At 39.8% G+C, this 288,358-nt stretch overlaps 2 protein-coding genes and 2 pseudogenes across 11 annotated transcripts; all 4 read right to left on the reverse strand.

The window, feature by feature from the left end:
- Positions 1-4,295: 4,295 nt before the first annotated feature.
- On the reverse strand, positions 4,296-47,294 carry NDNF (neuron derived neurotrophic factor). Its single transcript, XM_059066320.2, has 4 exons — positions 46,745-47,294; positions 20,037-20,225; positions 14,514-14,638; positions 4,296-12,864 (listed from the first exon to the last, which is right to left on the reverse strand). The coding sequence occupies exons 2-4, from the start codon at positions 20,222-20,224 to the stop codon at positions 11,471-11,473; spliced, it is 1,707 nt and encodes a 568-aa protein (XP_058922303.1). The 5' UTR covers position 20,225; positions 46,745-47,294; the 3' UTR covers positions 4,296-11,470.
- A 1,176-nt stretch (positions 47,295-48,470) lies between these two features.
- On the reverse strand, positions 48,471-165,611 carry TNIP3 (TNFAIP3 interacting protein 3). 10 transcript variants are annotated; one of them, XM_059066321.2, is made up of 12 exons: positions 165,498-165,611; positions 143,144-143,230; positions 139,863-139,943; positions 137,879-137,944; positions 136,343-136,450; positions 134,153-134,281; positions 129,312-129,431; positions 126,316-126,441; positions 114,128-114,178; positions 113,143-113,226; positions 109,978-110,038; positions 97,499-100,625 (listed from the first exon to the last, which is right to left on the reverse strand). In XM_059066321.2, exons 1-12 carry the CDS (start codon positions 165,606-165,608, stop codon positions 100,594-100,596), a joined length of 1,056 nt encoding a protein of 351 aa, XP_058922304.1. In that variant the 5' UTR covers positions 165,609-165,611; the 3' UTR covers positions 97,499-100,593. The 10 variants fall into 10 exon arrangements, with proteins under 10 accessions (XP_066892694.1, XP_066892695.1, XP_066892690.1 ...); XM_067036590.1 differs by lacking the exon at positions 165,498-165,611 and adding an exon at positions 143,583-143,970 and having other exon boundaries at positions 97,499-100,448; XM_067036586.1 differs by lacking the exon at positions 165,498-165,611 and adding an exon at positions 143,583-143,706.
- On the reverse strand, positions 80,665-80,985 carry LOC131758346 (NADH dehydrogenase [ubiquinone] 1 subunit C1, mitochondrial pseudogene; annotated as a pseudogene).
- LOC131759045 (small nucleolar RNA SNORA11) lies at positions 88,159-88,276 on the reverse strand (annotated as a pseudogene).
- Positions 165,612-288,358: the final 122,747 nt, after the last annotated feature.

The following is a 288,358-nucleotide window of genomic DNA, read 5'->3' on the forward strand; positions in this document are numbered from 1 at the left end:
GCTTTTCTCGATGGAGGGAGGGGGCTACATACAGAAACGACACAGCCATCAGAATCGTGGCAGCTTACGCCATGGCTGTAGTCTGGTCATCGTGCAGTTAACTGCTTCCACCTGGTGAGGGGCTTCAGTATCTATAAGACAGCTTACAGGACGCGGCTCGGAATATTATCTATAGCCCTTGAAGAGGAACTAAAGGTCCTTGACTTTGCTGAATGACTAAACTATTATTATTTAGCCTTGTTGGACGTTTTCCCTTTGTTTTTGCATTTTCTCACTTCTCTGATTAAACTTCTTTAGCTAAAGTTTTTCCACAGACAAAAGGCAGGCTGAGGACATGAGGGGCAGACACCATAAGGTCCTGTTCTGTTTCACTAAGACAGAAACCAAGATCTGGGTGAGAGCTGTGTTTATTGCTGCTGGGGTGTCACTGCTTCTACACTCTCTCATTGACAGAGCATAGAAATACATGTGTGTATACTAATCCGTGTATATACACGTATTGATTAACTTTTCTATACATAACCATCTGTGTTTATATTATTCTAAATATGAGTTTATACTGGCATCTCCAACTCAATTTCATCACCATCACATGGATCATTCTAGCCTCCTCTCCTTGTTTATCAGTAATCTCCCATTCCAATGGTGAAAAACCGGCTTCCCCCATCCGCCATACATTTACCCAATTGTCCAATTCCAGTATATGCTTAGAGCAGTACCAGAATGGTTAATACTTACCCCCATGGGAAACAACTTTGTCAACTGGACTATAGTGATCATGTAAGTTTCTTTTGCTCTTAGTTTTACAAATTCCATTTCATTTCCAAAGTTACTTAGGTCAGCAATTCCCTCCTCTCCCGCCCGCCCCCAGCAAAACCATCCCCTTCAGTGGTGTGGTTTCACATGCATTTGTAATACAATTAGATCCTCTGGCCAAAAGCTGTATTCCCTTTTGGGATCCCCTGGCCTCCTAGATGATTTCTTAAAATTTGCATACATTAAACTGTACAGTTAGAAAATAAAAAAGTGAAAACATATAAGCCAAGTGATCAACTCACGCAATTAAATGCAAAGAAAGCAGAAGGAGGAAAGCAATAGAGATAACATTAGAAATTAACAAAACATAAGACAAAGGAACAATTTAAAAGAGTAATAAAACCCAAAGCTGCTTTTTTTGAGAAAAATAAAACAATTGACAAGCTCTTCGGAAGATTTAAGAAAATAAGACACAAATAATTTTAAAATAATAAAGGAAATAAAATTAAAAGTATGTAAAATACTTAAAGAACATAACACTATGAATACATTTGGAGCAGTGCCTTTGAAAATTTAAGTAAAATGACAAATTGTAAAGAAAATATAAATTTTTGATTTAAGATAAAATAGAAAACTTGAGAGAATACTATCAGTAAATAAATAGAATAGTCACAAGGCTCCAAAGGATAAAAGAACCAGTTGGTTCACAGGTGTGTTTTATCAACTATTCAAGAAATCAATTAGTATACAAATCGTTTCTGAGGATAGAGAGAGAAGGAAAGCTTTCCAATCAATTTTGTGAAGCAAAGAAAACCTTTATAAGAAAACCAGACAAAGGCAGTCTGAGAAAGAAAAATTAGAAGACATTCTCATTCTGGGACATGAAAGCATAAATCCAAGAGAAATATCTTATGGTTATAGTCTATATGTGGTTTTGTAAATAACTTTATATTCTCTGTGTATTTATATAAAATATACATAACTTTTTGTAAATACATATAAAATCAGGACTTGTACAACAAACCAGATGTTGGCATTAACTTTGTATTTTATCTGTATTTTATCTTACCTAAAATGCAGATGCAATAATCATTTTTATTATATAGTCTTTAAAAGTACTTCCCACTTCTTAGTTCAGTCCTCTATAGATCCCTTGAGAGTAGTTTCATTTTACTTTTTTTATGGTTACTTCATTTAACCTGAATATGTAATGAGCATGAAATGGGAATTTTTAAGGTATTTGCTCAAGCTGTTGTCAGAGAAGATCCAGAGAGACACTGACCCAGTCTCTGGCCTCGTTGGTGCCCGCCATTCCGTCCCCTACCTGAATGCTCCAAAGAGCTGCCTGCAAAGGAGAAAGCCTCAAGGTGGCTTGAAGACGTGCAGTCGTTTTCATCTCCGACAGAATCGTTTGGGAGCGCTGGGTGAATAGATAAGAATCTTTCCTTCCTCGTTATTCTCACCCCTCGCGGGAAACTGATTACGATCCAAGACACATGTAGACCGAAGAACTGCGTTGATTGAAAGGACTGGGTTCCTTGCTCTCATGGTATTAAGTGGCTGGGGTGGGGGGGGAGGTTTATGAGGGTGATCATAAAAGAGAAACCAGGGAATGACCTGCTTTTAACCCAACCTCTGCATCACGTGGACTCAGGGACAATTTCCACATCGAATCTCAGCTTTCCTCGCCAATGTCAGCTCGAGGAGTGGGGACCAGAGACACAGATCCTCCCGAGAGTGTTAAATATAAATGTGAATATAACAATCATGTCAACTGGGCTTTAGAAACATTTCCTTTGAACTTACATTTGAATATATTTGCCTGATTGTGGGTATCGTGTGTGCATGAACGCCTAAGCAGTATCCCACGTGGTGGCTGAGCACTCCCACAGAGAGACCGACAAGGCTGAAGATGAAGGCAAGGTCTGGAAGTGGTTTACTTGTGCTTAAAAAAATGTATTCTGATACTTGTTCAGACAGTAACGTGGACTGTATTCAGGACTGTTGCAATAGGTGCAGGAACTACTGCAACGGGGTTTTGCAGCAAGGAGAGATTGGGCTTAACTCAGGATACAACAAAGAAAAGTAGGGATTTACAGCCAAAGAGCAGGGTGGGAGGAGGGGGCCGGTCGATGAAAAATTATGATGAGAGTATGGTGATTCTTGCTTGGCCAGATGTCCAGAGTCACCAGATTCCAGGGTGGGGGATTTGGGCTAAACTGACTTAACAGGATTCTTGCTAAAACTGGGCTATGCAGGCCCTCCCAGGAGGGACACTGTAGATCCGAGTCTAGGCAGCTCAGACCAGCCTGACTACAGGTCAAGGAGAGAGTCTGTCACTTGTTGGGAGAGGACGCCTGTATGCAACAATGAACACGGGAGAGGTCAGCGATGGTTCAGTCCTGAGTTTGAGGACGGCTTAACGTGTAACTGATAGAGACCATCATTGTGTGGTCATATTGACACACATCTTACATATATCAGGAGAATGGGAAGAAAGGATGTTTAAAAAAGAACGGGATCAGGCTGACATGGAATGTGGGCCCAAATATCAAATTCAATGAAAAAAGCCAGTTGCAAAACTGTGTGTTCAGTATAATTCCATGCTTTGTAAAAATGAATGGTAATAATAAGTAGTAGTTTATATACAGGGAAGGAAAAAGTATTGGAATGTAAACAGAATTGTTAAAAATAGTTTTCATTGGGTAATAGAATTAGAATGAAGTTTCAAGTTTCATGGTATAGGTTTGAGTAATTTTTTAGTTGTTGTAGTTTTCTTTTTATAACAAACACTACCTTAGCAATTAGGAAAAAAATATTTTTAAAAGGGGGAGGGGCTAAAGGCAACAGAGCCCTCACCTCTCCTTGGCACTGTCTAGGAAAGAGTTCAACCGAAGAAGTCATATCAACTAAGCTCGCTGGCCCCAAAGGCAATACTCGAATCCTGTCGTCAGCTACTCTTTCCCCAGGCAGGACACAGAGTTCACTAGCTTTCAGCCTGCAACCCAGGCAGTGGCTGTGTGAGCTTCTTAAATGCCAGGTACCTAGGAAAAATTTATATGGGAACAAAGGCATAAGAGAGCGAATCAGGAGAATGTCAATATCAAATACTCAATGTGCCAACAAAGTAAGTCCTTAGTAGAATGAGTACAAGTCCAGCAAACTTTAAAAGTAAATCAGTGCCAGTGGGTTCCATGGGAAGTCAGAGGATCTTTCCCAAAGGCAGGAAATGAGAATCACCCCTTCCAGCATTGGCTTTATCTATAACCCTGGATGTGACACTGAGTTGCACCCCTTATTAGCTGTGTGATATCGGGGAAGTTACTTAACCTCTCTGACCCTTGGTTTCTTCATCAGTAAAATGTGGAATAATAGTATCTACCTCATAAGACTGTTGTGTGGATTATCACAATATGCCTCAGCTTGGGGGCTGGCATATAAATGAAGGCCCAGTAAGTATCTGCAATTAAAAAAACCTATAACAGAAGAAAGTAAATATGCACAAAACAAAATCCCACACAACCACAGACAACTCTATGTGCTAAAACACAAAAGCATTAAATAAAGGTTTATTGGCATCATATTACAGACACATTTTACCTTATGCAAGCATTACAGCAAATTCTGTATAATGAGATATATAAACAAATAGAAAGAAAGGTTGTTGTGATATAGTATGAGACATTATTAAATGGAGAAATCCTACACAGTAAAAGGAACTTAGCGATCCTTTGTGAGTTATTTCTCTTTTGCCTCTAGCTCTTCATATTTACCCATGTCAAAGATAATTTGTTGATAAATGTCCAGGCCAACCTTTGAATATGTTTCAAATTTTCCCCATTTTTATCAATTGTCTCCTCATGTATTCTATCCTGTAAGTTCACTAATAAGCACTAGAGCTCACACCACACAAATGGAAATAGAAAGATGCATACATCTGGAGCCAGATGTATCCATTTTTTAATTCAGTTTGTGACCTTGAGCACATTATGTAATTTCTTTGTTCGTTGGAATCTTTGTCTGTTCAATGGCGCTGCAGTAATGTCTTCATCTCAGAGTTGTTATGGGGATTAAATAATTGTATCTCACATGCCTGGCACTCAGTATGTGCTTAAAGGTTGCTAGTTTCCCTGCTTTCCCAAAAGGAATCTTAAGAGATCATCACCCTTCTCATTTTACAAATGAGAAAGCTCAAGACCACAGAAGTTAAAAAAACCACACATCCTGAGTCCCATTTCTACACTCTTTCCACTGCTGTCCTTTCTCTTATTAGCTTGTTTCTCTTCACTAGAGAAGAGAAAACTCTGGAATCGAAAAGTATTGTTTTCCTTTTTTTTAAATATAGGTAAGCCACCAAGAGACTTTTAAAGGAGGGGTAAGTTTTATGAAAGGTAATAAGTAGTCTAAGAACCGTTTTAAATCCTCAGAGATATTAAAAACAGAAGTTCTGTTCTTCCAAGGTTTCCATAGCAGAACATAAGTATTCTGTAGGCTTTGGCACCAAAAATTCCAGCACTGAGTATTTATCTGCATGTTTGAACTCAGGCCTTGGGAATTCGCTTGACCATCGAATGGGCAAAGGCGTTGGAGTTCAGTATTCAGAGCAGTGAAGTTTGCTCAGCACACAGCTGTATTTGAAGCCCAGCGCTCTTTCATTAGTCAGCAGAACGTGCACGAAATGCAAGTAATTTAAATGTAAGTGCTGGGATCTTACCCTGCTTTCATATCTTTGTCATCTTTTTCCATACCTGAAGATCACCTGTGGATAAGCCAAGAGAACCCGTCATCATGTGCATGATGGAAAAAGTCAAAAGTGGGCAACCTGTAATTTAGACCTTGGCCTCTTTATTTGAGGAAAAATGGCAAGCTTTATTTGGCAGGAAGGAGATATTCAATACTACCATTAAAAATAGCTAAAGGAGTCTGTTATTTCTTTAAAAACATGTTTTTAAAATGACGTTCTACCATAGTAAAATGGGTTGAATTTTATTTGGTTATTTTAAAAATATATGTACCTTTATTTGGCTCTCTCAGTTGTTTCACTTGCCTCTTTGCTGGTCCCTAGTAAAGTTCTTACTACATCCAGAAGCACCAGGAAACTTTAAGTGTCACTAAGGCTACTTACTTGTGGCTGCTCCGATACTTGGGAACACAACCATTGGAAATGGGCCATATCTGTGACTACACCAGTTGCTCTTAGCAAATTGCTCACACAGCAAACTATATCTGTGGTTATAACTCTTAAATGGTTCAGCCACCATCCAGATAGTTAAACCATATGGATCCACAGAAGGGCACAAAATTGGTCAGTCAAATGCAGAGGCCTATGTGACATCTCTGTGGCTTTTGAGGCTAACAGACTGCTTCCCAAAACTGCTTGTTGATTTGGCATTGGGGACATTTTCCAACCTGCATGGTAAAAGTAGCAATATGTTAATTTTATTTAATAGGTCAGAGTTCACTTTATAGGAAAGGATGGGACTGAACAGTCAAACCTCTAACCCTGCTATGTATTAATGTACTTGCTTCTGTTTTTTCCAAATAATTTTTCTCAGAAGCAAAATCCTGTCAGAATTATAGTTAAATACAGACATTTGGGAGTCTTGTCAAGTGTATCTTAAAACAACCGTTTATATAATTCTGTGTTGCCTTATTTACACAATGTAGAAAGATTATACCAAGGGCTAACTATAGACAAGAAATGGATATTTACTCCTTTCCAAATTATGACAATTTGATTGCATATTAATATCGGCAAGTATTTACACAAGCAGAGAGAGACTGGAAACATTCTGAAATGGCTTCTTAAAGCTCGCTTTCTGACAATAGCACCGGACTCAAAAACAAAGCAACGCATTCATAGCTTCTCTTAGTTGTAAGATGGTTATTATTATTATTTGTTTTACTGTTCTGTCTGGATCTCATCACCCAAAACAAGAACCCATCTGCTGTAACTTCTTTGTTTTACTCCTTAGACTCAATTCATAAAATTTTTTCAAATTCTGAAGTCTTGGGACATGTCCACATCCTGGGAGCCTGCTTGATGTGTCCCTGCTTCAAAGTTTCTAGACTCTAAGTTTCTAACAAGTTTCCAGAAAACCTTGCACTTCTCTGAAAATTCTCCCCTATAGGTCAATGGGAGGACAAGTTACATTCACTGTTTGCTAAGCGGTCCTTTACTAGGATGCTATGTCCCTCCAGGCACTACTCTCTTCCCCCTCTAACACTTGATGCCACACTATCTTCATTAGAATCTGAATAATGACAATATAGCAACATAACTACCCCTAAGGCCTTGCATCTTGGAACCAATTATCTTCCTGTGACGGTGATCAGTAGCCTATATATTTTATACTTTGAAAGAAGATTGTAAAATATCTTTGAAAGAGGTATGAAAAGCCATTCTAAGTAATTTCGTCTCTAAACTTTGATTACTAAGTTTATTTCTCAAAGGTTGAGGAAGGGGAATGCAAACAAACAGAAATGACGGAAATCTTACCCAGATACATGATCAACCATTCCTAGCAAAGAGCAGGATGCAATTTTAATAGAGTGCATGGTGATCTATTACATTTTCCAGTGTCAGGCTGTGTGTAGAACAGAATCCAAAACCTTAATAAAATTAAGCTGTATGAGATCTCTCACTTCGCTTGATCTCTCAGACCACTTTGACAAAGAAGTTAGATAAAACTATACTTTCCTCTGTGCTCCATTTCCTCTCTCTGTTCTCCTCTCTCCCATTTCCTACCTTCACAACAACAACAAAGACCCAAATCCCAAGCTACTGCATATTTTTCTGGCCAAAACTCTCTGGGAAAAACACAACGATGAGTGTGCCCTGATGTCCCCCAGGTCCTGTGGACAACTTCAAACAGTATAGCTGAAATCAGACTGCAGTCACTTTGCTTGGTCCTGGGGGAAGGACCCAAAGGCGAGTTCCCAGCTGACTTTATCTCTATTGCACCATATCTAAGTGGGGAAGGAAGTGGCTGGAGATGCTCCAAATGACCTTGTTCTTCAAGTTAGATGCTGGTTTTGGTTTTGAAGCCAGCCAGTGGAGAGAGACAAAGGTGCATAGTCTGGGTCAGCGGCTGCATGCCTTCTGGAGTGAAGAAGTGTTTAAAATGAACTCTTGGAGTGAACACTAAACCGGGAGTACAGGAATCTGGGTTCTAGTTTTAGCTGGGCGTCAATTTCCTCCTCTATAAATTGAGATAGTTGAACTAGATGATCTCTAAGAGGCATTAGTAATGTGTTGGAAGAGATTCCTATTGGTTTCAGGTCCAACAAATTCCTTGAATTGTATTCAAAACGTATGCGTGTGCGTGTGTGTGTATGTGTGTGTGTGTGTGTGTGTGTGTGTGTGTTTTCAATGGTGTCTGGACCTCCCAAACTATTAAAAACCATTAAAACTGATTTCAATCTCTAAAGTTCATCTAAGTGATTTTTTATTTGAAGTTGCTTCGTTTGGCTTTTCAGGATACAAAAATCACAACTTTTCCAAGTGTATTCGGAGTAAGTAAAATAAGCAATGCATATATCCTTTCCAGCACGAATCCTCTGATGCATGTTTAAAAAATTAATCTAGACATTGATTATAGCTTAACCAAGAAAATCATCTGTTATAAACTTTTATAGATTCTGAATAGTTTTAGATTAAAATAATTGACTAATGAACTTAACAGCCTCAGTTTGTGTGCACATGCAAACCTAGATTAGAATACTTTCTGTCTTGGGCTTCCCTGGTGGCGCAGTGGTTGAGAGTCCGCCTGCCGATGCGGGGGACACGGGCTCGTGCCCCGGTCCGGGAGGATCCCACGTGCCGCGGAGCGGCTGGGCCCGTGAGCCATGGCCGCTGAGCCTGCGCGTCCGGAGCCTGTGCTCCGCAACGGGAGAGGCCACAACAGTGAGAGGCCCGCGTACCGCAAAAAAAAAAAAAAAACTTTCTAACTCTAAAAATAATCATGAACTTTTTTTTCTTACAAGTTTGAAGTTGTCAGTTATGGGTTACACACACAGTCTTAACGAAATTTGAAATGGTCTTTAAGAATGAGTTACTTTGAAGTCATAAATAAGACAAAAAATTTATTTCCTTTTGGAAAATAATCCATAAGTGACTTCTTTTCCCTAAGAATTGGTGATTTATATTCTAGTAAGGATTTTGGAGTCTAAGCAATTCTCTTATTTGTTTCGACTATGAGAACTTTCTTTTTAATTCTCTGGTATTCAGTTTCCTTTTGCACCTGAAAAATAAAGATAGTAAACTCAAATAAAATGTCCTCAGAGATTCCTCCCTCCTCAATGATACTATGGCTATACTTGGTATTCTAAATGCCCTGTTCTCAATATAGCTATCCCGGAGCTTATTGGAGAAAAGGTGGTGTTTTCATGTTAGCTTTCTAGTTCTTTTGTTAATTAAGAACACATTTTTCTTTCTTGTCCTCAGTTCACCTGAATGCTCCTAAAATCTAAACACATTAGTAAATAAGAGAGCTTTGTTTTTAATAGGTTTCTCTCTTCCTTTATGAGTGATAGAAGTTTTACAATGTGTGTTTAATTTTCCCATAATTTTTAAAAGGCAGATTTCACTGGGGCCATGAAAGAATTCTCTGGTGTATCCAGACTACACAGAAACCACCATCCCAGTTGGCTAAAAAGTAAAAGATTGGTTAAGTTGACTTGGTCTGGCTCCCAGCGTTTCCCAGGCATTTAGCAATACCTGAGAATTAAGTCCATCACCTTCAGAAGCTGCAATAACTCTTTGATTCACCATAGTCTCATTTAGCACATTGCTCTGTAATGATATATTTGTGAGTAATATGAGAAAGTTGATTCTCCTTCCAAAGACACCGTATTTATAACTTAGGATAAGAAGGTCTCTGGGATATTGTCAATTTCAAAGTTCTCCTTCCAAGTTGGTTGGTTATGTGGCCACTGGGGACATGCTCTTTCTTCCTTTTAAAAAATTATTTCAGGTGTCATAATGCTTCATACAGATAGGATAAATTGGATGACAGATGATGAATTGGATGACATATTTTTGGGGGGGATATTTTCTCCTACAGTGGTCCTTTCATAAGGACCACCACTTATGCTCCCCAAGCCATAGTGACCTTATACTCCATAAGAATGCTACTCGTTTACGCCCACCATATGAAAGGTGGTGCCAGCACATAGGGGAAATGTGGTTAAGGAATTACACCTGCCCCACTTGTAGTTACAGAAACACTTTCTAATTGAGAATCATAGAATTCTACAAAAGACAACGTCTCATGATAGAAGGTATCCTATAATATCCTCTTATCCAAATCTATCACCACCTAATGTTATAAATGGGAAAGAGGAACAAGGGGAGGTAACAGATTTTCCTAAAGCCACAAAGCCTAGTTGACTGTAAATCCCAGACTCTTCTGAATCCTCCAGTGTTTTCCTGACACATTATGTATGTAACCTGTGGAGAATGAAACTATCTAAAACTGCTCTCTGTAAATAGCTTTTGATAAATGCAGGTTTCTATTATTATTTGCCTAAATTTTATCTTACACCTAAATTACTTTTTGAAGATTCATGAAAAATCAAAGCTAAAAGTAACAGACTGTTAATGTTGCAAAACAGCAGTTTCCATATTTTTCTCATTACTAATTACAGTCGTAATTGGTGGTTGTTTAGTTGTTCCCACTAGAAATCAAAACAATTCTTTTGCTAATATTCAAGCAGCTGGAAAATATTTGGCGTATCCCAATTTTGTACTTAAAATAGATGCTTATTTTTCAAATAGAGGTAATATATTTTAGGTTGTTAAGGGTGGTTTGTTGAATACTTATCGAGCTATAGTATTTTGAGGCTTGTCTGATTCTAAGTCCATTGGTGCGTTCTCAATTCTCACAACAGCTAGCTCCTTTTCAATATCGAAATACAAATTTCAATAACTGTCTCTAATGCCACAGTGACTTTAGAGAGATGCAGCGTGCCTTTTAACTATTAAAAAAAGGGTCAAACCTGGTGCAAAATTACATAAAGGCGCAGTTTGTGGGACAGAATAGAAATTGAATACACCAAGGTAGCTGCTTGGGAAAATGAACAGTATATAATCTAATATCTTTAATTTTATATACATGAATATAATGTATGTCAACTTTGTACAGGAGATACATACAGTATTTAAACATTTTACTCAACAGATAAGAATTTACAAGAGCAATAGAACTGACTAAAGGGCTGTCCACTTAATATACTTAGATTAGATCTGTACTTTAACAGGAAACGAATTTAATAGCTTACAATCATAGAAACACCGACATTTAAAACAAGACTTTATAAAATAATTTATATATATCCTAGCATCTATTGAGAGGAATAGTTTGCATTTGTGGATGTGTGCAATGAATGGCATATTCAAAATTTTTAGGTGATAAAATAATTTAGAAGCAGTTCATGCAGTGGTCAAAGCAAGGGATGGCAGTTCCTTCAAGATGTCCTTCCTCTTTGACATCAGTGGATATCAGATGCACACTAGATACCATTAGGGCACACTAGACCAAGTCTCCTCCAACAATTACTTATATAAACATCAATATACACCAGTTGATATCCTTTCTTCCATAGTACAAGTACAGGTCACAACTTCTCTCAGCTGTGGGAGTAGTCAGTTTATACTTAAAGTGATTTAATGTCTCTCCTGGAGTTCTAAGTGATATATCTCTATACAAGGTAACTAACAGAACTTCCTGGTTTTTACAACTTTACTCTGATACTTCACAGAGTGCCCCCCATGTCCTGTGACATAAACATCCAGCAGGTAAGATTTTCCAGGCTGCAGACCTTTAATTGTTTCTGTGGTCACTGCTTTTTGCAGGTTTTGACTGTGGAAATATTTACAGAGGACCTTCTCTGACTTCTTCCTTGTATCTGGTCCAAGGCATTGGTTTTGCTCTCTTTTCTTCTGGTCTTCACTGTAATTATCATCCACTTCCTTTTTGTAGATGCAAAACTTGTTCCTTTCCTGGGTGCCTAGCCAAGCCACGGTGGCTGAAGAACAGGTACGGAGCTTGTCGAAGGCTTTGATGCGTGTGTCTTCCGGAAGAGAGGGAAATGACTGCTTACTGGGCCTGGTGGTAGCTAGTATTTTCAACATAGACGCTCCCTTCTTGTTTCCTTTCAGTCGAATGAGATACTTGGCTTTAGGTTTTCCTCTCAGCTGAAACTGTCGAATGCCTTCCACGTTCTGAGACAGAAGAAGTTTCCCGTCCCTTCTCACTTGGATTTGGACAGCGTCCAGACAAGAGTGAATAAAGAAGGTGACTTTTTGGAGAGAGGAGACTGGAGCAAACCGTAGAAACTTTGCCCCCTTCCTTTTAACAAACACATCGGTAACTTTCCCATCTTTCAGCTCAACTGTCTTCTGTTTCGCTTCTTCCTTGGTCCTGGCAAAGGTGCCCACGTAAGCAGTGCTCATATTGCTGTCGCTGTTGGCCACGAAGACGTCAAAGTAGTACTGCGTGTCGGGTTTCAGGTCCGAGACGGTGAAGATGTTCTTGTTTCCTATGCAGATTTTCTGAATGTCAACCTTGGGCCTCGAGTAGGCATGCCGCCCCAGTTTGGGAGACGGCTTGGTCAGGAAGCTGCGCTCTTTACCCGAATTATCCGAAGCAAATCCGAAGTGGGCGAAGTCAAAAGGGCTGAAGTCCAGGCCGGGCTTTGGTGCCATCATGAAAGCGTCGTCTGCACTCAACTTCGCCTCCACTGCGCAGAGACTTTTGAAATTGTGCTCTTTGTTGATGACCACACAGTACTGAATGGGTTGTTTCAGCAAAGAGGCCGTGGGGCTCGGTTTCCAAGCCAAAGTGACCGTGGTGCAACCCAGGGAGGTAACGTCGACTCTTGGGTCATAAGGCAATTCAGGGTAGGGTTGGTCAGACTCTGGAGTTGTGGTGGCATATACTTTGAAATGTGTGTCTTTCTCCGTTGAAAGAAGCTCCAACTGATATAAACCAGATGGAGAACTAGAAGATATGAAATATTCCACGTCGTTGCCTTTGTAGGAGAAGAACTCTGTGCCTTCCTCATGAATGATCTGCTGCTTCTGTCGGTCCAGAGGTTCTGGATCACCTAAGGGACACAAGAGAAGCACAGCCTGCACGTCAGGGCACGTGCTATGGCTTGCCAACCTCAAATTGTGTTCTTAAGGCAACGTAATTTAGTTTTTCTCCATTATGAAAAGAATACAGGTTCCCAGTAGCAAACTGGGAGGTAGAGAACAAGATAAAAAAAGATCATCCATTAATAACAAGAGCCAGATAGCCCTTTATTAATAGTTGGGTCTATTTCTATCAGTCTTCCTTCTACACATGTTTATGCAAGTTGGCATTATTTTCTCGTATTTTCCCCTGCAGCTTTATAACATTTATTATCGTGCATATACGTACCTAGAGAAACCTCCATTTTTCTCACTTAATATTATATCATAAAAATAAAACTGTTGGTTAATTTTTGACCATTATAATAATGCTGTTATCTATGTAAGGCTTTTCTGATTTTACATTATTTCTTCAGGATGGATTCCGGCTGGTAGAATTTTTAGGTCAAAGACTGCAAACCTCTTAGAGACTAATCTCTACTGTCAATCTGCTTACCGGAAGGATTCTATCAGTTTGCACTTGGATGGCTAACCATTTCACTAATTTCACTTTTGTTAGTAGGACTGGACAATCTCATTAAAATCTAGAATATAAAGCACCAGTAAGAGGACCTAATTTTCAACGTGTAGAACATGTGCTCAGGAGGAATACAGGGACAGTACTGAAACTAAAATAATGTTTTCCATCTTTTGTTACTATTAATATCAGATATCACACAGATATCAGTGTCAGAAGACCCAGAGAAGGACTGTGTAGCCAGAGGGGGAATGGATCTTTTCCAGCTGATCACTGCAGGTTGCGAGTGAGGTATGTAGAATTTCATATTCCTAAGCCATGCAATTAACACAATCATCATGTGACTACTCATTCTATCTCAATCTCATCACTCCCCATATGCCCTTTCAATATTTTCCTAATTACAGTGTTCCCACATCACTGTAAGTATCCAGCTTGCTAGCATCCTGTCATGGCACCAATCTCAAGCCTTCCCTTTAAGCTAGGATGCCTTTGCCCCTTAAAGGGAGGCAGCATCAAGCCAGGGCCTCACACAGACTCTACTCATTTCTTTGCACGTGTTATTTGCTTTCCATCATCTGCGTCTTCTTTAAATGCCTGAGTTTCTTCTCATCCTGGACTTTCAGTGGTGCTCAATGCCCTTTTGTTCTCTCTTTGTGGCTACCCTTTACTCCCCAGAGATCAGAGGCTCCTATCCTTGGGTGCATATGAGATTCACCTGGAGGGGAACTTTTACCATCCCAATGTCCAGTCCCCACCCCAGGGCAATTCAATCACCACCTCTGAGCTGGGATGCAGGCGTAAGTCAGTAACGTATACAGCCTCCAGCGGTGAGTCCAGTGGTTAGGCAAAACTGCAAACCGCAGCCAGGGAAGCAAATTCTCACCTCTTGCCTTTCCTCACTCCTTCAGCCCACACACCTGTCTCTCTCAACCTTTTATTTCACCAGATCACCGCCATCTGATGTCATCCTCCATTTCCCTCCTCTCCAGCTTCCCCCATGCATCCATGCTGGTTTATCCTTACTAAGAGAAGGCCGTCTGTCTGATAAGCCTTTCAGCTATCCATCCAGAGGCCTGGGGCCAGGTCCGCCGCGCCGCTTACCTGAGCCTTCCCCGCTCGCCTCCTCTGGCAGCTCCTGGAGGCTCAGCGACCACGCTAAGGGCGCATCACAGGGCGTCACTGTGACCGACAACGGCGTGTTGTCTTCCTCAACCACAAAGAAATACCTGGGTGAAAGTGGACCACTTCAGACCGAGGTAATTCATCCTAACACTTCAAACCAAGATTAGTGGGAAAAATCGCTTGGTTTGCTTTGTATTCACTTAACAGAAAGTCAGACTGGCTCTCTGACACAGATCATGATATTTTCAGCAGTAACCGTGGAAGTCCAATAGCCTAAGGTTCCGCAACCAGATTTACCGTCGACACAGTTTGAAATAATTGAAAGACATTGAAGCAAAATGTGGAGTTTGGGTGTTCCTCGAGTTAAGAATCAACACTTACCAGTTTGGGGGTGTTGTTTAACACCAGTGCAAAGTAAGTCACAACCGAGAGGAATTTCCAGGTACGTTACCCTACGGGTACTGCATTTTCCATAAATTTGGCGATAAATTTATAAGTCACCCCAAGGGCACGCTGAAGTGCCAACCATTCCGAAAGATCATTTTCACAGCAGTGTCCTTCTAAAATGCACGTTGGTCTCTGGCAAAATAACACTGTATTCAGGCTTTTACAATCTTGACTTTTGTTCACGGTTTCACTATTCTATATCCTTTTGGAGAGAGGTATCTAATGACCGTTTGAGAAATATTTTTAAAAGGTAAAGATAACTGTGTCAGTCAGTGGAAAGACACATTTCTCTGTCACTAAGATTTTCTGTTGAATTAATAACCTAGTGATCTGAAAACACTTTAAAAGAACAAAACATTCTCCTCTATGCTTTCCCCTTAGATTTTTACAAATGAGGTCTCAAAAGAACTTTTAAGTAGAATAAAAATATTGCCTATGTATAACAATGCTATACATTCTTACTCTGAATAATTTAGATGATCCCATTTCTCTTTCAAAGCCCATAATCTTGCAAGGGAGGAAACAGTGGTTTCCTCACTGGTTTCACGGCAAAAAATAAGCAGGTTTCACCTCCTAAAGATTGCACCTCCTGGGTACCTCTTTGCCTCTCGATTCTCTCTTTATCCATCCCAACACCCTCTCCAAACTGACCACCGTGGCCATCTGCTCCATCAGTCTCCTCTGCAGTTCCTCTCACCTCCCCGACCTCTAACCCATGGGGTGAACCAAGGGCCTGTGCTAGGACACTCTTTTCTACCTGTGCTCATTTCCTGTGTGATCTCACCCAGGCTCACAGCTTTAAGCTCTTCTATTTTAATTGATTCCCAAATTTAAATTGTCAGCCTGAACTCTTAGCTAAGTTTGAGAGACAACTATCTTCTCTCCATCTTCCTTTAGAGATTACTGAAGATGTCAAACTCAAGATGTCTGATCCAAGCTTCTCATTCTCTCGCCAAACCAACTTCTCCTGAAGTCTGTCTCTACTCAGTAAATGACAGCCCTAACCTTCCAGTTGCTCAGGACAAATGTTTTGGAGGCATTCTTGACTTTTTCTTACTCTTCCACTCCACATACACTGAATCAGCAGTCATTTGTGGTTTTTTTTTGGCTTCATCTTTAAAATATACCCAGAGTCCATCATCACTTTGTTCCACTTTCCCTGTTACCACCAGATCAAGCCACCATTTTTTCTTGTCTGAGCGTTGCAATAGCCTTCTGACTGGTCTTGTTTCCACTTTGACCTCCTTAGTTTATTTTCCTCCTTCCAGGAGGAGATAGCCATATACACCTAAGTCTGAACACACCCGCTGCAAACCCTCCAGGAGCTTCTTGTCTCATTCAGAACTTGCAATGATTTGCGTCCCCAACCAAATCTCTAAACGTGTCTCCTCTCTTCTCGCCCTTCTTTACTCAGCTCCTTGCTCTCTGTGGAATGACTATGGCACACTCTTGCCTCAGGGCCTCTGAACTTGCTGTTCCTCTACCTGAGATGCTCACCCTCCAGCTGTTGACCTTATGTGCTCAGTCACTGCGTCAACTCTCTTCTCTAGAGTCGGTCACCTTCTCGCCATAGACCGACTCTGACCCCTTATGGAAGATATCACCTTCTTACCCGTGAAGCTCTTCTACTCTTCATTTTTCTTCAAAGCACTTATCACTACCTGATGTATTGTATGTACCTTTGTTTACTTTTTTATTTTTCCACCTCCCCCAACTAGAATGAAAGCTACAAGAGGGCAGGGCATTTGGCTCATTGATGAAGACTTAGAGACTAAAATAATTATTAATAAATATTTGTTGAATTAATGAATATATCAGTTTAGCTTTGCACTTTTGGGGAAAAAAGTCCTTAATTGTTCAGAGAGTCTACAACTTCCCCAGCAGTGGGGCCTCCGCCTACCTCACTGTCATGTCATCATGGCTTTTGCTTTCTGTGCTCGAACCACGTAGGGTTTCTTTGAGCCATTGGGATGTTGTTTGCTCTGCCTGAAATACACCCCTTAGTCCTTACTAATATTTGTAAATAAATAAATAAATAATTTTAAAATTGAAATATAGTTGATGTACATGCCCTTACTAATATTTACATGTCACTTCTTCAGGGATGCCTTCTCGTACTGTTCTGGCTCAGGTTCTCTCACATACTCCGAGTGTCCTATACTTTTCACTTTGGGCACCTATTGCAATTTGTTACTATATATTTATATTGTTATTCGGTGAATGTCATTTTCCCAACAAAGGCCCACTTAGGGTTCATTTTCCATGTCATTTTATTCTCAGCATTTAGCACAGATTTCTGGATGTAGAAGGTACTTAATAAACTCTTCTTTATGAATGTATTACTAAATGAATAAACAGAACCCAAGAATCATAACACGTACCTTATTCTAGCCTTAGGATACCTACACTTAGTCTGTTTCTACCTGAAGATACTGAATCTGAATGGAAATATATGTGCTTTCCCGCCTTCACTATTCCAAGATGAACTAGGAGCTGCAGGGTGGAGATAGGGCTGTGGAAGGACAAATAAAGTGGAGACCCTATAAAAGCAAAAAAGCTTGTTCGGAATATAGTAAACTTAGACAATCATCCAAACAAAATAACTAGATGATTGCACTCTTTACTGTATGGAAACTTTATGGACTTAAGTATCCCTAAAGACAGGTGTCAGATGGTTTAATTTTCAAATTCAGTCAACTTTTAGAGAGTAGTATTTTGTTCCTTTGGCCAGGTTGCATACGTAATATTAACCACACAAACATGACTGAACCTATGAACATTACAAAGAATTAGGTAAGACAAAATAATTTATTTAGCAACGTGTAATTTTAAAAGTATTCAAAACTTTTTAGTTTTGTTTTTTTTTGGTTTTTATGTGGGTAGCAGAGCTAACCGGTGCTGAAATCAATGTGCATGTTCATCTATTATCTTCTGTTCTCATTTCAATCAAGAAACTAGTTTATTTCCCAAAGTATGCAACTGTGTCTTAGTAACTTTAATACAGGCCATAAGCAACCAATAACAGAGAAAACAATGCTTGCATTCCACAGGGTAATCATTATACATATAAAACATCAGAGAGTCCCTCTAAGTCAACATTTTCATATGGAAGCACTTATGATTAGGGATAAAAGACAATCTGAATAAACTTTAACAATTTGACGAACATTTATTGTCTACCATGCACGGTGCACTCATGGAAGGGAGCTGCAATCAGAGATGATAGGGCACGATCTATGAGCGCCAGGTATTTACTGGCTAGTGAGGGAGATAGAAATGTGATAAATATGCTCCAAATTATAAGGCCAGAGTTGAGGGATAAACACTCCATGAACCATTTAGACTTTGGAATTTATGTATAAACATAAGAATAATTAATGAATTTGTTTTCTTTTGCTATTCTCTGCTTCCAAACTTTATCTGGAATTTCATCTTTAGTTGTAATATCAACAATGCCTATGTGTGTTCTCCCATCACATATTTTACCCCTAGAAATGACTGTGGCCACAACTCTTTATTGTTAACATTGCATCCAAATGTAGATATCAAAGTCTCCAATCATGATTTGTGGGGGGGGGCGGGGATAAACCCCATAAGAATGAACAAATGAAAGAAATAAAAACAGAAGGAGGAAAGGAGCATGTGTTGTTTTGAAATGTCTTATAATAAAAACATGTTGCTTCAAAGAAAAAAAAATGTAATTTTAAGACAGCTCTTAGAACCAAAACTTATTTAATTTTTAAGAGACTGGAAGATCAAAGATAAACCATTTATTTGATTAAGTGAAATGATTACATAATGAGGAATGCTATATTTTAAAGAACACTGCAAAGCAGTGCACAAGTACATTTGGGAAATCAAAGTAATTTTTAAAGAAAAATTTGGATTCATTCAAAAGTTTCAAGCGACAAAAGAATATGACAAGCAAAATGGCTCAGCTGATATTTAAGACTAATTTGAATCATTAAAACTGCCTCCTCTACCCTTCCTTGTTTTCACAGACTAAGTCTCTGTAAATACTAAGACATCAAGTTCCTTTAGTGTAATCATCCTTGCATTTTGTGCCTTCACTCTTATGAATGTCATTGAAAGAGTCATAATTATTTTATATATTACTGACAAATCAGTTCCTAATCTATTACATTCATTCGAACAAATAATTTCATTCAGATGGTGCTGAAATGATACCCAAACAATAGGTCACACCAGTCAAAATATGAAAACTGATTATCGACTCTCACACAGACTGACTGGATGGTAACATGTCTGTGCCATTCAGTGGAAGAGAAGCACCACGTTCCATTCTTATTGTCAATTAAAACTGAAGTGACCAGAGAAAGACGACAATAATTTGATACACCTCAATCTCTGGAAAATGGATTATTGATGATATGACGTAGTTTTATCCCTTGGAATGCCAAGGTGCCCTAGGTTAAAAGGAGAAGCTGTTTTTGAAATATGATAAAGAGGAGTTTGGGTACTGCAAAGTAAGTAACTTTAAATATAATTAGTTTATATGATTGACTGATTGATTTATATGATATGTTGATATATGTAAGTTTTAAAGGTCAAAATACTTAGAAGCGTTATGTGAGTTCAATATGTTGATGTTGGAGTGAAGATAAGTGAGGGGCCAGTTTTTATCTCTGTTTGGTTTGATGCTTTCAGAACCAATCATATTGATCAAAGAAATATTATCCTCACAAGCCAATGCAAACCCTTGAAGAATCATATGTGTTCAATTAATTTCATGAATCTTGTAGAGTCTTTCTTAGAAATTTCCTACCACCCTGAAGAAAAGAAAATGATCATTCCAAAACGTTAGACATGCAAGGACTTCTCTCTCCACCCAAAAGATCACAATCAGCGAGAATCAAAGAGATGTCTAATGACTACACGTTGCACTGCCATTTTATTTTCTTACTTAGAGAAAAATAGGCAATGCTATCCAGAGATTGATTGCAAATTACCTAAACTAAGTCTAAAACGTCACTTTCTTTTTCAGAGACATCCGTTCTGAGCTTATTGATAAAGGAAGTACTGCAAGGAGAATACCTTTTAGGTGTGTCTCTAAAGAGATAACTGCTAATTTCAGCTCCATCTGGAATTACTGACGAATCATGAAAAAATGCCTTGTCCCGAATTTGCATCTGAAAGAGCTCCTCATCTCGAGTGGGTAACTTCTGGGTCCTGGAGCTGAGTGGTAACAGCAGCCACAGCATACACCAGTGGAGAGGCACCATCCTGGGGCAACAAAAAGAATTGCTTACATTAATTTTACAGGCAAAACACTTGGGCAAGTTGCGAACTTTCTGAAGGGTTCACACTATTTGGTTTTGACAGAAAGAGCTGTATTATGTATTCTGGATACATGCACATGAGCTTTATGGTGACTTTCCAGTTCTTTTCTTTCAGAAGTATTTCATCAGGTTGATAATGAATTCACCAGAATTTCAGATATTAACAAGATTTTGAAACAAAAGGACTCCTGGTGCTTTAACTTCCTTGGGTATTCAGAGAGAAAAGGCCCCCCCTTTGTTATGGCAGAAGCCAATATGGTCATTGTAGACATCTCCATACAAATGTCTCAAAGTTTGAACCATAACATAAGTCACAGAGACCCACTGAGAGCCAGAAAATTACCACTACAGAGTTACGTTTCTTCTTCCTTAAAATTTGACGAAGGATCATATATAGAATTATTCTGCAAATCAGATCTTCATAAATCAGAGATTTTAAGAGATTATAAAGTTTAACTTTCTTATAGGATAAGCAATTTGTCCAAAATCCCGAGGTGAGTTATTTGCCAGTGTCTAATATTACAGATTTACCAGACTCTTGAACACAACACTTATATATAAACTTTTACCATATTAAAAAGTGGGCTTGGATTCCCACTTCAAATCAAGAAAGACCACTGGGGACTTCCCTGGTGGTCCGGTGGTTAAGACTCCACGCTTCCAATGCAGAGGGTGAGGGTTGCATCCCTGGTCGGGGAACTAAAATCCCACATGCCCTGCAGTGCAGCCAAAAAAAAAAAAAAAAGGACCATTGGAAAGTTCTATACTTAGGTCATTTGTCTTAACCTCCAGCAGAGTTATATATTTACCACTCCAGTTTTCATTGAGTTACATTTTGGCATTTATCACTGATTTTCATAAAAAATCCTATAAGCAATCATGGATCATTCTCTAGGGCACCTTGCTGTAGGGAATGTTTTCAAGGACACCATCTTCTACACGTTTCCCTTTCCCAACAGGAAGACGCAGGTAGGCGAGTTCTTTTCACCTCAAGTGCTAATGAAAGGCTTTGCTTCCTTTGAGGATTTGGTGCCTTTTTTCCTCACAGAAAAAACTAGGTAAGGAGTTGTTTCCCCTTATTTCTTTGACAACATACATCAGGGAATTCAAGCATTAGGGAAATATAGCGTTTTTACATTGAAGTACTTTAAATAGTGAGAAAATCAAATGCAAATATTTGTGATAATTTGAAATGAAGAGAATGCCAGTTTTATTTCTAAATAGTCATTGCTATAGCTATGAGGTCACCTCTACTTAAACCATCACTTGACTTTACTTTTTCTTTGAGTGCTACCAAAAATAGATTCATACAACTGAAAATATTTTTTTGAAGGGAGTAAGCTTTTCTTTTTTCTATGAGAGTTTGAGAAGTAATTTTTCCCAGTGAGCTTGCTCAGAGAGTTCCTTTAACTTTTATTTTTCCAAAATTTGCTTTCTGCCATGTGCTCTGCAATTTTCCATATAAATATCTGCAGTCATTAAGAGTTACTATGTGCAAAACACGGTGCTAAGTTGCATTTATATTCACAATAACCTTGTGAAGTAGGTGCTATTCTTATATAAGTATAGACCTCCTTTAACATAAGCAGAGAAAGGATATAAACCCAAGTGAATCTGACTGCAGAGCCCAAACATTTCCCATCCTTATTTCTCAATTGTGTTGCCATTGAATGAGAATTTGACTGAGAGCTAAGAAACTTGACTTTTTAGTTTCAGCTCCTAACTAGAAGTGTAATCTTAGGCAATTCACTTAAAATTCTGGACCTCAATTTTATGAAGGGTTTGGATGGATGATCTCTAAACTCTGAAAACAAATGATGATTCTGAGACTGAGCACTAAAATTCTCTTCCCAAATAGCTAGCAGTTTAGGCATAAGAACAGGCCTCCTTGAGTTTCATTAAATAACCTGTCCCTCAGATACCCAGGTGATTGTCAAGGTGGAATCCAAGGAAAGTTGGGGATATAAACGAGAGCTCATGGGAGTTACTAACTGCAAACAAAGGTTATATCTACAAACGATGGCTGGGGGGATCAAAAATCAAAGCGCAGTGAACCTATTCAAAACAAATAGGGAGGGCTTCCCTGGTGGCGCAGTGGTTGAGAGTCCGCCTGCTGATGCGGGGGACGCGGGTTCGTGCCCCGGTCCGGGAGGATCCCACGTGCCGCGGAGCGGCTGGGCCCGTGAGCCGTGGCCGCTGAGCCTGCGCGTCCGGAGCCTGTGCTCTGCAATGGGAGAGGCCACAGCAGAGAGGGGCCCGCGTACCGCAAAAAAAAAAAAAAAAAAAAAAAAAAAAAATCTGGGTTCCCTAAGCTCAGGGCTGCTCTCTTATAATAAACCCCACTATATGGGCTGATGCTATCAGGCCCTCTTTGCATCATCCTGTGAGAATTGGGGGGTCAGGCAGCGGGAGAAAATGGTGCTGTGGTGGATCTGTGGCTTCCGCTATTGCTCTGTGTAATAAAGTCCTTTGTCGCTGACCCAGGAGTCTCAAGCCATCTAGCAAGCACGAAACTACGGCAGGCTAACTTGTTAGCTTGCAAGGAGGGTAAAATCTCATACTCTTCACAGTTATTGACACTAAGCTTTTACTTGTTAAATTATTTTACTGGCTTATTGACTTTACTGGCTCAGGTAGACGTTTTTATTTACATAATTACCAATAGGGAATAGACTAAACTATCTTTTGCTTTCTTTAAAAAAACAAATCATATATCCTCAGCTAAAATTCTATCAGGTCACACTTTCTGTTTCTGAAACAATTTTAGCTATTTAAATTGCCACATCAACTATGGGCAAAACAGATACTTTTCAGAAAAGTGTTTAAAATTAGTATGATCCCTTTTCTTTTTATTGTATTTACAGGAGAAGATGGGTGTTAACTGAACTTATTGTGGTAACCATGTCACAATGTATGTAAATCAAACCACCATGCTGTATGCCTTAAACTTATACAGTGCTGTATGTCAATTATTTCTCAATAAAACTGGAAAAAATTAGTATGATTCCCCAAACACAGGACTTTATATTCTATAGGATTATTGTTTTCAAAATGTTATCTAATAACATTCATGTATTGCTGCAGAAAAACATACTCAGTTTTTAGGAAAGCCTAATAATTTGTTCAATTGGATCAGGTTGCAGGCAGCATTTTTTTAACAAGATGTACTTAAAAGAAGCATTGAATATAGCTAATCAAAAAACTATTATGCAGACATATTGTGCATGTTTTCACAATTTATGTTCACTTATTCAAATTTAAAGCTTTATGTAAGTATTGTTTAAAGGATGGAATTTTACAGATTTTTTTTTCCCTACCAAAAAAAATGTTCTCTCTTAGACATTCAGCTTAAGAATTAGTCACTTTTAAATAAACAACTGAAAATACATTCTGCTTAAGAATAAGCCTTGGGTAATCCAGTCTATAAGAACAGACTTTTCTTCTAAGATTACAAAAGTGCCCTCTAATGGCATAACTTTTCCTCTCATTTCTTTTTGTTACTTCTAGGTATCTAGAGCTTACCTAGGTTTAAAATTTTAAGTAAATAACATTTCTTAGAATTTCTCATTCAGCATTATTACTTCTGTCATGGACATCTTGTAGATAATCTAGGAAATGTGCCTGCACAGCAAGAAATCTTGCTATCTTTCTCCAGTCAAGGGTCTAGTTCCAACAGAAGTAGAAAGTTGCTAGGATGGTTCCAAATATTTTTATTTTGCTAGGCAGATCAATCAACTTGGTTGCACAATGATTTTCAGCCCAGAAAAACTAGGTGGTGTTATCCTATTACTGAGAAGATTGACTTTGACTGTTTCAGTTGAAAAGTTCTGGGGAATCATGTTCATAGATGCTAATCTAAAACTCTGAGATTGTTCATATTGTCAGAGGCCTTCCCCATATTTGAACATTCCTTCCTATCCTACCAAACCTGAAGTGAGCAAAGAAAAATGACTTAATGATTTGATATACCTCAAACTTTAATCTAGATTATTGGGAATCTAGACTATTGGAGATATGAGGTAGTTTTATCCTTTGGAATGCCAATGTGTCCTAGATTAAAAGGAGAAATTGTTTTGAAATATAATTGTCCAATGAGATTAACAATGTATTCTATACCTGGAAAGGGAGAGAGAGGTTTGGGCACTGAAAAGTAAATAACTTTAAATATCATTAAAGTTTATTAATTTAACTAATAAACTAAACTATTGTTAGTTTAGACTATACACACACACACACACACACACACACACACACACACACACACACATAGATAATCCAGATTCAAGCTATTTAGACACACTATATGAATCCAATTAGTTGATGTTAGAGTAAAGGTACATGAGCAGTGGTTCTAAAAGAACCTTTTAAATATACAATTTTATTTTTATATTTGCTGCCCCCTCTCTGGCGAGCGAGTGAACACTACAGCTCTAGAAGGGTGGAGGGGGGCTGCTTTTGAATGTTTGAGGAATGTGATGACTGGAGCTGCTTCTCCCATTTGCTTCCTTCCCTGCTGGGCTCTCTGCTGCCCTACCCCACAGAGAGGAGCATGGACCGCAGTGGGTGAACTGAAGACCAGTTTTATTTTTTTTAATTTATTATTTCTTGTTTGTTTGTGTTTTGCAGTACGCGGGCCTCTCACTGTTGTGGCCTCTCCCGTTGCGGAGCACAGGCTCCGGACGCGCAGGCCCAGCGGCCATGGCTCACGGGCCCAGCCGCTCCGCGGCACGTGGGATCTTCCCGGACCGGGGCACGAACCCGCGTCCCCTGCATCGGCAGGCGGACTCTTAACCACTGCGCCACTAGGGAAGCCCAAACTTTTAATTCTACATTGCTTTTAAACAGTCAAACTGACCTGGCACATCCTTTTCCCACCAACCTGTGGAAATGCTTGAGAATTGTAAAATGGTCAAATGGTAAGCAAGAAAAAAAATTAAAGGGGCCTGGAATAATTTATCAGTGTACCAACTAACCACCCAGGATGACCTCTATCACCACAAAAAAACCACAATAGGCCTAAAAGCAAATAAAACTTTCCCCAGGGAGTCAGCAGCAGCTCTACTACGATCATGTTGCAAACTTTATCTTCAGTTACATAGTCACCTTATCATCTTGGTTAATCCACTGATTCACTTAGTGAAAATAAAAATTTATTCTTTGAAACTGTATAAACAATGATAGTAAATAAATAAATCTGGTTAATTTTTTTTTTTACTTTGAAATATGTATTAAATGAATTTAACCACAAATCCTAATTGAGAATCTTGTCTTAAGAGTAGGGAATATTTCAAACCATTAAAATGTTTGCCTTTAATATTTACAGACTGCTGTTTAGTTACATTATTTCACTAATCTAAGAAATTTGCTAAGGCTGGTAAATAAAAAGTTCTTTAAGGTTTTCATGGAACTTCCAAGGCTCTCTGAATAGAAGATATCATATAAATTCAGGCGTTGCAACCTTTCTCAGTTCTGTAGATTCCTCAGAACAGCAGCCAACAGCTCACCTACCTGTGAGTAATATGATCAAAGCAAATTCCTCCATCTCTTTACCACCAGCCACCAAGATCCTGCAAATTCCTTGTAGAACATGTGAACGTATTTGTAAAAAATGTCATCAAGCTCCTATAGACATTACATGGTATAAAACTTAATAAGGTCAGATTCATCAGGATAAACAGTCCACACATAGCAAACAATTAAAAAGAAAATGCATACAGTCATTAAGATGCACTAAAAAACTATCCAATGCGCCCAATCATGTGTAGGCCACAAACATGAAATAAACTTACAGTGACCAAAAAGAAGGATGGGGCATTCTGAATTTACTTGAGACAAATGCATCTGGAATAAATAAAATCTAATGTTTAATTACAGAGAGTGGAAAGTGCATGATTATAATTTAGTGAGGATAATTTCAAGGAATGGTCTGCCGCAGAGATTTCTGTTATTTTCTTTTCCTTTTTAAGTGCAAATATTTAGTCTTTTAACTTCTATTTTTAAACTCAAGGGCATTTGTTTTTGTTTGAATCATCCATGCCACATCTGATAATAAATCTGAAGCATCTGATCTAGCTGTAAAGAAAAAAAAAAAAAAATGTAGCCTTGGTCGGGGGGATGGCCCCCGTGCCTGCCAGGATGTGATCCGTGAGCAAGGAGAGGTGGTGGTAGTGGGGCGTGGGGTCTGTCTGTGCACTTGACGCAGCAGAATGCCCAGCCTGGACCTACAGATTCCCTCAAGGCAGAAAAAAAATGAAAAAAGCTGAATTCCCAGAAGTCCTTTCGTTCTGCCATCTTCTGCAAACAATGAAAATGTTAACTGAAATTAGTTGGTTGTTCCTGTAAATATACAAATAGCGTCTACTATGGTTGCAAATTTGAGGGAAATAGAGCATTCTGTGGTTTGGTATGTTTCCATATTTGAAAAGGGTGAAAGAAGCAGGTAGAAGTCAAGGGCTTCTGGTCTGCGCTAAGGAGTGGTTTCCTGCCCGTGCTGGGTGAGCTGCAATATTTCTAACGCCTATAGCCCAACAGGGAACAGCCAGCGCTGGGCACAGAACACACAGGCTAAAGCTCTCTAAACGCAGCCTGTCATTACAGAGTGGAATGATTATTAAGGGTTTTAGGGTTCATTATGTCAATAATCTATGGATTAGGGACCTTCACAGGCATTTCAGCTGCAACGATTTCAACCTCCTCTACTACTTCTCTAAATGACTGCCAACTTTCATTCTGGACGGAAATTAAATTAGTATGAAAAATCAATGTAAAATTAAACCATGCCAAAGATCTGAATAAAGTTTCCATTCTGTCATCCTCACGGTGTGCAGTTCACAGCAGGGCCAAGGCCAGGGCACTCTAATTTTAAAAGATGGCCAAGCCTACATAATAAGAACAGCTTGAAAGAGGATAAGGTTTTAAAGGAAGTGACCCTGTATTCCTACCATAATTAATGCCAATGGAAAGAATAATGAACAATAGAAATGGCCAAAATAAATGTACTACAGATAGAGAGTAGTCTTTGATTCAGGAAGCCAGACTCATTTTACTAAAGGAAGGAGTAGATCTCCTAAAATGCATCTGTTAGTCGGGTGATTCGAAGATACGATAAATTCAAAAGCGCTTTAGAAGATCATGCAAAATAAAGCTGGAACAAGATACTGAATATCCTCCTCCTATCCAGATTTCCTCTGTAGGTGCAATTGAGATACCTGGGCTCATTTCCACTGTCTTAGGAGAAGCTAGTGATTCCGGGAATAATGAAAGCCCCTAAGGGAGGAGGAATATGCTCGGTTGCTTTTCTTACTTTAGTTTGGCAACTAAGCCTTATTTCCTGTTGATCTGCAACAAAATGGAAATGACTTCCTGTGCAATGTTCTCCAAAGCGGTTAATAAACGACACACGCCATCCTCAACAGAAACTTAGCTGAGATGGAACATGGCAATATACCAGCAGCACATATCAGCCTCAAAAGTGAATTGTCATGGTCAGCAGAGTCCCTGCTGTGTGAAACATGCTAAAAACACACTGAGAGTACAACAATATTGAATACACATCCATAGCGTCCCACGGTTTACCATCGAGGCGAGCGGACATTAATCGTGCATAAAAGTGCCCTCCAATGTAAGCTAACACATACCAACAGGAGTGTAAGCAGGATGAAGGGAGAATAATGAACTAGATTTGGGGAAGGGAGATGGAGGTGGGGAGGCCAGGGAGTTGAGGCAGAGAAGTAGAACTGCATCAGTAAACAAATGTCACCTGAGCCCCCTCCATGTGCTGGACACAGACCGGTATGCCAGGAACACAAGACATCCTCTCCTCTTGAGGTACTTATGGTCTAGTAAGAAGTAAGGAAGAAAATATTCTTAGGCAGAGGTAAAGAGAGATCAGCAGGGAACTGCATTCTGAAGAGGGTCCTTAAAATTTCACATGATGTCCCTAAGATCACAGAGAAAGACACCAGAGGCAAGGACAAATATTTCCTCAAGACAAGTCGCTTTTTCGAAGATCACCGTTCTTTGCCACACAAAGTCTCCCGCCACCCCCAAGGTCAAGAAGCATGGTTCAGTGGAAAAATCACAGACTGAGAGTCAAGACACTGCCACTGTAGGCGGGAGAACTATTCATGTTGATGGCGTGTTGGCCCAGGTGTTCTCCAGGGTACCCTGTAGCTGTGAGCCCCTGAGTCGAGGGCTAGTTCAGCCTGTCTCTTACAAAGGCTGGTAGCATAGGGCAGAGGCTAAGCTCCTCAAGGACACAATGCAACTTGGGTTCCTCTGTGTCTAATTCTAAGATAAGAAATAACAGGTTAAGGACAGAAGTAAAGAAAAATCAACCTACCTTTACGGAAACATGTCCATCCATTTCATGTATTGAATGGTTACTGTTGTAGGTTAACCTTGAGAAAGGGTTTCCACAGCCATGGTAACACCACAGAAGAATACTAATGTGAAATTCTACTGGCAAGTAAACCCAATTCTACTTTCTTGGAAATAATCATTAAAACTCTGGAGGTGAGTTGTTGTAGACCTCCTGGAGGTTGGGACTATAGTATATCAATTATAGACTTGATATTTTTACAGTCATTTTATTCAAGAAGGGAACTTTTCAGTAAGATACTCCTTAGATTTCTTAGGATACCAAAAACTAAATATGGTCAAAAGAGCTAAAAATCAAGAGAATAAGAATTTTCCAAGCACTGACTCCATATTCTAAACTGAACTGGGTGATATAAGGGCTCAAAATATCCTAGAAATTTTTTTTTTTTTTTTTTTTTTTGCGGTACGCAGGCCTCTCACTGTTGTGGCCTCTCCCCTTGCGGAGCACAGGCTCTGCACGCGCAGGCTCAGCGGCCACGGCTCACGGGCCCAGCCGCTCCGCAGCATGTGGGATCCTCCCAGATCGGGGCACAAACCCGCATCCCCTGCACTGGCAGGCAGACTTGCAACCACTGCGCCACCAGGGATGCCCTATCCTAGGAATTTATAATGTACTCATAAAGACAAAAGTTACACAACCCAGACACCAGAGTCCAATAATGTCCGTATCACTCATTCACTATGCTGTTACTTAACATACATGTAATGAGTCCTTGTTACATGCAAGGCTCTCTTCTGGGGACAGGGATGATCTCATGAATCCATGTTCTCATGGGGGTGATAGCAAGACACAGGTGCATAAGTAAGAAAGCACTGTTGGCTGGTAGTCATTGCTATGCAGAGAATTAAAAGAAGCCTGTTTGAAAGATAGTGTGGTGAGGGCCACTCTAGATGGTATATTTAGAGAAGATTTCTTGGAGAAAATGACATTTACTCTGAGATATGAAGGAAAGGAAACAATGAAACAAATGGCAGGGAAAAGATCATTCCTGCAGAGACACAGCAGGTGCAAAGGCCCTAAGTTGGCAGTAGGCCTGGGGCACTACGGAGAGGAAAGGCTATCAGTGTGGAACAGAGTGGGTGAAGGGGAGAGTGGAGGTCAAAGGGCAGATCACACACAGCCGTGCAAACCATATGAAGGAGTTAGGATTCTATCCTGAGTGTGACGGAAAGCCCTTTAAGCAGGCCAGGACCATGATCTGGTCCATGGTTTTTCGGTGTAACTCTGTGTACTGTGTAGAAAATGGACTTTAGGGAAGGGATCATTGTCCAAGCAAAAACCAAGCTCATCTCTGTCAAAGCAAAAAGATCAGAGGAAGGCAAGGCTACTACAGTTGTCCACGGTAGACATGCTGATGGCTTAAAGCTCGTGGCAGAGATGAACAGTAGTGAAGAGATTGGGAATATGTTTTCCAGGCAGGGGCACCAGAAGGTGCAGGTGAGTTGGAGGCAAGAAGTGAGGAAAAGAGAGGAATCAAAGATAACACCTTGATTATAGTAACACAGGTACAATAAAATGACAAAACATAAGTCACGAAGAGATGGAAGAAAACAGAGGGAAATGAGATTAGTCAAGCAGAATTTCCAGCTGGCATCAAATAATTTTTGAGTTGCTGGCCATCTTGATGCAGTTTTTAAAAGCTAATTCTTAAACTGGATAAAGTACTAGAAAAGAGGAGAGAAGAAGAAGGTGTTCTCTTCGTGTTATGAGAAACGTAAAGGAGCGCAGGACAAGGTGCGAAGTAGCAGGAGTTCAGTTGTCAGGGTGGGAAAATGGGATCTGCTGGATACACGGAAGGTGTGAGACATACTGGGGAAAGGCCACACACACACACACACACACACACACACACACTCCAGTAGTTGCTTCAAAGGAAAGGATGCATGAGCTCAACTAATTTGTTAAAAGTTCTGGTAAGGGGTTGTTTGTGCTAAGTGAGCAGGAAACTAAGAGAGACAGATACAGAAGTTATGAAGAAAATTTGACAAGAAACCATTGCCATTTGGCATATATGATCAGACCCCTTTATACGCTATGTCCCAATGGATAGGCTAGATAAAACTTGCGAACTTTCTGATGAACCCACACCTGCCAAATGTCACGTAGCGGAGGCTACCAGGCACTTTTCCGGCAAGCAGTACCACCACGAGAGGAATCCCACGACAGAGGTATAATGTGAGATGGAGGCTCGCTACGCAGGCATGGGCAAGGGAGAGGCAGGCCGTGAGCTCACCAACAGGCAGGAAAAAGCAGCAGAGAAAGCAAAGATGTGACCTCGGCAGGGTCATTAGGACAGACGCCAAGCTCTGAAAGATAAGAGTCTAAGGGAGAAAAATGAGCAATCATTTCAGATATTTTGTAATACACAAATTGTGTTCACTAAGTATTGATTGACCGATGGGCCAAACTGAATAATCACTACATCTTCTGAATGAGATCATTACTGGCTTTGTGTGTTAGTGACAGCAAGGATAAAACTAAAAGACGAAAGCAAAATACTGTAGCAGGAACAAAAGATTCTAAAAAGTGATCAATCTTTTCACTCATCCATCAGCAACAACCTTGACTATGTATGTCCTTTCCATCTGTCTCAGGGCAGACATACTACCTTCTCAAAGGAACTTCAAAATCCAAAGGGCTTTTTTAGTTCTATTCACCCTACTAACAAAATCAGGTACTTAAATTATTCAAGTTCAAAGATATGCCTGTTCTCAGGACAAACCTGGTTTTAAAACTTGCTTTGGGGGCTTCCTTGGTGGCACAGTGGTTAAGAATCCGCCTGCCAATGCAGGGGACACGGGTTCGAGCCCTGGTCCGGGAAGATCCCACATGCTGCGGAGCAACTTAGCCCGTGTGCCACAACTACTGAGCCTGCACTCTAGAGCCCACGAGCCACAACTACTGAGCCCATGTGCCGCAACTACTGAATCCCGCACGCCTAGAGCCTGTGCTCCGCAACAAGAGAAGCCACCGCAATGAGAAGCCCGCACACCACAACGAAGAGTAGGCCCCGCTCGCCGCAACTAGAGAAAGCCCGCGCGCTGCGACAGAGACCCAACACAGCCAAAAATAAATAAATAAAATAAACAAATTTTTAAAAAACCAACAACTTGCTTTGGCAGTTCTGCCAGCTATGTCTGCTGAACACAAGGGCTGCATCTTCCATAAGTTTTGATCAAAGAAATGTTTTATAACAGAGCTTCTAGTGATGTAATAAAAAGCAATACTCATCCACAAGGCAATGACAACAGAAACTTTTTTTTAGGACAGCAAGCATGATGGAAATGCAGATCTCATTGGCTGACTCAACAAACAGTTTGGGGCGCTTACTCTGTACAAGGCACCGCTTGAGATCCAGAAATACAGTAGTGAACAAGATGTGTGCATGAGGTTCTCATGTTTGCAGAGCTTACACTTGGGCGGGTAAGAGAGAGACGATGAGTAAGTAAATAACTACACATACTGATTCCAGAGAGCCGTAGCACCACGATGAAAATGAAACCGGCGAAGAGGCTGGAGGGGAGCCACAGAGAGGGGCAATCTGGCGGGACAGAGCGATTCCAGGCTGAGTGGTCACGGAAGACCTCTCTGAGGAAGTGACATCTCAGCAGGGACTTGAATGGAGAAAATAAGCCATGGCGAGACACAGACTGTCGGGACTAGAAGGGACCTGTTACAGATGAGGAAACTGAGGAAGACAGAGGGGAAGGACCTATTTCATCTCCTGGGCTTCACATCCGGGAATCTGCCTCACCTGTGCATTAACTGCAGCCCTCAGCAACCAGGAGGCTTTGCCTCCACACTGGCCAGCCTTGGGGACCGGAAGATAGGCGCTGAGGTCCGTGACAATCACAGCGGGTGGAGGACAACTGGCCAATGTTAAACCCAGGGAGGTGCTAGGAAGGGTGACACCAAATCTTTTTAAGGCCCCTTAGCGGATAAAAGAGGGATTAGAAGCCCTCTGGCTAGCCCAGCTAGCCTCAGCGGTTGGCATGGCATTACAGGGAAGGAGATTGGGACTCAGTAAAATAAGGATTTATCTGATAAAGCCATTAAGCTGAAGGGCGCAGGCGCAGTTTAAAAAGTAGGAGGTGTTCTGACAGAGGAAGGATGCTGCCTGACTTTCCCCAGGGAGATTCTTAATAGGATTGCAGCAGTGTGGTGTTTACTTAGATCGTTTGTTATCTGAGCTCTCTCTGTACACTGTCAGTAAATGAGCTAGTGTTTATTAAGTACCTATTGTAAGTTCCCTGGGGACATCAGAGGCGGATAAGGCAGAATCACAGTCCTCCGGTGGAACCAGAGACTTTGATTCTTCTGTACTTTATCTCACTTGAATTATAGCTATTTTTATATTTTTTTCTTTTCCCCCAAAAAAAGCTCTGCACGAGGCTTACATGAGTTTACTCAAGAAAGTGTCCCTTAGACAAAGATTACTTTTTTACTCTTTATCTCCCCTGCATAGACTTTTTTTTAGCTCTTGCACAAAATAGGCACTAAATAAATATTTGCTTAATTATACTGTTTTCAAGAAGCTTATAGGAAGAGTAAGGTAATCAGAAATGTCTCCCATCAGAAAAATCCCTAAATGTTCTGAACCGTGCAAGGCAGTTGGGGGTGGTTATTGGCCAAACCCTCAAGGCTGATTGCCAGCTCCAGACCCATTTTCCTTCCTTTCCCAGGCGTCTAACCCTCAACGGTGTGGAGTGGCTCAGGGTGGCATCGCCAAGCCAGACTCGGGAGTCAGGCTCGAATCTGAATCTGGGCTCCTTCCTGTGTCGGAGCCCCTGCGTACCGTTGCCACTGTGGGCAGACGAAGGGAGCGGAACTGCTCTGAGCTCTGGTTTCCATGTTTGTTGTCTGAAATGGCACAGTAGCTCCTGGTGAGGCTGCTGAAGGGCCGCCTTGAAATCAGTGCACATGAGTATTACCTCAGCAGCCCGGTCCAGCCAGCTGCTAAACCAGAACCTCAACGTCATCTGATACTTTGATCCTCGTGTCCTATTACCCGTCAAGTCCTGACAATCTCCCTGCTGCATCTTCTCTCAAAGTTGCTCTCTCTTCTCCATCCAAACGGTCAACGCCTCAAACTGTCGGCTTACTGAATCTCTGACACTCATTTCCTGCATCTCTGCTCAATCGTTCCGCACAGCACTGTACTGCCCCCTTTATAAATGGAATCTGTTTCACTCTTCTGCTTAAAAAAAAAAAAAAAGTCAGAGGCTTCCCATGAAGTACAGAATGAAGGTCATGCATGCGAGGTCCTTCAGGCCCCTCCTCACTCTGCAAACTCACTTCCTACAACTTCCCTTACTATGCTCACATTCCCAGCACGCGGGGGCGCTGCCACCTCCTTTGCCAGGATACCACTGCCCCCTCTCTGGTGGCAAAATCCCACTCATTCTTCAAGACTCCAGCATCTACAGCCACAGAGAAATTTAGGTGTGCACTAAATGTTCCACGCTCATACTTCTGTTGCAAGCCGTTTTGAATTCTTTGCACGTATTCTTGAGACCCCCCCCCCCAACCCCCAGGGTGGCAGGGACACGTGCTCTCTCTCTCTCTACAGCAGTGATGTGCTGATCACGGAACCCAGCCCCTAGCAGACGCCCATGACGTTTCGTGAGTGTGTAACGAATAAAGGGAAATGAAAATAATAAAATTGACTGTTGTTGCTGATTTATGGAATCTGCTTCACAAGAGATAATACAAGCTAAATAGGAAATAAGGTACGGATGCTTTTGACAATTTTATGGGCGCTAAACTTACAATAGTTACTGTGTGAAACCTAAAAAGTTGGGAAGACTATCTTTAATCTTTTGAGGTGGACATCACAGACATCTGCTGGTGTGGCTGCCACAGACAGATGGTGCGCGCTAGGCAGTGCACGGGCATCGTGTAAGGATGAATTTCTTTCGTCCTGAAGAACCCAAGAATGTCCTGGTAAGAATAACATAGTGCATTACTCAGGAGGGCCTCTGTCGTCTGTAAACATGTAAAATATGTTTGGTTGGGATACGTTCTCATCAGAGAATAGGAGTGGTACAGACTAGTGCTTCTCAAACCTTATTATGCACACAAATCACCCAGCCTCCCTGGTAAAACGCAGACTCTGATTCCCAAGGGCTGGGGTGGGTCTCATCCTTTCGAGCAAGCTCCCTGGAGATGCAGGTGCTGATAGTTCAGGGACTGTACTTTGAGTAGCTCTGACTCTTCCAATCCCATTATCCGGTAAGAGCAGCACTGATTTTCATCTCCAAGATTTTCATCCTTTGAACTTCCTGATTTCTAATTTTCATTCATTACCAAAGTTTAACATTTTAAACATCTATTTAGGGAAAAGCGTGGGTGAAATAGAGGTTGTCCACACCCTCTCTTCCTCTTACCTTGAGAACTATTATTATATCCACACAATTTCACAGCTTTCTCTTTTCTCTACCTCCTTTAAATTAAAAAAAAAAAAAAAAAAAAAAAAAAAAGAATGACAGGCAGGTTTATTCCCTTTGGGGAATATGTCTAGGTTTACCTTAAAGCTCAATAATGGACAAGTGGACCATTTACCATTTGGGAAATTGTGAGAAGATTCAAAGTTATTCCAAAGTTTCTAATTTGTTCATATAGTGATACATACTGGAGTTGGCAAATACAGTCCTAGTAAATAAATGCTATCAAGAAGAAATTATTTATTATTACCATAGAATAATAAATACCATAGACTAGGAAGGGGAGTGGTTCCATGGACCCAATCCCATATTTTCCCAAATATCTGATGGTCCTGAAGCTTTACTCCTTCCTCTCCCCTGGCAGTTGTTTTGATATGACAGCATTAAAGCCTGTCTGCTACCAAAGAGGATTTGAAGGGGCCTCCGGTGCCAAAGGCCAGGACAAGATCAAAACAGCAATTTAGAAATAACTGTACTCACGATAATGTAATCGAAAGAGAGATGAGTGAGATAGAGACACCAGGGACCTTAAAGAGTCAAAGTGGTTTAACCCTAGATTATTCTTATTTCCAGAAAAAAGGGGGCCAAGCGAGTACGCTGTTCTTGTCAAAAGAAATGTTAAAGTTTTCAAACTGTTTGGCCTTAAAATCCAAGGCCCAAAACAAACTATAAACTTAGAGCCATGTCTTTGGAGAGATGAGATAATATTCTCCAAGGACACTGGTTCCTGACAATTTAGTAATTTAGAGATTCTCTCCTGTCTTTCTCTGTCTCACCCTCCTGTCTCCTGTCTCAGTGTCTCAGGTGACTATTCCCACATCTTGGGTTCCTATCAATTCAGGATTGAATATTTTCACAAAAACTTGAATTGAATTTTTGGTTTGTTCTTGATTCTTATCCATTCTCCCCCTGTCATGTAATTTTTATGTATGTATTAATTTATTTATTCAAGTATGGGGACAGTTAAAAGGCTGCCAAAATTTCTATTTAAAATAGAAAACGATCACTGGACTTAGAGTTAAGAAGATCTGGGTTGGAGAAGTTCTGACCAAACAATTATCGGCTTTTGTTCTTTGAGCAAGTCTCAATCTCGTTGAGCCTCAGTTTCCTCATCTACAAAATGAAGACAATTATTCCCAGGATTGTAATAAGATTAAAAAATCGTAGACATGAATGCTCTTTTTAAAGTAAACGAGGCTCTATTTATTTACAAATACTATAATCCAGCTACCCAACTAGCTGCAAAAATTTATTCAATGGCAAAAGATACAGGTTTTGACTTGCTCTTAGAACAAGATACGAGATATGAGAAGGAGTTTCAGCATCAGGTTATTCTACCTTTATTTACCTGATCGATCAGGTAAAAGGTTAGGTTCCTATTTAGTAAGAGACTGACTAGAAACACAGAGGAAAGGTCAAGATGTTGGGTTTTAAAAAACAACCACACAGACAGTAGAAACTCTTAATATTCTTTTTGTTATCCTTGATATGCCTTATCTGAGGACATCAGTTTTGGTTAATAAAAACAAAGCTGGATTATAACTGATTCAAAGGTGAGTGCGCGCCAGCTTTTTAGGCACTAGATCCAGCAAAGGATTTAAGATGCATGTGCTGAGATTAGAGAGTTGAGGATTAGGCTCAGTTCCTGCAATGTTCTGCATTATTATTTCTGGATTTAGAGATGATTGAAGAACAGGACAGTCAAAAGGCAGACGATGTGGACTGACCTCACAGTCACTTTTAATAAAGAGTTTATAGCAAATTATGATGAAATAATACAACCATATAAGCCTGCAACAATTAGGAAGATGACACACCACAAAATACTGACCCAATATGGGTATTCAGTCCCACAATTATTTCATTCCTTTCCTCCCCGAAAAGTAAGATGTATAGGTACGTGTGGTTTTTATTCTTATTAAAAACTTTTTAAGGGAAACATTGAGGAAAGTCTGCAGCTGCTGAGTGTTGGGGGTCAACCGTATTCAGGGCTCATTACAAGACAGAACCTGCCAAGAGAAAAAGATGTTTCCAAACTGCCTCTTTGTGGTCGTTGCTTTGTAAGTGTGAATAAACTTTAAATGTAGAGACTTTTTTTCAATTATAGACTGAATCTGGTGGCTGAAGTGTTAATATGGGGGTGTGTATAAATGCTATCATTGTCTGAACTTACTTATTCCTCACTGTGTTTTAAAGGGCTTTAAACTTTTGGGATATTTGGAATATCTTATCATATATGTCTAAAATAGCTCTCATTATTCCATTGAAATATAAAATTTCATCCAAGTTTTGGGGAAATCACTGTTTAAAAAAAATCTTACCACTGACCTAACTTGAAATCTTACCTCTCAAAAATGTCACATTATTAATGGAATAATAAAATAACTGTAGTGTTGAATTACTATTAATTACTACTAATTTTAAAAGGGATTCTGTAGCTTATTGATTTTTCAGTACTATACCTGCCATATATACTTGGAATATGGGTCAAAATCATAGGTTATATGTCCCTAATACACTTATAACTCATTTTTTAATCCCTAATTTTCTTATTAGACTCCACTTTCTGAGGAAAATGTTTTATTGTTGCCATTTCCAGACACGTATGTTAAAGACTTTGTCTGTTATACACACACACAGACACACAGAGACTCACACACATACACACCAGATGCAACAAATCTTAGGGCATTTTAACACCCAGGGTTGGATGGCTGCTCAGTGAGACTATAAGAGGAGAGCTGAAGAAAGAAAAAGAGATTTGCCTTCAAGAATTGATTCCATGGCTATATGTAGACTTAATAAAGCAAAGTGATGAACTCGTTTGCCTTTTGTGATTGGGGTAGAATCTGTGCAAACAGAGGTTGGGAATGTGGGGAGACGGGGCAGGTTTACACCAGAACTCACACATAGAGTCAGAAATCGATACCCCATTTCACTTTCAAAAATTCCCCTTATTAAACGAAAAGTCTTTAAGCTTCTAGAAGGACAGGCGTGGGGCAATGTTTTTCTATTTATCCTTGCTGGACCTTTGTGTTGTTTTCAACTAGAATGTGTTTATTCTCAAAGAAAAGTTGTTTAGGCGGGACCTTAAATAATGATTTAAAACTGGAAAACATAATCATTTTCCCCTAAAAGATTCCCTAATAAGTTAACTATTATCAAAACAAACATGTAGCACATAAGCAGCCTAAGATTAAAGTCTTGTGGATTTAGACTAAATTAATGATATTTTTGAATCATTATACTTCAAAAGAATTCTAAGCAAATTGTGTCCTTGCAAATTAATTTGGCAATTAATCTAAATTTAAAAATTTTAGACATTTCCATCAACTTTCCTTCTGAAATCAAAGAGTTATCAATTTATTTTTAAAGTGTGTGTTTCGGTAAGTCTTTTATCCAAAACTGAGTCTCAGATTTCTCAGGAGAAAGAGGATATAATAACTTCCTCACTGAGTTCCTGTGAAGATGAAAGAAAACGATGGATGCGGAAGCGCCTTGTAAACAGTCAAGGGCTATAATATTATTAGTAAATAGAATCTTTTCCATTCACTCTGTAAAATCCAAAGCACAGAAACAACTTTAACACAGTTAATAACTAACTATACGGAAAAACAATAAAATTTCAAATAAAAATTTCAAAAGGTAACACAATATACATTTTTATGAGAGCATTAAGAGGGTTAGATAACTTCTTTTAACTCTTAAAATACTGAAATTTCAGAATATAATGGAGTATAATATCTAATTATCGATAACAGAGGACTTATGAAATGTTTGTACAAATAACTAAGAATACTCTTGAAGATAATGGTGGCTAATTTAATTGAGGGCGCTTTCAGCTACCCAGCTACCTGTCCACCCCCTTTCAAGACCTCTGGCTCTGTAATGGGCTGTCTCCAAATCTCTTAGAATTCTGATTAAAATATATAGATATATTTCATTTACATAAAATAACTTAAGGCATTCTACACTGGAATGAGTATCATAATTAATTATAGCGGATGAAATTGTATATTTTAAATTTTTTTCTAGTTAATCTGTGGCGAGGGCTGACTTCCCGTAAAAGCTATTAGGATGTTGTTTTTACTTTGTCTTTTTACGTCATAGAAGCTGTCACCTCTGCCATGTTGTTTTTATTGTTCAATGACCATCTGATATGCTGAGTGAGAGTGCCTTTTTCAATAGATATATTGAAAATAATATTAACAAAACATTTTCCTTCTTTATACCTAAAAGTAAATATAAATAAAGCATTTGATATTTTCCCCTTTCATCATAATGAGACACCGTGTGTTCTGTAATGAGGGGAAAAGGACGCTCTGTTTTAGGGAATTTTGCTCTACAAGACTGACACTGTTAGAAGCTGGATAACTCTTCCGTATAATTTTGGAGGCAATGAGAAACCTTTACCTCAATTGTTTAAAGAAGTATCCTGTCTCTTTCATTTTAGTTAAAGACATGTTTTTAAATCAGATATTCACTGGACCTAACCTTGCAAAAATAATCTCAAATGTCCTTTCCAATTCCTTGACATTAAGATTCTGTCTTAAATTCACACCAAAGGAGAATGAAGGTGACTTAACATGATTTGTGGGACACAATGCAAGATTTCTTGTTCATAAATTAAGAATTTCAAGATGACAACAGCAGAGTACTCAGCTGAGCACGGGGGTTCCTCCTAACTGCAGCCCATGAAGCTGGCCCCGAGGATAACTTATACTAGAGTATAAGAAACTGAGAATCGATTACCAGAGGAAGAGACCATAGAACAGGTACATACTAAGGGTAGGTTGTCTACAGAAGGACAGGCTAAGAGAGCCCAAGATATACATCATTCCTCTTTAAAATTCTGTCTAAAACTAGCCTCATTTCAATCTGGCTTTATCTAGCCATTAACATCTTTGGAAGATGTTGGCCAATTGCAGCTTACCCTGTTTCCCATCTTGGGGATATTTTCATACTTATAGGGGGCACTGAAAAACAAAATTACTTTAAAAATGAAAAATCCTCTTTTTTGAGGTGGTGTGTTAGTACCATGAGAGACCATACTGACATTTGGGGCAGGGTCCCAATATCTCTCAGGCCATCTCTCAGGAGACCCGTCTGTTGGTTCATCTACTAGTACCTAATCCTGCTACTGTAATTGTTAGAGGGTTAAATTTGTATCTCCTATTTAAGAGGCAGTTTTATTTTTCCATTAAAAAGTAATATATTTTCATAGCAATGTTTTTAAAGATTTTTTTTTTTTTTTGATGTGGAACATTTTTAAAGTCTTTATTGAATTTGTTACAATGTTGCTTCTGTTTTATGTTTTGGTTTTTTGGCCCCGAGGCATGTGGGATCTTAGCTCCCCGACTAGGGAACGAACCTGCACCCCCCTGCGTTGGAAGGCAAAGTCTTAAGCACTGGACCGCCAGGGAAGTCCCTCATAGCAATTTTAGCAAATTTTGAAGGATCAGCCCTAGAACGGAGACGTGGAGAGGCCAAGAGGTAAGTGATTGCTGTCTCTTCTCAGTTTGCCAGGTGTTTTAGCCAGCACTGCTGTTTCTGATCTGTCACCCCTGTTGGCAACAAATATCTCTTCAATTACAGGATCCAGTTACTTCTGAATTAATCTCTATTTGAAGCTTTTGATAATATCAGTGAATTTTAGTGAATGCTGTAATTTAATATGAAATTACAACATTTACTGAGTGCTATCAACATATGAACAATATTTAGATTTAAATCATGATAGATACACTAGTATTTATTATTTACCTTTAAATGTATTTTAAACAAGATAACTAAGAAGGATCAAGTACATTTATGTTCGTGTGTGGGGGGGGGTTTGGTATGACTGATAATTTAATCAGAAACACATTTTATTACTGGAATAAAATGCATAATGTTACACTTGGTAAGGCCTATGGGCTTAGAGTACATATGACCTGAACAAAAGAGAGTAATCAAAGCCATCTCCTAGGTTCACATGCATTGCTAGGGTTTACTTTTCACGGTGATATGCTATAAATTGTAACCATCTATACTCCAAGAGGCACCTATATTAGAGAAATTAATCCTAAACAAATCAAGCCCTTTTACATTAGATTTTTCCCTTTTAAACATAATATCTCCAAGTAACCACCACAATGTTTATCATTTTGTCAACTGTCTAGATATGGTATTATCTATCTTTGCATATAAACACTTGTTCATAGTTTCTATAACTTTAAAAATAATCATGGTAATTTCAAAAAGAAGGCGTCATACCTCACAGATCTTTCTAATTATGGGTTCAGTTTTTACTAATTATTTTAGAAAATGATAAATTTCAGTCTTATATTTTATTTAGATCTGTGTATATACGGACGTTGCCTCAGTGAACAAGATGTAGTTATGATAATCCTTTGTTGTTGGTAAAACACCCATCTGAATATAGCCCGTATTTTTTGGCTATGTCTTTAGATTGTGGAATATATGCTCTTTGATCACACAGCTGGAAGAAGAGGGCATTTACCTTGATTTCATGTTAGGGAGAAGAAACACTAACAGACAAAAAACCTACGTAGTCACGATTTACTTCAGTCCGTCTCCACTACTTGTGCTATTGTCTGAAATCTTTCCAACTAGAAAACAGACACGAGTGCATAACTTGATTTTTTTTGTTATTTGGTTATTATATATAAAATCTCCACACTGCAGAGGCAGTGTGTAAGAATTCCACTCAAATGAGCTGATTTTCAATCATGTGTAATCATGTTTTTTGTTGTGTTCCTTCCAAACTTTCTATAACCCCGTTACTTCTAAAAATGTTGTTTCTTTTCTCATAACTATATAAAAGGCAGCAAATTCTTTCAAAAGAATACAGAGATATTTGATAAGTTAACCATATGCATTCTGCCACATTTTTCTTTTTCAAAGAAAAGATTCATTTCAGAGTTTTTACAGGTGAAACTAAAAATAAATACTTCAGAGAAACATACGAAACATTAAATATATGTCATGTCCAGATTTGCTACAGGAAAAAATTAACAAATGAAAACCAAAAACTATACACCAACTTACTAAAATAAATGAGTTTCCAAAGGATCCGGAACTTATTGAAGGAGTAATGACATGTAATTTTGGAAGTTTCTATACTTATAAACTTGAGGTCTGCAGACTTTAAAGTTAAGTTTAAATCAAATCTAGCTTGGTGAGTTCTTTAAAAAATTGACATTGTAACAGGACCCAATATCCAGCTGTTCTGTGGTCAAATCTGTTTCTTCATCCCAAAGGGAAAAGTCTGCAGAAACATATTGCTAGTTTGCTTTTACTCCATGCTGATCAAATGCTTCACTCTTACTTTTTAAAATGCAAAGCAAGCAATGCCTTTTTTATGTGGGGTGAATTAAAATTATATATTTCACATGTTCCAAATATTTCAAAAGACTAAACTGTGTGGATTTGTTGGTTTGCAGTTTTTGGTAAAATACCAAAACGAAGGGGAAAGGTGCAGATAGAGCATCTTTGGGTTTAAGAAGCGTGTTTAGGAACTAAGCAGCTACAAAACCACCTGCTTCCTATACTGGCTTGGGCATTGGTGGGATATAGAACAGCAGATCTCAGGCGTCATCTCAGAAGTGGCAATAGATACACAAGTCTGTACGCACATCCAAACAAACACAGATTCACACTAAAATGGTGCTGGTTTTCCCAGCAATATAACTGAATTTATGGTCAATATACCACTGTGTGATTCAATAAAATATTAGCAATTCTGTTTTTCCATGTCATACTATACGATTCTCTCTCTCTTTTTTTTTAACCACAATAACAACAGCAGTATTTACTTTTCTTCCTAGGTAGAAATTAACATGTGGAAACATAACTGCGTGTATCCTAGGTGTCAATTTGCATTGTAATACAGTGGGAAAATAGAGCAGAATTTAGCCTAAATTCAGGATTTAAATTGCAAAGTATTTTTAAATGGGGTATTCAAATACTGGAGGACTCAATTTTAAAATCAGTCTTCAAAGCACAGACTTGGTGTGACTGACTATTCAACTGTAACTTCTAAAGCTATTGCTTCTGCTAAATGATTGTGAACTAATGGGGAAGAATAAATTACATTCTTCAGAATAATCGTTCCAAAATAAATACTTAGAGGTATTCGATATCATTTCAAGGTCAAATGAAGAATCTGAATGATTCTTGCAGGTTACGCTTGCCTTGGACCCAGTACAGATCATAGGAAATGCCTTCTTTCTGGGGACTGGCTGATGGCAACTGACCCTGGCAAGTTTCATTCATTACAAGGCTGCTACTATGGATGCGCTGGTGCCCAAAGCAACACCTGACAAGAAGACAACGAACAAGTAAGTGTCAGAGAACCCTGGCTTGGTTACTAGAATCAACCACGTAATCATTGGGAAGACTAAGGAAGAGGGATTAAAATAATTTCAATCAATGCAAATTATGTGGAATCACACTACTCCCATACTATCTGTTAATTCAGGCATAACCGTTCCATTTCCAATACCTACTCGTCCATCATAGCAAAATGCAAAATAAGTTCTGTCCTAACAATGACAACAAAAACACAATCGGTTTAAAAATAAAAATTCTGACCTCTAGATAAACTGAATAGAAAAATGAACACAGGAAGATAACAGACAGTTTACGCTTTATTTCTACCTTTGCCCCCTTTATTTCAAATAATCTTTTGGAGCTTTACAACACATTTCCCCCACTATCACACAGAGCGCCTGGTCGGTAAATCCAAGTGAGGAAACCAAAATCTGACCAAAATCTGAATCACCAGGCTCATGAAGCCAACTGAAAAAGTTGCTGCCTTAAGTAATCTGAAGACTGACCCACCGTGGCTACTTCGAATGTAGCATTCCCTCAGCATGCTATTATTTATTCTTTACTCTTTAACATTCATACTTCACCACACGGATGCTCAATAAACCCAGGACAAATAAGCTGAGGGCGGGGGCTTCCCTCATTCTTAGACGGGTATTTTTCAATTATATATTTTGTTACATTTTAAAGAGATAAAAGCTGTACCTGCAAGTGATTCAAAGATGTTTTATATTCATGGTTTCATTTCTGCTGAAACAAATGCGTCATTTAAACCACACATAATTCATACCAATTTAGGCCCATTACAGAGTTCTAGCTTCTTTTTTAATGATAGCTACTAATTAAAACAGAGTGTTATTGTCACGCTGAGCCTGTGACTTCGACATACAGATTAATGAATAAAACAGCCTGACATAAAAATGAAAACAATAACACAGACAAAGCTGCAAGCTGTTATGTTCCCAGTGTGTGGTAAAGATTAAGTAGATTCACTGAAGTTAAGAACTGTGCAGAGAAGAAAACTTGTAATTTCTTTCTTTCTTTTTTAAAAAAAGGAATTAGTGAAGGATTTTTGAGAGAAATCTGAAATAGTATTAATTTCTCTAACTTCCGGGTCCCTCATTCCCAGCTCCCTCTCCAAGAATTTAAACTCATCAGAGTCACTTTTAGAGGATAAATGATGGGATAGTTTAATATAATCCTGAATATAGGTTTAGATTGAAAATGGGAATTGAGACCATAATTAATTATGTGGCCAAGTTTTTTGAACTTTAAGGAGACAGACTGAGGCAAATGAGGACATTTATGAGACTGCAACCTTATAAAAGTTCATGGGTTAAAACTTTGGTAAAACGACAGTATCTTTTTGACATTGATGAATTCCATGTGCAGAACGAGTGTGAGGAATTAATACCCTTTTGGTGTTTTCACTTTCTGAAACCACTGTAATAAGAGACTGACGTAAAATTAAAACCAAATATAAACATAGTCTTCAGCCAGGGTTACGGCCTTATTATCACTCTTAATAAACGATAATGAGTAATAATAAATACTGATCGCCCTCAGTACCCTCTACTCTGCACGCATTATTTGCTCTCGCATCCATCCATCACGTCTTTCAGGATAATAAAACAATTCAATCCCATCAAATCCTCAAAACCGCTCCCTCGGGAGGGATGTTTTATCTCTACTTCTGCGAGCCCAGGGAGGATTTTACTTGTTTGAAGGGGGCGGAGAATGGAGCGGGGTCCTATTTATTTCCATTGACGACTCCCCTGGTTCTCACAGGCGCTCAGGGATCGGGTGGGAGGAAGAGAGGAGGAGGTGCGGAGATTCCCTCCTTCAGAAAAGAAAAAGGGTTCAGGAAGCGAGGCAGGAGGAGGAGGGGGTGGAGGGGGGAAGAGAGGGTAGCGCGTTCGGAGAGACCAGCAACGACATGAAGATATACACATATGTATTTTGCGTGATTTAGCGGGATCGAGGGATGAGGAATAAACATTTACAACCCAACTACGTGGCTAAAGAGAACTTTGTTAAAAAAACACACAAACCAACCAACCCAGAAACATTTTCTCAGGTTCATTTCCCGCTCAAGGTCTTGGTGGTTTCAGGGAACTACTTTTACAGAGCAGGAGATGGACAGCGCCCCGAAGGGGAGCGGGAGAGGAACCGCGACCTGACCCGAAGGACAGCTCAGCGGCAGCGCCGAGGTGCCCGCGGTGAGCTCCGGGGGCCTCGGCGACCCGCGCGGAGCAGGGGCTGGGGGGCTGCGGGGAATTCTCCCGCCTCGACCTCTGGGGGCGGGAGTGTGCAGCGAGGAAGGGGTACGAAGCGCGCACGAGGAAACGAAACCGCACCCCAAATTCGGCAGTTTGCGAAGTGCCCCCAAGAGAACAGCTGGGACCTGGAGCCAGTCGTTCGGATTCCTGAGGGTCGGAGCTGCCCCGCCTGTAGTCCTGGAGGTAGCACCAGACTACCGCATAGACGGCGCTACGGCCGGATGCCCTGTGGCTCCCGCTGGGGCGGGAAGGAGCGTCCGCTCGGTGGCCGCTCTGCTTTCCCGGGAAAAGTAGGATCGGGTCCCAGGCCACCCCGCTGAGCTCCAGGAAGTTTCTCTAACGATGCTCGCCTACCACGCAGAGGACAAACGAGGAGCCAGAGCGGTGGGGGGGGGGGGGGGGGGGGTCCGCCGGGCGAGACCTGCAGAGATCCCAGCGCCCCCGGGGGCTGCGCGGCTCCGGACCGCCCGCCAGGAACCTGCGCCGCCCCGCCGGCGGGCGAGCCCCGCGCGCTGTCCTGCCTTCTCGCTTCTCGCCTCACACGCAGACGCGCCCTTGCAAGACCCCAGCCCCGCAGGCTTTCTCCAGCGGCCGGCGGAGGGCATGAACCAGGGGAGGGAGGCAGCAGCCCTCCCTGCGGGCGGGCAAAGAAAGTGTCCAGGCCGAGTCTGGGATAAGGGCTCGGGGGCGGCTCCCCGGTCTCCGCCGCCCCCTGGGCACCGGAGCCCGTGCCCCCGGCCTATGCACTCTCTGCGTCTCCTCCCGGCACCGCTGGGGCCGCCCAGCCACGAAGCCAGCCTGGAGAACTGAGGGAGACCTGCTCCACGCCCCTCACGCCCTCGGCTCCTCGGGAGCCGGCGCCCTCGCCCTGCTGTGACCGAGACCTAGCGCGGCCCCACCAAGTGAGGAGACGCGCGCCTCCACCCCCATCCCAGACGAGCCCTCGGGTGCGAACGCTTCTTGCGCCAGGTCTCGGGCGGCGGGCTAAGGCGTCGGACGTCGGGGGTTTGCTTTTTCTCTCGCAACTTACCTTAAAAAAACGTTTTCCTGGGGGGAAGAGGAAATATCCCTTCCCGAGGTGTGATGGGGCCAAGTCCCCGGCTCCGGCCAAGATGCTAAGCACCAGTACTCAGGAACCAAAGGGACTTGGGGCAGGCGGGTGGAGGAGGAGGCGGATAAAGGAGAAAAATGAAATGGGCCCAAGTGTCCCAACTTTGCGGCCGGCGCTGCAAACTTCAAAGGCGGCCGAGGGCTGGTGGCGCGCGGCCGCCGAAGTTGCTGCGAAGTGGCGCGGGGAGAAGCGCGGAACTGGGGATATCCCGGGGCCAGAGCGAGGGAGCAGCGGAAGGTCCTTTTAAAAGGCAGGGAGCGTGAGGGGGCCGGGCGGCGGGAGGATGCTGCAGCTGAGAGGGGGAGCCGGCGCGGGCTCCGCGGGCGGCCGCTCTGGGCACCGGCTCCAGGCTGGAGCGCCGCGCGGGGAGAGCTGGGCGCACGGGGCGGCGGCGTGTGAGCGGCTCGGCTCGCTCCGCTCTCTCGCGGCTCGGAGCTGGGAGTGTGTGATCTCTCCCGAGTGTCACTGCCGAAGCCCAGAGCCGCTCCCCCTCCCGCCCCACCGCTGCCCGCCCGCCCCCTGCCTCTGCCCGCTGCCTCCCGCTCCGTTCCTCCCTCCCTCCCGCTGCGCGCCACCGCGCGCGCGCGCGTACACACACACGCACACACACCCCCTCCCCCCCTCGCAAACGGACCCTCGCGGGCGGCATCGCGGGGGGCGTACTCCCCGCCTTACCTCCCAGCCAGCCGCGGGGAGGCAGAGGGAGGCCCACCGAGACCCCCTCAAAGCTACGAAACCCAGAGAGACGCATAACGGGACCGTCGCCCTGTCTGGGAGACCTGGGTGCACAATAAGGGGGAACTCGGGTTGATTTGAGGGCGGGGTGGGGAGACGAGCTAAATGGAGAAGGTTGGAGGCGGAAGCAGAGTGTGCAAACTGTGCATTCCTGTCCCACTTTTCACCCGGCCGCCTGCCTACCACAGCCTTCAGCCGGGGGGCGCTTCCCCCCTCGGCGCACCCCGAGCCCCCTCGGGTTTGAAACTCAGCAGCTGTTTTAACAATTGAAAAGCGGCCCTGTAGGACCAGAGGGACTGAGCAGAGTGTGTGAAGCCATTAAGGCTGACTAGGTAATTATGATAAGAAGTTACCTAATTTGCAACCTGGCCTGGGCGCAGGAAAAGGCTGCGGGAGGGCGGGGGCGGGGGGCGGGACTAAGTGATTTAGTGACCTCACTTTGGCAACTTCGAACCTAGTTTTCGGCTAACCTGGTTTGTAGACCCTTGCACTTTAAGTTCTCAGAACATATAGTTTATTAAGATATAGTGTCAGGAATGAAAGCAGGAAAAATACTTGCCCGCTTCTCGTTGCCACAGAAAAATGAAGACGAGATGAAAGTCAACTTTACCGAGGTAATATTCTTGTTAAATACCAGGTCACAGAGGGCAGCCCGATGCAGTTCCTTAAGTTTTGTGGCTCCTGGATGAGAACACTGCAGTAGGTGGATTTATGAAACCGATTTACTCCACATAATCGCTTTAAAAAAGCCTTAGAATTTTTAAGCGCTGAAAGGGACATTGAGATCACTGTGCAAACGTTTTAAGCAGATGAGACAATGAGGTAGGAAAAAGGGATCTCTGGATCTCTGCTCAGAAGACCTGGAAGAGTGGCTTCTGCACTTCCGAGATATGGCCCCAGACAGGTCATTGGAGAACTCATTAGCAAACATTTATTAAGCGCCTGCTGTGTACCATACATGTCTTGGTGCCAAGATTTCAAGGTAAGACACAGTCCTGGGCCTTTAAGAAGTTTATAGCCTGGTGGGGAGACAGAGGCATCAATGAAAATGTGATTAGTGCTATAATACGGGTTTGTACCTGTTCCTGTAGGAGCATGGAAAGGGAAGCAGCTAATTCCTCTTTAGAAGTTACTTTTGGTAGAGATTTTAGTGTAGAGTTCTGAAGGATGAGGAAGAGAATGCCAGGCAAACAAGGATGCGGGAGGAAAGGACTTCCACAAACAGAGAGAAGCAAGTGAAAAGGTTAGAAAAGTGTCGAAGTACACGGTGTGTCCTGGGAACTGGGAGAAGTTAGAGGTGGCTGAATTGCAGCTGAAGCGAGCAAGGCCAGGCCACACCACACACTACAGGCCCAGAGAGCCAGAACTTTCTGGAGGTGGTACGTGGTTGGGAAACTATTAAGGGATTTAAGCAAGGACAGAGTTTAAGGTTTTCAAATGTCATCGAATACGAGTTTTGGAAAGTTACCTCTGGAATCGTGGTGGAAGACATTTAAATAGATAACAGTGAAGAGGTTATTTCCAGAGGAAAAAGTAGGCCCTAACTAAGGCAGTGAAAGTTCTAGTTGGAAGGTCGGGACAGCTCTAGAGATATTTAGGAAATGGTATAGCAGGACCTAGTGGTTGATTGCACGTGGAGGGTAATGGAGAGGAGGAGGAGTCTAGACTGCCTCCCAGGTTTCTGGCTGGGGCAGGCAGGCAGGGGACGGAGCCATTTGTCAAGAGAAACAATGTATAGGGAGGAGGAATTTTAGGAGGAACGGGATGAGTTCTGTCTTAAACTTGTTGAGTAGGGGGTGCATTTGGGACACCTGAGTGCAGTACCTTGTAAGCAGCCAGAAACAAAGTTCCTAGGAGAGAAGATCCAAGCTGGAGGACCCATCAAGAATTAGCAGCGTTCAGATATTTCTTGAAGCCAGGGAGAGAAGACTTAGGAAGGAACATGGCAGAACACCAATGTTCTAGGGCTGGATGGGGAAAGAGGAGCCTTTGAAAGAAACAGATGGAGACCAGAGAGGGAAGAGGAGACCAAGGAGGGAGCAGCATCAATGAAGCTAAGGAAAGGACTGGTGACCAAGGTGGAAGGTGGCAGGGTGAACAATACAACCAGGCTAAAAAGCAGCTGCTACTCTTTGCAGAATGTCTCAGCGATCTTGACCGAAGCAATTGTAGTTTCTGTTGTATGTGTGTAACGGATCCAGGTGAGAGCAGGTAGAGGTGAGATCGTGGGGACAGAGAACATGGCTCATTTCCCTAGTACTTTGGCCCTGAAGGGAAGGAGAGAGATGATGAGAAAAGCATTTTTGTAGTTGTACTTTTGTTTCTTTTCCTTATTTGATATACCTGGTCTTAACTGCACAATGCTGAGGGAAAAGCAGGTGGAGAGAGAAAGGCAGAGACGTCTATGAAGTTCTCTGAGGATCTGTTCCCGCCTCAGTACGTGGTGGCACCAATATCTACCTGGTGAATCTCACAGTGTTGATGGGAGTTCAGATAAACCAGGCATTAAGATGGTGCTTTCGGGCTTCCCTGGTGGCGCAGTGGTTGGGAGTCCGCCTGCCGATGCAGGGGACGCGGGTTCGTGCCCCGGTCCGGGAGGATCCCACATGCCGCGGAGCGGCTGGGCCCGTGAGCCATGGCCACTGAGCCTGCGCGTCCGGAGCCTGTGCTCCGCAACGGGAGGGGCCACGACAGTGAGAGGCCTGCATACTGAAAAAAAAAAAAAAAAAAAAAAAAAAAAAAAAAAAAAATATATATATATATATATATATATATATATATATATATATATATACACATAGTGCTTTAAAATTGCCATTGGGAAGAAACTGAGTCCAAAAGACGTTGAAGTGACTTATTAAATCAGCCAATTAATGACAGACTGAGTAGTCTATGGGGAAAGTTCTATAAAAACTCTGTGAAAGGAATTTTTTATGAAAGTTCCCCCAAATATTCCTGATTTTGAACATCAGGATTTGCATATATCAATATAGCTGTCTTCTCAAAAAATGTGCCATTGGTAAAGCCAATGGCATTGTGTGTATTTATATTTATATATGTACGGATCCTCAGTGTGTTTTGAGAGACTTGGGAGAGGTGCCATATTAGTTACAACATGCATTATTTAGTCAGACAGACTTGTATGTAATTCTAAACCTTGATAATTATTTGCTGTGGGACAAATAGGTTAATCTCACTGAGCTTCAGTGTTGTTTTTTTCCAATATAGAAATGGAACAAATTATAGCTGACTTACAGATGTTTTGTGAGGATTAGGTACTATACTGTATTCAAGTGTTCGGCAGATATTTGGTTACTTATATTTCAATTTACTTTTTTAAAAATAAATTTATTTATTTATTTCTGGCTGCATTGGGTGTTTGTTGCTGCACGCGGGCTTTCTTTAGTTGCAGCGTGCGGGGACTACTCTTCGTTGCGGTGTGCGGGCTTCTCACTGCAGTGGCTTCTCTTGTTGCGGAGCACGGGCTGTAGGCACGCGGGCTCAGTAGTTGTGGCTCGCGGGCTTAACTGCTCCACGGCATGTGGGATCTTCCTGGACCAGGGCTCAAACCCATGTCCCCTGCATTGGCAGGCAGATTCTGAACCACTGTGCCACCATGGAAGCCCTCAATTTACTTTTAAACTATGAAATTCATAAATATTCAGTCAATTGGGAAAAAATGAAAAGTCCAAGACTATTATAAACTTGAGTGTAATTTAAGTCGATTTAAGAGAAGTCCTAGTTCAAGCCCTTGTCTTAAGGCAGCAGTCCTCAAAGTGTGGTCCACAGAACCGTGGGGGGATGAGGCATGAGACCCTTTCAGGGAGATCTGTAAGGCCAAGGTACTATCATATTAACTCGAAGATGGTAATTTGCCTTTTTACTGTGTTGACATTTGCGCTAATATCAGTAGTACAAAAGCAATAGCAGGTAAAACTGCTAACATCTTAGCATGAATCAAGGCAGGGGCACCAAACCATACTAGTACTTATTGCCATCTCCACTGCTACAAATGTCAGTTTCTCCTAAGAATGCCTTTGATGCAGTAAAACTTATTCATTTGATTAAATTTTAACCCTTGACTTTGTCTTTTTAATATTCTGTATAGCAAAGTGAGAGACACATATAAAACTTTTCTGCTGCATACAGTGTTTGTCCTGAATTAAGACCCTTGTGTAATTGAGTTGTGAGCTAAACTAGTTGTTTTTTTTTTTCATGAAACATATTTTTACTTGAAAGAACAACCGACAGACAAACTATGGTTATTCACACTTGATGTCTGGCAGACATTTTTTTTCAAAACAAATTAAGTGAGCCTGTCACTTCAAGGTAAACAACTGGCAGTATTTATTGTCAATGAAAAATTTGAGCTTTCAAGGAAAAAAAATATAGAAATTAGAAAACTTGTATCTGCTACCATGAGCTTGACAGCTTCCCAAAACATAAACTCTTTTCTAATAGGATTGTGGCCTCTTTAATTAATGTGGTTTTTTGATATTGTACAATGAAATGTCTTGATATTTGGAAGTCTGCTTAGGCAGTGCACCAGTATTTTCCAAATGACCAATAATGTGTGATGTTCTAAAATCATGCATTAGTTACAGATCCATTCAAAGCCCAAGACAGACCAAAATTTTAATATGAGTATGAAACGTTAACTGATGTGGTTTCACATTCCGTATTGCAATTATAAAGTTTAAGAAACTACCACTTGTTGAGTTTTCGTATAGCACCAAAGAAAAATATCCAGAATTATTTGAAAAAGTTATTAAACTGTTACTTCATTTTCCAACTACACGTCTGTGTGAAACCAGATATTCCTCATTTGCTTCAAACAAAACAGCATATCACAACAGATTGAATACGGAAGCGATGGGAGAATCCAGCTGTCTTCTACTAAGCCAAACATTAAAGAGACTTGCAAAAAATATAAAACAATGCCACTTTTCTCACTAGATTATTTTCTTTGGAAAATATAGTAATTTTCAGAAAAACATGCTATTTATGTTAACATAGTAGATATGCTATAGTTATTTTAAAATAAATTAATAAAAAATTTTCCTGTTTTAATTCCTAATATGTTGAATACTGATAGAAATAATCCACCTAAACAAAAACTGCTTGGGATCCCCAACGATTCTAAGATCCACAGTGATTCTTAGTGGTTCTTGAGAACAGCTGCCTTATAGAACAGGCCTAATCATGAAAATAGATTGAAAGATCATCAAAGCCTTATCATAGTATTCTGCCTAATGACTGGCCAACACCTCACATGCATTTATTTGTCCAACATATTTCTTAGTTTACACAAATATAAATAGACCCTTCTATACATATACTTAACTCTATAGAGTGTTGTAGTGGACATTTCTACACTGCGGACTGGAACAAAAGAACTGGTGGAAACCATCATACAAATACAACTTTGGATAAAACCGTATCACGCCATGCCTGGGCATTCTACTGAATCAGTTGCAAGCATTCTTTTGTTTGTTGGCTCGGTTTCAATCCCTTCCCTACTCCACCCTCTCCATGGCAGAGGCTGTTACACTGTTCTTGAAGTGGTACTCTAAATTCCCTTCAAAATTAATGATTACCTCTAATTTGATGACTCTTACACACAGAACCAATGTTAAGTGGAAACCTTAAGCCTGAGTTACCCCTCATTCTTCATGAGGGCATTTATTCACTTAACAAATACTTGTTGAGCACCTACTATATTTCTGGCACTATGCTAGCTGCTGGGAAAAAAGGATAAGCAGGGCACTCGCTCTCAGGAATCTAGTCTGGTGGAGAATTAGGTAATGGCCATGTGATGTAATAAGTGAGTAGGGGGGTGCTGTGCAAATCCACGAGAAAGTGGAGTGGAGTGTCAGGGGAAGATTCTTGGAAAAAGTAACATCTAAAAAATGGAGACCCAGAGAATGTGTCAGTCATCCTGGGTTAAAGGATGGCGGGGTGGAGTCAATGAGGGTTTGAAGAAAGAGGGAACAGCATAGACTATGACATATTCAGAAAGTGTTACCAAGAAACCCACTACTATAGGAAATTACCTTAATTTTAAAGGTATAGATAAGATCAACATATTTTTCTTGAGTTTTAGTTTGTGTGAGAACTAGAATGGGATATTTTAAAAACATTATAGTACATTTAAATGCATTTAATTTAAATCAGAATTACCGTTATCTTACAAAAGAAACACTGGATTTAAAAAAGATCAAAAATTGTATCAGAGGGCTTCCCTGGTGGCGCAGTGGTTGAGAGTCCGCCTGCCGATGAAGGGGACACGGGTTCGTGCCCCAGTCCGGGAAGATCCCACATGCCACAGAGCGGCTGGGCCTGTGAGCCATGGCCGCCGAGCCTGAGCGTCCGGAGCCTGTGCTCCGCAACGGGAGAGGTCGCAACAGTGAGAGGCCCGCATACCACACACACACACACAAAATTGTATCAGAAACCTCAAATGCAATTTTGCATGGCTTTCCAAAGATTAACTTAGTGCATCGAAAAAGAATGTTTTTATTGTTACTTTGTTCAAGGCACTGAACTCAATGCTAAAGAGATTAAAAAAAAAATCTAAAGCATAGTGTTTGCCCAGGAAAAGTCTGTAAGATGAGTTCAGACATTTTTTCTTTCCTTCCTTTAGACATTCAATAAATATTTATTGAGTGCCTATTGCCTGACTGATCCTGAGGATGTATTATTAAAAAGACAGATGTCACCCCTGCCCTCAGAGAGCATACAGCACAATAGTGACAAGTCAGTTGGCTTTCAAATATTGGTCACAACATCAGACACCAAGTGATAGTTCCAAGGGAGTAGGAAAAATTGCAGGATATAACTTTTTCACCATTGGGAAAAGTTTGAATTAAGGGAGAGGAGACTGAGAGCATCAAAGCCACAGAAGTGTCATTGGGAGAAGTTCAGAGGAAGGAAATACCAAGATGCATCAAGAGGCTGAAAATAGACTAGTTTAGCTGGGATGGGTTTGATAATAGAATTAATGGAATTAATATAGAAAAAGAGGGCTTCCCTGGTGGCGCAGTGGTTGAGAGTCCGCCTGCCGATGCAGGGGACACGGGTTCGTGCCCCGGTCCGGGAGGATCCCACGTGCCGCGGAGCGGCTGGGCCCGTGAGCCATGGCCGCTGAGCCTGCGCGTCCGGAGCCTGTGCTCCGCAACGGGAGAGGCCACAACAGTGAGAGGCCTGTATAACACACACACACACACACACACACACACTATATATATATATATATATATATATATAATTATGATAAATAGGTTCCTCTTACATCAAATCCCCTATCGTTTCACTTCAAAATACAGTCTTCCTTGGTATCCTTGGGGGATTGGTTCCAGGACCCGCTGTGGATATTGAAATCCTCCGATGCTCAAGTCCCATAGTCGGCCTTTCATACCCGTGATTCCTCATCCATTGATTCAACCAACCTAGGTTCATGTGGCGCTGTAGTATTTATTTTAAAAAATCCACAATCCACGTATAAGTGGACCTGCACAGTTCAAACTCGTGTTGTTCAAGGGTCCACTGTATATATCTGCTCATTCATTGCATTTCCTGTGAACAATTTTGCTAGTTGATATATTACACTTTATCAGTTATGTGATAGAAAAACTAAAGTACTTTTTAATGTCAGTCCAGAAAAACGTTTCCTGAGTGCATCCTATGTTCTAGAAGGAGGAATCCACTGGTGACATTGAGTCTCAGCCTGTGGCATTCCACCACTATACTTTGATCCAGGCTGGTGGACCAAATCGACATGGATTGCCATTTTCAGTAGCCTGCACTGTGTCAATTATGTAGAGAGAGCAGACCATGCAAGACAAACTAGCAGCACTGTAGTGAGGGTACTGAAGATATGTGCACACCCACAAAAAGAGACGCGAAAACACTGGGCCAGTCTGGAGCAGAAAAGGGGCTGAGAGGGATAGGGGTGGGGAGGTATTCTTAGACATAACAGGGAGTCCAGGATTATGTGATTAATATGTTCCTATAATTTGGGATAATTTAAAAATTGCTTTATTTTCTACTTCACATGGCTTGTTTAGACACAGTTAAAAAGAAAATTCTTTCCTGTAGGAAGACTGGCCCAAGCGCCTGATAGCTACATGCCAGTGAGGTCATACTACCTTAAGGCCACTCAGACACAAAGCCCGGTAATTTTATTTTATTGTTTTTAGATTTATCAATTATATTTATATCAAAGAATCAGCTTTTATTTTCTTTGATTTTTCTCCAGAGCCCTCTATTTTCTTCTTCTTTTTTTAAACATCTTTGTTGGAGCATAATTGGTTTACAATGTTGTGTTAGTTTCTGCTGTGTAACAAAGTGAAATCAGCTATACGTTGACACATATCCCCATATCGCCTCCCTCTTGCGTCTCCCTCCCACCCCTCTAAGTGGTCACAAAGCCCAGTTATTTTTTAAATGTTTTGAAGCTGAATGGCATCGACAGAGAGGAAGAAACCCAGGCTTCTGAATCAGAGGTCTTGTGTACAGTTTCCTACACTGCCCCTTAACGACTTGGAGACTGTGTAACTTGGAAAGTTGTTTAATCTCTCTCAAGCTCTGTTTTATCATCTGTAAAACGGGAATAATAAAATTTCCCTGGGAGGAATTTTTTTTTTTTTTTTTTTTTTTTTTTTTCGGTATGCGGGCCTCTCACTGCTGTGGCCTCTCCCGTTGCGGAGCACAGGCTCCGGATGCGCAGGCCTAGCGGCCACGGCTCACGGGCCCAGCTGCTCCGCGGCACGTGGGATCTTCCCGGACCGGGGCACGAACCCGCGTCCGCTGCATCGGCAGGCGGACTCTCAACCACTGCGCCACCAGGGAAGCCCCCTGGGAGGAATTTTATTGTCAGAATTAAACAGTTTTGAATATGTAAAGTGCCGGATATATAAATAGGCACTAAATAACTGCCCATTCTCATTCCCTGGCTTCAACTTGCCTGAAAACGTATAAAACATCTGCCCCTGCCTAATCAGAAGACCATTTGTAAGGGAAAAAAAATGAAGTAAATGGAATGCTCAAGAACCTGGTCATTAGGTTGACCAAAATGAGCAATTTCAGGTTTATAAAATGTGCTGTATCCAATACTCCTCCCTTTACAAATTTTATCTAGTTTATTCCTTAAAACAAAGACTGAAAAACATAATTTTCCACATTTCACTGACGAGGAAACTGAGGTTTAGGGACACAAGTGACCTGAACCTCATTCTGTCTGACCCCAAATCCTCTGCTCTTAACCAGTTCCCCAGGCTGTCCGGGTATATTACTTGGAACCTCTCTATCAACTGTTTTCACATCTTCGTTTCTCTTTTTGGTTCTGTCATGTTAATAGACAATAATAATAATAAAAAAAAAAAGATTTTACCACAGAATTTGAGTGCCAAGGTGGCTCCTTGGCACTCTATAAGAGCAAATTTAATCACACATACTGTTTTCACAAAAGTGTACAAATTCATCAATTCTAGCCACAAACTTCTCAGGTCACAAGTCTGGAAGATTAAACCAGAGGGAAGTGGAATAGTCCAACCTGATTTAGCTGCCTGAGTCTTTTACTTGAAAACCATTTAAACTCCATCCAGTTGACACAGTATGGGTCCTTCCCTAATGGTACTTGACAAACTGGCTTGTCCATGAAAAACAGTGTGGCTAACATAATTTTTAAAAATCTTCACATGTGCAGCTCATTAAAAGCAGACATGACTATAGATACCTTTGATTCAACCAGTTTCCATTACAAGGAACTTGTTAATCCTAGAGGTCAATTACTGGAAAAAAAAAAAAAAAGAAAAAGGCATCCCTGCATTAACCTTTTGTCTGTCTAATCCCTGTTATTAGGTGGTTTCTATGCACCTCTGCTGTTACTGCTCACTAGTCCCTACGAGAGCCAGCATCAGTAGGTATTGCTATGATGCCCATTTTAGAGATGAGACTACTGAGTCTGTCAGAACTTGTCCTGTTTCTTGCCAAGAAGAAACGTGAACCCAGGCAGTGCTTTTGGCTATGACACCCTCTTAGCCCCCTTTTGGAATGGATTCAAGGTGGCCCCTTACAAATGGGGGAATGAACTAAAGAATTCAAGAACAAGCCAAGTCCAGTCACATCAACGTCCATTTTAACTATTTCTTAGTAGTGTGGCATGTTAAAAAGTTCCCTTTGAGAAAATAAAACTTTTCTTGGATAGAATAACATAATGTTAAAAAATCTGTTAAGTTTCTCAGTGTGCATTAACAGACTTAAACATATTAAATTCCTTATTGGATTAGACCAGTTAACACTGGATTTTGTCACATTTCTACTTTTAAATGCCACATCTAGGAAACAAATGTATTTTTTTTAAAAACATCTTTATTGGAGTATAACCGCTTTACAATGGTGTGTTACTTTCTGCTTTATAATATTCAAATTCTGCTTTGAATCAGCTATACATACACATATATCCCCATATCTCCTCCCTCTTTAGTCTCCCTCCCACCCTCCCTATCCCACCCCTCTAGGTGGTCACAAAGCACCGAGCTGATCTCCCTGTGCTATGCAGCAGCTTCCCAGCAGCTATCTACTTTACATTTGGTAGTGTATATATGTCCATGCCACTCTCTCACTTTGTCCCAGCTTACATTTCCCCCTCCCCGTGTCCTCAAGTCCATTCTCTACATCTGCATCTTTATTCCTGTCCTGCCCCTTGGTTCTTCAGAACCTTTTTTTTTTTTTAGATTCCATATATATGTGTTAGCATATGGTATTTGTTTTTCTCTTTCTGACTTACTTCACTCTGTAGGACAGACTCTAGGTCCATCTACCTCACTACAAATAACTCAATTTCATTTCTTTTTATGGCTGAGTAATATTCCATTGTATATATGTGCCACATCTTCTTTATCCATTCATCTGTTGATGGACACTTAGGTTGTTTCCATGTCCTGGCTATTGTAAGTAGTGCTGCAGTGAACATCGTGGTACATGACTCTTTCTGAATTATGGTTTTCTCAGGGTATATGCCCAGTAGTGGCAATGCTGGGTCATATGGTAGTTCTATTTTTAGTTTTTTAAGGAACCTCCACACTGTTCTCCATAGTGGCTGTATCAATTTACATTCCCACCACCAGTGCAAGAGGGTTCCCTTTTCTCCACATCCTCCCCAGCACTTATGAAACAAATGTATTAAGATTTACTCCATTGTGCCAAATCAGATTCTATTATAAAACTAGATCAAATATGAATCACTACCCTGTAAAATTCAAAATCTGTATGTGCGAGGTAATGAAAAACATAAGTGGTTCTTGTTCCCTGAGAATAACTTCTCAACAATCTTATGCTCTATTGAAGGAAAATATCGCATTATTTTGAGTCATTTAAAAGGAATAAAGCCATTTTTCTAGATAATAAATTGTAAATGAACCACTGAAATTATTTTGGGAAAACAGCTTTCATTCTGATAGAGTCTGATGTGAATCTGAAAACTCTTGGTGTTACAAAGGAAAAATTTTGATTTTTGCTGATGTAAACTTAGATTATCTAGTCTAAACCTGCTTTATTTCTTCAGATTAATCCTTATATGACATATTCTCTTCATAAATATTACCTATTTAGAACCTTGAATTTTTCTCTTTTGTCTTCCTAGCATTTTATCAGTAACTGCGTATATTTCTAAGTCTATAAATTTCTATGAATGTGCTAATCATACTGGTATCATATCACTTCCAATCCCCAAACCTTAGACTACTCAGTCAAAATTTGAGGGAATTCCTATGGTGAAGAAACAAAACTTAGGGGCTGGACATTTTTCTGCAATTAAAAGAGAATAACATCATGAAAATTCAAATAGGTTGGAAACTCAGTGGTCATTTGAAACACTAAACTCCAAAGAACTCATTTGTACATCTGTCAAAACATAGAAAAATCATTCTGATTTTGAAAGAACTTTTCAAAGACCTTATCTGTGAGGGAAATTGCACACCAACCTATGAGGAATATGTAATTTGTGTTAAACACAAAGTCTCATTCAAGAACTAAAGATAATCTTATATCCGATCAATTCTAGACCAGAAATTTCATAATTTATTTCTAGTGAGAATGTTCTTAAGGGAATAGGTGATACAAATCAAGCAGGATCCAAGTGCAGAAAGCACTTCAGAAGTGCAAAAATGTTTGATTCTCTTCATCTTTACATGAGCAAATACATTTACAAATCGCCTACTTGCTCTTCCTCTGTATTTCAAGGCAAGTCTAGCAAAACACATGTAGGGGGAGAAACACAATAAAATGAAGAATAAACGTGATGGGAAGTAGGGATAAAAAGGAGAGAAAAAAGTGAAGAGAAGACAAAAGAGTAGTTAAGAACTTAAAATAGAGAGTGATGAGAAAATAAAGACACGTAGTAAAGTGATTAGGGTTAAGGATAGTCAGTAGAGGGCATGGGAGCAGGAAAATACAGAGTGCATCAGAGGAGTCGAGAAGCCCTAGAAAAAAGGAATGGTATGTGACTTAGCACCAAGTCTAGAGGTCACATCACAGAGTCAATACTTATGTAATGACAAAACAAAAACGAACACCGACATTTACTGGCAGGCAGAGTAGCATATTTCAAGAATTTGCATCTCACTATCAGAGAAGCTTCAAAGAGCTGCTTGATTTTCATGGCAATTTGAGTGAAAGGAAGGAAGATAGAAAAATGAAGTGGGTAGGATTTTGAAGTTAGAGGGGTCCTCTTGGTAAAAGGAGAGAAACTAAACTGGATTGCGTATTTTCACCGAGTGGGATTTGAGCCAATATGCCTTACAGCAGAATTTCCCAAAAGTTTTCCATATTTAAACACAGACTTTACTATTACTTACTTGATCTGTTTAAACTGTAGACCTTCTTTTTTTTTTTTTTTTTTTTTTTTACTAAATAGCTTATGTAAAAAGGAAATTAACAACCTAAACAGTAATATCTGTTTCATATACTAGTTATGTTTTTTTCTCATACACATTAAAATAAATAAAACATTTGCTATGGAACCACTTAAAATAATATCTCATGCTGTTGCTGCTTTGCATGCACGGAAAGTGAGATAGTCCTAGGCTATGAGGAAGGCAGGAAGGACTCTTGTCTGATCCACAGCAGTGGGAAGCTCTTGAAAGACCCTAAAGAGGTGGGAAATACAGGAGAGCAATGGGCAGTGAGCCCCCGAGGCCTGCAAGAAAGGGGGAGAGATGAGGAAATAGCCCCTTGAGATCTGGCATGGAGGTCACACAGTGTCACTTCTGCCTCATTCTGTTGATGAAAGAAACTCACAGAGCCAGCTCAGATTCAAGAGGTGAGGTAGTAGACTCCACTTCTTTTTTTTTTTTTTTTTTCAATATTTATTTATTTGGCTGTGCTGGGTCTCAGTTGTGGCACATGGGATCTTCGTTGCTATGTGCAGGATCTTAATTGCAGCATGCGGAATCTTTTAGTTGCGGCATGCGGGCTCCCAGTTGAGGCATGCATGAGGGATCTAGCTCTCCAACCAGGGATCGAACCCCGGGCCCCCTGCATTGGGAGCATGTCATCTTAACCACTGGACCACCAGGGCAGTCCCTAGACTCCACTTCTTGATGGAAGAATCTGTAAAGACTTTGTGGCCATTTTTAATCTACCTCAACTCACAGGCTCAAAAACTCAAAAACTCAACAGAGGGTCATCAACATAATTCAAAAGAGGTGCCATTAATTTGGAATGTCATTTTTGTGTTCTTTTGAAGCTATAATATGTTTGGGGTTAAGTTTAACAGAATTAGGTCAGTAGAAGAAGAGTATAGCAACAGTTTTATTCTAACTCTCATTTTCATTGGGGGATGCCAGTTCTTATAGATTGTACACATACTCACAGAAATACACACACACCTCCAGGTCTATTATAGGTTTCTTGTACTATCTCTGTTCAAGAGAACTAGAAAATCAGTTTTATAATACGAATGGGAAGAACCAAATTAAAGGCCAACTTAATTGATTTTAACCTAAAGTAAACACAAAATGTCTTGTTTTTAAATGGCATCTCTCAGTGGGTGAAACACCTAATTCAGGCATCTCAAGAGACAGATATTCACTTATGGTAGAGGAATAGTTCTGCTTCAGAGTGGAGATGGGGAGATGATTTATATTCTACTTAATTAATTCTTAACTGAGAGTAATATTATGGTGTTTTATCAAAATCTTCTAATATATTTGTTATCTCCAGAGCATAGAAGAGAATAACTTATAAATTCTACTGACCAGTGTTTGAGAAGCTGTGGACAGTTCACAGGTCTTCCTAAAACAATGATGGACTTTTCATTTTTCACCTCTTGGGTTTGGGAATGATTCTCTTTTCAAAGGTTCCCCTTTGAATGCATAACATTTTTGTGCCTGGTATTATGCTCTTTTCACTCCGTTTTGCACCTCCCTCCTTCTCCCTCCCTGCTTTGTTGTGTTGAGGTTCTGGCAAAACACATCTCTGCTTTGCCAGCTGCTCTGCAATGGGCTCTGCCGATGGATGCCGGGCTGATAGTGCAGGGCTGGAGGACGTAGAAGGAGCACTGCCTTCCTCAGTGCTTCCTGTTTTATTCCCACTGCTGATTTTGCTTCCTGTGCCCTCAGACTGCACCCAGTGGGGCTTCTCCACTTGGCCGTGGGGGTATTTTGCAGTAGCAGCAATGGATGCCCGTTTGCGGTTTTCCCAGACTGTAGACAGCCTCATCATGTCCTGTCAGAAACACCAGCATCCTGTCCTTAGAGGTCCAGGTCACAGGGAGACCTCCAAGTTCCCTTTTTGCCCTTGGTGTGCCCTTTTCAGTTCTCCAACACCTGGTTATATTACATTCTCTTTATTCAAAGAACAGACAGGGTTTCTGTCTTCTGATTGGACCCTGACTGAATAAGTGACCAAAGACTAACACAGATGATCACTTAAAACATTAATCTTGATCATTTTAAGTGTGATCTTCAAAATTCAGGATGTACCTACCAGAAGACTTCAAAGAATACAATCTTTAAGTTTCAGGGTTTACAATGCTCATTTGAAGTAGTTTAATATTAGAGAAGCTCTCTAATATTTAAAGCCACATACTTAAGCTAATGAAGACTTTTCACCGAAAGATTTGGAAGAGCTTGGTATAATGACAATTAATCTGAGCTAAAATCTTGTGGATGTGATAGGATGTAAATATCACACAAAAGTCAGCCAAAGATTAAGATGGTTTCAAGTAGTATACAAACAACTATTTCAAGCAAATTATAGGGGACAGTCGAAATAAATCATTTCATATATATCAAAGTTGAGCAACGGCAAGTGGAAGAAAAAAAGTAAAACAACTGATTTTCAATGGATTGTGGCTTCAGTTGGAACGTGTGAGGCTAGGGACCATTTAGTTATGTTCTGAGCAGAAGATGTAGCACCTTTGGGCTTCACTGGACCCTCCGGCCCTTGGGGGGGATCGTGTGCTGAGAATGATGGCTTTTTCAGACTTAGCACAGAATCTTTCTCAGTGACCGAGTACCTCTTAATAGTAAATACGGTTAACAGTGCAAGGTGGCCAACGATAAGTGTCAGCCCTGGGTGTTGCTGGCTTTAAAAGTGTGAAGTGGAACCTTAGGCTGGAGGAAGGTGTAGGGGCTGTTGGAGATTTTTATAAAAAGTTACATAATACAGTGCATATAAATAGATTAGAAAGAGAAACAAAAAATGATAACATCCGTTGCCCCTAGTGAGGGGAGCTGCATGGCTGGGGACAGGAGTGGGAGAAAGACTTGCCTTTCACTGTCTGCCCACTTGTATTTTTTAAATTGTGTACAAAGTTTATATAATACCTGCTGAAAAATTTTAAAAAGCCAGCTAACTGTTTAATTCATATTGGTATTTCCCTTCACAGTTTCCAAATGGCTCTCACTTCCGTAATTCTCTCTGCTCCACACTAAAATCCTGTGAGGCAGGATGGCTGGGTTCTTCTTGTCTTACGCATGAAAACCTGAGGGTATAAATGTCTGACTTCCTCAGTATCATACAAACAAAGTTGAGGTTAAAAAAAAAAAGGCTTAGGTTACAAACAAGGTTTTCTTGCTCTTGAGTAGTTCTTGCCATATATTGCACTGCCTTCTGTGTGCTCAGGACTACAGAACAGATTGTGTAGAAAGAAGATGGGCCTTTACAAGACAGAGTTTACAGACCAGCCTCTGGCCTATGTATCGACACATGTAAGGTTTCTACACCCGGTGGAAAGACTGTTACTGCAGCCCCAGTAACTTACAGACCAAAGCTCCATGCTATGTGAATTAATTCATGTGTTCAATAGTGACAGACGTCCTTGACTAGCCCAGGGCTGAGGACCTTATATGCATTGTTTGCAATCTTAACCAAAGGCTTACAAATAGGTCTTCTCCCCATTTTGCAGATGGGGAAATTGAGATGCAGAGAGGTTACCGAACCAACATATTAGGTTAAAAAAATTGTAAGGCCAGGATTTGTATTCAATTCATCTTTCCCATAGCCTGTTCTTTTTTTAAAAGGCATTGGGCTGGTTGCTCCAATGGATACATAGGTATGTAAGAAAGCTAGTGCCTCAAAAATGGAAGTGTGCATTGTGGGGTGTGCAGAGGAGTGGATGGTGGGGCAGAGAGGAGACAAGTACTGTGAAAACTCTAAAACTCATAAATCCAAGTATTATAAAAGAAGTCTGAGCAAATGCCATAAGGGTTTAAAGGAGGAAGCAATCTTAGTCTCCTGCAGATGAGTTAGACATGGCTTTATTCAAGAGAAAGCGAGGGTGAAATAAGCATTGAAGAATTACTAGCAACTGAAATATGGAGTAGACTTGGAGTTAGGAATAGGAAGAAAGCAAAACAGGGCAGATGGAATGTGCAAATGTTTTAACGACTGGCCAGTGTCTGCAACGTAAACTATGTTATAAAAAAATTTGTCTGTTGCCTCCCCTAGGACAGGTATCTAAGATGCAGGAGCACTAACTGAGATGCTGGTGACCAAAGCCCCTCTGGGGAAAATAGTACCAAAAATAAATACATAAACAGTTTAAAAATTGTTGAATGAATGCATGTAAGATGACAAGGGAAGAAAGCATGAGAACTTCTTCCCCCCAATTTTCTATCACTTTGGCTGAGCTCTGAGTTACACTATTATCTTATTGTAGTAATTATTCAGTGCTTGATTATGGTAAAAAAAAAAAAATCAACCCTATTAAAACACATAAGGATGCTAAAGTAATGCTTTGCTGTGTCAACTGGCTCTCTCCAAGTCCAAGGAGAATGGCGGAACCCAGAACTCCTGCTGCCAAATATCCACTTCCCTCAGTTTAGAGAAGTTTCCCAACTCCCCTCCCTAGGTATTTTGTACCTTCGAAAGGGCTTCAGGGGTTCCACAAACAACGAAGATTTAAATTGCCTGAAAAACTCATTCATTGATTTTATCTGTTTTTTATATTGTGATTCCAGATAAGATTTCACTAAAAAAAAAATTTTTTTTTTTTTTACAACCTTAGCCAGAAAACATACGTCATTGAAATACCTCCTCAAAGTTGCAAGACTTGGAAATTCTGAGCCAGGCTGAGGGTGTTTACACAAGCTGCAAATGAAAGGACGTGAGGGTGGTCAGTGACTACACGTTGTAATGGAAAGAGGACTGGGTAGGAAGGTGTGCCAAATGGGTTCTACTCTGATCCCACTAACAAGATGGGAGATTTGCCTCTATATGCTGGGTGACCTGAACAATGAAACCCGACCTCTCCGGACTCCTTTTTCCTCATCTATACGAGGAGGGAATTGAAAAAGATGACCCTTGCTTGTCCAGCTATTGACAAGTAGGTACTGAACACTCTCTAGGATTTAAGCACATAGCTATTTATTTCTTCTATGCAGTTAGCCATTTTTTTGCGGGGGTGGGGTGGGTACGTGGGCCTCTCACAGTTGCGGCCTCTCCCGTTGCGGAGCACAGGCTCCGGACGCGCAGGCCCAGCAGCCATCGCTCACGGGCCCAGCCGCTCCGCGGCACGTGGGATCCTCCCGGACCGGGGCACGAACCTGCGTCCCCTGCATCGGCAGGTGGACTCTCAACCCCTGCGCCACCAGGAAAGTCCTCAGTTAACCATTTCGGACAGTTAAAGATGTTACTGGGTTGGCCAAAAGTTTCATTCGTTTTCTTCCGTAAGATGGCTCTAGTAGCACTTAGTTGTCTTTAACTTTATTCAAAACAATTTTGTTAGATTGTATGTGACAGCTGTCATATCAGTGTGCATTAAAAAAAAAAAACTTACCAAAATTGGTGAATTTTTGCGTAGCCATTTTAATATTGAGGATGGAAGAAAAAATCAACATTTTAGGCATATTATGCTTTACTATTTCGAGAATGGTAAAAATGCAACTGAAAAGCACAAAAAGATTTGTGCAGTGTATGGAGAAGGTGTTGTGACTGATTAAACGTGTCAAAAGTGGTTTGCGACGTTTTGTGCTGGAGATTTCTCGCTGGACAATGCTCCACTGTTGGATAGACCAGTTGAAGTTGACAGCGATCAAATCAAGACATTAATTGAGAACAATCAATGTTATACCATGCGGGAGATAACTGACATACCCAGGATATCCAAATCAAGCGTTGAAAATCATTTGCACCAGCTTGGTTATGTTAATCACTTTGGTGTTTGGGTTCCACATAAATTAAGCGAAAAAAACCTTAACTGTATTTCCGCATGCAATTCTCTTCTTAAATATAATGAAAATGTTTCGTTTTTGAAACAAACTGTGACGGGCGGTGAAAAGTGGGTGCTCTACAATAATGTGGAATGGAAGAGGTCACGGGGCAAGTGAAACGAACCACCACCAACCACACCAAACGCTCGTCTTCATCCAAAGGTGATGTTGTGTATATGGTGGGATTGGGAGTCCTTTATTATGAGCTCCTTTTGGAAAACAAAACAATTAATTCCAACAAGTACTGCTCCCAATAGACCAACTGAAAGCAGCACTCGACGAAAAGCGTCCAGAAGTAGTCAACAGAAAACGCATAACCTTCCATCAGGATAAAGCAAGACCGCATGTTTCTTTGATGACCAGGCAAAAACTGTTACAGCTTGGCTGGGAAGTTCTGATTCATCCGCCATATTCACCTTCAGACATTGCACCTTCAGATTTCCATTTATTTAGGTCTTTACAAAATTCTCTTAATGGAAAAAAATCTCAATTCCCTGGAAGACTTATGTAAAAGGCACTTGAACAGTTCTGTGCTCAAAAAGATAAAAAGTTTTGGGAAGGTGGAAGTGTGAAGTTGCCTGAAAAATGGCAGAAGGTAGTGGAACAAAAGGGTGAATACGTTGTTCAATAAAGTTCTTGGTGAAAATGAAAAATGTGTCTTTTATTTTTACTTAAAAACTGAAGGCACTTTTTGGCTATCTCAATACATTTGGTGTAGATCTATAAACTGAACTGAAGAATTGATTTCAATTTGTGAATGATTAGAATTGTCCAGCCCAAAGAAAAGTGATTTCTCTAATAGTTCAGTATAATCTATGATAAATTACTTCTTCAATATAAATATTATAATGTGGAAACACATACACAGGCTGGGTTTAAAGTCATGAATGTACAGACTTTCCTCTAGCCAGTTCATTTATTTGGATCCTCTGAAAGGTCATTGCTGATTACCACAGGATGACCCAAGTGTTAGGATATGGCAATCTGTGTAGACTTGTCCATCTATGTACATATGAAAATATAATTTGATAGAATTGCCCTACTATTTCATGATATGGCTTACGTATATGACTATGTATTGACTTGCTTAGATGAAACAATTTTTAATCTTATAGTCACATGGCAGAAAACAAAACAAAACTATCTAACCAAGCCCAGAAGCCCTTTTCTCCCCACTGTGGTAAGTTTGATTACTTTAAAAAATCCATCACATACTATATACACTTTTGAGCATCTATGATCTCTTTAATACGTATCAGTCACTGCTATGTACTAGGCATTGTATTAGGCATGTATTAGCCATTAGGTTATGGCTGTGTACATAATAGACAGTCCCAATTCATAAGCATATAGGCAGGTAAACAGGCAAGAACAATTATGTTTGATCTACAAAGTGTAAGATGCCACTGCAGGTACATAGGACAAATACCTGATCCAGAGACAGTAAGTTAGTAGAGATTTTCTGGAGGAAGAGATGTAAGCTGAGAGACTTGGTAGATGAGAAGGAGTTAGCCTTGCAAAGGTGTTGAGAGGTGGGAATAAGGGTCATCTAGACATAGGGAACAGTGCGTGTATAGTGCCCAAGGTGAGAGAGCGCAGTATGTTGCGAGAACTTGGGGAGAAGTGAGTAGCAATCAGGTCATGCACACTATTGTAAACTATCTTGGACTTTTCCTACGAAATCAGTAGCATGATTGATGTGTTTGACCAGGGAGGTGACTTGTATTTTCAAGTTTACTCAACCTTCAGTGTGGTAAATCCATTGCCAGAAACCAAGCCTGAAAGCAGAGTGCTGAGTTAAAAAGCATAGCAGAAATCCAGGTTAGAAATTATGGTGTCTTAACCAGGGTAATGTGAAAGAGATGGGAGAAAATAGACCATATTCCAAATCTTTGAAGTTAGAATCAGCAGGGTTCAGTATTTTTTTTTTTTTTTTGAATATATAGAATAAAAGAGAAGGACAATTCAGGAAAGATACTCTGGTTTCTGAATTGGGAAACTTGATTTATGGTACTACCTTTCAATGTGATGAGGAACAAAAAAAGGTGACAGATTTGGGTGAAGGGAGAAAATGTGATGAGTTTGTCTTGGGACATGTTGTACTTTGGGTGTATATGGACCATCCAAACAGAAAAGTGTAGAAGGCTTTATGTATGTATAAAGTTAGAAGAGGACATCTAGGCTGGAAATAAAACAAAGCTACAAAAGTCACCAGTCTAATGGCATCTGAAACTGTGGATTAGATGACCATTCAGGGAAAGTGTGTAGACTTAGAACAGAGGTAAGCCAAGGACAGAACAATGACCAAAGCCCACATTGTAAGAGATGGTTGAGACTCAGGAGGAAATCCAGGAACATAAAATATCACAGAAATTCAAGGGAAGAGGGCACTTGAAAGAGGAAAGAATGGTCCATAGTGTTAGGTGACTTCGAGAGCACACCCCTCCCCCCCCAAAAAAAAACAGTTTTAAGAAGTACCCATTGGATTTAGCAACCAGAAGGTCATTGGTGTCCCTTGTGATAACAGCTTCACTTGAGTGATGGGGATGGAAACCAGATCACACAGGGTTCAGAAGTGAGTGGGAGCTGTGGACATGGTGACAGTGAGTGTAGAAAATGCTTTCAAGAAGTTTGACTGTTAAGGCAGAAGAGAGATAGTGTGCTAGTTGAAAGGGTGTATCAGGTTGAAAAGAAGGTTTTAAGAGAGACTTAAGCATGTTTATATGCTGATAGGAAAAATCCAATAAAGAAAGAAAAGAGACTAGCCAGTGGCAGGAGATCCTTAAGGCGGTGGGAAGGAGGGTATGAGATACAATGCACTGGTGGAAGCTTTACCCTTTACCAGGAAGAGGCGATCCCTCCAAGTATCAGGAGGATGGAGTGATGATGGTCCAGATGGTCCCACGTTGGGTAATGAGAGTGTGATAAGAGCTTTCAAGATGCCAAGATGAATATGCCAGGATCCTAGTCCTCTCTCAGTTTGGAAGAGGGAGATAAAACATATGCTAATAATTCTGTTATTAAGTAGAAAGTGATAGATGACATGAGAGAGTTAGAAATAGAAGGCAAAGAATGGTAGCTTACTGAATGGAGAGGTTGTTTCTGATTTGGGATGGAGTAGAATCTCATAAAGGAGGTAAAGTCTGAGATAGTTCTTAAAGTATGTGAGGAACTCAGAAGTGTAGGCCATTACATTGCAAGAGAATAAGCAAAGGGAATTGAAGGTGATATTTAGGGAATGGTGACTAGATAAGATTTGAGTGAAGTGTCAAATAGGTGGAATAATAGGTGATGAACCTCAAAAGTTGGAGCTTCGTTGAGGAAAGGCGCCATGTCAGACCAAGGAGTTTGGAGTTGGACTTATTTTCAGTAGGCAGTGGGAAGTTATAGAATTTTTCATGTTTAAAAAGTAGAACATTTGAGAATCAAATTAGAAAGGTATGGCAGCATATTAAAAATAAAGATGTAGAAAACACTGAATGCTAAAAAAGGTATATTAGGAATTTCATAAATATTGATTAATGAATCAAGGGATGGATGAACAAAGACCATTTTGTATTTGTACAAATAATACAACATTAAATTAAAACCTACTGTATGATATCCCTGGGGTATAAGGATGGTTCAACATACACAAATCGATACATCACATAAAATGAAAGATAAGAATCATATGGTCATTTCAATATATGCAGAAGAAGCACTTGGCAAAAGAAAACATCCATTCTTGATAAAAACCTCTAAACAAATTAGGCATATCTCAACATAATAAAGGCCATATATCACAAGCCCAAAGATAACATCACACTAATGTTGAAAGGTTGAAAGATTTTCCTCTAAGATCAGGAACAAGAAAAGGGTGCCCACTCACACCCCTCCTATTCAATGTAGTACTGGAAGTCCTAGCTAGAGCAATCAGGCCAGAAAAAAGAAATAAAAAGTATCAGAATTAGAAAGGAAGAAGTTAAGTTGTCTCTATTTGCAGATGACATGATTTTATATATAGAAACTCCTAAAGACTCAATCAAAAAACTGTTAGATCTAATCAACTAATTTAGTAAAGTTGGAGAATACAAAATTAACACAAAAATTCAGTGGTGTTTCTAAACACTAGCAATGTACTTTCAGAAAAAAATCCCATTTATAATAGCATCAAAAACTACCAAATATTTAGGAATAAATTTGCCAAGAAAGGTGAAAGATATATTCTGAAAACTATAAGAAATTGATGAAAGAAATTAAAAGAAGACACAAAGAAGTGGAAAGATATCTTGTTCACGGATTGGAAGAATTGGTATTGTTAAAATGTCAATACTACCAAAAGCCAGCTATACATTCAGTGTGATCCCTAACAAGATTCCAGTGACAATTTTTACAGAAGCAGAAAAATACCTCCTAAAATTTATATGACATCACAAAAGACCCTGAATAAACAAAGAAATTGTGAGAAAGAAGAGCAAAGCAGGAGGCATCATACTTTCTGATTTCAAGCTATTCTATAAGCTACAGTCATCAAATAAGTATAGTACTGGCATATAAACAGACAGATAGATTAATGGAACAAAATCAAGAGCCCAGAAATAAATCCAAGCATATATGGCTGATATTTGACAAGGGAGCCAAGAATACTCAATGGAGAAAAGACAAGACTGTTTAATAGATGGTTCTGGGATAATTGGATATTCACATGTAAAAGAATGAAACTGGATCCGTATCTTACCCTCACAAAAATTAACCCCAAATGGATTAGGACTTAAATGTAAGACCTGAAACCATAAAAATCCTACAATAAGACCCTTGACATGGGTCTTGGTAATGATTTTCTGGATATGACACCTAAGCACAAGCAACAGAATAAAAAAAAAAAATAAACAAGCGGGACTACATCACACTAAAAAGCTTCTTTACAGCAAAAGAAACCATCAACAAAGTGAAAAAACAACATACAGGACAGGAAAAAATATTTGCAAACCATATATCTGTTAAGGGGTTACTATTCAACATACATAGAGAACTCCTATAACTCAATGGCAAAAAGCAAATAGTGCAATTAAAAAATGGGCAAAGCACCTGAATAGACATTACTTCAAAGAAGATGTATGAAACACCAACAGAATCCGAAAAGATGCTCAGTATCGCTAGTCATTAGAGAAATATAGATGAAAACCACAATGAGATATTACCTCTTGCCTATTAGAATGGCCATCATCAAAAGAAAAGAGATAACAAATGCTGGTGTGGATGTGGAGAAAACGGAATGCTTGGGCATTCTTGCTGGGAATGCAAATAGGTACAGCCACTATAGAAAACAATATGGAAGATCCTTGAAAAATTAAAACTAGAACTACCATATGATCCAGAAATTCCACTTCTGGGAATACATCCAGAAGGAACAAAAACACTAACTTGAAAAGATATTTGCATCCTGATGCTCATAGCCACATTATTTACAATAGCCATGACATGGAAGCAACCTAAGTGTTCATTGATGGGTGAATGGATAAAGTAGTTGTGGTATATATAGAATAACCATTATGTGTATAATAGATATGTATATATTGAATATATATATAAAATGTGGAATATTTTTCACCCATAAAAAACAAGGAAATCCTATCATTTGTAACAACATAGATGGACTTTGTAGGCATTATGCTAAGTGATCATACAAAGACAAATACTGTATGATCTCACTCATCTGTGGAATATATTCTTTAAAAAACTCATAGAAAAAGAGATCAGACTTGTGGTTACCAGAGAAGGAGGGTGGGAGGAGAGGGAATTGGAGGAAGGGAATCAAAAGGTATAAGCCTCCAGTTATAAGATAATTAAACAGGGATGTAATTATCCCTACTAGGGATGTAATGTACAACACGATAACTATAGCTAACACTAAAGTATAATATATAGGAAAGTTGTTAAGAGAATAAATCCTAAGAGTTTTCATCACGAGGAGAAATTTTTTCCTTTCTTCTTTTCTGTTTATTGTATCTATATGAGAAAATGGATGTTAACTGAACCTACAGTGATCTTCATTTCACTATATATGTAAATCAAACCATAATGCTGTATACCTTAAAGTTATACAGTGATCTATGTAAATTATTTCTCAATAAATTGGAAAAAAACCCAATATTTGAAATTTTATTTTGACAAATGAGTTAAAGAAAGACTATAAAATTGCTATTAGTTTCTGAGAACTTTAATTTATTTGCTAACTTTTACCGTTAAGTAAATTATGTAAGGAAGAACACTTACATTCAAAGCTTTAGAAAATATTTTTTAGTTGTGAGAGCTTTGAAGAAAACTTTAAGAAAGTATTATAACTATTTCAACTTAATTAAAAGAAGTCCCTGGGACTTCCCTGGTAGCACAGTGGTTAAGAATCCACCTGCCAATGCAGGGGACACAGCTTTGAGCCCTGGTCTGGGAAGATCCCACATGCTGCAGAGCAACTAAGCCCGTGTGCCACAACTACTGAAGCCCGCGTACCTAGAGCCTGTGCTCTGCAACAAGAGAGGCCACTGCAATGAGAAGCCCAAGCACCACAGTGAAGAGTAGCCTGCACTCGCCACAACTAGAGAAAGCCCGTGTGCAGCAACGAAGACCCAAAGCAGCCGAAAGAAAGAAAGAAAGAAAGAAAGAAAGAAAGAAAGAAAGAAAGAAAGAAAGAAAGAAAGAAAGAAAGAAAAAGTCCCCTTAGGATCAACTGTATGGTGATGGGTGGTAGCTCGACTTGTGCTGGGGATCCCTTTGTAGCATATGCAGATTGAATTATGATGCTGTACACCTGAAACTTACATAATAATGATAAAAAAATTTCCCTCAGACTTTATAGAGAAAAAAATGAATCATAGAATTTTCAGTGACATCATGGTGACTCAGACTTGCTGCATGAAATATGCACTCTGATGTCTCCAGTCACGATCACAAAGAGTTTGTCAAGGAGCTGATAGATTTCTCTTTATCATTTGTTGAAAGTATACACTTGTTGGATAACATGTAGAGGAAGCTTATCATTAGGTTGAAGTTTTGAAGCCTCAAACTAAAATGCTTTTATATTGCATCATAACTTTGTTTCCTTAAAATTGTACTTCCTACAGGTAATAAGTTAGTAACTCCAAAGCCATATTTAATTATTAAACATAATATGCCATAAGACATTAAGTAAATACTTTAAAAATATTTGTAGTAAGAAAATGTAAAATCTGCTTTAGAAGCTTAAGCATACTAAACTAAGGGTAAATCATGACAAATTTCAGTTAATAAAGAGAATTTTTATATTCATGTCAGCAAATGCAAACAGGAAAGTAACTTGCAACATTACCATGTCATTTGCATTAGCAAATAGTAAGCTATGCAGTTTAAATACAGTTGTGTAAACTGGGCAAGAATGTGTGAATACACAGTGATATTGTTTCTTTGAGAACTTGAGAAACATACCTAATAGACACTCACATTTAATCTTTGTGTATGTGTTTCCACACTTGAAGTTTTATTACCTTTTTGTTAAGGACTTTAGTTTTAGGGTTTTTATTTAAACCTCTATGAATTGTATTTTTAAATTTCTGACTCATTAAGCAAGTTCCCTCCATTTTTAAGGCACATTTACAACTAAGATATTTTCATTTGTTGTCATTAAACCCTTGAAATATACAGGAAAAAAAAGCTTTAAAAAGAGAACTCTGCATTGAGACAGATTAACTAAAAGTCTTAGAGATGCAACAGGTCTTCAGAATATAAGCCTTCAAATAGCATGTGCTTTAAATGGTAATGTTACTTACAAGAAAAAGAAAGAGTTAGTTTAAAAAAAGAAAGAAAGAAAAGGCATTACCTATCAGCACTTTTTATGAGGTAAAGTTCGGTGGGAAATCTTTAGAAATGGGTCCTTTCTAAGGCATCACCCTCTTCTTTTGAAACAATAGTTCCATCTAGTGGACATTTACTTAGAAACAAACCTCTGATTCCAAAAGTTAGAGAAAGTTTTTTTTTCTTTAATGAAATGAGCATTACAGGAAAATAACAAGGATAATAGGAGAAATAACTTATTTAAAATATTAATTTCACAAGTTACAAGATAGAAACCAAATAATTATGCTGGAAAACAAACAAAAATATCTACCTGCAAATAAAACACTTTCCTATGTTTAAGAACACACTAGAAATGTAAAAAAAATTCGATAATTTAATCAATGTGGAGAGCCAAAGTAGGTAACACTGGAATGGCTGTGATGAGAAACAAACTACGATTTGATTAAAAACAAAAATCTGGTACACGTTTCCCAAAATGCAGAGTAATAGAAATCATTCATTTATTCATTTCAGCAACAATATTTATTGGCCTTCAGCATCAAATATATGCCAGTCACTTCCTAGCTTCTACGATACTGACAATTGCTTTAGTCCTATAGCGCAAGAGGGGCTTCCTATCGATATCAGTGGCCATCTAAAGTGAACTATTGGAAATGCAAAACTTTGACCTCTGATAGTGGCTCTAATTTGCAACACAAGAGCAAGATAGACAATCTATTCAGATGTTTCACTCAAATATTAATCATATGGATGATTCCGAAATATTAACATGGCTGGATTTTTTTTTCACTGATTTGGCAGTGTTACTTCTAATCACATTATGTCTAAAAGCAGATTGGCAGCCTACAGAGTAAACCTCTAAACATTTGGAATAAAGTAAGCCAGAAGTTCTTGTTATTGTTGTCTCTTTTATTTTAAAAGACCAAAATGGTTGATTGGATCAACCACTGATAATTGATTGGATCATTATTTATTTTTAGTTCAGTTCAAAATTAAAATGATTAAGCTCTGGATAAATCTTCTAGAATGTGCAGACTGTGTGTATTTCCAGGTGCAAGGGTCTTTGGACTGAGGACGTTTCTGGCTCTCTTTTATCCCTTATATTCCTTGACTATGAGTGCCTCAACCCAGAGCAGACAAACTGCCTACCAGGGCAGTTTTGAGTTAAGTAGGATCTCTGTACCTCTTTTGCACACACTGGGACTAATTTCAGGGTTTCCCAATGCTTTTCCTGGATTTAGGCATATAAGCTAGGATCCTCCCAGGGATCTACATATATTTGCAGGGCGATTTAATGCCACTTTTCAGTTAAAAAACAGTAGTTAAGTGATATGGTCCATGAATGTCTTCTATCTAGGCCTTAAAGGTCAATCATCCTTGCCCTTTCACCGGGATGGAAGAAGTCTTTTTGATACCACATAATCGCTTTTTAATAGATGGGCCTCAGAGTAATTCATACATGAATGATCTTGAATTTCTAAAACTATATTCTCCTATGATCTTTCTCCAAGTTATAAACTAGAGCAGAAGGTAAACTTGATAAAATAGACTTTTTGATATAAAATATTAAACAGGTTAGAAAACTGGGGAGTGGTATTGTGACCTATGCAAGTGATTGAAATAAAACTCTTAACAGCAACTAGAAGAAAAAGTGGGAATAAAGGCCAGACGGGTGACAAGGGGATGAAGAAAGCAGTTTAGTTAGATTAAAAGTGTAGGGGCTAGATTATGTGGCCATTTGGAAGTAATGCTAATGGTTTCCAGTTACTATTTTCACACTAGTTGCCAAATATTAGACTAGGTGCTATATATATGCTGTCTTATTTAGCCTCGCTACAACCTGTACAACAGAAATTATTACATCGATCCATGTAACAGATGAAGAAATTAAGTCCCCGAGGAGTTAAATTACTTGCCCAAGTTCACATAGAAGACAGAAAGCAGAAATGGCATTTTCTCTGACTCCAAAGCTTTAGCTTGTTCTACTTTACCAGTAGAACAATTATTTTTAACTCTCAAATGGAGTGTTGATATATAAAGCAAATGAAACTCCATGGAAAGCAATTTGAAACTACTGCATTACTCTGTATGGTAAAAGCTTTATTGTTCTCAGTAGCATTAGTCACAATAGCCGAAAGGTTGAAATAATCCAAGTGTCCATTAACAGGCGCGTGGATAAACAAATGTGGTGTGTACATACAATGGAATATTATTCAGCCTTTAAAAGGAGTGGAGTTTTGACACATGCTACAGCAGGGATGAGCCTTGAAAACATTAAGTGAAATAAGCTAAGTAAAGTAAGCCAGGCACAAAAAGACCATATTTTATGATTTCTTGCTACTGACTAGAACAGCATCTTAAGGGTCCAGCAATGTTCATTCCCTGATCCTGTTTCCATATAGACCTAGAAAGAGAAACAAATGACAGCCTAGACACAAGTTGCTTAAATACTTTAATAAACAAATTTTATTATTAACTAAAAGTAAGCAAAACAACTGAACAAGAGGAAGTAGCATATTATTTCAGGCACAATAAGGAAAGATCTTTCTGAGCATGAGTTTGTGAATCGATTGGAATTTTATACAAAGAAAGCTTCCAGGGCTTCCCTGGTGGCGCAGTGGTTGAGAGTCCGCCTGGCGATGCAGGGGACACGGGTTCGTGCCCCAGTCCGGGAAGATCCCACGTGCCGCGGAGCGGCTGGGCCCGTGAGTCGTGGCCGCTGAGCCTGCGCGTCCGGAGCCTGTGCTCCGCAACGGGAGAGGCCACAACAGTGAGAGGCCCACGTACCGCAAAAAAAAAAAAAAAAAAGAAAGCTTCCAGCCCTGGGTCCTCTGGGTAGCACCAATTGCCAGCCCGGCGGCTACTTTTTCTTTGTCTGTTTGTTTGCACCATCCTCCGTCGCTTCCTTCTATGGGAAGTGAGTCCCTATTGCAGACAAAGCACTGTGTTGAGGGGTACAAAAATGAAGTTCCGTAAACACAGTTTCTACCCTCTTCTCCTGAAGGAGCGCCAGTTTGAGTCATGGAAAGAGCCAAGTTATCCAATTTATTTTCCGCAGTGCATTAAATCTCAATGCACAGTGCAGCGATGCAGACTCAGGTGAGAACACAGAGGGGCCATAGCCTGATGAGATGGAGGCTGGAGGAGGCTCAGGGGAATGATGCTTGAGCTTAATTTTGATGGAGAAATTAATTTCCTCATTCAACCAACAGACATTTACTAAGTACCTGTTACATATCAGATATTTTTCTAGTGTTTCCAAATTTTAGTGGGCACCAGAATCATCCGGAGGGCTTGTTTAAACACAGATTGCTGTTTGCGGAGGCAGGAGGTCTGCAGCAGGGCTTGAGAGTTTGCGTTTCTAACATGTTTCCAGGTGATGGTAATATTGGTCTAAGAACTGTACTTCGAGAACCACTGATTTAGACAGAGCAGTACGAAATGGGGAAAAAGCAAGCAGTGCCATAGGTCGGGTTGTACGGTTTTAGCATGAAGCAAAGGCACCAGCGTGGGCTGTGGGGCGGCCACGGACCTTGAAATCCAGCCCTTATTGCACTTGCTAGCCCCTGAGGGCAATGTAAGCATTCGGGAAGGGCCCCTGGTCTGTATTTTGTCCACCCAAAAGGGCCCCTTTGTTAAATGTCTGCCCTGTGGGTATGTCTGCTCAGAGGGACCACTTTTTTGTAACTTGCACAAAGGCACGGGGTAAACCAAAGGCTGGAAGCAACGTGCAAAGCAGGGCAAGTGAGATGGAATTGCAGGTGGCTTACAGTGCCCAGAACAAAACAAGTGATGCTGAAGCCATGGCTCTGCGCTGGTCAGCCTGACTTCCAGCTGTGGTCTGTTTCACTCAGCAACCTCTATCCTTTTCCACACACAGATAGATTGTATGTTAAAATATTTCACCCATAAGGAGACTGTCTGATTCTCATCCTGTCTTGGATCTATCCTGTCACTGTGGACAGCCCCTCAGCTTACCTACATCCAGACCAGGTGACGCTAGCAGATATTAAATAGACACCAGAAAAAAGCAGAGATAAGGGACTCTAAGGACCAACTGAAGGAAACTAACAAAATAATGGCTTGGGTAGAAGATGGTGAACGAATGGAGAAGACCACACAGCACGAAAAAGCCTGGTGAAGATTACTGGAGAACGTGAGGGCTCCAGATATGAACTTGGTGATTAATGTGAAAAGATGAAAGGAAACTACTGGCATGTCAAGTCAAGAAACAATAACAGAGGAGACTATCAGAGTGGCCTTATTTGGAGTTGACCTGAGAGAATTAAGAAAATGTTGCTTGAGAAAGCCTATTAGGAGAAGGATAGAGTCCTTGGACAAAGTAACATCCTAAAGAAGAGATTCAGCTTAGTAAGGAAGAAGGGGAATAGCCTATAGATGGAGATTCTCATTTTTTAAATATTTAAAAGAAGCACAGCCTGCCAGTTATGTTGTGGGAACCATGCTTGCTGTACATATCTAGGATGTTTCCACTGCCTAGAATTATTCACCCGCTTCTTTTCAACAGGGCTTTCAGTTTCAGGGAATGAGATTCACGTGATCAAATGGATTGGGTGAGAACAAGAAAATACTAAAATTTCATCCTTTCTGTAGCAAAGGCAAAAGGCTTCAAAAAAAAGATTATTTAAGGTCTGCTATAGAGTGCAGTGTTCAGACTTTCCACAGCACAAGACAGTCTCTTCTCTGTGTTACCCAATTAATGTGCAGGTAAAAATCTGCTGTCTGCAAAGTATCTCACACGTGAAGGCTCAGCAGGCATCAAGGCCCTGGGAGAGATTGTTAAAACACCCTCCGGAGCGTCTGATTCAACTTCTCGTGTATAACCTGAGAATTTGCATCTCTAACAAGTTCCCAGCTGTTGCTGATGCAGCTGGTCTGGGGACCACACTTTGAGAACCACCATTTGTAAACATTAATAATGTCATGTCTTACAATGAAGGAATCACTGTCTAAATGCCCAAAGTCACAGCTGTTGGACAGTTCGTAAAGCAGTGTGATACAGCTACTGAGTTAAGACAACACCCTAGGAAATATGGGCACCTCTCACTCTGCCACAGAGAGGGGTTGCCAGTTTTCCCTAGTCTGCTCACCAAGGATCTCATGCCCAAAGTGACAGGTGCAAGATAGCAGTGTTTCATAAATTTGACCTCAGTGGGTGAGAGTTGATTATAGTAGGCAAGGCTGATTGGATCATACCAAGTAAATGGAGGCTGTGAAAACTGTAGACAAGTTTGTCGTGAATTTTCTATTAAATGATTAAAAGATTCCCTAAAGGTAAATGTGAGGGCATATATTTGCTCCAGTCATCTGCCAGAGCCAAATTTATGCTACATATATCTTTGAACGTGCCACTCTGTATTTGAAGAATACCAGCAGCTGGAAACAAGCACAAAGAGAATAGCATGGAATAGACTTCCTGGTGATGTCCACAGGCAGGTCTGGGAACCCATAAGCGTCTTAAATCAAAAGAGCCACCACTGAGATTCGGCTGCAACTCACCCATGCGTTATTTAAACACGCTTAGATTGAGTGGCTTATCTGGCCCCAAATAAATCACTGAAATAATTGGAAGCAGAAAGAGGTTTTGTACACTGTCCTTCTTTCTTTGATCACTGGACTCATCTCTTCAATGAACAGGTTTCACCCAACAAAATGATACGTGGTTTGGAACTACTGTGGAATAAGCCTCAGACTGGTGAACCAACAACACTGTTGGTTCCGAAAATAAAATTGTGCAGGCACTGAATAAGTATCACAGGAAAACATTACCAAGTCTTATTAGGAATACTGTTGGAAGTAGCTGTGATGGGAGGGTGTAGCCCAGTTCCTTTAAGAGGAAGGTTGGGACAATTGAGTTTGCTCTCAGCTCCTCTCATTAAAAGGGACTTAAAGGAAGACTCCTGACTGTGAAGGGGAGGCCAGCCAGGCTGGGTGAAGGAGGAGGCTTCTGCTAACAAGCCTGGTATGGGGCCTTACACAGAAAATCAGCACAATTGACATCTTTTGTTGTTTCTATGTGGACTGATGTGTGGGAGAGAAGGCCCTGTTGGGTTAGTTAGGGATATCCTTTTTGAGGGAGCCCTGGAAAAGGAGCCAGATGGTGAAATAAAGACTAGCTGAGATCAATGTGACAGAGCCTTCACAGCACCTTTAGTTATGGCTCTGTTATACTGGGAAAAAACAGTTGTTCCCCTTCTAGTTACATGCTTTGCTTGTGTGGTGTGAGTGTCTTGAATGTGCCTCTATAAATGCAAGACGCCAAGACCAATATAGAGTGTTGTTTTAAACTGTACACACAATTAGACCTCCTCAATCAGACCTCTTCCCATGGTGTAAGTATGTTGACGGTCGCCATTTTGTACTCTGCCCACGGGGTAGAGCTAGGTAACTGTAAATCCCAGATGGGCTGATCAGCAAAGACTCACTCTAACCCACTTTGGTCAAGCAGCTCATGTTCTTTTAAGCACTTCTTTTTTTTTTTTTTTTAAATACAGAAGTATTTTTAAATTTAATCATGTGAAACACAAAATGCTGACTTGACATATATTCACATGTAACTCTTTCTCTCACGTTTACAGCTCAACAGATTGGCGAATCCAGAGGAACTGCTATAAACACTATATACTGTATCGGTATTTCAAAAGTTTATTCCAACCCATTTCTTCTTTTATACTCTAAAACATCTTCATTATGTTGTTTGATGAGATAGTTCCACAAGAAAACGGAAGTGCCCAAGGTCAGTCCAACCTTCAGCCAGTCAAGTCTGTCAAGTGGCGATTCCCGAATGTAGAACTTTGACCGCACTGAAAAGCCGCTCGGGAGCCTGGCCGGGGCCAGCAGCTTGAAGAAAGGGCACCACAAGGCAGACGGCGCCATCTTGCCGGGCTGGGCTCCGCCTCCTCCAGCCCCGCCTCTCCCGGGGGTCGGCGTCCGGCCGAGCGCCCCCTGGCGGGAGGAAGCGCGGAACTGCGGGCTCTGAGGCTGTGCCGCGGGCGAGCGCTAAGCCCCTATTTTAAGCACTTCTGACGCGCTCAGCACTCTTATGTCCTCAGCGCTTGTTTGTATTGGGGCTTTCCCAACAGGGAGGATGACCTGGTCCCTACAGTTTATTCCCTACTGCTTGGCCTTCAGACAGTGTGCTCACCGTAAATTAATCCAAGGAAAAGATCGGATTCAAGATCAGATTCAAAGTTAAGTGGAATTTGATTTGATAAGGAAGTATATTTACCTCTTAAATGTTAGATTCATATGCATTAGAGCAAATTAAAATTAACTTTAATATTACTAATATTAATAATAATGTTCAACACTACCATGTTTAATGCCATGGTGGTAATGTAGTTACTGAGGCTTTGCTGAAACATGACAACTGCTAATAACTACTACTTTTTGAATGCCTACTATGCACCAGGAGATTTATGTACATTATTAGTCTTGCAAAAACTCTGTCAGATGTGTAAACCTTGCAATTAAGATATAGGGACTCTGGCAAAAAAAAAAAAAAAAAAAAAAAAGGCAAAAAAAAGCCCAGGTAAATTGCTTAAGATTGTCCAAGTAGTAAGTAGGAGAGATGGGCTCAAACTTAGGTCTGTCTGACTCCAAATCCCATGAGTTTCCACAACAATGTGTTATTATTTTGGTGTTTTTCTCTAAGAAGAAGGAAAATTATTTTAATATATTTGGAAACAATATTATCTTTTTATTTTAAGATTTTGCAAGGCAGAATAGGAACATAATCTATCATAAAAGTACGTTTGGTATCGCAAACTCCAGGAAAATAATGGACGCCTTTCTAAAGGATGCAGCAATTCTCCCCCACGGAGTTCGCATAGCATTCATCTACAGAATTGAACTTTTTCTAGATTCCTGGAGGAAAAATCCCTCCTTACATGACAAAATTAAAGGCATATTCATAACCAAAAATTCCCCTAAGCAGAATTGAATTTTAAAACTTCCATCAGGGCTTCCCTGGTGGCGCAGTGGTTGAGAGTCCGCCTGCAGATGCAGGGGACACGGGTTCGTGCCGCGGTCCGGGAGGATCCCACATGCCGCGGAGCGGCTGGGCCTGTGAGCCATGGCCGCTGAGCCTGCGCGTCCGGAGCCGGTGCTCTGCAACGGGAGAGGCCACAGCAGTGAGAGGCCTGCATACCACAAACAAACAAACAAAAACAAAACTTCCAGCAAAAAGAGACTGACGTCTCAGCAGAAAGTAAATAAAGATACTTTCTGCATCTTCTACATTAATTGACACTCATTTTAAAATATACTAATTAGTTGATGGACAGTGAACTAAGGAATTTTCACCTTCTAGTAAATTATGTGAAGTAGTGTCACCTACTGACAATGTACGATATTGCAGTCTAGCATCATTAGAAACAAATTCTAAAGACTTTAATATAGGAAGAAACTGTTTTGTCAGGTTTTAATTTTTATTTATTTATTTTAAAATTTATTTATTTTTTACTCTTAAATTTTTGGCTGCGTTGGGTCTTTGTTGATGTGTGTGGTCTTTCTCTGGTTGCGGCGAGGGGGGCTACTCTTCGTTGTGGTGTGCAGGCTGCTCATTGCAGTGGCTTCTCTTGTGGCGGAGCACGGGCTCTAGGCACGCAGGCTTCAGTAGTTGTGGCATGCGGGCTCAGTAGTTGTGGCACGCGAGCTCTAGAGCACAGGATCAGTAGTTGCGGCAGACAGGCTTAGTTACTCTGTGGCATGTGCGATCTTCCTGGGCCAGAGCTTGAACCCGTGTCCCCTGCATTGGCAGGCGGATTCTTAACCACTGTGGCACCAGGGAAGCCCCTGTTTTGTCAGGTTTTTAAAATTACAGAATGCATCTTCCTGGAAAAATACACTATGTCTGGAGTATAAGTAGTTACAGAATATGCATGGCACATCTTTCTGACATCTCAATTTTATTCGACATTTATATACGAAAATAAATGTTTATTGTGACTTAGATGGCACCATTAGCCTGATTTTTTTTTTAATCTATGATGGAAATCTTCCAAAAGTGTCTCTGTTTCAAACACATTCATTTTCGTCTTGCTATTAGAGGTTCTTCAGTGGAAAACTTTTAGTAGCATTGGTTCTAGCTCATTCCCTTTGTTTGAAAGATGAGAAAAGTCATGTTCCTTCCAGCTTGTGTCTAGGCTCAGAGAAAAGTTCGGGGAAGACAGACTTACAGACTCTTATTCTTCATTCCTTCCATCTGAATTTAACACAGGGTCCCCATTTGTATGGTAGATACTCAATCAAAATAGAAAAAAAAAAAACCGTTCAATTTGGGGAATCACAAACACGTGGTCAAAAGAATTTGGGTAACGTGAAAAGTTCTATAACCTCGGAATCACTGAAAATTGGTAGCAATGCTACAATAAAAATCTCCCATGGGAGAAATTCTGCAAGTTCTCAAAGGACTGTGAGTGACATCTAGCAATTCCAACAGCAAGCACCTCCGATTGCGGATCATCAGTCTCTTTTTGCTGGAAGTTTTAAAATTCAATTCTGCTTAGAGGAATTTTTGGTTGTGAATATGCCTTTAATTTTATCATGGAGGACCGCAATTAAATCACCAGCATTAGCTTTATAGCACAGTTAACATTCTGAAACACATCTATTCCATATAATGAAAGATACTCAAATTTAGGCCAAAATTTTAAGTTCAAAGAATAGCTTTAAAATAAGACTGCCAATGAGAGTGTTTACTGCTTGACTTGCAGCTAGTTAGATATCCAGGTCTTTTGGCTCATACATGTCTTTGTGTGCTACTTTGCTTGATCAGAAAGCAAAAGGACTTAGATGTGGCCTAACAGTGGACAGATAACTTCAAAATTTCCAAACGATTCTTCACAATGAAATCATAGGCTGAGGTTGGCAAAAATAAGAACTGAAAATATGGAAGGATCGTTACTACAGCAAAGAGCCAAGCCAGGCTCAAATGGGTGCAAATTAGCTGTTACCATGTTGCTGAAGAGGCACGCATTTGGCTTTTAGTCAAAGCTACGTGGTCAACAAGGAAACTTTATTGTCGCGCATAACTAGTGTTTCAGATGTAGGGAGCCTCCGGGGTTTGTTAATTCAGCAACTTATGAAAGCCGTTAAATACCCAGAATTATTCGTTTTCTTCTATCAGCCTTGCCATCTGGGATAGGCCCTTTCATGCTTGCAAAACGATTCTATCTGCAAACTTTACATCCTCACACATCAATGTCCAGAGGAAATACAAACTCAAGAGCCTCCCTCACATGTCTTTTTTAAGAGCTTAGAATCTTTCTCCAGGAGTTACTCTCAACAGATTTCCACTCATGCCTTACTAGATTTGGATCAGGTATCTCTTTCCAGCTCAGTCTCAAAATGGAAAGGGAAATTGAACTACTGTGTTATGATTGGTTGAAGGTAATCAAGATTCACCCTCTTGGGGCTGTGACTGGAGCAGGACTAATCTTTCCTGAGCCCTAATACCTGCATCAAATATGGGTTCTACAGAAGGAAAAAGGGCTCTTGGCAAAAACCCAAGTGTCTCCTACAAGGCACATCATAAAGCAACAGAAATTAACATCCCCAAGGATCGATGGGGAGAAACTTTTAGCACGGAAGGTACCTTGATATAAAATAGAAGGTATAGGGACTTCCCTGGTGGCGCAGTGGTTAAGAATCCACCTGCCAATGCAGGAGACATGGGTTCGAGCCCTGGTCCAGGAAGATCCCACATGACGTGGAGCAACTAAGCCCGTGTGCAACAACTACTGAGCCCGCGTGCTGCAACTACTGAAGCCCGTGTGCCTAGAGCCCGAGCTCCGCAACAAGACAAGCCACCGCAATGAGAAGCCCACACACTGCAGTGAAGAGTAGCCCCAGCTCGTGGCAACTAGAGAAAGCCCATGCACAGCAACGAAGACACAACACAGCCAAAAAATAAATTAATAAATAAATAAAATTTTAAAAGTAGAATGTGTAAGTGAAAGATATGCTTAGAGGACTTAAAGAAAGAAAGGAAAACACATTAGGTCAGTGTTTCCATCTATCCCTTCTGCTATCTGGGAATTTTATCTCTGACTCCTAATCACCAAAGGCAAAGGCATACTAACATCTTAAGGCTACTTTCCTCAGCTAGTATGTATACAAAGTACAAGAAGGATAATGACTTGTCTTGCAAAATACTGGGACAGCAAAAGGGTTTTGGTCTAGCTGCCTCTTTCCCCAGCACAACTCCATGGGTTCTTTGTGCTTACACACACACACACAAATTCATAAAGGCTGTTTCTAGCATTGCTGTGTGCCTGATCTTGGGTTGTGGTATCCTGTGGGAGAAGGAGCACAGGGGATGGAAAGGAAGGTGTTTGTTCTCAGGAAGAATTGTGAGCTCTTTGGGTTCTATGAATTCAATGTAAGGGTCCCGTCAAACAATGTAGATTATGTAGATAATATAATGGAAGTTTATGTTGATAATTTCATTTGCAGTGCATATTCTTATCATGTTCTACATTATGGTTACAAAGTAGATTATAGGATTTTTTTCCTCAAACAAGATTGAAAAGGTCAAAGCGAAGTTATTTTAATAAATCTCTAAGCCAGAATCACATAACAGCATCATTTGAAGAAGAATTCTTAACCTTCTCTGTGGAACCTTGAAAAACATTAAAGAAAGGCAAACCTCAAGACTTTCTACTAAAAACAACTGGTTATAAACCTTTTTTAGCATAAAAGAAAACTGTACTTGGATATCCTAATAGTGATTAATGTCCTAAAGTTATATTTAGTTAAACCATATTTAGCTGTACTAAAGAAAGCTTAGGCTCCTTTCAGATCTAATACGATTCCAAGAATTCTAAGATTTTACATATTACTTAATGTTGTTGTTCTGTTTGTTATTGAGTATTTAAAAACTATACAGATTCATGAATTTAACAACTATTTATTCAGTAACTCATACACGCCAGGCACTGTTCTGTGTGCTTGGGATGCATTTGTGAACAAAAGTAGACAAAAGATTGAAGCCCTTGTGAGCTAATATTCTAGTGAGGAAAAGAGAGACTATGAATGATAAACATAACAGATTAATAGCTATACTATGATAGAAGGTAATAAGTGCAAAGGGGGAATACAGAGCAGGGTGAGAAAATCTAGAGCATAAGAGACATTGCCTCTTTTTTTATGTTTTTTAAAAATTAATTTTTATTGGAGTATAGTTGCTTTACAATGTTGTGTTAGCTTCTACTGCACAGCAGACGTTGCCTTTTTAAATGAGGTGGATAGGGTAGACCTCATGGTGAAAGATGTATGTATATCTTATGAAGTTGTATGTGTATATATAATATAATATATATTGACATGAGTACATAAATACAAGCTACATTAAAATTAAATATTAACTATATGTATGTTGTTTTTACACCGAAAGTCTATTAATATATTTCCCACTAATTTAAAATGTGCGATTAATTCAAACACTACATTGGTTAAAAATTTATCTTTGTGTTTTCCATGAAGAGCTGCTAATAGCATTAAATGACTTCAAAGAATTTTTTTTTTTTTTTTTTTTTTTTTTTTTTGCGGTACGCAGGCCTCTCACTGTTGTGGCCTCTCCCGTTGCGGAGCACAGGCTCCGGACGCGCAGGCTCAGCGGCCATGGCTCACGGGCCCAGCCGCTCCGCGGCATGTGGGATATCCTCCCGGACCGGGGCACGAACCTGTGTCCCCTGCATCGGCAGACGGACTCTCAACCACTGCTCCACCAGGGAAGCCCCAAAGAATGTTTTCATAATATTTTTTGTTTTTCTTGATTCTAAAAGTTTGCTTATTGTAGGAAATTCAGAATATTAAAAAGAAAGAAAATAAAAATCACCCATAATCCCATTACTCATAGATAACTACTAATATTTTAGAAAAATTCCTCTCTTTCTTCATACCTGCCCTTCTTCCTCTTTCCTCCTTCCCTCTCCCCTTCCTCCTTCACTTCCTTCCCTCTAATCTTCCTTTTATCCACCTAGATAGAATTAAAAATAATTATATAAATGGATAGGTTTTTTTTTTTTTTTTTTTTTAATGGAGGCTATGCATAGGTCTTCAATCTCTTATCTGAAAACTCTGGAACTAAAATGTGCTTGAGAATGAAAAATGATTGGGTATAAAAAGGTAATTTTATATAAACTATACATTACGTAATATCCCTAGTGTGGTCTGGGGCAGGACCCTGCAATCAAATACACTAATAGTGAAATATTTGTTCATAATACATGAGATTAATAAAGACTATAAACAGCCTCATATGAGTTACGGTCATATTTTGCTATTAATTGACTCACAATTCGTCACAAATAGTCTCTTGTTTTTCTGAGCTTATTAGATTTCAGAATTGCAGATAATGAATTGTGAACCTAAGCACATTTTTTTAAATGGTGTCGTTTCTTTACTTAAAGTTATATTTTAGCAAAAAATTAAAAAACATTTTTTAAAGTTATGTTAACATTCTATCATGTTAAAGTTTTAGAAACAATTTTGATAGTGACAAAATAGCTTACATATTAAAAATTTATTAAATATATTTTAAGCATGTTAGCCAGTTGTTCACCATATTTGATGTGTATGTTTTTCTAGTTTATGTTTACCTATTTATGTTGTTTTTAAAAATATTTACAGATATTACATGTATCAGTAAATACCACATATGATATTTGTGGTGTCATCATACTCATGGCTGCATCTGTAGACCAAATCTGTAGATTCTTTTTCGTTTGTTTCACCTTAGGGTTCACTTTAATGAAGTGAATAGTGTTGCACATTCTATGGGTCCAGACTACTGACAACCACTGATCTTTTTATTGTTTCCACACGTTTTGCCTTTTTCAGAATGGCATATAGAATCTATTTTTCTTTCTTCTTTTTCCTTGAAAGGAGAGCTTCAAAGGCTTTATGTCTATAAGACCACTCATGGCGCACCCATGCGTGGACTGGACAGGCTCTAGGTGGCAAAGTCCCCCACTGAATACTGTAGCCTTTCTTCCAATATTGAGCCCTGTCCCACTGGTCCTGCCCAGCAGCCACGTGGAGGACATGTGTTGGGTATTTGCTGGGTATTTTGTGCCCCTTGTCACAATGAGCCCAGATTCCTGGCAAGCATGTTGTAAACAGACAAGCCATTTCTTCACTCTCCCTACTCTGAGCGCACCCCTATAAGATGTTTTCAGTTATGTCTTTCTTTTAAGATTTTATATTTTCCTTTTTACCCCTCAATCCATCTAGAATAAACTCTTCAGCTACCATGTAACTTCTAAACAAAAACATTTTAAAGATACATTATAGCTATATAGATATTATAGATATATAGCTATTGTAGATATATATATGAGCATTTGCACATGGTATAAGATTTTGGCAAGTACTTTCTGAGGATCCTCTCTGACTTTTGGGAGCCATCTGGCTCAGAGAGCTGCTCTCAACCACGTGGAAGGTTTAGGATTAGAGCCCTGACCCTGTCAGGAAGGACCACGTGGTCCAACACTGCAGGTGCTGGGTCAGTATGTGGAAGGTTCTTAGTCAAGAATTATCTTCAAAAAATCAAAGACAGTGATTTCCAAGTGGATGAAAAAGTGAAGAAAGAAAAGGAGCTGTTTTTCTTAAGAAAGTTGGTGAAGAGTGGAAAAAGGAAACCCAGCGATTTCAGTGAATGCCAGTATAGCAGAAGAGAGGCAGCCCCTTTCTGCACGAGCTAACAGGATGCTAGTCAAGAGCACAGAGAAATGTCTTAGACCGTGAACTGTGTGCGAAGATTCAGAAACTCCAAAAAAGAACTTGATGATTCTTATTCCATAAAGAGCCATTACAGATGGCCTTTCTCAGAAAAGTGTTCTCTGCTGGCCTGGTTGATAATCATAATGTAATTTTATAGTGGCTGCTAATTTACCAAAGATGACCTCAATGCCTCAGACATTGACACTTACGTATAAAGGAATTCCTGGCTGTAATGTTCCTGAGGTTCCCAATGAAGCAAAGCTGATTGGTTTTGCTCCTGGAGTGTCAGATGATGGATGTTCTTTGATGTCGTCCTTTCTCCATTACACTAATAAACCCTCAGCCTTTCCTCTTTCTGTCACCTGCCTCCTTCCCCTTGCAAAAGCTTGGTAATATCAGAAGATTGTGAAGAGGTCAGTTTAGATGAGAATGGGAGAATAATTTTTTACAGCTTACCACACTCTGAGTTCTGCTTCTTATTCCAGCAATCGTCAATCCAAGAACATGTAAGTGCCACACTGGCAGGACTGTTGCTAACTTTTGCAAGCAGCAATGTAACATCGTTAGCAATCAGTTTGGACTTCGCTTATAAAGAATATGAAATGCACTCAGGTGGTATGCTTATTGGTACAAAAGAACTTTCAGAAAGTCATCAGAAGAAAAAAGTGTTTATCAGAAGTTTAGTTTTTCTTTTATTGTTAATTTTTTGTTGGATTATTGTCCATCAGACTATTTAATTCTGTACTTAATATATATATAAGATTTAACATATATATCATATATAAATTATTTTTACATATTATCAATAAAGGGAAAACATCTGGCATATATGTTTCTTGCCATTAATTTCCTTTTACTTAAACAAAGAGCTTCAGGTGTATCTTTGGAGTATCTGTACTTCCAGTTTTTGAAATAATCTAATTAGGAACTAGGAGGCATATTCTATTGAAACTAATCGACAGTCTGATTGTCTTTTGGAAATTGGAGTTGTCTTGCAGACGTGAACATCAAGAGTGTGCCTGAAGCTGGAATGTTGCCGGATCTCTAAAATGTCTCTATATAAAGTGACATATGTAAGTTCAGCTTCATAAGGATGCTTGCAAACTAGGCTATAACATAAAAAGTCCTCATTTTGCAAATTGCTAACCCCATATCCACACCTGTGATTTAGCTTCTCCTTGAGTGATATGATTTGTTTTTCTAAAGAAGGTAAATGTGAAAACTGGAATCTGAGTTTAACTTGAAATTCCTCAGAACTGCAAGATAGAATAAAAATTATGAAAAGAATTTTGTTTAATAGCCAAAATGTCTTTAAAAGTAAGCACTTCTGGCTCAAGTAGCCCTTGGCTTTGAACTGTGGCCTATATATAATGAAACTAATAACTTTCAGATTTTTAAACAGAAAGATAAACTCTCAGGGAGGCGGGCTCTTTGCATGGTACCATTGCTACATTCTAACTAACCCTAGATATGGGAGCACTTTAATGTATTTTTTAAAATGCAAATATATACTTCTAAGAAATAAGGTATTTATAATCACTTTACCATAAATTAAGACATTATAAAGCCATTTATATAAACTGTAATGTAATTTAATTTTTGCATATTTATACAAGGATACCCCTGAAAGATGACTGAAAAGATAAATGAAAGTATAATGCCAAAAAAATGACAAGTGCTGCTCCATTATCTCCTTCTATGTCAAGTTGTCCAGCATTGGTTGGTATTCCCTCTACAGTTCCTTTGTAGATGAACTGACTTTTTTAGTTTAGAAACTTGTATAAGAAGTTTTTAAAGTTTATGATTATTATTTTTGTAATACAAATAGTTTTTTCAGAGTGTGTCTGTATAGTCTTTATTTTATTTATTTATTTATTTATTTATTGAGGTACGCAGGCCTCTTACCGCTGTGGCCTCTCCCGCCGTGGAGCACAGGCTCTGGACGCGCAGGCCCAGCGGCCATGGCCCACGGGCCCAGCCACTCCACGGCACGTGGGATCCTCCTGGACCGGGGCACGAACCCGCGTCCCCTGCATCGGCAGGCGGACTCCCAACCACTGCGCCACCAGGGAAGCCCTATAGTCTTAATTTTAGTTCATTCTGTCTGGATCAAGATGAACTCTTTTAATTTGCATGCTTTGATCCATTTTCAGTTGCTTTCAAATCGAACATCGTTATCACTCCTTGTTGGGTTTTCCTGGGGCTTACATCTAGATTGGTCTGCCCCTCTGTCTATCACCATCGACTTGGAACATCCCACCCATTCGTCCCATCGTCTGCAGCTGTGTCTTCCTCATCTGGGTCTATACTACCCACCCTATGGGTGTGCTGTACTTCCTTTCCTGTACTTCTAGCCTGTCCCAGCCACTGAAGCTAACACTATGTCTCTGAATGGTATGTGATAGGATAACCCTTTCTGTGTTTGAGCCACTCTTTTAATAAGCATAATATATCTAAACTTAACAGAGAATAATCACTTTTTATGCTTTTGTCTTACAGAGATAATCTTTGGATGGCATCTGATTTTTGTGTTAATTCTATTTATGGTATCTTTATCAACATGACTTAAATTCTCCACAAGTTGGGAATAGTTCACAGAGTGAGTTTCGTAACCTGCAATTTCACATGAAAAGATCTGAGAACTCCTACAGTAAAAGCTGGGTTGGACAAAGCATTTCTTACATTTATGAGGAAATCCTTCCTGCACAGCTCCTATTTTTCCTCCTATCCAGCACATTTTGGGAAATGTTACCCAAGAGAAATTTCTTTAACCATCACAGTAAGCAAAGGGAGCTAACATACCATGAAAACCACCCAACTGCCAAACATCACATATTTGATATATTTAACTTTTTACAAAAATCTGAGATTGTTTTCTTGTCATTTTTCAGTTATGAGAACTGAGGTTTATTAACAGCAGGCACACTTGCTCATGTTCAGACCTGTGCAATCAGAGCCAGAATCTGTACCTGACTCCAAATCCCGTGCTCTTTCTACAAAATTTACTCATTCATTACATTCTTATTTGATAGAAGTGAATCTCTTGAAGATCTCAGATAAAAGCTCTTAAATTATCTCAACTATTCCTACTGGGAAAAAAACTCCTATTTTTACCTGATGATTTTTTCATTTTACTGGAAAGTAGTCAGTGGAGGGTGAAGGCAATAGATGCTAAATAATTTGGTAATGAAGCAAGAATTAATGTCTAAAGGTAAATTAAAAGTTTGCTAAATATTGTTAGTGGTAATTTCTTCTGAAAAACATATGACAAACTGGGAAAAAATTAAATGTATGAATATAAATATAAATTTATGTCAGAAACATTGGCCTATCACTTCCTTAAATTTAAAAAATTCATTTTAACTTTGTTTGTAAAGTTTCTTAGTGATTAATCTATGTCCTGGGATTAACTTTAATGATTTATGGGAAAGATAGATATCTGCCATACTGTTGGAACCTATTGAACTAAGAGTAATAATAAAGAAAAAATAAATTAAAGGCTAGTTATTCTTTTGGGGAAAATGGATCTACATTTTGCTAATTAATGAAATAATACATTTTGATTAGAAAACTTACAAAGTTTTGCTAGAATATTTGAATATTATAATAGTTTGCTCACTTTAAATTGCCAAATTTTGACTGATTGCCTCCTGTGATTTATAGAAGGAAGATAATACTTCTAGAGTATTGAAAAGAGACATTGAAAGACTGAGGAATAGGTTGTAAAGTAAAAGGAGATTCAATCTCCCCTGGCTTTGATGCATTCTCCCCACAGCAGCTAGAATACTTTTCCTTAGACATTAGAAAGAATAGGAACTGCCTCTCTTTGGTATCACCCACGCATCACTCCACACACGGTACAGTTTTATGCAAATAAAAGAAATTTCCAATAAAATGACAATGACAAATAATAATCCAAAATAGATAATTGATCAAGATGAGAGTTAGGATATGTGTAGAATTGGCCAAATGTTCAAAAATGTATTGATTTACGAGATATTTTTAAGTCAGCAGGAATTTTACCTTAACTTCTTATTGAGGAGCTGCTCTGTATTTGAATTCACATTTTGCTGCAGAATAATCTGAAGTTTATAATGCTAGAGTTTAATTTTGCTGGAAAGTAACACCACCATCTCACTGATTTTTAAGGCAGAACTCATTTGGTATAGTTCTTTCACAAAGGAATTCTATTACCTATGATTTATTTATTAACAATGTATTAAAACGTAGATCATCAGTTATATGCAAGTAGGTACTTCACTGAAAGAAATAAGGAAATTAGACATGGGCTTTGGTGGTTTTATTTCACTGGAACATTTCCCAAAGTTGCTTCATTAAAATATTTCCTTAAGGAGCTTTGTCAGATTTTGGAGGAAATTCAAATGAATAATTGTATTTTATTTTTATTATGAAGTTTTCCACTTTAAAATATATTCGAGTGTACTGTGCAATGATCCAACGTAATATTTTGTCAGACTTGCAAGCATAGCATTTGAATTGTTTAACTCATCTGATTATATTGGATCTGATTACATTATTATAAAGCTACCAGCAGTCCTACTTTCCATTTTCAGAGATATAATAAAGAAAAAATATGTATATTGTATGTGTACATATATTCTTCACAAGACCCTAGACCTAAACTCTGAGCTTTAACTCCCACATTTGTGATTAAGATTCATTTGTTTCAAACTAGAGAAACTAACTCTGACTGACTTAAACAACTGATTGGAGAGATACTGGGTTACTCACATGAGTAAGAGGGAAGTTGTAGAACATGGTCAATCTTAAGGGGCCAAGGTAGTACCCACTATCCCCTCAAGGCACTCTGCTGCCTTGAAGTTCAAATTCCAGCAAGGGAAAGTCCAACTGGCCTGGTTTGGATCACATGGCTGTCCCTTGCCTAGGAGAGGACAGGACACTTTAGATCAAACTGGGTCCAGTGGGGAAAAAGATAATTTTCCTAAAGGATATCAAGGTGCTGTTCCCAAAAGAAGATGGAATGGATGTTTAGAAATCAAGAAAGCAACAATCTCTCAAATACCTTTAATAAAGTATTATGCTAGAGTAACTTTCCTTAGAGAACCAGGAAATCTTATGTGTATTTTTTATCATTCTTTTGAGTATGCACATGCAAAGATATATAAGGAATAATATTGCCTAATAATTGACCTTAAAGCATATAATTGACAAGAGGTATTGAGGTATGTCTAAGATTGAGTTAATTGGAAGTATCTCCTTTTATAAATGAGGTAGTTACCGTATATGTAACCCAAGTTTTAACTCCAAGCTCGTATAGATAGAGAAATTTGTTACAGCATTTAGAAAACTGGTGATTTTATTCACATATATCTGTTGGGAGAGAATCCTCCTTGGGAATATCCCATTTCTTTACATCTTGCAAGCAGAGACACTGATTGCCTTAGTTCTGGATTATCTTTTCAAAAATATTTTTCAGGGGCTTCCCTGGTGGCGCAGTGGTTAAGAATCTGCTTGCCAATGCGGGGAACACGGGTTTGAGCCCTGGTCTGGGAAGGTCCCACATGCTGCGGAGCAACTAAGCCTGTGTGCCACAACTACTGAGCCTGCACTCTAGAGCCCGCGAGCCACAGCTACTGAAGCCTGCGTGCCCAGAGCCTGTGCTCCGCAACAAGAGAAGCCACCGCAATGAGAAGCCCGCGCACCACAACGAAGAGTAGGCCCCGCTCACGGCAACTAGAGAAAGCCTGCACGCAGCAACGAAGACCCAACACAGCCAAAAATTAAAAAAAAAAAAAAAAAAAAATATATATATATATATATATATATTTTTTTTTTTTTTCAGAAGATAGAGGAAGCATCTCCTTCTGGAGTAGGTGGCAGACAGGTTTGCTGCCCAATATAATAAAGATAATGTCTCTTTCCAAAGCAACAGTCAGGCAGGATTACTGCCTATTATAAAAGGGCTTGGGTTCTCTAAATTTAGGGTTCCTTTCCTGTAATGTGGCCACTGCATGTGTAGGCGTCACCTGGCCCTCTTCACTTTGCCCTGTGGGAATCAGGCTCAGATAACAGGCACAAGGAAATGCTGATACTGTGGCTACTGCTATTGCTGGGAGCAGTGAAGTCTTCTGTCACTGACCCAGGAATCTTGTGCCTTCTGCTAGCATTCCTGAAACTATGGCAGCTGACTTCTGTATTTCAGACTTTTACAGTTCTTGACAATAGCAGCCTTTATCAACATTGACATTTTTCTTTATAGGTATTGAAACCAAGGAATTTATTGAGTCCCTACCATGTACCAGCCACTGTGTTAACCTCTTTATATACATAATTTAATCCTTAAATAATCCCATAAATTAATAACTATTTTCTTCATTTTGTGCCTTAGCACTTAGAGAATTCATTAGAATTCATTTCAGAGAGAGCCTTGCCATTTGTCTGTCTGTCTGTTTGTTTTGGTGACAGAATACATTGATAATACTCTTGAGTAGAGGGTAAGACCTCAAGGACACATTTGAAAAATAAATGACTGTCATTATGTTTATGACAAAGGGGTAAATGTTTGTTGCTACTGAAAGAAGGGAAGGAGTTGGAAGTTAGAGAAAATGTCAGAGACTGAATACTAAGTGGAAAAAGGCAGAAGAGAAAGTAAAAATAAAAATAACTAGGCAATAAAGCTGTGGTAGAGGGCAAGGCAGTACACAAATAGTAGATAGGAACCTGTAGTGGGATGCTGTGAATGCATTCCCCATGATCCCACGAGTATTTAGGACAGACTGTACAAACCATGAGAAACTCATTTCAGGGATTAGATTACTTGCGGATCCTCTGGAAGGTTCCGAATTTCATATCCAGGTTTACATCCGGGGTGACATGAGGTTTGGAGGTCATGGTGAGTTGGTAAAACAGAGATGGCAAGCCAGAGGGTCCTGAAGCCCCCCAATACTATGTGGGATACTTATTCAAGGAAAACCTGAGGCTCATAGAGGTTGAGTATTTTGGACAAACTCAAAGAGTTATTGTGCTGCGTGGCAGAGGTTTTAAAAACAGAACCTTTTCATTATGTTTAAGTAGAGAATCACATGCAGAAATACAGTCAAGAAGGTTTTTTTCACTTAACTTATGTGGAACCCAAATATCAAAGCAATTAACATAACCAAGCTGGTGCAAATGATTTTCAACGCTTGATTTGGATATTTTGAGTATGTCGGCTATCTCCCGTGTGGTATAACGTTGATTGTTCTCAATTAATGTCTCGATTGATCGCTATCAACTTCAACTGTTCTACCTGACCGTGGAGCATCGTCCACAGAGAAATCTCCAGCACGAAACGTCGCAAACCACTTTAGACACGTTTGGTCACAGCACCTTCTCCATACACTGAACAAATCATTTTTTGTGTTTCAGCTGCATTTTTACCTTTCTCGAAATAGTAAAGCATAATATGCCGAAAATGTTGCTTAGCTACTCTTTCAAAGGTCTCTGGTTTATGGGACTAGATGAATGACAATTCTGTAGATGAAAATAGGAAATAGAAGACAGAGTGGGTTTAGAAGGGGCGATGGCATTCATCACAGTTTGGGACGCACTGAGCTCTTTATTAGGAATCAGGAGAGGGGTCTGGATTAAGTAATAGGAATCTGGAGACCCCCGTGTAAGTTACCACAAATGAGAGAACTTGCGATCATACTGTTTACATTCATGCTAGCATCCATCTTGCCTTTTTGAAACTTCCGTTACTTAAAAGGAACATGAGAAAAGTCTGAAAAAAGGAAACTGAAGGGAAAAGACATGTTTTTGGTTGGCATTCAGGAGTGGTCAGGAAGCAGGAAGACATCAGGGTCTCCACCCAGGAACAGAGAGAAAGAACCTATGGAAGTTAAACAGAATCAAAGGAGGAGAGAAGGCTTAAGTCTCATTCTTTACATGCTAAAGCCTGCTCAACGCTGTAACCCCTTGTGAGAAATGCGGAGTATCATCTCAGCCGAGGCAGGACCCTGCGATCTCGCACATGTGTTCCCTCAGCACCCGCTCCCGGGGCAGACGGAAGTGGCCCGAGTGTGGCAAATGCACGTGAAGAGACACACTGAGCAGCTTCACCAGCTCAAAGCCAGCCTCTGGGCCTGCAGAGGCGTCTCCGAGTGGAGGGGCCTCGCGCTTGCCAGCCGCCCCTGTGTCTCCGCCGGCTGGTGTGGGTCGTCATCTGACAGCCGCAGAGGGGGAGAGGAAGAAGGGAACTGTGAGGTTCCCCCGCGGATGTGCAAATGCTCCCCCCAGTCAAGGGCAGACTCAGGAAAATCAGCTCATATGACGATTCTCCCAACAAACGAATCCTCCGTAATAGGTTAAGAGCATTGGGAAGCCCTAGGGTTGGGTTTAGTTTGCCAAAGCGGTACTTCACGAGCCTCATATATTGTGCTCGCACCTCCCTCTGACGCTGGAGCGGAATAAAGTGGAAGGAAGAGCAGAGAGAAGTTATTTTAACTTCTGAGTGCAGGACACAAATTGGTGAAACTCACGCATCTCCACAAACATTAAATTCCCCTCCTGTTACTCAGCAATTATTGGCAAGTTAATTGGTTCTAGACCTCAACATTATCACTTCCTGTAGGAGGCTTGAGATAGAGTTTGTCAATATTCTTGGCCATATATTACACACACGCCAGCATTTGAGGCAAAATGGAAAGAAATAACTTTATTATGCAAAATTTTCAATTTGAATATATCTACCCAGCCACAAATGGAGAAACTAGAGTCCCACAGTGCTGCCTGGAAGGCTGGAGAGGCAGAGGCGGGGCGTGTGTGTGGGGTGTGTGTGTGTGTGTGTGTGTGTGTGGTGTGTGTGGTGTGTGTGTGTGGGGGGGGTTGCCTGGTGTGTGTGCGTGTGTGTATAGCATGTGTGTGCTGGTAAAACTTTCCTTTTCTATGGAATCACAAAGGCTGGAGGTATAACTGTTTCCCCGTAACACCTTTTTCCCTTGGAGCAGAGGCTGATGAAAGTGAAGAGGTAGTTATATAGGATGGAAACTAGGCCAGAGAAATTATTTCTAAAATTATTGAAAAGTAAGGAATAGAGCAAACATTTTCTTTCCTTTTGAGCGTGTACTTGGAGCTTAAGCAATTTTAAGCCAGCAAAAGCATCATAGTGTGGCTGCAACAGCAGTGCAACTGATTTTATATCTGCCTAGGATTTAACATCCTGCGGGCGCCCAGGATGATTAGAAGAAAATGACAGAAATGAAATGGGGCAAAGGGACCCTCAAGTTGGGGAGAATAATGGCTGCTAAATGACTCTGTCCTCCCCTCCAAATATGGACTCAACCAAAATTAGTGCATAGACAAAGAATCAGTGTGAGATGCTTTGAGCTGCCTGGACATTTTTGAAAATAAGTGAGTGTTTAAAGAATAATTGCTCAATTGAATCATTGAATTGGGAGATATGTCTTTTAGATTAAATTCCACCAGTGTCTGAGCTACATGAAAAAGTATCAATACATGAAAGCAACCAATCAGGCCCATACTTCTACCTTTAATGCATTTTAACGTTAAATGTACATTTTCCTTTTTCTATGTAGGAGCTTAAATAAGATACTTCTCTTAACCCAGGGGGTAACATAAATTCTATAAAATATATAGTATTTTTTATCGAAATACTTTCTCCTAGAAGTATGCTCTTATAACTGCAAATTGATGAAGACCCAAAGAACCATAAAACAAGTGGAACTTGCTGGAATAATTTAGGAAGCAGAATTATAGCATGCATAGAACTGGGCGGCCAGCCCTGGGGCAGTTTTGAATCCTGGCTCTGCCATTTTCTCGCCATGAGACTTGGATTAATTACCTGTAACAACGGGATAATTATACCTCTCTTGCTGGGTGATAGAGCTCAATAAATAAACTAAGGAAAATCATCTGAAGTTAGTCCATGCTTAATAATATTAGAAATTTAGTCTGAAATATTATTTTTGTTGATAAGGAAAATGGGGTTAAAAAAAATCTAGGCTAGTGAGCGTTACAGGCTGGCCTCACTCCCAGACCTAACTAGACTCCAAGGAAGGTTTTCTTCTGACATCACATCACAACCATGACAAAGTGAATACATCTTTCTCTTCATGTGACACCTTCAAGTCAAAGATCGAATTCTCTATGACCTTTGAAAACTTAAAATATGCCTGGTCTTACATTTCCAAAGTAATAGAGACCACCGTGTGGTGTGACTTCCTCTCTTTTCAAAGGGATAGAGCTGTTCCTCGCAGTTTCTACAATCTGTGTGTGGTAACAACGAAGCAAGTGCCACAGCACAGGGGATATGACCTTTTATAATGAGCTGAGACAGAGACGTCCCCAAATGATTCTGGGAGAGGGTCACAACAGGGACTGGCTGACTCGCAGGCCTGGGATGTGGAAACCTGTCTTCTTGGAACTACAGTAGTACCCTGAGCAAGGGGTCCTCTTTGCACATTTGCAGTGACCCACCGGGAGTTCAAATGAAATTAGGTCTCGCCTAAACTGGATTTTCTCCCAATACATTAGCATTTGTGCAATCTTGCCAATGTTTGGCAGTTTGCTAATTACTAATAGGATGGCTTCAGTAATAGTAATGGCATGATTAAATCATGTTTTACTGCTGTTGAATTGACCTATAACAAGGCTACCAAGGGGTACTTCTTATATATACGTTCAATTTTTATTCTGGTGAGCACACCTCAGTTGGCAAACTTAAACCACTACTAGAAGTTGGATTACAATGACTTTTTCACTAATTCAAGGAAATGGAAATTTTAAAAAATACACCAAAATGTTATGATGCAACTATTGTTTTTCTGATTCACTTATACTGAAGTACTGGAGAAGAATGATTTGTCTCTTTAATCAGTAGTAGAAAAAACAAAGTTTTAATGAGTTAACATAAGAGAAGGATAATTCTTTCTCAAGAATTATCAATAATTAAATAGCCAAAGACTGAGGTTGAAAATATTTAACTGCCTAGTAAGGCTCTTTCATCTTCCTATTACACAAAACTTCAAGTATTTCCAGAAATTGAAAAAACAAACAAAAAAAGATTGAGCTGGAATTAAGCAGACTAACTTCTGGAAGTTGGAGCTAGATAGTCTCAGCTCTTATCTCTGGATTGTTTATTGGACTGCAGCTTCAGCTGACGCTCCTGGTTTTCTTTAGTTACTTCTAGAAGTACAGATATCCGTGAATCTCACACTCCTGCTTTATACCTCCTCGCAAAGATGATCTCCAGTTGGTCCTAGTAGAATCCTTATTAAATGGATGAACTTAATACTTTTAAACCTGCTTAATCTTTAGACATCTGTCACGTCACTGTATAATTTAATTGCAATAAAATGTGGATACATTCGTTTTCCGTTTTAATTGGTTTGAGAAGACAGAGTTACGTTTTTTGTTAATAATTACGCAGATGCACAGGAAGAAAAACACAGATTTAACTGCAAATCGATGTGTCTCTGAACTACTTCTCTAAGTATATATGTACTCAGCAAAGCCATCACCATCACATTAGGATTTTCTCATTTCGAGGAAGCTGGAAGTTCTGAGGGGTTGTATAATTTTGGCCCCTAGGACTTGATCAGGATCTCAGCTGTCACAGCCTTGGCCTCCATCTGTGCCAAAGGGAAACATTACAGGTATAAGTAGTGGAGGGGGTGATGTGCAGGTGAGGCAGACACAAGCCACAGTAAAAAGAGGAACGAGGGCCCTCAGCTGAGCTCTCCCTCGGCCTGTGTGCTCCTCCAACAGCGTGTGCTTCTACACATTGGCTTTCCTTTCTGAGGAGAAACCTATGAAAAACAGCAGGAAAATGTTTCAGATTGAAAATTAAAAATTCATTTCTCTTCTTCTGGCTTAGGGCTAACATAAACTTCGAGGCTGGCGAGAAAAGAAGTATTTTATTCGTGAGCACCCACAAGTTTACACTGAGAAATCAAGAGGCAGCAAATGGAAGGTTATCATTTTCAGGACTGACATATGCTTACCATTTCGTGAAAGCACTTGTGGCCTGGTCCTAATCACGCCTGACACGGATATACTACTTCTCAGTCTTGTTGGCATTTTGGTGGCTCTGGCATTTGCTTATGAAAGTGAGTCATATGTGTTACTATTTGGTTCAGAACTCATCCCACAGAGAGATAACTGCCAAATAAAGTACTTTAAAAATCCGATACTGGGTGCGTTCTTGCCGAAGCCATAGAAAAGATCACAGTTCTTACAATGTGAGAGTGTATCATGAAAACCAATATGAAAAATTTGGAATATGTTAGTAAGACCAGGATAAAATGCCACAAATAAGTGCCATAGGGAAAACAAAATCAAAGAAGTCTACTCATGGCAAAAGAAAAAATAAATCGCATAAATGCCAGGAAATAAGGTGTTTTCCTGATTCATGATAACGTTTTAGTATATGTTAAATGTTTTATACTTGCTGCCCTGCATTTGGTATTTCAAAGATATGCTAAACCAACATTTTAGTAACAGGAAGATAAAAGGTTACTTTTTCAGGTTGAAAAAATATTCTTCTGAGAACTGCAGCCATTATATAAAAAGGTATCTACTGGAAACAAAATGAAAAGACAAGCTACTGAACGGGAGTAAATACTTGCAAATGATATGACCGATAAGGGGTTAATATCTAACATATATAAATAGCTCATACAACTAAATATCAAAACAAACAACCCAATTAAAAATGGGCATAAGACCTGAACAGACCTTTTTCCAAAGAAGACAGTCATTTGACCAATAGGCACATGAAAAGCTGCTCAACATCACTTATCATCAAAGAAATGCAAATCAAAACCACAATGAGATATTAGCTCACACCTGCCAGAATGGCTATTATCAAAAGGACCCTAAATAACAAATGCTGGCAAGTATGTGGAGAAATGGTAACCCTTGGACACTGTTGGTGGGAGTGTAAATTGGTGTTGCCACTGTGGAAAACAGTATGGAGGTTCGTCAAAAAACCTAAAAATAGAACTACCGTATGATCCAGCAATTCCACTCCTGGGTGTGTATCCAAAGAAAACAAAAGCACTAATTCAAAAAGATATATGTACTCCAATGTTCATAGCAGCATTGTTTACAATAGCCAAGATATGGAAGCAACCTCAGTGTTCATCAACAGATGAATGGATAAAGAAGATGTGGGAGATATATATGTATATATAAATATAATATATTATATGTATTATATATATCCATTACATGTATAATGGATATATATAATATGTATAATACATAATATATATGTAATGGAATATTACTCAGCCATAAAAGAGAATGAAATTTTGCCATTTGCAACAACGTAGATGGACTTCGAGGGTATTATATGAGATTAAGTCAGACAGAGAAAGATAAATCCTGTATGATATCACTTATATGTAGAATCTAAAAAATACAACAAACTAGGGAATATAATTAAACAGAAACAGACTCCCAGATATAGAGAACAAACCAGTGGTTACCAGTGGGGAGGGGGAATGGAGAGGGACAAGAAAGGGGCAGGGGATTAAGAGGTACAAACTACCACACATAAAAAAAACCCCAAACTACCACACATAAAATAAATAAGCTACAAGGCTTTACTGTACAGCACAGGGAATATAGCCAATATTTTATAATGAATGGATGGATATGTTATAATGAACTGTGAGAAGAGTATAACCTTCAAAAATTGTGAATCACTATGTTGTACACCTGAAATTTATATAATATTGTACAGCAACTATACCTCAATAAAAAAAGAAAAAATATCTAATGCCTTTTTGGAAAGTTATATTAAACATAATAAGTATCATACTTTCTCAGGAATGTTAGCTACAGTTTCTACAGGAACTTAGCCGCATAACGTTAAGATATTTGCGTTGTACGTTTTTGAAATTACATGCAATTTATGGCACCGAATTACAATTTATGGCAAAGGATTCACTTACAATATATACCTGAACTTTTGGTGTATTTTAAAGGCAGACTAGACATGATTATGCACTAAACTGAGAAAATATAAAAATATAGGTAAAAATGTGTTTAGATGGGAATATAACTTCATAATAATTTTTTAAAGTCTGGAAGCATTCCTTAATTTGATTAAAAATCTTTTGCATTTCCAAAAAGAAAAGATATCTAATATGGTGAGAACATAAATTTGGATCCAGAAGCATGATCTACTGGTCTAACCAATCCTGAAGTTTAGAATTCATCCATTAATTAATGATACCGACCTCTAGGTATCTTAAAACATTAAGAAAAATTAGTTCCTGTGTAGTTTTTACAGCACTCTTGTGAAATAGGTGTCGAGGCAAGGGCTACTACCCCCAAGTTTTAGATGGAGAGCAGCTATGTCCCATGAGATAAACCATGGCAGAATGGAAATCTGAACAAAGGCAAATACAGGTCTTGAGTTCCTTGAATGGAAGGCAGAGCGTCCTTATAGAGTGAAGTCGGTTAGAGACTTGTGTCGTGAGGCTTGCCTCTGCAGTTATGGGGGCAGGACGAGAGAAACACCACAAGGGAGCGTGGGTCCTCACCTGCTAGGAAGAGTCGGCTTTGCCTTATTGCTTGGTGAAGGACTCTACCCACTAATTGGGTAAATAACTATCTATTAATGGTGCTGGTTACACTGTAGGTTTCCATGTTCACAGGAGCGCAGGTTAAGTAGCCTGATGCCAAAGTGATCTGAATAGACCCCAGAGACCTTGGTGGCAGAAGCCATGTCTCAACTCTACAACAAGTATTAGCTGAATCTAAAGCACAGTTGGTGGTTAAGAGTGGAGGGGGTATCAGTGCCGCAGAGGGGTTTTAAAAGGATTGAGGGGACTCTGCTCTCTACATGCCCACTAACCTCTTAGAATGTGAACTGTTAGGCATGAACAGTAAGGAAACCTAGGTAAGTAGACTTTCTTCCCAGTTGGGATGCAGAAAAATAAAATATATTCCTTGCTTTCCTTCCCTATGGATTTTTATCTTCCATTTAAGAGAATTACTACAATTTGATTTACCTGGTGGAATTGTGACTAGTCTAGACTTATTGTGTGCATTTTTCTCGTCTAGGATCTGTCTATCTATCTATCTATCATCTTCTATATCTATTCATACAAAATGTTAAATAGAATGTTTCGTCTTTGCTTATAAAATCAATGTTTGACTAGGAATATATTTACCATCTGTATTTTCATATGTTCCTGTACATGTAAATATACTTTTTGCACTTTATTATTCTTTTAGCAAAATCATTTAGTTTACTGATAAGCTGACCTTTAGAGCTTTAAAGGTGAGGTGGCATTTCTCCTGTAATTCTTTTCAAACAATCTAGAAACAGTCATAAAATTATCTGCCTCTAAGTTTCAATTAATTTCCTTTATTAAGAAAGTAATATATTTTATAAAAGAAAAATATTGTAATATTTTATCCATCTGTATTGAACATTATACAAAGTATGGTCTTTAAGTTTCTTCTGTTTCTTACATTTCTTAAGTACTTTTTACTATTTACACTGGTTCCTTTATCTCTTCATACTATTAGGAACTGGAAAAAATCCAACTAATCCAAGCCATTTACCAATGTAAAATCACCTGTAATGTTTAAATATAAAGACAGTTATAAAAAGACACACCCTGAGAAATAAAGATTCTGGCTTTCAGGACAGGACCACTAGAATTTATTTAAATAGAATAAATGCAAAGTATGACACTATTACATTTTACTTAATGCAGAGCATGGGGTGGTCCATATTGCTTAGCGGTTACAATGTGGGCTTTGGAGCTCGACTGTGTGGGCTTGTCTGTGTCCCAGCCAATAACCAGCCATGTGGGGCTGGACACGTTACACGATCTCTCTACTTCTCAGTTTCCACATTTACAAAACAGGGACAACGGCAGTCCTCGTTTCACAGGGCGGCTGTAAGGTTTTGACGAGATAATAAATATGAGGCCCCTAAAATAGTTTCTGGCATATAGTTAGTGTTATTGGGTGAACCGTGTACCCCCAAAAGATATGTTTAAGTCCTTGCCCCTGGTACCTGTGAATGTGTCCTTATTTGGGAATAGGGGCTTGGCAGACATAATCAGGTTAATATGAGGTTACACTGGATTAGCCTAATCCAGTATGACTGGTGGAAAATTTAGACAGACGCAGAGGGAAGATAGCCACGTGAAGAGAGAGGCAGAGATTGGCGTTATGCTGCCACAGCCAAGGAACATCTGGGACTACGATAGGCTGGAAGAGGCAAGGAAGCACCCTCCCCTACAGGCTCTGAAGGCAGCAGGACCCTACCAACACCTTGATTTCAGACTTCCAGCCTCCAGAGCTGTGAGAGCATAAATTTTTGCTGTTTTAAGCCACCTAGTTTGTGGTACTTTGTTATGGTAGCCCTGGGAAACGAATTCAGGCAGTATTCAATTAATTAGTTATTGTTAGACATCAGTAAAGGCCAATTATAATGGTTGGGCTTTGATCTTTTATACTGTAAAGAAATAATGATGTTTGCTCACAACACAATCTTGCATGCCTACATTTCATGCCATTCCAAATATGTAAGAATTGAGCTCCACCTCATTAGACAAACTTCAACTCTATACCACATGAAAATTTTGGAAGGTACAGAAGTGAGTGGCGTACAATAGAGTCAGAAAATATAGCCTTTTGACATTTCAAAAAGGAGGAAACTAACAACACGCTTTCAAGGTTATACTAACTCTGCTGTGCCATAATTGTTCTGGAAACATGGAAGTCATTTTGCATCTCATTCTGATAACAGATAAGATGAGACTAAAAGTTCTTTGTAAAATCACACGTTTAAACAGAAACTGTAACCCACTGACATCTGGGGACATCATGTAGATGTTGCATTTTCTACATCATGTAGAAAAATGCCATTATTTAATGCTATGCAGAGAGAAAGCTAGGAAAGTCTCAAAGCCTTGAAAACCTTTATTGAAATCTTGAGGTTCTGAAAGAAGACTTGACTTTCAGTGTGTCCCCAAAGCACTCTAAAATAACCACAGACAGTAGCTGAGAGCCAGGCTGGAAACCAGCTGACCTGAAGATGTTCCATGTTGTACTCAGTACCAACTGACCTTAATCCTCGGCCAGGGAGCCCTTCACTGGGTCCCCACTCTTCAGAGCACCCTGCTCTGGCCCTCCTCCAGCCAGACTCCCCCTCATCATGTGAGCCTACCTTCCTTTAGAACAAGCTCCTGGCACCCACAAACAGACCCCCAGATTCTTTGCCAGGTGACCCTGGGTCTGCTTCCAGGCCCCATGTGGTCTTCTTCCCCGGGCTGAAGCCAAGGGGTGCTGTTTGTAGGGTAGTGAGGGGTATATGAAGTTGGGATGTACCTGCTGGCTGTCCTCAAATTCACACTCAAGACCCCTCCCAGTGGGTAGGTGGGAGGGAAGGGGGTGGGCCATGGCTCAGGTCTTCCTGTGCCACTGCGTTCTGGCACAGAACTGGCTGGAATCTGAGTGTTCTAAACTTGACGCTGGCCTTCCAGTTATATTTATCAATAGGAGGGTAGACGATATTTTAATAGCTTCTAAGCCTGATCCATAATGTTTAAATATTTACAAATAAAGTATGCAGCTTTCCTTGTGTTCTTGTAGCAGACCCTGGGAATGTCAGAGGAGGCTCTAGTGATAGCATAGACGTTTACTCACCCATTTTGTACCCACTGTCCTTTTGAAAATCACAAGGCTGTGGCTCTATGTGTAGACATTGGAGCCACTATTTCAGGTTAAATTATAATAAGAGGAATAATTATAAAGGAAGATACTAAGATAAAAATATCCTACATATATTGGGGTCAGAAAAATAAATTTGTCAGGAGTAATAGGAAATTAATAAAAACTGAGAACTAGGACAATCTAGGAAGCATATGTACTAATTAATATTAATTTAAATATCCACATTTTAAAAAGGATCCTTTTTATTTAAATATAAATAAAATATTTTAAGTATTTATTATATGAATAAAATGTATAGCAGTTTTCAGAAATAGTTTATAGATTATCAGAAACAGAGTCTAATTTTTCCACTTATTTTCCTTTCCATTGCTTGCATTTTGGCATTTCTAGTCCAAAACACAGGCTATATTGACTAGCAGTATATTCTTGAATAGTGGAGAATAAATGTATTGGTCATATAAAGACAATAAAAATATCTTTATAATAAAAGCTCTTTAAACCCATATTTTTTTTAACAATCAATGCTACACAATTTTTTAAGAACTCTGAGCAATTGTGTTGGATCGACAAAGCAAAAGGAGCTTTCCAATTAAATAAAACAAAAAATAACAAGAATCACTACAGAAATTAAATAATGGCATGTGGTATGTTTGTGACAAAGGTGATTTCAGAGCTTCTGCCAAGTGTTATGACATGGCTTGAGCTTTGAAACAGCATCAGCTTTGGAAGCTAGAAGAGGGCAACAGGAATTCCAAGCAGGTAGATTTTTTTTTTTTTTTTTTTTTTTTTTTTGTGCTATGCGGGCCTCTCACTGTTGTGGCCTCTCCCCTTGCGGAGCGCAGGCTCCGGACGCGCAGGCTCAGCGGCCATGGCTCACGGGCCCAGCCGCTCCGCGGCATGTGGGATCTTCCCGGACCGGGGCACGAACCCGTGTCCCCTGCATCGGCAGGCGGACTCTCAACCACTACGCCACCAGGGAAGCCCAAGCAGGTAGATTTTAAAGTAAGGAGTTTCTTTCTATAATAGTCCCCTAGTCACTATCAGCCCTCTTCCCTGCTCTAGACAAGCCACAGTCAGCTGCAGAGCTGTGCTGGTACGGAGGACAGGTTTCAAATGGTAATATAACCCTTCAGTTTCCACCAGGGCTGCGCAAGCAAGATTTACCTCATAACACATTTATTATGCACTTATTCTTACATAGTACTGTGTCTTTTACCTGTGATATTCTAAGTGTTGAATGAGAAGCACAGATAATGTATGCTATGAGTTCTTAGGAAGAAGAGATTATTGAGGGTTAGATACTAGACCCATAATTATCCAAGTGAAGACCCCCATTGTCATTTTTATATCTACCATTTTAGAGAATTTTAATATAGTAAGAGAGGTAAGTTTTCAAGGGCACTACAGGATATGATTCAAGCACAGGTTTTGAAGTGTTATACACCTGGAATCTAATCCCAGGGTTAAATCTTCCTAACTCTGTGATTTAGGCATGCTACTTAAATTCTCCAAGCCTCAGTTTCCTCATCTGTAAAATGGTATAATAATAAAACTTACTTTATATCTGTAGACCCTGTCACACAACATGTTTATACATCACAGAGCTCTTATATTTCCCAAGTAGAAAAAAATCAGTAGGTTTCACACACTGACTATAAAATTATATTTTTGCATGTTATTTAGTTTCTGAAGATCATCACAATTCATTCCTATTTTATATAATCATTAGTTTCTATTACTCTGGTCCAGGACAAATACAATAGTGATATATAGATGGCTTTATGATATTTTTTTTTTTTTTTTTTGTGATACGCGGGCCTCTCACTGTTGTGGCCTCTCCCGTTGCGGAGCACAGGCTCCGGACGCGCAGGCTCAGCGGCCATGGCTCACGGACCCAGCCGCTTGGCGGCATGTGGGATCTTCCCGGACCGGGGCACGAACCCGTGTCCCCTGCATCGGCAGGCGGATTCTCAACCACTGCGCCACCAGGGAAGCCCCTATGATATTTTTGAATTCTCTACTGCATAATTGCATTTTCTAGTGATTAAACTCCAACTCAGGAGAAAATATCTTTAATATTCATTCCAGAGCAATATAATATAAAATGGGAAACTATAATTGGGTGGCAACTCAGCTAATGTATTTCAGAAACACAGACATTATGCAACAATCATTATGGTTAATGGTATGTCTTTCTATAAAAAGCTCTCCTTTATGACTGGAACCCAAGAACTTCATTAAAACCAATGGTTATATTGGTAGTAGAAAGAAAAGAAAAAAGAAAGTCCTACAGTTTTCTGATAAATACCTAGACATTTTATTATAGAGTTCTCACTTTTTATCTTTCTTCTCCATAATGCTACTGTGAGCTACGGCCTTTGCGACTCTCAGGGCTGCTGCGTACAGCTGTCCAGGTTGTGTGCTGCACAACTGTAGGAGGCTCCATTTACGTAGACTACCATGAAAAGCCCTTGGACTTGTGAAGTTCCCAAATGGAAAATTACATATGGTATCCCTGGCTCTCTACTTCCACTCCATAATGGATTCCTTTGTACTAAAAACTAGAATTCTGTGACCTCAGATCTGAACTAAATGAGATAACATTCCAAGTATGGCCTGAAATTGGAATATGGCTCCTCTTCAGCATTTGTAGATAGATTCCAATCTCTGGAAATTGACAACTTAGAGTCACAGGTATGTGTCATATGGACTTTTAAACATGTAGCAGACATTGCTGACTTTTGGTTATATGTGATGAAAACAGAAGAGGGATTATAATTATAGCCCAGTTTATTAAGCCCACTCCTGGGTGGCCTCATGAGACCAGAGAAACAAGCAGTAGAAAGCATAGCAGATTCTGGAAAGAAAGAAGAGAATGGTAAACAAAAGAAAAATAAGGTAAAAGAGTACTCTTAGTTGTGAGTACTTGGTAGGTGACTTTTTCATTTTTCTCAGCATACTTAGAAGTGGGCGTTGTGGGCAACTCTGGCCTAAACTTGGAGCCTGACATTTAGTCATTAGGGAACACAGCTCTGAGCCTTTGATTTCCTCTGTCTGTCTGCCAGTGACATTTAAAACATCTGTCTAGCAAACTCTACGTGGAATAGTGGATGTGCATCTGTCTTTTGCAGTAGAATCACAGAACTTTGTTGTTGTTGTTATAATGCAGCTCTGCTGGAAGTTCTCATTTCTAACCCCAGATGGAATACTGACTCTGAGATGGAATAGGAACAGAAGCCAGGACTGAGATCCATGCATTTCTGCATGTGAACATTTTCCTTTTCTAAAGGAGTTCAATTTAACCCCAGGTGCATCACATTAGAGTTGTGTATGCAACTCAACTTTATAGCGGGTCCTCCCCGAGTATGAGTGAGTGTATGTCGAGCAAACATCCCCAAAAGAGCCCATTAAAATGTAAACATGAAAGAATGCTCAATACAGCTGCGGTCTTACCATTTGCCTTGTCCTGCACATCTGGAGGAGACAGGCCGGGAGCATGCCACTGACAGTCCGGCTGTGTGGAACAATAAAACATTATTATAGCAGCACGGGCTTCAAACCAAACATAGTGGCATGTTAAAAATATAACTATCCTATGTGACTTTTGTTATGCAGGCAACCCAAAAGGGGTTCCTATCCAAACCTGTGGCCAATCTTGCTCACCCCTCTTATCTCCCTCATCACTATTAACTAACATCTCCCTACGCCCCTCCTAAATCCACTCTGTGTTCAGCCAGAATGTCTACTACTTTGGGATTGTGGCTTTTTTTTTTTTTTTTTTTTTTTTTAAAAAACAGATGTGTTTTGGATATGTGAAGAAGTATGAACACTTTTGTAAAACTTACTATAGCCCGTAAATAAAACAAAAGAATTTATCATCAACAAATACTCTTTATAAAACCCTCGCACAGGAGGCAACAGGAAGACCAAGGCAACAATGTACAAGTTTAATGTTTTCTGGCGGCTCAAGGAAGAAATCTAAGCCATTACATGAGGACATGGCTTATAGAGGCTCAGGACGGTAAAGGAGCGAAAATCTTTCCCTTTGTACTGTTCCTCTGCAGAAACTATTCTAAATTGCTTAGTTTAGACTAGAAAGTCAGTGAGAAGAGAGGGTAGACTTGGATTTTTCTCTTGGGATTTTTTTCCCTAGATTTACACCAATTAAGAACAGCTAGACATTGAACATCAGGAAACCTGTTAAACAGATTGCATTGAAATAAATCATAAACTACAGACCTGAATTTCAAAACACAGCTCCAAGGCCAGAATCTTTGCATTTCACCACTTAGAACAGAGGAAGCTCAGCTTTACCTGCCAAGGAGTTTGGTCTGTCTTCCTGCTCCAAATGCTTATTCCTGTCTCCTCTACCTCTACCCCAAGACACAGAGAATGCAGGCCCTTTGTTCTATTATCCAATTACCACCTGAAAATAATTCAGGAGATTTTCTCTAACAACGAGCCAATAGGGGGCATTTTACAGGGCTGCCGGACCGACTGAATGTAACCCAAGAGTTCAATTATCTAAGACGCTAAGAAATGCTGCATTTGGTACTGTCTGACCCCACTTTACCCTCACTCAGACACCTAGGCTCTTGGCTCTTTTTGGTCCACAAAAAGCTAAAAGAGGAAATGAGATCACCTCCGTTTTTCATCTCCTCGTTTATTTTTAGATGTCTCAAATAACACATAGGATAAGTGACGTGAGCCTCAGTTTTATATTCCAGGACAGTTGCCAAAAGAAGGTGAATATACCATAATTTTACAAACACTATCGCATGTGCTTTAATTCAGGCTTAGAAATAAGCATGAAACATGAAATATTCTTTTAAAATGAACTCTGGGAGTTTCTGTAATTTCTCTCCTTATACCGAGATTTTGTTTAAGTGAATACTGATTGAAAATGTAGTCGTTACATGGCTTGGAATCTTGTTTCAAATACAGACGTTTACTTGGTGATAATTTTAAGTGATCTGGACTGCCTTATCTCTTGTAATTGACAGAAAAAGTTCGATGAGCTTTTATAGTAGCTGAACGTCTGCCTTCTTTCCACAAACGAAGATTTGAAGAAAATAGTCATTTTTACTTCTAGGCAAACTTGAATGACTCATTGGATTTATAGTTAACCTTCCACGAGAGTATTTCCCCCAATTCCCTACCCTGCAGACGACTAAACTCCTTAGTAAATTTCTATCTCTTTGTTTCCCACAATATTAATTTCCTTCTACATTCTGAAAACAATCCAGAATGATAGCTGTGTTTGGAGATTCCCAGAAATGTTCCTAGTGAAAAGTAAAAAGTAAGCAAACGGGTAAAGAAAAAAAAAAAATGGAGGAGGGAGAGCAGACAGAAGAAGCAACCAACAACAGCACAAAAAGAACCAAATTCTCAGCTGTATGCTGTGTCACACCAGGGTCAAATAAGAGATGCTCATTAAATTCTGACATCCTTCCACCACCCAAAGAGTCATTATCTCCTCCCTTGGGAAAAGGGCTTCTGAGTCACACTCAAATACAAAAGTGTGAGAAGTTTCAGTCAACTAAGAGAACTATGTACTCCTTAAGTGTCCTGCTAGGAAAATCCTGCTAGGATTTAAAATCTCAGATTCTCTGCCTAATTAGAAACGCAGTTAATAATAACTAAGGGGGAGGAGGTTGTCTGAGCCAATCCAAAATGCAGGAAAATGCATGATTTATTTCCTGTATAAAGATTCTGTCTATGTAGGCAAAGACAGAGAGTAGAGACAAACTTCCAGACCATGGGGAACACTGTTATTGAGAAGGAAAGGGAGGGTGCTCTGGGTCTGACATATTCAGGTTGACTGTCCAAATCAATTTCACTCACAACTAATGGCTCCACTGTTCACTTCATTTTGCTTGGGTAGACACAGCCATAGAGAGCAACTTAAGTGGGTCACTTTTTCTTGGATCCTTTAAGAAGATCCTTTCAACTGGAAAATGTCAAAAACTATTTTGCACAGATATAGCAATATTCATAGTAGTTGAATATAAGTCTACAGCTGAAAAAGGTATCTCCCAGACTGTTTTGCTATATTCACTTTGCTTTTCTTATACACAGAAATGTCTTTTTGGTAGAGTCAGGTATGTCATTAAAAATGACCCATATAAAGTGTTATATGTTTGTTCCTGGAATTTTAGCTCAATTTGATACCTTTCAGTTAATGTATTCCTATCTATATGTCCTATGGATACAGTGTCCCAAAGATAATTATAGTGTACATAGACCACTGTAACTCTGCGAATTAGAGGCTGAGATAAATAGAGGCTCTTTTTTTTTTTTTGTGGTACGCGGGCCTCTCACTGTTGTGGTCTCTCCCGTTGCAGAGCACAGGCTCCGTACGCGCAGGCTCAGTGGCCATGGCTCACAGGCCCAGCTGCTCTGCGGCATGTGGGATCTTCCCGGACCGGGGCACGAACCCGTGTCCCCTGCATTGGCAGGCGGATTCTCAACCACTGCGCCACCAGGGAAGCCCGAGGCTCTTTATGTAGACAGTATTATGTGCCAAAATTCCTGAGACAGACATCATTTCTACCAAAAGAGAATATTAGCAATTAGAGATATAAGCACTTATTTGTTGCAATGAGAGCTCTTACTTACTGGGTACTTCTGTAGATCCTGCACAGCCCCAGGGCCTGTCAGTAGGCATGGATCCCGCAGGTGGAAATTGGTTGGGAAATACATCTGAGGAGAACAATGCTGTTGGTTCATGGCAAGTGGGTGAAATTGGGGAATCACACTGACACTAGTTTTATACAACCACAAAGTTTGGTTGAAATCTTAAGGTTTAGCGTAGATCTGGTATAATACAAATTCAAGAGAGGAGGGCTGTCAATGCAGACTCTGGACTGATAAAGATGAAGCTCACAGGCCAAATTTTACTTAAGGTGAAGCTATAACTACTTTTCCATGTTGAAGAAATTAGAAACACTTGAAAATGAATGTAGAGTTAACTTTGTGTCTCTGAGTTATCTTCACAGAGTCCTTGCTTAAGAAGAACCAGCCTTTAAGCCATAAAATAAATTCTCTTAAACTGCGGCCAGAGACACTGATGACATAACTAAAGTCCAGAGAGGAAATTAGGAATTAAGAGAAACAATATTCTTTCCTTAAGGCTACTAGTGAACCAATGGAATAGAATGCTCCAATACCCAAGAAGATACTCTACTTTCTCAAAAGAAGGCACAAGTCTTTCATGTAGTTTTCCACTGTTGTGGAAGCAACTGCAAGAAATACCAAGGAAATGTATTTCCAAGGTGTTTGTGAGTCTATGAAGAAATCTCCCTTTGCATGAACACACACTAAAGCTTGTGCTACTGTAAAAACGTGTTCTGTAACACGTGCTTTTCATGAGTGTTAGGGTTGAGAGGCCTTGGTGGTATCTAAGCATTAACTCTCCACTGACATTTTAGTTGACAATGAAAAGCATGAGTTGTCCTAGGCCAGCTGTACCAGAGTTTGAAAATGCCTTCAACTGGGACCATGAGGAACTGTTGTACTTGGGAATAAATGTGTGAGTAAAACTTAAAGTTGGCATTTCAAACACGACAAGAGGGCTGGTGAATTTAAGTAAGGATCAACATACCTGTTTTAATTGCCTTTCTAGTTTTTCTTTCTCCATCTGACAAGCTTTTATCTGTGGACAAAACAAAGGCATTTGTATATCAGAAAGAGCTCAAATGTTCTAAAGCTACTCTTGGCCCAGAGGGCAGTGATCTACTCAGAAATCCAGGGGGTGAAGCACTGATAACAGTCATGCCAACGAAAATAGCTGAGTTTTGGATTTTTCAGACAGGCACTGGTTCTATCTTGAAATTCCCAAATGAAGTTTGGAAAGTTGGATAGTTTAAAATTGTTATTCCAATTTGTGGGGGCCATTATAATTCTCAGTTTTAGGTTGATGTATTTAGCTCTAGATATAAATATAGATATAGACATAGATATGGATATAGAAACAGCTTCTACTGCTTATTGAATGTAATTGGAATTGGTCAACTGTACAGCCAAAGGCTTCCACAATGAATTTTAGAAGTTGCATTTGCACTTAATACATGTCAGACAGTGATCTAAGTGCTTTACACTTAATAACTCACATTCAATCTTCCCAATACCCCTATGTGATACTTAATATTATTATTCCTATTTTACAGATGAGGTCACTCACGCATGAGATGCTGAGTAACTTGTTCAAAGGCTACACTTCATGCTTCTCACTATTTAAGGCCCAACCTCATCCAGCAGAGTCACCTATGCTGGGTTCCCCCAACATCTGACACATCTAAGGAAAGCTGGTTTTCTTTGGACTCTTTAGTAATGCTATTGTCATCTCTATATCCTTATAAAGCAAGGTCAAATGTCCCCTACTGTATGATACCTTTCCAAGTCCTACCTATCAGAATTATTCTCTCCTTTGGTCGTCCCATAGAGATAGCATTTTACATTTCCTATATGACTTTTTATAGTCGAATGTGTACTATGTACAGTCAGTTCTCATGATTCGTGGTAGTTATGCTCTATAAAGTCACTGTGAACACTGAAGTAGCAAACACTGAACCATTTCTCCCAGGGAAATGCAGGCTTAGGTTCCTACCAGCTTCTGGTCATGCCATTTTTGTAAATCAATCAATACATAATTTTGTTTTATGTGTGTTCTGTTAAAGACACCTCATTTAATAAATATTATAGATCCATTAAATTGAACTCATGGCCAATAGAGCTATATTCATCCCTGAGTGAAGCTTATCGGACACATGCCTTTTCTCCATTAGGCACATCACAGCCTTCCTGTGCTCAGGAACACTGGACAGCACTTCAGCACTATGCTTGGGGGCCATTAAAAAAAATGAAATCACCGGGGGCTTCCCTGGTGGCGCAGTGGTTAAGAATCCGCCTGCCAATGCAGGAGACACGGGTTCAAACCCTGGTCCGGGAAGATCCCACATGCCGCGGAGCAACTAAGCCCGTGCACCACAACTACTGAAGCCCGAGCTCCTAGAGCCCATGCTCTGCAACAAGAGAAGCCACCACAATGAGAAGCCTGCGCACCACACCAAAGAGTAGCCCCCGCTGGCCACAACTAGAGAAAGCCCGCGTGCAGCAACGAAGACCCAACGCAGCCAAAAATAAAATAAATAGAATAAATTTATTTTAAAAAAGTGAAATCACCACCAAAAAGCACAAATATGTGAAAAATGTGGCACTATATAGACCATGAAAAGGACACTTTTTACAGTATGAGATCTGAAAGAAGACAGCATCACCTGTTGGACCTCCACTGGGAACAAGTGTGTCAGGAAGCTCAAGTATTTTGCTGCTCTGTACAAGTTCACAAATGCCCTTAAAGGTGGCATAAGAATTGATTTTGGGGTGACAAATATATTTTAGTGAGTAGGCAAATTCACAAAAATGGAATCTGTAAAAATGATGAGGATAGACTATATATGTCCCCCTCATTATCTTGTGAGACTTTTAATAGAATGGATCATTTTTTACTTCCCTCACAGCATATAGCAGAATGCCTTGCAGAAAGAAAGCATCAAAATTAGATTGCAAGGCACTGAATGTGGCAGGCTAATTGTATAACAGTTGTATTATACAACTAAATGAAACTATTAAAAATTCTCCGTCAGCTTCCCTGGTGGCGCAGTGGTTGAGAGTCCGCCTGCCAATGCGGCGGACGCGGGTTCGTGCCCCGGTCCGGGAGGATCCCACATGCCGCGGAGCGGCTGGGCCCGTGAGCCATGGCCACTGAGCCTGCGCGTCCGGAGCCTGTGCTCCGCAACGGGAGAGGCCACAGCAGTGAGAGGCCCGCATACCACAAAAAAAAAAAAAAAAAAATTTTCTCCCTTCCAACAGATTATTTTTGAAATACCTGTAAGCTATTACTTGAACTAGATGTTTCTGCATAGATTTTTTTTTCACTTAACCCTGAGAACAACTTTGTGAAGTCATGAGGTAGGTATCTTTATCTATATTTTACAGGTGAGTATGCTAAGAGAGGTTAAGCAACTTATTTTTAGAGACAGAGGTTTAGAGTTATAAGAAACATTTTAGAGATCATCTACTCCAACTTTGTCATTTTACAGATGAAGAAGAGAAAGCACAGAAAGGTTGAATATTTGCTCAAGGTCCTCACTGATTGTCAAAGCAGGCATGAACATTGGGCTTTTATCCTTAAATATCTCCTAAGTATCTTTCACTTCACCACGCTGACTGTTTTACCAGTCATTGCCTTAAAATGTCCTTCATGATAGGAAGAATAAACTCTGGTATGTAAGCAACTAGGGGCAGATCGATTTGACCTAAAAATTCCTTTGGTCAAGTGGTCCATTTGGACCATTGGTAATACGCTACTCAAATAAGGTAATGCCTATTCTATCATGGCATTTAATCTGCTGTTAATACATTTAACATAGATTGTTAAACCATCTATTACATCTGGTGAATTCTGTCTTCCTTTCACCTGAGTAAATGAGACTTTTGAAGAATAAATGCTTAGATTAGGAGGAGCTTCAAGATGGCGGAAGAGTAAGACGCGAAGATCTTCCTCCTCACAGAGACATCAGAAATACATCTACACATGGAACTTCTCCTATTGAACACCCATCGAACGCTGGCAGAAGACCTCAGACCTCCCAAAAGGCAAGAAACTCCCCACATACCTGGGTAGGGCAAAAGAAAAAACAGAGAGAAAGAATAGGGATGGGACCTGCACCAGTGGGAGGGAGCCGTGAAGGAGGAAAGGTTCCCACACACTAGAAGCCCCTTCGCGGGCGGAGACTGCGGGTGGCAGAGGGGGAAGCTTCGGAGCCGCGGAGGAGAGCGCAGCCACAGGGTGCGGAGGGCAAAGCGGAGAGATTCCCGCACAGAGTACTGGTGCCGACCAGCACTCACCAGCCCGAGAGGCTTGTCTGCTCCCCAGCCGGGGCGGGCAGGGGCCGGGAGCTGAGGCTCGGGCTTCGGTCGGGTCCCAGAGAGATGACTGGGGTTGGCGGCGTGAACACAGCCGCCTGAAGGGGGCTAGTGCGCCACACCTAGCCGGGAGGGAGTCCGGTTGAAGTCTGGAGCTGCCGAAGAGGCAAGAGACCTTTTCTTCCCTCTTTGCTTCCTGGGCGCGAGGAGAGGGGATTAAGCGCGCCGCTTAAAGGAGCTCCAGAAACGGGCGCGGAGCTGCCGAAGAGACAAGAGACCTTTAATTGCCTCTTTGCTTCCTCCGGCGTGAGGAGAAGGGATTAAGCGCGCCGCTTAAAGGAGCTCCAGAAACGGGCGCGGAGCTGCCGAAGAGACAAGAGACCTTTAATTGCCTCTTTGCTTCCTTCGGCGTGAGGAGAAGGGATTAAGCGCGCCGCTTAAAGGAGCTCCAGAAACGGGCCCGGAGCTGCCGAAGAGACAAGAGACCTTTAATTGCCTCTTTGCTTCCTCGGGCGTGAGGAGAAGGGATTAAGCGCGCCGCTTAAAGGAGCTCCAGAAACGGGCGCGAGCCGCTGTCGGCACGGACACCAGAGACGGGTGTCCGACGCTAGGGTTGCTGCTGCCGCCACCAAGAGGCCTGTGTGCGAGCACAGGTCACTCTCCACACCGCCCCTTCCGGGAGCCCGTACAGCCCGCCACTGCCAGGGTCCCGGGATCCAGGGACAGCTTCCCCGGGAGAACGCGCGGCGTGCCTCGGGCCGGTGCAGTGTCACGCCGGCCTCTGCAGCCGCGGGCTTGCCCCGCATCCGTGCCCCTCCCTCACCGCGGCCTGTGCCAGAGCCCCCGAATCAGCTGCTCCTTTAACCCAGTCCTATCTGAGCGAAGGGCAGACGCCCTCGGACGACCTACACGCAGAGGCGGGACCAAGTCCAAAGCTGAACCCCAGGAACTGTGCGAACAAAGAGGAGAGGGGGAGGTCTCTCCCAGCAGCCTTAGAAGCAGTGGATTAAAGCTCCACAATCAACTTGAAGTGCCCTGCATCTGTGGAAAACCTGAATAGACAACGAATCATCCCAAATTGAGGAGGACTTTGGGAGCAAGACATACTATTATTTTCCCCTTTTTTCTTTTTGTGAGTGCGTGTGTGTGTGTGTGTGTGCTGCTGTGTGAGATTTGTCTGTATAGCTTTGCTTTCACCATTTGTCCTAGGGTTAGACCAACCCGTTTTTCTTTGTTGTTTTTTTTAAGAGAAATTTTTCTTCTTAATAATTATTTTTATTTTAATAACTATACTTTATCCTACTTTATTTTGTCTTCTCCCTTTCTTTCTTCCTTTCTTCCCTCCTTCCCTCCTTTCTTTCTTCCTTCCTCCCTTCCTTCCTCTCTTCCTTCTTCCCTTTCTTACTCTCCTCCTTCCTTCCTTTCTTGCTTCCTTCCTTCATTTCTTCCTTCCTCCCTTCCTTTCTTCCTTCCTTCCCTCCCTCCCTCCATCCTTCCTTCCTTTTCTTTCCTTTCTATTTTTTCTCCCTTTTATTTTGAGCCGTGTGGATTAAAGGCTTTTAGCGCTCCAGCCAGACACCAGGGCTGTGTCTCTGAGGTGGGAGAAGCAACCTTAGGACACTGGTCCACAAGAGACCTCCCAGCTCCAAGCAATATCAAACGGGGAAAATCTCCCAGAGATCTCCATCTCAACACCAAGACCCAGCTTCACTCAAGGACCAGCAACGAACAGTGCTGGACACCCTATCCCCAACAAAGAGCAAGACAGGTCTACAGCCCCATCCATTAGCAGGCTGCCTAAAATCATAATAAGGCTACCAACATCCCCAAACACACCACCAGACGTGGACCTGCCCACCAGAAAGACAAGATCCAGCCTCATCCACCAGAACAGAGGCACTAGTCCCCCCAGCCAGGAAACCTACTCAACCCACTGAACCAACCTTAGCCACTGGGGACAGCCACCAAAAACAACGGGAACTATGAACCTGCAGCCTGCAAAAAGGAGACCCTAAATGCAGTAAGATAAGCAAAATGAGAAGACAGAAAAACACACAGCAGGTGAAGGAGCAAGATAAAAACACACCAGACCTAACAAATGAAGAGGAAATAGGCAGTCTACCTGAAAAATAATTCAGAATAATGATAGTAAAGATGATTCAAAATCTTGGAAATAGAATAGACAAATTGCAAGAAACAGTTAACAAGGACCTAGAAGAAATAAAGAGGAAGCAAGGAACGATGAGCAACACAATAAATGAAATGAAAAATACTCTAGACGGGATCAACAGCAGAATAACTGAGGCAGAAGGACGGATAAGTGACCTGGAAGATAAAATAGTGGAAATTATGACTGCAGAGCAGAATAAAGAAAAAAGAATGAAAAGAACTGAGGACAGTCGCAGAGACCACTGGGACAACATTAAATGCACCAACATTCGAATTATAGGAGTCCCAGAAGAAGAAGAGAAAAAGAAAGGGACTGAGAAAATATTTGAAGAGATTATAGTTGAAAACTTCCCTAATATAGGAAAGGAAACAGTCAATCAAGTCCAGGAAGCACAGAGAGTCCCATACAGGATTAACCTAAGGATAAACATGCCAAGACACATAATAATCAAACTGTCAAAAATTAAATACAAAGAAAACATATTAAACGCAGCAAGAGAAAAACAACAAATAATACACAAAGGAATCCCCATAAGGTTAACATCTGAACTTTCAGCAGAAACTCTACAAGCCAGAAGGGAGTGGCAGGACATATTTAAAGTGATGAAGGAAAAAAACCTACAACCAGGGCTTCCCTGGTGGCGCAGTGGTTGAGAATCCGCCTGCCGATGCAGGGGACACGGGTTCGTGCCCTGGTCCGGGAAGATCCCACATGCCGCGGAGCGGCTGGGCCCATGAGCCATGGCCGCTGAGCCTGCGCATCCGGAGCCTGTGCTCCGCAATGGGAGGGGCCACAACAGTGAGAGGCCCACATACCACAAAGAAAAAAAAAAAACAACAACAAACGAAAACCTACAACCAAGATTACTCTACCCAGCAAGGATCTCATTCAGATTTGATGGAGAAATTAAAAACTTTACAGACAAGCAAAAGCTGAGAGAGTTCAGCACCACCAAACCAGCTCTACAACAAATGCTAAAGGAACTTCTCTAGGCAAGAAACACAAGAGAAGGAAAAGACCTACAAGAACAACCCGAAACAATTAAGTAAATGGTAATAGGAACATACATATCGATAATTACCTTAAATGTAAATGGATTAAATGCTCCCACCAAAAGACACAGACTGGCTGAATGGATACAAAAACAAGACCCATATATATGCTGTCTACAAGAGACCCACTTCAGACCTAGGGACACATACAGACAGAAAGTGAGGGGATGGAAAAAGATATTCCATGCAAATGGAAATCAGAAGAAAGCTGGAGTAGCAATTCTCATATCAGACAAAATAGACTTTAAAATAAAAACTATTACAAGAGACAAAGAAGGACACTACATAATGATCAAGGGATCGATCCATGAAGAAGATATAACAATTGTAAATATTTATGCACCCAACATAGGAGCACCTCAATACATAAGGCAAATACTAACAGCCATAAAAGGGGAAATCGACAGTAACACAATCATAGTAGGGGACTTTAATACCCCACTTTCACCAATGGACAGATCATCCAAAATGAAAATAAATAAGGAAACACAAGCTTTAAATGATACATTACACAAGATGGACTTAATTGATATTTATAGGACATCCATCCAAAAACAACAGAATACACATTTTTCTCAAGTGCTCATGGAACATTCTCCAGGATCGATCATATATTGTGTCACAAATCTAGCCTTGGCAAATTTAAGAAAATTGAAATCGTATCAAGTATCTTTTCCGACCACAACGCTATGAGACTAGATATCAATTATAGGAAAAGATCTGTAAAAAATACAAACACATGGAGGCTAAACAACACACTACTTAATAACGAAGTGATCACTGAAGAAATCAAAGAGGAAATCAAAAAATACTTAGAAACAAATGACAATGGAGACACAACGACCCAAAACCTATGGGATACAGCAAAAGCAGTTCTAAGAGGCAAGTTTATAGCAATACAATCATACCTTAAGAAACAGGAAACATCTCAAATAAACAACCTAACTTTGCACTTAAAGCAATTAGAGAAAGAAGAACAAAAAAACCCCAAATTTAGCAGAAGGAAAGAAATCATAAAGATCAGATCAGAAATAAATGAAAAAGAAGTGAAGGAAACAATAGCAAAGATCAATAAAACTAAAAGCTGGTTCTTTGAGAAGATAAATAAAATTGATAAACCATTAGCCAGACTCATCAAGAATAAAAGGGAGAAGACTCAAATCAATAGAATTAGAAATGAAAAAGGAGATGTAACAACTGACACTGCAGAAATACAAAAGATTATTAGAGATTACTACAAGCAACCGTATGCCAATAAAATGGACAACCTGGAAGAAATGGACAAATTCTTAGAAATGCACAACCTGCCGAGACTGAACCAGGAAGAAATAGAAAATTTGAACAGACCAATCACAAGCACTGAAATTGAAACTGTGATTTAAAATCTTTCAACAAACAAAAGCCCAGGACCAGATGGCTTCACAGGCGAATTCTATCAAACATTTAGAGAAGAGCTAATACCTATCCTTCTCAAACTCTTCCAAAAGATAGCAGAGGGAGCAACACTCCCAAACTCATTCTATGAGGCCACCATCACCCTGATACCAAAACTAGACAAAGACGTCACAAAGCAAGAAAACTACAGGCCAATATCACTGATGAACATAGATGCAAAAATCCTCAACAAAATATTAGCAAACAGAATCCAACAGCACATTAAAAGGATCATACACCATGATCAAGTGGGGTTTATTCCAGGAATGCAAGGATTCTTCAATATACACAAATCACTCAACGTGATACAGCATATCAACAAACTGAAGGAGAAAAATCATATGATCATCTCAATAGATGCAGAGAAAGCTTTTGACAAAATTCAACACCCATTTATGATAAAAACCCTGCAGAAAGTAGGCATACAGGGAACTTTCCTCAACATAATAAAGGCCATATATGACAAACCCACAGCCAGCATCATTCTCAATGGTGAAAAACTGAAACCATTTCCACTAAGATCAGGAACAAGACAAGGTTGCCCACTCTCACCACTCTTATTCAACATAGTTTTGGAAGTTCTAACCACAGCAATCAGTGAAAAAAAAAAGAAATAAAAGGAATCCAAATAGGAAAAGAAGAAGTAAAGCTGTCACTGTTTGCAGATGACATGATACTATACATAGAGAATCCTAAGGATGCTACCAGAAAACTACTAGAGCTAATCAATGAATTTGGTAAAGTAGCAGGATACAAAGTTAATGCACAGAAATCTCTGGCATTCTTATACACTAATGATGAAAAATCTGAGAGTGAAATTAAGAAAACACTTCCCTTTACCATTGCAACAAAAAGAATAAAATATCTAGGAATAAACCTACCTAAGGAGACAAAAGACTTGTATGCAGAAAACTATAAGACACTGATGAAAGAAATTAAAGATGATACAAATAGGTGAAGAAATATACCATGTTCTTGGATTGAAAGAATCAACATTGTGAAAATGACTCTACTACCCAAAGCAGTCTACAGATTCAATGCAATCCTTATCAAATTACCACTGGCATTTTTTTACAGAACTAGAACAAAAAATTTCACAATTTGTATGGAAACACAAAAGACCCCGAATAGCCAAAGCAATCTTGAGAACGAAAAATAGAGCTGGAAGAATCAGGCTCCCTGACTTCAGACTATACTACAAGGCCACAGTAATCAAGACAGTATGGTACTGGCACAAAAACAGAAATATAGATCAATGGAACAGGATAGAAAGCCCAGAGATAAACCCACACACATATGGTCACCTTATCTTTGATAAAGGAGGAAAGGATATACAGTGGAGAAAAGACAGCCTCTTCAATAAGTGGTGCTGGGAAAACTGGACAGCTACATGTAAAAGTATGAAATTAGAACACTCCTTAACACCATACACAAAAATAAACTCAAAATGGGTTAAAGACCTAAATGGAAGGCCAGACACTATCAAACTCTTAGAGGAAAACATAGGCAGAACACTCTATGACATCAATCACAGCAAGATCCTTTTTGACCCATCTCCTAGAGAAATGGAAATAAAAACAAAAATAAACAAATGGGATCTAATGAAACTTAAAAGCTTTTGCACAGCAAAGGATACCATAAACAAGACCAAAAGACAACCCTCAGAATGGGAGAAAATAGTTGCAAATGAAGCAACTGACAAAGGATTAATATCCAAAATTTATAAGCAACTCATTCAGCTCAATAACAAAAAAACAAACAACCCAATCCAAAAATGGGCAGAAGAACTAAATAGACATTTCTCCAAAGAAGATATACAGATTGCTAACAAACACATGAAAGAATGCTCAACATCATTAATCATTAGAGAAATGCAAATCAAAACTACAATAAGATTATCATCTCTCACCGGTCAGATTGGCCATTATCAAAAACTCTAGAAACAATAAATGCTGGAGAGGGTGTGGAGAAAAGGGAACACTCTTGCACTGCTGGTGGGAATGTAAATTGATACAGCCACTATGGAGAACAGTATGGGGGTTCCTTAAAAAACTAAAAATAGAACTACCATATGACCCATCAATCCCACTAATGGGCATATACCCTGAGAAAACCATAATTCAAAAAGAGTCATGTACCAAAATGTTCATTGCAGCTCTATTTATGATAGCCAGAACATGGAAGCAACCTAAGTATCCATCAACAGATGAATGGATAAAGAAGATATGGCACATATATACAATGGAATATTACTCAGCAAGCAAAAGAAATGAAACTGAGTTATTTATAATGAGGTGGATAGACCTGGAGTCTGTCATACAGAGTGAAGTAAGTCAGAAGGAGGAAAACAAATACCGTATGCTAACACATGTATATGGACTCTAAGAAAAAAAAAATGTCATGAAGAGATTAGTGGTAGGATGGGAATAAAACACAGACTTACTAGAGCATGGACTTGAGGATATGGGGAGGGGGAAGGGTGGGCTGTGACGAAGTGAGAGAATGGCAGGGACATATATACACTACCAAATGTAAATTAGATAGCTAGTGGGAAGCTGCCGCATAGCACAAGGAGATCACCTCTGTGCTTTGTGACCACCTAGAGGGGTGGGATAGGGAGGGTGGGAGAGAGGGTGATGCAAGAGGGAAGAGATATGGGAATATATGTATATGTATAACTGATTCACTTTGTTGTAAAGGAAAAACTAACACACTATTGTAAAACAGTTATACTCCAATAAAGATGTTTAAAAAAATGCTTAGATTATCATTATAAAGAAAATTTTGATAGTTTTAGCGTATCACTAGGATCCTCCCCTAGTTCATAAGCAGTTATACTGTACTGTAGTTAGACAATACATTTATTTTTTGATATCAATCAAATATTACAGGTGACACGGGAATGAAAATTACTGTGAATTATAGTCTATAATGTAAGTATCTGGTTGTGTGTTTCTGGCTGTACTACAGCTTTTATAAAGGCAAGAACATTGCCAGACTAGACAAATATTTAGCATCAATCTGAATTTAATGTAGTAGAATGAATAAAATTAAAATATGGCAGGAAGTAAAATGATTTGTGCAGTGACAACTTCAAAAAAATTAAGGCAGCTTTGCATGTAAGGCATACAAATTGAGACAGTGATTTTCTCACCAAGAACAATCAGAACATTTTCTCACCCACTGTTGTAAAAGTATGTTGCATGAATTATTTTCAGAAAAAGCATTTTATTATATTTTTACTGTTATTTTATTCCTTCCAGTTTCTTAGAAAGGAAATGGTTCTGCCAAATAATTCTCCATGTAAAACTAGGAATTTAAAGTTAATCCTTAAAAAAGATGTCAAAGAAGAAACTAAATTTAACTCACCATCTACTTTGTATTCGGAAGAAGGGGATGACAAAGAGTTTAAAATCTCTTCTAAGACTGAGAATCTTGAAGCTACAGAGCTGTCACAGCCTGCCCCACAACAATTCCTTATTTATTGAAAAACACTGCATAATTTTGCAAATTAAAAATTTCATGGTTCATTGTTTTTTCTTAAGCCAAAGTTGTGTTAGCTACATTTACCTCATTAACATCAATATTTACCCATCATGGCAACTTCCCGAGTCTATGTTTAATAAATTCTGTTGCACCTAATTTTAGTATGCTTACATTTAATATTCTATTCTAATAAAGTGGCTAACATTGTCTGGCTTCCTTGAGAGCACTCCAGTTACTTTAAATCTGGGAACCCACTGAACAAAATTCTTGGTTTCACTAGCTATATAAATGACATTTAGTATGTATGTTTTTAGAAGACAGGAACATTCCAACATAGCCCTTCAAAGAAAATGATAAGAATTTAGAAACAACTTCACTGTACTAGAGTGTTTTGGCTTTGAATTTGAGTGCTAGGTGGTTCCAACTCCCATTCTACCAAGATAAATATTATGAGAAAAAGATCAAAGAATTGGATTTTATAAAAGACTTTGGAATCCAATTTCTTGGAAAACTCCTTAATATACTTAAGATGAAAGAAATCTCTAGTCATTTTCATCTCTTTACAAGATTGTTTAAGAATGATTTCATCCCAGGTGCTAATCTCTCTCTCAAAAAAAGAAAAATCCAACGGCAATTAACAGAAGCCAAAATGTCTAGATTTTTAAATGAGAAAATAAAAATAAAATACATACGTTCTGGCAAAGATTATTGGACTTATACCTGAGAATTCAGCCTGTTCAACTGGGTTTGAGAAGTTTGATTAATTTGCTGTAGCTCCTCTTTTTCTCGATTAAGTCTTTCTCGGTCTGATCGCTCCTTTTTGAAGTCTTCTTCGTATATTTGCACCTAGGAAATATTAACTTACTGTTATGGCTAGCTTCCTTTTCTCTTAAGCCATTTAAATGAGTTCCGGAGAGGTGCTATCTGGGTTTGTCCAATCTGAGACATTCCCGTCCTCTTTTCATGAGTATTTCTTTATGGTGGGGCTCTATCTTGATACATATGACTATACTTCTACCTTTCACTTTGTTTATAATGGCAGTTCTCAACTTTTTTCTCCTTGAGCATATATCTGAAATTCATAAGTAAAGTAATAACATGGATATTTTGAAAACAATTCCCCTCACCGATTTTTTATTGCATATTCCATTATTGTGATGAAGCCTTGCTCCTCCCACCCCATCAGTGTTAAGTTTCACTGTTTTGGAGCAAATCATCCATCTCTAAAACAAGGCTTTGATGTATAAATATTGCTTGAAGTTCTGAAAGTTTACTGACAATAGCTGTTAAGTGAAGCCACTAAATACTGACATGCCAAAGTTTCTAAATATAAGTTTAGCACAAGATAGAAATGAAAGGCTCATGTATGTGGGAGAGCAAAGCATGTTTACTGAAAGATATTCACCAGAGTTGGCCTTTATAAGTAATTGTGGGAGTATGTCATAAAAAAGAGTAACATTCTAGTGGAATGCCTCTCAAGAGGTACTCCAAATATTCCAGAAAAGTAATCAAAACAACCCCCCCCAAAAAAACAGATTTAATTATTGTTGTTTTAATTGGCGTAGTGTTGGCTGATGGCTTGGAGACTAGAGTGTGGAGTTAGGAAAACAAATGAAGCTTAAGAAATGAAGCAAAGGATTTCCTCTAAAACCAGATTTAAACAACCACTTACATGGGAACCTAGTAGCTAGATTTCGTCTTTTAAAGTTAATGCACATTGCACCACCATCAGCAACAGTGCAACAACTTTTAACTAAAGGGTTATTAATTTTAAGTCAATAATAATAGAACAAAACGTAATAGGCAAGGGGGGGAACTTAAACATTTTACATGGATCTAGATGCAGATATACATATTTAATTTCAAGACTTTATTCACCAGAAGGTTGCAAGGGAACTATACCCAGCCAAGCCGACATTTTGTTTTGGGGTGGTTTTTTTTGGAGGGGGGTTGAGAGCTGAGTTTCAAATCCAGACACAGTTAAACCAATGTTCTGTAAATAATTATCAGAGGCATCTGAAGTGGGAGAAGTCCATCTGATTAGAACAGATGGACACTCTTTATCAAACACAACAGTGATAGCAATTTCATCACTTAGATGGCCAAGATTCAAGCTCAGTTTCTTCGTGAATTTAAATCCTTTAGGGTCTCACGCAGCACTTGGTGATGTAATGATTGTGGGTACCCAATTAGAAATGTGCACAGTTAAAATGTGAATGCCAAAAGCTAGCAAAAGAGCCATACAGAAACGAAGGAGACGGATTCTGGTCTACTCTTGGGGTTTATGAGAAGAATACCTGCCATTGTCTGTATCAAATACGAATTAAACCTTTACTGTAAACACGTGTAAGAGCAACTCTCTAGCATGTGGTGTACATTATATGGGAGCACTGAAGATGACTCAGGTGTCTGAACATAAGCAGTACCTTTTTCAGAGGAATCCTGGCTAGCGCCAGTGGTACTTGAGGGGCTGAGAATTTGGCAGTTTTAACACTCTGATTATACACTTATTCTTTCCATGGGTCTATTTTCAAGCTGTATATTTGATCCTGAATGTAATGAAGCAGATTATTTCAAACTGAGTTGATAGAAGAGAAAATCCAACTTTATGTCAAATGCTCTGAAGTTTTTAGGTTTATAGATAGGTTACTTCCTATGAAGTAATAACAATAAAGTAAAAAACAACAGCAATATCACAATTGCTCTATTCTTCCTTGTATTGCATCAGGAATCCTTGTAATTGGCAACTGCTCAGAGCAAAATAGCCAACAAGTCATACCCAGGGGCATCAGAAAATAATACTTCTCGGCTCTTTGTTCTATGTCACCCTATCCCCTGCCCCTGCCCTTGCTAACATATTACTGACAATGTGTGCTTCTGGGATTGGAATTCCTATATTTCCTGTACTTATCAATATCACTTTGAACTGTTCCAGCCCTTTACTTATATTAGTTTATTTAACCTCTTACAGGAAAAGAGATGTGATATGCATGGGTGGCTCCGCAGCTAAGCCAGATCCAGCTGGCTGAACTAAAATTAGACTCAAGTAGTTCAGGCAGTGCTATATCCCCACAGCCCTTTGTTGCTGGTGCATGCAGAAGCTTAGAGAGAGCATCCTTTACTCTTGTGGTGCACTTGGAAACAGTGAGTGAAGCTGGGTGAGTTAGGAGGAGGAAACCATGGTACATCAGTAAATTCCTAGGTGGTGCCATCTGTATGTAGGGGTAGATGAACAAACCTGGCTCTTCAGTGACTATGATCATTGCAGAGTATTCCCTTTAAAACTGCCCTCATTGTTCAAAAGCCCAGAGGCCTGCAGCTACAGAATAATAGCCCAGCTGCTACCATTTTCTGAAAAGGTCCAGGGTTTGGGTTAATAGTGTCTTCAAAATAAATCATGCCTACATGAAACCCTCTAGACCCAGTGCTAATAGAATTTCACTAAAAGGTTAATTAGCATGCCCCCTTTTTAAGTGTATGATCTTGGGCGAGCCACCTAACCCATCTGAAACTCAATTTTCTCTTTTATAAAGTGTGAGAGTTGGACGAGCTGATCTATATTTTCCCATAAAGCTTTAAAATTAGGTAATTCTAATGAAAATACATGCAAAAACCTCTGACATGTTTTGAAGAGGAGGCCTTCCAGAAATGGCTAAAGCAGCATGAACAATGGGCCCTAAGTTCTCCACATGATCGCTCCACTTTCAACTTCTCACCTGCTGTTTGAGAACTTCCATCTCTGTTCTCATCTCTTCATGGCTGCACTCCATTTCAGACTTCCCCAAACAGTCCTCAGGAGATGAAGAACACTCCATTTTTAAGGCATCCTGAAGAGCCTGTGTTATAAGATAAGCACACTGTTGACCTGAGAGTTGCCACGTCATATGAATTTCTCTACAGTTCTTACAGTCATCTCAAATGCACTCATAAGGTAGAATTTCATTTTTAATGCTACTTGCATCACTGAGTAACTTTCCTCATATATGCATTTTTTTCAGAATCTCCGTCTTTTCTCCATGATGGTGTTTATGTTATTCAACTCTCATTGTTACTTGAGAAGGCTTTGGTGTTAGAGCCCCTTCCACCTAGCCAACCATGAGTGGAAAACAGATACACAGCCTTTCTCTAGAGTCTGCTTCCGTCAAATATATGCTGCATCAATAAGGCTCAAACTTTAGGGCGCATCTGAATCATCTGCAGAGGTATCAAACGTGCCCACGCCTGGGCATTGCCTCCAAGGGTCCTGAATCAGTATTTCTGGAAGCAGGGTCTGAGAATCTGCATTCCTCAAAAGCTGATGCTCCTGATTTCAGATGACATTTTTTTTTTTTTTTGTGGTACGCGGGCCTCTCACTGTTGTGGCCTCCCCCGTTGCGGAGCACAGGCTCCGGACGCGCAGGCTCAGCGGCCATGGCTCACGGGCCCAGCCGCTCCGCGGCACGTGGGATCTTCCCGGACCGGGGCACGAACACGCGTCCCCTGCATCGGCAGGCGGACTCTCAACCACTGCGCCACCAGGGAAGCCCTCAGATGACATTTTAAAAAAATATATCTTCATTGAAGTATAATTGCTTTACAATGGTGTGTTAGTTTCTGCTTATAACAAAGTGAATCAGCTATACATATGCATATATCCCCATCAGATGACATTTTGAATAATATATTTCTGCTATATAACCATGTCCCTTACAGGAGAGACAGAAACTCAAATAAATGGGAACCCAGGCAGATTCATTATCCATTGTTGTACAGTTCTGCTCTGTCCTCCTTCAACATAACATGCCTTGGCCTAGACACAGTCATATTTATTCTCCAATAAAACATCCATTAACCCACTAGAGGGTGGAGAGAGTGCTCTGCTTTCTTGACATGCAGTACAACTTGGTGTTTTCACCGTGGGGTGAGGAAGTGAAGCAAATAAGAGACACTTAGATTTGCCAATCAGATCATCATCCTTACTCATAATTCCATGGCACTCTTACATATACTATACTTTTTCAGATTATATGAAAGACATTGTCTCTATTCTGAAGACTTTTGGTTCATGATGAGTTCAACAAAATGGCCACCAAAAATTGTGACAGAACATAGCTCATCCTGTTGTGGTCTCAGAGCCCACACACAATATGACTACTTGCTCATTATCAAATGAGTCCTCTATACAAATAGAAAAGGTTCACTTCCAAAGCTCCAAGACTTTACTGCCTCTGTATTTCTTTAGTAGCTTCGATGGTGTTCATTTGATGATTCTATTAGTAACTCACTTCCCTGCACTACTATCAATATGGTCATAAGGATAGAAAAGAAAAGCAAATTTAAGGTCTTAAATATGCATAGTTAAGATTAGAAATTTCCTAATAGAATGTTTTATAGTCTAGCCTGATGTAAATATCATTTTTCAGGAAGTTGTAAGAAAAACAAGAACTTTTTTCTTCCTCCAAGAATTATTAGACAACAGAAGTTGTTTAATAATTTATGTTTTTTTAGAATTTATTCCTAAGCTACATAGTTCTAGGAATTATCATAATAGTTATATTTTTAAAAAATGTGTCACTAGTAATAGAATCTAGGGTGGGGTGAGTCAAGATAATCAAATATGCTGGTTCTATATCCCACAGCTATGAATAGACTATTTTCGTAGGTCTTGTAATATTTGAATTTTCTGATCTACCTTTCATGTTATTCAGACTTCTACAAAACTTGCAAATGAGTCATAAAAGAAAAGTGAGTCTAGTAGACACTTATTCCATCTTGGGGTTTTCCAACTTCCTTGAACAAACACCTGTAACCTACTCTAGAGCAGCAGTTTACCATAAGCACAGATATACTAAACAGATCTGCCCATCTCACAATGGCAAGATGTCAGACACATCAATTTTGCTGATGGTTGGCCCTGGTTGACTAGCCTCAGGTAATTTCTCCACTTTGATCAAACATCTGGCTTCTCTGTCAAGAACCTGATGAAAACAATGCCCTTAGGTATCTCCCTCAAAGCAAATAAGTAAAATTCAGTACACATAGTTGTGTGAACTTCTGAAAACCATATGTTAATTGCTAAGGTGACATGCTACCAATCTCTGCTGAGACCGGGTCAGCAGGCAGTGGGTTTGTGCAAGCAGGGTGGGCCCCAAATTTCCAGGCTGTGATGAATGGTGTGCACAATTAGCTACCCAAATCCTCATTTTGAGTAACTTCTATTTATTACTGTGGTAAAAGAGAACAGAAGAAATATCTGTACTGCAAAATAATAATTTCTTACATTTCATTAGACACTAATACTAAATGAGAAAAAACCTAAATGAGAAAAAAATCTCTTTGCACTAAATGAGAAAAAAGGAGAAAAAAAATCTCTTTGTAGCTCATCACTTTCTATCTATGTTTTTAAAGTGACAGTTGAAGGTATAGATGTGTGAGATGAAATCTTTTCTGGCTTGAAGTACCTTTTATTTTTTCTTATTACTCATAAGTAATGTGTTACACCTATTAAAGCATGAATCTCAGGGCCAAAATTGGCTACTGAACATATTATGTACCAGCAAATTACATTAATTAGTAAATTCATCCAGTCAACAAATATTTAAGAACATATTATGAGCAAGGCCCTGTTCTATGGAATGTAGCAGAGAACAAAATAGAGAAACTCAGGGCCCCATAATGACTCTTGTCTTTGTGAGTCCCTTCCTCCAAATAAATATGTAGTAAAATTATATATTATAATTGCATTCTTACAAAGATGAATATGTTAATATTAATATGAAAATGTTTTTTCAACCTCATACTTTAGTTTTTTTCCTCTGACTTTATGAGAAATTAAGCATATTAATGGGCCACTATAAGTATTGTGGGCCCTCAATACTGTGTCCACCTTGCCTAGGAGAAGTCTGCCCTGCAAATATCCTGCCCACATGGAGCTTACAATCCAGACTGGGAGACAGGAAACAATTAAGATAATAAATATGAGACATTATGCATATACTAGAATGCAATGAATTCCAAGGAAATATTAAAACAGGAAATGTTAGAAGTGGAGTATGTAATTTTAACTAAGATAACCAGAAAAATCCTCTTTGAGAAGATGACAAGCTCTGAATTTTACTCAAATTAATTTTTCTCATTGAGATTTTATGATTACAATCATGAGTGTTAAAGTTTTTACTAATTAAAAAAAATTTTCTATAAACACACCTACACAAAAATGAAGGTTATACATGGGTTTGAGTAAAAAACAGAGTTCTTGGCTGTTTTAATTTCTACAGGCTTTATATCCTTGTGCCTACATTTATAGAAATAGAGAACAGAAGAAAACTGATAAGTAATAACATATCAAAAATGGGAGAGATTTCAAATATAATCTCAATTAATGTCAGTTCCTCTAATCCATTTGTGAAGGACTTCCAGCAGTGATTAAGACAGAAAATTCATTTACCCTGAATTTGTATCTCTGAACGTTGTTTTTCTCTCTTAAACAATAGAGAAGTACATTGTTTACGAAGTCAATCTCCAATTTCTCATTTTCTCCTGAATAATAACTTGCCCCATAAACAGACCAAACATAGCATCACATTTGTAAAGCACCCTATGGACCATACAGGCATATAGTTAACACTTCGGGGATATTTAAGTTACACCTCTGAACACTGCTTAACTACAGGATGGTACAGGGTGCCAAAGGCAGGCACTGAGCACGTGTTTAAGGCCAGTTAACCACCTACTCTTTTTTTAGAAGATAATTTCTGTTACTTTGGTCAAGAAATATCTAGCTTGAGAGATGACTATCTCAACTCAACCATGTACTACAAGTATTACTATGGTCCACATACAACATGGCTCTTGGAAAAGTCAACAGTAAAGGATTTAATTTTTTTCCCTGAACAAGTCAGCAATCCCTCTCCCCAAGAAAATTAAGGTTTAGTCCATTAAAACAACACACACACACACACACACACACACACCTTACATGTCATCCTTTTGCAGCAATACACAGGTAGCTCCTTTGAATAGTTGTTGGAGCAAAGGATTAAATCACCAGCATTTTCTTAATAGACCTACACCCTACTCCCCAACCCCCATTAAAGGTGAGTTTTAGGCTTATTCTCAGGAAGGCCGCCATCTCATTTTTGGATTTGGCATTCAGCCTGCTTCCATATAGTCTGTATTACACTCAGCAGCTCCACAGTGATGATTTTAAAGAGCAGCCTGTTTTCCTCAGGAAACTTTTGCGGTTGACCGAGAGATAACGCTACTATTCGCAAACACCCACTTGCTTTATGTGGGTCTTTGAACTACCAAAAAAAAAAAGGTCTTACTCTCTTCTATACTTTCTCCTTATCTCTTTCTTTAATGACAATTCTTTGCAGACACATGAATTCCCAAAAAAATTCCTAGCCAAGTATGGCTGAACGAAGCAGATAGGAGTGATTTATGCAATTACAGAGACCTCCCGTGCAAGTCGCCGAGACTGAGCTGCATTGCAGTGTGGATTTTGCTGTTAGCCCAGAAAGTGCTCTTTATACAGAAACCTCTCATTTGATCCCTCCAGCTTCACCGGGCCTGATACCTTATTGAGGCGTTTTATTTCACATTCAAAATGTCGCTTCTTCTGGTTCGCGAGAGCATTTTCTTCCTTCAAACGCTTATTCTCTCTCTTCAATTCATGTAATTCTTCATTTAGGCTCTCCTTTTCCTTCTGAAGTAGCAAGCAAGAAAACAAATTCAAAATCAATAAAATTCAGATAAGATGATATTGTAGGAATACTTCTGAAATAAAAAACAAACAAAAAACAGGACGTGCTAGATTTTCACTTAACATTCCATGTGAGCAATAATCTCTGGGTGGAGGTCAGGATTAGGATAGAAGAAATCTGTATATTATTCTTACTGCTACTAAGTTTTGTGACCCCAGAACAAGCTATCAAAGTCCCCACTCCTCACTTTCAAGGGTCAAATGGGTCTGCAGAAAAAGCTACTTGCTATGCACTCTTACAAGGTGATGAAAGGGTGACTCACTAAAAATAACTGAAAGTTCTAATATGCAAAGTGTCACTGCAACAAAAAATACCAAATATCTCAAAGCCCAATCCTGCATCATTCAGGACTGGTGAGAGACAAAGAAAATGATAAAAGACAAAACCTCAGGCAATAAGACATTTCACCACAGATAATTATTCAGAGCACTGTACTGTTCTGATGATTACTTTTAAAAGGTAGAGATGAGCTAGTCCAAATGCCATCACTCCACTCTTTAGCTCACCTTCAAGGAATCCAGTGTTTTAAGTAACTGAAGCAAGGTCGGTGGCTTAGACACTGACAGGCTCTGGATTCAGACAATATCTGCCTCCTATCTCTTAATTTTATATTCTGGACAGTAAACTTTTTGTGGAGTGAATTGAATTTTTAATGAGACTGCAGTTTTAACCCAGTAAAATAAACATTCTGGAATTTAGGTAAATCAAGATGAGGAAATAGCTAAGATATATGTTAAAGTATATTATTTTAATAGCTAATATTTCCCATCACAATGATTAAAGAAATCTACTTTAGGTGAGTCGTTTTCTTTAAAAGTGAAAACACTTCTCTTTGCCTTTGTTTAAACAGAATAGGCCCATGTGTACACATAGAAAATTTACCAATCTTTTTCTAACTTAGCATAGTTTTAAGAGAAAATTATTTCCACCAGAAAATGGTCCCAACTGCATAGGGAAAAAATTACCATGATTCCTGTGCTGCATGTAAATTCAACCGAAAGGGACTCTTACCTGGCAGAAAGGGAGCTGCTAAGCAAGGAAGGGAACCTGAACTGATGATGTCTGCACTGATTTGTGACATTGCCTTAAGATTTGTGCACGTTTTAAAATACAGCTGTTGCATCGCAATATTAGTCACAAGACTGCACCTGAGAAAATCCACCCTTCTCGTTCTTTCCTAACATGCCTGAAAAAAATGAGAGGCCATTGGAGCTCAAGGGCCTCCTCCCATTTTCTACAAATCCATGAAGTCCCGTAACTAAAAGTAAAACCGGGAGTCTATTTTAAGAGGGGCCATCACCTCAATGGCCACCGTCTAGTTCTCAGGAGGATTAAAGGGACCTTCCAATCTGGAGACTGGAATCAAGTCCCATTTTTCCATGTGCTACATTATCGACATTAAGTCACCTAAGCCCTACGTCTCAGCCTTCTCATCTCTAAAACGGCAAAAATAAGAGTTTCCTCACAGAGGGGCTGAGGCTGTTAGATGAGACGATGAGGGTGAGATACTTCTCAAAAATGTTATATTTTTAAGATGACAAAAGTAATACTTATTTGTAAAGCTCTCTGTAAGCTGAAAAGCAGCTGTACAAATACAAGGAATTGTCATATTATCAACACTGGTAATAAAAACGGTCAGCATGAGTAAAAGCAAAAACGCGAAATGAATTTTCTCCTAGGCTGCAATGTCCGAGAAAGATACCCCAAAGCCCTGGCTCAGTTCTCCCCGCGGGTGGAGCCGGGCAAATTAAGGTCTGCCTGTTTGCGCGACAAAGAAGGAAGCGAGCCGGGCACCTCCCGCCTTCTGATTCTAGAGAAGTGGACCCTATTTTTAGCTCTGGGGACTTGCGTAACCCGTACACCCTCTGCCCATCGGTCACCGCTCGGCAGAGGGTTGATTTGAATAAACGGTTGGTTTTCAACGGTCTGGAGGCAGGGCCCCACCCCCACCCCGTACCGCGCGCTCCTGGGGGCGGGGAGGTCGCTCCCCGAGCCCCGCCCACCTCCTCGCGCTGCTGCAGGTCGCTCTCCCTCTGGCTCTGCTGCAGCTCCTTCTCCAGCGTGCCTAGGAAGCTTTCTGCGGCGTCCAGTTTCGTTTTCAGCTCTGCGACCTGTAGAAGTGGTTCACAGACAGCTGCAGCCACCTCGCCTAAAGCCCACAAACCCCTGCCTGGATTTATTCCCAGTCTAAGCCCCCGGGGACAGAACTGGCTCAGTCTTGGGCATCCGCTAGGGAGTGGCTCTTCTTCCCACCGCCCCAAACCAAGATCGGGTGTTTTGCTTTTAAAAAAAGAAGTTTCCTCTACAAGAAAAAAAAAAGCAAACACCAAAACGGCCTCCAGCCTCCCTTCTCTAGACCACACCACTTTCGAGGAAATAAACCCTTAGACCTTAAGGGAGCCTTCTAGGCCTGTCATTCTATTCTCAGCTCCCAAGGTGTGCCTCATCTGATCTGAAAAAGACAGCGGAGGATGGGGGATAAGTGAATATGCCTGCCTTGCCGAAAAACAGACATGAGCTTTAACTCTTCATCAGTAACCTGCAGCATAGGACCTGCTACGAAATGCCAAATTAGTCGTCTGAGTGACAAGGGTCCAGTGAGAAAAGCCTTAGGGACAGGCACTCATCAAACATGCGAACTGTGACCATTGTTAACCCTGGGTCTTCACGCAGCTGCAAGCCGTTCAGGAAGGCAGCTTAAACAACTTTCTCCGGGATCATGTGCTTTAAAATTTGGAGATCCCGAAGCTGTCCCGACCCAATATTATAAGGTGGCTTGACCATGGCCTGGTGTAGTGAAACGTTATCCTTCTCTTTCCAAATTTAATACTCTTGAGTATCAAAATGAGGAAGAAAAGAGCAATACTAATGTATTACTCACCTGTGGTCAAGTTTCTTGATGCTGAATTATTTGGGGGAGTTTACCTTCTCTATCCTCTCTTTTAGAACATGGGATGGTTTTAAATTATAAACTGACTTTTACCCTTCAAAATATATTTCCTCCAAAAAAAATTCTTTCTCACCAGAGCAAAAGTTTCTTGACAGAGAACATGCTTTGGAGAAAAGAAGGGATTCTCCACTTCCCCTCCCACTTTCGCTGTTAACACTGCTTGTCTCTTTCTGTGGAAAACAGCTTATGCTATAAAGAATTAGCGAAGTACCCTTGCATAAAAAAGTATGAACTTTAAGCCATTTCTCACCTCACATATGCCTTGTGTTTTGATGGCTGCTAGTAACAAAGCCGAGGCCAGGATACTGTGTGAGCTATGAAAAATGTGGACAAGGATTCTAGAGACAGCACTGGGGGCTATATTTAGTACCTTTCTTTTGCCATGCTTAAGACAATTCACTGTTCCTTCCTTCATTAACCTTCAGTAGCAAGAGGCCAATAATGCACTCAGCACCCTCCCCCTTATCATTTTACAACAGACAGCTGGCTATCCACAAATCTCCTGTAGTCGAAATCAATGAGAATCTTCCCGTACTTGTCTCCCCCGGATTACCGATTTAAAGCAAATACCAAACAGAGAGGTGTTTACCTTCCTTTCGTATAACTCTTTCATGCTTCTAAATTGCTGATCCCATTGTTGGTTAACTTCCAGGAGCTGAAATTATTAAAGTTTGGTAAAGCAACAAAGGAGTTTGCCCATTTGGAAATTTAGCCAAAATGCAATCACTCTTCGAGGCTACTAAGGTTTTGGAAGCCATGGGTGAAGACAGTATTCCTTCCACCGAGTTCTGGTAGATCTAGGATAAGTTAATTGAAAAGCTTTGCCTTTCATAATTGGTTCACATATGAAAAATTATTATGCCTTAGGTATATCTTGACTAGTCAGTTGAACAGTTTATTAGAAACTTCTAACTTTGCTTAGTCATTTGAATTTTCATCTCTTGCTTAATCTAACCAGAATCTGACGAAAAATTGTAAGTATTAATGGTTTTATGTAAGATGTATTAATATTTGAAGGGCCTTTTTTCAAACCTTTCCATATTTTTTATGTGCTTACATTGATGATTATAATGAAATATCTCTTCTAGCTTTTTAAAGGCAGAATTTATATTAAAAAATTCCAAGTTCAGTTAACTGATAATCATTTGCTTGCAATACTGTGTTTTTTAAAAAAAATCAGTACATGATTTGTATTATATACTCAGCTAATGGATAATAGCACCTTTTTGGAAGCACACGTTTTTCAGGGAATAATAGTTTTGTCGTAAGACAATATTTAGAAACAATCTAGGCTGCAAACAATTTGAAAGTTTTAAAACTGTGTGCCAAATAGATGAAAGAAAAAACACTAAGACCTGTTTTCAGTTTTCTTGTAAGGGAAGTCTACAACTTTCCACATTAAGAGAAATTCCAACACCTATAAATATGGGACAGACATGGAGAAGACTGTCACAATGATTAAAATGTAGCAAGACTTTCTCTTAATTACAAAACAAAATATGTAATCCAGAGTGGCAGTTACTAGGTAACTCTTATGCTGGAAATAGATATGACTATTTAGTATAAGACTATATAATATTATTATGTAAAGATCCTTGATCTGTTGTTATTTTAGGGAGTAACATTTCTATGCTATGGTGACATAACTTTGCTATAGTTCAGTAATTTTCCAGAAGGGCACACACACTATTTTATGCAGTATCAAAGAAGGGTTGAGGAGACCAAAGAAGAAAACATGAACGCTGTAGCATAGAAAATGATTTCGAAAAGGAATTACAAAATTGACAATAGGGCGCCAAAATTGTTAACTTTTTACCTCTTTCTCTGTCAAGGAGAATAAAGAAGTTCTAATATTCACTAAACTCAGAAAGACGAAACTCAAAATAATATCCATCACATTGCCAATGACATTTTAAAACAAATTTCTTTTATGATGATTCTCCTTAACCCGTGTTGGTCAGATGCCCAACTCATGAAGTCATAGCACCTAATCAATGATACAATAAAGCCTCAGTTTGAGTTTCAAGGTGTGTCAAGTGCCGAGCATAAAGGGCACAGATGATAAGCTCACCCAACCCATGTGGAGGAAATGTCTAAGTTTTGAAAAAAATTAAGATTCTAATTATTGGATTTATGGCTTTGTCATTTTTATTCATTTGCACAAGCACTGAGAGACCAAGAGATATGTACGTGAATAAGAAAGAAGTATTTGCTCTCAAAATAATGCAGTCCAGTATCCTTAAGATAAATACTGTGACCCAATAACAAAAATAAAAGGCACTAGGTGCCTATTTTTTTTTTTTTTTTTTTTCTTTTGTGGTACGCGGGCCTCACTGTTGTGGCCTCTCCCGTTGCGGAGCACAGGCTCCGGACGCGCAGGCTCAGCGGCCATGGCTCATGGGCCCAGCCGCTCCGCGGCATGTGGGATCTTCCCGGACCGGGGCACGAACCCGCGTCCCCTGCATCGGCAGGCGGATTCTCAACCACTGCGCCACCAGGGAAACCCCGGTGCCTATTTTATTCTCAGCATTAATCCACGGCACATGTTGCTTCAACTAATATTTCAAAATTACCTCTTTTCTCTGTTTTTCCAGGCACCTTATCTTTTGTTCAAGGGAATTTGTTAAGTTCTTTCTTCTCGATGATTGAGTCCACTTAAAAAAAGAAAAAAGAAAAAGAGTGAAACAGAATAGTCTATAAACAGGAGAAATGCTTCTCTTCGCAAACTCTCATGTTGTAATTCATAACAATATTTTAGCAATAATAATGCCCACACCATAGTCCTTCATAGAGACCTGTTGATGAAAAAGCTTTATATTTTAGACTCTTTTATATGAATTAAGTATCAAAAGAATTCTCTAATAAATTACAAATGTGTCTATATAATGGGCAAGCAAGAAATTAGGATTTTATGAATTTGGATTTCAATCCTTTTCCAAAAAAAATGAAAATTCAGAGTATAATGTATATAGAAATCAGGTAAGTTTCATGGATATATGTTAGGTATTTACCTGGTAAACATTTCTAAAAAATCCTTTTTGTAGACATACCCATGATCTGAAGAGTTGCCCTGGCAAAAGTCAGAGAAGTGATAGAACCACCAAGAAAAAAAGACCAACACACTACAGTTAAATGGCAACAAGTTGATTCTGAAACCATAATACAATAAATTAACTACCTCAATTACCATCATTATGATTATGTTATAGAGGTGGGCCTAGATTATCTGGTGTTTTGTAATTTTAACCAGCCCTTTGTATAAAGCTACTAGGTAACAAATTTAGATTAATAATAAATCATTGGTATGGTGAAAAATTAACCACTTTTCTTTTCAGGTTTTTAAAAAAATATATCATTCATTTAAAGAAAGCACAAAAGCTCTGGAAACTGCCTGCCATCTGTCTAAATCGACCATCAACAAAGTTCTCTTAAGTACTGTTTTCTCTGTTCTAACTCAATAGTCTTAAAACCATCGCATGGCTGAGTCATGTAAGTAATACAATGAATGGGGTAATGAGGGTCGTCCCTAAATCTGCTATTCAGTTTCAGGCTCCATAGCTATTGTGGATGACGAAATTGCTTAAGGATATTCATGAACAATTAAGAAATATTTTCAAAACATGTTGGCCTTTGCCACAAGCATTACAGGAAACGCTGTTTTGCAATCATCATAGGATTTCAAGGGCTTTTTTCATTAGAAATGATTTATAAAACTATTTTCTATCTTTTCTCTACTTATGTTTGTCTCACAATGTTTTAGGATTCGAGGGTATTTTCTACCTCTATAGGGGCTGTTCTTAGTTTTCGTAGCTACTTCCTATTCAGATCCATGTGTAACTAAGACTACATTTAAAAAGAGACTTTCTTCTGTAGGTCAACACGATCAGAATGATTATACCTGCTTCTGACCTCAAGGTGGTTTAGCCCAGTGCCAGAAGTGACATCAATTTCCAGGTGACAAGCATGCTGGGTCCTGCCGTTGAAATTTCCCTCTCTTAGGAAGACTTCCAAGGGACTGGACTTATTCTGGATCAGCACAGACTAAATATTCGGCGTCTGTGATTTGGAGAATGCTGTGAGCCAACCCTACTTACTGTGTCCTGGGCTCTGTGAAGCAGACGTTTGGTGAGACTGGATTCTAGACCAGTGGTTCTCACCACTAGAGCTCATCAGAATCAGCCTGGGAGCTTGCTAAACATAGGGCACCCTGAACACTGATCAGAATTTCTGAAAGGGAGCTATAGCACCTCTATCTTCTTTCTAATAGACTACTTTTTAAAGCAGTCCTAGGTTCACAGAAAAATTGAGTGGAGAGTATAGAGATTTCCCACATACCTATCGCCCCAACAAATGGGTAGCTTTCCCCATCATTGCATTCCCCCATCAGAGTAGTATATTTGTTAATAGATGAGCCTACATTGACACATCATTATCACCCAAATCTACAGTTTACATTAGGGTTCCCTCTTGCTGTTGTGTATTCTATGGATTTAGATGAAAGTGTAATGACATGTATCTATCATTTGTAGTATCATGGAGAATAGTTTCACTGTCTTAAAAATCCTCTGTGCTCCACCTATTTATCCCACCTCTATTTTTAATAAATATCACTGATTATCATGAGTTACACTAAAGTTCAAGGTTCTTCCATTCCATACCATGCTTCGGAATATGAATCTTAGGTCCTCAAAAAGTCTTTTTTCTATTTGTGATATAGACCAAAAAAAAAAAAAAAAAAAAAATCTGTGACCAACAAATATTTGTATGACCCTACTTTCTGGGAATCTAGATTAAGAGTAATCAGATAGTATGCATTTTTTTCCATATATAATTTTCTCTGGAAAAAAATTATGAAATATTTTGACCCTTGATTTTCTTATAAATGAGTTATTTTTAAATAACTTTATAAAAATCATTTGTAAAATGATTTAGTAAAGATATTAAATCTGCAAGACAAAGAAAGCACAGCAATAGGTATGGCTTATAAGTCATAAATGTATCACTAGGAATTTCTGTGAGGATTAATCAACATTTTACCACCATTCATATGTCTTAGGTATGCATTAAAATGAAAGAAAATCAATTAAACACAAAGTTTTGGGGAAACTTTTCACTTGTTTTTGCTGTGCTTCCCAGTTGCTAATAAAGGCATAGAAAGATTTTTAGTCACTGGTCCTCCTAAGGGTTCATTTAAAGAACACTTATTCCCTATAAAATGTAATCTTGTGTTCAAAGTATTTGGACCTTGATTTCTCATTTACCCTAATACCCAGACCAACTTCTAAAAGATCCAAGTGCTAAATTAAATACTTAAATGTACCAAAAAGTCTCAGTTTCCTATTATATCTTAGTTATCTCTAAAAAAAATCTTTAAGAAAGCACTTTCATTCATTCATTCAATTAGTAAATATCTGCTGCAGTAACCAGTAACAGAACAACGACTGTGGTATTAATTATGTATATAGAAGTATTTCACCATAGATACTCTATTGCTATAATAGCTTTTATTTCTAACCACACAAATACAATATTCTTTTTACATTTTACATTAAACCAAATTCCTTAAAATTAAGAGCAAAGTATGAAACACATACAATTGAAAAGCTGACAGGACAAGATTTTATTTCTCACTTTGTAAAAGAAGAAATGTAGCTCAGAGGTGTCAAAGCAAATGTAACCAGTCACCTAGACATTCTTCCTTTGTTGAATAACATTCTTGAAATATATAGAGCAGATCTTAGCTAACGAAAGCAAACTAGACATTTCTACTCTTATTAATCATTGCATAATTCGCCATTAGCAATGCTGTCGATGATATATATGGTCAATTCATCCCCTAGAAATGCGTTCTTACCTCTGCATGCTCCGTAGAACTTTCTGTACCACTCATTCTAGTTGTGCATGGTAGGAAATGTGCCACGGAAGCTGGTTTTCCTGGAGTCTTGGAGAGCAGAAAGAAAAAAGCAAAGTAAATATCTCTTAATGGTGTCTTTTAAAGTGAGAGCAAATATATATATAATTTTTAAAAATACCACACAAATAGTTAACTGATGATAGAAAATAATAGCAACAGTTTTTCACTGAAAATGTACAGAAGTGACTCTTGTATGTGAATTATACAGAGTAAGGTTAAAAGCACAGCAAGTGTGATTATAACTTTTCTTCTCTTCCAGATAGGGATTTCCCAGGATGTGTCAAGCTACAGGCTGTGACTAACACACAAGCCTTGCTATGGTATGTAAATTGCCATTCTTCCCTTACTGGCAGTTTCTCCCACTGGAGGAAGAAGTTACCACAGAAAGCCTGGGCAAGCCAACTCTTTCCTCAGTAGACTAGCTGCCGTAACTTCACTGTATTTCCAGATCCATTAGGTAACTGTTGACTTTTTGACAGCCCAGTTCCTTGCTTTCCTAAGAGAAGGATTTTCTGGCAGTGCCTTATACATGTCAGCTTAGCTGTGCAGAATTTAGTGAGTCATACATAATTCTCACGGAACTAAAAAGAAAATAATTCATTGCAAAGTTATCGGGTATTGTTCGTAAAACTAATCTTCTGTATTGGCAGGAAGTTTAAACTTGGTTGTCAAGTTTAAAGTCTCAGGACTGTCTTTTCCATAGGTTGTCCACATTTTCTCCATGATCCCATGGAAGTAAAATCTTTGCACTAACATTTAGCTTTAATGAGTTGGCTTGTCGTTTTACAGGGCACTGAGATAATGGAGCGCGTGATAAGTGGGGCAGATAAAAGCAAGGAAAGCAGATGTCTGGAGCTACACAGATGGGCCATGATAGAGCAGAAGACCTCATTCTTGACTTGGAGGAGAGGGAACAGAAGAAAAGGCAACAATATAGAAAGGAAAGAATGTGCTGCTGAAAGGAGAAAAGGAAGAATTTAGTCAATCACTTAATATACGTTTTTCTTTAGACCTCCCTATTTGATATCCACATATATGTAGGATAAATCCTAAAACTCCTGAAGTTCAGATTCTTTAAAAGGGAATGAACGGGTGGCTAAGATTTGGCCCTCCTTTTTCTCCTTTAGATCTTCTACCTATCTCCAATTCTTGGGCTCCAGACGAACTGAATCGCCTCTGCTTCCTGAACTGGCCACGTCCCCTGATATCTGTGGCTCTCTCCATCTGGAGTGTGTGTGTGTGTGTGTGTGTGTGTGTGTGTGTGTGTGTGTGTGTGTGTGTTTACTTTCTGCCGGTTTCTTGGTCTGTTTAGAGGGTACACTTGAGTGAAATGGAATGATATTTCCTTAAGGCGATATCCAAAAATACAAGTGGGAATGAAATTGTTCAGAGTTCTAAAGGTAAAACTTATGACTCACATATGATTTGATTTTAGGGAATATAAGCAGGGATTTCCTGGAGACTGCCACTTCATTAACAGTAAAATCTACTCATCAGAAAAGAATAAAAAAGACAATAACATAAAAATATATTTTTTCCCTCCCAATCCCTGCCACAAACACACACACACACACACACACAAAACATAATTATATATGGTTCAAGGTTCCCTCCAGCCTTATTTGTGTATTTGGTAATAATAACCCAGTGGGTGTGTTAACACGGACCTAAAGAAATGGTTAGAAGGAACATTTTCTGGCCAGGCACTGTCGTCTTTGGGTCCCCTCTGCATGGGTATCCTGTTGCATATCCGTTGTTGTAGCCCATCATGATGTGAGTGATTCTGCTGAATGGAAATCCTGTATCTTTGCATTTTTTATTATAATTTTTTTCCTCTTTTTCTGCTATGGCAGTTTAACAACAAACAGATTTTCTATTAGCTCCAGAGAGCCATGTGGTGATTTATGAATAAACAATAACTCTTCTGGAGTGTCCCAAGTTCGGTTTGAGAAAAAAGGAATTTGCATGAGTACTGTCCTAGGAATAAACTGGATCTTTTCTGTTACATATGCCCTCTTGACCTCACCTCCATTCCTTTCACATATGCTATACACTTTAAGAGTCTGGCTTTTAGTCAAGCTTTGTTTCATGAAAAGTCTCACTCGCTGCAATAACTTTCAGAGAAATGGACGTGTTTCCAAAGTGATTTTGAAGAGTCCTCATTTCTCAAGTGATTAAAATAATCTCTAGAGGAAAATAACTAACAGAGGGAAATATGGTGAAGTAAAGGACAAGGAACTACCTACTGGTCAGTGGTCTGTAACTGTCATTCAGGTTGATGATAATTCTCTCAGAATTAGTTCAAGAGAGATCATCACATTTCTATACATGCTTGGAGGGATTCTTTGGCAGGTAAAATAAATATGGCTTTTTCTTTAGTATCTATTTAGAATGGGGGTTAAAAAACCTCCTTTGCTTCCTGAATCTATTTGCATAGATTTTTTTTTTTTTTTTTTTTTTTTTTTTTTTTTTTTTTTTTTTTTTGCCGCTGTACGGGGGTCTCTCACTGTTGTGGCCACTCCCGTTGCGGAGCACAGGTTCCGGACGCGCAGGCTCAGCGGCCATGGCTCACGGGCTTAGTTGCTCCGCGGCACGTGGGATCCTCCCGGACCGGGGCACGAACCCGTGTCCCCTGCATTGGCAGGCGGACTCTCAACCACTGCGCCACCAGGGAAGCCCTATTTGCATAGATTTTTAAGTGAATGTGCTCTCTAGGTAGGAGACGGAGTACATAGTGGTGACTAAACATCTGACTCTAGAGTCCATTCATCTGGATTCATATCTCAGCTCTACCTTCACTGCTTGTAAATGTGGGGATGATGCTTAAGGCCCCTAAGTCTCAACTTCCACATTTGTAAACTAGGGATAGTAGAGGTGTCTTTTTCCTGGGGTTGCTGTCTTTGATAACACATAGAAGAGCTTAGATGTTAATAATAATATGACCTTAAAGATAGGGACCATTGATCATTTATTTACACATCACTTACTATGCACATAACACTAAGTGGGTTCCAAAGGAAAATAAACAAAAGTAACAAAAGTTCCTACTTCTAATGAAATTTACATATCTATAAGTAAGTAAATAAATAAATAAATAAATAAATAAATATATATATATATATATATATATAGAGAGAGAGAGAGAGAGAGAGAGAGAGAAAGAGACATGACTGTAAGAATTCAGAGAGAGCTCATTCAGAGCTTTAATCATTATTGCGGGAGTTGGAATATCTGCTGGGCCTTGAAGGCTGGATAGGATTTTCGTAGATGGTGAGAACTGAGATATATTATTGTAAGGGGAGCAACTTAAATGAAACAGAGATGGACAAGCCTAAATATGAAGGATTATAGCAAGCGCAGTGTAACTAGAGGGGGGCTCATGTGGTCTATCTAAAGTCGATTTGGATCAAATTGTTGAAAGGCTTTTAATGTCAGATGAAGAAATTTTAAGTTTATTGCATAGGCCATGGGGTACTTCTAAAGACCCTTGAGGAAAGGAATTATATGATCAAAGTGGCTTTTTAGTAAAAATAAACCTGGATATGCACATTATGTACTAAATGGGTTAGACTGACAACTGCAATACCACTCAATAGATATTATCAAAGTAATATTCGAAATACTTAACATCTCGTGGTAATCAAAATATTTAATAATCAGTTCACCTGGGGGACTCAGAATGAACCACACCTCTGAACTCCAGACACCTATAGTAATTGCCTACTCACCATACCTGTTTGGTTGCCTAATAAGTACCTCCTTATCCACTTATATAAAAGCTATTTCTTGATCTTCCCTCACGAAACTGTCTTCCTCATCACAATGACAAATTTCACGCACTGGACTAAGAACTTTGGAGTCATCCTTGACTCCTCTTTTTCCTCACAGCCTATCCCCAATCTATCTGAACATTTTTTAGGCTCTCTATAAACATGCACAGAAAGGAGAGCAGCGTGTTGCCACAAGAGCCTAGAGACTTCCCAGTTTAAGGAGAGAGTGAAATAAACATGCAATTTTGGGGCTTCCCTGGTGGCGCAGTGGTTGGGAGTCCGCCTGCCGATGCGGGGCAAACGGGTTCGTGCCCCGGTCCGGGAAGATCCCGCGTGCCGCGGAGCGGCTGGGCCCGTGAGCCATGGCCGCTGAGCCTGCGCGTCCGGAGCCTGTGCTCCACAACGGGAGAGGCCGCAGCGGTGAGAGGCCCGCGTACCACAAAAAAAAAAAAACAAAAAAAAACCATGCAATTTTATAAATTTTCAAAATGGAAATTTTAATGATTACTTCCTGATTTTATTCACATGAAAATTCTTAAGAGAACATCCAGTAGTTACTGACATCTGTCTCTGTGTCAAATCCTAATTCCATCCTTTGCTAGATATGTGGCCTTGGGCAAGATGCTTAGCATCTTTGCATTGATCAAGCCACCATCATCTCCCACCTGGATTATTGCAATATTATCGCAATGTTCCTTGCTTCCCCTCTTGCTCCTTTCCCATCTATTCTCAGCCCAGTAGCCACTGTGGGTCTTTAAGATATGTCGTTTCATGCCTCTCGTCTGCTCAAAACCTTTCAATGGCTTCCCATCTCAGAGTGAAAGCAAAACTCTTTAGAGTGGCCCACAGGGTACCAGATACTCTAGCCTGTACCCCTCTGACCTCTTTCTCAGTATCCTTCTGTTTATCCACTCTACCCTATGTCCCGGCCACACTGCTGGTCCGTGAACCTCTCGTGTACACTTCCTGTTGCGCCCAGAACTATCTTTCTCCTAGATAACCTCATGGCGCATCCCACGCTCCACCCCAAAGGGGTAAGTGCTTCAATGTCATCTCCTTATTAAGATCTTACCTACCCCCCTTATTTAAAATTACTCTCCATACCAGTGCTTTCCTGCTATATTTTTTTCCACAGCACTGTATATCATACCCTATGTATTTTTCTTCTTTGTTCTTTGCCCCCCACCATTAGAACTTAAACTCCATGACAGCTGTTGTTGTCTGTTGTGTTCACTCTGTACTTCTCGAACCTAAAAGAGTGCCAATTATCTTAGTGCCTGTGCAAGTATACATAGTGCTCAGACACACGTGAGGCCTCCTCCTCACCCAAAACTAAATCGGTAATGTTGCCGAGTCATGTATCTTCTCAAGAGGTGGTAGAAGATCTCAAGATCAGAAAAGTCAAATTCTTGGCCACCAAACTAGTAAATTACCTCTCTTTCATACCCCAAAACTGGGTTTGGACTATGAGAGGCGTGTCCCAAATTCCACAGCCTCAAGGGGGATACAGGCTTGTGTCCCTCCAGGTTGGCGCTTTGAAGCACATCTTCCATGCATGTCTGTTTCCACTGCACGCTTTTAGTTTTTAGTGCATTGCAGATCTATCACAGGGCAAATTGGACTTTCCTGACCGTTCTCTAGTCTTTAGGAAACTGCAGAATTTATGAAACTTCCATGTCTAAAGATTTCTCAGCGCTGCCCAAAACAGTAAACCATCTGACACAGCCTGACCACCAGCCCCTTTGAAGTCTCCCCTGGTTTTCCAGAGCAGTTAGTTACCTCCTCCTTTGTGATCCAGGGCACTTTGTGAAGCATCAGTTCCTACACTTACTGTAAAACTGTCATTAATTTTATGTACCTTTCTCTCCCAAGGCTGTAAGTTTCTTGAAGGTAGGGTCGATATTTCTCATTTCAGCCTTGGGAACTGACATAGTACCTTCAGAGTACAGAGTAGTGACATACATATTAAAAAAAAATAAACCTGTTTATGTATAAATTTTCAGTAGGAAATCATAGTACACTTCTACATCTCCGAACACAGCCCAGAGGTGAATGACCACAGGGATAAACAAAGTTATATGTTTTGTCTCCAAATCAGAAAGGATCAAGTAGGGGTATCCAGTTTTAAAAAGCTGTTCTGTTTAAATGTATTTTCTTTTTATTCATTTTATAGGTAAATATTTCACCCTTTTTTATTTTGGTTACGTGATCAATATTATTTTTTCTCCATACAAAACCTCCTTAAATTTTTTTCTCCTAATCCTAGTTAATATTTAATAAATAAATAATATAAATGATTATACATGTTATGAGGGAATTTTTAAAAGGTATAAATGTGGTCTTCAATAATATCTCCTACATTTGTACAGTGCTTTCTTATATCTTATGAGATAAGTTAATCTCTTGAAGTATTAACTGGTGATTCCCCCAAACACATATGGTTCTTTGTTTCATGTAACTAATCCTTTCTTTGTTCAGTAAGAGATATTTTTCATCTCAGGGCTGAGTAAGTTTGTCATTGAATGCAAAGGGAAAAACAGTCCCTGATCAGCCTTTGAACTTCAAAATAGACTCTTCAAACTCTAGAGACCATCCTGAAAAACAAAGCTTTGAATTGCAAGAGCTAGTATTTCTGAAAGTAATATGTTTAAAAAAATTTTTTTTAAAGATTAATTCCTTTTGTGAAATTTATTTTGAAATGCTTCAAAAAGTAACATGGATTGATGGGTGAAACGTGCGGATGGTAGATGGATAGATATATGATAAACAAGTAGAGTGAAGTTTTAATAGTAAAATCTATGGGTGCACACCATAAAATCCTTTCAACTTGGCTATATATTTGAAATTTTCATAACAAAATGTTTGAGAAAAATCAGAATCAAGCCATAAAATCTTATACCATAAACAACTGACAGAAAAGAGGGTAGATGAAGAGATGGTATAACCTACTCCTTACCTCTTCCCCACCCCCTACCCCATCCCACCCAGAAAAGAGTAAAAAAAAGTATATGGCCCTGAGGAAAAATGAGAAAAGAATCAGGGGAAAAGAGCCCTGAATGTTGTGAGTCCTCTTGGGGAAACTGAGTCCAGCTCTTCTAGGGACTCATCCATCATCTATCGAACTGTCTACATTGAACATCAAAGAGCAGAGAGAGCTTTGGCTTTACCCCCTGAGATAAACCTGGGGAAGGGGCAAGTCTTGAGAATTTCTGCATAGCACACATCTGGGACTTTGCAGCGTGTCTAGGTAGGGAGGTCCTGAGACAGACACCTCAAACCCAGAGTGGTGTGGAAGCAGAGTCAGAAATTTCCTGCATTCCTGAGAAGGATGTAACAGTGGTTAACTAGGGTTTTGTGGATTTAAGAATGCTTTGCTGTCAAGTTGAGGAAAACGCAGTATTTATCACATGGATCTGAGGACAGGAGATGAGAAGAGGGGACCCGGAAGCTCCAGTGATTGCCAGTGAAGCAATGAACCAATGGAAAGTGTATAAGGAGCAGATTACACCAGTGTCAATGGCAGAGTAAGATGACGGATTATTGCAACCTGGTGCCTTCACTCTGAAGGTGCCAGAGAAACATAGGACCTCCAGATAAATTTGAGTGTTAGATGCGCAATAACTTCTTTTGTAAAAGTATGTCCGATGCAGTATTTTGTTATTTATCTGAAATTCAAACTTAAGTGGGCATCCTGCATTTTTATTTGCCACATCTGGCAACTCTACTCCACCTGCATTTTTCACAAAATCTGCATCACAGACTGTAGGTGCTGCTGTGGGGAGAAGACAGAGGAGAGAATCCCTGCATAAGGCTGCACTGAAAATATAAATTGCCTGAGAAAATGCTGAAGTGGCTGAGATTTCCTGAAGTCAACTGGATTAAATTATCTTCCAAAAGACAGGATAGGGGTCCTAGATTGAAACTAAATTCAGCTTAAAAAACGGAGAAAATTACAATTTTGCACATGTGAGTTCTGTGGTTTGAAAAATTTTATCTGCTTCAATTTGAACTTCGTAACAGTCCCGTGCAGCTGTCAGGAGAGGCATCTTTGATGTTAAGAAGGATTAAATTGAGGTTCAGAGTTGGGAAGTGACTTGCCCATGGTCATTACATGATAAGGGGGTGGCTGAACCCGTACCAGAACTCAGTCCCCCCGGCTTATTCCCCACAAAGAACCTTTTACCTATGCGAGGAGACATGAATAACATAGCTAAAGATTATTGGACAAAACATAATTTACTTTGTTTGATACAGGAGCCTGAGCCATTAAGAAATATAGTTCCGGGCTTCCCTGGTGGCGCAGTGGTTGAGAGTCTGCCTGCCAATGCAGGGGACACGGGTTCGTGCCCCGGTCCGGGAGGATCCCACATGCCGCGGAGCGGCTGGGCCCGTGAGCCGTGGCCGCTGAGCCTGCGCGTCCGGAGCCTGCGCTCCACAACGGGAGAGGCCACAGCGATGAGAGGCCCGCGTATCGCAAAAACAAAACAAACAAACAAAGAAATATAGTTCAGCAAAATTTCAAGGGAGTTGAGCTTTCTTGAGGGCTACATATGAACTGGCTTGACCTTCAAGATCATATCCAAACAAAATCTTACCAGTTCCCATCACTACTTGCCTAGAGATTAATTTCTACTGCCAATGACTGGTGGTCAGAAAAGAGAAATTTAGCCTTCGAAAATTGTAATCCTGCATTTGAACTTTTTAATGTTCTCTTCTCTGCCAGGACTTTAATCCATGATCACTCGGTATCTTTGCAAATCACTTTATTTTTATCTTGTACTCAGCTTACACTGTGTTGACTTCACCTTCATTCATGGACTCATGCTTATAATAAATATTTATTGATTATGGACTGTGTATTGGACATGTGATAAGTACTAGATGAGCAAAACAGACATGTCTTTCACGTATTTTCTGGTTTTTGAACATAAAATCTGAAGATTAGAGGGATCACTCCATTGATAATGAAATCCTTTCTGCATCATTTCATAATCACCAAGCGATCAGCCTGGAGACTTCAGGTGAAAGAGACCACTTTCTTCCTGAGACAATACATCTCAACATATCATAGCTTTAGATACTATTTTTAAATAGCAAAAATTATAGTTACATACAGTAATTAAGAAAGGGCATGTACATATAAAGATGACGTGGGAATAATGGGAGCCTACGGTGATGACTTGTGGAAACACAAGTGATAAAATAGTGTATATTGGGATTGTTTTGTCTGAAAATGAGCCTGACTCAAAGAAAATCTCTCAATATGATAGCTTGAAAAAATTGCAAATATTTACTAGCTGATCTTACTGATTTAAGAAACATTTACTTTGAAAAAGTAAATCTTCCTTACTGGAGAAAAAAAAAAAAAAGGAATAAATTATCTCACTTTTTGCTACCTATCCCAGAATCCCATAGGAAAAGATATTTATATACTTTGTGGGTCCAGCCTCACTCCCCTCACAAGTACGAAAGAAGGTAAAGAGAGTCTTAAGGCGCATTTCATCTAGATGGTAGACATTAGAATACTATGAGCCTTCTTCAGTGAGAGCTGGAAGTGCCCATTTTGCTAGTATTTTCCCCACGCCCATTAAAGAAATTGTTTCTAACCAAACTAGAAATGGGAAGGCTTGCTTGAGAAAGAAGGCTTCTTGAGGCATTAGATTCCAAAACCCATCTTAGGTTTGGAAGTCCCTACGAGAGATCCACTTTCTGTCACAAAGCTAAACAGATCAAGAATATAAAGAACACATATTTGCTAAACAACTCTTACGAATGTGTTTATTCGTGGTATCTCCCAAGCCAAGAATTTAGCTTCCTTGATAGTGTCACAAATTTACAAATCTCTGAACCCAGAAGCTGATGTTACTCTTCCTTCTGCATAATAAGAAAGACATATCTAAAGTTTTTTTCAAATGTAATTGCTGAAGTCATCTAAGTCTAGGAGAGGGCAAAGATTCCAAAAGTAAGGATAATACTTTTAGCTCCAAAAGTCTGTTTGCTAGAAGCCCTGACACTCCGAATTCATTTTCTTCTCTTTGCAGCCTCCCGGATGCCTTATGTTCGTTTATTCTGTTAAAATTATAAAATGTATTATAATTTCCACCCAGATGTCACACTTCACTTCAAGACTTGGTGGCTTCCTCCACTAACACCTGCCTCACTACTGCTGACATCTTCGAAAGGACAACCTTCATCTTCCAGTGTTCTCTAACTCCCTCTCTTGTGGAACTAGAGGCAAATCCTCCCAGCGATGGAAGAGAAAACCTTTGAATAAGAAAGTGTCCTACTCAAAAGTGTCTCTTACTTATTAACCAAGAGGAGCTTGAGTTTATTGCCTCACTTCTATCCAGCAGACAGCCATCTGTCCAACAATGGACGCCTCTCAAGTGTTAGGGAGAGTTTCTGTCTCCCTTCTTTTCTAAGAGTTTTAATTGTGTCTTTTAGAGTTCGATTTTAGCTTACAGACTTGTGTATCTGTTTTCCTGTGGTGCCTGGTGTTATACCTTATAAAATAGAGTTCAAGGTGGACAGACACAGCAAGATCTCCTTATCTGGACATATACCTGATATTCATGCATAGTGGAAGCTTTTACAATCTTTGTAATGAATGGAGGAATAATATGTCATAGATAAGGCATGGTGATATTTTGGGAAACACAACCTGGCCTCTTTATCCACTAATCTGTTTAGTTTTGAGATTTTTTTATACTTTTAGAACTACAAGACTAAAAGCTACTAGCTGAACTTAGAGATAGGAGAAAGATACATAGCTCATTTAAATGACTTCAGCCAGCCTTGCCAACTGTGAGCTTCAAACACCACAAAGTACAGCAGCTGAGTTGAGACAGGTCTTCTTGTTGCCTAAGAACTTGCTGTTTTTCCAGCCAGCTATTCAAACATTTCCCAGGGAACAGTAAACAGGTCCTCACACAACAATGCAACGTTTTTTCCTAACAAAAAAAGGATGGAAATACTCCACGATTACCACAATGGAAAATTAAATAATGGAATTCAAAGAGGAAGCCAGTAATTGTATGAGAAACACTAAGAGGACTTTGAGGCTCAAGCTAATCCCACTAGTGTAATAATAATAATAAAAATAATAGTGCTGCGTTTCAGCCCTTTACAGTTACTTACAAAATGCTTTCAGATTTTCACTCTATTTTATTTATTTATTTAACATCTTTATTGGAGTATAATTGCTTTACAATGTTGTGTTAGTTTCTGCTGTATAACAAAGTGAATCAGCTATATATATACATATATCCCCTCCCTCTTGTGTCTCCCTCCCACCCTCCCTATCCCACCCCTCTAGGTGGTCACAAGCACCGAGCTGATCTCCCTGTGCTATGCAGCTGCTTCCTGCTAGCTATCTATTTTACATTTGCTAGCGTATATATACGTCCATGCTATTCTCTCACTTCCTCCCAGCTTCCCCTTCCCCCTCCCTGTGTCCTCAAGTCCATTCCCTATGTCTGCGTCCTTATTCCTCTCCTGCCCCTAGGTTCATCAGAACCTTTGTTTTTTTTTTTTTTTTTTTTTTTTTTAGATTCCCTATATATGTGTTAGCATACGGTATTTGGCTTTCTCTTTCTGACTTACTTCACTCAGTATGACAGACTCTAGGCCCATCCACCTCACTACAAATAATTCAGTTTCATTTCTTTTTATGGCTGAGTAATATTCCATTGTATATATGTGCCACATCTTCTTTATCCATTCATCTGTCAATGGACACTTAGATTGCTTCCATGTCCTGGCTATAGTAAATAGAGCTGCAATGAACATTTTGGTACATGACTCTTTTTGAATTATGGTTTTCTCAGGGTATATGCCCAGTAGTGGGATTGCTGGGTGGTATGGTTGTTCTATTTTTAGATTTTTAAGGAATCTCCATAGTGGCTGTATCAATTTACATTCCCACCAGCAGTGCAAGAGGGTTCCCTTTTCTCCACATCCTCTCCAGCATTTATTGTTTCTAGAGTTTTTGATGATGGCCATTCTGACTGGTGAGAGATGACACCTCTTTGTAGTTTTGATTTGCATTTCTCTAATGATTAGTGATGTTGAGTGTCCTTTCATGTGTTTGTTGGCAATCTGTGTATTCTTTGGAGAAATGTCTGTTTAGGTCTTCTGCCATTTTTGGATTGGATTGTTTGTTTTTAATATTGAGCTGCATGAGCTGCTTGTAAATTTTGGAGATTAATCCTTTGTCAGTTGCTTCATTTGCAAATATTTTCTCCCATTCTGAGGGTTGTCTTTTCATCTTGTTTATGGTTTCCTTTGCTGTGCAAAAGCTTTTAAGTTCCATTAGGTCCCATTTGTTTATTTTTGTTTTTATTTCCATTTCTGTAGGAGGTGGGTCAAAAAGGATCTTGCTGTGATTTATGTCAAAGAGTGTTCTTCCTGTGTTTTCCTCTAGGAGTTTTGGAGTGCCTGGCCTTACATTTAGATCTTTAATCCACTTTGAGTTTATTTTTGTGTATGGTGTTTGGAAGTCTTCCAATTTCATTCTTTTCCATGCTGCTGTCCAGTTTTCCCAGCACCACTTATTGAAGAGGCTGTCGTTCCTCCATTGTATATCCTTCCCTCCTTTATCAAAGATAAGGTGACCATATGTGCGTGGGTTTATTTCTAGGCTTTTTATCCTGTTTCACTGATCTATATTTCTGTTTTGGTGCCAGTACCATGCTGCCTTGATTACTGTAGCTTTGTAGTATAGTCTGAAGTCAGGGAGCCTGATTCCTCCAGCTCCGTTTTTCTTTCTCAAGATTGCTTTGGCTATTCCGGGTCTTTTGTGTTTCCATACAAATTGTGAAATTTTTTGTTATAGTTCTGTGAAAAATGCCATTGGTTTTTGATAGGGATTGCATTGAATCTGTAGATTGCTTTGGGTAGTATAGTCATTTTCACAATGTTGATTATTCCAATCCAAGAACGTGGTATATTTCTTCACCTATTTGTATCATCTTTAATTTCTTTCATCAGTGTCTTATAATTTTCTGCATACAGGTCTTTTGTCTCCTTAGGTAGATTTATTCCTAGATATTTTATTCTTTTTGTTGCAGTGGTAAATGGGAGTGTTTCCTTAATTTCTCTTTCAGATTTTTCATCATTAGTGTATAGGAATGCAAGAGATTTCTGTGCATTAATTTTGTATGCTGCTACTTTACCACATTCATTGATTAGCTCTAGTAGTTTTCTGGTAGCATCTTTAGGATTCTCTATGTATAGTATCATGTCATCTGCAAACAGTGACAGCTTTACTTCTTCTTTTCATTTGGATTTCTGTGGCTAAAACTTCCAAAACTATGTTGAATAAGAGTGGCGAGAGTGGGTAACCTTGTCTTGTTCCTGATCTTAGAGGAAATGGTTTCAGTTTTTCACCATTGAGAACGATATTGGCTGTGGGGTTGTCATATATGGCCTTTATTATGTTAAGTTCCCTCTATGCCTACTTTATGGAAGTGTTTTATCATAAATGGGTGTTGAATTTTGTTGAAAGATTTTTCTGCAACTATTCAGATGATCATATGGTTTTTCTCCTTCAATTTATTAATATGGTGTATCACATTGATAGATTTACATATATTGAAGAATCCTTGCATTCCTGGGATAAATCCCATGTGATCATGGTGTATGGTCCTTTTAATGTGCTGTTGGATTGAGTTTGCTAGTACTTTGTTGAGGAATTTTGCATCTATGTTTATCAGTGATGTTGGCCTGTAGTTTTCTTTTTTTGTGACATCTTTGTTTGGTTTGGTATCAGGGTGATGGTGACCTTGCAGAATGAGTTTGGAGTTGTTCCTCCCTCTGCTATATTTTGAAAGAGTTTGAGAAGGATAGGTGTTAGCTCTTCCCTAAATGTTTGATAGAATTAGTCTTTGAAGCCATCTGGTCCTGGTCTTTTGTCTGTTGGAAGATTTTAAATCACAGTTTCAATTTCAGTGATTGTGGTTGGTCTATTTATATTTTCTATTTCTTCCTGGCTCAGTCTCGGAAGGTTGTGCTTTTCTAAGAATTTGTCCATTTCTTCCAGGTTGTCCATTTTATTTACATATTGTTGCTTGTAGTAATCTCTCATGATCCTCTGTGTTTCTGCAGTGTCAGTTGTTACTTCTTTTTCATTTCTAATTCTATTGATTTGAGTCTTCTCCTTTTTTTTCTTGATGAGTCTGGCTAATGGTTTATCAATTTTGTTTATCTTCTCAAAGAACTAGCTTTTAGTTTTATTGATCTTTGCTATTGTTTCCTTCATTTCTTTTTCATTTATTTCTGATCTGATCTTTATGATTTCTTTCCTTCTGCTAACTTTGGGGGTTTTTGGTTCTTGTTTCTCTAATTGCTTTAGGTGTAAGTTTAGGTTGTTTATTTGAGATGTTTCTTGTTTCTTGAAGTAGGATTGTATTGCTACAAACTTCCCTCTTAGGACTGCTTTTGCAGCATCACATAGGAATTGGGTCATCATGTTTTCATTGCCATTTGTTTCTAGGTATTTTTTGATTTCCTCTTTTACTTCTTCAGTGATCTCTTGGTTATTAAGTAGTGTATTGTTTAGCTTCCATGTATTAGTATTTTTTACAATTTTTTTTCCTGTAGTTGATATCTAGTCTCATAGCATTGTGGTTGGAAAAGATACTTGATATGATGTCAATTTTCTTAAATTTACCAATGCTTGATTTGTGACCCAAGATATGATCTACCCTGGAGAATGTTCCATGACCACTTGAAAGGAAAGTGTATTCTGTTGTTTTCGGATGGAATGTCTTATAAATATTAATTAAGTACATCTTTTTTAGTGTGTCATTTAAACCTGTGTTTCCTTATTTATTTTCATTTTGGATGATCTGTCCATTGGTGAAAATGGGGTGCTAAAGTCCCCTACTATGATTGTGTTACTGTCAATTTCCCCTTTTGTGGCTGTTAGCATTTGCTTTATGTATTGAGGTGCTCTTATGTTGGGTGCATAAATAATTACAATTATTATATCTTCTTCTTGGATGGATCCCTTGATCATCATGTAGTGTCCTTCTTTGTCTCCTGTAATAGTCTTTATTTTAAAGTCTATTTTGTCTGATATGAGAATTGCTACTCCAGCTTTCTTTTGATTTCCATTTGCATGGAAAATATTTTTCCATCCCCTCACTTTCAGTCTGTATGTGTCCCTAGATCTGAAGTGGGTCTGTTGTAGACAGTATATATGACTCTTGTTTTTGTGTCTTTTCAGCCAGTCTATATCTTTTGGTTGGAGCATTTAGTCCATTTACATTTAAGGTAATTATCAGTAGGTATGCTCCTATTACCATTTTCTTAATTGTTTTGGGTTTGTTTTTGTAGGTCTTTTCTTTCTCTTGTGTTTCCTGCCTAGAGAAGTTCCTTTAGTATTTGTTGTAAAGCTGGTTTGGTGGTGCTGAATTCTCTTAATTTTTGCTTGTCTCTAAAGTTTTTAATTTCTCCATCAAATCTGAATGAGATCCTTGCTGGGTAGAGTAATCTTGGTTGTAGGTTTTTCTCCTTCATCACTTTAAATATATCCTGCCACTCACTTCTGGCTTGCAGAGTTTCTGCTGAAAGATCAGCTGTTACCCTTATGGGATTTCTCTTGCATTTTAATTGTTGCTTTTCCCTTGCTGCTTTTAATATTTTTTCTTTGTATTTCATTTTTGATAGTTTGATTAATATGTGTCTTGGTGTGTTTCTCCTTGGATTTATCCTGTATGGGACTCTCTGTACTTCCTGGACTTGACTGACAATTTCCTTTCCCATATTAAGGAAGTTTTCAATTATAATCTCTTCAAATATTTTCTCAGACCCTTTCTTTTTCTCTTCTTCTTCTGGGACCCCTATAATTCGAATGTCGGTGTGTTTAATGTTGTCCCAGAGGTCTCTGAGACTGTCCTCCAGTCGTTTCATTCTTTTTTATTTATTCTGCTCTGTGGTAGTTATTTACATTACTTTATCTTCCAGGTCACGTATCAGTTTTTCTGCCTCAGTTATTCTGCTATTGATTCCTTCTAGAGAATTTTAAATTTCATTTATTGTGTTGTTCATCATTGTTTGTTTGCTCTTTACTTCTTCTAGGTCCTTGTTAAATGTTTCTTGTATTTTCTCCATTCTATTTCCAAGATTTTGGGCCATCTTTGCTATCATTACTCTGAATTGTTTTTCAGGTAGACTGCCTATTTCCTCTTCATTTGTTTGGTCTGATGGGTTTTTACTTTGCTCGTTCATCTGCTGTGTATTGCTCTGTCTCCTCATTTTGCTTAATTTACTGTGTTTGTGGTCTCTTTTTCACAGGCTGCAGGTTCATAGTTTCTGTTGTTTTCGGTGTCTGCCCATAGTGGGTAGGTTTGGCTCAGTGGTTTGTGTAGGCTTTCTGGTGGAGGGGACTGCTGCCTGTGTTCTGATGGATGAGGCTGGATCTTGCCTTTCTGGTGGGCAGGGCTGCGTCCGGTGGTGTCTTTTGGGGGTGTATGTGAACTTACTGTGATTATAGTCAGCCTCTCTGCTAATGGCTGGGGTTGTGTTCCTGTCTTGCTGGTTGTTTGGCATGGGGTGTCCAGCACTGGAGCTTGCTGGCCGTTAGGGGGAGCTGGGTCTTACTGTTGAGATGGAGATCTCTGGGAGAGCTCTCGCCAATTGATACTACATGGGGCCGGGAGGTCTCTGGTCGTCCAATGTCCTGAAGTCAGGTCTCCCACCTCAGAGGCTCAGGCCTGACACCAGGCTGGAGCACCAAGACCCTGTCAGCCACACAGCAGAAGATGAGAGGTCATATGGAGGAGAACTGAAGAGTCTCAGCCAATATCCAGTACTCACTGCCTGACATCTGAGTGAAGACGACTTGGACCCTCCAGCCATAGTGGAGCCTTCAAGATAACTTCAGATCCCAGGATAAGGACCTCCCAGATTTACAACCATACGACTCAGCAATTCCACTCCTAAGTATTTACCTCGAGGAGGAGGTGTGTGTGGAGCTACCTTCCACAGAATGGTAAGAGACCCGAGTCAAGAGGCATGAAATCAGGAGAAAATCCGAGTTGAGGCTGCAGCGTTGGTGCAGCAGTGGAGCAGCGAGGCCCGTGGCTGCTGAGCGAGTGTGTGGCTTCACTCTCCTTCACTCACTTTAGTATATTCTTGTGACAACCCATTTTAGAGATGAGAAAACAAGATTTCAATAATCAAAATTTTATTTTGATAAAGAAATAGCTTAACTTTCTAAAAAGGGAAATAAGGAAACGGAAACTAGATCTTCTGTTTTTTTCAACAAATGTGGTTACAAAAAACGTGTGTCAACTTACTGTACTTTCCAAGAAGTTTCATATTACTCTCTCAACATTTTGAAACATTTTCCCAAAGCTTTTTGCCTGGAGAAGAATGTCCAGAGCTAGAATTTTTATCCAGTTACTGGGAAATCTTCCCTCAGCTGCTACCAAAGTTATTAAAAGCCAATTTCTAGTGCTGTCTCAGTTAAAATCAGAAAAGCAAAATAGAATCTAAACACAAGACAATGCTCTTAAGCAAATTCAGTTATGGTATATCTTCTTAAAAGTTGGACACTTTTCCTTCCCATTCCCAAGTGACACCCTTGTTTCCAAGCATTACTGGAATGTATTCGTTTGTCCAAGAAATACATCTTAAGCCTCCTATCACTTTCTTTTGTATTTGAAGACATACAATTACAGCTTCATAAATTAATGTTCATATATTAATTTTCTCATAGTATTAAGACCATGTCTTGGTTTAGTGTAACTTCCATTTAACACCCATTTTGGAATTGAATATTATTCTCACTTAGAAAAAATTTTGTCCTTTGCCTATAAGACTTTCAATGCCTTCTGTTCACCAGCTTTCTACTTCAACTCTTCCGGAATATTAAAACCTGCTTTCATACTGATGGAGTTCCTCATGTTCATCAATAATGTTTTCCTGTTTCCTCAAAGCAATGAGTCAGTCTGCACATGTTCTCTTATAGTAATTCTCCCTCTTTACTTATTCTTGGCAAGGATAGAGCAAAAGGGGAACATGACATATGTCTCAGGACTTTTCATTAAATCATATTTCTTTTGTTCAGCCACACTCTTCCCATCTCATAATGTCATAAAGAAATTCATTTCCTCTTCCTGGAAAAGGAGGCTACCTTACTGTTCTTATGCTTACTTCCTCCAGTGGAAAAATGAGACATGCCCTCCACAGTTCTTCTGTCATTGGCTCACCCTTGTCTTACCCCAAAATATTTTTCCTGTACTTTTTAAAGTTCCATCAGTATCTCAGTGAGAATGCAACTGTTTTTGTTTGTTTTGAATGTAGGATTTACTTCTGCAGAGTGCTATTGTAAACAGCAATTCAGCAGAGCTTCCAGCTGGAAACTAAGCTGTGTTTACTTAAGGAATCAAATATTTTAAGATACTTCAGATGACAATTGAGGAGGAGATGCCAGAAGTCCGTGAGATAAAGAGAAACTTCCAGGGATTTTTCCTGGGAGACCTTACCCTCAAAGAGAGAGTAAAGACACAATAGCTTGATCCAATGGTGATGCTTTAAGCCAGAAAGGAGGGTTTGCTCTGACAATAGCATCATTCCTCATACCAGCTTGAACTTGGGCCCAGTCACTGAATGATTCTTATGTGAGGGAGGGGAAATTAAGAGCAGGATATATAGGGCAACCCAGACAAATCTGGGTTTAGGTCCAGAAACCAATTTCTACTAGCTGTAGGACCATGAGAAAGTGATTTAGCTTCACTGAACCTCAGTTTCCCCATCTGCAGAAGGATGAAAGTCAATAAGACTGTTACACATATTTCTGGCAAACACTGGATGTGTAAAGTAGCATTGGGGGCCTGTGTAGCTAAAGTTGGAAAAGAAAAGTTCTTTCCATTGAAATGGAGAGAGCAATAGCATTTAACTGCATTTGGGCTCTGGAGAATATATCCAAATATTAGGCTTACTTGTCACAGTGAGTGGTACCACAACAATGCCACCGAGAGTGGTACAGCTGACATCTAGAAGCAGCAGTGATAGGTCGGCATCTGAGGATCACTGGCAGTCAAAAGCTTGAGGATGAGAAACTGGGCTTCTAAGTGTATATTCAATATTCCCCTGTAGACTTTGAGAATTATTTGTGAAGGGATTCTGGAGATAAGTTGATTTTGTATATCTAGTTTTCTCATAGTGCATGAAAACAAACATGTTGCATAACACTGGTACCTTCTAGAAAAACCTATGTTGTGATACTTTACACATTCATGTGACACTTTATACCCCATCCTCAGGACGTCCATGACTGGTGGGGAAGACATGTCTATACATAAATGATTACAAAACCAAGGTGATAAAGCCTATGAATGAGGTATAAAGGAGGTATTTATTTAAGACAGAGAAAAAGGGGGCAGGAGAACTCAGTGGGGCTAAAGAGTCATGAAATGTTCAAACCTTGGCATAAAAGATAGTTCATCCAATGGGCAAGGAGACAAGGGTTTCCATGAAGAATAAACAGCATGAGAAAAGGCATAGTACATGAAACTGCATGGTCTGTTAGAGGACTGTGGGATGGTGGGACATGGGTGCATTTTTGGAAGTGGGAAATGGAGAGTGGAAAAAAAGAAAACATGTAGTTTTAACAGGAAAAATACTGAACTCACCTTTGGAAATGCTGAGTGAAGTTGATATGAGTATAGAAAAGAACTTGACCTTTAGTAGGTGTATGTGTCGGAAGTCATCAGCCTATATTTTGTAGTTTAGTGAGCCAATGATTACGGACAGATCCCTGGGTGACACTAGTGTAACACGGGCAGGTGATGAAAGAGACGTCAGTGAAGGTGAGTGAGAAGAAAAGATCAGAAGGAAAAAGGAGGGTGTTCAGGGATACTTTTACAGATGTAAATGGAGAAAGACATTTTAAGAAAGTTGAATTAGTGAATAGTATCAAATGCAAATGGGAGGACAAGTGAAAAATCAGATGCAAAATGACTGTGGATTTATCAGGGTAGAGCTTATTAGTGGTGTGATAAGGGGCTGGAAAGTCTTGGACGTCATGATCAAAAAGCTTGGCTATGATGTATTAGAGTGAGTTAGAACATTACCCCTAAAATTGGGGTGAGGGAGGGATAAATTAGGAGTTTGGGATTAACAGATACATAGTACTATATGTAAAATGGATAAATAACAAGGACCTACTGTATAGCACAGGGAACTATATTCACTATCTTATAATAACCTATCATGGAAAAGAATCTGGAAAAGAATATATACATATCACTTTGCTGTACACCTGAAACTAACACAACATTGTAAATCAACTGTACTTCAATACAAAGTTAAAAAAATAAAATAAGATCATACTTAATGGTGAGAAAGAAAGAACATTACCCATAAAATAATATGAGGTCTCATAAATGTTTAAAGTTGAGGAGAATCAAGCTGGCAAGAGGTGATGGAGAGATTGAAGATGAAGATTTAGGAGCCCAAACACTCTTTAGTGACTGGTCTTATTAAGTGGTCTTCACTGCTACTCAGCAACTCATTTTAGTTTTGCACCTCTCTCCTGTCTCTCAGTCTCTCAATGGCCATTTCATATCTTCCATTATGTTAACCACTGGACTTCACGTTTACCCTCACATTCATTCTCTGTAGATGTCTTTACCTCACGCTTCACAAGGAAAATAAAAAACATCAGCCAGGTACCTGTTCTCCTTTGCCTGTATATGTATCGGAAAATGAGCCAATTTCATCAACAAAGTGATGGGGAAACAGTATCTTAAAGAGAGGTAGACGTTCCAGTTAGGTCCCCAGAACAGAGTGAGCTAATTTCCAAGAGGGTAGCAATAAGGATGGAGAAGAGGTCTTTACCATATAAGGAGGAATCCAGAAAACAGAACGAACGGAATGGAGAGGGAAGTCAGTCAAATGAGTCTTGGGGGCTGATAATCAGAGAATAAGCAGATCAGGGTACTGGAGGGGATTCAAATTCTCATCATTAAATTTCTTTCCGGGATTAGACAAGATGGCCACTACAAAAAAGCACACATTTCGTGAAGGAAGGAAGCCTTAACTGGGAGTTAGAGGTATGTGTATGGGGGTGGGAATGAGAAGAGAAGAAAGAAAAGGGGAGGAAAGCCTCCTTGCCCCTCATCTTTAGCAGAGTCATTTCTTTTTTTTTTTTTTTTTTTTTGCGGTATGCGGGCCTCTCACTGTTGTGGCCTCTCCCATTGCGGAGCACAGGCTCCGGACGCGCAGGCGTAGCGGCCATGGCTCACGGGCTTAGTTGCTCCACGGCATGTGGGATCCTCCCGGACCAGGGCACGAACCCGTGTCTCCTGCATCTGCAGGCGGATTCTCAACCACTGCGCCACCAGGGAAGCCCAGCAGAGTCATTTCTAACTTGGAAAAGAAATACTTCTTTTTTAGGGAGAAGTGGGAAGAAAACACCCCATACTATTTGGTCATTAAATGAATGAAAGAGTTACAGGAATATCCACAACATTATATTAAGTGAAAAAAGGTGAGTCTAACAAAACAGGGTGTGCGTGTGTGTGTGTGTGTGTGTGTGTGTGTGTGTGTGTGAGACAGAAGGAGACACACAGACAGACCCCAAATGCTGAGAGAGGCTCTCTAGGATCTGTGGGCTTGCAGGGGATTTCAGAGGCTGATACATGTTTGGTGAGGCCTGAGGCTTATACAATTCCAGGACCTCCTTTAAGAGAAAAAGATGCAAATCTGTGAATGCTAATTAGTTACAAAAGTAAATATTTGTTTAGGGGAATCCAAGCTTGATTAGCTCCCCAATAAATCTGTCTCTACATGATTTTTATAGTATTCTCTATGCTTAGTATAGCTTTTCCACAATGAGCATGAATTACTTTTGGAACTAAGAACCAAAGCAGAAGTTATGTAAATGTTTTTAATGTCAGCCATGCTCTCTAATTTACTTACATTAGGTCTCTTTTGAAATGATCGTTAGGACGCTTTCTACCCAGGAGGGCTGCAGAGCTTAAGAGTTTATGTTGTCATTTATGATGTATTTCTAGAAAGTCATGCACAAAATTCTTAGCTTGAGCTTACCCTTGAATTTTATTTGCTTACATAAAGCACCATAGACAAATATCCTAAAACAAGAGGAAGGTCAAAGTCAAACAACTTCTCTAATCAGGAAAATCTTGTTCTTTCATCAAAAAAATGGACGTGAGTTGTGCAGACTTTCATAACCCAGTGTAAGTGGGTTTACAAAAACGAGGTTAGCGCCTCCCAGTAAAAGAGCTGTTGCTGCATTAAGCATTCTTTCTTGCGGCTTGAGCTCTGCTTCCCCTGGTATCACGCTTTAAACTGGAAGGAGCTTCTGCTGAGTGTTTCCTTGCTAACAGGAAGTGACTGTGCATGAGAAGTTGGTACTGGTTCACTCTGTCCTCTCAGCCATCAAGGAAGTGCATTACTGTAAATGATTTGGGGACTGTCCCCATGCATTCTTCTCGGTGAACACGCTGCTGAAGGGTGTATTGAGAAAACGTCGGAAGAAGATGTTTTCTTACCTTCACAGAACATGGACTTCTGTGACTCGGCATTGGACCCGGGGTGACCCCTCTGGGATCAGGAGAAACATTCCTCTCAATCAGATCGCAGATTTTATTATCCAGCTCCATGCTTTCACATCTGCCCAGGGGACATGGGAAAGTCACGTTTTACAAAGGTAATTAAAAATGATTATAATTTTGTGAATGATGTGGAGGTGTTATTAGTGTATGATACCCCTCTAAAATCTCCAGTTCTCTAATTTCATTTTGTATTCATTAGTTGCTGCCACTAGAGAACTTTAAAGAGTATTGGAGTTTAATTTTCACTTACTTGCACATTTATTCTAAGTAATCAAGTAAGATACAGGCAAGTTTAGGGATTTTCACAGTCTGATAACGATGACCAGAACTGAGCACTCCCAGTAAGCCTGGTGCTTTACATCCATTTTCTTTTTCAGTGGGTACAACAATCCATTACCATAGTCAGCATTACCTGCGTTATACAGATGATCAAACTCAGGCTTAGGAAGTTAACTAACTAACCAATTTATGTGAAATCACGCTGCAGAACATTGGCAGGACCAAGATCAGACTCAGACCTGTAGGGTTCTATGGCCTGTCTCTTGGCTATGTTTGCTGTATGTCTTCAATTAAACTGAGAACAAATCCCTAAGGCATTGTTTGCCACCAAATGGAAATATTATATTAGAGTCAAAGAGTATCTGGAAGTTACCTTACAAAGAACTTAGCCCAACTTGCATCATTTATCTGAGAACAAGAATGAATTGCTTACATTCTCATGACTATTAACAGGTAACATCAAAATTTAAATCAGATTTTCTGACTCCAGTCCATGTTTCTTTCCACTATATCATGTTGGCATGATGGAGAAATCTTCTCATTAAAAACACAATTCCGGAGAAAAATGCATTCATTTTGTGATTTTTCTTTACATATATATATATTTTTTGCCTTCCTCATCATTTTTCATCCCTTAAAATCAACCCCTTGGACTGGGGTAGGAGTTTTTTCAGGAATACTTCTTAAAGTTGTCTCCAAGTAAAATAAATATGTAGGTGGATGACCTAATTGCATGTCCACGTGGCAGAGGTCGCTTGGGCTGTCTGCCCAACCCTCTACCTTCTTTGAGAGTGACTCCCAGGAAGAGGCTCTGACAGACATGCTTGCTGACACTACTTGACGTCACTGGTTTGGTTATAGCTGATTGGACCAAGCGTAAACGACTGATTCCAGCTTGGCCAATGAGATTCTCTTCTGTGTGTAGAGGGAGCCAAGGATGAAGCAGCTGGGTGGGGAAAGGCAGAGCTATGAGATACAGTCTTGGCAATTTTCTAGTCCTGAATCAACCCTTTCTAAGGCATAACTGCCTTCCTACCCTTCTATTCTACTAATCATCCCATATCTTTATAATGAATTATCTCTGTCTTTTTTTTTTAAGCTAGGTTTTTGGTGTCTGTTATTTGTAATAGAAAAAAAACCCTCTAAATAATACAACTTAACCCTCATATTTCTATTTATTCTTTCTCTTGGGCTGTGAAATATCTGTACCTCACGTCCCACATATGATGCCACCATATACAACAAACTAATGGGTGTACAGTAAAACCCTTCATGGCCCAAAAGTTTGTATATGTGTAGCACTGAGTTTGGACCTATCCTCAAGGTTTCCCACAACCCTCTGAGAAGAGTCACAAAATTCCTTTAATAACTGCCCCAAATCCTTCAGGTTAATTAGATTCTCAATTAATTGTCTAGTCCAATGGAATTGGACTAGACCGAATGTTAACCCCCTGAGGCAGCTTGCTGACTTATTCGGAACCACACTTACCTGCCAAGAGGTCACAATACTTTCCGGTACTACATTCCTCTGTTGCAAACATGTTACTGAGCCCAGCCCCCGGAGGGGATCGTTTTCATACGACCCACTGTGACCTCCAAGTCTCCAAATGATCGGGCTTCCTTGCTATGTTTCTGAGCTCATCGTCCACTCCCCTCTGCCCTGTCTTTTAAAAAGGCACACTTGCCCCATCACAGTTTATTGAACATGCCAAGCACGCTTCCCACACTGGCGCTTGGCGTTTGCTATTTCCTCCACATGTCTTGCTCACCCCATGTCATTCAGGGCTTGTCTCAAACGTTACTTTATCAAGAAAGCCTCTGCTGACAAACCCATCTAAAATAGCTTTCTCACACCCATCACTAATGGCCCTTAATTCTGTCTAATTTTCTCAGAATTTTTTATTATCTTGGTTTCTTATTTGTTTACTGATCTTCTCCCCACCCTCACATACATGCCCCATGAAAGAAGGGTGTTTGCCTGCTTTAATTCACTGCGCTTTCTTGGCACATAGTATGACCTCCCTCAATAAATATTTGTTATTGAATAGAAGTGACTCTGTGATGAAATTTAATTCAAAACATTAACTCAAATCTAACAGTACATTAGATGCTTATTTTAAATGTATGCAAATAACCTCAAACTCACAGGACTGAAAAAGTGGAGGCACAAATCGTTAAGCATGGAAACATTAATGGCAGCTATAGAACGGGCACTTGAGCTTAGTTATTACTGCCTTCATGGCTGCCTTGTGCTTTTCTCCTTGAATTATGTGCCTTCTTCAATATTCCTCAATAGTTCATTGAGTATCCACTATTGCAGGGTCCTGACTTTTTGCAGGAATAATCACAATCCACGATGAGGCTCAAACTGTTTCGTGGTGAACCTGCTTAGCGGCCAACAGCCACCTTTTCCTTTCTTGTTGGGACAAGTGAGTGAATGTTCTGTCTCAGAGCAGGGGCCCTGCTCCCTCTTTTGTGAGTGGGGTTCACACATGTCCCTGAGAACAATAGCCAAAGAGCGAGGGGCCCTTGTGGGGCTTGTGGGTTCCTGAACTTGGAGCAGCGTGGTGACCACAGCTTCGGTGACTTTGGCCAGCCTAGAAAGAGGAGAAGTGAAGGCAAAGAGGAAGAGAAGCACATGGTGGTGAATGGAGGGGGGGAAGCTTCCAGTCACACCTATGGAGATGGTGCATCTCGGCACCTAGGAACCCAGCTGGGAGCTGCAAGGACAGGGGAGGGATGGAGCTCCAGTGATTATATCTCAGTCAGGACTCAGGGCTTCTTTGTCTTCTCATTGCCACTGTCACAGCCATTGTCCCAATAAAGAGTGTGCCTCAGAACTTACATATGAAGCCTCTGAAAGAAGCATTATGTTGCAGAAGAAAGTAGAAACTGAGTTTTTTAGGGTTGAACATAACAGTGGGACCTTGGGTGAGTCCCGCATCTTCTATGAGTCCTATTAGCCTGGTTTATAAAAAGAGAAAAATAATGCTGTATCGTGAGTGAGGCTGTCAGTCGGATTAGTGATAACATAGGTACAATGCACAGCGCCAGGCACGCGGTAGGTACTCAATAATTGATATCACTGTTATTATTCTGAGGGTCCGGCACAGTTCCCAAACATCCTAACAAATGAGACTGGAAAGTAGGAACCGAAAATTTAGTATATTGCTGAAAGGAAAAATAATTTAAAAAGCACAAACATCTTAATTTGGTTAAAAAGATAATCAAAAAGTTTAGTCACACCTTGCTTAAAAGACAGCCATGTTACCTACCTGGGTTTTATGAAATTCTTAGCAAATCTTTTAGATTATTCTTTAATATAAGAATTTAGTGAATGAAAATATATTTATATTCTGTCTTTAACTTGTGAAATTCATTATGTTTCATGAAATTCAATTGACCTTAGATTTATTTTACAAAAAAGAATACTATTTATCAAGGTTTATTTCTTTCTTAGAAAGCTCAAAATTGAGAGGTAGAATTAATTAGTTTGTAAACTCTGCTTTCCTCTTTAGATCACTAAATAATTGCATGTAACATATAACATTGCATGTAACATTAGAACCCAAGGTTTGGAGTACAGTAAAAAAAAGAAAAACGCTCTACCAAACTTTTAAACACAAATAGAACACACCCTACATAACCTGGCATTAGTTTTACTGGGTCCATATTATCCTCACCTGGGATCTGTTCCCTGATTCTACTCAACTGATTAGGTGAAGGGTATGGCTCCACATATCTGTGCTCTGGGCCCTACCCCTTAATCATCCTTATTTTTTAATTATGTAACTTGAGACTTAGTGAAGTTAAGTACCTTTTTTAAAGGTCACTTGACTTATAAGGGGCAGGGTAAGAATGTACTCTGAAGCCCATGACTTTTTAATCTACCTTTGGCTTGCTAGTGATTTTAGGCATTGTCACTACAGCAGGACCATAGAGGACTGTGTGATTTCCATATAATTGGGTTTAGGTTTTCCATTGTGATGGGCATTTCTGCTTCAGTGCCAAAGAAAACAACCTATTGGTGCCTGCAACTGAAAGGTAGCTGACTTATAAAGTCTGATATCAGGAGAAGGTTGGGAGACAAGCTATGAGGACCAGGTTCTTCACTGATGGTCTTTTACAAGCCTCCTTGTTTTTCTAAGTTGGGAGTTATGGACCAGGGTCCAGAATGAAATGTGGGGGGTCCATGAGTCATCCCAAATCAAATTAAGTACAAAATTATATACACATTATAATATATGGGTTATATGCCCATTGTCTCTTTCTGAAGAGAGGGTCTATATTTTTTTTCAACCTCCCAATAAAGCTAAAAATCACTGACCCATCTTGAGTTATTGCCATGAGTGGCCACTTTAAATTCCAATCTCATCGTGGCTTTCTTTGTCCAAGAGTACATTTTGATTTAAATATATATATATATATTTTACCATGGAAGAACTATGAAAATTCAAACATGATTCTTAAATACTATTAAGTAAATCTTTATTTGAGGTGGCGGCCTTGTGAAATCGCAAGTGAACAGGGAATTATAGAGGCAGTATTGTTAGGCTAAGAGTTTTCCAAGATGATGGTGACAAAATTCAATGAAGTCCAGTAAATCCCTGTTGGATCCTTGGCTTATTCAGTGCTTGTTTTAAACTTACGTGGATATAAATATCCTATGTTATTATTGCTCCTTCCTACGCTTCATTCAACAAGAATAAATCAACCCAGAAAGTAAATAGAACTGATATTAATATGAATTAGATTTTACCAATAGGATAATAGGTTAAGGCCAATGTGACCGTGAAGCTTATTTTTTTTGCATTATGCGGGCCTCTCACTGTTGTGGCATCTCCCGGCCCAGCCGCTGCACGGCACGTGGGATCCTCCCAGACCGGGTCACGAACCCGTGTCCCCTGCATTAGCAGGCGGATTCTCAACCACTGCGCCACCAGGGAAGCCCTCGTGAAGCTTATTTTACAAATAGTTTTCCCTACGTTATATATGATGTGTGAACTCTTTTTCCCCTAGACTCTCCTTGGGAGGTAACAATCTGCCCACTAACCCAGCAACCAGAGAGATCAGGGAAAGAGGTGAATGAGTTGCCAGTATATCTGGAGCCCTCAGACTTTTATCACCTATTCAAGGGTCTCCGGTACAGATGCCTCCAAAAAATTATCCAATAAAGCGAAGTCTTTGTATGCCATCGTTTAATAGGTTCATCCGAGGGTTATTTAATTATTTAAATTTTACCATTTGATTAGAGCCAGGACATTGTTAATTTGTAGAATCTTCTCTGGCAGAAAAGATAATCTCAAAGTTGATGATTTACTGCCTCTTAGGGAATTACCATTTTTGTATCTAATCTAACATCTTATTCTAACATTCCTTTATTAACTTGCCTGTAAATACCCAGCTCTTCAAATGCTCTTTCAATGAGCCTTCTTATCTTTCTGGATACCTCATTAATTAATGAGTTGAATTGTGGACATATGTTCATTTTATATTTGTAGGACGGTTGTATTTTTAAGTTTTTGTGCCTTGTACTTTAGCATCACTGGATGTCTATACTTCAAGACCATGGAACTTCCACTTACTGATAATGACTTCAGGTGAACACACAACCCCAAACCACCCAGACTTGGTTTTTATGGTTACATGCTGTGGGTTGCCTCATTAGTATTGGCAAGCACTGTAAATTCCTAAAGAAAACAGTTACCCTCAATAGGCAAAACAGAAACCACAAGCTTGGAAATAACCTGAAGATCATTTAATTCCTCTCCTGCATTTAGAAGGCAGGGAAATGAGGCTCAGAGGGGTTGACTAGCAGACAGCAAAGCCAGGGCGAGAATTAAGGGCACTAGTGTTCTGTCTTCCTCTGCACACTCACCCACCTCAAATGTCCACACTTCCTCCCAGCCTGCCGCCAAGGTCACATGTTATGCTTTTTTTTTTTTTTTCGGTACGCGGGCCTCTCACTGTTGCGGCCTCTCCCGTTGCGGAGCACAGGCTCCGGACGCGCAGGCTCGGCGGCCACGGCTCACGGGCCCAGCCGCTCCGCGGCACATGGGATCCTCCCGGACCGGGGCACGAACCCGTGTCCCCTGCATCGGCAGGCGGACTCCCAATCACTGCGCCACCAGGGAAGCCCACATATTATGCTTTGATCTTATGTCATAAGCCCAGTCTTTTTAGGGAAGATTCTGAAGAACAAAGCATATTTTCAAACACAAGACAAGGAAGAATCAATAGCATGTTCTTCTATAATGGAAACACTTCCAGATGTTCAAAGACCAGGAATCGCAACGCTTGGGGACCCAGAATGAAAAGTGGCGTCTAAAATACTATAATCAAGCCGTGACTGTTAGGTTTTACTTTTTGTTATTGAGATTAGTACTCTGAGTGTGCTACTGGCTATAAGGGGGAGAAACAAATTACTCAATGAAGAAGTTACTCTGCGTAAACGTGCCTTAGATCCACAAGTCATGGTGTCTTAATTATTTCGTAATTGGGAGCTTTAACAGTTGTGGCTTAAAGAGGTAACGGAAGAGGAAGGATTTGCTCACACAATTTTCAGAGTAGCATTGGACTCGGGCAAGAGGGAATATTTCTAGAGTTCAACCCAAGGCTATGTGGCTTAATAATTGAAATAAATGTCTAAAAATGGTCATTGCATGTCTGAAACTAAAGCCTGGAGGATAGGGATATTTCTTATAAACATGGACTCTGTTACTGCCCTCGATCTGCACTCTTGGTTGGATCCCTGGTTATCTCCTCTCTGCTTTTTGTGATGTGCCAGGTCGCTGAACTGATGCCACATACCCCAGCCAAACCTCTTGTGGCTGCTCCCTGGAGGAGCGCGTGGACAGAGGAGCCCGATTGGAGTGGAGATAAGGTGCAGCTGCAGGTGCTGTGCAGACCGCGAAAGGTTACAGGTGAGCATAGTTCTGTAGAAACCACATCTTCCTATAACTATCTTACGGAGTTAAGGTTTGGCCATCTTATTGCAACCATTCTGTGCCAGTGAAACATTCTCGTTCACAAGGGCAGAGCGACAGATGAGACAGGATACAGCGTCTATGAATACACACTGTTTCAACAGGAGATATTGTGATACATGCAAACCTTGGCCTTTTTGTCGGGCTGAATGTTAGCCATTGTGCAGTTCTCACCTTAAGTATGGGAGCAAGACAAGACCCTAGATTGCATGAGATGTTCCAACTATGTATTTCCATAGCAACGTGTATTTCCTACATTAGGCAGCATATTACACTTGATTGCATGTTTACTCACATGTATCCTCCATTAGATTAGAAACCCCTGGAGGCGGGCACGGGTTTGGCTTGCTTATCATTGTAACTCCAGAGTCTCAGAGTGATAATGAAATGTTTGACAAGAGAACAGATAGTCAAGAACAACTAGGTCTGAGGTCAACAAGGATGCCAGGTAGTCCTGAAGGAGGGGACGCTTGTATTAAAAAGTCACGTGGGGCTTCCCTGGTGGCGCAGTGGTTGAGAATCTGCCTGCCAATGCAGGGGACACGGGTGCGAGCCCTGGTCTGGGAGGATCCCACATGCCACAGAGCAACTAGACCCGGGAGCCACAACTACTGAGCCTGCGCGTCCGGAGCCTGTGCTCCGCAACAAGAGAGGCCGCGATAGTGAGAGGGCCGCGCACCGCGATGAGGAGTGGCCCCCGCTCGCCGCAACTAGAGAAAGCCCTCGCACAGAAACGGTGACCCAACACAGCCAAAAATAATATAAAAATAAATTAATTAATGTTTTAAAAAGTCACGTGTGGGCTGCTCATCTGTTCTCTCTAGATGCGTTCTCTCCATGGGATCCATATGATTTCTTCCCCCCTCATCTCAGCAGTCAGCCTCTGGGAGAAGGAGCCGACAAAGTCCTAACAGCTATGGAGATTGTAACAGGGGACACAACTTTCTGCTACAGGCCATAGAGCTTTAGGCATCAGCAAGCAGGGTTCTGGAGGGATTTCAGAGTTGTGGAGTCCTTCCAAATTCCCTGGACTCAAACCTGAGGTCAGGTTGTTGCTTGAGAAGAAATATAAATCAGGATAAAATCTTGTCCGAGGGCAAGTAGTAAGCATGATTCTCTCCTCTCCTAACAAGTTTTCTGAGTTTTTATTGAGAGAAAAATGACACTGTTTTTAGATCTTAGATCTGCTGGATAGGCTGAGCCTGGAACAACAAGGTTTGTTAGGATGTGAGTTTCTCTACTCCAGGGAGCAGGGACCCTGTTGGAGGAACAGCAGAAAAATGAAGAAGTCATGCAAATATTGCTACTCTCCCTACTATTTATTATGGGGTTGAAAACACACAAAACACACCCTCTAACAGGGATACAGGAGGGACATAGCTTGAGAGCCTTATGGGTCAATAGGGGATAGATTCCTTGGTGTTTTTGTTACGATTTTTAAAAAATATGGCATACTATCATGAAGGTTGGTCTTTATTTACTTCAAATTCCATTCTTTTGAAGAAGCAAAGACTATAAAAAGTGAATACTCTTAAAGATTCAGGTGACAGGAAACATAGTTCCCAACCAGAATTGTAAATAAGTTAAGCCTGTTAAGTTAAGCTTGACCTGAACATGAAGAAAACCTTGGCATTTTAGAGTTTGTATCACGTGGCTAAAGCTTTTGCACATTGTTCTGCAGAGTAAATATGCTCCTGCTGATTTACTGAAAACAAAATTAAGCTAGCTATACATGCAGAGCAAAATTATATATTTTATTGTGCATGCTGAATGATGGCAGAGAATGCCAGCCCCAAATATGCCACTTAAGCATAAGGATTATTTTGAACAAAAGATACTTGAAAAACAGCAGATACAAAAAAAAAAAAAAAAAGCATTCTGATCTCCCCTTTTTCTTCCTGAAAACAGGAGATAAAACTCCCTTGTGAAAGATGTCCCCCTATCCTAGGAAGAAAGAAGCATTCTTATCATCAAGGATGGGAAATTAAGACGAAGAGAAATCTGTACAAACAGACCTTGTTAAAATAATTCTGATCTTCCTTTAGCCTCATCATATGTTTCAGTTACTTTTCCCTAATAGTCTTTCTTTGATCAATTTCATATAAAAGCATTATATACTAGGTTTTGCCATTTCTTTGGGTCTTCATTTCCTAACCTCTTAGGCTCCCATGTCACCAAAAACTTGCGTGTGTGATTTTCTCCTATTAAGCTGTCTTTTCTTGCAGAGCCCATTCAAGAATTTTCCCCACACACACTGTTCTTGGAAATAAGCATTTCAACAGGAACATTAAATTATATATTTTACAATTGTATCTATATCAAAAAAGCAAAGTAGATAAATCAGATCTGGTTACACTCATCTGATATAACCACATTTTGATGTCAACTATAGTTTTCCTTTAATTTATCAAAATGTATCTCTCAAATCTCTTCTTTACACAATAACAAGTTGTGACATTCTCTAGGAAGATTGGAAGACTAAATTTTGAGTCATGTCTAATTATAATATTTTCCCTAGTATCTCATTGCTGTTTAATTTTGACTACGTATTTAGGTAAAAAATATGATCAAATAAAACAATATTATCTTAAAACTATTCTCTTAACTCAAATCTATATTGTTGTAGCTGAATTTCATTGGGACAAATATTTGAAAGGACATTTTTAAGGAACAGCCGTTGGTAAAATAATTTTATTCAAATTATTTTAAATTATTGCAAAGAAGGTGAGAAAGTGATACTTTTTATAACTATAGTTGAAGTATTAAGTAATTTACACCCCCATATACTTGAGAGCTGTATAAAAATTTTATAATAGGAGAAGTAGTTTACCTTTCTATTTACTTGATCTTTAAGTAATACTTATTTAAACGATATCAGTTTAAATGTGAATTTTTCACATCTGTGTTGGAGTTTCATTTCAAGATGTGACTACAGTTCTCGATTTTAATTCACCAGCAGTTCTGAAGTTTGCAGCAATACATGAAAGGTACAGAGCCAAGTGAGGCAGTTTGCAAGCTGAATCTACAGCTGATTCGTCTATGGATGGTGAGGAAATAATGGAATAAGTTATGGAGACATTTCTTCTGCATACAATTTTTGGGAGATTTCAGATTTGGTAATAGCTTTACCAAAAGTCACAAACTGACATATGACAATTTGATGTCTTGTGATCCTGTGTCTCAATTCTCTTGTCTAGCTGATAAAGTGGGAGCCACTTTTTTGTTGGATCCCTTGCATTAGTTTTGTTAGAGGTGGTACATAATGCACTGAATCAAATCATGATGAGTTATTAGTATGCGTAGAGTAAACCTACGTATTGAATGAGAACTGCACAGAGCTATATTATACATAGGTTCATTTGCAGTTGGAAATATTGCATTGATTAAATGATGCCTCTAGAGGGCACTCTGCATTCAGTTCAGGTAGAAACTAGTTTCTGATGTTGCTCCCATTTTCTGTTATGATATTTATTTTGAATTTTGAGGTCAGCAGAGAGAGAGAAGTGTGTGGTGTGTACATTTGTAATAATTGTAGCTTGTTTTTTTAAACGAAGTTTAAACTTCCAATAAACATTTTCTTTCTTTTTTAATAAAGTTTTTTATTTTTATTTTTTAAATTTGCAGTTGTTGTTTGACATTTATGTAATAGTCTTACACCGAATAGCTTTCCTACTATAGTGGTAAGTTAACTTTGTTAAAGATTGAAATGGTCCGTATTCATTTTCTATCTTTCTTTCTTTTTTTTCAGTGTTCATATGGATGTGAAATTGATGAGCCTACAATGTCTTTTTGTGCTAGAAATTAGAAAATACTTAAAGAACTGGTTAAACATGGGACAATTTCACATCTAAATAAGTAATGATAAAAATGCATTATAACTCATTAAATAAAATAGGATTAGTTAATTTATACTGATAAAAAATTTAGAAATAGACATAAATGGGGACAGGAGAAATCGTTTTTCTTTACATTAGAATACCTACTAATAAATGTAGAAGAAATTATGGTATCAGAAATTCACTATTTGGCAGCCATCATAGTAATAATTTAAATAGGAAATATTAATGGATGCTAAAACTCATGCCTGAAATTTTGATCAGGAATGGGATCTTTACATCATTTCATAGGATCACCCTCCCCCAATACTTAGCTAATACTAAAGGAAATACGGAAGAGTAACTTTACATTGGAGAATATTGGCAGACTCCACCTTCATGAAATGATCAAGAATAAGATCACCTGGAATGAGAAAAATCCAAACTGACCATCTGATAAGATGCATCAAAACTTAGCTTCACATCTGTGGTATTCCTGCTAAAAATGTATAAAGTGTTAGGTCATGAAAGTCAGGCAAAGACTGGGAAACTGTCCCAGATTGAAAGAGGCTAAAACTCATGAAAACTACATGCAATCTATAATCCTGGATTGGATCCTTCTTTGTCTAGGAAAGACACGAACAGAATAATTGGCAAAAATTTGAATGGCTTTGAGGATTATATGATAGTTTTGTAACAATGTTCATTTTCTGATTTTGATGCAAAGGGGATCAGAATCTGCCACCCTCAAAATATGCCACTTTGATTTGAAGATTATTTTGAGCTGAAGAATCAACAAGTATGGTAAGAGTTATCTGCACTCCTTGATCTCCCTAAAAGCAGGGCATAAATTTCCTTTTGTGAAAGTGGCGTAAATTTTGCCCTTTTCCTATACCAGGATGAGAAGAACAACTTATCACCAGAGAGCAAAAGCCGGCAACCAAAATGAGTCTGCATAAACAAACCTTACTAAAATAGCCCATATATTTCCTAGTTACTTCCATACAATTTATTGTCCCCTGAAGCCCAAACACTATTTCTTTTGCTAAGAAGGGTATAGAAGCTCCTGAGTCTAACTTCTTCTTTGAATTTCATTTCTTTTCTGTGAAATCCCATGAAAATACAAATGTTAATAAATGTGTATTCCTTTTCTCCTGTTTATCAACCTTTGTCGGTTAAATTAGCAGGCCCCCTGACACTGAACCTAAGAGGGTAGAGGAAAAGTTTTTTCCTGTCTTGTGGTTACAAGGGAGAATGTCCTTGGTTGTAGGAAATGCACACGAAATAATCCAGTGTTAATTTATTTCTGAATGGCTCAGTTTAAAAAAAAACGAAAGATCTTGATACACTTAGAAATTCTTGGGAGTTTGAAATTATTTTAAAATAAAAAAGTACATAAATATTAAACCTAAAAAATAAAATCAGTTTGACACTTTATCTTATACTCAATGTAGAAATCATCTTATGAAAATGAAATTAGCATTTCATTATATTGCAGAAACTAAGATGCAGGCCAATAAATCTTCTTTGAGATTTGTGAAATTAGTGCAAACTGAAGCAAAGCAAAGATGATTTAGTGTTTTGCTTTTCTAAAAGAAAGTGGAAGAACAGCATTTGTGTGAATCAAATTACTTTGATAGTCTGTTCTAGCCCAAGGATTCCAAAAATGAAATGAGCTATTTCCACCATAATATTTAAAGCCCAGGTAGGAAAAAACCACAAAATAAATAAACAAAACTCCCAAACCTTGAATGTCTTCATCTTTGCTCTGTAATGTCTGGCATTTCACCTCCCTGTGGACTTCTCATAGTAAACATATTGAAAATTGTTGAAATCCTCAGATTATAGAAGCCTGACTTTGGAAATGTGGGTTAGTGCTAAAATCCATGAACAATAGAAAAAGAAAAACCCCAAACTCAGGAAGACTTTTTTTCTCATTTAATTAAACAAATACTTCTTTAAAACTTCTTTATGTAATAAAGTCCATTAACCTTCAAGAGCCTATGTCCTCATGATTTTGGGTGAGATTCCAAAAGAAAGAAATGTGCATAAAGGGAGTTTTTTTCTTTCATTAATTACTTTTTTAAAAAAAAAAAAACACAATGATATGACTTTTGGCAACAAGGAAGCACACGGATTTAAAATGGATTTTTAGGGACTTCCCTGGTGGTCCAGTGGTTAAGAATCCTCCTTCCAATACAGGGAATGTGGGTTCGATCCCTGGTCGGGGAACTAAGATCCCACATGCTGTGGGACAACTAGGCCTGTATGCCGCAACTACTGAGATTGCGCACCACAACTAGTGAGCCCGTGTGCTGCAACTACAGAGCCCACATGCTCTGGAGCCTGTGAGCCACAACTACAGAAGCCCTTGCACCACACACCACAACCAGAAAGATCCCGCATGCCTCAACTAAGACCCGAGGCAGCCAAAAATAAAATAATAAATAAATAAATAAAATGGATTTTTATCACGGCATTATTTTCAGATTCAAAAACTATAAAATAAAACTATTGTTGACCTTGTGTATTTCTGAGTAGAGAGAATGGATCATTTATTCTTGAGTGAAATGGAAAAGAACAACATTGGTTTCTCTTTGTTATAAAACATCAAATCGTTGAATTCGGAAGGAAATTATCAAGGGTCACGATTATGCGAGAAACCAGCAACGTGAAACAGTTATTTGGTATAAATTGTTTTTTGTTCTTCAAACATCTTTACAGGATTGACATAAAAGCAATTCAGGTATTTGACATAAAAGCAATTCAGCCTTCTATGATGGCTAGAGATACAAAGTTGGAAAAGAATTATACAAAGACTAGAGGAGGAGTTCCTAAAACTGGGTCAGTTAGAATACTTGGCAGAAAAAGCAAATCTCACATTTAACTGGCATTTTCGAGATCAAGTGGAAAAAAAAAAGGCCAGGTAGCATTCTGTAGTGAAAACAAGACCAGCAGGTGTATGAAGTGACATTGTTCTTATGAGTGATGACAGTCTACTAAAAAAATGACATTCACCCTTACTCACCTGACACTTGCTGAAATATGTACAAACACACAGTCCCCTGGCCAGGCTAGTTACAGCGACGGCAGCGTCTACTGAGCCAGGCACTGCACTAAGCACTGTATATGTTTTATCCCATTCACTCCATAGAAGGCCTCCTCGAGGTAGGAACTGCTTCCCCTGTCTTACAGGTGAGGAAGCTGAGGTTCACAGAGATGAAGTAACTTGCCCAAGGTGAGCTCTTCTCATTGCATTTCATTGAGCAGAGCTTTTGTGTAGATTGCCAAAGGTAAAGAATTAGAAGAGATCACCTGTTCTAATACTGGTAGAAACAGATCTTTTTAATAAACAGTTCATTTTTCTATATAAGTACTTTTTTAAGAAAAAAGACAGAAAAGAAAGGGCCACATACAATGTTCGGTTTTTAAGAGCTAAAAATTAGGAACTTGTTCAGGAAGTAATTGCGTGTGCTTGACTGTGCAAGGGAGATCGTAACACAATGAAATTCAGAATTCCAGTGAAATTTGGAAAACTAAAGAATTGGTCAGACTTAGTCATTAAAAATGGGATTATAAATAGCCAGGGAAAAGTATTTAGTTGTGAAGATGAAAAAAATTAATAATTACTTAAAAATATACATTCATATCAAATATAAGTATGCATACCTAGTAGCATTTTCAGTAATAAAGATTTTTATAATTACTATAATAGTAATACAACTTAAATATAGAATAAAACTGTAGTAAATTTACCCTTTTCCTTTCTATGCACATATATATTTTTGTAAATTGGAACTAGGGGTATATAAAATATTGTATTTTTTTTTTCTGATTAATATATCATCAGAGTATTAAAGGCCTTTCCTTCAGTAAAGAGATCCATGATTAGCATAGAAATTCAATTTAAAACATTCAAGAACAGGGCTTCCCTGGTGGCGCAGGGATTGAGAGTCCACCTGCCGATGCAGGGGACGCGGGTTCGTGCCCCTGTCCGGGAAGATCCCACGTGCCGCGGAGCAGCTGGGCCCGTGAGCCATGGCCGCTGAGCCTGCACGTCCGGAGCCTGTGCCCCGCAATGGGAGAGGCCACAGCGGTGAGAGGCCTGGCTCAAAGTATTAGGCTTAATGAACTTAAACCAGTTAGAAAGTTATCAGTACAATGTAAAAGTTGTGCTCATAAAGTAGATGGCTGTTCAGAAACTTGATTTTTGACTTAACTGTTAAAGATTTTGAGTGTCCCTTAACATCTAGGGCCAAGCTTAAGTACACATAAGATCTATTCTAAGCCTAGCTATAAAGCTAAACATAAACAAAAGTGTGCGGGACTTCCCCGGTGGGCCAGTGGTTTAGACTCCGTGCTCCCAATGCAGGGGGCCCGGGTTCGATCTCTGGTCGGGGAACTAGATTCCACATACGGCAACTAAAAGAGCCCGCCTGCCGCAAGCAAGATTCCACACATGGCAACTTAAGCTCCCGCGCGACACAACTAAGACCCCACAGCCAAATAAGTAAGTAAATAAATAAATATTAAAACAAACCAACAAAAAACCAAAATAGTGGGATTCACCCAATAATTCTGAAGGAATTTGAGGACAAATTTAGGATTTTTCCTCAATATTTGTTAGCCAACAGAGAAACAAGGCTCGCTAATACTATTTTAATTAAGAATAGCCATGTAAGAAATTCAAAGACCTTATCAGTGAGAAGTAGAATTTATGATACAGATTTACTAACGTGAAAGTAATTTAAGCAGTGGAAAGAAAAGCTTCTGTAAGGACAAATCTTGCTTGATCGATTACATATACACAAAATCTCTCCAGTAAGATTATAGGCAAAGGCAATTTTAAAAATTGAATGCATATAAAAACATTTTGTCGGGTTTCCCTGGTGGCCCAGTGGTTGAGAGTCCGCCTGCCGATGCAGGGGACACGGGTTCGTGCCCCGGTCCGGGAGGATCCCACATGCGGCGGCACGGCTGGGCCCGTGAGCCGTGGCCGCTGAGCCTGCGCGTCTGGAGCCTGTGCTCCGCAACGAGAGAGGCCACGACAGTGAGAGGCCCACGTAACGAAAGAAGGAAAAAAAAAAAAAGTTTTGTTATGTTTTAAAAATAGATTCTAGAAAAGAACGGAAGGGAGAAAGATAATAGACATTTCTGGGTGAGCATAGGGATATGGTTTCTCTTAGGGATCTGGGCTAAGGAAAGATTTCTTTCCTTTTTTTTTTTTTTTTGTAAACTACAGGAAAGGAAAGGTAAACAGTAGCAATGAATGACATTTTAATAGACTTTCCAAACCAAAATGTTAAAGCAAAAGGAATGGACTACAGGAAAGATACAAAAACTTAAAGGAATAGGCTGAAAAGTAGTACGGTGACCTTCATTGTAGAGAATCACATTCCGAGAAAATATAACCCGAAACATATGAGTTTGATATCTGCGGCCTAAATTTTTAGTTACAAAGAGGTTTACATGGCAATGAAGGCACTGAAGATTTTTTTGCTTATGAATCATCCTCACAGTGCTACAGAGGTAAAAAAGTAAAATAAAAAAATGACTGGGGCTTCCCTGGTGGCACAGTGGTTGAGAATCTGCCTGCCGATGCAGGGGACGCGGGTTCGAGCCCCGGTCCGGGAAGATCCCACGTGCCGCGGAGCAACTGGGCCCGTGAGCCACACCTACTGAGCCTGCGCGTCCGGAGCCTGTGCTCCGCAACAAGAGAGGCCGCGATAGCGAGAGGCCCGCGCACCGCGATGAAGAGTGGCCCGCGCTTGCCGCAACGAGACAGAGCCCTCGCACAGAAACGAAGACCCAGCACAGCCAAAAAATAAAATTCATTAATGAAAAAGGAAAAAAAGTTGCCAGAAATAACAGAACTAGCAGGTGACAGAGCCAGGCCTCGTATTCGGGATCGTTTGATTCTGGAGACGGCCCTCAGCCATTGCACTGCACTGCCTCCCTGCTTTCATTCCCAGAGACCCTGTTTGAAAAACCACATGTGCTTGGGAAGGGTATCTTGTTAAATAATGATCAGTGACTCTCTTGCTCATTCCACCTTTCGAGTATTGGGGATTATCTAAAAAAATAAAAACACTGGATTTTCATCATCTATCCCTTCAGCAAATAACTATGGAACATTATATGTCAGACACTCTTTCTAGTGGTTGGCACGTTATCTCAATGAGCAGAAAAGAAAAAAAAAAAAAATTGCCTCCGCTTGTGGAGCTTACAGGATTTCTTACAAACGGCCGCTCTAACATTTTCCTGCCTCCGGACAAACTGTAGTGGGTTTGCTGTCAAGTTCATTAATAAACACGGCTCAGAAGATCCAGTGAGGGCCGACTGTGCTGATCAAGAAGATTAACTTCCTGAAGGTTATCAAGAGTTTAGTATATCTACTTGGAAAATACGAGTAGGTTCAAAGAGAGTGTTAACAAAATCATGGGATACGTTAATTAGGAGGAAGTTTTGTGAAACTCGCAACAAAACAAATAAAAAACTTGAGAGAACCCAGATGCAACATGGCAGGCCCAGCTGAAAGCACTGTGCGAGGACGAGAGAGAAGAGAGAGTTTAAACCAAAAGAAAACAAACGAACCCTAAAACAGAACAAGACAATCTAGAGGAAATCAGGAGAAAAGGAAAGCTGAGAAGTGTTCAAGGAGATGGGGGCTGGTACCGCAGAAAAGTTCAGTGAAGTATTTGTAATATCGGTAGGCTTCTGAGCTTCAAGATATTTCAATGAAGCTCATTGTTACTTTGACAGCAGATTTCATTTAAAAGTAAAAGAAGTCGGGCGTGGGGCCTGTGAGAAAGGAGTCTTGCTATTCATGTAGCTTGGAAATACCCCTGCCTGGCAGAAGTAAGTGGGCAGGGAAAACAAGGACTCCAGGTGTCCTGGCCATGAGTCAGGGTCAATGGATTAGAAAAGGAAGTGGCGACTGGAAATCATTGAATGAAGATTTCAACCCATGACTAGCTGAGAGATGTGAGACTAAACTAATAACTGAACTGATTTTTATCTTCCAAATTCCCCGCCCCGCCCCCCCCCCCCCCAACAGAACTGGAAGTACTTGTGTGCACCTAGCTACAATGGCTGGGGAAAGAATGTCCCAGATAAGAGGAAACGGATCATGTCAACACCAAGTCACAATGTCTGGAGTTGAAGCATCCCTCTGATAACCCTCAGATTAGAAAGGAAGCTAAGGAAGCTTACTTAACCCTTCTGAGGCGACGGGGCAGGTAACTTGTCAGGGTAGCTCGCTGAGGACACTTCTGTGGGTTGCTCTGTCAGAGCACCTGGCTGGTGCTGGGGAAGGCTGAGATCTCACCCATGCTTCTCTTGCCAAGCCAGGAGCTCTCGTGTGGGGCTGCATACACCCAGAAAGAGGAGCACGTCTTCTCAATTACACAAAGGCACCCTCTGCGCTAGCAGTGCCCTGGAAACTGTGCGCCCCGTCAAAAACCATCGTCAGAGGCAAAGCCCGTACCCGGCAACACTGGGGTGGCATTTGGCATTTCTTCTGTTTGTATGTTGAGACATGGCAACCACTTGCGATTGGTTCTTTAACGCCCCCAAATGGCCACAGACACACGACAGGGAATTCCTCTTGCTTTTGTTCTCACCCAAATACGTGACACCAACCACACCTGAGAGTGCTAAACAGTGGGTTGACTGGGATAACTGCAGAAAGATTGTGATGAATAGGACACTATAAAAATTACACATTCCCTCTGCATAATCTTAAATTAAGAAGAGGACACTTCTGAGTCCAAGATTTCTCAAAAACCTCATAGTAGGGGCCTCCACTGTCTTTATTTAGACCCAATTTCTCAAAACTGTACCTAGTTAGAATTTGCTAGGCTCAGGGGGGTTTTCCACACTTCTGAACAACGTTTCTCATCTTTACACACAATTTTGGCAGTTGGCAGCTGTTGGGTCACCAGCGGTCTCTGGATGCAGAAAGGGACCCCTGAACACACGTCCTGCCTAGCAGGCTCCCAGCTCCTCTGGTGCTTTAGGTAACCACCAATGACTGCTGATTAGAAAACATCCTTTTCCTATGACAGAGCAATCTAGTTCCAGCAGAACTGTGGCTGACACTTACTGTGTGACGGATTTAATGATCAGGGAATTACTGCCAGCTAACAGGCACGTTGGTGATCTTTTCCTCAACGGATTTTTGTTTGTTTGTTTGTTTTTATTCCCACAGAGAGCTTTTTGTTCCTTTTCATCCAGCAGATTTCTGGAACCCCCCAGCCCAGCTGGCCATTTCAAGTCCTCTGCTCAAGCTCTATTAAGAGGAAAACCAGAACTGTACTGGAAAATAATGTACCTTAGGTGGAACTAAATCCGGAGGGAAGTATTAAAAAGCGAAACTGGTTCTTTGGATCTGCTAGGTGAGAGTGAAAGTAAAGGTCACTTTTTGGTAAGAGGATCTGAATGTTAGTAAAAGCAGAACTGTGTGTTGGGGGAAAAGAGTAGGAGTTGAAGGTCAAGCGGGAAATTTGGTGGCTGCAATAACTAGAGTTAATTTATGAATGGACTCTAGGCTATGTCAGTGGATGCTTCTGATGTGCCCGAGTGAGTAGGGGGCAAGAGAGGAAGTTTGGGGTGTGAGGAAAGTCCAGAAAACATGCTAATCAAATGTTCCACAAAAGGGGACAACTGGGTAGCCATATTGATACTTTATTTAGTGCTTGGAAGGGCCAGACTAGGACTCAGCACCGAAACCACGAGGCTGTTCCATGCAAGATGGTGTGTGGTCACTGGCCTACTTCTGACAGAGCAGCACAGAACAGCTGGTTGTTAGGCATCGTTTTGTGTCTCGTGTGTTTAAAATTCATTTCTAAGCATTATTTTGTATGTTTCAAAAAGCAAAACACAAAAACAAAAAAACCCCAAACAAAAAGCAATAAGCTTTCTAAGAGGAAAAGATAATTATAGGTCCTTTACTCGGTGCATCATGAGTTTTGCCTTAGGCAAATTTAGAGCCAGAGTTTATCACTGATTTAGGCCCATACACACATCTTTCTCCATGTTGCTTTCCCAAGCCTATGTCAAGGGAAAGAGCTCTGCACCTGGAATCGGAAGATCTGTATTCTAGATGTACCTCTGCCACTAGCTAGCTGTGATTTGAGCAAGTACTTAGCTCGTTCTTTGTCTAGTACTTAATGCATCCGTTCATTTATTCAATGGCCTTATACTGAGAACCTGCCTTGTGCATGGTAATCTCATTTTCTTCATGTGTAAATTCAAGGAACTACCCTAGATCAATTCAATGTTGGAATCATATAATTAATTTAAAATGTCACCTTGTTTGAGAACTGAGATAAAAATCTAGGTCCTCTGATATGATACATACATTTATTCTGCATTTTCAAAGCATTAGGCTATGTATTTTCAAATAAAAGCCTGTTTTATCTTTCTCTGTATTGTACACTATAAAAGTACACCCACTTTAACAAGCCAGCACTAGAGAAGATTAAACAATAATAAACTTATTCTTCCCTCAGTTCCACCTTACTGTGATAATTAGTATTTGCACCAGTATTCCATATTCTTCTCTATACTCATACAAATAGGTGTATATTTATATGATATATATGATAATTTTTCTTCCTTTTCTAAAAAAGTAAAGTATAGTCATATTATATATTACTCTGCTAATTATTTGGTTATTTTGCATTTTTCTGAACATTCCTCCAGGTTCATACATATAGATCTAACCAATTATTTTTAATGGCCGAATAATATTGAAAATTATAAATGGGCCAAATTTATTTAACTATTTCCCTACGAGGGAATATCAAGTTGTTTCTAACAGTTTTTTCTTTTTAATGTCACTTTAGTTAACATCATAAAAGAAATATTTGTCTAGATATATTCTTACATACTGGTGCTTTATTTACATAGAATAGATTTAGATTGTTAGCCAAAGGGTATAAACGTTTAAACTTTTAAAAACGTTTCTAGGGCTTCCCTGGTGGCGCAGTGGTTGAGAATCCGCCTGCCGATGCAGGGGACACGGGTTCGTGCCCCGGTCCGGGAAGAGCCCACATACCGCGGAGCAGCTGGGCCCGTGAGCCATGGCCGCTGAGCCTGCGCGTCCGGAGCCTGTGCTCCGCAACCAGAGAGGCCACAACAGTGAGAGGCTCACGTACCACCAAAAAAAAAAAAAAAAAAAAAAAAACGCTTCTAGATTACTTTCTAAATTGGTTATAGCAATTTTCATTTCTATCAGCTATATATAAGAATTTTTATTTTCCTACACCTGACGTAAGCTCTATGTGTATTAATACCTTTGCCAACAATGAGTATTGCACTGTTGTTTTAATTTGTATTTTCCTAATTACCAATGATGTTGATCATATTTCAATATATTTGTTTTTATTCGCTTGTTCTCTTCTGTAACTGTTAGTCTTGGTTCTTGACTGACTTTTCTTTGTGGATGCCTTTTCCCTTTCCCATTTGCAGTACTTCTTCGCCTAGTCATCGTTTTAACAGGTAGAGGTGTTACAGAAAACAATACAAAGCAAGGGAAGTGCGATCAGAACTATGGAGTGTCAGAAGTCAGGGAAGTAGGGATTCCAACTTTATGCAGGGGAATCAAAGGCAAGGCTCACTGAGAAGGTGACATTTGAGCAAGCCTTGCGGGAGGTGTAGGAGTGAGCCTGTGACTTACTGGGGAGACAGCATTCCACTCCCTGCTGAGGTAGCTAGTGTCAAAACTCGAAGGCTAGATAGAGCTTGCCTGGTGTGTCCAACGAACCCAAGGAGGAAGATATGCCTGGAGTAGACAGAGCTGGAAGGGAGGTTGTAGTCAATAATACTAGAGGTAAAAGGGAGCCAGCTCATGGAGGGCTTGTAGGTATTAACAAAATCTTGACTTTTACTCTGAGGAGATGAGGGTTTTGAGCAAAAGAGTAATATGATGTGACATATTTTGGAAAGATCACTCTGGTTGCAGGGTTTAGAGGAGCCTGCAGGGAGGCAAGGGAAAACGCATGGAGACTACTTAGAAGGCTACTCAGTAATCTGGGCAGAGATGCTAGTTGCCCTTTACTGAGACAGAAGATTGACAGAGTAGCCAATTTGGGTAGTTTGAGAAATGAGAGGTCTACAAAGTATTCACTATTGTCAGGTGCATTTTATCATAGACACATTACTTAGTGTTCTGACTTTTTAAATACAAGTTTACTTAAAGGTGTTGAAATGTTAGACGTAGATATAACCTGGATTTTTTTCTACTACTAAGCCCCTGAGGGTACAGAGCTATCTAATTTTATATTTATGGGGGTTGCAGCTTGACATTTTGCCTCAAAATAGAAACAAATTTAAGCATCCTCTCCAAAGGGCAAGGAGGTAAGAGCAGAAAAAGGTGGTCAGGTAGAGGAAAATCTTCTCATTGGAAAGGAACGGTCATGGAGAGTCACATTAGTGAGACTACGTTACATGTGGTCTGGGTTTTTTGTTTTGTTTTATGTTTTTTGCCATTTGTTTGTTGGTGTTGTTAAATACCCACAATTGAAGAGAAAAAATAAAGGGACTGTGAAAGTTCAGAGAATTGTTCAGAAGCACAGAGAAAAATAACCTCAAGATCAGTAAAAAAAAACAGTGATCAATGATGTATAACTGAGAACATAAAAAAGACATTAAGCTTTGACAGCTTTAAGTGCAGGAACTTCTAAATCTCAGAGAGAAATTAATTAACAAGTCTCAGGAAAATCAAAGATTTCATTAATATTAAATCTATTCAAGTTTCGTAGAAACCAGGATACACTAATGCAGATCTTCCTTGATTTATGAGATGGGGCTACATCTCAATAAACCCATCATAAGTCGAAAATGCATTTAATACACCCAACCTACCCAATATCAAGGCTTAGTCTCATACTACCCTACAGTTGGGAGAAATCATCTAACCTCTAACACAATGTCTGTTTTATTGAATACTTTACTGAGAATGAAAGACAGAATGGTTGTATGAGGACAGAATGGTAGTCGGTGTATTGGTTATTTATCTTCGCGATCGCACAGTTGACTGGGAGCTCTGTCTACTGCCACCACCCAGCGTCATGAGAGAGTATGGTATGCATATCGCTAGCCAGGAAAAAGATCAAAACTCAAAATTTGATATACAGTTTCCACTGAGTACATATCCCTTTTGCACCACCATAAATTAAATAAATCAAAAGCCAAACCATCATAAGTTGGGGACCTCTGTACCACATTTATTAAATGTTGATTAATTAAGCAACTAATTCTATATAGATGCTCTACTTTTAAAAAATCTCTCTAGACTATTTCATAAGTCTGGTGATTTTAAAATGTTCTATTTAACTGCTCTATCACTGAGTTAAGGTATTAATATTCTAGCAAATTATAGAACCTGAGGAGAGGGTTATAGGATCCCCCAGATTTATAACCTGCCAGTCAGAAGTGTAGGTGGCCCCTGTGACTGCAATTCAAAGTGAGGCCAGTCTTGTGGGACTGAGCCCTTAACCTGTGGGGTCTAACTCCAGGTAGCTAGTGTCAGAACTGAAGTGAATTGTTGGACACACAGTTGGTGTTGGAGAATTGGTTGTGGAAAATGTCACTCATTTGGCGTCAGAAAAAAGATGTTACAATGGGCATAAGTGATGCTTATATTAACCCAAGCAGCATTATGCACAGAAAGAATATTGCCTTGTAAATTCAGATCAGTAAAGTTATGGAAAGTCTCACATGTATTCACGTGTGTCTCTGAAGCTCTATAAAATAATTGCAGAAGAATCAAGGTCCTCTATCCTTTGATCCCATATGGAGTGAGATAAATACTAGATACATAATTTTACTATGTGATTTTAATTCACTCACCAACAAATATTTATTGAAGTTTACTATGGGCCAAGAACTGTCCTCAATGCTTCTTATATTTCTTATTGTAAGAAACAAGTCAGTGACACATTTGGGGGTATTACATAGACTTGTACCTAATTTTACATGACTGCTTCTAAGTATAGAGAAAATTATTGACAACGGAAATATTTTTAAGGTGAAACATTTTCTATTTATGGATAGAAAAAGCTAAGTTGTTTGTTTTAAATGCATCTGTAGGATGACTGAATGCTTACTATGTGTCAGAAGCTCTATATGTATTATCTTATTTAATCCTCACGACTATTATTATTCCCATCAGGAAGATGAGAAAACGATGATTTTTAGAGAGATTAAGTAATTTACCTAAAAAGTGCGATTTGAACTCAGGCAGTTTGACTCAAGAAACCACAAGGCTGTTTTTAAATGGTGTCACTGATATAGTGGATGCTCTTTACTTATCAGTAAATAAGAACTTCTATCAGCTTTGCTCAAAAGGATAGGTAGGGGTTTCCTTGAGCCATTGATGAGAAGGGGTCTCATCATCCTCTAATAAATTATACCATACGATAAAGAAAAGAAAGATTACCACTATATAGAGATGAAATAAATCCTTGTACTCTGGAACATTTCTAATAGTCTTAAATTGAACCAGGTTTGGTAATCATATCTTTGATAATAAAAGTGCATGTGTTTCTTTAGGGGATTATTTCTCAATATATTGCCTGGACTTCTAGATTCCTGTTACATTTTAGCAGTTGCCTAATCCAAATTCCTCCACACATCCTCCAAAATGCTTACAGATCAACAAGAAGGGCAAATGAAATCCACAATAGGCATCTGTAGCACAAATAAGTGTCTTAGCCTGCTCTAACTTCCATTAAAAAATACTGCAGACTGGGTGACTTCAACAACAGTAATTTATTTCTCACAGTTCTGGAGGCTGGGGAGTTCAAGATCAAGATGCCAGCAGGGCTTCCCTGGTGGCGCAGTGGTTGAGAATCCGCCTGCCAATGCAGGAGACATGGGTTCGTGCCCCGGTCCGGGAGGATCCCACATGCCGCGGAGCGGCTGGGCCCGTGAGCCATGGCCGCTGAGCCTGTGCTCCGCAACGGGAGAGGCCACAACAGTGAGAGGCCTGCATACCGCAAAAAAAAAAAAGATGCCAGCAAAGTAGGTTTTTTTTCTGAGGCCTTTTCTCTTGGCTTGTGGATTGTGCCATCTTGCTGTGTGCTCTCATGATCTCTTCTTTTTTTGCGCGCGCACGCGTGTGTGTGTGTGTGTGTGTGTGTGTAGAGAGAGAGAGCTCAAGGCAGCTCTCTGATGTCTCTTCCCATAAGGACACTAATCCTATTGCACCAGGACCCCACCCTTATGACCTCATTTAACCTGAATTATCCCCTAAAGGCCCTATCTCCAAATACTGTCACATTGGTTTAGGGATTCAACATATGAATTTGGGGAGAACACAATTCAGTCCCTAGCAATAAGAGACAGAGAGTAATACAAATTTCAATCTCAAACCAACAAAGCTAGATTTGGGAACCATGCCAGAACAGGGTCTGGTGAAGAATGAGTTGAAAAGAGGAGCAAACCCATTGTGGTCTAGAGGTGACAAACATCAAAAAAATCTCCCTGAGAAAAAAAATGTCCCCATTATTTCAAAAACAGGTACATGACAGAATCAAGTTATTTATGTTGCCTCTCCTATATAATCTGTATCTCAGAATAGTCATATAGTTTTGGGGAAATTTTTTATAGAATTATTCTACATAATAAAGAAGAAATGGTAGAATGCTCTCTTGCTATTTTATAATCATAAAAATAAATGAATGGATCGAAGCAATTATCAGAGGCTGATAGTAATCCGAAAAAGAGATGAGCAAACGTTATTTTCTGGCAGAAGGTATACAACGTCACCTATAAAGTAGTCTTGCCAAGTGAATAAATAAAATCTGATTCTGACCAAGCCTTTAGATCTAAGGAGCAATTTATAGTAAATACAGTGGACAGAGGAACATCTATTATATGCTCAACGTGATTGCTGTTGGCAAACTCTATAAATTACCCGGTTTCTTCAACAGACAACAGCAGCGAAACAAAACAAAACAGCAACAACAAAACTGCAAGAAAAAGACAGAAGAGGAAGCTGTAGACCAAAAGATAGTTAGCTAGAATTATCACATGTTTGATCCTAGTTCAATAAACTGTAAATAGAAACAAGTCAATTGGGAAAAATCTTAACACTGGATATTTTGCGATGTTAAGGAATTGTTGTTAAAATGTTAGTTGTAATAACGATATTGTGGGTATGTATTTTTAAAAGAAATACTTATCTTTCAGAAATACTGAAATATCCACAGATAAAATGACATCTTCGATTTTTTTTCAAAATAATTCAAAGTTGGGGGGTAGGTGTGGATATAGATGAAATAAGATGGCCCATGTATTGAATATTATAAAAACTGCTGTGATGATTCAGGGCTTCACCATAATATTCTCTCTGCTTTTGTATATTTTTGAAAATATTCTTAATATATTTTCAAAAGGAATATATCAGAATTTTGAAAAAGAAAGAAAAAAGGAGGTGAAAGTCCCCTTCTGAAGGAGAAAACACTCAGAATGTGTCTGAGAACTGGCTTCTGGGGACCCAAAGATCAAAAGGCCGCCATCAAGAACCGTGAAGAGGCTGAGACTTTCTCCTTTCAGGCTAACAGTTTAGTCCATCAGTGTTTCATGGATACTGACAGAAGAGATGAGACTTATATATCAGAGACAAAGGACTTTATTGCTCACAGAAATAGCAGTAGCCAGGTATCGGCATTTTTGATAAGCTGGGCTAGTTCCTCAAGCCTAGTTCTCGTAGTGAGGTACAAAGGTAACCAGGTAGCACTTGTGACCAAGTTTATTGCATTACAGAAGAGGAGCCCTGATCTTAGTACAATGAATATTTTATACTGGACAGTAAGTATGTCTGCCCCTGCTATGAAGGGGGACACTGTATTCCCAAACTGTAAGCAATTGTGCCCTTCAGTCCAGAGAAGACTTCACTTTTGTCTTCTGAGAATTTTTTAAAATAAATGTCTTGGGAAGGTAACCCAGAACGAAGGCACTCAGTGTCTCTGCTTGTAAGACATGCATGAACATGAGAGACACATGGAGATTTGTCCCCTGACAGTGGCGGCCTTGGGTGGGCACCACTGAGAAGGAGAGTATGAGACTGGGAAGGAGTTAGCATCCTGTGCAGTCTGGTGGTGAAGGGATGTAAGAAAGCAGGCTGTGGAATTGAACCCTATAAAAACAAAATCAGAAGATACATCAACCTTGAACACACCAACCACCAAAGAAAAAGCATTTATCTTTACCAGCAGAGGAGGGTCCTCTTGAACTAGGAGACCTAGTAAGACATTCTCACCAAGTTTACACTGAGACATCTATTATTTCCAGTCTAGGAAACTGATTACAAAATGGACAGTTGACAACCACTAAAAACTACAAGAAGAAAAACAGAAAGTGAGAATCAACAGATTTTAGCTGATCAAAATATTCTCTAAAAAACCAAACATGAAGCACAGGAAAACTGTAATAAAATATGCACAGGAAAACTGTAATAAAACTCCAACAAGCTTTAAACATCTCTAAATAAGCATTTTTAGATCTAAAAGAGGGCCTTACATCATAAATTCAAGAAAACCCAGGACAGAAGTGAGCGAAAGCACAATTTAAGATGAGATATGACCAAATTCAGGAAAGAAAAATCAAAAAAAAGATAAAAATCATCTCATGGGTGAAGGCCAAATTACAAAGTATCCAAGGAAGAAGAGATTTAGTTGAGTCTCATAAGAGATTCTGAGTAGAGGAACAAAAATAAAATGAAGAAATAAATAGGATCAGAAAGGAAGTGCTTGATATAGAACAGAAAAAAATATCCAATACACATTTGATTTTTCTGAATAAGAAAAATGAAACAATGAAACAGAACAACCATTGAAACTATAATCAAAGTAAAAAACGAAATCTTAATTTTATTGTTGAAAGTGCCCCCCCCCAACCCCCATATACCTTCGAAATTACAAGACAGAGTCTAGTAAAACTATTTAGTTTTTAAGAATCCGTCCTCTGGGGGAAAAAAATACCAAGAAACTTACAAAGTTTCTTGACTGAAACATAAGAAGCAAGACAAAAATGACACAGCATTTTAAAAAAAATTTTAGGAAAGTATGAGTAAAGAATCGTGTATCCAGTTCAGCTGTTTTACATGTATTAAAACTAAAGGAAACTTTGGCAAAAAGACTGCTGATGAATATTAAAATAGTAGATCTAAGAATATACCCAAGACTAAAACAAAAGGGAGAACAAGCATGAAAAAGCATTATCTAAATATGGGTTCTGACAAAATAAAAGTAATTTAAAAAGTTGTAGGAGAAGGGAAAACGTAAAAATTAGAATAAGTTCAGAGCTGCATAAATTATAGATAGGAGTCAAAGAGTATCACTTAAATCTAACAAACCAGATAGGAGAAGCCTAAGTAAGGGGGAAAAAAAGATCAAGGGAAGTTTGAGTTATTAGCATAGAGTTAGGCAACTACTAGAAGAAAAATATAAGCTTTTCTAAATGCAAAAATAAGTACTAGAAATAAGCAAAGAAGACAGATCAAGTAGACAAAGAAACATAGTAAATCTAACATTAATATTTACATCAAATAATAAGACAGAATTGAGAACAAACATGCCGATCATATCAACAAATGTAAATGGGCTTAACTAGGCTATTTAATGAACACGATTTTGAATGTGGCTTACAAAGCAAAACCCATATCTATGCTGAGTAGAAAAGACACTCCAAAACCAAGTGATCCTGAGAGGCTCAAAGTAAGGGATTGGGCTAGCAGACAAATAAAAACAACAGTAAGAGTGCCCGGGGTTGAGATCAGCAAGGTAGAATTTGGGTGCAAAGCATTAAATGAGACAAATTAATACTCTCTGAAGTCAACTGGATGTGAATATACCTGATGATATACCAAGTCTCTGGCCATTGAATTGAAAATGTCAGAAAACATTAAGCCTCAGATAGTATGGAAGCAACAAGTTTCACTCATAAAATAATTCTCAAGATTGACCTTGCCTTACTCTGTTTCAGTAATAGGCAGATATCCATAAGGTATATAGCACATATGAATTTCACCTTTTTTTCTTAAAGCCCTGTTAAAATACCAAGAAATGAATTCTTTAAGCCATCATTAATCCACAAGAACACGGAACTGGGAGAGGAGACAACTTAGACCAATTTCTTTCAATCAACTTTTGGAAAAAGAAAAGCAGAAGTTGTAACTGAATTACTGGAGCAGAGGAACTTAAAACCCATGTCTTCAGAGAGAGAAGCGGTGGAGAAGTGAGGCCAGTTTGCCCCATAGAATCTCTGAGAGGCTGGGCACTTGAAAGGACTGAAGAAAAAGTTGAAACAAGGGAGGGGATTCACTCTTTGCTTTTGGAGCGTTTGAATCCCTGAGGTCTCCTCTCACGTGAACCTGGGCAGCCAGACAACTATCTTCTTTTTTTTTTTTTTAATATGTATATTGGAGTATAACTGCGTTACAATGGTGTGTTAGTTTCTGCTGTACAACAAAGTGAATCAGCTGTATGTATACGTATATCCCCATATCCCCTCCCTTTTGCATCTCCCTCCCACCCTCCCTATCCCACCCCTCTAGGTGGTCACAAAGCACCGAGCTGATCTCCCTGTGCTATGCAGCAGATTCCCACTAGCTATCGTACATTTGGTAGTGTATATATGTCTATGACACTCTCTCACTTCGTCCCAGCTTACCTTCCCCCTCCCTGTGTCCTCAAGTCCATTCTCTCTGTCTTCATCTTTATTCCCAGGCAGCTGCCTTAATACCCCAGGCATGGCCAGAGGCTGATTCTTTGCGGAAGATGAAACCCAAAGCCTCTGGATTCAGAGACAGGAGGCACAGAAGAGGTCTGGGGTGGGGTTGAGAGGTTGCATGGAAATCTACATAGTAAACTGTAGTAGTCTGAGATCTCGTCCCTCACTTTTGCTCTAAATAGTACAGCCGTTCATATATCTCAAGACTACAGATTGGAAAGACCCTCACTAGAAAAACTGAACAGCCAGAAAAGACCAACGATGAGAAATTCTGCGGTGGTAAAGAAGGTTCTAGGAAAGACCGCACTGTTGGCCAAAGAGTGACAATCCAGACTGGAGAAAAGGACAGAGAGCTCAAAAAGTGAGGATGTTAGAAAAAAAGTAACGCACGGGGTTGACTGTAGCGAAAATAGTATGGGTAGGTTGTCTCACTTGGCGAGAAGGACTTCTAGAAAGCTGACCAACTGAAGTGGCAGAGCAACTTTAACTCCAGTAAGGGATAGTATTCTTAGGAAAGACATTTTGACCAGCGTGAAGTACTTGGTTCAACAGTGAATAATATCTGGAGCAGTAATAACAATGTAGAAAAATTACTCTGTTTCTAGAGGGAAGGTAAACCGGGGTTATTCTGCTTGAGAGCATTGTTAAGTACATAGCAAAAGTTTTAAATTTTTCTGTACTTTCACTCAACACTCCACTTTTAGGAATTTGCCCTAAGAAAACAAAAGTGAATGTGCATAAAGATTTAAATACAAGTATATCTGTTGCAGCGTTGTTCCTAATAGTAAAAGATTGAATACAACCTATATGTCTCAAACAGGGAATCAGTTAAATCAATATTGATACGGCTATATAACTGGATATGATAGAGATGAATATTTACTTGGGAAAATATTTATAATATACCTACTTAAAAATTTTCAAAAGCAACCTTTTCTCTATAGTCCCGTTTTTAAAGAAAAAGATAAAAAGAGGTAGAGAGTGATCTGAAAAATTCTATCAGTAGTTATTTTGGGTGCTGGGACTAAACCTGAGTTTTCTTTTTCTTTCTTTTCATCTGTATTTGCAAACACTAAAGACTTCTACATAAATACAGCAACTCTTAGAGTTGCCACACACAGAAAGAACTGACTTATAACTCATGTTTTACTGTTATAATTAGAAAATAGAAACTATTTTCAAAAAAGAAAGAGACAGGGAGAGTCAGATGGCATGGTGGCTGGTTCATTCGTAATGGTCAGAAAAATGTTCTGTTTAGCAGAGGGGCAGAGCAAACTTATCAGCTAAAGTAGACTCCACTTATTCATTCAACAAACATTTCAGAGACTTTACCATGTGCTACTCACTGTGATCAGCTCTTTTCCTATAAAGAGCAACTAACCTTTCGGCAGGTAAGACACAGAAGCAACTGGAAATAACCAAGAATCACATATTGAAGTTGACTTTTCTGTGTAGCTTGTAATCTACTCTAAATTTAGATATAAATGTGAAAAGACTGTCCAAGCTGTGTAAGATATTAAATACATGTAAATCTGATTTTGAACAATAGCACCTCAAGAGTGTCATATTCAAGTACTGATACTAACAAGAGTATAGGGTGTGAAACTCATCTAAGTTTTGTTGCTAATATTTACATTTCCCTTCCTGTTTATATTCTAAAATAAATAAAGTGGGATATAGTACAGAGTAAAATAAAAACTTTTAAAAAGGCAAATCATCCAAATGATTGGAGTCTTACTATAAATTTTATTTCACTTTTTAATGTGCTGATATTTTCTGCAATAATTGAAAATACTGAGCTGGTAATATAAGGAGATAAAGGAACTCACATGGTTAGAACAATGAAGGTAATTGTATTTGGAAAGTAGATGTCTCCAGCTTAGAAATATTTCCTAGATGTGAAACGGAAAAATGATTCCCTAGTGCAGTTGCCTTGGAAAGTGAGGTGACGTGTGATTTAAGTAATTACAATCCTTCCTAAAAAAGCAATATATTCAGAATATAAAAGTGAGCACTATGTCAATATAAAAATTAGCAAATGATATAAATGACTAAAAGCAGGGAATAAAAATTGATTTCAAACAAATTCTGAACATAACCTCCCTACTTTCTAAAGTAAACCTATGTTTGAGCAGAGACATATATAGTATTCAAAGTAGAAGCCTATCAGCAATGAAAAAACCCAATTCACTGAGGGTTTTAAACTTAAAATTTCGATTTATATGAAGGAATAAAAGAGAAAGATCCAAACCAAAACCAAATTGAATTTTCCAAACTCAAGTCCCTTCATTTTTCCGCATTATTTCCTCAGTGTTTTTTTTTTTTTTTTAGATGTTGGGGGTAGGAGTTTATTAATTAATTTATTTATTTTGGCAGTGTTGGGTCTTCGTTTCTGTGCGAGGGCTTTCTCTAGTTGTGGCAAGCGGGGGCCACTCTTCATCGCGGTGCACGGGCCTCTCACTATCGCGGCCTCTCTTGTTGCGGAGCACAGGCTCCAGACGCGCAGGCTCAGTAGTTGTGGCTCACGGGCCTAGTTGCTCTGTGGCATGTGGGATCCTCCCAGACCAGGGCTCGAACCCGTGCCCCCTGCATTAGCAGGCAGACTCTCAACCACTGCGCCACCAGGGAAGCCCCTCACTTAGTATTTTGACATAACTTCCTGTCAGAGCAGCATAAAGAGAGTTGTGAACTTGTTGTTTCCAAATTGCCCTGAAAACTGGAATTTTGCTAATGCAATATCTTCCATCATGTTAGTTGGCTTTGAACCACATCAAATTCAAGCCACGAAACGAAATGTACTGCCTTAGAAGGGTCTGTTTATTTAATTACCACGCTGGAGGACATGCCATTAGCTTAAACTCTGAGGCCTTCTGCAAAAGCAAGGGCAACTCACGAACTGCCACACACAGAAAGAACAGACTTATAACCTTCAGCTGGCTGCATGTTGTCTGCAGCCTGCCTGGGGCCTAGTTAGACCTCCAAGTGAGCTCTGTGCCTTCCCAGTTAATGCCAAAGATGTTTCCATTGAGGTAAAAGCTGGCAGATCCAGCCTCCAGATACACAAATTTCATGCTGAAAGGTAGTGCCAGTTCTTCGGAGATTAACTGATAAGTAGCTCCTTTGGAGAATTCTAATTTGGTATTCTTTCCGACAGTATTTCCCCAAACACTTCCTAGCACATGGTAGTAACTTTACAAGTCATTGTCGCATTGAATCAAACAAAGAGTTTATGTGGGCATAAAGTAGTAAAAACAGACAGACAAAAGATATACCATAGATGACCTTCTTTGGCATTTTGTTTAAGCTGGGCCTTAGAAAATGGAAAGTCTATGTTCATCCCATGGGTGTTGTTTGTATGGAAAAAGCTTTTCTGAAATGTGCTTTATGGAGTCTGGCTGAAAACACAAGTTTTCTAAAAGCCCCCTGTCTGATATCTCTGTGAATGTATCCATCCAATAAAAGTTAATTTTATGTAATATATTACACATAAACACATGCTTGAGATGATACTTTCTTATTTTGGAAAGAGAAGAAACTTAATTAGACTGTTGTCCAGAAACCCAATGTAACTTTGATGTTTATTAGTTTGAAGAACTATAATTTCTGAAAAACTCACAAATTTGTCTCATAAGTTTAAATATTGAAACTGATTAAAGGATGACTAGGAATTAACAAAATTTATGAGAAAATATAGATGAGGATCTGTGATGTTCTGTGAGTAATTAAAAACACTTAGTACTTCAAAATTAATTTCTCTTTTATCTGACAAAACAATGTGAATGGATAGAAAATACATATGCCAGTCAGAAAAAGTAGATGATACCATTCACTTCTCTCTTCACCATGTGGACAGCAACTGTATAAATGGCCCTTTATTTTGCCCTCCCAGAATAGTTTAATTTAGGGTCAGGTAAGAAGTGGGTTAAAAATGAAGAGGCCAAAAGAATTGTAAAAATGCTTATGATATCATAAAAATGATCATTAGCTTTCGCTCACCACACAGTCTTGCTCCAACCAAAGCATCTGTCTATCACCCCATAAACGTCCTACACTGTTCTTCCCTTTATGAGCAACAAACGAAGCTTCAAGGGAGGTTTCATAGCCAGCAGCTCTTTGGCTGCCAAATACTGCATCTGGAGGGTAGTGTACTCTTCATGTAGGGAAGAAAAACCAAAAAACAAAAACCTGTTGTTTACATTTCTTAAAGTCCACCAGTGTTTTGCATTAAGACATTTAAACTCTTTGAATATGGGGAAAGACACAGGAGCTCCTTAAGGGCATCTGAAACCAGTGTATTGTTCGCAGAAAGCAATGAGTAACAGAGATTGTATTTGACCACGTTCAATACGTAGGTTGAACAAGTGCTAATGTGAGTGAGTTTAATGCCAGGTAAAGGAGGCACGTCATGGGAATTTAACATTCATTTTATTCTACTGTGATGACCTCTACTTGGCTATAATGAATCATAATAGTTTTCCTTGCTAGGTAATAATTATAATCTTCTGAACACATAATTTATTACAAAAATTTCTTAAAATATACGTTAGGACATGGAAAAAATTCTGCTTTAGGAAAATTTAAATGAAGAGCTGGTCTTGTAAGAGTACATCAAAGCAAGGATGACCCCAGGATCATGATATATTGAGTGGGGCTGCTTTTTAAACAATATGCTTTGAGCTTTTGTTAACAGGAAATATAAAAACCATAAAATACTGTTTTTACTTTGATAGTTTCTCACTGGGATCAACGTTGTTTCCTCTGCCCCTTTACTTTAGAAAGAAGTTTGGTATGACAACCATGATATCAGTGTATCACCTTCAAGAAGTGGCAAATTTTACCCTGCAGAACCTAAAATGGTTCAGGTAGAAAGGGGTCAGTTCAGGAGAGAAAGAGGGAAAGGTGACTAGCACTCACTATTCAGTTCCTACTCTGTGGCCTCTCATCTCCCTGCTTTCTTTTCTCTTTCTCACCTCCCTTGAGAGGAGGGTATGGACTGTAGCATCTGCCTCATCCACCATCCTTCTTCTGGACTCCAAGTCATATACACCAAAAAGGTTAACCTGAAAACCATCTCCTGAGTATTTTAAATTACTGTCAAAGACCTACCTGTCTCATTCTCTTAGAAATACAAAAGTTTTACTACTGTAGAAAAAAATATGTTAACTACTAAATTCTGAGTAATTTTCATCATGGGTAAATGGAGAGAATCTAAACATTAATTTGGGTTGCTGAGGAGAGGGGGCAATAGAATGGGACTCAGGAGGTGACAGAGTCCTTATAATTCTCCACCTGGAAGAAGGTGGTGTGTGGGGTGGGATGGGATGGGGAGGTAATCCCTACTTCTTTGCATTGTGGTTATACTGAAGGAAAAGCTAGGCTATACATAACTTCAGAACACAGAAACAGTAGGTTTGTTTGCCTGCTTTTCTTCCTTCCTTCTTTCCTCCCTTCTTCTCTCTCCTTTCCTCTCTTGCATTCTTTTTTTTAAAAACTGGTAAAATTTGCCAAATATGGACCTATGCTACCAAAGGTCCATTTTTGGCAAATACAGTGTATCATCTTTCCTAGAACTTGTTCAACATCATATGTCGTCTTCTACACTTCTATAATATCTATAGTATCTTAGAGGTTGTCAGTATAATCGGTTAATCCTCAAACTACTCCTGTGAGCTGAATTTCTATTTTGCTTACACATTTTATAATAATTTATATGAAATTGATCAATGCTTATTATAGGCCTACTGCTAAAGTGGGTTATACCGTTGTATGCTGAGTTCTTTCCCTTGAGGTAGATAAAATCTCATCAAGGAGACAAGACTTATACATACAGCACAATTATAGAATAATAAACTGTGATGCATAATAAAATGCTAAATTTATACAATTAAAGGCTAAAATGCTTGTTATTGATACTGAATGTAACCGGTTGAGAGGAATGGGATAAGTCAGCAATTCTATATTTATTCAAGCTTCTAGTCACCTCCCCCGCTTGCCAATTTCAGACACTGTGGCCAGGTTAGCCTATTGTCAATCCTTGTTCAGAATTCTTATTGGCTTCCCTTGTGCACAGTCATGATTCCCACAGTGGAAGTACCTATGGGCTTCTTTCAATGAAAAGATTTTCACAGACCAAGAACCCTGAGAATATGTCTCCAGATCCACAAGTTATGAGAACCCAAGTTTGAGCAACACCGACTTGAGAACCTGAGGGTAATTATTTCTTTAAATTATCTTTCACTTGAAAGAAGTTTTGTCTTTACACACAGAGGAACATTGGCGTGCACAATAAGTTCTCAACTATTTAGTCTCTCACTCAAGATGAGTTTTGTATTACATGCCAGATGTGGAAGTCAAACCGAAAAGCTCACTGGAACCAGCACAAGTCCGCAACTTACCTACACAACTTTTTTGTATACATTCTGCCTTCAGCCTGGAATACGCTTTCCTTTTTCTCTTTTTCCGTCTGTCCCTCTATGTTCTTTTTGCCAGAAATTAGGTCAAACAAATGCTTCTTCACGCATCTCTTTATGCTCACAACTAGGATTCTCACCTTCCTCTGATGTCTCAGGGCAGATTATCTGTGCCTCTTTTATGAGACGAAACATTCAACATTTATTATACTTAGGTGTGTGTGTGGCTTTTCATTTCTAAACTGCAAGCAGCTAGAGGAAAAGGACTGGATGTGATTCATTGTCTAGAAGCAGCTGCCCCAATATCTTGCACAAAAAAAAGGTGCCAAATAAGAAGTCAAAGAAATAACTACATGGGTCAATGAATAGAGAGAAGCTTGAGAAAAGCCATAAATGGTCGATAGAATGTAGAAAGTGACTGAAGAAGGGATTTTTTTGTTAAGGGACTTAGTAAATTTCTCACCCTATATCTGAGCTGAGGATTTAAGAACTCAGGAGAGAAGATATAGCTACTCTTCACCCTATTAATGAAATAGAGTTGGGACTTCCCTGGTGGCGCAGTGGTTAAGAATCCGCCTGCCGATGTAGGGGACATGGGTTCAAGCCCTGGTCCGGGAAGATCCCACATGCCACAGAGCAACTAAGCCAGTGCACCACAACTGCTCAGACTGCACGCCTACAGCCCATGCTCCACAACAAGAGAAGCCACCGCAATGAGAAACCTGTGCACCGCAAAGAAGAGTAGACCCTGCTCGCCACTAGAGAAAGACCGCGCGCAGCAACGAAGACCCAACACATCCAAAAAATAAATTAAAAAAAAAAAGATATAGATTTGTTTCCTAGGCGAAAACATGTGCTATTCAGGAGAAATTATCTGAAGATCCAAACTTGTCAAGGGAAATTTATCAAATACTTAAAAAAAAAAAAGATAACTTCCGTAACTTGCTATGATTCTTGCCCCTTGAAGAGTAGCGAAAAAAATGTGTTCAAATAGTCCACACTGTTATCCACCATATCTTTCTTATCAACTCTTTATTGTTGTATCCAGATAAGTTCTCGTCTACTCTTAATAGACTGAAAACCTTTGTCTGGAAACTGAAGTGCTCCTACTAGAATATTACTATTAGAGGCATGTATCCTCTAATTAATGTGTCTGTAATTACCTTTCAGGATCTTCTGACTGATTGGTGAGCATGATTAATTTCTCTTCATGTTTCTCATTTTTATTTAAGAGTCGTCCACATGGAAACTAAAAGGAAAAAATATAAAGGACATGAGACTTGGCCGTATCTCAAGGGAAGTTAACTATATCAGTCGATGGAGGAGAAACCACTTGTTAAATGCATTTTTCCCCAAAGCCATGTTTTTATTCTCATGTCTTGTTTTCAGCACTGACAGTTACGAGAAGACAGACCATGAACTTGCCTTCTGTCTAGTTTCAATCAAAGGTAAAATACTGGGTGTAAACATAAGGACCCAGTCTTCCAGTTAAGGTAGAGTCTCACGACAGGGAGAAATTGTCCAGGAGCAAGTGAAGAAAGCTGGACATTCCAATGCACGAGTCATAAACTGTTAATGCTGTCCGACTGACATGTTTGTAGTTCAATTAGCCACAGTCCAGGAATGAGTTTTCCAGGAGTGTCTAATGACCCAGTGACACCAAGAGCTTTCTTCTCAGAATCTCATTCATTCCAGCTTTTTCTCCAATAGAAGTTAGTGATTATCTCCATGATTTTCAGGATAACAAGGGAACTGGTAATGTGATCATTTTAAAAGGTGAGTAAGACGGAATATTTTTCATGTCCCAATTTTTTTTCCTATTTAATATTAATTACAACTTAAGCACCAAACTGTGGTCAAACATTACGCAGACATCATAGTCCCTCATGGGGATTATAGTAGATTCTTGAGATTGAAGGTTTGAAGACCTGGTATGTTTTAAAAGCCAATTCCTGCGGGCACTTAACACATTTGAAATGCATCTGGAAACCACTAATTGCTGTGATCCCATTAGAAAAGTTAGGCTGTTCAAGTGTGTGGGAAACATGAAGCCAGTTTGTTTGAGTTTTATGAGTTTCTATTTAATAGTAACAACAACAACAAAAAGTTTGTCAAATTGCTGCAAGAAGGATTTGTTTTAGCTATTGGCAGGCTGCCTTTACATAGTGTAGGAGGGTGGCTTTTTTATTTTGTTTTTTTTCAGCTTGTGACAGCTGTTTAAAAGTCATCCATTACCACCATGGTAGCCAGTTGCTAGATGAAAGCAAATGCCTTTCAGGACTGTTGTAGGAATTAGACCACCAACTAGTACAACTATCTTTTAGCTATGTAAAATTGCAAAATTGCCCAGTTTCTTCATGTGGCACTCTGGAAATACCATATAATTCTGCAGATGCTTTGAAAAGGCATGCAAGTGAGGTGCTACCTGACAAAGCATGACTTGCAATTAAGTGTGCACTCTAATTTCTGGAAGATGAGGTTTTTAAAACAATTCATTTATAAAATAAAATTGCAGTAAGCTTTAAAAAAGATCTTCAATGGTTTCATTATTCCTAAAATTACTTTTTAAAAAATGTTAATTTCCTAGCAGAGTTGAAATGACACATGGAGTCCTGGAGTGTTAGAGAAGCATAGAATTTGAGACCTTGGAGAATACTGAGAATTATGACATCATCATTTTACAAGAGAGGAAACAGAAGCCCATAGAGGGCAAATGATTTGACTAATCAATGCCTCATCTAGGATTAGATGTCAAGCCATTTGACCCCTAATCCATGACTTTCTATTGTTGTTCCACAATTGAATGTTATACAGGTGAAATTTCAAGTTTGAAATAAGATGAGATCTAATGTTAATGTTAAAATATTTAAAAAGTAATATATGAAATGTTTACATTATAAATGAAACCTCATAAAAACATATTTCTTAGGCAAGGACATCGTATTATTTGAACTCTGATGGTAAAAAATCCCCGAAAACAGCATGTGGAGAGGGAAATTTCCAAACTTAAAATGTTATAGTTTATACCACAATGAAAAAATAAAAACAACAAACAAACCAACCAAATGTTATAGTTTAAAATTCACAGATAATACCTCCGAGGCACTAGAAACAGATGAAATAGGTATTGTCTCAAAGGTGTACTTTACCGAATGTTGTATTTCCTTCTAAAGAGCCTTTTCATAGGCTGGAATTTTACACTTGTTATTCTTCTACCCAGGAAGTCGAAATATCAACTAATGATAATCAGAAAAGTCAATATCACAGGAATAATCATAATTTCCAATAGTTTATACATTTCCCCTGATGGGGGGTATTTTTCCATGAGAAGAGAAACAAAGAGGACAATCAGAAAAAGACTCAGCAACTAAAGGGCTGCTCTTCCAAGTGGAATGAAACAAATCAAGCCAACCTTGAAGACACAGGGCCTTTCTCAATGTCAGTGCCTTGCTTTTTTTTTAGTAGCAGAGAAAATGAACCACTTTTGGAGTCTCATAAGACTTAGTAAACATGAGTGTGCCTCTCTGCACTTTATCTCTATTAACTGTAAGCCAGGGTGACATTAAACCGTAAGATAAAGAATTCTACTGAAGTTCTGGCTCCTTTAATTTTTCACAGAATCAGCCTGGCAGGGACGTAATAGACTTCCTGAAATTTAATTGGCTAGTGTGGAGACATGCAACAGGCAGGAGCAAAGCACCTGCTACACCAAACAGGAGACACTGTGGTCAGAACCCCCAATTCTATAGCAGCACATTGCAGCCTACTGCAGCTTGATTGAGGTTCATTCATTTCTTGTAAAATGTGTCATTCAAGCATTTTTGCTGTGCTAAACATTTAAAATGTTTGAGGCAGATGCCAAGTGGGACAACCAAGTCAGACATAGAACAGGGTGAACTTTCATTAGAACGAATAGTATCTGAATATCCAGTAGTAGAAAGATAAGGGAAAGATAGGGTACCTGACCCCTCTTAACCTTTGCCCATTCAAGGTGAATTTCTCAGTTTATCCTGAAGTACTTGCAATATAAACTAGTCTAGTCTGTACTGCTGATTATGGTGTCTGCCTGCTCTACTCTTATTTCTATTAACTTCTAGGTAGAAGTCAACAGATCTTTCTCTCACGTCTGTGATATTGGTCTCTACGCTGCACGGTCATCCGAGAAGCCGTTACTTCTCCCAGATGTGTTCGCTATGTGGTCCACGAGCCACTGAACCTTTGTACCCTATCATCCTTGATAAGAAGTGTGACCGTAATGTGACTGGTGTCTGCCAACAAAGCCAGTGTGAATTAAGTTCTGACATCTTTCTTTTGAAACTACTTCTAGAATTCATGGCACATTCTGTTCAAAATTTTTGCAAAAGCCCTGAGTTATCAGGTTAAAGTTCAGGAAATAAGGTGAAGACAGTAAAGCTAAGTAATATCAGTGGTTTAAAAATATAGGGTGAAAAATAGAGCTGTCTTCCTTCCCTCGTTTGTAAACTTTTAAAATATGTTTTCTGGGCTTCCCTGGTGGCGCAGTGGTTGAGAGTCCGCCTGCCGATGCAGGGGACACGGGTTCGTGCCCCGGTCCGGGAGGATCCCACGTGCCGCGGAGCGGCTGGGCCCGTGAGCCATGGCCGCTGAGCCTGCGCGTCCGGAGCCTGTGCTCCGCAACGGGAGGGGCCACAACAATGAGAGGCCCGCGTAACGCAAAAAAAGAAAAAAGTTGGGCTTCCCTGGTGGCGCAGTGGTTGAGAGTCCGCCTGCCGATGCAGGGGACGCGGGTTCGTGCCCCGGTCCGGGAAGATCCCACGTGCCGCGGAGAGGCTGGGCCCGTGAAGCCATGGCCGCTGAGCCTGCGCGTCCGGAGCCTGTGCTCCGCAACGGGAGAGGCCACAACGGTGAGAGGCCCATGTACCGAACAACAACAACAAAATATATATATATATATATGTTTTCTTTGTATGGATAGAAGCAGAGTAGCATAGCGATTAAGAACAGGCTCGGAAGCAAGACTGCCCAAGTGCAGTCCTGGCTCCTCTAGTGACCCATTGAGAGATTACAGTCTTCCTATGTCTCTTTCCTCTCTGGTAAGATGGGGATAATAATAGTACCTGCCTCATTAGGGCCGTAATGAGGCTTAAATATGTTGATATATGTAAAATGTATACAGTAGTGCTTGGCCTGTAGCTATATACTTGTTCACGGGTGTCATTTTGACAGAGTCTGAGGAGGAAGGAGGTAAATAACTGAACATTTCATCTCCTTGACTCATGGTGGGTAGGAGGAGCTCATACCGGGAGAGCTTGGTGTATGGGGGTTGGTGTAGATGATATCTTTTAAGGTTCCTTTTGACTCTAAAATTCTCAGCTTCTAAGATTCGAGGAAACAAAGAGGTGCTTGCTTTCAAAGAATTCACATCCTATTGAGAAAGTAGGATGCTAAGCCTTAGAGACTCAAATCCAGGTGTTTCTTATTTTCATATCTCCAGGATCCTACCTGGTACTTATCTCACAGTGAGAACCAAATATTTTAACAGTAGAATTAAGAAGGATACCTAACTGTATAAAAGGAGAGATGCGAAAATGAAAAATAACTGAAACTGACAATTAAGAGTTTGAGGAGTATAGGACCTAACTATGGCCAACATCAGCTGCTCTGATGTTTTTAATGGACTATTTACATTGTTTCATTTTTACCTTTTATATCAAGGAAATTTGACAACAAGAGGGCTTAAAATTTTACTTAAGTTGTTTTATACTTTTGTTTTCCTGGGGGAAGACTAGTATAAACCACATATAATTTCTGGGAACCAAAAGATTTACAATTAAAGACCACGGAAGTTGGAGTACCTAACTGGCTGACAGCATCCTCTCAGCTAAAGGCAAACACATTTCTTTGTTTCCATTGTTTGGTTACTTTCTTCTTCCTCTTCTTCTCCTCCACCAGTTCCTCCTCTTTTTAAGGAGTTTCTTACTGCTCAAGAAGCAACTGTTGCTTTCTGTTTAACTTAACCAAAAGATGTCCTGGATTCTTGGATGGATTTCAGTACATCAGTGAAGATCATAAACTCTTTGATTGTTTAAGCAGAAGTTTACACAATCCACAGTTCCAAAATAACCCAACTTTAGAGGATAAACTTACTTTTGGAAGTAAACCAAGTTTTATGAGCTATTTGCCATTTGTGGTGACAAGTTTTTAATACACTTGGATTTTTAAAGTCAGGTTCAAGGACTAGGGTGTGAGCATTACCAGTCATGGTCAACTGTGCAGAAATGGTTTTTACAGACCTTGAAAATATCACATTAAAAATGGCCAAAGAATTCTTCTACAATTGTATAACATTGTTATGTTGGTCAAGTCTATGCTACAGCATTGGAATGTGTCAAAATAAATGAGCAATCAAAGGCATGAAAGTTTTACTTAAAACAGAAAGAAGGCTGTGGGTTGAGGCTGCCTAGTGATTTTTATCTATATAAAATGCTTTGCCTCTGGGGCACACGATTTAGAACTCATAATACTTACCCGGAAAATCTGTTTCATTCCAGAGTCTACCTTAACTAAATTCAAAATCAAATGTTAAACAGGTTCAATACATTTAGGACGAAATGTCCTAGGTAAGTACTAAACCATTATAAAAATTATTATCCTTATATCTAAATATATATGATAGATAATAAAGATTTATAATATGCTGAAAACATACATACTTATACCCTCAAACTTACATATATGAAATCACTTATATTGAGTTTTAAAGAAATGATATATTGGTATCTAATACACAAATGCTTTCTTATCATCACAAAAGAGACCTATAAGTAGTCAGTTGATCAAAAAATTGCTTAAAACTGGGACTCATGAAGAATAAAACATTACTATCATAATAAGTTATTATAACTTAAAATACACAAGAGCACCTCAGTCGCCAAGCCCTCTTTTCCCAGCAGGGATCCACTGATGGTGTCCCACATAGGCTTTCTGGCCCACAGCAAATCCTCCATGAATTCTAGTTTCAGTTTTGTTTACAAGGGAATTAGACTTGTAAGACATTTAGGAAGCTGTCTGAAAACAGAATGCTTTTCAATGTTTATATTTTTTCCAGTCTTTTAAATGTGCCTCACCCATATCCAATTTAAATTTGGCAACTCACCTGTGTTGGATATTTCCAAGATACTCACATTAGCTTGTACAGAACAATTCTTTTACCTTTTTTGTACTCATGAAATATCAGCTTATACAAATTTTATTTAAATTATGGAATTGCAAAAAAATTAAAATTGTCACACATAGCTTGGGGGAAAAAATAAGACTGACCCTTGGTAAACGTACCACTTAACTTTTGGAGGCAGAAATAAGAGAATGTCCTTAGCTGCCTGCGAGTATTCGGCCTGCCTTAAGTGCCAGTTTACAGAGAGAATAGACAGAATGGTTAATGCATGCTGAGCTGTTAAGTGGAGTTTGGAAAAAGAGCAGTGCTTTCAGTCAGGAGTGGGAAAGTGCCTGCAGGGTATCAGGAAGCTAAGATAAATTAGCCACATTAGGTGGTGGTAGGGCCTGTGGAGAACGAGTAAATGAATGTCCTGCCTCAAGGCTTTAAAATTCAATTTTGTGTGTGTGTGTGTGTGGTACCCGTTGCGGAGCGCAGGCTCTGGACGCGCAGGCTCAGCGGCCATGGCTCACGGGCCCAGCCGCTCCGCGGCATGTGGGATCTTCGCGGACCGGGGCACGAACCCGCGTCCCCTGCATCGGCAGGAGGATTCTCAACCACTGCGCCACCAGGGAAGCACTCAATTTTTTTAAAAAAAAAGCAAAGTGAACAAACAAAAACCAATGCTCTTAAAAAATATTTCTGTTGACTTTCAGCAACTATGGAGTCTATTTTGCATCGCCGTTTGTAACTTCCAAAGCATGAGCTTATTTGTTGCCAATATGTAGATAATCATGCATAAGTTTTGAGATCCTTGCGATTTTTAGTAAGAAAGAAATATGAGAAAAAGCACTAGATTAGAAACTAGAAGATCTTTCGTTTTTATTAGTTTTCTCTGGTCCCAATTCCTAAATTAACTAGATGTAAAATTTTAAGCATTCGAATTATTTTCTCTAGATTTCAGCCCTCTTCGGCAGAATCGAGGCCTGATTGGATTATCTCTAAAGCCCCTTGAGTTCTAAAATTCCATGATGATAATTGCCAAATATTCACTGTCAGCACTGGGGATGATGACCAGGCTCACTACTGGGTTTTAACCCTTATGGTGGGAAGGAGACACGGGTGCTATTGTTCTCTGTGCTTGGTTCTCCTTGAAGTAGAATTAAGTGACTTGTACAAAACTCAAGAACGAATTGGGGAGATAAAGGGCCAAACTTTTCTTTATGCTTAATGTTCTATTACATTGGCTGGTAAGAAATAACTGCAGGTATTGTATAGCTTCTTTCCAATGCTTGCAAACCACTGACAATACCATTCCTTTTTACCTGGACCACTAAAGTAGCATTCTAACTGGTCTGCCTCTTCCTGGTGTTGGCTCCCTTCAACTGGCTCTCCACATGGTACGCTTGGTGTTCTTTTCAAAACACATATTTGATCTTGTCATCTCCCCTCTCTCCACCCCCCAAATAAACCACCTTCATGGTTTTCCATTACAGTGACGCAAGTCCTTATCATAACTAAAGGGCTCTGCTTGTCTCAAACCAGTCACTATTGGATATAGGAAGTGATGGTTCTTTGCTGTGTGGCAACTCTTCTGGTATTGACATCACCGGCCTCCAGTCATTATGATAACTGAAAATGCTCCCCTCTCTCCCCCATTGACCCACAAGCACCTTCCAACCACTTTTCTTATCACCCATTAGGCTTTTTGTCAGTTCCTTGAAGGTACCACGCTCCCTTCTGCTGTAACCTTTTTTTTAAATTTTATTTTTATTTATTTCTTTGGCTGTGTTGGGTCTTCGTTTCTGTGCGAGGGCTTTCTCTAGTTGTGGCGAGCGGGGGCCACTCTTCATCGCCTGCGCGGGCCTCTCACTATGGCGGCCTCTCCCGTTGTGGAGCACAGGCTACAGACGCGCAGGCTCAGTAGGTGTGGCTCACGGGCCCAGTTGCTCCGCGGCACGTGGGATCTTCCCGGACCGGGGCTCGAACCCGTGTCCCCTGCATTGGCAGGCGGATTCTCAACCACTGCACCACGAGGGAAGCCCTGCTGTAACCTTTGAAGCTGCTTCTCCTTGGATTGCTCTTCCCCTCAGAGTAAATCTTTCCTGACTTATCTTGTACAAATCCCTTTAATATCCATTCTTACAACTGTATGCATCTTCCCTTTGTAGCATTTATCATAATTGTAATTTCACTATTTTGGTGTGTGAGTATTTGCTTAAGGCTATTCTTCTCCACCAGACTGTAAATTCTGTGATTTTTACATCTTTTTTGCTCACAACTGAATCCCCGGTACCTGGTGCAGTGTCTGTAATATGCTAAATGTGCCACACATGTTGAATGAATGAATTGAAGGATATTAACTATGCCAGCAGTAAGTTGTACATGGAACTTAACATTTTTAATACAAAATCTTGAGTAAGGTTTCCTAATAATACCTTAGTTGAGTCTACATCACTCTTTAAACCTGTTTGTATGTTCAAGAAGTTTTATCCCCAGAGCTCCCTATCAAAATAATTTGATAGTCAAAAAAATTAAAAAAGAAAAAGGAATTCACTTAGCCTAGAAACAGGGTTAAATTCCACTGAAATATTTCAGATAATTTCTATGATAAATAAGGCAAATGCACAGGGTTTTTTAAGAATACGATAATGCCATTCAAAAAAAAATAAGCATTTGTTCTAAGTTTTCATTCATTTATTTTCTCTGGCAAAAAAAAAAAAGATCCCTGTATCTAAACAGGTACTTAAGGCCCTTTGATTACGGTTGTGGAAGAAATTGGAGGAGAGGAAAATTACACATCACTCTCATTTACAGTAATGGCTCAAGGGAGATAGAGAATAGGAAAGAGATTTTTGGCTACACATTGTTTGGCTAAACCAAAAGAAAGAGATACCTAAAAGAAGAGCTGTGTTTTTTTTTTTTTTTTTTTCCATTTCATATTTCTGAGAAAGTTGCCCAATCAGGGGACTTTCATCATCTATTTCCTTCTAAGAAGTCTTTTTGTTTTATAGCAATAGAGTAAAATTCTTTACCACCACAGATACCCTATTGTTCAAGCACTTCAGGGCACCTGCACTACTTCTTTATGAAAAACTGACATTTGGGGACTGAAATTTGAAAAGTTCCTGAATCAGGAGTCAAGAGACCAAGATTCTATTACCAGGGCTGTCACTAAACTTGCTCGTCCCTGGATAAGTTGCTTATCATCATCTCACAGATTTGAAGAGATTGGACATTATAATGGCTAAGAGCTTTTCCAACACTTCGGTGCTGTGAAATTGGTCATCCTAGAGTTACATATATTGCAATATCTCTTGTGACACAATGTCTTAGAGGCTTCCTGAAATATGACCAATGGCCAATTCTTACCTCATAGAGAGGGTCTTGTTGTCCATAGCATGGCCTTTCATTCTGCAGCAAGCCAAGCATGTGCTTGCTCTGGGCCTTTATCCAGCTCTATCTGGGGAATTAGTCTCTTTCTGTGGATTTCTATTGAAGGACTCCCCTGAGGTCCCCCAATTTAGAAATTCACCTTTCTTAACATGCGTATTACAAAGAATGATTGGATTAAGTAAGTGTCAAAAGATGTGAGTCCCAATCTATCTCTCATACTCAACAAGCTTTGTGACTTCTGGCAAATTAGTTAAACTCTCAGAGCCCCAATATCCTCATCTGTGAAGTAACAATAATACTTCCTATCTTCAAAGGGAAAAACATAAAGATTAAACAAGAGGTTGCATTTGAAAGCACTGCCAGTTTGCCTCCACTACAAGGAGATTTGCCCGGAGATGTCTGGTGAATGGTAAGTTCTAAATAAATATTGTAGAATTTAAATACTGTTTAACATTCAAAACTCACTGGAAAACCTGTAGAGAAAGTGATTTTTATGGGACATGAATATTTTATGTATGTTATTATTTGTGGATGTTGATTGTTTTGTTGATAGTCATGAAACTGGGAGATTAAGGAGGTGTTGTTTTATGGGAATATACTATAGATGAGTGTATTCTGACTTGCACCAAATTTTTAGCAGTAGAAGCCATGTCCGAGCCTGTGTACTTTCAAAACGATAATAATATGTTATTATTATTATAAGTACTTAACATTACTTACCATGTTATTATTATGTTATTATTATAGTAATATAAGATTATTATTATTAACATCAAGGAATTGTGATAAATCTAAATATCCGTGACTACATAGAAATTACCTTGGAATTTTCACATCCAGGTAATTATCAGATTAACAAACATATATATATATATATATATATATATATATATATATATATATATATATATATATAAAGAACTATGCTATCTCAATACAACTCAAATGAAAATAAATGACTGTTTAGTATAATAAAAATGAATAGTTAATGAGCTCAGCCCTGAGATTTTAATAAATGCTTTCTGTTGGTAAGGAAAAGTTGAGATGAGGCCTGACTTCTGGACACTGGATTTCAGATACAGAATCCATCCTCTTGTTTTTACATGTGAAATTCAAGATCCTTTCAGACTAATTACATAGTCTCTGCTTTAGTCCTATCTAACGTCAATGTTTGGGGTTTTATTTTTTGATATTTTTTTCTTATTTTTAAAAAAGCAACAGCATAATCTCGAATTAGAAATTTATCTTATTTTTTGACACACATTTAGGTAGGATTCAATTTGTCTACATGAAACACTTGAAGGTTGAGAATCTCCCTACTCACTTTTTTTCAACTATAAATCAAATTTGATTGTTTCGATACTGTTCCAATGCTTTATGTTCCTCTCTACAAGAAAAATTCAAAGAGGAAGCACATTTTCCTATTGTTCAGGCTGAACACTTTTTTGCTTATTTTAATATCTACAGTTGTTTTGCCTTTTGTAGTTGAAAAACATGTAAGCTTTCTTCCCAGAACACTTTTGAACAGCTTCTCCTAGTAAAGAGTTTGTGAAAAGTGATCACATATTCTTCAAAACTGAAGGGAAAAAGGTGAATATGGAAACCTACTGAAGAATGTACTGATATACCTTGCAAGCATGCAATCTGTCATCTGGACATAATCTATCAATAGTTATTCACATCAAAAGGAAACGTTTCAGCATCTTTGTAATTTAAGATGCATTTTAAAACTGTGAAAGGAGTAATTTACTTGTGAATGTGTTTTATGAATTACGCCACTTAATTTATTTCTTCTCTCAGAATTTGTGTGTCAGATTAGCAAAAGTATAGAATAATCAACTTTGATTATTTACCATAGTAATCTATTAACTGTGTACGAACTGCCCCACTGTGACTCTTTCTCTGTCATCCACGGTTTTTTACATTCTTAGATCAGTCAAGGGATCCATTTGTTGGGACTGTGCTTTGCAGCCACTAGAATAATTTTCACCCATATGTTGTTTTTATTTTAAAACCCCGGGGATATTTCATCTTGGCAGTGTTTTCAAATAAAATTGATTGTTTACTCATGCTCTGTGCAATTTCAGTAGAAAGACATTTTAAAAATTCTCTCATCTTTCTTAAAGACTTGAGGACATATGTGTGTACAATATATTTCTTTTATTTTAAGTCCTTCTTCCTTCATGAAAACAATGTTTGAAATATCTAAACTGTCACAACTCCAAACAGATGGGAGAACTCTGCCTCACAGGTTTTCCTCTGAGACCTCTTCATTATCTAATCTTAATGAGGAAGCGAAGTTTACAAATTGATAGCTGAAGCACGTAAGCATAAAACATTAGAGAGCAATTTTTTAAAGTTAACAGTTCAAACAAGGCCTAAGGTTTTATTCTCTGCAGGAAGTATTCAGTTGACAAAGAACTTAGTAAGCATCTTCATTCCCTCCTCCTCCTACCCCCTCACTATCTAGGTAAAGATGCTTAACTCCAGTGGAAGAAGGTGGCCAAGGAGTAAGGGACCTTGATTGATGAAGCATATAGGCTGGTGCCTGTCTCTTCTGTTGTCCCACAGGCCCCTCTAACACCTGTGTTTCAGGTTCCTTTAACTGGGGGAATTGAGTTTAATACTACATTTCCCATGTTTAAACATGATTATTTCTTCCTCATTCATGCCTCATTTATCTCATTAAAACTGGGAAATTGTACAGTGACTGCAAATTTCAGTGGAATAATTATACTGGAAGCCAATGCTGTACTAATTAAAATGTAGACCTACTTAGTGGAGAGTGAGTGAAGCCAGCGGAGAGGGTGACAGAGAGAGAGAGAGAGACAGAAAGACAGGAAGGAAAGAGACAGAGAGACAAAGATACAGAGTGAAAAGGAAAGGAGAAAATGAGAGGACTTGTTTCCCGTTATTTTCTGGATTTTAAAAATATATTACAATTCCGATTTTTAAAAAAATATAGCCTCAAAAATTTGAGGAGAACATTTCTGAAAATTGTCTATGTTAACATTGACCCATTCTACAGTTACTTGCTTGTCACCCATCATGTTAAGGCCTTGTGCTGTGGGAGCAGGTCCTTGGATGCTTTGCCATTTAAAAAAGGGTTTTCAGGGCTTCCCTGGTGGTGCAGTGGTTGAGAATCCTCCTGCCGATGCAGGGGACGCGGGTTTGTGCCCAGGTCCGGGAGGATCCCACGTGCCGCGGAGCGGCTGGGCCCGTGAGCCATGGCCGCTGAGCCTGCGCGTCTGGAGCCTGTGCCCCGCAGCGGGAGAGGCCACAACAGTGAGAGGCCCACGTACCACACACACAAAAAATAAATAAATAAATAAAAATAATAATAATTAAAAAAATAAATAAATAAGGGTTTTCAGAGTTTCTGCAACAGGGCATTGCCTGAGATTCCCAAGAATAATGAAGCCCCGTAGCATTTCACAACAGAAAATTTTGTGGCTAAGCCAGAAACTTACTGGTGCTAGATTAATGAAGCAAATCATCACTGTGCTCCGAGCCATCTCGTCTCCCACTGTCCACTGCTGGCTTTTAAAATGAACCTTCCTTGGATGTCAATCTGATTGCTTACAGTAAAGTGCACCTAGGTAAGTTTATTTTCCAATCTCCTTTGGAAGATTTGACAATTTAACTACATCAACCCAGTGACTTCATATTTAGAAATACATTCTTTTAGAACTTTTTATGCTTCCCATCAACTTGATTCTAGAATACCATGAAGAACACAATGAAGGCTGTCCACTACAGTGACACACATTGCCCGGATCCTTGCAGGGCTCATTGCTTAATCAAGATCGTTGAACCCTGCCTAAGGGTTCAATATTGCCTAAGAGGACAAGCAGAGTAAAATTATTCATATGAGTGCTTCGATTTGGTTCTTATTTACAGAATTGTTAGGAACAGTACATAGGATAACATCACATAGTTAAATGTGTCATTTCAAAATCTCTTATCTGACATGGACAAAGGAGCTAACTGGCGAAAGCTATGAACATTTTAAAGGAGAGCATCACACATTATTACATTTTATACATTCTATCTCATTTCCCACCTGGAATACACAAAACCAGATCTTAATTGCTAATATCACCAAATCCCAAAACCAATCACACATGCCATTTTAATGTGAAAACTCCAGGCATTTTAAAAAGAAATTAAGTTACAGCAGACTCTGGTAAGTAAGCGAAATGAAAGTAAAGGCAGGAGGATACGTTACTCACCATGTTCTATACTGAAAGTTCCTCTCAGATCTAGGTAAGTGTACTACAAGGTCTAATAAAGACGTGGAGAGGTTGTCTTTATAACAGCCTTTGAATCAAACAGTAACTGAGTGGTTGGAGTAGAAACATGTATTTTGAAAGGTTAATCCCCCCATGCACAGGGAAACCCCTTTTTTTAAAGAAAGTCACTTTGCCACCAAGAGGCTACTAATATTCACCTCTTGGATACAAATACAACCTACAGATAAAAGATTCACGACTTATGTGAAAATACCACAGAGGATTCCCTCTTACTCTGTATGCTGTAATGGAAACAAGAAAACAAAACACCTCTTCAGGCACTTGGGGGTACTACAGGAAATCCACCTGCCTACTTAATGGAAAAGTTATATCAGCATAATAGGGCCACAACACATAAACATAAATGTAGAATTAGTATAATTTACTGTAAAGACCACATAGGTCACACACTCATTTCTAGGAATGTTCCTCTGTTTCTTCCTATTTCTTTCCCTGAGAGAGCTAGCAGCCAGGTTAACATTTAAACACTCATTCTTTAAAGTAATTTAGAAATAAGCCCACTCCCTTTTTCAAAAGGAGTTGCTGAGTGTTTTCTTAGAGGGAAAATTGTATTTATGGCCTCTATATTGCTTCACCGGCATTATAGGATAGGAATCACGTATATCTTTCTCATCATATGAGAAGACAGTCCATGGAATTTTTAGCAGTGGCGAACCTCTCCAAAGTAATAAAAAAAAGTTTGACAAGTTCAGAAGTGAAATCATTGTGGATGAAGATTGGAGTTTGACTGTTCGGTACATTTCAGCTCCTATCACAACAGGCATTGTACTTCAGAAAAATAGACTGACACCATGAGAAGATCACACTTCTACAATTCCACTTCTACAAACACATTTTGGAAAGTCAGTGGATTCCAAAGAGAACTTCAACATTATCTTTTTATGACAAAAATGTTATAAATATCAATACTGAGTGGTGAAATCATGACTGTTTGTTATATTTTTTCACTTTATTTCTGTATTTTCAAAAATTTTCCACAAGAAGAAAAGCCTATAATGCAATGTAGTTTGCACATACAATCAACCTAAAAAAAATCTCAACAGCAACTAGGAAGTAAACAATGTCTTTACTCTGAGTTATTAAAGTAAACATATTTGACATGGAAATACCAATACTGTTGCTTTAAAGTCTCCTAAAATCTTTTGAACATGTCTTCTAAAAGGTCTTTTGAGTTAACACAAAATGACATTTACTCTGTCAGTTTCTTTCCATGTGAGAAGGATAATTACTTAATGTTTCACAAGGTTAAGCCACTTTAGTGTGATGTCAAAAGAGCAAGGAGACATTTATCAGCCAACAGCAATAAGGTGGAAAGTCAAGTCATTCTTATAGATTGGAAGCTTTAGATCTAACTGATATTTTCCTTTTCTGAAATTTCTACAAAAATTACAGAGTGCTATACAAATGCACCACGTAATTGCTGCTATTAAAACTTTGAAGTGTTCCCAGAGTGTCTCAGGACCAATCTAGTAATGATCCCATAAATTAAAGTGTTGGACAGAGTATAGACATTTCTTTCAGAGTTTATTGACGATTAAGCAAGAAGATTATTTCCATTAAAAATTATGGGAAGGACGGGGGGATGGTCAGTGGAAAATGGAACAAGACATCATTTTCATTTCCCTCATGAAATGTTGGAGAAGGGAAAGTCTCTAAAACTCAAGGACAGATCTTCTTATCTCTACCGCCCATCATTCTGACTGTAAAAGGGAAGCTGGACTCTCTCTAGAACACGGTCATGAAATAAAGGCATTACTGGTCCGTAAAGCACTGCATTCATTGCTTCTAGTACACATCTAAGCCACGTAACATCAATGGCAAGAAAAGCTGACGATCTGCCGACCAAATGATTTTTACTGTTCACAACAGAGCATTTTGTTTAGTGATTTACCTTCAGGGAAAAATAAGGAAATGAGTTGAAAACAATTCAATGAAACGTGAAGACTAGTACCTAAAGTGACTGATCCAAAATTAATTTCACGTGGCTTGAGGGTGAGGGTGCAAGTGTCTGAGGGAAAAAGGGGGAAAACGGAGAAAACGAGACTGGTAAAGTGTAAGACAAGGCCACTGAGAGTTGAGTTTGGGAAAAAGAGAGTCATATTCAGTATTTCTTCCTTTGTCTGGAAGTAATTTTAAGAGTATTAAAGAGGCTAAGGTAAGGAAGTTTCCCAGCTTTAGGCTTGGGAAAGGGCAAATCCAACCTGTCTCTAAAGATGAGCTGAATGTGTCGCTCGGTTATCTGGCTCCCATGGACCTCAGCTGCGCCTCGTGAGCAGGCCGTCCACAGGCATCCTGGGGGAGACAGGCAAAGTGCTTCCACATGCTTCCTTTCTGGCATGATTCCAGGCCCTCTCCTCTCCCTCTCTACCCCTGCCTCAGGCTCCTTTTCCTCCCAGCCTCTCAACATCTCAGATTCCGAATCAAGAGTAAGAGTGGACGTTGAATGGAGATAATCATGTAGGTACCACAGTTGAGAAATTCACTTTCGAAGGCTTCATCATCATAAGGTCTTAAAAGAAATGTGGTAAAACGAACCTAGCAGTGTTTGTCCCATTAAAATACAGGGTCCTCAGGAGTTGTTCAAACTAGATTCCGTCTGTTGGGTGACAGCTTCCTGCAGATAAGGCACGTTTGATAATCCTCCAGAGTCCTTCAAGAGGGAGGCCATGACCTCTTGCCAAACTTTGGTGCTCATGGTTTCCATAAGAGATTCAAACTAGAGAGTGTATTTCCATTAAAACTTCAGGACATCACCTGTAATATTAAAGGACAGAGATAGTTGTGCCAGGAGCCTCAGCTCAATGGCTATCCAACCAGAAGAGTAATATTGCGACTTCTGCTCTACTGTCTCCTAGCCTAGTTTATGAAGAATAAACCTTAGTATTAATTTGGGCTTTTTACTTCATAAAAAAAATGGCATTTTTTTTTCTCTCAGATTCAAACTCCCATAACAACCAGGAGTAGAGCTGATTTCACTATTTGATAAAATTTCACCTGGATGAAAATCGACATAGAGAACAGATAATTTTTGTCATCATCATTTTGCAGAACTGAATACCCCTTCATAAAAATCTGGGAACAGTTGCACTCAAGGTGTAATGGTTAAATTTGATTTTTTGTCCATTCTTTTTTTTCCCCAATGCAAAAAAATTTTAAGGAATTGAGTAGTTCTACACATTTTCACTGAATTCTTCCTCATTACTCTGTGTGTGTGTGTGTGTGTGTGTGTGTGTGTGTGCGCGCACGTGCGTGCATGCTTAAAAAAAAAAAAACTCCAGCGTATATAACAAAGGGCTAAATAGCATATAATGTAAACCATTGAAATATCACTTTTTCCTGACTAGATCTGATTTTTTTTCTGAAAAATTCTACCATAAAAGAGGATATATCAAGCAAACAGTTGGGAGGGAGAAGGGGCAAAAATCTTATTTCTAAAGAGAATGAGAGAATGGATATGAATCATCGCTGTAGCTAAATCAGAAATGCAGCTGTTTGGGACCAAAGTCTAGTTATCACTATACGCCAGGCCCAGAGACATGGTGATCTTTAAAAGGCAACCCCAGGTGTTGACAGTGTAGAGACATCCCAGGAGAACTCTTTGACGCTCAACCTCTTCAACTTTTACCCTCACCACAACTGTATCCCTTCCTGTTTTCAATATGCATGAATATATTTTCTCATCCAAATTCAGGAACCATACCTGTTTTCAACATTAAATTTGCTTTTGATCATTCCTATCTTATAGGAATTACCACCCAAAGAGCATTAACTTAGAAGTCAGGCATTTTGGACCAAATTTTATAAGACCAATGCTGAATCATTTATACATTCTCCATCTGTGCCAAAACTGAGTTTGGGCATTAGAAGGCCTACACATCCTACTTGAAGAGACATATTTCTTACCTCATTTTCTTGTTTTCAGTTGAAAATCTAAAACAGAAAAATAACTTCTGATCTTAAGCTGTGATTTCTACCTTCTATGACCCTCATTTACAGCCAATGGTCTTCATGTGATCTTCAGATCTTAACTCCAAATCTACAGCATTGCGGGGTTTGCGCACTTGGGAATAGACAGGAACTTTAAAACTGTAGGAACAGTTACTAAAATGATTAGCTTTTTGGATATTTTAAGGAAAAGCCATTTACTGTGCTAAAGTTTGGGAGGGGCCCTCAGTGTTTTATCACAAAGGACTCAGAAAGTTACATAACAAATGTAAAACTTTACCTCCAGCACTTTGAAACTCACAAGATAATTTTGAAGCTTGTATTGGAAATAATTTTGTACACCAAGGAGAAAAATGCTGAGATCTGTATATAGAAGTTTAATTTAAACCAATGCATTATTCTCCCATGGCATTCATTCTAACAACCTCACTACAAATCAGACTCATTTAACCCTTGGAGATTTCAGTTCCTTTTCCTAAAAATGAGACTGGGACAGATGATGCCTGAAAATCCCATCCAGGTCAAAGATTCTGTAATTTGGTAACACCCTAAATAGCAAACAACACGTTTCCATTTTGATCGGCTTTATGCTTTCTAAGTTCCCTTGTATAGTTAAGAAAAAAAAAAATCACAAAAATTTAACTCTCACATTGTTCTACCACGTGTCTACTCTGAGTGGATTCTACTCATGGAATTATATTAACTCTTTCAGCTCTTAAACCAAAGTATTAAAGACTTAGAAGAGTTGGACTCCTGGCACAATTAATAGTTGTACACTTGAATGCCGAATTTACCGCCAAGGAGTAACTAGGCCTTAGGGAAAACTGTTCTCATCATGTCCTTGATTGTTCTGTAAAAGTGTTTGACAGTAAGGGAAAGTACTTCACTCTGAAGGAAGTTTTCTCTATTTTACAAAGATGCTAGTGTTCTGGAAAGTCAAGAGTAAACAAGGACCCAAAATAATAAATATTTTTCCTTTAATTTTTTAATTACAAAGGTCAAAAATAGGACTTATGCAAAGTTTAAGAGTATACAACTATATTAAGGAAAGAGAAAAAATGGAGAAAGAACTTCTGATATAAGGCTGTGATTTCGAAGACATTTTCAGATAATTTGGTGCACCAAATTATTATTATTATTATTATTTGGTTTTTTTCTTCTCCATACACATAATAATTGGTATCATTATTGAGCGTAATAGTTTGTTACTGGATGCAGCTAACAAGTATTACTAGTGACAATAATATTTTTTGATTGGGTGAAACTAGGAATATCTCTTGCAGTTTAATAAATTATAGTTTCTTCTTTATATACTAAAATGGAGAGAGAGAGAGAATAAAAAAATTATAAGTTGAAGTGATTTTCATGTCATTCTCTCTGTGGTTTTTAAAATTGTGTATAAATGAGCCATGTAATATAAAGAGTAAACACATATGGACAGAGACCATTTCTGAAATTAAGCCAAGTTTATAAGAAAAGTTAGCTTGCATAACTTAATAACTTATGATTATTGTGTTGCATGATAATTAAATATAAATGGAAGCAATTTACATTTATGAGTTTAATGATAATCACTGAAAATAATGACTAGCAATAATTTCTGATCATCTATTTATGTGCCAGTTGCTTTACAAACATTATCTCCTTGCTACTTAAAGTGAGGTCTTTCGACCAGCAGAAAACTTGTAAGAAAGTGTAATAAAGGTAGAATCTCAGGCCCCAACCCAAACTTGCTGATTCAAAATCTGCATTTGAACAAGATCTCCAGGTAGCTATAAGAAGGGTTCTCATTAATGAACACTAAAGTCTGAGAAGCACTGCATTATCTCATTTTTTCTTTTCAGTAACTAGCAAATAAGGTGTCACTAGCCCCCTATTATCCATGAGGAAAAGGAAGCTCAGAGAAGCAGAGGTAATATTCAAAATATTTGACACCTGATTCAACACAGGCATCAGCCAGTAAGAGAGGAGAACGGAACAAGAGTAGGTGTGCAGGTATCCAATTCAACCCTGCCGAGAACTGAAGGACCCATCTAAGACACCTTTTCTCAGCCGGTAATTAGCATAGCTAAGATTCAGACCCTGGTTTATGAGTGGCAGAGATATTTTTCACACTATCCCACAGAGTGATTTTATGACTGTTACACAAATAAATCAAGAATTTCTAAGGTCAGTTGGGGTGAGAAGTAGATTCAAAGCTAAACTTAGAAGCCTTCGCTGTTTCGGGTTTTTCTCTACCCATTTACTTCTTCATTTCAATCCCTCTGGTCTGCCAGAATTGAGTCGAATTCATGGACACCCAGCTGATGTGGCAGAGGATTACTTGCTGCAGGGAAAACTTCCACAGGTACTGTGAGCAGAGGGTCAAATGTGAAGTGTCCTGTGTGAGTGTGGTAATAGTTTAAAAGCCAAAAGAGACACAGCAGCTGAAAGAGTCCAGGTGGAGGACTGGGGCCTTTTATAACCCATCCTCCAAAATGTAAAAGTTTTGTCTCTGTGACCGCTCTTCTCCCAATAAGTGGTCATGGAGTTTTTCTGGTGACACCCAAATGAAATCTAGGTCACCCTCTGTTTCCAGGAAGTCCAGACTCCTTTTGTTCCTCTCAGCCCCTCTATTCAGAGTCCAGCAGGAACCCTTATCTCCTTCATCCCCGGTCAGTGTCACTGCACTTCCCCTGCCTTCGCCAGGCTCTGCTGGGGAAGTGTCTGCATGATTTCTTTTTTTTATTCCTAGGGTTGTGACCACAGGTAATGGGAAAAGGAAGGTTTGTTTCTCTGGAAAATATCATCTCACAGTTACAAGCAAAGTCAGAGATATGTCCAAACCCCAGTGTTGGAAGCATCTAGGGAGTAGTCATTTTTTCTTTTAAACTTTTTATTGATGTATTAATGTATAGAAATGGTGCACGTATCGCGAGTATACAGCTTGATGAATTTTTAAAACCTGAATATACCTGTGTAACCAACACCCAGTTCAAGAAACAGAACCTTACCGAGGAGGCAGCCTTTTAGCTGCCCATTCATGGCAGGGTTTGTGAATTGCCGGGGGGAAGCAGCCCTCCTGTTTGTGACCCATCTCAGGCTGATGAAGTCAACTTTGTAAATGTAGCCACAGTCTGAGGTCCAGGCTGACAGGAAGGTGTGGACTTGGGCAGTCAGTTGTGGTTGGGATGTTTGCTGATCAGAATAGGGGAACCTGATTATTTCCACCACCAGGTTCTTGTTTGTTGGGCCTGACTTCAGAAGCTGTGGCCTTATTTGCAGCTCTCAAAGTCCACTGCATTTTCTGGGATTGGCTCTCCATCCTCTGTGTCGCTCCTGGAGAGTCACAGAAGACTCATCTCTTTATACTTCATCCTAGTGTGGGACTATCAAGATTCTTCAGCCATCGTTAGCCATAAGTATATTCCACTTGGACCTTTCTTCTCCTTTGTCAAACATCTTCCTGTCACTTCTCCCAGTTGATCTGTTGTGGTTTGCCGACTGAAAAAAAAAAAAAAAAAGCACAGCCTAAAAGTTGAGAACCATGTTTTATTTGACAAACTTACTGAGGACTTAGGCCCGTGAGATAGCCTCTCAGAGAGCTCTGAGGGACTGCTCCAAAGAGGTGAGGGAGAAGCCAGGGTATACAGGAGTTTTTACAACAAAAACCAGGCAGAACATCAAAAGATTACTGTTAATTGAAAAAAAAAATCCGGCTATCACAAGTTAATGAATTTAGCACTTTTCTATGTATGGGAAGATTCAAGAGTCTGGGCTCATTGAGATCATTCCTTTGATATGCACCTTAGCTATCTAGGGCCAGTGTCCTGGTTTTTTCCATCCTGAATCCCCTCAAGGGTGCACAGTCAGAGCAGCTGCAGTGGCTGAGGGCTAGATGGCCCCAACATCCTTTGTTTACTGACACGGCAGGCGACATTCTTTGACCACAGGTTGCCTTCCAGTTGGAATGGGAAGCTGAAGCCATGAGAATCCTTTCACTGTACTCTGAATCACTTGTTCTTGGGAAGTGAGGTCGTTCTACGTGGACTCTGTCTCTGAGTTCATGAACCACCTCCAGAAACCTCTGTCCTGCCTGCTGGTTTTTTTCAGCCTCTGAGACTTCCACCCTGTCTTGTGTCAGTGGTATAGTCTACAAGACTCCGTCTTCTTCTTAGGGTCTCAGAGATGCATGCTGTCTGTGCATTTGTCCAGTTTATGGTGAAATACCTTATGCCCATAATTCAAAGCTTGCTGGATTACAAGTCACACAGTAATAGCCACCTCCGTAAAGAATCTGGGCTCAATCAGTGAAGCAGAGCAATTAAGTCTGCAATAATCCAAGCAAGAAGGTTACCCACTTAGCTATTTGTCATTTCTCAGGAAACTTCGTGCTTCATGGATGTTGGATGAAAACTGATGACAGCTTCACAACTTCATGAGAGAGATATTGAGTTTTCCTTAAGTCATTGGAGCAACACAATATCATGTAAGTCTGATTCTCTACCTGAAGTAGGCAAGGTTCGAACGGTGTGTTCACCCCCATATTGCAATTCAGAGTTCAATGACATTTCATCATTGTTTCACTGGTAACCTGGTAGGGTTCTAAAAAGAGAGAAGGAGCAAACACGCTCAGAAATGATACAACTTGGCTTCCTACACATTAAATCAGCAAAGCCAGCGACAAGGCCAGCCCAGATTCAGGCAGCAGAGCAATAGACTCTATACCCTAGTGCTGGTAGAAGCGATGCGACTTTTCAGCTTCTCCCAACAAGAGGAGAGAGGTGTATCCCAGATGCCCCCCATCTCCTGCCTAGTTAATTGCCAGCAACCCCCCAAAGCGTAATTGCCTTGCTCGACCAGCTGCTGCCTGCAAACGTATGTGAGTCCCGTTGAGACAAGAACTGCCTGTCTGAGCCCAGGCTAAACTGGCAACCCACAGAATTGTGAGCTAAGTAATTAGTTGTTTTATTGCATCACTCAGTTTTAGAGTGATTTGCTACACAGCAAATACTAAGTGATGGACTGCCCTATGAGACACTAAAAGATGTACAATAACCATCAAACATTAAAATTTAATTCTGGTTTTATTTTTGTCTTTTGCAAAACATTAAAGGGTATCTCACAGCCCACAGCACCACTTCTGAGAACAATCAACAAAACGGCACGGTCTCCTGTCCTTCGTTCTATAATCCATGAAGCAGATCTGGAGCCCTCCTTGCCTCATTCTGAAACGACTCCTCAAAATTCTGTCGAACGCCCTGCCCACCCACGCTGCTCACTTCCTGCCTCTCGAAAAGGCACGCTTGGCTGGCCCCGTGAGGGAGTGATTCCAGGGACCTGCCCCTGCCTGCTCAAAGGCAGCCAAAGGATCCAGCAGCTGCCTGCCCTCTTGTCCTGGCTCGCTCACAAAGACATCTGTGGCTGTGCTTCTTGGAAAAGCTGGGCTCTTTTCTCACCCTGATGGCTCTTCTTACAAAGAACCTCCTAAAAATCTTCCCCCCCAAAAATCCCCACATCTCCACTTGTTGCCTAAGCAAATTCTACTGGGCGTGATTAGTAGAAGTAGCCTGGGAGTGTGAGACTCGTTCACCTCTTCAGATGGGGGCTGTCTCTACTCTCTACTGGACGTATTGCCAAAGTCATCCCTCAAGAATGTACCCAGGCTAAGAGCTTGAATGGGGTAAAAAAAAAAAAAAAGTGATGTGAGGCTTTGAGCAAATTTACAAGTAGAAGAGAACTTTTTAAAATAAATATACATAAAGTCCTCAAATGGGCAAGTAGCTCCAAAACAAGTGGCAAGCGGAAAGCAACTGTTTTAGTAGTTGCTAGAACTTTAATGGAAATGCCTCAGCATAGATTCAGCTTCAGCTGACAGCACTGCTAGACAGTATTAGTACTACTAACACTGTACTAACAGTACTACTAGCACTACTAATACTGCCTACTATTAGTACTAATTAATAGTAGTACTAATCGTACTACTATTCGTTCTACTAATACTCTAGCAGTACTGGTACTGCTAGAGTGCTGTATGGGTAAGTTGTGGGCCTCAGGGCCTTTCTGTGGGAGGCTGGGAGGTCTGACTTGCCAATTAATACAAACACTCAGTCAGACCAATGAATCAAGATATTAAGTTACTGGAGAAATTCAGGAATGAGAACCAAGAAATAAACAAGCCAAAGTATTCAGAGAAGGAGCTGGGTCAGCGTCACTTGTCACATCTTGGAATCAGCCGTGAGGGTCAGGAGTAAGAAAAAGTATTGTACCCAGAACCCCTTGAGATGAGATACTAAAATTTCTTACTTAGTTCTTTTCTTCCTAAAAAGGGTCTGTATGTATGAGTGGAAAGTTGTACAGAACTAAACAGTATGCTACTGCCCGCCCTTAGGAAAACCCCAGGGGGAGAGTAAGGTGAGGCTTTAAGCCTGCTGGATATGAGTAACTGGCAAAGGTCAAAGGTCCCAACTGACATCATCCAGTTCCCAGGGCTTTTCTCTGGGTCCACGTCATCGCAGTCACGGAATAGACGTGTTGGAGATGAAAGGTTTTGTCCTGGACTGAAAATTCTTTTTGACTCTTCACTTTGATGCTTCTAGCTAGACAGCGAAACTAGGCTGGCGAAAAAGAAGAGGAATCAAGGTACTCATGAATGTAGCAGTTACAATAGAGTTGAAGATATTTGGAAGAGATCAATGAAATAACCGTTTACTTATAAGAAATTATATGTGAATGAAACGAGAATCACAGTCTATCTCTGACCCGGAGAAATTCTCTCAGTATGATTTCATCCATTTGCCATTTGTGAGTAATCTTGACAAATGAAACGACGACTTGAGATCAATGCATGTGTGTGGTTGAACCAAAGCACTGAATTGTATTGGGTCAGAGTCTGGAAAGTGTAGTAAAACATAACTTCCAGGGGAAGGTCATTTTAAGTAGGGCAGATTATAGTGTTAGCGTGTGGACACTGTTCTTTAGGCAGGGTTGCAGGCTGGCTGCGTATGCCTGTGCGACTCTGGAAGCTCTGTTTGAAAGATGCTCTTCTACCGTTAGTCTGAGAGTTTGGGATTATGAAGTCAAGTTCAGTTAGACTTAGAGGGTCGAGCCAAAATATAATGTTTAGGAATATTTGTACATCGTTAGTAATCCTCTTTATACCCTGACCGGGGAAGAAGTGTGCTATCTTGGCCCTACATTAATCACCTTGAAGATAGTAGCATGTTGTTAGGATAGAGATTTCTGCAATAAAATCTCATGAAGGCATTCCATTTTCTCAGCTCAGGCTTTAACTTGAGCACACGCTTCATAAATTCTACAGGAAGTGTTGTCACTGTAATTGCTGCTTAGTGCTTGCAGAAGAATTAGAGAGAGCAGAGGCAACGAAGTAATGGGCCACTAAAATGGCTGTACATTCAGAGGAGTCGTATAATCTACCTGACAGTGCAGAGGATGATACCATCTGCGGTGAGTTGAATTATATCAAATGGCACAGCTACCAGTTGTCACTCATAGTTTTGAGGAGGTGAGGACGTGCATTCTTGCCTGTCTCACTGATGAGTAACTTGCCTGGATCTTACCGCTTGACTCCTGGCCGCCCACCTGGTGGAGACCCACTATTTCTTGTTCACCTCTGGCCTCTCTTCTCTCCAGGGGTGGAGAGAACTCCATCCTTTTGTGGAGTTCACGCACCATATCCTCAGCCTTGGTCTTTGGGCCCCCAGGGTCGAGCTTTAGGCTCTACAGCGTACACATTACTTTCCACGTCTCTGCAAGACAGCAGTGTAACGTCTAGCTTCTGACATATTCACCTGCATAGTCTAAGCCAGCAGATGGGTCACGGCTTACCTGACGCTTACCCGTAAGCATATTCCTACTCTTTCGAATAGGTAGTGTTCTTAAGGACAATAGAAATGATATTCTCTCTCTCTCTCTCTCTCTCTCTCTGTTCCCCGCTGCTGCTCATGACATCGGGGTGCAGTGTTAGGATGTGTTGGGATTCCTGCCACAAGGTGAGGCAGGTGCAGCTCAGCTGTTTGGAGGAAGGTCTTTTTCTCTGGATTCAGAGTCATAAACCTCAACACTGCAAAGATCGGAGGGCCCAAGGAGTAGGTGCTCTTTCAGAGTCAGCGCTTCCTCCTAGCGCATCCAGGGTATGGGGTGTTTCTCTCCCTCTCCTGGATCCCTCCTCATAGCCAAGAGCTCCCCCATCCCCTTCACCCAATAACCTGTCAGAATTTGACGAAATCATATTTGAGGTTAGCTCTCTGAACACTACCAGAGTTTTAGTTGCCTCTTGATCCGTGAAGTGAGGGAGTCAGACGCTTCTGGTTTTTCAAATCGTGGCTTTGGGATCTTGAGCAAGATGTCTTTTAACCTCTTGGGGCCTTATTTCCGTCAGCCGTGAAGAGGATTGTTATGGCGGTGGTTATTATCACGGGGTTGTTGTGAGGATTGAAGACGGTGCATATAAAGTAACGAGGACATAGCAAGCACTCTGTCTCGATCAGCTTGGGCGGAAGAGAACATTTCCCTTCATCAGAGCCTGGATCCTGAAGTGTGGATGTCTGAAGCTTCCTATCAGTCCAGGGTTATGCTGTCCTCAACTGCAGGCTACCCAGTGTCATAAAGGGTCCCGTTTGGGTCTCTAGTAACAGTTGTAAACTGCTTTTGGAGTTTGTGTCTGTTATCTTTAACTCTTCAGGAAATTCTGGTAAAAATCACATCCTGGTCTTAGTTGCACGATGAAAATTAGGGACAGCAGCGCCCTTCCAAGGCCACCTAGGAAGCAGCAGCAGAGTCACGCTGGAGGGCTGTCTCAAAGGACCGTAAGCCTGTCAGGGTCTCTCAGCCATGGCAGCTGAGTGACTGCAGGTCAAGCCTTCTGGAATCTGAAAACCTGAGATCTTTAGCCTGGAGGGTATGTATTATGGTTCCTTGGGCTCTCAGATAAAACTGGGTGGATAATTTGAGCTAGTTTCTGGAAATTTGGTCAAAGAAACTTGTGCCAAAATCGTGGATAAAGAGGAAGTACCTTCTTACCTCCTCAGGTTGCGGTGATAGGCGTTGAGACCCGGGAAGGAAGCGTTGAACTCAGTTTAACTGCCCCGTATTCATGAGGAGTGGAGGGGCTCCGTGAATGACACAGGCATGGCCTCACGATCATTTCAGAGCTCCAGGGAAATTACGGGTGCCTGCAGTCATCTCCATCTGCTAGATGTTCAATGCCCACTAGAGACCTTTTCTGGTGGTGGTAGGATTGTAAAAATAACAGAAAAGTTGTGAAAATGTAATGTTCTTCTGTTTTATTTTTTTATTTCATTTACCTTTCTATGTGTGTGTACACATACACAAAATATATATAAAGCCATAGATACTTACACATATAAATACATTTACACAAAACACACAAAATATGCAAGTTTGAGATTGTTCGGTTTTTGATAGAGTAAAAGTTAATTAACATTTTAAATAAAGATTTCAAAGCTAATTCTTTTTTTTAACATTTTTATTAGAGTATAATTGCTTTACAATGGTGTGTTAGTATCTGCTTTATAATGAAGTGAATCAGTTATACATATACATATATCCCCATATCCCCTCCCTCCCACCCTCCCCATCCCACCCTTCTAGCTGGTCACAAAACACCAAGCTGATGTCCCTGTGCTATGTGCTAATTCTTTTAAGAAGAAAATAATAATAACATTCAGAATATCAGTTCCTGTGCAGTAAGTGGTTCTGCGGGAGAGTGCATTCTCTGCTAAGGTAATTTTGAGCCACGATATCTTAAATTGAATGATGCAAAGATAGAAATTATTTCCTTGGCAAAAAAACTATGACACTGTAACTCAAGGCCTTGGAGAATTTCAGATGAAATGCTGAATTTAATATATTGAATGACACAGCATCTTTGTTTCTAAATGGAACAACTCAATAAGATATTTACAGGAACACATGGCTTGAATGATAAAATGTGTGTGAATAAGCTCTTAATAATTTATTCCATTTGCTGATGCAAGTTCATGAAAACTCAAGTGTTTTAATGAGAACTGTAAGCTGTTTTTCGAACATATGTGTTGAATGTGAGGGAGAGAGGGAGAAAACAGACCAACCAAGCAACTAAAAAGTAGCTGGGAACTGCTAAAGCTAGATGACTAGGAGGCTGATCTTGGACTCTTGAGTCGCCCCTGACCACCTACAGCTTCCCACACAGATCGGAACCTCCTCTCACGCTGCCCCCACCATTACCTTGTGTAGGAGTTTATCTTTTCTAGCTATCACTATGGGCAGGGTAAAAACTACTTTTATAAAAACTACCTTCATGGTTACTGAAAGCTGAGGAGGAATACTTCGCTAATCGTGGCTCATGACTCATAGTTTAAAGACTGAACTAGTAAGCATTTATAAGATTTCTTAGGGGCTAGATTTTTTTTCTCGCATAAAGGTTGCTTTCATTTCATTTCATCCACATCACAGCGGCACTCTGGATGAAGTACTTCACTTAACCCTCTGAATTCAACCTTTCGCAGGGGCATAGCGAATTTTGATAGCTATTTCACTTATGCTTCCTCTAAAGAGTAGTTTTCTTTTTTAGAAAAAGTCTTTCAAAAATGGCCACTGTGTGCAAAACACTCCAAAGAGTTTTTGTAAAGAGTTTCAAAAGAACAGAAGCCATTTAGATGACAGAAATTGACATACACAATCCACTCGGCTGTACATTAACTAATTCATGTATCAAGGCCCGTGCTAGAATTTAGGAGACTTGGACAAGACATACTGATGAATGAAAAATTAAGAATGGATGATGATTTTGTGGGAAACGTTTAAAAAATTATTATTATGACTGATTTTCTAACCCTTTAATTTGGGCAATTAAAATGCAGGGAATTTTATAGAAACCTGACATGAGAAATGAGCCTGGTGGTTAGATGTGAAAATATCTGTCTACACTTCCTTTGAAGGGTGAGGATGTTCATTTGGGTTACAATTCTCATAACCCAGCAACGCCTGTGACCTGGGGAACCTCAACCTGTTCTAAGCTTAGAACCTACCCTTTGCCTTAGAGAAACAAAAACTCTCATGTGAACTTCCCCTCTGTGATTCTCTCCTTTCTTTCACAAACTATTTGCTAAAAAACTCCTAATATACGTATAAATAGATTGAGTAAAACATCCATTTCTACAGTCTCCAGGAGACTGTAGAAGGAAAGGAAAAAGCAGGAAAAAAAATCCTGTTAACCAAGATAATAAGATAAAGGAAATTTAAGACCTCCAGAAAAAAATAATTTCAACAAATAATATTCTCAAGCAAGTTATAGCCTAACACTTATCTTTATAGCCTAACATATAATAACATTTCTTCAATATTTGACATCAGTGAATTACATATAATTAAAAAATCCTGTTCTTATTTACAAAGCAGAAATAGAGACACAGACGTAGAGAACAAACGGATGGATACCAAGGGGGAAGGGGGGTGTGGGATGAATTGGGAGACTGGGATTGACATATATACACTACTGATACTATGTATAAAATAGATAACTAATGAGAACCTACTGTACAGCACAGGAAACTCTACTCAGTGCCCTGTGGTGACCTAAATGAGGAGGAAATCCAAGAAAGAGGGGTTATATGTATACGTATAGCTGATTCACTTTGCTGTACAGTAGAAATTAACACAATATTGTAAAGAAACTGTACACCAATTAAAAATAAAATAAAATAAATCCTGTTAACTTATTTATTTCTCAATCTGAAAATTATGTATTTTATTTTATTTTTCCTAGCTTTGTTGAGGTATAATTGACAAATAAAATTGTAATTGGGACTTCCCTGGTGGTGCAGCGGTTAAGAATCCTCCTGCCAATGCAGGAGGCACGGGTTCGAGCCCCAGTCCGGGAAGATCCCACACGCCGCGGAGCGGCTAGGCCCGTGAGCCACAACTACTGAGACCACATGCCACAACTACTGAAGCCCACGCGCCTAGAGCCCGTGCTGTGCAACAAGAGAAGCCACTGCAATGAGAAGCCCGCGCACCACAACGAAGAGTAGCCCCCGCTTGTCGCAACTAGAGAAAGCCCACGCGCAGCAACAAAGACCCAACGCAGCCAAAACTAAATAAATAAAATAAATAAATTTATTTTAAAAATTTGTAATAGATGTGGACGTAATATTTCATTTTTCAGCTTCCGCCAATGTTGGTCTTAGGGTCTATAAACTAGTTTACTGGTACTATTGTCTATAGAAGCATCATATATTGTAGTACGAAATGTATTAATATAAGCATAGGATAAGGTGTGTGGGGGGGGAAGTGTTGTGTATACATAAAATGCTTGTGTCTAAGAATACTTCCGGAAGGATTGAGTCCAGCTAGATAGCAGAAGCTAACAGGAGGGAAGACCAAGGTTGAGAGAAAGGAAGTAAATAGGGGGAGGAAGGGTACTGCCTCACATATTCCCAGGATACTTTTAGTTCTTGGAAGTCTCTGGGGTTGGCAGACACAAATAGCAAGCAATGGATTTGGCAGTAAATAAGAAGCCAGACATTTGCAGGTTTACCCTCCGGTTTATCTGGCATCTTCTCCTCAGTGTTCCTCCTCATTATTAGCAAGCTTAAACCTACATTCCACCATCTCAGCCTCTGGGATTCCCAGCATTAAGCTCAAATTGTTGAAAACTTGTCCTTTGAGGATAATCTTAAATACTCCTTTTATGAAAGAAAAAAATCCCTAGGATATATTTTACAAAATTCTGTTTGAAAATCTCAAATTGCTTTAATTTACTTACAGGTAAATTATTGATAAAATACATTCCCTAAGCTGATTTTAATATAACAAAGAAAGGTTTCTTGTCTCCATTGATTAAAGTGATACTTAAGTGGAATTTCCCCATTTAACACTGAACTTTTCCTTTGCTCAGTGCCTTGGCTTAGATATCATTAATGTTTTAGCAGAAAAATGATGTCTCAGACATATCATCACACTTTGTTAAAGTTGGTCAGAGGCTGTTGAATGTAATAGTCTCAGAACTCTTTCAGTTGGCATTATGTGGATGAGGTAAAGCATTTCTTGGCTTAAACAAATCCTTTTTTGGCTCCAAGTTACTATATTATCTATAATCTAAAGATTTCATAGGAAATCAATAACAGGAATGAAAATTTGTCATCTGGCTTCGATTTTTAAAAAATATATCTATATCTACCTGTTACATTTTTTAAAGGTTTGCTTTGATTTTATATCCCCCCAATGTGATTTTCCCCCTAAATCTTTTATAATCATTATATATTTAAATTTTTGTTTACATTTAGTATTCTGGAGACCTTAGTTCTCATCAGCTTTTTGTCCTCATCAACTTTGCTTATTTTGAATACTTAAATGTCTTGAAACATATGCGATAAAACCATGATGCATACAAATGATTGGGGGGAAAATGTGTCTAAATTCAAAACTGCCTACAGAGGGTAACATTATTAACTAAATTTTTCTCTTTGGAGGAAGGGGTAAGGTTATGTAATAGAAATAGCAATTTATTTTCGTCATTGATTCATTCACTCAGCCAGTCTCTATGAGTACCTACTATGTGCCAGATGTTGTTCTAGATGGGGACCAGAAGTAAACAGAACAAACTTCGAAGCCTTGATGGAACATAAGATTAAGTGGAGAGATAGAACATTAGCAGGCAAACACAACATAGACTATGTCACGTGGTGATAAACGGTATGCAGAAACATAAAACCTAGACTTGGGGAGGGGGTGGGATTTGATTGTCAGAGAAGGTGCCACTGACAATGTGATACTCAAGCCAAGATCCAGAGGGGGAGAGGGGGTGAGTACGTAGATCTCTGGAGGGGTCTATTCCCGGCAGAGGGAGTGGCTAGAGCAAAGGCCCTGGGACGGTGTGGGCTAAAGAGAGAGAAGAGTAAAGGTTAGAGGGGTAGTAGGGGCAGATTGTATAGGGCTTCCTGGCCTTCAGAAGGCTCTTAGTTTTTACTCTGGGAGACCGAGAAAGACATTGGATAGTTTTGAGGAGGGGAATAACATAATCTGATTTTGTTTTCAATAGAATATTTCTTTTTTTTTTTTTGCAGTATGCGGGCCTCTCACTGCCGCGGCCCCTCCCGTTGCGGAGCACAGGTTCCGGACGCGCAGGCCCAGTGGCCATGGCTCACGGGCCCAGCCGCTCCGCGGCACGTGGGATCTTCCCGGACCGGGGCACGAACCCGCGTCCCCTGCATCGGCAGGCAGACTCTCAACCACTGCACCACCAGGGAAGCCCTCCAATAGAATATTTCTAGTTGCTATGTTGGGAATAAACTCTAGAAGAGCAAAGGTACAAACAAGGAACCGGGTAGGAGGCTATTTAGGGCAAAAGATTCTGATGTCTGAGACCAGGGTAGTATTGGTGGAGAATAATCTGAAGTCGACCCAGTAGGATTTGCTGGTAAACTGGATATGAGGCATTAGACAAAGAGGATTCAAGGATGATCTCGAGGTTTTTGGTGCGTGCAACTGGATAGACTGTGTTACTTGCTGAGATGAGGAGGCCTATGTGAGGAGGAGGGTGAATTGTGATATGTTACAGTTAATATGCATCCAAGCAGAGCCAGTAAAAGTAGATGATCGTATGTATTAGTTGAGGGTTAAGGAGGGAAGTCTAGGTCAGATATATTAATTAAAGAAGCATTTGTATATAGAAAGAACTGAAAGCTCTGAGGCTAGATGAAATATCACCTACACAGTGAGTGCAGAAGAGAAAAGGTCCAGAGACTGAGCCCCAGGGTACACCAGTGTTGAAAGAAAGGGAAAGAGCAGAAATCGGGGAAAGAAGGCTTGAAGGAAGCATCTACTTAGTGGGGGGAGGGGGGAGGGGGCTGGGGATTAGAGTGTGTGGTGCCCTGGAAGGCAAGTGAGGAAAACATTATGCAGGATGAAAAAGGATCTGACAAGTCAAGTTAGCTGCCTGAAAATTTCCCACTGGATTTTCAAAAGTGGAGCTCATTTGGTGACCTTGACAAGAGCTGTTGTGTTGGAGGGTTGAGGTGAAGGCCAGATTGGAAGGAGTTATAGAAAAAAAAAAGAGAAGAGTTTGAGAGTCAGAACAAGTTTTAATAACTAACAAACAGCATTCTGCTATTTAACTGACCCTGTGAAAATTCATAAAAGGAAACCTCATTTAAGGTGGAGTCCCAAAGGGGGAGCTCTCAGGCACTACCCCTCTTTGCCATAGGAAGAGGGCAAACAGGAAGAGACCTACCCTACATCTCCAATAGGAGGAAGGAAAATTGTCTCCTAGATCAGCAACAGGCCCAGCCAATGAGAAACTGTCACCCCGAACTCTCACTTTCCTCCAATGGATTTTTGTTAGAAGCGGCTCCTCCAAGCTTCCTCCTTTTTCTATACAAAGTAATGTTCCTCTCCTTTATTTGCCTGTGGTTTTGCCATAGCCTGCATATTCCAGCTTGCAATTCCTCTACTCTTCCTGAATAAATGCATTTTGCTGGTAAAATAACTGGCTGTTTTATTTTTAAGGTCAACAGACTCCTCTGACTCAGGCCCTGATGGGCCAGAGGATAAAGAGTAGAAATCAGCATGGCAGCTCCTCCTGAATCACTGATGAATCGTGACTAGCACTCTTCCACTAATTTGAGGAGATAGAATAAAGGACAGAAGAGATTTTTTTTTTTTTTTTCATGGAGAGAAAGTGAAAATAAATATTATTAATCATCTGTAATTCTGCTTTCCCACTCTATGCCAAGCTGTGTCTTCTCTCTGTCCTTATACTTTCTCCCCCCGAACTGAAGCACTTGTTATTGCCACACACAAGCCTCCACTGATGACTTTCACAGTAGTAAATTGGATAAAAATCTCCGAAAACCCATAGTTAGTGCCTTGATTAAACTTCTTTGTGTTGGCCTGCCTTCTGGCCTGCGGGAGAAGGGAGCAGCTGTCAGGAGTCTACACCTTCGACCACAAACACAGCTAAAGAGGGAGGCGTGGTCAGCCTAGGAGATGACAGTTTCAGGCAATCCCCAGGGAGGTACGGGGGGAGGAATAATTGGGCCAGCAGGGTCAAGGAGGAAGTGGTGGTTTCAGCCAGGGTCGTGAATAGGACGTATGTACAGTTTAGTGGGAAAAAACTGGCTGAAGCACAGCCAAGGTAGAAAGGCCAATGTTAGCTCAGAAGTAAGGTCCAGATGTTTAGACCACGAGTGACGTTAACAATTCATTGTGCACCTTTATGTGGAATACTCACTTCTTTCTTCCTCTTCCAGCTTAACCCCAGCCATAAAGAAATTTCTCCCCAACTAATCCACCATATCCAAGTTGGCAGCTGGCTAGCTCCTCAGTACCCAAGGCACGAGTGAAATTTGATAGAACATTTCTCCCATTGAGAAGCCCCTGGATTTCTTCCTCTGGGGCTAAGCCTAGTGCTGAAACTAGAGCTTGGATACTGATCAGACCCAAGTAGATAGGATGGCAAATTGCCTCAGCTACCAAATTTTTTCCTTTAAAATATATCTGTTCTCCCTCTCGTCACTATGACCCTCCTTTTCCTGACTCTCCTTCTGATGATACCCACAATTGCCCTTTGCATCAAAAACAGGAGACTTTTCATTGCAAGGGACAGAAATCCAAACCGGACCCACTTAAATCAACTGGTTTACGTAAATTACAATACTGTGGATTTAAGACACTTCAGGCACCGTGCTTACATACTCCTGTCTTCAAGTCCTTGATCCCTGACAAACCCAGGACAGCACACACTAAACATTCTTTTGCAAATACTATAAAGATTTATTTTTTTAGAAAGTCCAAGATTCTGTTCTATCCATACAAACTATGAGAGTTGCAGGGTCTTAGATAAGGAAGTGATTCTCCAACTTGAAAATCGTATCATTGAAATCTTTTCTCACCTCATATGTAATCTCTTCTGTGGACAGCTGCTTTCATCTCACACTAGCCTTGAATTAGTACTTGTCCAGTTTCCTGCTACAGGAATTCTCCATGAAGCGTGAGTGAGCAGTGTAAATTTACTAATGATTTTGTAGAGGAGATAGGAGAACTTGCATCGGGTAAAGTATCATATTTCACTGCGGAATCACATTGAATTGTTCTCCATCTCTCTTGATTATCAGCCTTTGAGTCTCCCTTTAGCCATCTTTCCCCCGTGAAGTCTCAAATAATATCTCCCGAAAGTCTTTCCTATTTTTTTCAAACTTTTTATTTTGGGGGGGATTATATTGGATTAATTTTTTATTGTTTGTAAATTTTATTTTTATTTATTTATTTATAGTGAAGTATAGCTGATTTACAATATCTTAGTTTCAGGTGTATAGCACAGTGATTCAGTTACATATGTATGTGTATATATTATATGTATATATAATATTTATATATTCTTTTTCATAGTCTTTTCCCTGATAGGTTATTACAAAATACTGAGTAGAGTTCCCTGTGCTATACAGTAGGTCCTTGTTGGTTATCTATTTTATAGATAGTAGTGTGTCTCTGTTCAACCCATCCTCCTAATTTATCCCTCTCCCTCCTTCCACTTTAGTAAGCATAAGTTTGTCTTCTACGTCTGTGGGTCTATTTCTATTTTGTAAACAAGTTCATCTGTATCTTTTGTTTTCAGATTCTAGAGCTCGCTGTCATCACTCTCAATTTATCTCCTGTGCCCTCCTTCCTACTGCCTTGGAAACTCCAAAGGGGCTGTCAGAGCATTAACTCCAAAACTGAATCTCCCCCAAGGGGAAACTTTGCAAATGTGGCTAAAAAACTATTTTTTTTCTGTTAGTTATATTTATATTGATGTCCTCAAATCAGTCTCCAGATAGTATTTTTTAACTTTCTCTAGATAAAACTTGCATGTAAATATTTTAATTACTCTTCATGTCTAAAAGAACTTTCAGTTAAGAGGCTGCTATCTGCAGTTTATCAGGCTGCCACAGAATCTTTGGGAAGGTTTTCCAAAGAGCAAGTCTAAATCATGAGCAAAGAGGGTACTCACATAAACAATTTCTTTTCACTTTTATTTCCAGAACAAAAAAACATGAAGTGGTGGAGAGGGGTTTCATGGTTATATTTTATGATGATTATGAAAATAATTGAGTCAGGAGTGGAATATATATGGTTTGGCATGAAAAATGCAATGTCTCTCCCAGCCAGAAGAGTGACTGGGGACAGAAAAAGAGGAAGAATCGCTCTCTCTGTGATTCGAGACTGTTTACTGCAAAAGACAAAACTGAGAAAATTTGTTATATAAATTTGCATATATTTTAAATATCAATATTTACCTCAGTCCAATTTGATTAACAGGAGTTAAGGGGAAATGAGCAAAAGGAATTGGATTTGCATAGAATTTAAATTTATAGTTACTGGTCTTTCTGTTGCTGGCAATGCTATTTTTAGTGACACTTACTTAGCCTTATTCACGCCTATCCACTGCATTCTATGCTTTCTTAAATCCACTATATGTTCAGAATTGCCATAGGAAGGAAAAAATGAAAATCCAAGCAATATACAACAGCCTGAGGATACACAGCTTCACTCAGAGGGCCATTCAGTGGAATATGGTAGACTCTTGATTTTTTTTCAATTTTATTGAGATATAATTGACATATAACATTGTATAAGTCTATGATACACAACATATGATTTGATATATGTGTATACTGTGAAATGATTACCACCATAAGGTTAGTTAACATCTGTCACTTCATATAGTTACAGACTTTTCTCTTGTGATGAGAACTTTAAGATCAACTCTCTTAGCAACTTTCAAATACACAATGCAGTATTGTTAACTATAGTCACCCTGCTGTATGTTACATCCCCCAAACTTACTTATCTTATACCTTTGACCATCTTCATCCAATTTTCCTAACCCCCACCCCCTGAAACCCATAATTTTTTTACGGGAAAGAACTTGTAGGGGAAGTTAGGTAGTGTGTAAAGAAAACTTGCAACATATTTTGTCTGTATTTACATCATATGTTGAACTTTATCACTTTAATGAGATTGACATTGAAGGAGTAGAAGGTAATGCCATATAATAGGTATCGACCAATCTACTGACCGAAATTAGCACTCCAGATATTAGCAGGCTCCCATACTGACTAGGATAAGGAGGCTTGCTAGTGTCCATATGTGTCAGAGGGGAAATAGCACTGTGGTCGTGGCTCAGGGCACCCAGGAGACGTGATGCCTTAGCCACAGATGTCCCTGTTCCTTCCTGACACCATGGAAAACTTGGCAAGGATGCTGGGATTTGCAGTTAAATTTTAGGAAATTAACTTGCTTCCTGATAAATGTTTCTGTAATCAGGAAACATGTTGATTTTCTAAAATTAGCTTTTTTCTTCCTTGGAGAAAAAGAGATTTGGGATGTTGTGGGCTTTTTGGTCTGTCTCCTCCATTCCTTACATCTGTAGTCAAATGAAGTAGTCTATTTGAATTCTTCAATAAATTAATATAAATTCTTATCTGGTTGTAACAAAAGTGATTTATTAAGAGATCATCTGGGCTTTTAAGAGACGTCTATTAGTTATACAATAAAGTCTTGCTTTAGATAGGTGGGGTTTTTTAAAAGTCTAGATTAAAATGCAGGGCTTCCCTGGTGGCGCAGTGGTTGAGAGTCCGCCTGCCGATGCAGGGGACGCGGGTTCGTGCCCCGGTCCGGGAGGATCCCACGTGCCGCGGAGCAACTAGGCCCGTGAGCCATTGCGGCTGAGCCTGCGCGTCCGGAGCCTGTGCTCCGCAACGGGAGAGGCCACAGCAGTGAGAGGCCCGCGTACCGCGAAAAAAAAAAAAAAAATGAACATGTGGTAACTGAAATTAAAAACACAACAGTGGGGCTTCCCTGGCGGCGCAGTGGTTGAGAGTCCGCCTGCCGATGCAGGGGATACAGGTTCGTGCCCGGTCCGGGAAGATCCCACATGCCGCGGAGCGGCTGGGCCCGTGAGCCATGGCCGCTGAGCCTGCGCGTCCGGAGCCTGTGCTCCGCAACGGGAGAGGCCGCAACAGTGAGAGGCCCGCATACCGGAGGAAAAAAAAAAAAGATTAAAATGCAGAGTGGCATTATTTGAGATTCTTTGTGGTTTGCTTCCTGATGGACGCGTCTGAAGTCATAATGCAAATCTATCCTGGTCCCAGCCGCGGTTTGGCGCCATCTGGTGGCACTTCTCCACCACAGCTTAAATATGGACTGGTGGGCATTCCAGGAGAGGCCCAACGATTTCCAGGAGTCTTCTGGCTGTTTGGCTCCTTTTTCACTGGCTCTAACTTGGGGAGACTGGGCTAGGAAGATACTGACTACGCAGGGAGCCACTCTTCACTTTATCACCTGCTTTGCCGGACAATGTTGCCTGTCATTTCCAAGGTAAGAATTTTTACTTGTTCTTTGAGAAAATAATAGGAACCAAGTATCCCTTGCACAATCTTGGTGCCATTGCGTGAAAGGATTTTACTTTAATTTAAAGGTAAGAAAAAGAGCAAAATCCTGAGGCATGGTTCCAGATGATTCTTACATGTAGTCCCAGTTTTGATGTAATGGTAAGGGAATGAATAGGCAGCCAGCAGGATAAGTGTACTGCGTCCTTGGGCACGGATTCCTCATAGAAGTGGAATGCCTCCCCACTTCTCTTTTGGTGTGAAATCATTGGGTTAACACCGCAACTCAATGCCTGGAAAGACTGAGCACAGGGTCCCTTGTATTGTTTGAATTGACCCTTCTCTTGAACACCTTCTATAGTACCTAACTTTTCTGACTGTTAAAGAGTTACTGTTTTTTAAAGGCACTATTATACTTTTAATACATAAACTTTTATAGAGAATTTTTAAATTCCCAATCTCACCACCCCCCCCAAAAGTGATTCTTTAAAAGAATACATAAATGTGTTTCAAAAATTCAAATAGTGCTAAGAATAATAAGATGAAAGTTAATCAGCCTTTTTCTTTTCACCTTCTCCCTCAAATAACCACTATCAGCTATTACTAAGCTTCTTGGATACTCTTGCGGTTGTATACACATACCTGAACAAGTCTGCATTTTACTTTTTGCACTTAATAATATATTTTGGAAATCTTTCTGTATCAACACACGTACATACAGATCCACCTCGCTGAAGAAAACTACATAGAGAAAATCATTTGCTGCCTTAGCATAGTTTCCACCCAAGAGCAGAGCCTGAGATAAAGGTTTTTGTACAAGTAGTTTATTGGAAGTGAGTCCAGGATCCTGAATGAGTGGTCGAGGAAGTACGGTAACCAACTCCGAGGACCCCCCAATGTTCCCCACCTCTTGGTATTCACACTCCGTGGAGTCTCCTCCCATATTGCACCAGGGTTGATCTGTGTTGCTGAGAGCATACAGCAGACGTGATGGTATGTCCCTTCTAAAGCTAAGTGATAAAACACACTGTAGCTTCCTGCTTTTGCACTCTCCCTTGTCCTCTCTCTCGGATCACTCGCTCTGGGGAAAGCCAGCTGCCATAAGGTGAGCAGCAGTCCACACTGGGAAAAACTGAGTGCTCTCCTGCTCACAACCACATGAATAAGTTTAGAGGTGGATCCTCCAGCCCCAGTCAAGCCTTCTGATGGATACGGCCCTGGTTGACATTTGAACTAAATCCTCACGCGAGATCCTGAGCTGGAACCAGCCAGCTGAAGCTGATTCTGATTTGTTGACTGTGGAAACTGTGAGAACAAAAATTTTGTTATTTTAAGTCACTAAGGTTTGAGGTAACCTTTAACACAGCAGTAGATAACTAATACAGGAAGTCAACCAGAGAGGGAGGGAAAGTCAATGGAAGGATATGTTCATTGCTGCTACGGTCAATGGATGCTCCATTCAGCAGGACTTTCTGAGGAGCCTTATGAACTGCATGTCAAGCATTCCACCAGCCCCATCCTTCACTGGTCAAGCGTGCCCCATGGGTGTTGACGCTCCAGCATTTCCAGGATACACATGTGTGAGTGCCAAGTGGGTTCTTACAGGCTTCCCGTGCCACATTGTGAGACACGTGACGTGGCTCAAAGGAAGACTGGCTGGCGGGTTGTGCCTGTGCAACATGCTTGAAACCTGCTCCGAACTGCAGGCTTCACAGCTAGAGGAGTGGACAAGATACAACTACACACTTATAACCATACGCATCAAAGAGACTTCCCCTCCCCTTTCTTTCTGTAATCTATGCTACGTGTCTCATTTTTAACAGAACATTCTTTTTTGGTGTTTTTTTAAAAAAATTACTGAAACTGAATATATTTGCCACAATTTTTCCTTCATGTGAAAAGTCAAGGTTTTATTGTTAATGTGTCTATGCTTAACTCTATATGAATTTATAAAGTAACTATTTTTCCTTTCAATTTGCAATCCATTAAATTAATAAAGGGTCATGTATTCTAATGGATAGGACTAAAATGAATCAAAAGAATTTCAAGCCTCCACATTGTTAATCCTCATCCCTGAGATCCCTTTGGATCTCATTTAGGATCACATTTAGTTAGTCTGTGACTAACTAAAGCAAGAGAAATTTTGCACTTCGGGTGCCCATTACAAGCTGAGATGAATCACCACTTCCTTTAACACATCAGAAATTGCAGTTCAATTCAACTGTGAGAGATGTTGAAATGTTGATATTTTTCTCTTAGTTTGAATTTTGTATGAACTTTCTTTGATCATATGGCTTCTCAAAACCACCTTTCTAGTTTTTGGAGGTCAATCTTAAACATAGGAAGACGTTTACCTGCGCCAGGGAAAACAAGGTCCTGCTTCTTCAATGGGGCACTCTGAGTTTGTGAATCTTTCTCATCTGAAATTGGATGGGGAGATCTGTTGGCAGAAACAGCCTTTAAAATAAAGGCAACAGTGACTCAACTTCTGAAGTAGAGCCAGGTTCTCAGGCTGCATGGTGCTGGGGTTAGCAGAGAGAGAACTCATTTCAGGAGAGCACAGGAAGCTACTTAATGTTGCTTATGAGTCAGAAGAGAGTTGGATCCATGATGACTGAACTCTTATCTAGTTACACATATTCATAGATACTTTAATATGTGTGTGTAAAACATGTATGTGTGTATTTTTATTCATCTGTGTTCTATGTTTTGCTTTGATAGGTACCCCTCATCCCCATCCTTCCTCAGCTTTTTGAAGACTGTAGTAATGAGTCACTGCTGCCTGTTGCTTTGAAACTAAGGACTTTCTAGGTCAGCGATTTTTTTTTTTAACATTCTCCTTAATTCACTCCCCTCAGTGGGATTTTATATAAGTGTATGTAGTTCAGAGACTGCTTGAATGAGGAAAGAAAAATTAATCTATATTCACAATACATCTACTATGTGCTTGGAACTTTATACACTATTTTATTTAGTCCATAAACAGGCATTATGCTTCACTCTGAAAAATGTGAAAATGGCAACAGAGGCTTAGTTATGTTAAGAGACTTCTCCAACATAAACTAGGATGTGGCAGGCTGGAAGTGAAGTCAGGGATTTCCCGTTCACGTAACCCGTGATCTTCTCACAACATACTCTCTCTAATTCTTGGTAATCACGTCCTTTGCCAAGGTTCAATGCTGTGCCAGGTCACTACTTCTCTGTATAATTGTTTCTTCTGAAAAATGAGATACTTAACTCTGAAAGCCAGTCCAGTTCCAACACTATTTAACTTCATTTTGTTTTCCATCAGGGGCTTTTAGGGTCTGGCCATTCATAACAAAAATGCTGAATAATACACATAAACCATGCTTGGGACTACTAGATCTGCCATTATTGAGACATTGATTACTGCCCCATTTTTCAGAGACTTGTCCATTTGTTTGGATGTTTAGAAATAGTTTTGCAAACAGAGAAGCCTCATACAATCTGCGCTCAGCTGGGAATCAACATTGGTTTTCTTTATCTGACTGTGGGCCTTCAGGCCATATGTCTTGGGAAAATTTTAGGGACTTCTGCTTGATAAACCAATTCCACTAGTGAGAACAGAGCCTTCTCTTTGGGGCCTCTAGCCCCCTCTTTCCATCTTTGGGAGCAAAGAGGAATAGGCAAACAGCTGGAAAAAGCAGGATCTCATTCCAACACTCTTACAGTCATCACTATATCTATATATTGTGCCCTCTTAATTCTAATAGGTGCCCCCATGTGCAGAAGTTAGGTGATATTTCTGGCAGTTTCAAGATAAGTGATTTTGTTGGAGATGATCTTTGAAGTAGTACTAGAAGGTAATATTTCCAGATGTCATTACTACTTTAATAGGACTTTAATAATCCTACTTTTTTTTCCCGGTAGAGAAAGAACCCATCTTACAGGAGGCACTGGGGTGCCTTCTGGCCAATTGTTGGTATGAAGAGCTGTCTTGAAAAAAGAATTCTGATCAACTCCATCCCTTTTGCTCTATTAGCCAATCCACATTTTTTTAAAGATCCATTGTGAAAATCAAAGAAATAGAAAATGTTACCACTGCCAATTTCTGTTTGATAAGCCATTGAAGAAAATTAAAAGAGCAAATGACAATGAAGTGAAAACTAATATAGATTAACTGAATGCAAAGATTATTTCTTAAGGTTCTGTGCATGATACTCTTAGCCTTGTTTGGCTTGAACAAGATAAATTAAGTATCAGGCTTTGCATATATCTTTGCTTTGTAGTTACATTTCTCTCCTTGAAATTAGAAGCCAAAATTCTGTGTTCAGGTTATGAGGGTAATCTGGCTGAAAACACAGTGGAATCAAAGGTAACTTTTGCTAAATAGAATCAGTTCGATTCTACAAACAAAAAACTCTTCTTTCTAAGTAAAATCGAGACAGCTCTTGAGACAACAGTAATTAACTCTCTCATAACTGGATTTTTAAGATCTTAATTTGGTCAAATAAAGGAGGAATTAATTGAATAGGTTCACTTTATTAAAATTAGCTCCCAAATAATACTGTGATACAGATGAGAGAGCCACAAAATAAAAAATAAACAATCACTACTAGTAACAACTACTACTATCATTACTACTAATTATTACCATTTATTATGCCCAACCATGTATCAGACACCGTGTGTAATGAAGCACTGTTTCTCAGCAGTGCTGTGTCCTTTTTTTCTACTCTTTGTGTTCTAATTTGTGCTTCTGGAGGTTTTTACAAATTAGCCTGATGTTCTTTTCAATAGTGGCACACGACTGGTGATTAACACTTTGCAATATTAAACAGTTCATATTCATGTGTGAAATTCAATTACTGATATCTTACATCAGCAACTAGCTGAATATTGAACTCTAAAATTGTGTTTTTTAATATTAGGAAATTTTATTTTATTTTCAAACAACCAAATAAAAAGTTCAGCCTGATTTAAATGCTTTTGATTGAATGTTGGATATCACTACTTTTACTTTGCATTTGAATTCTCATAGTCATGAATATTTAGAAGAAAACAACTTGAAATATTTATGAAAATGATTTTTATTTTTTTCATTTTTGCATCTATTGTAATTTATATTTGTATAAAATACATTAACATTTTGTACATTTTGAATATGATTATATTTATTTTTAATCTTTTAGATCCCATAAGTAGAACACAAATTATGAAGAAGCATTGATGACAACACAACTAGTAACCTTACAGAATTAAAGGCCAAAAAAACTAGAATTAATATAAAATTATTTATGATTTATATGTGCTTTTATTTATATATACTCATCCAAATAATGTCAAAGCAACACTCATACATGAGCAATCATGATTAAATTCATACGTCTTTGACATTTTGCCACTAAACTATAGTTTGATGAATATTTTAAAACTTTGGTTGCGATGAAGGCGTATTTGTCAGGGTAGACATATAGGACTCATTTTATTTGTTTGTTACTGTTATTTGTAACTTCTAGATATTTAGGGCTCTATGCAATTGACCTTCATTTGTATTCTTGCCCAGGGGCCTACAAATGTTAAGGGTGGGCTTGGGGAGAGGCACTTCCACTCTGGTAACATTCTCCAGGTCCCTGCCCTTAGTACTGGACTTAGAGATCCCCTAATCAGACCCCTGCATTTTACAGATGGAGGAACCCTGATGGTTGGCTGCGAGCCTAAGCCAAACCATAACGTTGTCTGCATAGAGCAGGAAATGGAGGCCCCTGCAGCAGGCAGAGAGGCATGTTCCTTGCGCTAAGCTGGAGGACTGCCAGGTCCTCTCTTGCAGACAGTTCACTCATCTGAGACTGAAAGCGTGGGCCACCGTAGCCAATTGTATGAGGTTAGCTTACTCCTCAGGCTTCAGGCAGCTCTCGCGGGCAGCAGACCCCAACCAGGAGCTCTCTCCAATTGCCAACTCTCACTCTCTAACTTATATATCTTTTAACAATGCATTGTATTTGTATCAACATAGGTGAATTCTAGAAGGGCTAATTACAAAGAGGCTGGAGGCCACCCCTAGGGATAGTGCAGTGTCCTGGGGCTAGAAGCAGCTAAGATGGTATCACTGAGAGGGTGGTGACCAGAATCTAGGAGAGAGATGAGTGTGGAGATGGCTGCCTGAGAGTGGCCTTTGGTGGATGGACACATTCAAAGTGACCTCAGAAGGAAGGAACTGGGAGAAAAATTCCGTATCTTCCACCTATTTTCCTCCATCTCTGGCCAGGGCTCCCCATTGGTCAAACCTAGCTGGAGGTCAGAAGGCACAGAAACCCTGAAGATGTAATACTTACCAATCACAGACAGAGCATATGAAAAGGGGTGGAAATGCATTTGTAGGGGCAAATGGATGAGATTTGGTATAGCAGGTGAGTCTATCATGTATTTTGGATCTCTTGATTGTCTTGCTAAGCAGAATAAGTAGTGGATGGAGGCACCAGAACACTCTAATACCTGAGCGAACAGGGCCCCTGCACAGGTTGGAGTCACTTCCTCAACAATATCTGAGACCCTTCCAGTGCTTGGGACCAGAAGAGCCACCCAGGAAGGGTGCTCTGAGAGCAGATCGAGACCTGTGTGGGCCTGGTCTTTGATTCTTTCCATCAGGGCACTTTTTGATGTTCTGTTCCACACACGGACGGGCATCAGAAGCGCAGAGCAGCTCTGGGACTCATGCTGTGGGACTGCCCCCAGTGAGCCTGGCCAGACCCCAGTTCCGGGGGGGGAGGCCGGACATGTGCTGGCTAGTGTGGTTCTTTTGCAGGATCACATGAACTTGGGCCACCAGCATGGTGGTGACAGACTGACTTGATGTGACCCTCACTCAAGCTAGACACAGGATGAGTTCAGGACTCTATTTTACTGCTGACCCTTGGCTCAAGCTGCATGGGTGGCCTCTCACTTGTCAAGGTTCCAACCAGCGTGCTACCTTCATCTCTAGAACTCGTGAGTGGTGGGCATGGCAGAAGGCATCCTTTGGCTTGTGTATCCCCCGCCTCTGGTACCCAGAACAGTCTCCCACCCCCTGTGAAGGCTCCATGCCATATATTGGTCAGTGCCCCAGACCGGGCCACGCCTGTCTGGCTGGTAGAGTTCAAGACCAATGCACTACAAGCCAATGGGTCCTCCCATTCCACGTCCTCTCTTATCTCTGATTGGAAATGTGATGTGCTCTCAGGCCTGTCTGAGCGATGTCAGGTAAGGGTGACAATCCTTGCACGGTGGGACCGCTCTTCTCATTTCAATCACCGGCCTCTTGCCTGTCCTTCTCACTGGCAACGCTGTGTGGACGGCAAGGGTACCGGTGACATTGAAAGAGAGGACATTCTAAGAATACGTTAAGGACTAAAGAGTTCAAGAGAAGATACGGTTGGAAAACGTTTTGTTCTATATTTAAGCTATAAAGTTCTGGACGGTAAATTTAACATCAGCAAGAATAAATTATTGCTCTCATTTTCCTGCATAGATGGGGTAAGACTTACATTTGTGGGCTTCTCCAACAAAGCACAGAAACAAACTTTCTAAGTCACTGGAAATCAACATTCACGGGCAGCACAATAGATAACACAGTGTTTAAAGTAATGATAGAACCAGCATTAAATAAATGGTACTGAACAACTGCTGAGGCAAGAAGAGCTTTTGTTTCCCACATATAAAGAACCATGGCATTGTGAGTTACAACAGCATTGCTACCATTTGCTTGTGGTAAGAGATATGAAATTGTCCAGAAACTTCACATTTGTCAATAAAAAACAGGAAAAGATGGTTCCCAGATCTGAACGGAAAGAAACGGTGCCTGGATACCACAAAGCATCTTTATTGAACCGATTAAACAATAAGAAATTACGTAAGTGCTTTTTCTCTCCCGTTTATTCTAAATCTTCATCAATAAAATACTATTCCTCCCACCGATCCATGACTTTTATAATGTATTTTAATCTAGATGTGGATATAGACAAAGGATCCAAAAACAATTATTTGCCTAGAAGGAGCTCCGTGGAGAACCTAAGGAGCTTTCTCCCTTAGTGTCCAGGAACAGGGGCAAGGTTAATACCGATTACAAAGGGAGTAGATATAATGTTGATGTAATGAGATCACTGACCCAAAAGCCCGAAAGCTGGGTTCAAGTCTGGGCTCTACTTTTGACTAGCTGTGTGGCCTTTTTTAAAAGTAAATTTATTTATTTATTTTTGGCTGTGTTGCGGCTTCGTTGCTATGCTTGGGCTTTCTTTAGTTGCGGTGAGCCGGGGCTACTCTTCGTTGCGGTGCGTGCACGGGCTTCTCATTGTTGGGACTTCTCTTGCTGCGGAGCACGGGCTCTAGGCACGCAGGCTCAGTAGTTGTGGCTCGCGGGCTCTAGAGCTCAGGCTCAGCAGTTGTGGCGCATGGGCTTAGTTGCTCTGCGGCATGTGGGATCTTCCCGGGCCAGGGCTCGAACCCGTGTCCCTTGCATTGGCAGGCAGATTCTTAACTACTGCGCCACCAGGGGAGCCCTGTGTGGCCTTTTAAAGTGAACTTGACATCGCAAATTCTCAGCTTATTCATATGTAAAACTGTAGTAATCATATGTGCCCTCCTTACCAAATAGGTTTAGTTTACTGACAACAGAAATTCATGTTTAAGAACAAACTTTGTAAACTTTACAATGATTTGAAATAGGTATTTTGAAATAGCAAATTTTGTATAAAAACAATGAAAATTCTTTTCTCCTTAAAGTAATTCAATACTCTGTATGCACATTCTGTTTATTTTATTCTAATTAGACAGTGAAAAAATAGTCTCTCTAAGGTCACCTTTTCCTTTCAGTGGTTCAAAGCAGCATTCATTAGGCCTCTTTATGTAATGGAACCAGTCAAAATTGCATTAAAATTATTAAAAAGCCATTTCCCATCAAAGGCTAGTTGATTTGGGCTTTCCAAACCACTGACGATTTCACTGTTGTATGTTTTCAGCAGAACTATGCATTTAAAGCTTATATATAAGCTGAAATTCTCCCCCAGGACATCAAGAACACCACAACTTTCCTTTGGTGTCATTTGTGTTATGATTTCAATTATTTCTTGACATTTCAGAAGTGAAAGCTTTAGCCTCCACTCTCTATGACTTCAAAAGATGGATCCCATTAGATCAATAAGGGGGCCAAGGGACCGAGGGGGTAATTTATACTGCCATTGCCGTTCAATTTTCTTTTAGCCTGGGGTCTCTTTTAAGCAGGAGAACATGAAGATGAAGTGCTGCTGTCTAAACAGAAAGCCACGTGGAGAAAAGACTGGGCTCTATTTTCATTATTTGGCTAAGAAAAATAAACCTCTCTTTGTCTATCCATGTCTCTAATTTCTTACAGTTCTTCATTGCAAAGTAGTTCCAAAGATTAAAGCCCACAGTCCATTTGTCATTGTAGAGTTAGAGTGTCTTAGCCCTTGTCTCCTTGCAACTAGTTTACCTGGTTTAGACCTCATGTCAAAAGTCATGAACACACAGCCATGAACTTTGGAAGGGAAGTCAGGGGGTATGGATTTGGGGGGATCCTAACCAACTTCCCCCTAAGTTCTTGCATACTGTGAAATCAGCATGTGATAGAAATGAGGGTGATGCACTACCACAATATCACAGATGTAAACAAACACACTACTGTGGTTTACTAATAGAAATAAAGTTCTCTCTCTGTTTCTGACCTCAGTCAGACCATTAGATGGTTGTGAAATGGACTCATTTGGAGATACTGTAATTAAAAGTAAGAAAACCTAAGAAGTATTCAGAAGTCAAAAATGACTATAAGGTTAGGAAGATCTTTGATGAAGGCCTGAAGGTCTCCTTTGGGTTAACGGAAACATATGAAAGGGATTTAATAGTAGCCTTCAAATAAGAGAAGGTTTTTAACAGGAGGCAATAAATTTCTTCCTTATCTTCCTGATAGGCCTTTATTACTTTGCTTGAATTTTTTCTTTCCATCTTCTCTCCAACTCTCTGTTCTTTGCAACCTTAAAAATCAGTTCCTTCTTAACCCTGAAGACATTCATTTCAAATTGATAACAAATTTAACTTGCCACCATGGCAAACATAGGGCCTTATATATACAACTCCATCCCCAGAATCTGTAATTTCTGTCCACTCAACCCACCTTTCAGTCACTGCTTCCTTCAACTCACTATCCTGTCCTTTCCTCTCAACTACTTAACATGACTCCTACCCCAGGGTCAACCATCTTACCACAAGGACTTCTAGGCCCAGCTGGCCCTCTACTCACTGTATCTCTGCTCTCCCACAGCTGGAGATATTTAATCCTCGCCTGCAGACCGTCTTAGTTGAACCTCCAGGTCTTTCTCACCAATTTATCTGGTTAGTAACAAGTTAGTCACACTTTCATCCAAATACTTCTTGTTCCTACCTCATTATGCTTAACTCTGGTTCCGGTCATGGTAACCATTTTCCTGCAGCAAGAGTCAGCATACCAGAGGGGTGAAAATGTTCACACCCTGAATTTAGACAGTGTGCCCCTTGCTAGCTCTGTGACCTGGGACAAATTACTTAATCTCTCTAAACTATAAAGGAGAGATATTGGTAGCATCAATCTACAGAGGCAGACTTAACATGAAACTATCAAAGCTTAAGCTTTAGGGTTTTTCTCTTGCACGGGTTCCCTTCAAAGTCTTGAGAGGAGGAGCACTAGTAATGTGTTTTACAGTCATATCTTCTCGAAAATTTTGCAACAGTATGATACGTTTGATGTCTCTCTCCCTTTGTTGTAATTCCTGTCATTGTATGGTATCCGGACTGGCCACAGACATTTCTGGGATCCAGGTACAGAGAGGTTTAGTTGGTCATACATTTAACTTGAGTATAGAAAGATATAATTATGTGTTTCACAATCACTTTGTCATGTATGATTAAATTTTACTTGCTTCCAGGAAAATATTCTTACTTTACTGCAGAGTATCACATCAGAAGTATGTGGATACAGGAGAAAAATCAAGTTGTGAAATGTACAGATCCAGAAGATAATTTGCATAAAACTCTTCCAATTAGATTTATAAAATTTATATCAGAGGATTCCAATCCTGTAGAGGGCTATTCAAAGTGGCATAGGAAGATAGTAAGACAGCAAATACCAATATGAATGTGCCATATGCTTTTTGCTAAATATCATTCAAGAAAGATATTTTGATAAATATCATTCAACATAGATATTTCCAGAATTCCCATGTCTGTAGGACACAAACCAATAGTAGCAGTATTAATACAGAAAGCAATTATATCTGTAACAAATATTAAAGAAATTTGATAGGGCTTTTCCAAAATTTTTAACCATCTTAAAAAGTTATATTACCAAGATCAATTTTCAGCTTAATAAATAATGGCATTATCAATAATGAGTTGTGAAGTTGAATGAAGCTTTTCTAAGTAAGCAATAGTTTAAAAAAGAAAACAAACTTTGACAAACCCTGCTAAAGAAAATTTTCTATTCTCTGTCTATCTGTTATATATTGCCTGGATAATGCTGTGTGCCAACTGCAAAATCTCAGTGGCATTCATGGATAAGCATTATTGTTCATGAGACTGGAGGAAGATGGGGGTTGACCAGATGGCTCTCTTGATCTTGGCTTCGTTTCTTCATGTTTGGGGACCAGCTAACTGTAGGCTGATCTAGGCTGGCTTTTGGCTATGACAACCATGGTGATGAGGCTCTGCTTCACGTCTCTCATCCTCCAGCAGGCTGGTCTCATTGCAAAGGTAGAGGTGCAAGACAAAGGAAGCCCAATTGTGCAAGTGCTTTTCAAGTCTTTTCCTGCTTCCAATTTGTTAACATCCCACTGACCAAATCAAGTTACACGGTTAAGCCCAAAGTCAAAGTGGTAGGGCACCACAAAGTTATGTGGCAAAGGTGTGAATATAAGCAGTAGTGAAAATGGGGGCCATTTAAAAAATTGATTCATTTAAATATCAACATTATAAATATGCTTCAAAGGTATGGTGCAATCACTTCTGACATTCCCAGATTTATTTTGCAAAGTACTAATTACGTAGAGTCGCACGAGAAAATGATTATAGATATGAGATTTAAAAATTAGGATTTAGAAATAATATACATTGACTTTTAAACATTAGATATTACACAAATTGTCCCCTTCCTGATAAAAATTTACCATCAAAGTTTACAAAATTTACCATTCTGTTTTATTTATTGTGTTACTTACAGTCTTACCTTTAAACTGAAGAGATAGTACATGTGTAGAGGCGTTTGAGGGATGTACAGATTTCATCAGTGTTATTAACAGAACTTTATTATTATTTATTATTAGTGGTTAGCTTTATTGTGGTAATTATTTTTCATTCCTTACTATGTAATAGCAGATAGTAGAATGAGCTAAAAGGTGGAAGGGGGAAGATGAATAATTGAGTTGATATGTTAGGGCTGGGATGTTGGGAAAGGTGCTTGCCTCAACAAGCAGCCAAAGTGTGGCATGATGTTACTAGACTGAACACAGAAGCCACCATCACCCTTGACTCCAGGACCTGAGGGGGAGCTAGTTGCACTGAGGGAATTACCAGAGGCAGCTCTCCTTCTCACTGGCATGTAACCAATAGCTCTCCATTTGAATCCAGCCCCTTCTAACCTGATCTCCAAGGTGCAAAAAGAGTGTATTTTCCTAAGGCACAAATATGATTATATTACTCCCTAGTTTTTATGGTTATTGCAGTGGCCTCCACATTGAAACTCCTTAGTGCTCCCTGATCAGACAGGGACTCACATCTCTAGTCTCAACTCTTAGCACACCTCTTTATTCTATTTTTAAGACAAACAAAAGCCAACAGACCAAACAAGGAGAGAACAGGTGTTTTCCAACCCCTAATGGCCCTGCAGTGTCTTGCTTCTGATCACTTGGGCATACCATGCCCTCTGCATGAAACAGCTTCCCTCCGACCCCCCTACCCTGACCTGCACCCAACATAAGCATATATTTCCTTCCCTCTCCTGCCTTTCCTATTCTTCCTTCAGGGCTGAACTCAGATCATACTTTCTCCAGAAAGTCTTCCTGAAAAGCAGCCTTCCTCAAACTGGCTTAGTGTCTATCCTCTGGGAGCTCAAAGACCTGTGCATTTAACCCATTGTAGCCTTTATCACTCTGCACTGAAATTGTCTCTATACGTGCCTGTTTCTCTTCTAGATGCAAGACTCTTATGACCAGGGATTGTGCCCTGCTTAGGATGGTAACTCAAACCCAAGCCTAGCATAGTGCCTGACACAAGAGAGGGACCAAATATTTGTTGTTTTAAACTAAGCATCAGTGGAGAAAAATAGGGATAATTACATTTTTATATTATTGTAACCAGAGATCTTCTGAATGTAGTTGAAAGAATCAGCGCTACTCTCAAACCCTTCTTGCTTAGTTATCTGTTCTTTCAGTTTTGTCACATACGAACAAAATTCCTCCAATATTCTAAAGATAAAGGAACAGACATTGTGCCTTTTTCATGCCTGAGGACACACTGACTCATAACAGGATGCTAATGTATGCTGGAAACACCATCTCTCTGTACTGTTGAACCCACTGTCCTTTACAATCAGTTGTGTTTATCTCCAGATGTGTTCTTTTGCTATAAGTCATCAATGTATAGCCTGAGATGGGAAACACATTTATTCTCTCAGGCTACCTGATACTGGAATAGATCATGTTCAGGGAATTCTTCTGTAGCTGATCTCAGTGTTTGTCTAGATCTAGGCTTTAAGTAATCACAAAAATTAGAACGTGTGTGTGTGTAGGAAAAAGAGGGTGTGTGTGTGAGAAAGACATAAAGAGGAAAAAAATTTTTTAAATATGCCTTCTATCATAGCAATAGGAAAAAATCTATTATCTTGGATATAAGGTTAGGTAGTGTGTTCCCATTTTCCATTGCTGGGTAAGGAATCACCTCAAAACAAGTATCTCCTTGATTGCAAATGGGTTTGTACATTTTTCTATTGTTATGCTAACCAGCTGTATTTCTTATAGTACTCACCTTTTTTTTTTTTTTTTTTTTTTTTTTTTTTTTGCGGTACGCGGGCCTCTCACTGTTGTGGCCTCTCCCGTTGCGGAGCACAGGCTCCGGACGTGCAGGCTCAGAGGCCATGGCTCACGGGCCCAGCCGCTCCGCGGCACGTGGGATCTTCCCGGACCGGGGCACGAACCCGCGTCCCCTGCATCGGCAGGCGGACTCTCAACCACTGCGCCACCAGGGAAGCCCAGTACTCAACTTTTGGTTTCAGGACCCGTTTACACTTTTAAAAGTATTGAGGACCTCAAAGCTTTTGTTTATGTGGATCATATCTTTTGATATTTTTATCATATTACAAATTAAAACTAAGAAGTCTTAAAATATGCACTTATTAATTAATTGGAAAAAACATATGTTTTCATATATAAAATTTTAATGAAAAATAATTGCTTCTAAAACCAAAATAATTTGAGAGGAGTGGCATTGTTTTATATTTTTACATCTTTAATGTGAAACTTGTTAGAAGACAACTGGATTCTCGTATTTGCTTTGGTGCACAATCCATTACAATGTGTTGTTTTGGTTGAATTGTAAGAAGAAAATTCAGTATCTCACAGATGTGTAGTTGGAAAAGGAAGAATATTTTAATAGCCTTTTCTGAAAAATGTAGGGTGTTTTTTTTTTTTTTGATACTGCACAAAACTCACCAAGTGGCTATTTCTTAAAGGTTACTTTCAAAACAGAATCTGACACCATAGTAATGAAATTTTGGTGTTCTTTTCAGTAAAATCCATTGGCATTTCTAGGACTTTGAATATATATTTTTACACATGCATGATTTTAAAATATCATGCCTAAGCCACTTAGAAAATATTAACTCGCTGAGTTATTTAAAACTTCCAAACATTATCACATTTCATTACAAAGTATCAAAAACTCAAATTTGTTAATATTATCACCAACCTCATCAGAAAAGTGTTGAAGAACTGGCAAGCGGTGAAGCTTACCATAGTAGTTACACATTTTCCAATATTCTGATTTTCACTTGAAAACTCAGATTTTTGTCACTGGCAATAAATACAATTGTTTTCCTTAAAGTGAGAGCTTACTCAGTTCAGTTTCAAGAAAATGTCTTCCAAATACCTAAGTTCGAATAACCGTGATTTGTCTGTCAATTCCTTCAAGTATAAATGTTGTCCCATGAAAAACAGTGGCGAGTTCCTCTTGCAGTTTAAACAATCACAAAGTGCTTTCTCGAGATACTATTATACTTCAGTATTCAGCAAAAGTGCTTTGTTCATACTTCTCATTTTGTCACGCAGCAAACTAACAAGATGTGTCCTCAAGGACTGAGATTTAGTAAAATTGATAACATAATGTTACTGCTTCATCTAGGACATTCTTCATTAAAATTGGCCTTTTTGCTTCACGTTGTTTTATTTTGTTTTGTTTCCTATGAGTGCACAGTGGTGAAACACACAGTGATCACAAGTTTGGTGCTGCTGTCTTGGTTTACGCTAAGGCACCAGTCGTTTGCCCACCATTGCTTTTGTACAATGTCAACACAGAGGGGTTAGTATCCAAAAATATAAATAACTCATACAACTCAATAGCGAAAAAGCAATCCAATTAAAAAATGGGCAGAAAATCTGAATAGACATTTTTACAAAGAAGACATACAGATGGCCAACGGGCACATGACGGATGCTCACCATCACTAATCATCAGGGAAATGCAATCAAAACCACAAAAAGATACCACGTTATACCTGTCAGAATGGCTATCATTAAGAAGACAGGAACTAACAAGTGTTGGCAAGGACTGGAGGACATTATGCACTGTTGGTGGGAAGGTAAGTTAGTACAGCCACTATGAAAAACCATATGGAAGTTCCTCAAAAAATTAAAAGTAGAACTATCATATGGTCCAGCAATTACACTTCTGGGTATTTCATTCAAAAAAATGGAAACACTAATTGAAAAAGATATATGTACTCCTATGTTTATTGCAGCATTATTTACAATAGCCAATATATGGAAAAAACCCAAGTATCCGTTGATTAATGAATGGATAAAGATGTGATAGATACACACACACACACACACACACACACACACACACACGAATATTATTCAACCATAAAAAAAGAATGAAGTCTTGCCATTTGTGCCAACTTAGATGGACCTCAAGGGCATTATGCTAAGTGCAATAAGTCAGACACGGAAAGACAAATACTGTATGATCTCTCTTGTATGTGGAGTCTAAAAAAATATATTAAAATTTTTACATACGAGTTTGTAGATACAGAGTAGAGAACAGATTGGTGGTTGCCATAGTCAGGGGATGGAAGGTGGGAGAAATGGGTGAAGAGAGGGAAAAAAGGATTTGATTCTAGAGACATTGCTTTATTAAACTTTGTCTACCTTCTCCATACTTCTAAATAGAAAACAAATATGAGTTAATTCCTGAGCCTGAGAGTCCATCACAACTCTCACTGAAAATGTCATCTTAGAGTTTGGCACTTGTGTAGTTTTATTTATTACTTCCGATTTGGATTCCTTGCTAAAAATTTATTTTAACAATATGCTATTCTACCAATATGTTTCACCATATAATAATTAAAATGTGCTCCCTAATGATGGAGAGTACAATTTTTTAAATCCTAAAAAGTGAAAATGAAAACACACTGCCAGTGTTTATAAAGAACAGAGTAGTTTTAAGTGCATTATTGCCATACTACACATGAGAGAGGAATATGTCGATGATACAATTGTAAGTAATGAGATCTTCAACTGTCAACCAGTCTGACCTAGCAAGGTACTTCTATTTGTCATAACTAAAAATTCCTGATGGTAGAGCTTGATCTTGGGTCTGCAATGTATTCAAGTTGTTTATAGTCACCCAGATGCAAAAAAGAAAAAGCTCTCTTGGCTGTTATGGCTTGGGATGAAAGTCAAATGACAATTGTAGTTCTCTCTGCTAGCCTTACTTGGGAATATACCACCGGGGAAGAAATATGAGCCTGCAGAATCGAAGCACTTATCCAGGGTAGTGGCATTATGTTGGTCTGGGGGAATGAGGAAGAAAGAGACAAAGCCAAGACTTTTGATAGGTTACCACCACCCACCTGAGGAACATGGACCAATGGCTGTTAACAATCAACCAGGTAACTTTCTCAGAGGTTTGAGGGCTAAGTGCTTCCTGAATGGCAATGATAATTGCTGCTGTTATTATTAACAGTAGCAATGAAGTATTTAAATAGTAGTAATAAACTATTTAAATAAACTATTTAGATAAAGTTAGAATTCATATTGGCATATTGTGTAAGGTGAGGATATGACTAGATTTTTCTTCCAAATAGCTAGTCAACTATACCAATTCACAAATTATTCTTTTTCCTGACAGATATCTTATAATTCCCATTAAAAAAAAAAACTGCTGTTTTAAGGCTTAGTTATCAATTTTGTGATTCTATCTCCAATTGTGTTGTTAATACCGTACTCTTTACCTTTACATGTTTTAGTAGCTTGTAAAACTAGTTTCTCTCGCTTTGACCTCTTGACCCATCAAATGTATTTGGGACGTGAAAGAGGGTACTGGTTTTGTTAGAAGGAGGCTGAAGTTCAATTTCACTTGTCTCGTTAAAAGCTGCTTTTTGGAGGGAGGGAGACGCAAGAGGGAAGAGATGTGGGAACATATGTATATGTACAACTGATTCACTTTGTTGTAAAGCAGAAATTAACACACCATTGTAAAGCAATTATACCCCAATAAAGATGTTAAAAAAAAAAAAGCTGCTTTTAAAACCTTTAACATATTTGCATGGGCGTTTTCATTTAGAATGGGAACTCATTTACCACTTTCCTATGTTTTAAAGAACCCTCAATTTTCTCTCCTGATGCCAAGTTGGAGATCATTCTGCCATACAGAAAATCAAAGCTACTGTGACAACTCAGATACAGCTACCATTTGCAAGCACTACACAGCTGGGACCATGATAAACACAAGCAATACAAACCCTTGCAACAACTGTGTTAGATAAGTATGTTACTGAAGAGGAAACTGACTCCCAGAAAGATTAATTTATTTATAGCTTAAGGATTTCTGGCTAGTATTCCAGTGAAGTGATAATAATATGGACTATTCATTGTGCACCTCAATTAAACTTGAATTCCTACTATCAGTTTAACTATCAGTGTCAAAATGTCACTGTGACAAGCAGAACTCTAATCTTATCCTCAATAAGCCTTACCCTTGTACAATTCCCTCCCTTTGAATGTGTGGACTCAGAATGTGGTAAAATATCACTCCTGTGATCCTGTGATTATCATGGTTTTTCTTCCAGGAATCCCACGGAGTCTTAACAGTGAAGAGTTAGAAAAAAATCCCCTTGTGATCTGGCCAGGAGAAGGGAAAGTAACTATTTTGAAATATGTTTAAACCATTCTCCATAAGAAAGAGCTATTCTCCAAGGGAAGATACATTGCCAAAGCCTTATTCAGACTTGGGAGAAGTGCATTTACCCCACTCCAGCTGTGGTTACCTTTCCTGTCTTACTTAAAAAGGTAAAAAAAAAAAAAAAAAAAAAAAAAAAAAAAAAAAAAAAATTGAAGAAGCACTTGTGAAGGTCACAGCCTGAAGCATTGGCTCACTAAAAAACTGAGATTTAATCATAATATTATAGAACACTTCCCCTTACCAATATCTTATCATCACATCAACAGGGCTTCAGAATAATAACAACTGGAAGAGCTGCAAGGCTCAGACTTGATTTAAGAAGGAATTTCTAGGAGAGCCTAAAGACAACAGGGGGACAAAAACAAGTACACTAGAGGAATTTAAACCCTCTGGCACCTACAGTTACAGAAAACATTAAATATAGCCCAAGTCCTAACTGTATTAAGAAACCACTCAATAAAGGCCTTTAGCTCAGTTCTTATTGCCCAGTGCATCATTACTCTAAGCATGCCTTTCAACAAAAAATAAAAAGACAAGTTAAAAGGCACAGTCTAAAGAGACAAAGGAATCATCAGAACCAGACTCAGATATGACACAGATGTTGTAATTATCAGAGAGAGAATTTAACTAATTATTAATATGTTAAGCATTCTAATGGAAAATGTAGACAACATTCAAGAATAGATGGCTAATGTAAGTAGAGAGGCAGAAACTCTAAGAAAGAATTGAAAGGATATGCTAGAAAAAAACTGTAACAGAAATAAAGAATGGATTTGATGGGTTCATCATTAGACTGGACCTGGCCATGGGAAGAATCAGTGAGTTTCAAGATATATCAATTGAAACTTACTAAACTGAAATGCAGAGAAGAAAGATTGGGGAAAAAAACACAAACAAACAAACTCTGGAACATTCAAGAACAGTGGGACAATTTTTAAAGATGTAATACGTTTATAATTGGAATACCAAAAAGAAAAGAGTGAACAGAAGAAATATTTGAAATAAAAATGGTCAATAATTTTCCAAAATGAATGACAGACACCAAACCATAGACCCAGGAAGCTCAGAGAATATCAAGCAGGATAAATGCCAAAAAGAAAAAAAACCCAAAACAAACCTCACATAAGCATATCATATTCAAATAGCAGACAGCCAAAGCCAAAGAGAAAGACTTGAAAAAACCAAAGGGGTAGAAAACACTTTACATATAAAGCAACAAAGGTAAGAATTACAGTGGCTGTCTCATCAGAAACCATGCAAGCAAGAACGACATGAGTGAAATATTTAAAGTGTTGGAAAAAAATTCCTACCAACCTAGAATTCTGTATCCAGGGAAATTATTCTCCAACAGTAAAGGAGAAATAAAAACTTCCTCAGGCAAACAATGAGGATTTCACCACCATCAGACCTGCCTTAAATGGAATGTTAAAAAGGAGTTATTTAGGGAAAAGGAAAATTATTTAGGCCAGAAACTCTAACAGCATAAAGGAAGAGTGTTAGATGAGAATAAATAAAGGTAAATAAAATCTTTAATTTTTTATTCTTAATTGAGCTAGAAGATTACTATTTAAGGTAATAACATTAAGAAAGTATTTGGTGATTATAACATATAGATAAGAAAATTAATGACACCAATGTCATAAGAGATGGAAGGTAAGAATTGGGAATAACCTGTTATGAGGTACCTTCCTTATCTGTGAAGTGGTATAGTGTTTTTACACTGAGAATATTTGTAAATGCATATTGCAAACTCCAAGGCAGCCACTAAAATTTTTAGAAAGAACTATAATTGATATACATTGATATGACATTAAATACAATGGAATTATGTAAAATGCTCAATTAAACCCAGAAAAGGCAGAAAAAGGAGGAAAGGAAAAACAACAAAGAAAAAGTACAATGAAATAAAAAATAATTACAAACGTGATAGGTTTTTATCCAACTATATCAATACTCACTTTAAATGTGAATGGTCTAAATTTATCAATTAAAAGTCAGAGATTGTCATAATGGATAAAAAGATAAAACTAGATTATATGTTGTCTACAAGAAACTCACTTAATATAAGGACTCAGGTAGGTTAAGAGTAAAAGCATGGAAAAGGCTATTCAGACTAAATCAAGACATTAGTCTTACATTTAATTAATTAATTAATTAATAATTTTGAAAAGTTTCTCTTCCTCCTTCCCCTCTCCATTTCAGGATCATGAGGGAAAAGGAATATGGTCATGTCTTTTATTTCCTGGTGCTCTGTCTGCTTTTCTCTTCCATCATCTGAGTCTTCCAGAGTCAGGACAGGAGAAGAGAGGCTTAAGGGAAAAGGACTAAGATGTGGATATTCAAATACTTGCTGTTTCCCAGGCATAGATGTGGGTTCCTTGGGAACCTCTGAACTGCAGTTTCTCGACATGGGCGATACACTCCCTGGCTGATCTCTTGTGACCCCTACTCAGCTCCTGTCTCTAGTGGTTTACCCCTGTAGTCACCTTGTCCTTGCAGGAGACCCCCACTGGGAGGAGTAGTTTCAAGAAGCTTGAGACTCTCTACCTTCGGAGGTACCTACTTGGCCAATGGGAGCTATGTTCTTGCCATAAAATTTTCTGTAAATGTGGCTGCTCTCACCACTGCCCTGGCTCATTGCCTTGCTATTACAAGCTATTCCCACTATCCCCCTGTCTTTAGAGTTCTTCAGGTAGAAGAAGTGACCAGTTCTATGCCCACTTTTCCTATCCCTGGGGAACATGCATCATGTTCTCCTCAGAGTTGTTCAACTGAGTTCACTCCTCACCTGGTGGTTGAATAGAGATGGTCTGCAAATTTCCAGAGTTTAGGTGATTCTCCTTTAGGAGGTCCCCAAAGGCTTAAGGCGGGAAAGGGGGAAAAATGTTAAGTGTTCCCCACTCCCATGTAAGCTCTTTACTGAATTCTCTCAAAGAATCTCCAGTCTTCTCTTACAAAGGCTGGAGGTATACATTGCAGTAGAGAGGCAAAGGACAGCTTAGCTACTTCTCAGTGGGTCCATAGAAATAAGGTCTTGCAGTTTTCTTTAGAAACTGAGGATAATTGTCACCCATTCTCCATAGCTTTAGAGATGTAGAAGTATTCTAGGACAACAGAATAAATTTCATTTCCACTGAGTTTTCTCTCCCTGAGTAATGCCTAAAACTGCTAAATAAGTAACTACATATAATCTATATTGCTAGGCAATATTCTAAGACCTTAACATGTGTGAACTTAATTAATCTTCACTATAACTCTATGAAGTATGGCTGTTTGCCATTTTACAAATGCATACAATAAGATACAAATGGATTAAGCAAGTTGCTCAATGTTAACCAGGTAGTAGTTGCCAGAACTGGAACCCAAAGCACTCTAGTCTGCCTCAAAATTCACGCTCTTAACCCATAAGCCATCCTGCCACATCAGCATATCATTGTAGTTCCCAGGATTTCTTAGCCCATAAATAATTATGGAATTTTTCACTGCTGACAGGAAGTGTGAATTGATAGAAAAGATCACAAGAGAGCTGAAGAGTTACCTAATAAACAGCAACAATGTATTGAGTGCTACTGTGAACTGTGAAGTTATAGGACTATGGGGGAAGACCAAAACAGACATGGGCTCTACCTTGATGGAAGTTATATTTTGAAGCAGTCTTTCTCAAACTGTTGGTTATAACCATTACTAGGTAGTAAAATCAGATTTGTGCAACAAGACCTACATTAGTTTTCTTTTTAACTAATATAGAATGGAATAGAAATTATTAGAGGGTATCACATGTAGTACGGGTGAGCTTTGTTTCAGTCATATATTCATGTATGTGTACTAGATAATAATATTGGAAAACTATATATTATTTTGTATTGTAATTGTGTGTCAGAAAAAGGCATTGGACTTCACAGGGCAGTCTTGAAGATTAAATGAGGTCATTATATATATATGTATATATACGTATATACTATGCATATATATATATATATATATATATATATACATACACAGACATATATATATATACACACACACACACACACACATAAAGTTGATGCCTTATTCTTCCAGAATATAAGGATTTCAGTCATTTTATATAGCGATATATAAAACAGAAAGATAACATCAATTCAAAAATGATGTAAAGAGACAAAAAAGTAGTGACATGTATCAGAGCCAGAAATGTCTTCCGCAAATGCATTCCATGAAGTTCTAAATACTTGTAAATGGGGGAACTCAATTTTGGCTTTAATTTTTTTTTTTTTTAACATCTGTATTGGAGTATAATTGCTTTACAATGGTGTGTTAGTTTCTGCTTTACAACAAAGTGAATCAGTTATACATATAGATATGTTTCCATATCTCTTCCCTCTAGCATCTCCCTCCCTCCCACCCTCCCTATCCCACCTCTCTAGGTGGTCACAAACCACCTAGCTGATCTCCCTGTGCCATGTGGCTGTTTCCCACTAGCTATCCACCCTACGTTTGGTAGTGTATATATGTCCATGACACTCTCTCACTTTGTCACAGCTTACCCTTCCCCCTCCCCATATCCTCAAGGCCATGCTCTAGTAGGTCTGTGTTTTATTCCCGTCCTACACCTAGGCACTTCATGACATTTTTTTTTTCTTAGATTCCATATACATGTGTTAGCATACAGTATTTGTTTTTCTCCTTTTGACTTACTTCACTTTGTATGACAAACTCCAGGTCCATCCACCTCACTACAAATAACTCAATTTCATTTCTTTTTATGACTAAGTAATATTCCATTGTATATATGTGTCACATCTTCTTTATCCATTCATCTGTTGATGGACACTTAGGTTGTTTCCATGTCCTGGCTATTGTAAATAGAGCTGCAATAAACATTTTGGTACATGACTCTTTTTGAATTATGGTTTTCTCAGGGTATAAGCCCGGTAGTGGGATTGCTGGGTTGTATGGCAGTTCTATTTGTAGTTTTCTAAGGAACCTCCATACTGTTCTCCATAGTGTCTGTATCAATTAACATTCCCACCAAGAGTGCAAGAGTGTTCCCTTTTCTCCACACCCACTCCAGCATTTATTGTTTCTAGATTTTTTGATGATGGACATTCTGACCGGTGTGAGATGATATATCATTGTAGTTTTGATTTGCATTTCTCTAATGATTAATGATGTTGAGCATTCTCTCATGTGTTTGTTGGCAATCTGTATATCTTCTTTGGAGAAATGTCTATTTAGGTCTTCTGCCCATATTTGGATTGGGTTGTTTGTTTTTTCATTATTGAGCTGCATGAGTTGCTTATAAATTTTGGATATTAATCCTTTGTCAGTTGCTTCATTTGCAACTATTTTCTCCCATTCTGAGGGTTGTCTTTTGTCTTGTTTATGGTATCCTTTGCTGTGCAAAAGCTTTTAAGTTTCATTAGGTCTCTTTTGTTTATTTTTGTTTTTATTTCCATTTCTCTAGGAGGTGGTTCAAAAAGGATCTTGCTGTGATTTATGTCATAGAGTGTTCTGCCTATGTTTTCCTCTAAGAGTTTGATAGTGTCTGGCCTTACATTTAGGTCTTTAAGCCATCTTGAGTTTATTTTTGTGTATGGTGTTAGGGAGTGTTCTAATCTCATACTTTTACATGTACCTGTCCAGTTTTCCCAGCACCACTTTTGAAGAAGCTGTCTTTTCTCCACTGTATATTCTTGCCTCCTTTATCAAAAATAAGGTGATCATATGTGTGTGGGTTTATCTCTGGGCTTTCTATCCTGTTCCATTGATCTATATTTCTGTTTTTGTGCCAGTACCATACTGTCTTGATTACTGTAGCTTTGTAGTATAGTCTGAAGTCAGGGAGCCTGATTCCTCCAGCTCCATTTTTCGTTCTCAAGATTGCTTTGGCTATTCGGGGTCTTTTGTGTTTCCATACAAATTGTGAGATTTTTTGTTCTAGTTCTGTAAAAAATGCCAGTGGTAATTTGATAGGGATTGTATTGAATCTGTAGATTGCTTTAGGTAGTAGAGTCATTTTCACAATGTTGATTCTTCCAATCCAAGAACATGGTATATCTGTCCATCTATTTGTATCATCTTTAATTTCTTTCACCAGTGTCTTATAATTTTCTGCATACAGGTCTTTTGTCTCCTTAGGTAGGTTTATTCCTAGATATTTTCTTCTTTTTGTTGCAGTGGTAAATGGGAGTGTTTTCTTAATTTCACTCTCAGATTTTTCATCATTAGTGTATAAGAATGCCAGAGATTTCTGTGCATTAATTTTGTACCCTGCTACTTTTCCAAATTCATTGATTAGCTCTAGTAGTTTTCTGGTAGCATCTTTAGGATTTTCTATGTATAGTATTGTGTCATCTGCAAAGAGTGACAGCTTTACTTCTTCTTTTCCGATTTGGATTCCTTTTATTTATTTTTCTTCTCTGATTTCTGTGGCTAGAACTTCCAAAACTATGTTGAATAAGAGTGGTGAGAGTGGGCAACCTTGTCTTGGTCCTTATCTTAATGGAAATGGTTTCAGTTTTTCACCATTGAGGATGATGTTGGCTGTAGGTTTGTCATATATGGCCTTTATTATGTTGAGGAAAGTTCCCTCTATGCCTACGTTCTGCAGGGTTTTTATCATAAATGGGTGTTGAATATTGTCAAAAGCTTTCTCTGCATCTATTGAGATGATCATATGGTTTTTCTGCTTCAGTTTGTTGATATGGTGTATCACATTGATTGATTTGCATATACCGAAGAATCCTTGCATTCCTGGAATAAACACCACTTGATCATGGTGTATGATCCTTTTAATGTGCTGTTGGATTCTATTTGCTAGTATTTTGCTGAGGATTTTTGCATCTATGTTCATCAGTGATATTGGCCTGTAGTTTTCTTTCTTTGTGACGTCTTTGTCTGGTTTTGGTATCAGGGTGATGGTGGCCTCATAGAATGAGTTTGGGAGTGTTCCTCCCTCTGCTATCTTTTGGAAGAGTTCGAGAAGGATAGGTGTTAGCTCTTCTCTAAATGTTTGATAGAATTCACCTGTGAAGCCATCTGGTCCTGGGCTTTTGTTTGTTGAAAGATTTTTAATCACAGTTTCAATTTCAGTGCTTGTGATTGGTCTGTTCATATTTTGTATTTCTTCCTGGTTCAGTCTCGGCAGGTTGTGCATTTCTAAGAATTTGTCCATTTCTTCCAGGTTGTCCATTTTATTGGCATACAGTTGCTTGTAGTAATCTCTCATAATCTTTTGTATTTCTGTAGTGTCCGTTGTTACTTCTCCTTTTTCATTTCTAATTCTATTGATTTGAGTCTTCTCCCTTTTATTCTTGATGAGTCTGGCTAATGGTTTATCAATATTGTTTATCTTCTCAAAGAACCAGCTTTTAGTTTTATGGATCTTTGCTATCATTTCCTTCATTTCTTTTTCATTTATTTCTGATCTGATCTTTATGATTTCTTTCCTTTTGCTAAATTTGGGGTTTTTTTGTTCTTCTTTCTCTAATTGCTTTAGGTGCAAGGTTAGGTTGTTTATTCAAGATGTTTCCTGTTTCTTAAGGTAGGATTGTATTTCTATAAACTTCCCTCTTAGAACTGCTTTTGCTGCATCCCATATGCTTTGGGTCGTCGTGTCTCCATTGTCATTTGTTTCTAGGTGTTTTTTGATTTCCTCTTTGATTTCTTCAGTGATCACTTCGTTATTAAGTAGTGTATTGTTTAGCCTCCCTGTGTTTATATTTTTTACAGATCTTTTCCTGTAATTGATATCTAGTCTCATAGTGTTGTGGTCGGAAAACATACCTGAAATGATTTCAATTTTCTTAAATTTACCAAGGCTTGATTTGTGACCCAATATATGATCTATCCTGGAGAATGTTCCATGAGCACTTGAGAAAAATGTGTATTCTGTTGTTTTTGGATGGAATGTCCTATAAATATCAATTAAGTCCATCTTGTTTAATGTATCATTTAAAACTTGTATTTCCTTATTTATTTTCATTTTGGATGATCTGTTCATTGGTGAAAGTGGGGTGTTAAAGTCACTTACTATGATTGTGTTACTGTCGATTTCTCCTTTTATGGCTGTTAGTATTTGCTTTATGTATTGAGGTGCTCCTATGTTGGGTGCATAATTATTTACAATTGTTATATCTTCTTCATGGATCGATCCCTTGATCATTATGTAGTGTCCTTCTTTGTCTCTTGTAATAGTTTTTATTTTAAAGTCTATTTTGTCTGATATGAGAATTGCTACTCCAGCTTTCTTCTGATTTCCATTTGCATGGAATATCTTTTTCCATCCTCTCACTTGCAGTCTGTATGTGTCCGTAGGTCTGAGATGGGTCTCTTGTAGACAGCATATATATGGGTCTTGTTTTTGTATCCATTCAGCCAGTCTGTGTCTTTTGGTGGGAGCATTTAATCCATTTACATTTAAGGTAATTATTGATATGTGCGTTCCTATTCCCATTTACTTAATTGTTTCAGGTTTGTTCTTGTAGGTCTTTTCCTTCTCTTGTGTTTCTTGCCTAGAGAAGTTCCTTTAGCATAAGTTGTAAAGCTGGTTTGGTGGTGCTGAACTCTCTCAGCTTTTGCTTGTCTGTAAAGGTTTTAATTTCTCCATCAAATCTGAATGAGATCCTTGCTGGGTAGAGTAATCTTGGTTGTAGGTTTATCTCCTTCATCACTTTAAATATGTACTGCCACTCACTTCTGGCTTGTAGAGTTTCTGCTGAAAGATCAGCTGTTAACCTTATGGAGATTCCCTTGTGTGTTATTTGTTGTTTTTCCCTTGCTGCTTTTTTTTTTTTTTTTGCGGTACGCAGGCCTCTCACTGCTGTGGCCTCTCCCGTTGTGGAGCACAGGCTCTGGACGCGCAGGCCCAGTGGCCATGGCTCACGGGCCCAACCGCTCCGCGGCATGTGGGATCCTCCCGGACCGAGGCACGAACCCGTGTCCCCTGCATCAGCAGGTGGACTCTCAACCACTGCGCCACCAGGGAAGCCCACCTTGCTGCTTTTAATATGTTTTCTCTGTATTTAATTTTTGATAGTTTGATTAATATGTGTCTTGGAATGTTTCTCCTTGGATTTTCCTGTATGGGACTCTCTGTGCTTCCTGGACTTGATTAACTATTTCCTTTCCTGTATTAGGGAAGTTTTCAACTATAGTCTCTTCAAATATTTTCTCAGTCCCTTTCTTTTTCTCTTCTTCTTCTGCGACTCCTATAATTCGAATGTTGGTGCATTTAATTTTGTCCCAGAGGTCTCTGAGACTGTCCTCAGTTCTTTTCATTCTTTTTTCTTTATTCTGCTCTGCAGTAGTTATTTCCACTATTTTATCTTCCAGGTCACTTATCTGTTCTTCTTCCTCAGTTATTCTGCTATTGATCCCATTTAGAGTATTTTTAATTTCATTTATTGTGTTGTTCATCATTGCTTGTTTCCTCTTTAGTTCTTCTAGGTCCTTGTTAAATGTTTCTTGCATTTTGTCTATTCTATTTCCAAGATTTTGTATCATCTTTACTATCATTATTCTGAATTTTTTTTCAGGTAGACTGCCTATTTCCTCTTCATTTGTTAGGTCTGGTGGGTTATTACCTTGCTCCTTCATCTGCTGTGTGTTTTTCTGTCTTTTCATTTTGCTTATCTTACTTTGTTTGGGGTCTCCTTTTTGCAGGCTGCAGGTTCGTAGTTCCCATTGTTTTTGGTGTCTGTCCCCAGTGGCTAAGGTTGGTTCAGTGGGTTGAGTAGGTTTCCTGGTTGAGGGGACTAGTACCTGCGTTCTGGTGGGTGAGGCTGGATCTTGTCTTTCTGGTGGCCAGGTCCACGTCTGGTGGTGTGTTTTGGGGTGTCTGTAGCCTTATTATGATTTTAGGCAGCCTCTATGCTAATGGATGGGGTTGTGGTCCTGTCTTGCTACTTGTTTGGCATAGGGTGTCCAGCACTGTAGCTTGCTGGTCGTTGAGTGAAGCTGGGTCTTGGTGTTGAGATGGAGATCTCTGGGAGATTTTCGCCATTTGATATTATGTGGAGCTGGAGGTCTCTTGTGGACCAGTGTCCTGAAGTTGGTTCTCCCACCTCAGAGGCACAGCCCTGATGCCTGGCTGGAGCACCAAAAGCCTTTAATTCATACGGCTCAGAGTAAAAGGGAGAAAAAATAGAAAGGAAAGAAAGAAAGGAAGGAAGGAAGGAAGTTAGGAAGGAAGGAAGGAAGGAAGGAAGGAAGAAAGGAAGAAAAAGAAAGAAAGAAGATAAAGTAGGTTAAAATAAAGTTATTAAAATAAAAAATAATTATTAAGAAGAAAAAAATTTTTAAGTAAAAAGAAAAAAAAAAGAGGGACGGTCAGAACCCTAGGACAAATGGTGAAAGCAAAGCTATACAGACAAAATCTCACACAGAAGCACACACATACACACTCACAAAAAGAGGAAAAGAGGAAAAAAATATATATCGTTGTTCCCAAAGTCCACCTCCGCAATTTGGGATGATTCGTTGTCTATTCAGGTTTTCCACAGGTGCAGGGTACATCAAGTTGATTGTGGAGATTTAATCCGCTGCTCCTGAGGCTGCTGGGAGCTGTTTCCCTTTCTCTTCTTTGTTCGCACAGCTCCCGGGGCTCAGCTTTGGATTTGGCCCCGCCTCTGCGCGTAGGTCGCCCGAGGGCGTCTGCTTTTCGCTCAGACAGGACGGGGTTAAAGAAGCAGCTGATTCGGGGGCTCTGGCTCACTCAGGCCGGGGGGAGGGAGGGGTACGGATGCTGGGCGAGCCTGCGGCGTCAGAGGCTGGCGTGACGTTGCACCAGCCTGAGGCGCCGTGCGTTCTCCCGGGGAAGTTGTCCCTGGATCACGGGACCCTGGCAGTGGCGGCCGCACAGGCTCCCGGGAGGGGAGGTGTGGCTAGTGACCTGTGCTCGCACACAGGCTTCTTGGTGGCGGCAGCAGCAGCCTTAGCGTTTCATGCCCGTCTCTGGGGTCCGCGCTGATAGCCGCGGCTCGCGCCTGTCTCTGGAGCTCCTTTAAGCGGCGCGCTTAATCCCCTCTCCTCGCGCACCAGGAAACAGAGGTAAGAAAAAGTCTCTTGCCTCTTTGGCAGCTCCAGACCTTTTCCCGGACTCCCTCCCGGCTAGCCGTGGCGCACTAACCCCTTCAGGCTGTGTTCACGCCGCCAACCCCAGTCATCTCTCTGGGATCCGACCGAAGCCCGAGCCTCTCAGCTCCCGGCCCCTGCCCGCCCGGGCTGGGGAGCAGACAAGCCTCTCGGGCTGGTGAGTGCTGGTCGGCACCAGTACTTTGTGCGGGAATCTCTCCGCTTTGCCCTCCGCACCCTGTGGCTGCGCTCTCCTCCGCGGCTCCGAAGCTTCCCCCTCCGCCACCCGCAGTCTCCGCCCGCGAAGGGGCTTCTAGTGTGTGGAAACCTTTCCTCCTTCCCAGCTCCCTCCCACTGGTGCAGGTCCCGTCCCTATTCTTTTGTCTCTGTTTATTCTTTTTTCTTTTGCCCTACCGAGGTACGTGGGGAGTTTCTTGCCTTTTGGAAGGTCTGAGGTCTTCTGCCAGCGTTCGGTGGGTGTTCTATAAGGAGCAGTTCCACGTGTAGATGTATTTCTGATGTATCTGTGGGGAAGAAGGTGATCTCCACGTCTTACTCTTCGGTCATCTTCTCTCCAACCTGGCTTTAATTTTTGTAGTTAAAAAAAAAAAAAAAAGCACAAGAAAGGGAACCATGATCAGCTCCATCATATCAGTTACCTAAAAGATCAATGCTCAGGGTTGCCTTTAGCACCCACAGGAAGGCCAGAGAGAAATTTCCTCCAGGGTTCTCATTCGGAAGAGACTCTACAATGCAATACACAGTTGCACTACAAGAAGTAAATAAACACTTAGCTCCATGACAAACTACAGGTAATTAATTAAGGCTATTCGTTTCCTTCCTGTCCTATAATACTCTCTAGGCTCAGATACACAAAGGAGAGAATTGGTATATAAGTCTTAAGAAAAGCCAGGGAGAATGCCATTTGAACATAAATTAAAATCGACACAGAACCTACAATCCGGAATTGTCAAGGCTAAATAAGCTTTCTTAGGAATTTGTTCTTCAGGCAATAACAATTAGACAAACTTTGACAGGAATTCATACAATTTTTATATGTAAATACAACTTTGCTTCTTAAACTTAGCAAAATGTATACTCATAAGAAATAAAACTTCCTTAAAACACATTCACCATAAATTGCATAGAAACAAAAACTTACTACTTAATAAGTATGCAAAAATGTGGCACTCTTCAAGCAGCAGGAAACGAGAGTTTTTATCTCTTGTTATGAGTATTTCTTAAACCCAGTTCCATAGATAAAATGTCAAATTACTAACCTAGGTTACTCATAATCATAACTAAATAATGATGAAAACCAATTTCCCTAGAGGAGAAAATGTCTGAAAGTTTTACAGGATGCAGAACCAGTCTATTGGAACGGGCTGCTCTGGGCTTGGTTGGTAGGTTGTCATGATCTGGAGAAAGGATTTGGCAGGATTCTCACTCTCAGGTCTTTATCCTGTTGCCTACAAATAGACCAGCTTCATGAGAAGTAGTACATGGTTAGAATATATGCTAAGCAAATGCCCTTGCTTGATTACTAGCTGGCGTGGGTCCTTAATCACTATCTTCATGCCAGTCCTAGTGACATGTTCCTGTGCGAGCACGGGGAGAACGCCAGGTAATCATTCCGTGGCTGCATTTCCCTGGTTCCATCTTAGTCCCCTCTTGGTCTTCCAGAGACCAAGCCAGCAACATAGTGGAGCTATCTGAAGGAGCATAAGTCCCTGTGCGTGGAAGGGATTTCCAAAGGAGTGGGGCTTGTCCTAGTCCAGTTTCATAAAACAGACAAAACAAGTTCTGTCTGCTTATGTGGTTATCTAATTGAGAGTCCCTGAAAATTCTATTTTCTTTCACTTGGTTTTAGAGAGCATCCCCCTGCATGACGTGGACGGGTTTGGAAGGCTAAAGTGTGCCTCACACATACTGCCAGAAGAAGCTGGTTACAGCATCTGCCAGCTCGTCTGTTCACAGCATGACCCCGATGAGGGTAAGTAGCAATAACGTTTAGATTCCTTATGCAGCTGGTGAATTGAACGGGTTTATCTTGGGGAACAGTGGGGAACTGACTGCATTTTCCTCTCATCATGGCTTGTAGGCATCTCCATTGTCAGACATTCCCTCGAAATCATCTCAGGTCCTGTAGCTTTCAGGTATGCCTCTTTCCAGTAATTAGGACTTGCTTTCAGGCTTTAATCCAGCCCAGTCCAAAGCAAAACTTCAATCTCTTACTCTTCTAGTCAATAGAATAACCTTACAGTGGCTTGGGAACTTCAGTGGGGAGGAGGGATGGCCTGTTTTTCATCCTGCCTTTCCATCCCTGCTATTTGCTTGTCTTGCTTCTTTCTCTGGTGTGATATGGCAGCCAGAAGGTAGGAGTAGGGGAAAGACACAAACCTGAGTTTCTTCTGACTGCTGCAGTCATGGTCTGACAGCAGGTGCCTATGTGAGGCAGGAGAGCTAGATGCCCCTTGAGCACATTGTGAGTTTCTGTGGGAGGCTCCCTGTGTAGTTTTCTGAAATGGTGAATGACTCTTGGTTAATTTCCCAACATGGCAAAGCATCGGGTTGGCCAGAAACTTCTTTCAGGTTTTTCCGTGAGATGTTATGGAAAAACCTGAGTGAACTTTCTGACCAATCCAATCCAATCTTCCCTTTATTTATTCAGTAGCTGCATTCCTGAAATATCAGAGTATGTTTAAAAGGCACCAAAGGTACAGGGTGTTTATGTGTGCAATGGAGTTAAGTTCTGGGTTCAGAGAAGTATAAAGAGGCTTTTCCCCAGTGGGACATTTGAAGGTTATGGGGGAAGTGGAACACTTCTCTGCTGTGTGGGATAGTCCGATGCATCGCAGAATGTCAGGCATCCCTACCTCTGCCCACTAAGTATCAGAGGCAGCACCCAGCCCCCAGCATTGTGACAGACAAAACTACCTCTTCAAATTTCCAGAAACACCCCAACGGGGAATCGCCTTGCCCTCATTGAGACCTCTAGCAGCTACTTTTTGAGCATGGGGACACATTACTGCCTGTTCTCAACTCTGAGCCTTTAGCTGAATCTTGAAGACAAAGGTCCTGATTCAGGAAACCAGTACTAGGAGTTTGAGATTAAACTACACGTACTGTGCTATGCACTAAGAACACTGATTCTCACAAAACTGTGAGAGGTTAAACTTTTGCAAGTGAGAAAACTCAGGGGAGTTCAATAATTTATCTGAGGTTGTTCAGCTAACAAATGACAGCATCAGCATTTGAATCACAGTCTTTTTTTTTTTAACAGCTTTATTGGAGTATAATTGCTTTACAATGGTGTGTTGTTTCTGCTGTATAACAAAGTGAATCAGCTGTACATATACGTATATGAATCACAGTCTTCTGACTCCAATGCATTAAAATAACTAAATTGGACTTATGTGAGAAAGAGCAAAGAAAAAACAAAAATCACACTATAAAATGGAGCCAGGGATAAAGTTTATATTCATAAAATGCCTGCCATAAAGTTCAATGGACTGCCTAAGGCTGGACCACAAATTTTGCCCTGAAATGAAAAGAGGGAAACATTTTCAGCTACATGATTCACAAAATCTAAAAGATAAACTAAAGAGAATCAGTATCCTTAATTTTCCTCTTACCTTTCTTTCTAACTTCTGTGGTCCTAATTATCTACTGCCCTCACTTAGCATTTAGTATGTTGTAGTTTGTACAATTATTTACCTCTCTCTGCATGTTTTCTCTCCCCACCTAATAACTGTAGACTCCTCAGAGCAGAGGCTATTCCTTACTGCTTTGTATATTTTAGTGCACACATCATACAAGGTCTGTAATCCAATGAGTCTTTTTATTTTTTCATTTTGTTGTTGTTACAAGAAACTCTAATATAGAGCACAGAAAATAGAGCTGTCCTAATTGAAGCAGAGGTAGAGGTCCAAGCCCCTTTTTCTTACCTTCCACCCCACCTACCTGCACACACAGGCACACACACGTCCCTTCCCCAGCCCACCCCTTCTGCAAACGCACCAAGCTCCGTGGAGCACACTTTTAGGAGGGGGGCATTGGCAGTTTTAGCAGGCTGATGAACAGCAGCATTTCTTGGGCAGCCTCTCTTCCGGAACACCAGCAATTCCTCCCTCCCCTGTCTTTCCTGGCTACGTGGAAAAGCATTTTTCTCGTCTCTTGCTGGTTTCATCAGACCTTGTTGGTTTGAACTCAGGCAGCTCCTCTCTACATTGTCCCTTCATTAAATTCCCAAGTCTAACCCCACGAGTGTGCTATTTGCTTCCTGAGGGGCTCCACCCGACAAACAGCAATTCAGCAAAAATCAGTGAAAACCCATTTGCCAAAAGCTCATTTGCTGACTTACAGAGGTGGTTTTCCTCAAGATTTTCTCTTTGCTGTAGTTCCCCTACCTCTCCTCCCCGATCACCACTCTAACCCCTGCATCTGCCCAGCCTCTCTCCCCTCTGCATCTTCACACTGCCTTAGACTCACTTTACGTTATCGTCTGGTAGTTTGGGAGAAAACTGTTAGTCATCTGGCTTTACATTTGCCTTTGGCCAATTGATTTTCAGTGAGCTGGTAATTCGGAGCCTTGCTCTTTCTGAAAATTAGCTGTCTGTAAATGTGACTTTTTGAGAACTTCCTCTGAGCTCGTTTTGAAGAGTATTGTAGAAGGTTGATTTTGTGAAAAATGATGATGCTGTTGATGACACTTTTAACTTCCTAACTTCTCGAGAGCCTGCATTCTCCTCTCCACCCTCAGCATTGCTCACTGGTATCCTGACCTATCTCTTCCTGGCTCCAAACCACCTGCCACATGCTGCTAACTTCTTCTTTCTAAATGCAGATCTAACTACATCTTCTATCTGCTTAAACTATTCCAATGGGTTCTTAACACCTAGAGGACAGATGCTAAATGCTCATATTTGGCAATAAACTCTTTTTTGACACTCTGGTTCCTGATTTTTCCAGTCTAATCCCATGCCGCACTCACACCCTGCATTACCATCTATTGAACAACTTGCAGTGCGTAGCAACCTTTCTAGACTTGGAGGAACTTGTTCGTGCTGTTCCTTCTGCTCGGAATACCCTTTATATCCCATCCTCCTGTTACGTATGTCTTCCTTGTTTTGATCAGGGATCATTGTATTAGCGAGGTTTCAGTTGCTATAGGCTGGGTGATAATTAATCCCCAAATTTTGGTTGATTACAACCATAATCACTTATCTCATGCTCTCAAGTCTGCAGGTCAGCTGGGGCAGCTGTGTTTCAGGTTGTGGCTTAAGTTCACATCCACTCCTCCCTTCTCTCATTATGGGACCTATGGCTACCCGGGGCCTATTTTTCTGCTGGTGGATCGCAGGTCAAGAGAAGCACTCAATCACTCAAGTACGTTTAAAGGTCTTGAACATTCCATTTTTCAGCGTGAGGCATATTGCCAAGCACAAAGTCAATGGAATGGAAAAGTTTACTTTGCCTGTTTGACAGTCAAAGTCACAGTTATGTCTCATGGAAAATGGTGTAGATGCATAATTCTGTTATAGGGAGGTAGTGAAGACCTGGGAACTATAATTCAATTGGTCCTAATCATCTTCTCCATGGAGCTTCCCCTAACTACCCCAGGCCCTCAATGGAAGAGCTGCTTCTTTCTCTGTGGATCCAGTCCACAACAGACATAATTCTATGATAGCATCTTAACAGTAAATTAAATATCTGTCTTCTTCTATCGGATGGTAAATTCTTGCTTTATTCACCTTTGTGTTTTTAAGGTTTATCACAAACACTGGCAGACATTCATAAATCATTGTTGAATCAGTTATTTAATTTTGTCACTAAGTACATTGAACAAAAGAGCACAAATTAGTGTAAAGACTCTAAATGGATCATGTAAACCTTTGACCACAGAGAGAAAAACAAGCTGTAGGTCATTTAATCAAGTTCATAAAGAGAGGAGGGCCTTTTTTTACCCATCTGCCTTTGAGTACATGCAATGAAGATAGCCAAAGCAAAGAGGAGATTTTTTGGGACAATGTACTTGGTTTCTTGTGAGCACGGCGGGGGGCAAATGCTCAAGACTGGTTTAATCCAGACATGGGTGGACATGGTGGGAGAGAGGGACGGGGAAAGTGTGGTGAGGGGCTGTCAGGAGGAGGAAACCTCAGCTGAGAAAATAGTCTTGAGACCGTATTTAGGAGAACATTTTGTGGAGCTCTTTAAATGGGGAAGTAGCTACTTTATAAGCAAAAATCCGGCCTCTGGAAAAAGAAAAAGGTTTATTGGTTATACGTTTTTTGTAGTTAGTGCAACAAACAAAAATATCTCAGAAATATTGTATAGTGTTTATTTGTAAGATGAGATTAAATAAATTTGTGAAACCTCATTTTAATTAATATAATTTATTATGTTTTAGAGAGGCCATACCATATCTTCACATGAATGCAATTTCCAATGTTTACTCAAGCTCTTTTCTATGACTATTGATTATAATTTCTGGTTTTTTATCAAGTAATCACTTATTATGTTTCACTTAGTTAAAGTGGATTGTACAAGATGGGGGAAAGATGACTGAATCAAAAAGAAACTAAAATTTTTAAAATTAAAATATCAAACTCTTCTAATTACTTTATTCTCCACAAGACTATTTTTTCACTATCTTCCCCCCAGGTCCAGGAAAGGAGGCATAAGAATGGGGAGAAATAACTTACCGTCATTCTCTGAATTGGGGTTTTTTTTTTGTTTTTCATTATTTTTAAACTTGCAGAGTTTTCTCTGTGAAGTTAGGTTGCCTAGAGGCCAAGAAAGACCTCAAAGTAAGAGTTCAGATTGCCTAACAAAAATCTATTTTCCTTTGGGCATTAGTTTTTAATCTTTTCTATTGGAAGACAAAAGCTCTCTTAACTTGCCCTAAATTCCCAAACTTCTAGGAAGAGTTTGCTTGCTTTTGGTGTCTTTTCTTCCTGGCCTCAACGCCTCTGGATCCAATTTCTACCACCTTCACTTGGCTGGATCTGCTTTCATCAGAATCACCAAAAACCTCCTTGTCACTCTCTGGGGTCAGCACTTAAAAATTAGTGTTCCTCACTCACCTGGCTTAACATTGTTTTCTCCTCTACAGACTGTTTTTTTTCCATGACTTCTCTGGACTCCCAACCCTACCGGTGTGGCTTCAGTTTCCATGGAGGCACCCTCAGCCCTGGCTGCCCAGTCTCCCAGCCCCCCAGCTCCAGGTCAGTGTAGTCACAGGCAACCAGTCATAGTCACCTAGTGGTTTTCAGTGAGACTCAAATTCAGTTTGTTCCACACACAGTGTTATCACCAGCCACACATCTGACCAAGCCAGAACTGTGGGAATCTTTCTTGACTCCTTTTTCTCCTTTGTCCATTACTTCCAATCAGTGATTAATGGATTTTCTTTCCTTAACATCTCTTGAATCAACCTGTATCTTTTTGTCTTAACTTCCTTTGCCTAAGGTCAGGCTCTCCTTATGTCTCACCTGACTTACTGCTACAGGCTTGTAACTGATCAGCTCACCCCCAGTCTCAGCAGCCCCCAAACCATGGTCTATGCTGCAACTAGGATTTTTTTCTTTAATACAAACATGATTTTATTACACCCCTGCTTTAAGCCTTTCCATAGTTCCCTACTGGCCTCATAATAATTCTTAACTTCGTATAAAAGACCCTCACGATAACAACTCAGATATGTCCCTGGTCCCATCAGGGACCAATGCCCTCCAAGCCATTTCCTACGAAAAACTAACTTCTCCAGACATACTGAGTGGCTTCCATTTCCTAAAATGCATCATACTGTCTCTTGCCAGGCATTAAATGCGCTGCTTCCTTTGCCCTGCACACACACCCCTTCCTGCATCAACTCAGACATGGCCTCCTTAGGCTTGCCTTCCTGACTCCCACCCCCGAGGACAGCCCACCCTGAGCACCCTGCTTGACTATTTGTTATCATTCCTGTTTGTCTGTAATTTTGGACGAGGCAAGGAGGGTATCTTATTCATCATTGAATCTCTGGTGCGTGTTAAATATTTGCCGAGTCAGCATAAACGTGAGCATAGAAGAACAAGTTCGATATGAAGCTAGATGTCTGAGGACGAAGTTAAGCTATTTTGATTATCCTCTGAGAAGGAGAACATAGTGTTCAACAGCTTGATGGCTTCTATAAAAGCTCTTTACCTTCCCACTTCCAAAAGGTAGCTTAAAGAAGTCAATCTACCATTGCTTAAACAGCACACGTGGTAAGCTGCTCTTAATGCATCCCTTTACTTTGTCTGGTTCTCTGTAAAATGTTTGCCTTCATTCCAGAGGTTAGATTAATCTTGTGCCTTTATCTACAGTACCTAAGTTTTGCTATTGTCCACTATGAACTCCTGTGGTCCTCATGCATAATGGCTGTACTATGTAGTTAGTTAGGAGCACCGACCCTGGAACGGGAGTCTTGCCTTCTCCACTTATTGCTGTGTGACTTTTAACAAGTTACTTCAATTCCTGTGCTTAGTGTCCTCACCTGTGAAATGGAGATAATAGGATTGTTTGAGAGGTTTAAGTGAGTTACTAGATGTAAAGTACTAAGAACAGGATCTGGTACCTAGTAACACTATACATGCATTATTATTATTTATGTACGATCAATGCTGTCAATACAGTCTCTTATTCTTTAACTGTATTGCCTCTCTAATATTCAGCCGTAACTCCTCGTGGACAGGTACCATGGTTTAAACTTCTTTATACTCCTGAAAGCACCTAGACTAGGACAAGGTGCGTAGTAGTTCACTAAATTTTGATTATGCTTTGATCTGTAATCTGGGTATACTCATTCACCGACTCAGGATACATGTATATTCACACCTCTTAGTGGTGTGCAGTTAATCCAGTCTCCTTCTGTTTGCCCTCTGGGACTTACTTTATCCAGAAAGAATCAGCTCCACTTCTAAACACCAGGCAGTGGCTGCCCTGTGTCTACTCAGATCCCGTACACTCTGGTGGCTGGAATTGCATTAGCACAGGATGTCCTTGCTGGCCCAGATCCCTATCCAAGCCTTGGTGGAGCCCATGCTGTGCCCCAAGGTCAGGCCTACATGCTCAGTTATTGTTCCCAAGGATTACACTCTGGGTGAGTCCACAGGGGCTTCCTGTGTTGAACAAGCCTTGTTCAAGAATCAGCCCCAGGCCATGACCTTTGGTCCTCTTTCCCTTAAGGACTCATAGATTTTTTTTTTTTTTTCTGCCCTCAGGTTCTGGTTAAGGCCACCTTGTTCCATCCTGGCCTATTTCCCTAACTTCAGATTTTAAAGGAGTCAGGGTGGTGGGATAGGGGAGGGAAGTTGACGCTGTCCTTTCCTTCTCAAAAGAATTTTGGGCTCATTATGCAAATTCATTCACCCCTTCCCTAAGCTTTGCACACAGAAGGTCAGGGCCACATTAAAAAATCAAATAAACAAAAAATCAAAACCTCCAAAAAACCAAAATTACTCAAAAGTTGAAAGACTCTGAATCTGAATCATACAATCGAGGGGCAAGGCATGTCTCTTGGCCATTCAGAATCTTCTCAACTCTCCCTCCCAGCAACCCTCCATCAGAGAAGTTCTGGTCAAGATGACTTGGTAGATTCTGGAGTGAATGAATTGGTGGCTGCTAGACCTCCATTCAAGGTTATTTTTAACAGCCACCTTTTGAAAGACATAACGGTTCTGATTTTTTTCCTTCTTTTTCCTCATTTAGTCTTTAATGCAACACAAAAGCAAGAGAATTAGGAGACTTTATAAAATGCTAAAATGCAAAACGTAAAATCCTGTTAGGACAAGTTGGACCTGGCAGGGACCATTCTAGCTTTAACAGTGTGAGATTAAAATGTAATTTTATTTCAGTTCTGGGTTTTGAATTAGTCATGTATACAAATGAGTATTGTGGGAAAAATATGCAAAGCAAGGACGCTGCCTCAAGCAGCTCTTCATCTGGTAGAGTCAGTGCCATCTTTCACCAAGAAAAGATACTGAACTACGTTCACTCTATTCACTTAGGAGAATTGTAATTATTATCATTATTATTATTATTATTTGTATTATCAGTCACCTCTGTCGAACTGCACAGAAAACACTGGAATGTCTGACTATCAGTAAGAAATGAGTTTACAATATCAAGTTCCAGATTTGATGACAGAGGTAAGAAAAGTATGGAAAGGCTCTGTTTCCTGTTTCCACTTGCATGCAAGAAAAAGCAGGAAGTTTTCCTACTAGAGAAAGAAGGGCTTATAAGGCAGTGCTGTGTGTGTATGCCTTTCTCCCCGTTCGTCACACTTAAGATGTTTCTGAGGTTGTCTCTGGAAAACCACATCATCATTTATTCTTCGCACTCACACGCTCATCTCCTCACTCCTGGAATTAACGTTGAGGCCAGGTTTTATGGGGGGCTTGTAAGTCCCCTGAGAAAGCCAGGGAAAGAGGGGGGGGTGTCTATGGACTCTGAGAGGGCCTGACTGAGCCTGGAGAGAGTGAAGGAGGGCACAGAGGAGATATCAGCAGTTACTTCCCACTCGTAGAACAGGGATAGTATTTTTAGGAAAAGAGAATGATGTATTTCATTTCCTCCTTTGAATCCTGTTCCCTTGAAGTCCCTAAACTGAGTTCTGAAGCTCTGTAGGAAAGGAGAGGACAGATCCCTCCAAGAGCAGGAGGTCTGCCATCAGCCTTGCCTCTTAAAGGTGGATTCCTTCTGGCTAGAGCAAGACAATAGCGCTGAAGCACAGTCTTTATGAAAATGCAAAAAGATATTTTAACTTACTCTAACTTATTTATTAAACATTTCAAAATCCTGGCCTGGTAGATCTGATCCTCCAGTTTTGGGGAAGGGAATTCTTCACCTGAGAGGAAGAGTGGGAACATCTGACACTTCCAGGGAGAGTCTGGCTTATGGGAGAAAGATGAACAGAGAAGACTAGAAATGGGTAAAATGACACCGTTTCCGGGTGTCCTGTCTCTGAGCAAAAGTCCTGGATGTAGAAAGAATGCTGAATAATTTGAAGGCAGTGCAACACACACGCGTGCTCATGCACACACACACACACACACACACACACACCCCACCACCAACAACAACAACAGCAAATAGAGACTTTTGCACCTCTCTTCTTTGAGGAGCCACAGACTGGGTGACCATATGGTCGGAGTGGAGGGTCTGAGTCCAACTTGCCAGAATCCGCATCAAACTCATGGCGTGGATGTATTCAGATCACCTTGAGTTCCCTGGGAGGGATGGGGAAGGGAGGCAGTGGTCCTGGTCGACCAGCTCAGGTGAAGGAGAGGTATCACTGCAGGACAGGCAAAATGCTGCTGGATCCAAGGCCACAAACTTCACTCAAGTGGGAGTTACCGTCCGACCTCAGGAACAGAAATGGAACCAGTAAGAGTTGAGATAGGGCCAAGTGAGCAGGGAGAGGCACTGAGGAAGCTGAGTTCATTACCTGAAGAATTTAGCTTCATATTCCAGTCGGTTGTACAGTAATCAGGAGGAAGGGACATCATGTGGAAACCAGAAGAGCTGAGGGCCTTGCTAGTGTCCGTGCAGAGACCCCCCCCATAACCCCCTTATCTGTTGCTATAAGGTTATGCAAGCTTTCCATTGCCCACTGTACGGGGTGGGGAGTCTGTCTGTCTGTCTGGTGGGGTCCATCTGTCTAGAGCCCTGGAGTGGGGGAGGAGGCCATTCCTGAAAGACAGGTATGTAAGCAAATATTGGTATTGTTAGATCAAGTTTGGCTTTCCAAGTGGGGCTCAATGTTTTTCCCTACAAGTAGGGAAAAGTAGGAGCTCATGAGAAAGATCCGATGAGTTCTAGAAAAGGAAGAGATTATATTTTGCTTGACTATCTGAATTAATCTGCACCTCTGCTACACGTCTCTGAAATACCCAGAAGGCAGTTTCTATGCCCTCTTAAAGTGATTGACTCTCTGCAGGTAACGGAATTTGCCTCCAAAAACGTCAGCTGGTGGACTGGTGTGCACAGTTTCCTCCAGGGAAGGTCACTTCCTGATTGGCTGCTTTTCACCTCATATGCTCTAAATGTCTCTCCCTCTCAGATGCATCCTGTTTGCAAAAGGAGCTTGCTGTACTAGGGAGAAAAGGACTGCTGCTAGTTCCACTGTTTCTTCAGTCAGAACAATGCAAAGGTCTTTAAAAAATAGTCCTTGGCCACTTCTCTGGCGGGAACTGATATTACAATTCTCCTTTGTGAGCTGATCGTGCTGGTGGGGAGATAGCCCGGGTGGGGCTGAGGGGCCAGCGGCCCAGGCTTGGGCAGTCTGTGCTGGCCCGCCTGCAGCTCTGCTACTTGGGGAACTTTAGGGCTGTGGCTCGATTCCTCCTCAGTGACACCTGCTTCCTGCTGCTGTGACTTAACTTCTGCAGTTTAGTTACGTTGCCCGTGTGTGCTTTCCTTTTAGATTTTTATCTAAGATTTTGTTTTATTAAGATTCAGCTTCTCCAGGCAGTTTTCATTTGACTTTGGTTAGTTGAGGAGTGAAACAAGGTCAGGGGAATAGATTAAATACAGACCTCTATGGTCTTCATTTCTGTATTTGGTTTTTACAAAGTGTAGAGGAGTTGGGTCATGAAAAAAGCTCACGTTTGGAAAATTATTTGGGGGCAGGACATGCCCCAGTAATTGCCTGGTTATCACACTTTATCAGGGCTTGTTGTATGTGTAAAATTGTGTGTATAAACTTTAATATGTCACTTTCTTTCCCTTCCTCGTCCCAATAACAAATAACAAGTTCTCCTTTGAATAAGACGCTCTAAGCAATCAGCATACTAAGTCATGGATTACTGATTGCTATTCACTCACCCATCCCTCATGGACGCAAAAAGCATTTACTGAGCACCCACTGTGTTCCAGGTATGTCATAGGTAACGGACCTGCAGAGGTCAGCAAAGTCTAGTTCTAGGCTTCAAAGAGTTCACAGTCTCATTAAGGAGAAAAGTGTTCCAGGAAAGATAATGAACATCGTGACTATCTCATTACAGCCAAGTGGTAAGACCCATGTAAGCAATACAGCAGCCTACATTAAGTGCCATCTGCGTCTGTGAGCTGGAAATTTTCATTCTGGACAACTTGTACATAAAGTGCAGAGGCCAGATCTGGATCCATGTCATAATGTCACTCCCCACCTTACGGATACCAAGACAAACCTTTCTGACTAATCTACAAGACGTTTTTAGATTACACAAAAGAAAAAGTTGTAGGTGCCGGGGAACAAAGAATGTCAGGGAAGTTCCTCTAAAATATCCTTGTCCAGGAAACAATCCAGGTGACCGTGATGCATGGCAAGAATGACCCTAGCTGGTGACAAGTGACATGTGTTTGTTGCCTTTAGAGCTTCTTCTCAATTTTGTCTCCCTAATCCTGTTGTCTGCCCCTTCCTTCCTATCTGTCTTTACTTTCTAATGACATGCTTTCTTCTTCCGCTTCTAAGCTTTCATCTAACTCCATTTTTCAAATTCGAAAGTACATTTTTTATCTACCTCACTATCTCCCACTTTTTAAATACCAGATTAATTTTTCTCCTAAACACTTCCCCCTCACCCTCCCTCCACTGCCTTGAACAGGGAGTCAGGAGGATTGAGTTTTAATATCAGTTCTGCTGCTGCCTAGCAATGCGACAGCTTTGGATAACTTCCTAACCTTGTGTGGTCTCATTAGCCCCATCTGTCAAGGGAGGGGACCTGCATCACTGGTCTCCAGGCTCTTTTCTGGGTCTATGATCTCATGGCTTCATGAATTTTCCTAGAAAAGTCCCAGAAGCTTTGTTAATGTTTTTTCAGTCATTCTTTGAAGTCCCTTAAGCACATTTTCCTCTCTTTCTTTGGGTAAAACTTGCAAACAGAGAACCACATGGATCTCTATGACCCTTAATCTTTTGGGGATGTTGGTGCCCCAGAGCTGAAAAAGAGGAATGAGAGGTTTCCTAGATATTTGCAGACACACGGAAATATTCAGCACTGAAGTCTATGCTTTTTTTCACAGTCATACTTATTGCCATTCTCTCTGCATTTTCTTTCTTTTTCTTTTTAAAACATCTTTATTGGAGTATAATTGCTTTACAATGGCAGTTTCTTTTTTTTTTTTGCGGTACGTGGGCCTCTCACTGCAGTGGCCTCTCACTGCAGTGGCCTCTCCCATTTGCGGAGCACAGGCTCCGGACGCGCAGGCTCAGCAGCCGCGGCTCACGGCCCGGGGCACGAACCTGTGTCCCCTGCATCGGCAGGCAGACTCTCAACCACTGCGCCACCAGGGAAGCCCTGCTTTACAATGGTGTGTTAGTTTCTGCTTTATAACAAAGTGAATCAGTTATACATATACATATGTCCCCATATCCCCTCCCTCTTGCGTCTCCCTCCCTCCCACCCTCCCTATCCCACCCCTCTAGGTGGTCACAAAGCACCGAGCTGATCTCCCTGTGCTATGCAGCTGCTTCCCACTAGCTATCAGTTTTACATTTGGTAGTGTATATATGTCCATGCCACTCTCTCACTTTGTCCCAGTTTACCCTTCCCCCTCCGCATATCCTCAAGTCCATTGTCTAGTAGGTCTGTGTCTTTATTCCCATCTTACCCCTAGGTTCTTCATGACCTTTTTTTTTTTTTTCTTAGATTCCCATATATATGTGTTAGCATACGGTATTTGTTTTTCTCTTTCTGACTTACTTCACTCTGTATGACAGACTCTAGGTCCATCCACCTCACTACAAATATCTCAATTTCGTTTCTTTTTATGGCTAATATTCCACTGTATATATGTGCCACATCTTCTTTATCTATTCATCTGTTGATGGACACTTAGGTTGGTTCCATGTCCTGGCTATTGTAACTAGTGCTGCAGTGAACATCGTGGTACATGACTCTTTCTGAATTATGGTTTTCTCAGGGTAGATGCCCAGTAGTGGGATTGCTGGGTCATATGGTAGCTCTATTTTTAGTTTTTTAAGGAACCTCCATACTGTTCTCCATAGTGTCTGTATCAATTTACATTCCCACCAACAGTGCAAGAGGGTTCCCTTTTCTCCACACCCTCTCCAGCATTTATTGTTTCTAGATTTTTTGATGATGGCCATTCTGATCGGTGTGAGATGATATCTCATTGTAGTTGTGGTTTTTTGTTTTTGTTTTTTTTTAATTGTGCGGTACGCGGGTCTCTCACTGTTGTGGCCTCTCCCGTTGCGGAGCACAGGCTCCGGACGCGCAGGCTCAGCGGCCATGGCTCACGGGCCCAGCCGCTCCGCGGCACGTGGGATCCTCCCGGACCGGGGCACGAACCCGCGTCCCCTGCATCAGCAGGCGGACTCTCAACCACTGTGCCACCAGGGAAGCCCCTCGTTGTAGTTTTGATTTGCATTTCTCTAATGATTAATGATGTTGAGCATTCTTTCATGTGTTCATCTTTTCGGAAATACAGGTCCCAGCACATGCCAGGAAGCCCTTACAGATGCAGCCACTCTCTCTCACAGTACCTTTGAGGCAAGGTCTCAAATGTCTACAACTGCCTGAGATTCCTTTCTTCCCGGATTACTGTCTTGGTTTTATATCATGCCTCTTGGTCTCATTAAACCAAAGCACCCCCTAGGCTGCGTCTCCTCTGAGGCTCAAGCTGTCCCCTTAGATGTACATAGTAATCTGAGTCAGAGTCTTTCAGTTTGAAAACCTTTTCTGCATGAATGTTGAGTCTGTTAACCCAGGGTCTCCTGAGGTTCTTCCTGTTGTCTGATTGCTCCGCTACAACTTCTGCACCCATTTCTGTTTCACTCTCGGGCCACTATTCTCCATGTTTCTCCATGGCCCTGCCAGACCTAGTTCATACTCTGGTGATGGTGAGTACTCAGCTAGACCTGTAACTGAGGTCAGAACCCCAGACTATCTGGGAGATGGGAGCCAGGCCCTGTCATGGAAACATCTGACAGAAACAGAGCCCCAGGCAGGCTCAGACATTCCATTACAGATCCTGAAGAATGTGCTTAGGGATTACTACCTGTTCCTAGTCATGCTGGTAAATTCATTCCTCTCCTCTGGAAAGTTTATTATCTATAATAGACTGTATTTGTCCAACTAACATCAAATGTCACCACCTAACCATTAAAGCTATGGTTTGGCCAGGCCTAGTATAGATCTTTGGGATAGTTTACAATGAAACACAAGACATCCCATATCTTCCAATATTTTTCCAAGCTTTTAGGAGGGTTAGAGCTAAAGTGCTTATATATCCCAGTTAACTGGGGTTGACACCAAGGACAGTCATCAGTTAGATCCATTAAATAGTAACTTGTTTAATAAATAATGAACTGTAACCTACCTTCCTTGATCAAGCTCATTTCGACTGTTTTTACAAAAACTTGCATATCCTCCAAGTATCAGCCTAAACAGTAAGATGTTTGCTCGAGTTGTTTTCCAGGAACTTGGAGTCACCTGAATCTAGCTTGAGCTCCAGCCTTTTAAGACTGGTCGGGACCTCCAACCCTCCAACTGGGCACGCGTGGGTGTCCTCAGTGACCTTTTGATGTCACGGGGCCAAAAACTCCACCTTCAGGACGTGCTAAGGCTGCCATTTTCTGAACACGGGTCTCAAGAAGAAGCCTGTAGCTTAGTTGCACTTGCACAGAACAATTACTAACGCTTTTTCTTGTTTCCAATTCCCTTTCCCCACATTCCCCACACCTCAGCTTTATCCCATGAATATCCCGAGCCCCTCGCCTTCCTCTGGGGAGGCAGATTTGAGATTTGCTCTCCTGTCTCCTCGCTTGGCTGCCTCATGAATAAACCCTTTCTCTGCTGCAAACCCCGGCATCTCAGAGTTTGGCTTGTTGTGAGACTGGCAAGCAAACCTGTTTTGGTGGTAGGGACAGTCCCTGTTTGTGCCTCTTCTCACTTTGTCTTCGTGAATAGAGCCCCATTTCAATCTCTAAAGCGTCCCAGTTTAGATAATAGGTGCCACAATCTACCTGGTTTGGGCACTGAGTGGGTGTTCTGTACACAAGTGGCTAAAATCTTACCTCCTCACCTGCTCTCCATGGTGCTGTCAAGTGGCCCACATAATTACATGTCGAAACTAAAGAATAACATGGTCACTTGTGTTTCTAAAGCACATCTGACCTGTAACAGAAAGAAAATCAAGGAAATGAGCCTTGCTAAATTGCTTTGATTCTTTATAGAAAAAAAAAAAAAGGTAGAACTTCTAACAGTACAGTTAGCTAAAAATAATAGACCATTGAGCTGAATCTGTTCATGAGGAAATTAGAAAGAAATCTTCCTAAAGGAATGCAAATGTGACCTGCTGTGTTCCCCGGCCTCTCCATCACAACCTCTTCCTTACCCTCACACATACCTGGGCAGCTTGTCTGTGGATGTGTATGCAGGCTGATAGATAACTCTTCATGGATTCATGTTCCATCAGGGAGCTGTACATCCATCCAAATCTCGGCATATTTCTACCTCATGATAAAATTAGTAGCCAGTTCCACCTTTGTCAACAAAGTAAGTCATTCAGATGAAAAGACCAATTTAAAAATTTTGTTTCAGCAAACGATGAATCAAATATTCAGGAGAGGAGAGATTTTGCTTAACTGGTATAATCGAGTTATTGTGTGCAATTTACTTGCACTTTGGAGAAAGATGGCTTTTAATTAATGGCTCATGTTTTATGTGTAAAAGAACACATCGATGTCATGAAAGATATGGCCATGTATTGTACTGGAAAAAGCACTGCCATCATATTGATAATGATAATAATAAAGCTAAATTTGATTAAGTTTCCTGAACATAGGGCATCACACTAAGCACTTTATGTGTAGTACTTCAGTTAATCCCACAGCAACCCTGCATCAGATGTGCTAGAGGGACATTGTAAGATCATATTTGTGGGAGGTCTCAA

This window comes from Kogia breviceps, chromosome 6, assembly GCF_026419965.1.
Source record: "Kogia breviceps isolate mKogBre1 chromosome 6, mKogBre1 haplotype 1, whole genome shotgun sequence".
Classification (NCBI taxonomy): Eukaryota; Metazoa; Chordata; class Mammalia; order Artiodactyla; family Physeteridae; genus Kogia; species Kogia breviceps.

Excerpts from the sequence above, each read along its gene's own strand:
- NDNF (XM_059066320.2), bottom strand. The coding sequence starts at position 20,224 with ATGGTGCCTCTCCACTGGTGTATGCTGTGGCTGCTGTTACCACTCAGC. Across the intron at positions 14,639-20,036 it reads TTTAGAGACACACCTAAAAG|GTATTTCTTTGTGGTTGAGG; the intron begins GTATTCTCCTTG and ends ACTTTCACCCAG. Across the intron at positions 12,865-14,513 it reads GGCGAGCGGGGAAGGCTCAG|GTGATCCAGAACCTCTGGAC; the intron begins GTAAGCGGCGCG and ends TGTGTCCCTTAG.
- TNIP3 (XM_059066321.2), bottom strand. The coding sequence starts at position 165,608 with ATGGAGCTGGATAATAAAATCTGCGATCTGATTGAGAGGAATGTTTCT. Across the intron at positions 136,451-137,878 it reads AAGAGTTATACGAAAGGAAG|GTCGCAGAGCTGAAAACGAA; the intron begins GTAAACACCTCT and ends CCACTTCTACAG. Across the intron at positions 100,626-109,977 it reads TGTGCAGGACAAGGCAAATG|GTTTCTCCTCAGAAAGGAAA; the intron begins GTAAGACCGCAG and ends TGTTTTTCATAG.